At 28.7% G+C, this 288358-nt stretch overlaps 1 protein-coding gene across 2 annotated transcripts; it reads right to left on the reverse strand.

Moving 5' to 3' along the window:
* Window positions 1-72411: 72411 nt before the first annotated feature.
* LOC107456079 (somatostatin receptor type 2-like) lies at window positions 72412-221300 on the reverse strand. Of its 2 annotated transcripts, none has more exons than XM_071178454.2 (3): window positions 221108-221300; window positions 102543-102672; window positions 72412-80338 (listed from the first exon to the last, which is right to left on the reverse strand). In XM_071178454.2, exon 3 carries the CDS (start codon window positions 79971-79973, stop codon window positions 78705-78707), a length of 1269 nt encoding a protein of 422 aa, XP_071034555.1. In that variant the 5' UTR covers window positions 79974-80338; window positions 102543-102672; window positions 221108-221300; the 3' UTR covers window positions 72412-78704. The 2 variants fall into 2 exon arrangements, with proteins under 2 accessions (XP_071034555.1, XP_087022219.1); XM_087166093.1 differs by lacking the exon at window positions 221108-221300 and adding an exon at window positions 124854-125158.
* Between the last annotated feature and the right edge of the window lie 67058 nt (window positions 221301-288358).

Consider the following 288358-nt stretch of genomic DNA (forward strand, 5'->3'; position numbering starts at 1 on the left):
AACAGTAAAATTTAAAAAGAAGCTAAAACAAAATTTAATTATTTCTTTTTTGTTCTATGGAAAGCAAAAATTAGATATAAAGCACTTTTTTTTCTGCATTTTTATTCAAATTAAAGAGGCAAGATTTTTAAATAATTTAATCTGTGTGAATCGTGAAGTAAAGAAAACATTATTATAAATATTTAGCAATGAAATCTTAATGCCTATATTTTACTGTTTTAAATTACAACATCATTTCATTTATTAACCCTTTTCTGATTTCAATTTGCGAAAGTCACGTAATTTTCTTTATTTTACAGCACATCTTCATTGGTCCTTTTCTAATTTTCACGAAATCGTGACTGAAGATACAGAAGAGTTTCCAATCATCACGCAAAACTGCAGAGAATATCTTTCCCCGAACTCTGATTAAATTAACTCCGGTATCCATTATTCCCTTCAACTAGTTTTGTAACATCAGTCGTAGAATTATGATTAGGACACGCAATAATCAAAGTTACTTCCATCAGAAATGTAGCATTCAATTATCGATTTCAAAGAAAGCAAATGGTTTCACTTTTAGTAAAGTTAGAAATTATATTTATTAGTTTGATTGCAAAGAAACGTTATATCACACTAGAATTTCCTTAAAAATTTACAAACTGCATTTTTTTCGTTAAATTTCTAAATACATTTACAAGAAACAAAATATTTCGTAAAAGAATCAATTGTACCCATTTTTGTAGACTAGTTTTATGCCATTTAATTATTGAACAATTGAATTACACTGTTAGAAATTTCTCTGAAAAAATGGCTAAATAGCAATTTATTGAATGGTTATTTTACCATATTGAATCGAAACAGTCAAATAACCATAAATAAAATGGTAATAAAACTGTTAAGCTTGAAAAAAAAACAGTTTAATAACTGTTTTCCCCTAATACTGTTAAAAAACAATCAGAATTTTATCGCACCCACTAGAACCACCTCATGAAGCTACTTAGTTCTTTAACATAGCGTACATATCATAGCCGAGCATGCTTATCTGTCTATCTCATAACTGGCAGAACTAGAGTTTGTGTCCTAGTGTTGACACCACACTATTTCCTCCATTCCCTTCACATGAAGAATTTCCAGTGTCCGGCTCTCTCCAATGTCCATTACTTCACAAAAAGTCGAGTTCCTATGTCTAGTTAAACAATTAAAAAAAATTTAACGCTTTTTCGAAATTGCTAGTTGTAAATGGTTAAGAAACCGTATAGATTTGTATTCATGGTTTTATAACCGTACTTTTTGTAAATGGTTTCAGAACCATAAAGCAAAAAAATTTTCTTCACCGTAAACGTTACGGTTAATCGGATGGACAGACAACTGCCAGTTATTTTACCGTAATTTAAGAATGAAAATTTTAACAGTGTAATACTTCCTGATTATAAGTATGCAGTATATGCCATATAACTGCCTTTTTTTGGAGAATTTTAGCTTACTTTATTTTAGCCATTTGTTTTGGAGTATTTCAGCTTACTTTACTTTAACTTACCTTACTTAACTTTTTTTCAGAGTCAAATTTTTAAAATGATTTTTAGGAAACATTTTAGTTTACTGCTCCGCCACCTGCTGATTCCTCTCACCAACCCCTGCAATTGGTTTTCATTTATTATGATTCCTCTTAAATACTTAAATGGTCATATTTCCTCAGAAACAAAGAACCCTTTGTTAAGAAAACATACTATTATTAAAATTTTACGTAAGAACATTTTGCCAACATGGTAATCAAAATATTAGCAAAATGATTAGTCCGTAGTTAAATTACATTAGTTTATTATTTGAATAATCATCTATAATTGAGAACTAATGAAATTAATACAAATTTTGTGACTCAATAAAAAGAAGGAAAGAAAGAAAGTAGAATTGCGAAATTAAAGGAAAACTGAAACGTGATCACAAAATTCTACTATAATTAAGTATAATTTATTTTCTGGTTACTGAATCTGGGTGATAATTCAAAGAAATTATAAAGTAAACTTTGATACAAAATGTAATATTTTACGAAAACTTGTATTTCAAGCTTAAAGACATATAACTATTGAATTGAAAGACTTGCCTTTCTTTGAAGATTGTACAGCATATAAGAATTAATGTTGAATAATGCAAAAGTAGGAGTATTTCTCGAACAATACGTCTTGAAATATTTTACCGTGATCTAGAAATTCCATCATGTACTCAGAAAATTTATATAATTGTGTAAGTAACTCTATCGTTTTATTACGCGTTTTAAATAATAAACTTGCGTTAACTATCAAGCATCGGAGCTTATTTGTGGGTATTTATATTAGATATTTTATTACATTAAATAATTTATTTATATTTTATTACAACTCACATATTTACGAAAGAAATATGAAAATCGTGTGGTAACAAAATTTAATGCACTGATTCTTATTGTGCGTTTTCATTCTGGTTGATATTAACTAATTTTATTATGCGTCATGTAGCACTATGCTAATATTACAAATATATAAAAAAGGAAGAAATTTAATTTTAAGTGATAATAGGACAAAAAAAATCTAAATAATGTCGTTTATTTTTATTTAAAAATATAATCTATTAATTTTCTTCCAAACAATAGTCTTTATGGTACGAGTAGTTTTATAGTAGGTGTAGCATCTATTTTTCACCATAATGAACTTAAAGCGATGTTTTTATTTTTTTCTGTCACTTTAAAAATGGCATAAAGTTGAAAATATGCTTATATGAACATCTGTAGCTTAAGGGATAGAGCGATTGCCCCCCAATAAGGATGCCCTGGTTTGCATTCCAGTGGCGGCTGGTTGATACCAATTTTGCTCAAAGCTCCCACTGGGCTTAGCACTGGCATAAAATATCATCAATGGTAGACGGATCACGGTATAGAATCGCCTTGCCACCAGGCAAATTGTGAGATGTTTTTGAAGTTTTCTTCTCCCTGTAACGCAAATTCAATTTAGTTCCTCCAAAAAGTCTTCCATGATGGCAAAATTGTCTAATTCCTTGATCCGGAAGTTCACTTTTCTTCTGATTTGTGTTCAAAATTAGACTGGACATCGTTAGTCGTAAATTCAGATTTGGTTCAGCTTTTCAGCGCTTTTCATAAAACAAAATAAAATATGTTTGCATTATGTTTTAAATTTATGTCTTTTATATAATTTTAGTTTAATTTGAGTTCGGAAAATTCATAAAATTTTTTTTTTTTTTTTGTTAAAGTATTTTTCTAAATATTGTTTTTTTGTTCTATATCAGATAACAAATTAAAGTATGAATATTTTATTTAAAATAATTCAAAAAGTACTAATAATAAAAGCTTTATAGTTTTAATTCCATCAGTAATGAGTAATCTTATTTTATCATTTATTTGTTTTCGGAATATTTGTAAAACATTTTCATTTTTGTTTATTTTACAAAAAACTATAAAAATGCAATAGCAAACAAAAGTAAAAAATTTTATTGAAAGTAGACCGACAAATAAAAATAATGACACACAGTATTTTCACCAATATTAGTAATTAGAAGCATCATTTTTAAAATATTTTGATGTTCAGATTCCTTAAATACCATCGACAGTTCAGTAAAGTATTATAAGACCAAAGATTGAATAAAATAAAAATAAATCTAGAAACAGCAAACTTAATTTAAATTAAATTATATCAATAATATGCTTTTAACTAAAGGACACTATATAGTGCATTTTTTCATTCAATTTTGCAGATCAGTTTTAAAATGGACTTATACCCCTTAAGTACTATACAAGCATTTTCTTAAAAATAAATTTACTGTATCATTAAACTCGAAATCTTTTATTTGTTGTTGAAAGGGACTATATGTTACGAAATGTTTTAATTTGAAAATAAACTTTTAAGAGAAATGTATTGTTATATATTTTTTTAAGAAATTTGTTCTGCTGAGATGTTCTAAAAATTGAAAAATATATTTTAGGAAAAAAAAAAGTATTCAAAGACGAATAACATCTCAACCGTGCTGTTCAAGAAAAAAATGCATTGTAAGAGAATGCACTTTAACCGTTTTTTAAAGAAAAAAATGAATTTCTTTTGTCAGCTTTATAAAAGATTTAAACGAAAGAATAGTTCGGAAGATTTGACCAGGAACTCATTTTTTTTATACCTTTTATGCATTCAACTAAATTAATAAACCATTCAAAAGGAAATATTTATGCTTAAATATTTTTGCAGATATCTTTTGCAAATATTAATTTTTAATTGTGTAATTTAAAATTTAAAATTTTTAATTGTAACTATAATCAAAACTATATTCGCAATTTATGCCACTCATTGTATTTTTTTTGCTCAAAATGCAACATTTTAGTTCTGCTATGTAAGGAAGTATTTTCTTTTCACCAAAGGTTGTTTAATTTTAAAATATCTGTGGGCTCTTCAGAAAGAATGACATAATTTAATTTAAGTAAAAAAAAGCTGAATTTGATGCAAATAATACAAAATTGTAGATGAGATACAATATAAGAACGAAAGTGAAGTTAACCCTTAACAGAGTAATTTTTTTCTAACAATGTTGCATTAAAATATTTTTAGAATTGAAATAGATTTATAAAAAAAATTTATTTAGTTTATTTCCTAAACAAGCCAAATAAATTGCCAAAAAATCGATTTGCAAGACAAAAAATCGCCTTAAAAGTAAAACTAACTAAATTTTACTTTTAAGGCTATTTTTTTGGCGTGCAGGAGAGTTTTTAAATAAGTTTATCTTCTTAGCTTAGGAATAACGAAATTCATAAATTCTGTGTTTATGAGAATGAACGTACGCATGATGCACAAGAGGAAATAGTTCCCCAATGTTGCCCTTTTTTAACCCTTCCTTAACCTTAACTGTAACCCTCATTTGCGTAAGCAATGACCATTATTAATATTTTTTTTAAAATTTAAATATTTTTTTTTTTTTGCATTCCTTGGAGTTTTTAGCAAAGGGCAGTACAGGATAAAAATTAACTTAACTAACTGAATTTAAATATTTTAATTCAGCAGTTTCTGAAGCTGTAGAGAAGGTCCCACGGCCTAATAAAAGGCTAAAGTAAAAATACAAGTTCATTGCAAACAAAGTTTAAAGCAATAAGTAGATTTATACTCTGTGTGTAAAAATTGAAGAAATAGTGTAAAAATAGAAAAAAAATGTCATATGTTAATCTCACACGCCATAACAATAGAAAAATCGCAAGTTAATTTTTTTTTTTGATGCGATATTAGATTTTGAGAACATATAAATTAACTTTATAATTAATTCTTAAATTTTCTTAATTTAATGGATTTCTCTATATACTCCTTTGAAAATAATTCTTTTTAAACAATATAAATTTATCCGAACTTTTTACTAAAGGCCTAATTATTTGCAAAATATTATAAAATTATTAAATTATCAAAATTTTATTTTTTGTGCTTATCTCTAAAATATTATAAACATGTAGAAAAAGTAGCAGAAATTTGTAGGTATAAGAAATTTGTAGGAATACGAAATGTGAATTTTATGAAGTAAAAAGTCAATGATTTTAGTAAGATGTAAATGTAATAATTAAGTAATTTTTATATAATAATCTCCCATTTCCAACTGAATTTTATCACAGAGAAAATAAAATTAGTAAAATTATTGTACTGTATGGTAATGATATTTCTGGTGAAAAATAAAAAAAATCTGGTAATGAAAACCAAAAAATACTACATTTAAACCATTCATTTAGTAGTTTTCCATTCATATCGTAACGGTTTACTAGAAATTCCAGTTTTCAAATTTATGGCTCTTGTTACTATAAATACCAAAATGAAAAGTAAATTTAACTTAAGAAATATTTTGTATGCCATACTGTGAGGTATCATGATAAAATTACCAAATTTTACCCCATATTATAAACCATAATTTGCTGTTAATTTTTCCAACATCATTAGCAAAGTACTTAGGTAAAAAATATTGAGCTTTTTGGTGTTCTCATAGAGTCAGAAATGCTGTAAATTTTACCATATTTTGGCAGTTTTGACCACATTTTTCCTCTCAGTAAGTTAGGTGTATTGTTTTTATGAGACATAAAATGCGGAAAGTCGATCCCTTATGATTATTTTAATCACTCCTCTGAATTTATAGCTTGAATTTTGAGAAGCTTACATTTATATGTTCATATGTTGCATAGTATTTACTTTTTGATAAATGTTACGTAAAACTATGCTGACTAATGCAAAATAACTATTTAAAATTTTAAATTAACAATTTTTCCTTTTTTAACATTTCCTTCCTTTTTAATATTCCTTTAAGATTTACTAAAGAGGAAAAAGACAGAGCGGTTTACGTTTATGGAAGCAGATTTTGAGAAGAAAAAAAAACGAATTTCGTGGTAGTCAGAAGTCTTTTCTACATAGAACAGCCCAACTTAACTGCATAATAACTCTAGTGGAGAACCGATTTTCCGTATGATTGATTTGTCATGACTTAATAATCCTGAAAATACATCAGAAGGCACCCCAATTATCATCTTTATGGAAAATGAACTTGAACAACACCTCCCTTTATTCTTCTTATCTGTTTAAATTACATCTGAATATAACCGGAAACCAAATCTGGACTAAAAGAATAGAAAATATCAAAATATTTCTATCGAATAAGTTTTAATTTTGACCCAGCAATATGTTTATAGAATATGAGGAACAGATCTGCCTAATGAACCAAAATCTTTAATTTTAAACCGATTACAACCTGAACTAGGGGCAGGCTGATATGGATTGACTGTCTGACCACAACCTCACTGTTAGAAAGTTATTTAAGAGTATTTCGAAACACTGAGAGTGAACAACTAGAACACCCTAGAAAATCGGAAGAAAGAAAATCGGAAAAATATTCTAAAAGAAGAATAAGCCCTCAAAAGACTGTAGAGTCATTAAAGAAGAAGGAAAAATCTATTTATCATCACTCTGAAAAATGCAAAATTTATGACACAGAATCTGAAAGAAGTATACAAATTTGGTGTTTAGACTACACTCATGTTATGTGATTAAAATATTGGGTTTGCAAGTGATATGCTTTGTTTGAAATTTAATTAAAGCAATTGCTGCTGTTAGATGTAACTTCTTTCTGCTATATAGAGCAATACAAAGTTATATAAAATCTGTTACACGAAGTAATGTATAAAAAAGTAAAGTTTCCGTTGTAAATGGAGTTTTATTTCGTAAAGAATTAGTGTTTAATAAATATTCTTGCATATACTTAGGAAATGAACCAAATCGAGGAAATTCTGCACAATGATATGTAGCTTTAAAAATTATTTATTTAACTTCCTTTCATCATAGCAATGTTAGAATTTCCAATACAATGTTTTCAAAATGTAATTTGCTTATTTTATTGAAGTATATATATTGAGAATCATAAATTCTCGAATCTCCATGAGGGTTGTATATTTTTCACAATAGAAAATGCTTTTGAGAAATGAATGTTATTCAAAGCATGTCAAATATTAATGCTTCTGTGTATGTTTTATATTCGTATTCTATGCATTTTGGAATTTTATCGTTAATAAGTAAGCGATGCAAATGTTGAATTAGAATATGTTATATTTTACTCCTTTATTGGCTATGGGGATATTTTCGAATATTATTGTAAATTAAAAGAGTCTTTACATAATAAAGCTATTAGAGTAATATGGAAAAATCGATATTCTTTTATTGTCCATTAAAATTACCTTCCTTAGTGAAACTAAATTATAAAACAGCTTTTTTAAAGAAAAATCAACAACAAAAAATATGTTGCATGTAAAGAGCTTTGTGGAAGAAGTAGGTAAGTGATATTTTTAGAGGTATTTACTAATTACGGAAAATCAACATAAAGTAGTTCGCCTCAATATGGGTATGTTTAATGTAACAGGATTGGTTTTGCTTTCCCTTTAACTTGTCTTAACTGACCCACATTCATTTTGACTATGCTTCCATGATTTTTTTATTAAAATTGAAGTAAATTATTTTCCCTACAGCTCGTTGTGAACCACACTGTCAGAAATGTCTCGGAACGAAAGGTTAAATAACAATTTATTAAATTGTTATTTTACAATATTCAAACACAGAAGTCAAATAGCTGTAAATAAGATGATATTCTAACTGCTAACTACAAGAAAAATCGTTTAAAAACTGCTTTCCCCTAAGACTGTTAAACAAAAAGAATTTTATCGAAACAATTAGACCCATCTTAATTAAACCACTTAGTTAATTAACTCTAGATGAATATTATATCCTAGAAGGCTAATATGTCTATATCATGATCGACGAACGGGGGTTCGAATCCCAGCGTAGACGCCAATAAATTTTCTCCATTCTCCTTATTACATGAAAAGTTTCCAGTGTTCTGCATTACCCAATTTGTGACCCTAGTCTATTAGAATGCGATTTACTTATTCACGTATAGATGGCAGCACCATAGAACTGCTTAACAGAAAAAGAATCTAGTCTTTCTCATCTCTTATAATAGGTGAAACATCCAGATAAACTAACTAAACTACATTCTCCGGTTCATTTGATAAAACACAACTCAACCACATTATGACTCCAATGCCCATCCCCTAACCGAAAGCTTAACTCTAATGCCCCCTTAAATATCTTTTTTTTTTCGGTTTTTAATCTATGCTAGTTATAAATGGTAAAAAAAACCCGTATTCATGGTAATTAAATCATTCTAGTTGTAAACGGTTTCAAAACTGTAAAATTAAAAACATGTTCTCTACCGTGAATTTTACGATTAGTTGGATGGACAGACTGCTGCCGGCTATATTACCGTAATTTTAGAATGAAAATTCTTACAGTGTAAGAGGGTTATGAAGTTTGAGGCTTCACAATTTCGCTACCAACAGCATGATTGTGCTAACCATTGATCTAAAGCTGGGTGTGCTTCAAGCAGCAATTGGGTAAATAATATAATGCAAAAAGTCATTAGCCCTCCTTCTAATAAAACTATGATAAAATATTCCAATTACAACTTTTTTTTTCTTACGCTTAATACACTGTTGGAAATTTCTCTGAAAAAATGGCTAAATAACTATTTATTAAATGGTTATTTTACCATATTTAAATAAAATTGTCAAATAACCATAGAAAAAATGGTTATCAAACTGTTAAGTTTGAAAAAAACTGCTTATTAACTGCTTTCACCTAATACGGTTAAACAACCCGAATTTTATCGCACCAAGTAGAACCACCAAATGAATCTACTTAGTTCTTCGCAAGTACGGGCATATCATAGCTGAGAGGGCTTATGCGTCAATCTCTTGACAGGCAGAACTGGAGGTCGAGTCCTAGTATTGACACCCCAATATTTCCTCCATTCCTTTCAACACATGAAGAATTTCCAGTGTCCGGCACTCTCCAAAGCCTAATACCTTACGAAAAGCCGAGCTCCTATGTCTAGTTAAACAATTACGTTTTTGAAAAATGCTAGTAGTAAATGGGTAAAAAACCATAATGGACAAAATGTTCCTTACCCTAAACTTTACGGTTAATCGGATGAACAGATAGCTGCCAGTTATTTTACTATAATTTTAGAATGGAAATTTTAACAGTGTGGCCACTCTGAAAATGTCTCTTAGCTTGTTCAACTACTAAGTTATTCATATAAGTACCATGCCAAGTAAAACTTCAATGATAAATCTGTCGCCATGTATTTACAATTCTTTTTTTAATAAATTGATCTTGTAGTTGAAATATGTTGCAATAATACTCGTAATAAGCTATCTTAATATATATTTGTAAATTACTTTAGAAAGCAGAAATGATTGGAACTTATGGAAAGAGTGCATCGGATGGAATATTAAGTAATCAAAAGAAAATTAATAACATCGTTCACTGAAGCAAAGTTATAGTTAAAGTCAGTAAAAACCAGTTTAAATATCCAATGAAAATGAAATGTTATTGTGATGCCATAATTGGCATACACATATTTATTTTCTATCTTTTAAAATATCTTTCATTACTTAAGCTGATTTTTTTATTAATAGAATTATATTTAAAATAAATCAAAAACTTAATCTTTTTAAACGAACATAAAATATTTATTTCTTCTCTTCCAGATCAATGTAACGGATACTTTTTTTTTATTTCATTACTAATGCAGACTTATATATTCACTGTCGCCTTTAATCGAAAACAAAAATCTATTTATAACTTTTTATTCTAATTTTCCAACGGCTAAATGTTTCGGTTGCATGGTTATAATAATTCACATAAATTTGTTGGCGACTCGTGATCGCCAAGGTTTTCGTTTAAACCCATATTGATATGCTGGTTGACTTTGTTTTGGCCATGTTATATTTTGATAATTCGCCAATTTTGGATCTCCTACCCATGCTTGCTTCTGTGTCCGTTGAGAACAAATTACACGTACTTTTTTAATTTGGCTTTTGATAAGGCAGGTCGTGGGGATTGTCTCCCATGGCCTGACCTATTTTAATATTACTATGCAAAACTGATTCAACTGAAATTCTTATGGATAATATATTTTGTAACTCGAGCTCTGCAAATATACTACTAAATAAAAGCTTTTTTTATTAATTCTAATCCGGCTCAACTATTATATTCATCATCTTCTGTTTTCATGTATTCTTCAACTGGCCCACTATACCAATGCAAACTACTCCTCACCACCTGAATATTCCATCATCACTGAAAATACATCACCAATATAAAATGGCACCCTTGGCTTTTCTTCTTCAAAAAAATGGTGCCGTGACCAGGATCTGGAAGAGAAGAAATAAATATTTTATGTTCGTTTAAAAAGATTAAGTTTTTGATTTATTTTAAACATAATTCTATTAATAAAAAAATCAGCTTAAGTAATGAAAGATATTTTAAAAGATAGAAAATAAATATGTGTATGCCAATTATGGCATCACAGTTATTCAAAATACAAAGCTTTTATTAGAAAGATGGTAAAGATTATGATATAACATGTGACTGTTGTTTTTTACATTATTTAATAAGATGAGATTATAAATTATTGAGAGAAAAGAAAGATAAAGTTGAGATGAAAGAAATTGTGGATTATATGTTTGATATTGAAAAATTTTGTTTTTCGAGACAGGTTATTCCTTAACGTGTTACAAACATCTTCATTCAAATGATCTACAAATACATTTACAAATACAGTACAATTTAACACATTTTTTTGAAATTTAATTCTTAAAACAATTGACTACGAAATTATGTTCTAAAAACCACAACACTGTTAGAATTTTCATTTTAAAATCACGGTTAAGTAACAGCCAGAAGTCTGTCCATCCAATTTACAGTCTATTTACGGTAAAGAACCCTTTTTTGTCTTTGCAATTTTGAAACTGTTTACAACTAATATTGTTAAAAAAATTCTAATAAAAAACTATACGGTTTTTTAACCATTTGCAACTAGCATAGATTTAAAACCAAAAAAAAGATATTTAATTGGACACTGGAACTAGGCTCTTGGTTAGGTGATGGTCATTAGAGTTATGTTGTGATTTAAAAACTTGGAATTATGGATATCATTCAGAGAATACGCAGGAAAAAAGAATGTTAAAAAGTTGATTATTAGTTCGGGAATTAATAACTAAGATTACAGTAAAAATGCTCTACGAACCAATATTCAACTTGTTTAGAAATTTTAAGTTATTGCAATTGCAATTGCTTTTATTCGTGAATTTTTTCATCCTCCTCTACACTCTTCCTTTAAAACTAACTATTTATTTATAGTTGAAGTAAATTTCATTTATCCCTATTGTGAATTTCCTTTTATACGCCCACGCTTGAATTTATGAAAAAAATAAAAAAAGAGACAGTTGTTGCCAGACATTAAATCTCCACATTTAAGATATTAAAAAAATTAACTCAATAGCTCTAGAAATGAAAATATTTTATATTTGAATTGCTTTAATAGCATCATGCTATTGTTACATATCATTATTGAGTAAAATTACTTCCCTTTTATATCTTTTTTATTGTGTTGCGCATTCAGTTTTCCAAAAATTATTGTTTTTTTTTTCAATTGCAGTTGAATTATTTTTCAAATCCAGATAATTCTCCATCTCAATGCCATCAACTTGTAAACTAAAATATGCTTGCATAAAATTTGAACAATGACAGACATTTTTGAAAAAAACACCCTTTGTTCCTGTGAAAACTATCAATTTTTAATATCAAAACTATGATGAATGCGAAGCAGTCATGGGATTTGTTCAGTGGAGCGAACAGAAGGTGGAGACTTATAGTTTAATAAAAAGCGCTTAAGTTTACTATAAAAACAATATACGTATACATATATTGATAAAAACAATAACAATACGTATACAATAAAATGTTATAACAATACACGTACATAGAAATATTTCATATGTATGTAAAAACCGTGCATTTCAATAAATGCATCATTCCTGAAATTATTTATTATGCGTAGCAACACTAATACGTTATTCTATTACAAAAAATACAAAATAATTTATTTGCTTACAAAGTATCGTATCTTTTATTATTTGTTTAAACAGTAAAAGACTGATATTTACTTATCTGTAACGGCGAAAAAAATGACAGATAGAGATGACAGATATCTAACTCGGTAAAAAAAAAAGTTATTTTTACTTATATTATTTTCCTCCTTTGAATCTCCTGAAATAGGGAATGAAAGATTATTCTTTGATACGAAAATAGAAGTTCTTTTTTCTATTTACTTTATCATCTACGCTTAAAAACTGACTAAACAGTATAGGGATAAAAATGTCTATTTTTTATTTTAAAAAAAACATTCATTCAGAGTTTAGTTTGTTTTCCAATTTAACAAAACTTTTATGTTCCAAATATTGATGATAGATAACAGAAAATTTTAAATTTTTCATCATGTGTTAAAAATGACAAATAAAGACACGTCAAAAAATACAACGTCTTTTTTCATAAAAAAAAAAATTTAAAAAAACTCTAGAATAATCGAGATTCTGATGCATCTTATATTGCGCAAATTAGTTCCTTATGATCTCCACATCATAGCTGAACAGTAAAAGAAACAATAAAACAGCTTTCTTGTATGGTTTATTTAAAATGGTGGTGTTATGTTAATTAGTGTTCGATAATGTAAGTTTTAATCGCTTTATCTAATTATTTATTCTAATATTTTTTATTATAAGAAGAAATAATATTAAATATATTACTAATTAAATAAATTGCTACTAAACAAATTCCTATTATAATAAATTACTGTTTTCTTACCCCTTCTTTTCTAATTATTTCATTTTCGTAGATATTTTTCACTCAGAAAAGGACATGAATGATCTTATTAAATTTCCAATAAAAAAATAATAAACCCATGACCTCAATTTTCTGTTACGTGGATACAGTTGATTACTTTTTTTAGTACATGAATTAAATCAGTATCTATCAAATGGCACTAAGTGTGACATGAAATTTTCATACAAAAATAAAGTTTTTTAATAATTTTGGAGGAATGAATTGGTATATTTTATTTGTTTTGAGCTTACTTAAATAGTTCTGAGGTTGTTAACCTCAATTCGAATTGTTCTTAAAATATTAATAATGGCTTTTTAATGATGTATTTAGCAGAAATAGATTGTTATATCTCCGCGATGGCTAGGGAATTCAGAGACAATATGACCTTCTCGTTCATAAAGTCACTGGTTCAAACGGCCCCCATAATTGACCTGAAAGATTTATTTTTCTTATTATTCTTCCGTATATTTTTGCTATATCCTTAAGTCAGGTTTTTCTTATATTTTTTTAAATTTAAATATTTTAATTATATTTTTCTCAGGTATTCTTTTTTTCTATTTAGCAGAGAATATTGTTAATAAAGATACTGAAAAAAGCAATTTGTGATAGCTATAAATTTTTTGCTTAAAGATTTGTAATAGTTACCAGTTTGAAATGAATACTTAATTCTGAACTGCATTTTTAGAATTATCGTGGTGTTCTTCATTATTTTTGAATTTCTTAAAAAATATATCAAATAATTATGTTACTGAATATTAAGTAGATAAACTGAAGCAGAAACAAATTTAACAAAAACTTTTTCTTGAATTTCTTTTCATGACGTAAACCATTTCAATATTTTTAAGAGACTAAAACATTTCGTGACTGCTGAATGGAATGCTTTATGGATTTGACATATCCATAAACTTATTTGCAAAAAAAGTCTGAATTTTTAGCCAGTCGTTGCAAAAAATAGGATAGATATGAGAGAAAGAAAGAGACTGTTCAAACTTGACGTAATGGTTCATCGAAGAAACACTCGTCCCTTGCACGAACTCTCGCCTTCTCACCCTTGACGACAAGAGATCTTGGGTTCTAAGCCGGGCTCAGTCAAGGTTTGAATATTTACCAAATTTGTTGTCCAGTAGTTTAATTTTTAAATTTACTAAATTTATTATTGCCGACCGGCCTGTGTAGGGGGCAGGGAACTGTCCTTGCATCAGAGAGGTCCTGGGTTCGAATCTCATGCAAGGCATGGATGTTTCTTTCTCTCTCTCTGTGTTCTATAAACGGGTTGTGGTTGTGTGAATGGCGTGGCAGAAGTCGAATTCCTGGCCATAGATGGCGCCACTGAAAAACAGGAACAGTCGCTCTGCCTGAACAGGCATAGGACGAAAAAAAAACTAAATTTATTGGCTACCAGCGTGATAATAAGACCATATTTTATTAGTAATTTTAAGATAAGTCCCAAGCGCTAACGGTAAAAACTACCATACATATCGGTGTTCCAATATAGTCAAACAATTCGGAAAATTCTGTTATATTGTAGTAGTTTCGACTAGAATTTTCTTTCAGTGAAGATAAGTCTAATGCATTAATAATTCTTTCGCACATTTACACTAAATAATGAAAAAAATAAATAAAACAAGCCACATTATCCATTATTACTCCTGAACACAACACAAGATAAAAATCGCATTGGTTTAAATTTGAATAATACATGCACTCATTTGACAGAAGGATTAAAGTCAGACTATATATGATGAAAATGAGGATTTAAAATGTCTTTTTCCGGTTGTAAATTTAAAGTTACTTTCCAACTGATGTGTCGCTTACAATAATGAGTCAGGAATATTCCCAAAGCAGTCATGCATAATGCGTTCTATTCAGAATTAGAATAGTGTTGCTTCCAGCCAAGCCAAAGTCTAAGCCCAGGCGGAACTTTTGCCAAAGGGACAGGAGTCGAAGCTACTATTTCTGTTCGGTGAGTTAGTTTGTAAGCATGCATTTATATTTTATGCATAACAGCTAATGGGAATGGCAGGAGAAACTTTCCCATGAGAAAGTTCTAGAATATATACGTCAAAGAAATTACTGACAGTATTTTCCACATTCAGAGAGAAAGTTATTTACTACTCTACAAATGTCTTAATTTTAGCAAATGAAACGATTCGTTGTTTTATCCAAGAAATATACTTGAAATGCAATGCTTGGGAATTAGTCAATTAACTACTTCGACACTTTCAGTTAATCTATACTTCGAACTGTGATCAAAGCATCCCTTAATGAGAAATTGCGTAGCTTTCTGCTCATATTTTATGTTAATAAATGCATGTTTTAGATCGTGGGAAGATTTCTAAAATTTTTATAAAATTAAAATTTTAACATAAAAATTATTATGGAAACTATTATGGTGTTCATTATTATTTAATCTAATATAATGGAGACTTGTGTATAGTCTTAGGGATCGGACAAATTTGCAAAACTCAAAAACACCGTAGTGTTTATCTCATAAAATAAAAATATTTAAAAATTTATCAAATTTAAGAGAGAACAGTGCCACCCTGAATAATTTTTGATCTAATGATCGGATATTTACGTTCTAGGACTCAATATTAATAACTTGAGGGGGTGTTCTCAAATATGCTAATTAATAACTGCAGATGATATTTTAAGTTACGAAATCAGGCAAAAAAACATACATTCTTTGAATAAACATATATTTTATTCGATGAATTCTGATTTCCAACCCCCAAAATATGGAGGGAAGCCGCAATCTGGGAAATATGGTCCCAATAGTTTCCACAGGAGAGAGATAAAAAATATGGACCCCTTAATGTTAATTTTGTCTTTCGCGTATGCCGCTTTCTCGAGAACTTTTTAAGCGAATTTTAAAAAAAATTGCATACAATTATAAATTTGTTTATCCAAAGATAATTCCATGGAGAAAAGAACTTTTAGAAAATATTTATTATTTTTTTTTATTATTATATTAAAGAATGGTCAAAGTAATTGTAAGGTATTAAATGTAAGGTATAAAATTCAAAGTAATTGTAAGGTATAAAATTCAATTGTAAGGTATTAAATGTTTTGCATCATTTGTTAGAATATAATTTTACATGGCACAAAATTTGAGCAAAATCAGTTGAATAGTTCTTGAGAAATTCAAAAAAAGTCAAATATTTAAAATTTGATTTGTCAGCAACTATTTAACCAATTTCGCTCACATTTTGTATTATGCCCAGTAAAATTGCATACTTTAATGAAAAAAAATTTTATACCTTACAATTGAAAATTTTTTCGACTATTATTTAATAAAATAACAACAATAATAAATATTTACTAAAATATTTTTTTATTGAATTATCTTTGGATAAACCAATTTTATAACTGCGTGCAACTTTTTTTCAATTCGCTTAGAATATTCTAGAGACATGGAGAAATACGCAACAAGTTAAATTAGCGTTAAGGGGTCCAAAATTTAAATCGTTCTTCTGATCAAACTATGGAGACCACATTTCTCAGACTGCAGTTACCCCCTATATTTTGTTGTCAGAAATTTGAATCCGTTGAAGAAAAAAATGCATGTTTCATTAGAGAAAGTACGCTTTTGTGTCTTATTTCGCAACTCAAAATATCTCATATTTGAGGTTACCCCCTTGATCCATTAAGATTGAATCCTAGAATGATAGCTCATATGACTCCTAGAATGTAATAGCTCTGCTACTCATTCGCTCATTTGATAGCTCAGGGGATAGATTACTCTCCTCCCAATAAAGTAACCCAGGTTCAAATCCCAGCGATGGCTGGATGATGCAAATCCCTCTACCGACTCAAATCGGCCACAGTGTTGACGTAACGAATCCTCAGTGGTAGACTAATCATGGGTTAGAATGCCCTTGATGTCGGACATTCCGGGGGGAGTTTCCATGGTCTTATCACTTTGTAACGCAAATGTGGATTAGTTTCAGCAAAATGTCCTCCTAGGCTAGTTTGTCCCAACGCTTGATTCAGATGTTTCCGTGTTCCCTGTGTTGGGTTCAAAATTACAACCCTTTAAGGGGAAGATTGCTAGGACATGATAATTTGTCTTAATGATTTATATAATACAGTAATGTATATGAAATAATGGTAAAAAGAATTTATTAGTTATCAGAATGTAAAAATTTTGACAATATTCAGAGCCCAAGAAGTTTTCCAAATTCGGGAAATTTCGAAGAATGTTGAACAATAAATTATCGAATTTCTTTCATATTAAATTGCGAGTTAAATGGAACCTTCTTATCGTATTTATTCAATTCTTAATAATGGTTTAATGGTTCAAATTTAACGGATGCATGGTTCAGTTTAGCACTTTAAGGTTGAATCCAATTTTCATCGATTTATTGTTTAACGTAAAACCAATTTTTCTGATGATCACATCAATATGATCAAATGTCTATTTTGAAGACGACTGGATTGTTAAGTGGTCAGGGAGCTTAACTTACCTCAGACAGGTGCTGGGTTTGAATCCCGGACAAGGCATGGATGTTCTTTCATTCTCTGTACTATATGTCCTTACTGTGGGAGCAACGTTAACTCACCTGATATGCTGCCCATGAAGGAGTGGCAACAAATATGCCTTACTGATACCTGAATGATGAGTGTCAATCAATTGGGCATTGGGGAAGATGAATTTTTATTTGGAAAATATAAAGTAATTACACGTGTTTCAATCGTCCTCTGTAACTTGTCTTATAAACCTTTCGATAAAAACTCTCACGAAAATGAAAGAAAAAAAAATATTTCAAAAATTGATTTTAATTATAGTATTATGCGTTGTAATTTTAGTTAAAACATTTTTAAGAATCATTTATCATTGTTTCAGTTATTTTTCTGATCAGTAACGCTGCAATCTATTAACCAGGGTCAAAATTTCGCTAGGTCGTGATAGCCTGGTCGGTAGGGCGCTGGGCCCATATCTGAGAGTTCGTGAGTTCGTACCCCGCCGGCCGAGTCGCAAAGTCCTCCATGTCCCCATAACAAATCAATACCTCTGGGGGTAATGGATTGGAGATCGATCGTTCTCTGATTCAGGTCAAAATTACGAATGTATGAATGAGCCCACCTTATAAACAGGTGTGACGAATGATGAGGCAGAAGTCGAATTCTTGGCCATAGATGGCGCCACTGAAAAACAAGAATCGCACTCTCTGCCTTAAATTTGCTCGGTTTCTCGGTTTACCCGTGTGACAAGTGGCGTTAGAAACAACTAATTCGCTGTGTATGGGATCTAGGCAATATTATTTCGAATAATGCTCTTATAGTAATAGAATATGGAGCTTGCAGAAGTGATTATCCAGCAGCTATGCTCAATTCCAATGTATACTAAAAACGTATTTGTTTTTGGAATTCAAGATACAGTTTTTTTATTTCATTATATATAAAACAAAAAATATCTTTCTCAGCAAAAATTTTCCATCAAAACTTAAGTATTAATTGCTTATACAATGCAAAATATATTTATATTTTTTATACGTTTTGTTATTTATGATCATTTGTTTTATATCTCCTCTGAGCTCAAAATTATACCTCAAAACCTGAAAAAAATAACTGCAAAAAGTTTTTTGCATTTATATTTTTTCTGTTAATTGGTTTCAAGTAGTTTAAAACAATTCAAGAAATTGATAACAATTTTTAGAATTTGATAAATTATATGAACTTAAAAAAATTATCTTTATCTTTTAAACATTACCTTTTTAATTACTAAGTATAAGTGTTGTCTTTTGAACTTCTCATTGAACATGTGTAAATTGTTTCTACTTATAAAATTGTATAGTAGATTGCAACAGGACAAATTAAGTAAAAAAATCTGTCCCGTATGAATACTGATATACAAACTGAAATATTATTAGCAGAATTTGCTTCATTTAAAAACCGTTCATTTTTTTTTGAATAAAGAAAATGCTTAAAAAAAAATCTAAATTTTGTTTCAATATCTCACAATATTTTCTTGAAAAATAGATTCATACACTTCAACCCTTTAAAGAGTATTTATGAAGTTTTTTTTTCTCCCAGTTTAAACACTTTAAATTTGAATTGTAGCTATAATTTCATGAATAGCTTATAATTATCATTTTAACTATCATAATTATTTAATATGTTTATAAATTTTTTAACTATCTTAATTTTAACCTTTTACTTTTCGATATCTTTTCTTAAAGGATTATTTGCTATCGCAAGCTAATATATTTAAAAAGTTATTATGTTTTTGTTTAAAAAGAATTACTAATTAGACGATTTTTTTCCAATTTGATGAAAATTTATAAAATCTATATTCATAAAAGTAAATTTTCAAGTAAAAAATTGAGCATTTTTACTTTATTTTCATTGTTTATGAATCTAAATGCGAAAATATTGTAACTTTAAAGTCAAATATAATTTATTTTTCGGTTCGCTGAACATTATTGGCTTTTCTACACATTGTCATTTTTCGCCATTTTCATAATTTGCACAGTGATCTGGTGCGAAAAAGAACTGAATTTATTCATGCAGTCATAAATAACTGTTCCTAACTCATAACAGTTACAAAAAGATATTATTCGATAAGAATATTTTATTGAAAACAACGACAGAGCTTTCAGTACTCAAATTATAAAAAAATGGTTTTAAATTTTTTAAAGTGGAAGATTATACAAAGTAAGCATTTTTTAAATGTAATAAGGCTGTTTTAAGTCCTCCCTTTATTCAGAGAAATAGATTTCTAAGGATTTTGCCTGAAGCTAAAACCAATCCAGTTTCAAAAATTTGCACTCTATTTTTATCATGTGAAATCTGTGTCGCTAACTTCCAAAGAATCGTGCTTAAGGGTTTTTGTTAAACTATCTTCTTTCACAGATACTATTAACGCCTTTGTTTGGAAAATTTTCAAGAAGTTAATGTCAGCTTAAGGATATATTATCACGCATTTGCTGCAAACGGTAACGTTTAATACTACTGTTTAATCATTAATATCTCTTTCTTTATATATATATATATATATATATATATATATATATATATATATATATATATATATATATATATATATATATATATATATATATATATATATATATATATATATATATATATATATACACACACATATATATACATACATATATATATATATATATATATATATATATATATATATATATATATATATATATATGTATGTATATATATGTATATAGATATATGTATGTATATATATGTATGTATATATATGTGTGTATATATATATATATATATATATATATATATATATATATATATATATATATATATATATAAATATATATATATATATATATATATATATATATATATATATATATATATATATATATATATATATATATATATATATATATATATATATATATATATATATATATATATATATATGTATATATATATATATATATAGATAGTTAGATAGATAGATAGATAGATTGATAGATGATAGATATTGTGTTCCTTTTTGTCCTACTTTACAGTTGCGAAGAATAATGTAACAGTATTTCCAAACGTGTATCAGCCTGCAATTCAGCATTCGCAGTTAACTTTGATTATTTCAATCGTTTTTAAATTTTATGTCATTTGATTACTTACTACTATACATTCAGTACGAATCAGCCCTTACTGGATACTGTCTGAAACAGAAAAAGGAAGCAATGATTTTAGTTCGTTTCATTGATAACCTCCTCAGTGCTAATTAGCTATCCTTAGAAAGAACACGGAAAGATCACGATAGCCTGGATGGTAGGGTGTTGGCCCATGTCCAAGTAGTCGTGACTTCCATCCCCGCCGACCGAAGATTCCCCGTGTTGTAAATTGTGACTGGTGCAATTAAAATCTGTCGAGTCACAAAGTCATCCATGATCCCATAACCAATCATACCTCAGGGGGTACTGAATTAGAGATTGAGCGTTCTCTGGTTCCGGTCAAAATTACGATCTGTGGATGAATGAATGGACATATGAAATGGTACGCCCTATAAACGGGCAGTGACAAGTGTGTGGCTGAAGTCGTATTCTCGGAAATAGATGGCCTCCATGATAAACTAGAAACGCACCCTCCGCCTTAAATTCACTTGGTTTAACCAATCAGGCTTACTGGTATTGGCAAGTGGCATTAGAAACAGTAACAAACAACCTTAACATGAAATCACAGATGCACGTAGATATTTCGCATTTTTATTTGTCTTAAAAGAAGATTTCGATTACTAATGTTTACTTATTATTGAGAACAAGAACTCATTTCCACTGTTTTATATTAAATAACTAATAGTACTCCTTATGTTTAATCACATGCAAGTTATAAAACTCGTATACGGTCTAGAAAATATCATGTTCTGAGAAAAAAAATATGGTTGAAATTGCCGGAATATGATAAAAATTTACCGTGGTTCTGGTTCAATAGAAACAGAAAAATGATCGACAAACTTTACCTAAGCGCTTTGGTAATGATTTGGTAAAATTAAGAATAAAATGGGGTTTTATAATACGAGATAAAGTTTGGTAAATGGGGTGAAAATTTATCATGATTACTTAGGGGGTGGCACACAGCCTTTTTTTCGGTTAAATTAATTCTTCAGATTTATTTTTTTACTAAATATGTGGTAACATAAAATATAATTTTGGAAACCATAAGTTTCCATAGTCCTTTACTTTATGAATGGTAAGAATTACTAAATAAAAAATTTGAATACCGTATATATTTCTTTTATCATCAAAACTAAGATTCTTTTTACCATTTTTCATTCTTTTTAGAATTTTTCTTCTCCGCTTACGAAGGTGCATTATTGAAAACAGATAGTGCTTATTCATACAAATTTCAATCCATTCACACGAAAACGTTTTTAGTACAAGATTTCGATAAATATCTTTAAACAAAAATCCTCTAAACTTATCGTGATTACCGTTTGCGTAATATATTATTTATAGAATTTTCTTCACCAAAGTAATAAACACTTACGATAGGGAAAAGTATAAATACGAAATTGTATTTTCAACAAATCAATAATCAATCATCATTATAAATATTCACGAAAGGACATCATCAATCAACAACCACCACAAGAGGAGTTTTTCTTTCCGATGGCCTGAAATATAGTTGTTTTTTATATTGCTTACTTCAGCCGAGAGGAGCAGTTTTTCAACCAACTTTTTAAGGTTCGTAGTTTATGAATCGAATCGAATAATAGTGATGAGAAACGTATTGATCGAAGAAAATGTAGTTTACGGTCCCCTTTTTCTGCTTCAGTAATGTACAAAATGACAATAAAAGGGGAAGAAAATGATGCTTTAGATAATGTTGAACCTACTTTTAAAAGAATAAAAATCAGTTACTAGAGCGAAAGTTTTGTTCGAAAAATACCCTGATATTATTAAGATGGAAACGATTAAAAAAAACTCTTACGACTATCAGCATTACAATGTCTGTATCGATTATATTTATACTAAAAAGAAATATATATTTTTTCATATTAAATAGTCTTATAATTACTAAATCTCGTTGAAAGTTTTGAAAAATGTTATCAGGAAAGTGTCCAGTACTGCAAGATGTAATTTAGTTGGAAATGTCCATTATTGAATATCCATAATTAACATTTCGAAATTTAGGAAGTTTTTGTTAATAGTTTCGGTTTGTTAATAGGTTTGTTAATAGTTTGTTAATAAAATAGTTCGACTTCAAGTATAACATATAAAGTTATAAAGTAACTTATAACGTATAAGTAACATATAACGTATAAGTAACATATAACGAACTTTATTAACTAAACTGATAAAATTTGTTTGAGTGCGTGCCTTTAACTAGTTAAAAACTTACTATATCTAAAAGTTCAAAATACTGAACTTCAAAATATATTATATTTATACTAAAAAGAAGTATATATTTTCGTATTAAATAGTCTTATAATTACTAAACCTTGTTGAGAAAATTAAAAGTTTTAAAAAATGATACCAGAAAAGTGTTCACCATTGAAAGATGTAATTTAGTTCGAAATATCCATTCTTGAAAATCCATAATTAATATTTCAAAATTTATGAAGTTTTCGTAGAAAATATAACAAAATAGTTCGAATTCAAGTGTAACATATAAAGTTATATGTAACATATGACGTAACGTTAAAACGTATAACGTAATGTAATATATAACTTATATATAACATATAACGACTTCAAGTGTACCATATAATTTCAACATATAACATTATCTAAATTAATTATAAGAAACTAATAAAAAAGCTTTATTAAGTAAACTGCTAAAATTTTTTTGAATGCGCGCCTTTTACTAGTAAAAAATTTACTATATCTAAAAAGTTCAAAATACTGAAAATATCTTCAAAATATAACTGTTGACTAAACTTATTCTTATGGACCATCTTTAAACCATTTAAATTTGTTTCATTTTTAATGCATTTATAATTTTGAAATAAACTTTTAGAGAACAAGTTATGAGAACCGAATCTTTTTAACTGAAGCTCCCATGACATTTTTCATTTTTAGAAGGTATTCTTTATTATGCTAATCATGAAAATAACCTATAGTTTAAAGATATTTTTTGCGAACGCTGCATATTAAAATCTTCAGTTTTTATGTTAATCAGCCATTGGATTCAAGTCAATGATGTTATTTCCTTTATATTATAAGACATTCTCTTAAATAAAAAAAAACAGGTATCTTAAAAGTCGCCATGAAACTTTAATGATGACACGCTGTGCTTTCATATCCATTTTTAAGGAATAAATATGGAAATATGCTTTTTGAATGTTTTGTTCTTCTTGAAAGTTAAAAATCTTTCGTAAAAAATCCAGCAAAGTTCTAAAGAAAATATATATGTCGATCAAATATTTGCCTTTAATAGAATTCTCAAAAAGAAAAGAAATTTTAATACCCTTACTTCTTCGAATAAAAAGTTTTGAAAGCGGTAGTTAAAATTTAAGTCACAGAGATTATGTACTAATAAAAATTAATAACATTCATGACTAAATTAAGGTTAAAAAATTAAAAATGCGGTTGTATTGGATCATTTATATGATAGATTATTTAAGTTTTATTATAAACTTTTAGAAGAATAATTAGATAGTACATGGATATAATAAAATATTTGTCTTTATGTTTATTAAAAGTAGAAGGTAATCTTTCAAGGAAAAAAGTACCATCTTCAAATTTTATGTGAACTCTGCAAATCTTGATATTTGTTTTTATTTTTTGAACAAAAATTAAAGTGCACACCTCATATGAAGACTACGGGGAAAGAACAGTTTATGCGCATTAGAGTATAATGAGCCGTGAACCATGGAAGGTTCTCGTGGTCTTCCTCTCCATGTAACGCAAATGAGGGTTAGTTCCATCAAAAAGTCCTCCACGATGGCAAATTTCTCCCAATACTCGATAGAGGAATTTCCTTGTCTTCTATATTGGATTCAAAATTACAAGGATACGTAGTTGAACATTAGTAAACGTAAACTCATAAAATTGGGTCTGCTGCTCAACGACGGTTATAAAAAAAATTACACTGTTAGAAACTTTTCTTAAAAAGTGGTTAAATAAAAATTTATATAATTCGTATTTCATCAAAATCAAACAAATCGTCTAATAATCATTAATAAGATAGTATTCAAATGTTATCTGTGAGAAAAAACCATTTAGTAACTGCTATCACCTAATACAGTTAAACAATCAGAATTTTATCGTACTAACTAGACCCACTTAATGAAACCACTTAGATCAGTGCAGATGAGTAGGGGAGAGTGGGGTCAATTGTAACATTTTTTACTTAACTCTTTTTAACTAACAAAAATTCCAATATATTATTAGTATTAATTGAAAGACGAGTAAAGTAGACTATCCTCTACTAGAAAAAAAAATACCTTATTTTAAATGTTATTATTTTAGTTAATAACAATTTTTGACAGTCGTGCACTTGTTACAATTGTCCCCACTTACGGGGTCAATTGTAACAGTTCATAAATTCAACTAAAACATAGTTAATTATGCATATTATCGTAGTTGTGATATATTTTTTTATTGATCAAAATAGTAGTTGATATTTTAGGAATAAAAATAATAATGAGCAGAGACCGAAAGGGTTAAACTTTTAACTTTAAGGGGTTAAAAATTTTAATTTATGCTGTGAAAGGTGACAAATAAAATAATGCACGTGCAACATAATATAGATGATATAGGAAACTATTGGTGGTTCTTAAAGAGGTAAGTAATGGTTTGTAAACATAAGAAATGGGACCTAAGGGGTTAAACAATTGCAATTGAAATTATGAATTTTATTTTCAGCTGTTACAATCGTCCCTTTACTTATTGTTACAATCGTCCCCAAGACGCCATTTCAGCTTTATTTGTTAAAAACCATGCTAGTTAATTAACAAAACTAATCTTTTTTCTCTTGAAATGTTAATTAAGGCGCCCATTTACATATTCGGTTAATAATTTTTATTTGTTTAAACAAAATTACTTTGCTACAATATAATATTCTAATACCAGAAAAAGTACTTACGTAGCGTGAAAATATCTTTTGTGATGTAACTCTTTCAAAAGTAAATAAAAATGGTTGCCAGCAGGGGTGTACATGTAGATTTATTAAATACACCTTGTGCGCCACCTAGGAACCAAATCTAGAACCCGACCCTCGAAATTTTTGCTCTGTTACAATCGTACCCTGTTACAATTGACCCCACTCTCCCCTACATGTTACAGTCGAGAAGGCTAATCTGTCAATCACATAATCGACTGAACGGGAGTTGTAATCACATCGTTGATACCTCAATATTTACTTCATTCCTCGGAATACATGAAGAGTTTTCAGTGATAGAACACGATATTCTTATTCAGGCATAGATGCAAGCTGGCAGCACCATAAAGCTACCAAACTGTCCTCTATGCCCAGTTAAATTTCTTTTCTTTTCCGGCTTGGAATGCACGATAGCTATAAATGGTTCTTTATAATAAAATTTACTGTTAATTGGATGGGCATACAGCAATCTAATATTATACTTTGAACTCTTCAGACCTAAATACAGTTCCTCCATTTATAATAATCCAATTTTGCTCGCTAAAGCCAGCATGTCGTTAAGTTTTGCCATAGCATTTTGTGAAAATTGTTACTAAGATTTGTCACAATATTTTGAAAAGTTCAAAAGTGGAGAAAGTCGGATAAATCTTGATGTTTCTTTTTGTTTCAGTATAAGCAATAAAAGAACTGTAATAGAAAAATCCCCCATTCTCTGACATTCTGTTAAAACGATTGTGCAATTGATGTAAAGTATGTTTCTATCATGAAAAACAATTTTCTTTTATTGCAGCTCTATGTATTTAATGGAAGACAGTTATTATAATTTGCTGAACTTAAGTAATAAAAATTACATTAGAAACAGATGATACTTTGTGTTTTATTTTAGTTAGCTTTCTAGAAAACCTCTTTAACGTCAAAAGAATGGGCTCAAACAATGTTTTTTATTGTTTTAAAATAAATTACGAAAAGAACATTTATTGTGTATCACATTGATATAATTAGAGCTGTGCTAGTGTTCGAAATTAGAAAATGCAAATACATTTTATTTAAAGTATTAATTAGTCAATTTCCGTTAATGCCCTCAATTTAAAAAACAAAACGACAAAAATTAGACATTAGAAAATTAATGTTTCATTTATTGACAGTAAGAATAAAAAAAATTGCTAAGCAAAACGTCTACAATTTTTTAACTTTTTCTAGGAAACTAAACAAATGTTTTAAAAACTTTAAATTTTATGGAGATTGTTTACATTAATAGAAATTTCTTCTTTTCGTGAAAGCACTAATTTTGACTTATTTTATTCAATATGGGATTCAATAACCCCACCCTCAGCTCGATTCCTGTCATCCACTTTAATAATTCTTTCGTAATCTTGACGGTATACAGATTTATATATCAAAATTAAATTTGTTTAATTAAAACTTCTTGAAGTAATTTTTTTTTCCATTAAGAAAGATTTGATCCCCGATTCCAGTGAAATAAAACTGATGCCTATTTTAATTTCTCACGTTTAAAATTATAATTTCAATTTCATAAATTAACTGCACGCAGTTTTAAATGAAATCCATAGTAATAAAATGAAATGTTTGTGCATTTGTATGTCTATGCGCCTATCTTATAGCTCTAGAACCGTCTATACTAGAATGTTAAAAGAGATATGTATACATTAGTTATGCTAGAGCCTTAGGTTTAAGGGGCAATTTTAGTTCCCAATCCCAAAATTGTTTAAACATTTCAATTAGAACACTCCCAGGTAACAAGCAGCTTTAAGGCAAACGCTGTATTTTTTGTTCATTTGGTTGGCACAGAAAGTTTGACTAATTAATTCTTTGTTAAAGATAGTAGAAATATTAGTGTTCCAAGCTTCTTTCCTTAAAGACTTAAAGAAAATGTGAAAAAAAAACTCTCATTTTTAGCTTTAACTGTAAGACTTGTTTTTTGCTTTTTTTTCATTCTGGCATTGCCCAGGGTCTCAAATGCAACATTTTGCTTGTGTTTAAAATTTAATAAACAGGCCAAAATCTGAAGTATACATTTGAGAATGTGAATTTATGCTCGGTTTGAGAACGCTTTCTACTCTTGATTTGTTAAGGAGGATTTATTCTCGATTTCAGAAGTTTTTTCTAGTCTTGTTTTGTAATGTATATTAAATCTCGATATAAAAGAGTTGTTTACGCAAGATTATGACGAACCTAATAGCGCGTAAGCTATCATAGTTAAATTTAACATTGTTTTAAGCTTGCATCGGTTTACTAATTTATAAACCTTGATGGGCTTTGTGGTAAATGATGTTACTGACATTAAAATCTAGCACTTATAGGTATGGAACTAGACATTGATAAAAATCCAGACGATTAACGATTCAGATTATTTCTGTTTTTCTAAAAAAACAAAAATAAAATCATTGACGTTAGCGAGCTTATAAAGAAGTTTTTCGCTCGTACATTAATATTTAGTTATTTTTTGGCTATGACAGATAAATTCAATGATCAACGATAACGTAGTGGCATGGGTGCACTACATTACCATATTAGTATTTCTAAAATTATCGGAAACAACGTGTTTATCGCGTTTATAGTTAAGCTTTAAAAAGGCGTTTCTATGAAATTAAATAATTTGAAATCAACAGTGTTTGAAAAAAAATAAAATATGTACTGGAAGGCAAAAATAATGGAGAAATTGTATAAATTTGTTTAGGATAAACGTAACAAATTGCCATATTATTAGTGACACCAATGATGTTTAATTAATTTTGCTAATAGATTCTAATGTTTTGGTAATAGGTTCTAATAAAAAGTTTGTTTATTCGCTTAGGGGAACTGTAAAAGTTCGCTGTGCTATTATTGATGCTTATGATGCGTAATTAATCTTAACAACACTTATTTATTGAAGGAAAAAAAATAAGCTTTGTACGAGTAAAATGAATGGGGACATGGAGCTAATTTGTGTACGAGAACCTAAACTCTTATTGATGCCAATGAGACTTAACTAATTATGGTAATAAGTACTAATTATGGAAAAATTGTACTAATTTTTAAAAACATTTTCAAACAACTGTTTCAGCTGGTGCATGTAATTACTAATTATCAAACATGCTAACCAATTCATTAAATAAACAAAAATATTCCTATAAGGATTACTTTTAATGAATTTCGAAACAAGCAAATAATTAAATAAATTCAGAACATGTATGCTCACAACTCTAACATTCATACAATTCGCGGAAACCAGTTGTTTCCGCTCGGGAGTCATTAGGAATGGTTTCCACCATTCGATAAGATGTCTGGAAATTAATGAGCAAACTTCAACTGTGTGAGAAACCTTTTTTTGTTGATTAAAATGAAATAAGATATATTGACCAGAAGCCATTAATGACCAAGTTTATTGGAAAAACGTGTTCGTCATTATATGTGATTAAAGTACTCCTAATGAAGCCCATGAAGTAAACAATGAATTAGAATTTAGCGAAGCATGTACATTATCAGCAAACAAATTACTGGAAACGATTGCCAATTTAACCCTGTTCAAAAACGGAATTATATTTCGTTAAATAACTTGTAAGATTTTTTTTATGAACGTGAAATTAGTAGTAAATGCATAGTGTTCAATATGGACCGCCATTAACCCTTAGACGCGGAATTTTCATTGAAAATACTTTTCATTCGTTTTAATTTATTTTGATTTAATCAAAATAAGTGAAAAATATTATATTTAACAATTTAACAATTTATGGTAATTGAATACAGCATGAGACACTGGTGCCTTTTCGGCGACCACCATTAACCGTTTGAAGCCGAATTTTTGTTAAATATACTTTTCTTACTTTTTTCATTATTTTGTATCAATTTTGATCAAAATCAGTGAAAAATATTATATTTATTATTTTAATAATTTATGGTAATTGAATGCAGCATGAGACACCGGTGCCTTTTCTGCTACCATCATTAACTGTTTAAAGCCAAATTTTTGTTAAATATACTTTTCATATCTTTTTGAATATTTTGTATTAATTTAGGTCAAAATAAGTGAAAAATATTATATTTAGCATTTTAATAATATATGGTATGGTATAGTTATTCAGTATGATTCACTGGTGCTTTTTCTGAGACCACCACTAACCTTTTGACACGAATCTCCATGAAATATACTTTTCACACTTTTTTCATTATTTTGTGTTAATTTAGATCAGGATAAGCGAAAAGTATTATCTTTAATATTTCAATAATTTATGATAATTGAATACAGCATAAGACACCGGTGTCTTTTCGGCGACCACCTTTAACCGTTTGAAGCCGAATTTTTGTTAAATATACTTTTCTTACTTTTTTCATTATTTTGTATCAATTTTGATCAAAATAAGTGAAAAATATTATATTTATTATTTTAATAATTTATGGTAATTGAATGCAGCATGAGACACCGGTGCCTTTTCTGCTACCATCATTAACTGTTTAAAGCCAAATTTTCGTTAAATATACTTTTCATATCTTTTTGAATATTTTGTATTAATTTAGGTCAAAATAAGTGAAAAATATTATATTTAGCATTTTAATAATATATGGTATGGTATAGTTATTCAGTATGATTCACTGGTGCTTTTTCTGAGACCACCACTAACCTTTTGACACGAATCTCCATGAAATATACTTTTCACACTTTTTTCATTATTTTGTGTTAATTTAGATCAGGATAAGCGAAAAGTATTATCTTTAATATTTCAATAATTTATGATAATTGAATACAGCATAAGACACCGGTGTCTTTTCTGCAACCATCATTAACCGTTTGAAGGCGAATTTTTGTTAAATATACTTTTCATACCTTTTTTATTATTTTGCATTAATTTAGATCAAAATAAGTGAAAAATATTATATTTAGCATTCTAATAATATATGGTATGGTAGTTATTCAGTATGATTCACTGGTGCCTTTTCTGAGACCACCACTAACCTTTTGTCACGAATCTCCATGAAATATACTTTTCACACTTTTTTCATTATTTTGTATTAATTTAGATCAAAATAAGTGAAAAATATTATATTTAATATTTTAATAAATTATGATAATTGAATACAGCATGAGACAAAGGTGTCTTTTCTGCAACCATCATTAACCGTTTGAAGCCGAATTTTTGTTAAATATACTTTTCATATCTTTTTCATTATTTGTATTAATTTAGATCAAAATAAGTAAAAAGTATTATATTTAATATTTTAATAATTTATGGTATGGTAGTAATGCAGTATGAGACACTTGTGTCTTTTTCTGCGAACACCACTAACCATTTGACTCGGAATTTTTGTTAAATATACTTTTCATACTTTTTCCATTATTTTGTATTGTTATAGATCAAAATAATTGAAAAATATTCTATGTAGCATTTAAATAATTTATGGTAATGCCGGATGGTAACACCGGAGCCTTTTGAAAAATATTGAATATTGAAAAATCTTTGAATTTTAATTTCAAATATCGTCTTTACTAATATTAATTCACTTTTCATCATCTTAACTATCAACATAATTAACTGATTAAACTCCGAATAATGAGAGAGAGAGCAGAGAAATTCTTTATTTGAGCGATTCTATAAATATCGTTAATGACAGTCAGTTAAAAAATGGGCAAAGGTGCTTTTTATATGAAAATATATTGCATTTTTATTTGATTTGAGTTTTGACTTCTTTTTATTATAATTTTTTTTTATCAGATAATCATCAATATTATACTGGAAATAATCGGAGTTTTTTTTTGATAAAAATTTTTCTTCATTTTTCGTTTTTGTAAAACCAGCATTTGTTTTTAGCAAAATAAAGAATTACAAGAAAATTTTTAGCTACTATAATGTCCAAATTCAAAGCAAAATAAGAGCGATAGGTGAACGAACTTAGTTTAGGATTTTAATTGAATGCATAGCTAATTGTAAAATGAATGAACGTGGCAGTACTAACTGTGGTGTACAGTGCTAAAAAAAGCAATGAAACGCCCTGAATTATTTAATTCCTACTTTTGAACCGAGTTTCAAATACTGAGGTTCAATCTTAAGATTTGAAGATCAGACCTCAATTATAGATTTAGATTTAGCTGTTGGGCAGCTCCAAAGAGCAGGATGCACCAACCACTGGTCTAATGGACCCAAACCTTAAATCATGATTCACAAAAAATCTTTATACTTGAAGCAAAGTTAAGCAAACACTTGCCAGGAATAACTTGTAATTCCCGGGTCTTAATGTAATGTCGCCTTAAATGCTCAAATTTTTAACAGAACAGAATAGACCTCACATTCTCAAAGTATATGTCATATAGTCTACTCCTCAAGGTGTCAATCTGAACAGAGAGAATCAGATTCAATACCCATAATGTATAGGTGTCTCCTAAGGGTGCAGTGTCTAGTGAGAAGAACAATAATATTCCTCAAACTGTTCCTATTCAGCTTAAGAAGCTCTTTTTGAAGCACACTAGGGTAGTCACGATTTACCTCTTTAGCATGTCTCTGACCATCCGAGTTACGCCCTTGCTCATGGACAATTTTACCATAGAACTTGAACATAGATGCCCTGAATGAGGTCGGAGTGACCTCAATTATGCTAATTAGTTTTGTAGAAACTGGTTAAAATTGTATTAGTAGTTAAAAAATGCACTGTCATATGTTAAAAAGTTAACTAATCTTTAGAAGAGTATTTAAATTAAAACTTATATTGCTTTAGTTAGTAGATTTATTTGCATAACTCGCTCTACGCGATTCCGTATTTTATCAACACTCATCGATGCCATCTACATCTTACCCACAAAAAAGGTTTGTTTAATACTGATCAATGGTATCAGGGTTTGATGCAACGTTATTAATAACTAGTTAATGTATGTCTAGGCCATACCTATTTTACGCGACTTTGTATTCCATTGATAATCACCGACGATACGCAACTTGAACTTTCAAAAATATCAGCTTAAAGAACCTTGATATCTGGTTTTGTTCAATGAACTATGATCAGGTTTAATTTTTTTTCTCATAAGTTGTAAAATTTAACCATATTTCCGTTTAGGTTGAATCACAGTATCGTGTGATATGATTGAGAATTCAAATGAATTGAGTTGTTATCTTGTTTAAGTTACAAAAAAAATGTGAACGATGTTAGAGTTAAATGTTTGCTTTTTTTAATTGTCTCAACATACGATGCGTGGCAAAGATTATATATTTATTTTGAAAATTCTATCCTCATTACAGATTCGAATATGTAACATGTCGTATATTTGAAACTAAGTATGAATATTTCAAACAAAACTCCTTACTCGGATAGAGCTTTCTTCTTCCAATGAGATGAACCGGACTCAAATCCCAGTAGATACGACTTCCACACCCAGCTCGAACGGACCACAGTACTGACGTACATTATTCTCAGTGGTAGACGGATTTCCCAGTGCAGTCCGACTAACCGTAGGAGGTTTACATGGTTTTCCTCTTCATGTAACTCAAACGTGGGGTTAGTTTCATCATAAAGTCTTCCACAAACTCAAATTTCTCTCAATACTTGATCCAGGAGTTTCCTTGTCTTCTGGATTGGATTCAAAATTACAAGAGAGTGGGACATAGGTAGTCGTAAACTCAAAATTGAGTCGGCTGTTCGACGACGGTTATAACATATGAAATAAAAACATAACTCTTTAAAGTATTTCAGATAAAAACTAAATATTTTATTTTCTATTTACTATGATACCGAAAATTCGAGAACTATTGAAATATAAAATAGATAATTAATGGAGCATGGAAAATAAAACTACAGGTTTGAAAAATTACATGATATGCCATTTCGATTTTCAACTTGAAATAGTCTATTTAATTCTAAGAATTCTGTAATGAAAAAAATACTTCGAATAAAAATACGTCGAAAATACTGTTCGAAATAAATATTTTTCGCCAAATTCCCTAAAAAGTTAACGGTAATCATTAGATTTAGGTCATGGAAATAAGCTGGAAAATATAAATTTAAATTTTACTTAGTTTGAACTAGCTAGTATTGCTAGATGGATCTGGATAATATTACTTACAGGTAGAAATAATGTAATTTCCTAAAAAACAAAATGTGCTTGTCCTGTTGAATTATTTGATATCTCTCTATTCATTTTATTTGATGTAAAAGATGAATTAAACTTACATATTATTATTGATAATTCTCTTCCCTAAATATGATCATTCGACCAGAAAATTTTTTGTATGAAAAATATGCCTTCTCTTTCTACTAATCCTTCATATTATGAAACCGCGTCTGGGACGTATTAAAGATTTTTTTTCCGCCACTAAAAATATCATATATTGAACCATGTCGTATTAAGAATGAAGTTTTTAGGGCAACAAAAGTTGATATTTTAATACTTACCAATAATTGGACAATAATCATGTTTTTTTTAAGTTTAATTTTAACTTTATAATAAAGTTTCAGATTTGAAGCACTCTTCATTTTACAAAACACAATTTCAGACTGCCGCATTATTGTCCGAAAAACTGTATTCCTTGAGAAATTAAGGTTGATTTTTTTGGACCTCATCACGAGATACCGAATTATTGCACACTGCTCGAAAACCTTTTTTTTTCTTTCTTCCCGAAGAGAAAGCTTGGAAAGATGTCATACCCAAAATTTCGCGGCTTGATCAAAAATTTTGCACCAACCGAAAGATTTATCATTTTGCAAGTGTACTTATATTCCTCACCCATGCTCCGAAATACAGTTATTTGATCTTTATGATACATTTGACACACTGTTAACTTTCTATAGATCAGGGAGCTAAATTCCAAAGAGCACGATGCAAAACTGAATTTTCAGGTCAAAGTTGACTTGTTCTTGACTTGAATAAGGAAATAAATGTGGGATATGTAGATTACTGTGATCAATGGCATTATTTTTTTCAAGTTTGCTTACTATGGCAATAGTATAAATCAAAATTAAAGCATATTCTGGTGCATATAATTCTGTAATGCACATTCTTAAGAAAATAATATCACAAATGTTGAGGAATTTACGTATGTATTAGATTTATATATTTCAATACGGTACACTGTGGAACAAAAATCATTTTTCGGGGTCAAAAATACAAAAAAATGAAGTTATAGGAAAAAAAAATCTCAATATGGTTTTTTGTAGTAAAATGTCCAAGGAATATGACGGTGTATTTTTTTTTTTAGTTTATTAATGGAAATAGCAATTAAATGAAAATAAAGTCGAAATAAAAAAAATGGAATTTTTCAGTTAAATTTTTATTAATATGATAAATCCTTATAGTAAATAAAAATATTGAAACTATGCATGATTTATACATAAATGTATTTCTAAGATATATATGAATTCGTTATTTTGTATAAATACTATCAAAACCAGAACCATTTTCTTATTTCTGCCCTGTACAATGAAATTTCAACTTTAGGGTGCTCTATAAAAAAGGCATTACGTTGCCGAGGTAAAAAAAATGTGCACATTTGTTTGGTATATGTACTCAAGAACTAAAAAAAATTAGCTGCGAATATTTGCGAATTTGGCTGATATATCTATTTTGCAGTTCGTGTCATTTTTATAATAATGATAAAATTAATGAAAAAATTATAAAAATGAACTTGAGATTATTATTTTTGTTATAACATATTCAAAATTATTTATATCTAGCAAAATAGATTCATTATTTTTTTAAAATTCGATAATAGAATTTGTAATTAACAATCTTAAATATCTTGATTCAATTTATTTAGTTTAAATTTGTTTTGATAAATATTTGCGATTTTACATCCATTACTTTATTTATTAAAATTATTAACCACAAATTTGTAATCAAAGATCTCAAAAACTACTAGTAAATAATTTTTATTTATTTATTTACAATTTTTTCAATAATCATCCACCATTTTGCTTGTTTTTTGAAATTTTGACTTCATATTTGACTTCGACCCAAAAAACCTATAGGTGATCAATTTTTAGAACATTGAAGTTAATTTTCTAATTTTGGCCGCATTTTTCTGATTTTGTCCCACTGTGCGGTATGCAGATTTCTACGTCTCACTTTAGCGTTAGAAATATCAATAAAGAAGATACTCTTGCAAATTCTAAAATGCACCCACTAACTAAGCAGCTTTTCTAACATTTTTCTTTTAAATAATTGATATTGAAAAATGCATGCTATTTAATCCTTAACGTCTGAAATCTATTCAGTACCTGCTTCCTCATTAATTAGAAGCGCCTCAGATTTCAAAACTAATCTTTGCTTGAAGGTATGAGATCTTTGTAAACTTGTTCTCAAAAGATTCTAATTTCTTACGTCGTAAAAAGAATGACAACAAAAGTTATACCCGCCCGAAGATCCTGAAAATAATTCCTTCATCAAAGATAAGCCTTTGATGTATTGAACTTTCACAGGAATGAGAGAATTGTTTAATTTTCGTATTTTCTTTAGAACCATGAGGATAGTTTTAGTTTAAGTGAATTTTGAAGACTCCCCCTACTAATTTAAGATATATATTAAAATAATTTATGAAAATTAACGATCCGATATGTTCTCTTATTATTATATTTTTAGTATTTTGATGTCATATCAGCTTTATAGGAAATTAGTAGGTTATATTTTATCATCTCCCCATTGATGGCCAAGCACCTGGCCATATAGGTTATATTTCATGTATAGAAGAGATGACTTATAAAAAAAATATAAAAAGTAATTTTCACCTTTCAAACATAACTTAATTTTTTTAATGTAGGGTAATGGATACACATATTTTTATTAAAAGATATTTTAGTCGAGTTTTCACTACAAATAATTATAGTATAAAATATATCAGCATTTTTTCTTGCTATGTCATTAAAGCACATGATTTGAAGGGAAAAAAAGTGTAACGCTTTGTCTTAATTATTCTGTTTCCCATTATACATTAAACTTTACATATTGCACAGTTTTTAAATTAAACTTAAGTTTCAATTATGCATTCAATTTTTTAATGATTTTGAAGTTTCCTTTCACTTAATGATTTTAAATTAAACAATGCTTTTTTTTCATAATTAGATTGAAATTTTGACATTTCATAAAAAATGGATCTATCTTTCTGCTAAGTGGCAACTGCGTTGATTAAACTTTTATCTAACATATTGTGAGAGTTCTTTGTCACTTGCTTCCTTCAATGTCTTTTTTGACAAAAACTTATGAAGCAAGAAACTTATTTGTACCAGTCAATAATGCTTAAAAAGAAATAGTTCTGTCTCAACCTTCAGAGGGTTCCTGGAATAGTATTGTATAGAAAACCTATTTTGAAGATTCGTTACAATAAATTGGATCGAAATTTTTATCTTTTATAACTCATCTACAGAAAAAAAATTCTTTTTTCATTTCTATCAAGAATCATCATTATATGCCTTATTTAAAGAACTGACATCGTCTAACACCTACTGGAAGGCCTCACGAATGTTAGTTGTTGATTATAGTGTTTCAAAGTTCTCTAATTTGTCATAAGCAATGTATTCATAACTCGCAAAAAATGGTGCATTACTTACTATACCAAAGATAAGTTATGATAAGGAAGATCTATCAATATTAATAAGCAAAGAATGTGATAGGAATAAAATAAAATGTATTCAAATCTTTGTTAACTCTAAGAGATTAGAAAGAGTATTAAAGCAAAATATTTAAATCATTTAATATTAAGGGCAAAAAAACGCTTGATGGCTTCTTTCCACAATTAGATATATATCACAACTAACAATACATTTGTTGATATTTAAACTAGAATTTTGATGCTAAATTTTCAATAAGTATTTTTAGATATATAATACAGAAACTAGTGCAAAAGTAGTTATGGTTTATAAAGAAATGAGGAGCATTTATACATGTATGTTTTAAAAATTCATGCTCAGATTTTGCACAATTGCTGAATTTATTTTTAAAAAGGATTCGCAATTGTGAAAGATTTCTTCAATTCAAGTTGGAGCTTTCTTCTCACTAATCTCCCCATACCCGTAAAAAGAGATATAGTTAGATTTAAAATTTCAACTTTGAAAATTCGAGTCTGTTTTTATTACCATAACATAATAATTTTCTCTTGTTTATATAAACAAAACAAAAATTAAGCGTTCTAAAGGACGGAAATTATGTAGCTAACAGTCAAATAAATAATCCCAAGAAGCTGAAGTGGTACGATATTACCATATTAAAAACTTAAGCTGCTTCAAAAATATGTATACAAATTGCAATGAACAGTCGCTCAAAATAAGCACCCATTTTCATGACTTGAAGACGTGAAAAGAAACAAAAAGTGATTTGAAATATAAATAATATAATATTTTATAATATAAAATATTTAAAAAAAATATTATATTTTATAAAACATTATATTTATAATATAATATTTATATTATAATATTTTTAATATAATGTACAAAAAAATATCATAATTTTTGAGGCGAATGAAGTTTTTAATCAAGTAATGTATCTAACAGTTTTTTCTTTAAAAAAAAATCACACAGAATTCAATAGACCCAGATAACAGGGCTAAAGAGAATAGAAGGGCTGGTTCACTCCTTTGAAGTATCTCTCGCCGCACCGATCCTCCGACGTCACTCTAGTGACGTCACTTTGGCGCAAAGCTCGCACTTTTACTTCAAGAACGGAGCGTTTGGCCTTACTAGCTCTAACTAATATTGGATCATTTCTTTTTGCGAGTTATTCTAAGACATTTGTTATTTTATAAAGACTTTCCTTAGTATTTGCAGTGAAATTACAAGAATTTAAAACTATTATCGAAATGCCAGTTCGCGCGATTGCAACTTTCAAAAATTCTAATACAAAAACAAAAGGAAAAAGTATAATTTTTCGCGTGTTCCCTAAAGTAAATGAATAACTATGTAAAGAATGGATTCCGAAATGACGCAGTTAATATAAAACAGCAATACGTTTATTCTGTCGTAAAGAACTTTTATAAAAATTCATTATCTAAATAGAAACCGCCTCGTTACTTCATAAAGAAAGGCAGGTGAAAAGAATTAAAAAATTGATAAAGTCAAAGAAAATTAAAATGTAAATAAAAAGTATAAATAAAATATATAGTATATAGTTGAAATTCTCCTAATTTCATAACATATTTTTTAATGTAGTTATTCCAAATATTTAAGATTTTTTTTAAAAATTATATTCTCTTCAATTTAAATATCTATAAATTATATCATCGTAAATTTAAATGCCTATAAACAATTGTAAAATTTCTAATGTCATTATGAACCTAAATTATTATTTTGTTTCAGTAATTAGCGTTTAAGGTCGATGTTTCCTAATGATTAAGTAAGAACAAATTGCCATTAACGACATATTTTAAAATCAGGGATTCTAAATTTAACTTAACTTATCGTTATAAAAGAATATGTAGATAAAAAAAGTGTCGATATATGCCTTCATTTTTCTTAATAGTTAAAGTTAAAACTGAACTTTTTAAAATAAAGTATTTATCGTGTCATTTTCACCAACTAGCAAAACATTTTTATAAGTTTAAAATGGTATTTTTTTTAATATAATAACCAAGAAAGTTTTTTTTAACTACGTTTATGAACGGAAATAATGTGTTAATTACGTAAAGTTTGAAGGCTAATAACCAGAAGAAGTATAACTTATTTTTACAAAGAGAAAGATGCTAAGTTATCATATCTTTGCTTGCGATCTCCGAGATCTGTGGACACAGTGACGTCATGAGGAGGGAAATCGTAGCTTCAGCTCTAAGAGCGGAGTGAACTAGCCCTTCTATTCTCTTTAGCCCTGCCCAGATAAGGCTGTAAAATAGATTTTAATGTAGAGGCAACATTTATCACAAAACCTTAACTAGGATTATAAATGATAATCAAATAAATCATGCAGGCTTGAAGCAATGTTAAATTTAACTATGCTAGTTTACGCGCAATGAGGTTTGCATTAAGATTGCATAAACAGTCATTAAAAATTTTGCTTACCATTAAACATCATCATTAAAAAATTTGCTTTTGAGAATCTTAAAAAACAGAGGAAAATAAATTAAGAAAAAAAGGTTTACAATAAAACCTAAGGAATTATGTATGTTTATAAAGGTTTATGCCTTCATTTAATTTTTAAAACATATTACTGGTTTTGTAATATTTCTTTTTTGTAAGAATAATAATTAACTAGTCAGCCTTATTGTATCAATATAAAAAGCACAAATTCAACGTTTGCTGTAAGGTTGTTTGCAATCTGGGGACTATATTGAGGCAATCTGTGTTTACTATTGTGGAAACTGTGTTTAACTTAGTGTGGAAAAAATGGCATTTTTGGTTGGATATGTGCTGTATAACTAGTGACGCATGCAATCTGAAAGCTTAGGTGAATTTCTATTTAATTTGAGGTGCATAATTTGTCAAAAACAATCATTTCGTAGTATTAAACTAAGGCATCTTTTATGGGCAACCTGTACAATATTCTCCTACACCGTGATAAATTAATACACGGAAACATATCTAAACAAAAGTTATACACTCAAATATTTCGATTTATATTAATATTATTGATACGGATATTACTTTCCCATATTACTCCCTAAAGAGACTTATATATGATCAATAATTCATACAATTCCGGGAAATTATTCTAATCTTATCCCAAAGGAGTTTTAACTTTCTTAGAGAAATTCGAGGAAAATATGCAATACCCCTTTATTGAATTAATATTGGCCAAAACTTTGTAGAAAGTTTAATTCGCAAGTTCAGGTTAGAGTTCCTGGTAATATCAAGGATCTAGTTACGGATCAAACGAAGATAAGTATATCTGACAAAATCAAAATGTTGTAATAAGATGAAGTTTCTCAAACTAAAAATGTTTACCCACATTTTTCTTTATTATAAATTTTTTTAATTAATTTGTAGAAATATATGTAATATTTATTCGGAATAGGTTCATCTGAAAACTATTCCACTCTGGTGAAATAATTCCCTTTTAATGGCTTTCTTATAACAAGATCAAAATGATAAAAAAAATATTTCACCAATATTAAGAAGAAACAAATGTTTTTTATTTATTTCTCCATGTTTTTTCTAATGATTGTACGAATGTAATCGAATGTATATGCGAATGTAGTCGAATGTATATGCGAATGTAGTCGAATGTATATGCGAATGTAGTCGAATGTATATGCGAATGTATTTAGGACTAAGATACACCCCCTGAAATGTCTTAAATATTATGTTCTGATTTTAATATTGTTTATTTTTCCTCTCTTAGCAAACATACCATTTAGAGTCACGATGGCTCAGGGGATAGAGCGTTCGCCTACCAATGCGGTGAACCGGGTTCGAATCCCAGTTGATACGAATTCCGCATCTACTACGAATACGCAAGTGCTACTTTTCAAAACGATTAAGTTTGTTTGACGTGAGGAATTTTTGCCGACATCTATTTCTTAAAGAAAAAAATTACCTGTAGAATCTTAAGAGTTAACAAAAATATGTACAGAATTATGATTGAAACTTGCTTTTCTTAAAAAGTTTAATTTCATTACATACAAATAAATTGATTAAACTTGCATGTCATTATCGAAGCTACAAGAACATCCATTGAAATCAAAGTGAGTTTTCAGAAGAAAAAATATTTATTGCAAGGTGTAAAGGCGAGTGATCTCGGTGTAAATGCATTTTTGGGTACTTCGAGCTTCCACATTGACTTTAAATTGCATATAAGCCCTTGAATTCCTGTTAATTTGAAAAATTGTCCATTCCCACAATTTTTAAAGTTCTTTAACGAATTTGTAGATATATTACACCACAGTGTTTACAGTTTTACAACAGCAAGCTACTTGGGTCATTAAAACATAATATTACTCATTTAATATAGTGTTTTTTATCAGTGGTTTTTGTACTATAAGATAAAAATCCAGTTCTAAGTTTTATTTCCACATTTTTGCCCAAGTTTGCTGCAACTCTTATAAGTTTCTGAGTTAAACCACATTGTGGTGAAAACAAAACCTTCTTAAACTTACTTACACGATGTTATATTTTACTTTAACAGAAATATGGTTAAGTTTACCACCTTATTATGAACTAACCCTCTGGATGATTTCCAGGGGCAACTCAAATGTAGCAAAATTTGCTCATCCCGCGATTTTCGCGGGCATAAGTTTGTCTTTGTTTAATGAGAAGCGCATCCCGCCTTTTCACCATTTAACCAGTGAAATTAATTATCTATAATATTAGACATTTAATTTTGGTTTTCATCCACTAAATTGTGGCATTTGAAGGTTCTTGGTATTTAACGCTTTAATTTCATCATGTTTGCCGCCTTTTCTAATCAGAAATGGCTGCTAGAAAAGATTCAGAGCATTTATTACTGATGATTTATCAGATTCTAAAAGTGATTTTCGTTTTGATAGTGATATAAAGTTTTCGGACTGCTCCTCAGATGGAGATGAATCTGATCATGATTCAATAAACTTACAAAGCGTTAGGCAGTGGTACAAATTGGTATGAAGATAATTTCGAACTGATATTTTTTTTCTTTGCGATAACATCTAAAAATGATTTTTCTGAAAAGTTTCTCGTAATAAAAACCTGTATAAAAAATCTTTTCAAGAAATAAAATGCATATAATATTCCTTAATATATATATATATATGTAAAATATGCAAAAAAAATTAAAGCGATTTTGTTGCAGAAATTTAGCAATTAGAGGGTTAAGCAAATTGATATGATAACTATTACGAAATATCAATATAATAATTAACGTTGACTAAACGTTCTGAGAGTCCACATCTGAAAAATAAAATAAAAATATGTTTAATTAACAAAAGCCTATCGATAAATTCATTTAAAATTTCAACATATAAATTTTTATATAAATTATTACATGAATTATTATATACATATAAATTATTATGCAATTAAAAAATAACTAATAAAATTAATAAATAAATTCTATTTCTTTTGCATTAATTGACCCATTGGGTATCCTTAAAAATTTGAGGTTCTTTAGATATATATTTACCAGTGGTAGCAGACGTTTTTAAAATTAATAAAACTTTCATAAAACATCATCAAAGCTTCTGAACATATAAATTGAACATATAATCTGAACGAGTTGGTCAATCTCACTTCATATATCTCAAACTAATCATGACCTTAGCTACCAAGAAGGAAAAGATTTTTGAAACTACAAAAATTCCGTAGTAGCTGGAATTTATAATTTTGTGCTATGTGTGATACATAACCTTAAATGTTTATTTTAAAAAATATAAACGATTAATCATGTTGAAGATCTGTGAATCTTTTTGCAATAGTTATTGAACATACGATCGATATGTCTCTTTACTCGTTCCTTAACAACAGAAAGAACGTGATAATCGAAACAGTATCAGAAAGATATATCTCTCCTCCACTAAATTATTCTTCAATAAAGCAGAGATTTGGTAGGAAACAGACTGAAAGACATAATGATGGGAGATAATGTTGTTTGCGTGTATTTCCATTCCGCTCCGCTAATGCGCAAAATTGTGATGGCTAGATGAGGAACTGATGATGTCGCCTTTGTTCCATTGTTCAATTCATGGATTGAACATCAGTTTGTAGATAATGCGCTTCACTGAATTTAATGCTGTGTATAATTCTTTTTTAATCAAAAGAACTTATGTTATTTACTGAAGGGATCACAAGTATTGGACATCATACTATTATATTCAAATAAAGACAGAAATTAAAAAAAAAAATTTTTAAGATTTTCAGATAAAGTGAGAAATTGTATAGATAAATAAGGTTAATGCATAGTACAGGAGAAAATCAATCTAGTCAGAAGAAATTTATAATTTTTATTTAGAAATATGATCAAGAATATTATGTTTGGGAATACAGAATAGAGGAAATGTGTATGTTCACGTTAAAAAAAATAACAGAAACAAGAAAATTCAGAAAATATTTAAGGTGAATGCTATTGTAAAATGCAATGGCTACAGTAATATTCAACGTTTAAAAATATTTTTATTGCAAAATTTGCCTGGATTAGAAGCTTAAATAGTTCAGTAAATTACCCTTTTTACCTGTTACCAGAAGCTCTTTCTAAAATCAAAAACATATACATACTTTATTTATTCAGATATTGATTACTACTTAATCTTTTGGAATGGCTGGTGTAACAATTGCCTTCAAAGTCTTTTTTTTTGTTTTGTGTTTATAAAATGTTCGATTTATGAGAGGTAAATATAAATGTTTTTGGAAACGTTTGAAACAAACTTGGAATGTTAGTGAAATGTAGAAGAAAATACAAATGTGAAGTTTGACGCGTTTGTTTTTTCTTCATAAAGGGTAGTACACACAGCTCGGTGGTAGTGGAATCGTTTTTTTATTACAAAATATTATGCATAGAACTCATTTGTACCAATAAATTGGAACCGAGACATTTCGCTTATTTAAATAACTGTTGTTCCAGCAATCCACAAGAGATTGAAAAGTTTTTAAAACTTATCAACAAATACATGGAAAAAACTTATGCATACTAATGCATTAGTATTTTTATAAGTGTTCACAAATAGTTATTTACACAAAATAAAATAAAAATGCTTCAAATTTCTTTTAAAAGAAAAAGTATCCGTATTATAAGTCAGAGTGTTATTAGTCTCTTTTTGTCCAATTGGATACTCGTGGATTTTTTTTTCCTTCACAAATTCGGGGTGAGGGGGGCAGAGAAGAATTGGAAAGGACACAATAGAGGTCGTTTTGAACGTCAAATTTATTTGACTCATTTTTATTTTTGGCTTAGTTGAAGAGCCCGACTGAAAAAGATAAGTCAATACAAATGGAGACACTGCATTGATAGTTCATCCTGCCTTTTTCGATACGAATCGCACATCACAGACTAGACTAAGGTGACCAGATTTCTAAACCATGATTTGAAGACCATTCAGCTGAGCGTTCTCGAAAAATTTTACAAAAGTGGCACCTATTTATCTATGGAAAATAATAATTTATAAGTGCAATAAAGTTTCGCCTTTTTTTAAAAAAAAATTTATAATTAATATTGATGCTAATCTTTCTTCATCAGACTTCTTCTCATTACTGAGCAGTTTTGATTTATCATGTGATATTCAACACTTGTTGAAACTTGTACAATAAAGGAACTCGTGATTTTTTTTGTCAAAATTATTTTCAGACGAGTTTGGAGTTTCCATAAATGAGTTTTAGTAAGTTACTTTTTTTTGCTTGTCCATGATACAAAATTATCTGGTTTAAAAAAATACGCACGTTTCTGATTTATTTATTTTTTTAAATTTCCCTGCATGTAAAAACTATTAGATATTTTCGGAATTCGAAACTATTTTTAAGATTTGAGGACATTTTCTATCCTCGAAGAATTTTAAAGTTTTAAAGGACAGATTTTGTCCTTAAAACTGTCGAGGACTGTCCTCAAGACTTGAGGACGTCAAGTAACCTTGTATTAGACCTAAATATTTTAAATTCAAATATCTCCTTAGCTTGAATGTTCATTATTAGTTGAAATAGCAAGTGCAAAGTGTCAAAAAATATTTAAACAGACAAATTGAATGGATTTCGTAGTAATGGGTTCTTAAAAGTCAGGATCACCAAAAAAATCAGGATCAGAAAAGCATCTTCTAAATTTATTTTTTAAAGATACACTAGGGTCTAATAATGAAAAGGGTCTACAGCATTAAGCAAGTGGAACCAGACTAATCTCACCCCCGAATTCTAGACATTGCGATATTTACTTTTCAGAAAAGATTTCCTTATCGGCTGAAGACCTAGTACAGATAATGCTTAGATCAGTGAACCAGATTGAGCCATGCAATTGATATACATTTACTTTTACTCAAAATAAAATAAATATTTGTTTTGCTATTTGTATATCAAAATCAAAAACTAAGAGCGTTACAATAATCTAGAATTTAAAGCACAATTTCTGTTTAGAAGAAGCAACAATAAATCGTTTACTCATAACGAAAATCAGGCAATTTTATTTGAAATAAAATTTTATGAGGATAAAGGTGTACTTTATGATTTTGTTCGTATGTTTGTATGTTTTATTTTTATGATATATAAAAATAAAAATTATTTTTGAGTTTCCAAATAATAATGAGTTTAAACCCCAGGTTTCTGAATTTTTGAAACATAATCCTAGGATCTGAAACTTTGTTAAGTTACCGAAGAAATTTTATTGTATTAGTTATTATATATATTATTAGGATACATGGGGAGAAAATTGGGTTTCTATAGATCAAAAACCGATGTATATATATATATATATATATATATATATATATATATATATATATATAAAGAGAGAGAGAGAGAGAGATATGTATCCATTCTTTAAATGTAGCTTTTTATTGAAAAAAATACATACGTATTCATATTTCTTCTAGCGAAAATTTTTAACAATTAATCGGAAAGAAATTAAAATAAGTTTTTAATGCAACTAAAATTATTATTTAAATGACGGCAAATACCAAATTTATTGTAACGTCTTTGTGATGAAAAAGTATAACGCAAATATTAATGTTTGTACTATATTGAGTAAAATACGTTCGAAACTAAACTAAAACTTTTGAATTAGTGTTTTAGTACGAAATGTTAGAAGTGTTTTAACTTATAAATATATGAAACGGGAAGTTGGGCACTTCCCGTGTCAAGGAGAAGCTTAGTTGTGAGATAATTAAAGAAAAACTGGAATTTTTTATTACTAGTTTTGATTTAAATTTTATATAGCTATCCGAAGATAGCTTCCTACTTCGAAGGGAGTTTTAAACGTATTCATAATAGTTACTATCTAGACGCGTATGGTATTGTTTCCTTAATATTGTTTTGCTTAATAGAATTTCAGAATTTAATTTTTGACTTAACGCGTATTTGTGCCTAAAATTCTTATTAACTTCGAAATTAGTTGTTCGATTGGCTTGGTTGTCATTTCCTTTGAATAAGCGTAAAAATTAAACAAATTCTAAGAAAACAATTCCTATGCTTTTCTAAATAGCCTTGTCAGATACTCAAATAATATAAACCACGAAAATAAAAAAATTCTAAACATTTTTTATAAGAATCACTTATTAATTAAATCAAAAATGTATACTTTTGTAAGAAAATGTTTTTAAAAATATTAAGTTTGTGTGTACAATCAATGTGAGGAAATATTTTTTGGAAATGAAGCTTAAAAATAATTGATTGAAAGAATAATCCAATGAAATTTATCGTTAAGTCTTTGTGATGAAAAAATGTAACGCGAATATATGGTTATACCGATTCAATTGTGTGATCTAATCCTCTTAATCTTATGGTTGTTTTTAGTAATAATTGGATAATCCAAGCTTGCAAAGCTAAGTCAGAAATGTGCGAGCAATAGAACGGAAGGGTGAAAGTATGTCTTCGCTAATAACACCGAGGACAGATGGCAGCACAACTCATTCGTAAGGCCTCAATTTAAACATAGATATGAAGGGGCAGAAAATTTTCACCGGATACCTCCATGGTACTGGTCAGGGACCGACCACAGGACTTTTAATTCCACAGATTTTACAAGGGGGTATATTGCATGTACTCGGTCTTAAAATTATTTTTTATGTTCATTATATAAACTAACTATATATTGCATAAATATAAACCTTTGTTCGATCAATTTTGGTTTAATAAATTTTTCACCACGAGTTTTTCTTTACCCTAAATTGCATTTGTGATATTTTCGTCCTTCATTTTATTGTTCTTATACATTTTTAATAGCGCATTTAATTATCTAAATTGTACAGCGTAAGTCAGTAGGATTCTATTTAAATAAAAAAAAATACTAATATTATCTGCTTAAAACTAAGAAATATTGAAAACAATCACCGAAATTTGAATTTAATCAAATGCTTTAACCTTTGTTTACAATTACTTTTAATAACTTCCATTCATCTAATTAGCTAATTGAAAAGACATTGAACTGAAAGGACGAGAACTAATTGGAAAACGCGAAAATTCACCAAATTTTACGAAGAACCTCTTTCGTTGCCTTTCCTCAGATAACTTTCACAAAACCCAAGTCAAATGCTTATATGCTGTTATAGAAGGTTTTCTATAACAAATTTCGTTACTAATAACGAAATAAAATTATCAGATCGCTATTCCTAAAATAATTTTTAATTTAAAATGGTATTCAAAGATACATTAACTTATAGTTGGTATATCCCGTAATTAAGTCTTTATTGTATTAATGCTATTCTTTACTTAGTTGCGTGATAGTGCCTGTTAGTATTTAAAGCAAATTAGCCTTCAAACTCATTATCTGCGACTCCATTACTGCCTTCTTTGCATATGTTTCATATAATTGAAAGAGATATGCAGAACTGATTATAAAACTTCGCATGAGCTATAATTATTCTGCATATTTCCGTGATAATAAGCCATTTTAAGAGGGATAATTAAGAACAATTATTTCTCATTGCTTATAAGAATAGCTTAGATTGAAGTTTGAATAATTCAATAATAAAAAGTTTTATTTCAAACTTAATTTAGACTCATTAAATCTATGACAATCTACGCATTTGTAAAATCGATAATATATATATATATATATATATATATATATATATATATATATATATATATATATATATATATATATATATATATATATATATATATATATATATACATATATATAAATATAGATAAAAGTTCAAAATGAAGATAAAACAAAGAAAAATTATAGACATATGAAAAAGGGGGTGAAAATAATAAGTAAAAGAATGACAAACAACAGTTTAAAAAAAAAGGACGAAATTTTATTTAAAAAAAACCGGAAAAAAAAGATATATTAGAAATCACTGATACAGATACAGAAATCACAATAAAATATCAGAAAGTATTTTTTTTTTGCGGATATAAATGTGTGGGCTGATGAAAAGATTATATCCTTTTTTTCCGGTTTTTTTAAATAAAATTTCATTCCTTTTTTTATTTTATTTTTTTAAACTGTTGTTTGTTATATTTTTACTTATTATTCCCCCCCTTTTTTCATATGTCTATAATTTTTCTTTGTTTTATCTTCATTTTGAACTTATCTAATGAGTTCTGTATACTTGCAGCTTATGCGCAATAAATGAAACTTATTGTTTTTCTTAACTTTCTTAGTGTTTTCTTGTATTTATTATATATATATATATATATATATATATATATATGGGTCATTCTCACGAAAACTGTCATTTTTCAGTTCATAAAATCCCAAAAAAGTAAAGTGAATAAAAAGCTCTGAAACTTTTTATATTAATAGAAATATGTAATGGCACTATAAAGAAAGTATATATCCTATAAATTATACTTAATATTTAAATTAATTAATTTTTTAAATAATTAATTAATTTATAATAATTAATTAATTAATTTAATAAATAAATTAATTTAATAAATTAATTTACTAATTTTTAATTTATTTTTCAAATTAATTAATTTCACTATTTAAAAAGTGAGGGAATGACACTAATACTGAGGGAATGATATTTTATTTTAATACATGTTTTTATCTAAGTTACATCTACCTGAAGTTTGAAAATGATAACATACTAAGTACATCTAATATTTATTATAATTTAGTCTTATATATTTAATAGTTTTTACAGGTTTGGGAAATAAAATTGGCTGGCACGATTGAACAAAAAAAAATTTAATAATATACTCATCTTGAATCATTCCCTGACTTCAGCGTCATTCCCTCACTTTATACACTAGTGAGGGAATGACGAATTCAATAAAATTTAAAAATAACAGTTAGGCCTAATTAATTTCTGAAGTCAATCACATACAATTATATTCATACAAGAAAGCAACATATAATTATCCACTTTCTCTATGAAGTTGTATTTTATTTTACTCTAAAAAATGACATGAGGGAATGACAAATGTGAAAAATTTTACCTGGTTTGATTCATTCAAATTTATTCCACAGCGAAGCTTCTTTAAGTTGAAGATGGAAAAATACTGCAATTTTGTTCTATGATGCCAGTTGTTAACTTCTGAAGCTTTTATTAAAATATTTTTATTCTAAGAAGATTGCAGATGATAAGAACATTGTTGCGAGGGAATGACGCGAAACACTGGGGACAAAGTTTAAAATAGTGCTGTGTTAATATTTTTATCAGAAATTAAATTTAAAATTGATTTTCTGAATTCTATATTTCAGTATTCTGAAATAAAAAACACGAATTTGTAAAAGAAAAAAATTTATTTCAGGAACAATTTTTTTCTTTTTTTAAATCAGCAGTGGGGACAAGTGAGGGAATGACATATTGGTATATTTTAATTACCTAAAATAAATAAAAAATAAAAATTGATAATTTTATTTTTATTCTTTTGTTAGCTTGTATTCTGAAGGACACTTTCCCTGAATTTTTTTTTTCGTAATCTGTAAAACAAACATAAAATATACTGGGGACATGAAAATGACTGTTTTTGTGAGAATGACCCATATATATATATAATATGTAATACAAAAAGTAAATACTTTTGTATTAATAAAAGAATTAAATCTCTTTCGTTTTTATTTATTTTTTTGACGTTCTAAACAGGTTTATTTTAAAAATATAGGCTGGTATTGCTAACAGTTTTCGTCCACACTCCCTATGGGAGGGGGAGTGGACAAGACTCCGGACAATCCCGGCACAGCTTATCAGGATCACATAATTATGAAAAGGACACGCAAAACTATGCGTTCTTACGTTTTATACCAACATAGATTTGAAGTAAAAAGGCACATTCGTACATTTCTTGTAACCTTACGCATTAAGGAAAATCATTTCTGATTCCTTATATGGAATTGAAAAAGGGAACGATTCTAAAAATAACTCTTCCTTTGAAATATAAATCTATTTATATTTCAATGGTATGTTTTCAGCCTTGAATTCCCAAAATAGAATCTCTCTACGCTTATTCTTTAACAAAGACATTTTATGAAAACGAAAGAGATTTAATTCTTTTATTAATACAAAAGTATTTACTTTTTGTATTACATCCCCCCCAAAAAAAATTTTTGGTGAGCCAAAATAAAAAAAATTTAGAATACTTTAAATTTAAAATTTTTAGGTTGGTACGACCATTCCTTTTTCCCTACTACAAACAACATTTTTTCAATTATGTAAAGAAGAAAAAATTATTTACAATGACAAAAATATTAAAAACATGATTATGCAATTTATCTATTTAGTAACTACACAGAAAGAAAAATTAAACATTTATAAAACTAATCTACTAAAATTTTCACACAAAAATATACAAAATTTTTATGGAAACGAACTGGACAACAAGTGTCATTTATTCAGAATTTAAGATTCTGTGTGGTTAAATAAACCTGTTTAGAACGTCAAAAAAATAAATAAAAACGAAAGAGATTTAATTCTTTTATTAATACAAAAGTATTTACTTTTTGTATTACATATATATGTATATATATATATATATATATATATATATATATATATATATATATATATATATATATATATATATATATATATATATATATATATATATATATATATATATATATATATATATATATATATATATATATATATATATATATATATATATATATATATATATGTATATATATATATATATATATATATATAAATATATATATATATATATATATATATATTTATATATATATATATATGTATATATAAGTAACTATTAAAGTAACTAACTATAAGTAACTATTTTTTTTCTCTTTGTTTTCATAAGTCGATAAATCAGTGAAAAATGATTTTATTAAAGAAAAAAAATGTGTTACCAAAATAAACTAAAAATAAATCAGTTAATTATGTGAATTAGAAATTACAAAAAAATACCCCTTCAAATTACATAAGATACTAGATTCCAATTGAAAAAAACTATTAAAAATAATATGGTAAACAATAATTTGGAATTATTATTGAAGTAAAAATTTTTATATTGAGTGTTCAAATCATTATAGTTTGTAAACTACTTAGCTTTTATTTTTTTCTTAATGTGAAACTAAAGAAGTCTAGTAAAAATATGTTATCAGACTGTCATTTTTAATGTAGAAAAATGAATTACGACGAATGATTTAGAAAGAAGTGAAACGCTGCCTTCCACGATTTGAATTTTCTTGACTACTCTGCCATCTAGTGTCATAATTAAATACTGATTTTAAAAAGCATCGTTCATGAAATCTATAATATCAATTATTATAATAGATATGAATGAAAGTAATTGTTTTCATATCTTGAAATATATAGTATGGATTACTTAAATATGCCATATAGAATACTGAAGGATTTTATTAATGTTTATTGAACGTATAGATGCATTATTTTCGATTATTATAATAGATATGAATGAAAGTAATTGTTTTCATATCTTGAAATATATAGTATGGATTACTTAAATATGCCATATAGAATACTGAAGGATTTTATTAATGTTTATTGAACGTATAGATGCATTATTTTCGAAAAAAAACATGGTTAATTATTTAATTGTTTCACAAGTTTTTGCTATCTATTAAAAATGGCGAAAAATAATTGTAATTTATTACAAAAATTTCCTTGTCTAACTTTGAAATTCTTTAAAATTTATGTTCATACATTGAAAATGCTGTAATATTAGAAAATATTAGTAAGTTTATTTTTAATAAATTTATTAATTTAAATTTATGTGTAATCATTTAAGGTTTTAGAAATAATCAAACAAATATTTGCACATATAACTTTCGAATAGGGAAATAATTTACAAATACAATTAACATATAAATAAAAACTTAACACTTTTTGAAAAATTCTGAAAATCAGCATTTCGGTTTCAAAATACTCAATTTACAATTCTTTTTGTCAAAATCTTGAAGTATTCCTTTCGGTAGAAACCAAGAAAATCTTAAGTGAAAGTTTCAGGCCTTGAATATTAAATGTAGAGCGAGTTAATTTTATCTATTTCATATTTCCAAACACGCATAACACAATTTTCCAAGTAGAATCATTACATTGATAGGAAAATCGTGAATATAAGGTTCCCAATATATATATATATATATATATATATAAGTTCAAAATGAAGAATAAAACAAAGAAAAATTAAAGACATATGAAAAAAAGGGGAAATAATAAGTCAAAAAAATAACAAACAACAGTTTAAAAAAAAAAAAAAAAAAAAAGGATGAAATTTTATTTAAAAATCGGGAGAAAAAGAAATAATCTTTTCATCAGCCCACACGATTATATCCGTAATATCCTGATTATATCTTTTTTTTCCGGTTTTTTTTTCTCCGATTTTTAAATGAAATTTCATCCCTTTTTCTTTTTTTTTTTTAAACTGTTGTTTGTTACTTTTTTTTACTTATTATTTTCCCCTTTTTTCATATGTCTTCAATTTTTCTTTGTTTTATTCTTCATTTTGAACTTATCTAATGGGTTCTGTTTACTTGCAGCTTAAGCACAATAAATGAAACTTCTTAACTTTCTTCGTGTTTTCTTGTATTTATTTATTTATTATTATTATATATATATATATATATATATATATATATATATATATATATATATATATATATATATATATATATATATATATATATATATATATATATATATATATATATATATATATATATATATATATATGTATATATAATCCACAAACAAAATCGCACGTTATAGTATTCTAAAATGACTTTTAAATATGGCGTGTCAGCTAAATGAATATTTCGAAGGAATAAAATAAATTTTAAATGCTTAATGTTTCTGATACGATTAAGACTCTGAAAACTAGAAAAAGAAACCTTAACTAAACTTTTAATTAACAATTAAATGATCCTTCATTTAGTTATTAAATACTAGATGATTTCCTTATCTCACTATTCTGCTGCTAAGTATATCACCGTCATTTATCATCGAATATATTGAAATTCTTTTTAGGAGAAAAAAAAATAATCAGACGCACGCAGACAATTTGATTTATTATTGGACAATAACGACTGTACTTAGCGCCTTGTCAGAATGTTAGTTCACTGCAATATTAAAAAAAAAACATTTTTTGATCGATATAATGATTCAATTTAGTACCATAATTAGTTTTGCAGCAAATTTGAACAGTGTTATAGTTTAATTCACAACGATATTTTTGTCCAACCAGAAATGTTGAAGAATATTATGGTACAACTTATTTCTACAATCAGGGTCAGAATACTTGGATGTAATTTTATTTTAACTTAGAACTATCAAAATTAGGTTGAAGCAAATCTGAACAATCTGTTCCATCGTAGCATCATCATAATTAGAAGCAGAAAGTCTGCACAATATTATGGTTTAACTTACTACTGTAATCTGATTGGAGGCATTAGGATATTTTGGTTAAAATTTGCTACGCATTCATGTTGCAGAAAATTTGAACGAAATTATAGTTGAACTTAGAACCATTATTAAGCCGAAGAAGATTTGAATTATATGGTTCATCTTAGCATCATAACCACATTGCAGTAAATTTGAGCAATCATATTATTCAACTTGGCACCATAATTCCGTTACAGCAAATTCCAACAATATTCAGGTTCAACTTAGCATAATAATTAGTTTACAGCAAATTAGTTTATGGTTCTATTTCGCACAATTATTAAGATATAATAAATTTTAACTATAATATGGTTCAACTCAAAAATATATAACAATGCCTACTGCAGTACATAATTTAAGGACGAGATCATATTTACTCTTTTGAACGTCACATCGTTTGTAATTTCAATTATTCCCTAAACAAGAAAGTTTGAGAATAAATTGTGAATGCCTGGCTGGCAAATGAAAGTGGCCTCTCATTCTGAAAAGGTTAATTGCACGATGTAGATGGGCCATTGTCCTTTAATTAGCGTGATTATTATTTGTCCAATTAACGACTTGAATGGGAACTGCATGCCTGTTTAACTAGAAAACAAATTAAATACAACGAGGTGTGTTATTATACAGTTCACTCTTTTACTTCAAATATTATTTTCCCCTCACAAATTAACAACCTAAAGGAGGATTTGTAAAGAAATTCTTAATGAAAGTAGCAATTAATACTTTGATCATGTTAGAAATAAAACGCATTTTAAAGGAATGTCATTATTTTTTCCTATTAAAGGGTAATAAAATAATTCTAAACTGTTTTTATATTAAATTGAATAGCTGAGTAAAATTATTTATTTGCCATGTTTTGTCTCTTGACTCAATCTGATTAGACCTTATCTGAATTTTTTTAAATTTATTTTCGAAAATATGAATCATCTTAAAATACAATTAAAATAAATATTAAGATAAATAAACCTGCATCTTTTAAGAGTTCAGAAACTTAAATACACTGTAAAATATTTCAGATCAAATTACAAAATAAATTTGTGTGCATCATCCGCAAAATACATTTTACCGTAAAATCTTTTTTTCACGATAATATATATTACCATAAAATAACTAAATCCCTCTAATTAAATAAATACACTGAAGAGTCAAAAATATGGTACAGGCCTGAGTATGCAAATAAAGGGGTGGGGAGCCAAAGTACAGCGCTGCTATCGGCAACGCGTATATAAGACAACGAGTGTCTAGCACAGTTCTTAGATCGGTTACTGCTGCTACAATGCCAGATTATACAGATTTAAGTGAGTTTGAACGTGGTGTTATAGTCGGCGCACGGGAGATGAGACATAGCATCTCCGAGATAGCAATGAAATTTGGATTTTCACGTACGACCATATCACGAGTATACCGTGAGTATCGAAAATCCGGTAAAACATCATTATTGAACATATTTGAGATGCCTTGCAACGTGATGTTCAGAAGATATCCCCACCCCCTCTTACTTCCACTGGCTTATGGACAGCCCTGCAGGATTCATGGTGTCAATTATCTTCAGCACTACTTCACGCATTGATCGAATCCATGTCACGTCGTGCTGCGGCACTTCTGCGTGCTCGCGTAGTCCCTACACGATATTAGGCAGGTATACCAGTTTTTTTGGCTCTTCAGTGTATTACAGCAAAAATAAAGATATAATATTTAAAGATGGATATTAAGGTTAAGAGATATTACGGATGATGCACCCAAAGGGCTAACATTTTATACTGTAATTTAATCCAGAAAAATTGACAGTGTAGAAGTTTTGACAGTGATATAAAATACATCTTATATTTCTATGTTGCTGGCTGAGAATTTAAAAAAAAGCAGAACAAAAACTAGTTTTTCAATTTTTTCATGTGTTATTTAAAATATGTTATAATGCTTTGTAAGGAAAAACAATAAAACTATGAAAGTTTTTTTTATTTATGGAAAAATAATACAGCTGGAAAAGATATTAAATATAACGAATTATTTTCATAAAATTGAAATATTAAAGCACAAAAAATTTAATGTTGTGTCAATCAAACCATTTTAAGAAAGAAAGATATACTTTTTATTAATAAAATTTTCAAATAATTCTTTTTTCAATATTTTCTTTAAGACTTTTTAATGGAACTAACCCATTTATGTGGTACATGGAAAATAAAACCACGAAAACTACCCATGGACAACCTGGCACCATGATTCAGATAAAAAATCACTGAATAGCAGCAGTGAATGATGCGAAACACTACGGCAAAAATTGTTTGAAATAATAAAAATTAATCAAACATTTTTCTTTTCTACATAAAAAACAACGTTTTTCTTGTTATTAAACTTCGTTTTATAATTTCTGCATTTTTTAAGCATTGAAAAGGTATTAATCGATACATTGCGTTTGAAAAAATTAAAATTCTTTGGGTTAAAAAAAGAGATTAAAGCGCTAGTCTAATCAAAACTTTCTAAAATAATTTCAAAAAAGAAACATATTTTTTTCGGTGTCATAATTTAAAACCTGCAATTAAAAATTTATGAAAATGAATAAGCTAATCATGCTAAAAGTATGAGATAAAAAAGTCATAATTAATTTTTTATGACATTGATCCGCAAAAAAAAAAAAAAAACATTTTTAAGAGTTATAAAAAAAGCTTAGATTGCTTTAGTTGAATAAAAATATTCGTTAAGGATTTAAATTTTCTTAATTTCTTTCAACAATAATTTGTACTATTGTTTTATTATTTTCTTACGAGCACGTCTTATCACAGATTAAAATAAAACCTTTTATACTTATAATTGCTGACTTTTATTTTATGCTTGCAGACTGTGGTTATTACGACTTATGTTCTATTAAGCTTGCTTTTAATTTTTTCAGGATTGAAAAAATAAACGAAGTAAAATAGTTTGCATTTATTTTCATTTTGCTTTATCCCTTTAGCAATCTTTGGTGTTAAACATTCAAAAAAGTGTTCTGTAGCGTAACAAGCTAGACTTTTTTTTAACGAACTTTAAACTTTTCTCATAGTTCAAAGTCCTGTTTGAACTCGTTTACCTCATCGAGTAATATTACTAAAAAAAAAACAAGTAAACTAAGCCTAAAGATAACAATATATATTCCTAAGCTTGGTTTTTAAAACTGCAGTGGGTAACGTACTTTTATCTGATGTAAATGACCTAGGTTCAAATGGAGGATTTAGCTGATTGAAGGTAAACGAATACACTCTAGGTTTTTAGAAGTGTATCAAAAATGTTTAAAATATATTACGTTTAAAACTGCTAAATGACTTATTGCTGTTTGGTTAACCATGGGAGGTTACTATGGTTTTTCCCCGTATCGAAATATTACCCCTCTGAGTTAAATAGCTTGACGAAAAATATAGACACAAAATATAGATAGAAAATATAGATATTGTTCACAATGCTAAACCAAATTACCTTGAATGCATTTTCGAGCGAGGACAAGGAGTTCAACGACAGTGTAAAAAAACACTTCTAAATTGATACGATTTTTTTTCAGATTTTTTACTATATTTTATAACCGGCATTCAACAGCTGACCCAATTTTGAGCTGACGATTGTCAATGTTCAACTCCGTAGCCATATAATTTTACGCTCAAGACAGAAGACAAATGAAATTTACGGTGACTGAGGCACACGTTAAATCTGCTGAGTCACAAAGTCCTCCATGATCCCATAACAAATTATATCTGACCGGGTACTGACTCAGGAGTTTCCTTGTCTTCTGGATTGGTTCAAAACTACAAGGCTAAGGAGTTGAACAAAAGTAGTCGTAAACCCAAATTTGGGTCGGCTGTTCAACAAGGGTTATAAAATCAAATCAAATAAAATGAAATCCTGGATGAAGCATTGGGGAAAACTAACCTTCGTGAAGCGGACATTTTGCTGGAATTAACCAGTTTTTTTGTTACATGGAGAGGAAAACACGGAAACCTTCCACAGTTAGCCCGCCGGCAAAGGAACTCTAACCTGTGATCCGTCCACCACTTTCATGTCAGCACTGTCGTATCAACCTGCCATCACTGTGATTTGAACTTGGGTCACCTCACTGATCTCCTGATTTGATATGATTGTTGAAATCCTTCAAAATTCTCTATCAAAACAAAAACTTGAACCTGAAGACCTTACATATAAGAAGGATAACGGGAGGCATTTGAACTGGAAGCGCGATTGAACATCTAAAATTTATCCTGTTGTTAAATATTTTTCAGATATAGGTCAGAGATCATAATTTTTCGTCTAAATAAATAAGTTCAATTCAATCAATAATATCCTTGAATGGGAGAAAAGAAAGCATTGTTTTTAGCTCTGAAATCTAAACTTATAAAAATAAAATTCCAAGCTTACGTGAAAAACAAATTCTCTTAATATTAGAGAATTGAAGGGAAATGATATTTCGGGCAAGCTAAACTACAAATTTTGTTAATAAAATCAAAATATTTGGTATTTAAGCCAGTTATTTGGTTATGATTTAATTCATACGGTAACCGTTTATCGAAAATTCCAATTTTTGAAATTTTAGTTCTTATTACAGCGCATGTAGTAAAAAATACAACACTGAAAAGTAAATTTGTCCGAATAAGTGACTACTATTTCCATGCCATGCTCTACGGTATCATGACGAAATTACAAAATTTTGCCCCATTTACCAATTTTTAACACACAAAGCTATATTTTGTTGTGAATTTTACATAAATAATTACGAAAGCACTTCGGTACAAAATACCAAGTTTTTTATTATTCCTTTAGAGCCAAAAACACATTTAATTCCACCATTCAGTGGTAGTTTGGACCATAATTTTTTCTCAATGTATAAATAAAATTAATACTGTTTTAATTCTTTGATGAATATTTAACTACAAACAGTGCTTTTAAGTTATTAATCTAACTAAAATGCTTACTTCCTATAGGGTTCTTTTCATGGAAATGTACTCTATTATGATTGAGTATTTTTGAATAAAAGACGGGTATACTTTTGAATATACGAAAACCTACAGTAAATATCTCCAAAAAATTATCTAAATTAATTTAAAATGACTATTTAATATTTTTAAATGAAATTAGAAACTTAAAAATTATTAATGTCAACTTAAAAAAAATATCGAAGTTTTCGAAGATCTTTTACTGAATCTTTTACTGAAGTATAGTCTTACTCGTAGCTTTTTACTGAATCTAAAGCAAAGATTCAATAGGGGAGTGTCGGGTACCCCTAACCCACTGTCAATTTCATATGTATAGAATATTTTTTCAAGTCAATGGGCCATCGGACATTAATTGTTATATCAAAAAAAGATTATTTTCAAAGTTTGAAGCATTTATGCAGCTGGTAACATGGTAAACAATAGTTTTTAAAATATATGGAATACAGTAGTCAAATTTTTTAAATTTCTATTTTTTTAAGTTAAACTATTCTTTTTTTGGTTTATTCTTTTTGCATTGCTTAATTAGATGATAAAACAAAAGAAACATACAAAAATATTGATTATTACTCAATATTATACAGAAATATAAGCAATACTCCTTAAGTGGGCGGGGCTACCCGACTCTCCCCTAGTTTAAACGTTTGTACAAAAAAATCGGCAGACTTCCGAAGAAATAAAGAAAGATTTGATGATTGCACCATAAAATCTGTAATAACGTAAAATAACATTTTGATATGCAGCCAAACAAATAAATAGTTAACTTTCATCTTTATTATATAATGGGATAACGACCCAAAATCATTACATAGCTAATGGATGGTTTTCTACACTTGGGGGTTCTACAAGCTCTTTACTGCTTACACTTCCAGGTTTCTGTTTTCGATGTAATTTGAAACCATTTGGCTCACATTATGTTTTGAGACTCTATCGAGTATTACTTCTTGTATACGTGTATTTATTATCTTATTCATTAGTTGTGTTTAAAAAAAAGTGTCGTTTCGAGAACCGCAATTGGAAGATCTGTCATTTCAAGACGTAGGAATCGTTGTTCGAAAAGCAAAAGGAATGGTTATGAAACATTTCTTACCTTGTCAACAATACACCAACTTAAAAATTTAAACCTAATTTGTAATATGAACTTAATCTCGCTACTCGAGCAATAAGCTAACACTAGCCAACGGCTAGCAACAAGAACAAACAGTAATAAAGAAGTGAAAAGAGGCCTAATCGCGACTGCCAAAAAAGCGAGTTCTTTCTAAATCTAACAGCCATGTCACTTTTTTTAACAATACATCTCTAAATAACTAAAACAAATTTTCACATCTATCAGGATTACTTAATATCTTTAAAATTTTATGAAATACAGCAGGTTTGAGCTCAGAAATTTTATAATTTATTTAATTTATTAAAAACAAAATTATCTGTTTAAAAATACCGCCTTGCTGTAATAGGCAGTTATATACTTTCTAACCGAAAGTAGAGCAGGTCAAGAGAACGAGATAGTTGTTGTTCATATTTATATTGAAAACGCCATCCATAACAGTAAAATTATTCATTCAATGATTTCAAGTTTTTCTCACAGATCAAAGCAGCTTCATTTGAGGCATATATTTATATTTTAAAAGATTATTTATGAAATGAATCATCCACCAATCAGGCGTCAGGCAATCGACATATAACGAGTAATGATTGCTTTGTTCCAAACAAATGGTATGACACCAAAAATAATGGTATTAAAATAAATGGGCGGTTTTGTTTTTAAATAGCGCAATAGCGAGGCGCAATAACAAAGAAAAAGAGAGTCCCTACAGAAGAATGAGAGCTTTATGATCCATTCAAAACATAATTGACGAAGAACAAGAGGAAGAGCAAAAAACAAATTTCTTCTCATGGTCTAATTATTATTCATTGCTTAATTATGTACAAAAACATAATTACTTGTCCAAAAGGTGGAATATGAAAATATTGTAAGATAATTATCTTAATCAAGCACAACTGAAAGAATTAGCTTCATCAATTAAGGCTTTAAATAACTTAAACAATTTTAGAATTGTTTTACATCTATAGTAAACAACTTTAATTATGTATACACACTCAGAAATAAAACTCTCGCTTTTGATGATTTTTCAATCCTTGAGCAGTATTTTGTTATTTTTCTGATTCATATTGTCACGAAATCAGGTGTTTTGCGACGAAATGGGAATTCTCAAATATATGACGAAAATGTTTCCTCAACTCGAAACCTCATCATCGTGCACTGAGGGAGATTTTAACTAAAATGTTGAAACTAGAATTAAGACTATACAATTGAAAGTAAAGTAGGGAATTAAGCCGAACGGATTGTATGATGGTCAGAGTTGACTTCGTATCAGGAAGATCCGGGTTTGATCCGGGCTTCGGGTATGAGTTTGATTTATCTTTCTGATACACCTGTCCTTGTTGTGATGCGCGATTTATATGGTGTACACGTTAAAGTGATTATCAGAAAGGAAAAGATGCATGAGGGACTATAATTCATTTTTTAAATAGAGAATGACGGAATTTTTCTTTAATTTTTTTAAAATTAATTCCCCCGAAGAAGAGACGTTAGTTATTTTGGCGCTTTGACGAAACTTGTACACCTATCATATACCAGGTAACGTTTTTGCCAAAAACATAGAAAGTTTCGTGATATTTGCGTTTCCCTTTTTTACAGCTTTTAGCTTAAATTTCAACTATTAATTGTCTTTTTTCAACATGTCTCGTACTTTTTCGTGAATAGTCTTATGTATAAACTGTCATTAAGGAAGTGTTCAAAAGTGACGTAGTGTTCATGTGCTCAGCCTTGTTAAAAAAAAATACCTCACGGGCTATCTTTCAACAAAAACGTCTAAGTTTAATAAATGCTTTGCAATTTTTAAGCTATGATGAAAATTTTTAGTTGTAGTTTCATAAGTTAAAGAAACGCATAAGTATTTTAATGCGCAATCGAATTTACTCCAAATAAATTTTAAATGTGACAAATAAAAAACTTAAAAGATGTACAAAGGTGCCGCCTATTACCTGGGCATGCATTTAGCATTATTTTGGATATGCATTTAATAATTATTAATCGGATCTGTGTTATCCAATAGATCTGGTACTTTGGGTACATTTTTGTACTGAACAACTAAACTGTATGTAACAAATATTTGTTCCTAATGCCTTACATGTATATAGTACGTTTTGGCACTAAATGCGTCATATCATGCTTTGAAAACTCAACTCCAATAGAAAAATTAATTGTGCTAAAAATTTATTTATTAATCAGTCTAGTTAGATTGAAACTGCAACAGCTATTTAAGTTACCATTTAAAGTTAACAATCAATTGTTTTTTTACCACGTTTATATAAACTTGCCTTCGTGTATGTCTGTCCGGGTGGAATTTTGTAATCGATTTTAAACTAACTTCCTGACTAGCTACAAACTTCAAATTTGGCACATAGTTCAGAATTGGGTGACAATGCATGAAAATGAAGAGAAAAAAGACATACAAAGTAAAATAAAATTAAAATTAAAAAAAAAATACTTTTGAGATTGTCTTTTGTTGTCGATTCCATTATTTCAAATTAGTATTGCATGTCAGGTGAAAAGATTTTTATTGCCGGAGTATTTTTATTGGCTGAAAAATCACGTGGTAGGATCCAGTTTTTCTTCATTCATTTCCAGATTGTTTTGGTTGTCATCAGCATAAAACTAATGAAAGTCGTAAAGGTATTGTTTTTCTATAAAGATTTTTGTATCCCTAATTTAAAATGAAAGTTCTATTATTTTAGTAGTGGCCTTGTAGTAGTCTTGACTACTCTTGACTAAGAAAAATAATCTAAATAAAAATATATATTTTTAAAAACCACGTTTTTTGTAGTGAAGAATAATTGAAAAGTAATAATGTTTAAAAAATATAAAATAAAAAAATTATAATTTAAAATAAAAAAATTCAAAATAAAAAATAATATTTTTAAAAACCACGTTTTTGTAATGGAGAATAATAATTTAAAAAAAATTGAAAAACGAAAAACGTGGGGCGCGTGAAATACATAACAGTACATATACACATACATATACACATTTTCTTATTCATACACATGCACAGCCACATATACATCCACATACATATGCATATACACAAACATATTCCACATCCACATTCAGATACAATTACAATTACAGGTATACATACACATATTCTCGAGAGCAAACATACACACACTAATATAACATTACTGTTATGTATTTCATGCGCCCCACGTTTTTCGTTTTTCAATTTTTTTTAAATTATTATTCTCCATTACAAAAACGTGGTTTTTAAAAATATTATTTTTTATTTTGAATTTTTTTTTATATTTTGAACTTGAAATAAGAGCCGAATTTGCATTATATACATAAACATTGTTGTCGCTTTTTTTTTCAATAAAATTCTTTCAAAAAAGTAGCATTTGTTACATAAAAAAATAATTACATATTTTTATCCAAACTGAACCATAAAAATTGGGGAAAACTTAATCAATTTAAAATAATATGGTCTTTAAATTTAAAGTAAAGACTATTTTATTTTAAGGAAAAAAATATACCTATTTCAAAGATTATACGTTAAAGTAATTAGAATGAGACTATTACCATTTGCCATATGAGTCTTATAATGGAAGCTAATGCATTGATAGAGAAATGCATGTAATTGATTTAATGGATATTTCCATTACCTCTCAAAATCAGTAAATGATGCTTAATTTGAGTTTCGTAAGAGACAGATCATGTTATACAATATGTTTTCGTTTTTAATCTTTTTGTAAAGCTTATTTTCAAATAAAGAGCACTGGAGAAATAAAATTAAAAAAATAAAATGCGCATTTATATAAAAGTAATAAGACTCAATTTCTAACATTATATAAATTAAAAATCAAATTTCTTCTAGTTTAGTAAGAATTAGTACAACTTGAAATAATTAAAAAGAAGCATATTTCATGTTTGCCATTATCTAATATTCAACTGTTTTAGCATTAATAGCTATTATGTTTATGATATAAATTAATCAAATCATCACAATATACACCACTGTACAAGTTTTCAATTTCCTTCTCAATTTCAAATTTTTGTGCAGATTGCACTGGTGCTAAACGTTATAAATTTATATAGCATGTAATGGAACTCAACACCTTTTATGAATACAGTATATTTAAATATTAAACACCTTAGATGGTACAGCAGGTTTTTGCATTAAAACTTTAAATCTAATAGAAGAAATTCAGGGCACAAAAATATGAAAGAATTGCAAAACACCCAAAAGATTTATAAAATAATTAAGATAACTCATTGTAGGATATCCTTAGTATAAAAACTTTAACTCTAGATTACTCTTTTAAATCATAAAAAGTAATTATATCAAAAATATTTTGCATTTTTGGAGCTGTAATTATCAAAAGATAACCCACATTTAGAGATCTGGTGGTAGCGCACTAATGAACCTAAATTGCTGAATTACAGTTCATTCAGCTAAACACTTAGAACATGTACAAAATTAAAACTAATTAAGGGTATTTTCGAAAATTTCAGCCAATAAAAATAAGAATGACACAGTGTAAGTACGTTAAACTCAAAGCAAAACAATATTTTTTAGATATGTATACAAGGGTTATTTTTTAAGTAAGAACCATTTCGTGATTTAATTTATGAACATGAATTGTACCATAAACTAAACGATAAACATTTATTCACTTTTCAACATAGTCACCAATAACATCGAAATATTTGCTTAGTCGTGGCACAAGCTTTTTGGATCCCATAATCAAGAACTCTTCCACCTGCCCGACAAACCAATTAGTAACATTTTCTTTCAACACGTCTTCATTTTCCAGGAAAAGTTTTGGAAACATGTGAAAGTTTTATTGTTAAGTCAGGGCTGTATTACGGATGATTCAGTACTTCCCATTCATGACAGTGGGTCGTTTTCAACACTAATATTTGTTATTTCCACATTAAACAGTCTACTCCATTTATGTACATTTTCACCATTCATTACATTATTACCATAGACTTCAACAAGCTACCGGTGAATTTCAACAGGATGAACTTTTTTTTGCATTTAAAAACTGAGTAACTGAACGCACTTCACGATCTGGGGGGATTGCTGATTGACATGGAGACAAAGAAAACATTATAACAATGTAACCAACCCCGGCAGAGACGTGAAACGTAATAGCGACGTCGTGAGAGACTGGACAAGAGTTACCGACCTTCAACTAACGTCACTTAACAGGATGTGTGGACACGATGTGCAATCGATTCTTACTTTAAAAATAACCTCGTACTATCGTTTTTTTGGGTTTTTTTAATAAGCGTCTATGAACAGTCGAAAAAATTTTGGGTTTACGACAGCTAATGTTCAACTCCCTAGCCTTGTAATTTTGAACCCTATCCAGAAGGCAAGGAAACTCCTGGATCAAGGGTTATTGAGAGAAATTTGCCTTCTTGGAGGACTTTTTGATGGAACTAGCCCGCATTTGCGTTATATGACGAGGAGGACCACGAGAACTTCCCATGGTTTAGCCTGACGGCAGGGGGACTCTAACCCATGATCCGTCTACAACTGAGGATATTTCACATCAGCACTGTGGCCGGTGCAAGCCGGATGCGGAATTCATATCGACCAGTCATCGCCGGGATCGAACCCCGGTTCACCTCATTGGAAGGAGAACGTTCTATCCCTGTACAGTAAAGAATTGCCTGAGCCTTTGAAAAGTAAAATAATCAAAAAACAAAAACTAAAAAATCCGCTCGTTGCACTCACTAACAACAGAATTCCGAATAATTCCTCGAAATCGAGAGGTTATAAAAATTCGGAAAATTGAGCAGTATCGGAAATTTCTAAACAAAATTTCCGCAAAGTTTATAAAAGAAAGGAAAAGTTTAAAAATTCATAAAATAAAATAGAAATCGATTCAGTAAGTGAGGAAAAAGATACGGCTACCTGAAAAACGAGATTGAAGAATACAGATTCATATGCACAACACATTACACAACTTTGTACGACAAAAATTTTAAATTCAGAAAATACTTCTGAACATATTAGATGATTCTACAGCTTTGTCTCGCAAATATTTAACGTATACTTTATCAACAAGATAGTCCAAATACATAAACAGTCCAACGTATATGTGTTCCTAGGTAATACAACATTCTCTATTTATTTGAGTGTAATTATATAATCAATAATAAATTACCGGATTAAAATCAACGAAGAATGGTAGTTAACCTTAAAAATCACCAGTGTATGGTATATCGGACAAATGCGTACTTTGATAGCAGCCATTTACTTTTAAAAACCCATCAGTATAAAGTAAATATATACTGGTCAATGGCATTTAACCTTAAAAAATCATCAGTTGTTTGTAAATAAGCAATGGCACTCAATTTCCTTGATTAATTACGATTAATAAAAATAAAAAGAAACATCATTTATAATCAATAGCTGCATTTCATACACTACTACTTCCACTCAGTTTTCGTGACGGTATTAAAATTTATGACGGTATTAAGATTTCCAAAATAATCATCTATTAATGAATGATATACGAGCAAATAAAACTTTTTAAAGCTATTGCTTTAAATTAAAACAGGGACAAATCAGTATGTTTGTTTTATCTTTGCTATTTTCATCCGATTCCCTTAATTCATCTTTTCATAAAAATAGTTAAGAGATTTGATTAAATTTTGTACTTTCTTTAGGGAAACCTCAACACAAAGTTGTTATTTTAATATAGTCCGTGAATTAATTAGTACCAAAAGGACTTAATGAAATATTTATTTTCGTCACTTACAAGCGACATATACTTGATAATTTCGAAATTTTATTTTATGCGGAACCTACATAATTATACTAAATATTAAGCTTTTTTTGTTTATTAAGTTTTGTTCATCCTTTTTTCTCATATTCGTTTTTTTGTTCATTCGGATCATTTATATTTGTGAAGAAATAAAACTAACACTTTAAACAACGTACTTTCAAATTCTTGTTAAAAATTACGACAGAAGTATCAATAATTTTTCACCTCTGCAATGTTTATATTTATTTAAAATTCGAGATTGGAATCTAGCGACAATTTCACCTTAGCCTTCTTTGGGTTTAAATTTGGCTCGATCAGGATCCCATAGGAGCATGCACCGAGGGGGATGTCGATATTTTTCGAATTTTGGTCCTAATAATATAAGCTTATTATACTAGGAACAATATTAAATAGGCTTTATAGGCTATATTAAATAGGACAATATAAGCTAACGTAGGGCCTATATTAGTTACATAGCTGAATAATGAATATAAAATATCTGGTGAATCTGACAATTCTATATAGGGCCGATATTTTTTGTAAAGTGGCTGTAAATTATCGAGTGAATAAGACAATTCTATATAGGGACAATATCGGAAAAAATAACGGCCTTTTGAAATCTTATTGAGACAAGATTCTTGTAATCTTAGATATGACAATCTTCTATAATAAAGCAGAATAGATTTAATCAGATGATAATATACAAATAAAGCAAAATATGAATAAAGCAGAATAGATATAATCTTGTAGATATAGCAATGTTCTATACAAATAAAGTAGAATGTTTATATGTATGTATTGATGCACCTTATACAAATTCGCAATTCTGAACCGATCAGCAACAAATTTGATACTAAAGAATTATACTGAATATTTTTAATAGGTTTTGTAGTAAAAAGTTGAATTAATTGAGAAAATGTACTTCTTCATCTAGAAAAACTGTAAAAATCGTTTTATTATTATTGCCACCAATAATGCTTAATAAAACTTAGCAATAAATACTGGTATTGTGTTAATTGGTGTTTTTTAATGAGTACAAAATATACTAATATGAGCAACAAAATACCTTTGTGGAATTTTTTTACGGCGTGTGCAGAAGGAAAAGGCTGGATGTGGTAATTTTAAACTATCTGTAGACTTTATCTCAAGCAACAGAGTGAAGTACAGGAAGGGTATTAATGAGCAACGGGAAGGATATTAATAAGGATAGCTAAATGAGAAAATTGTTAATTATAGGTAATTTTGGCCTGTCTGAAGTTGATCTCAGGAAAAAGCATTTTGCGAAATGATGCTGAATAAAATTAACTACTGTTTTGAAACGATGGAATTTTGAAAATTTATATTCCTTAATTTGATAACATAGAGCCACCGAGCAAGGCAGCAAATATTTATCGGAAAAATATTTATTATTCTAACTCTATACATATCTTTCAGTTTTTGCATGATTTCGCAATGGTTTATCGACAACAATATACTGATCTTTTTTTTTTTTTTTTTTTTTTTTTTTGCTTTTTTACCATCCCGTACGAAGAAAAGATATTTGACTAGATGTATTAATCTTTATTTTTTAGACAAAAAAACATGTAATCCAATTTTAAAATTAAAACAGCGTAGCAACTTAACTTTTTTTTCGCTTCGATTACCTCAACTCTAACAGAAGTGCTTATAAATTTAATTTAGCGCCGATTGGCAAATGTTAGATTTAAGCAAAAAGCTAATATATTTAACACCATGGAAAAGTTTTTTTTAGCATCAAATAGGAACAGCTTCCTAGAAATTCATAAAAAAAATCACTTTAAAAGATTCTATGATTTGGTATGAGAAAACGAAACTAAATAGCTTAAGTTTCTTTCTTTTTTGATGACTGAGCTTCGAAAAACATCTTTTGTTATTGGATCTCTAGTACGTGATATTATTTGAAATAGAAAGCCGTAAAAGCCTCCATCCTTCAGAAAAATGCCGTAGATAGAATGCTTTAAAAGTAATTTATCTACGTTTCTCAGAAAGTTGAAGTAAAACTTCACTTTTTTTTCAATATTTATTCTTCCATGAGCTAAACCCCTTTAATTGAAATTTATAAATTTATTTTTATATTTGCACTTGTATGAATAAATTGAAAAATGAGTATAATACGTTGTGAGTTTTTAATTTTCCTAGATAAGTATTTCTGAAAATTTATCTTAATAAATGTAAAACATTTTACTTTAAATAATCTAACGTCGGTAAGATCAGGTAACACATTAATAAATGTATCAATACACACTGCATAATCAAGATGACTTGATATTTAATACTTTTTAGAAATATATTGACCAACAGCTACTCTACTAACAATATTACATGTTTACTGATACTAACATTTATTAACATTTGATATTTTACTGCTTTAGTAATACTATTGTATTTTATTTCTACTTTCTTAGCTTTAATGCATTACTAACATTACTATACTCCATCACTACTTTCTAAACATTGCTGTACTTCATTACTATTTTGCAAAAATTACTAGGCTTTATTACAACTTCCTTAACATTACTATATTTTATTTTTCATCATTAACATCGCTAATTTTACCGAGCTTACAGATACTATTGATGTATTAATATTTTTAAATTTCGTTACCATGCTCTATCAAAATTATCATTTTACTAAAACTAAACTACATTATTGCTTTACTGAAGTTAATTTCTGTTTAGATTCTAAAGTGTAGTATGAAATGATCATATTAAGCCGGTCATTTGTAAATATTTTACTTTTTATTGATAATAAGACTGGAAAAGACTTGCTTAATAAGATAATAAGACTGACTTTCTTTCGTTGCCTTTATACAAAGATTTGTTCTTGCCTATTTTGGGTGTTGGGATTTTAAATTTGAAACTAGTTTTGCTCTTAAATCTACAAATTTTTTTAAATGACATTTTTTGACTGCTTTTAGTTGAAATGTATAGTTAAAAAAAAGTTATATATTACAGGGTTTGCGTAAATGTCGCGGCAAAAGTTTAGAGGAGTTACCATCAGAATTAAAGGAAGCCATGCCCGGAAATGTCATCGTACGCGACTAGGGACGCTTGCCAATGTACCAGCTCAGAAGCACAAGAAGAAATAATTCAAAATAGATAAAGGTCTCTATCGGCGTAGGTCAACATTTCCGGGAATAGTTTCCTATGAACTTTCAATACAGTTAATGTACCCTAAACTCCCCCAGAAGTTTGTTGCAGCATTTATTTGCTATCCCTGTCATATATAACGTCTTAGACTTGTACAATTCGACGAAAATTGTACTAAAAATGTTTTTAAAGAAACTTTAGCTTTGGGAGTGAAATTGATTGTAGACTTGAAATCAGCGTTACGAAAGTATTTACGATCTATTAAAATATCTCACTCAAAAGGAAACAAGAATGGCTCCTTAATATATGATTAAAAAACACAATTTTGACAATAATAATCAAAACTGTTTAGGTACTAAACATACGAATTAAATATTCTGATCCTTATTTCTTCATTTCCATAAAACATTTGTATCCCTTTCCTAAACCTAAAGTTTGTAACCTAAAGTTTGGTCTGATTTATCTAAATGACGATAAATCTCTTTAAAGTAATTAGGAAAATAAAAATAATTTTTTTGGACAATCTTTTCTTCTGAATACTAAACAGGTATTTTTTTCACACATAAAACAATTTTTTTTTTGAATAAATGGCACTGTGTGTGGCAATACCATCCATAATGCCATAATGTTACATAATGCCATCCCGATATGCTACTTGATGCTACGTTAAAATCTGGTACAAATGTATAGTTTCAATAATAATGTGCAGTTTCAATAATAATTATAATAATGACATGATTTTCCAATGAATAAAGCTTAAAAAAATGTTTGTTTTTTTTTCAAATTATTTGTCAGAAATAAAAGATACTGAAGGGTGATATTCATCTTTTAGTGTGTTAGTCAAAGGTAAATATAAATTTTTGCTAATCTCTTTCTCCATCAAAACGAATAAAAATAAAATAAAATTGTTGCAATTTTCATCATTAAGAAAGTATTATTTTGTTAAGTGTATCCATTTTTTGTTAGAATATGCATGTGTATTACTTGATTGAAAACATCATTTGCTTCAAAAAGTAAAAATAGAAAATTGGAAATAACAATCTACATGTTTCAAGCGCTGGAAACAGGCGTTCATTTTGAAGAATTGAATGAAATCCGTGGATGAGACGTGAATGAGAAAAAAAAAGTTATTTGAAATGCAAAACGTGAAGTTTTTAACGAAAAAGGGAAAAATAAAAACGAGAAACAAAACTGGAAAAACAGCAGTAGTTGAGAGAGAAAAACGATGAAAATCGGACCAAAATAAATGGAAAAAAAATTAAAAAATAGAGACCGAAAGGGGCAATTTAGGATAAAATTCATTGCCACGTGCAACGAAGGGGTGTTGAGGAACTAATGTCGGTAACACGGGAATCAGCATTTATACGAAAATATTCATCGCTTTATACTTCAAATCACTTTTTCCCCCATACGCATACCCAAGGAATATGTATGTATTCATTTTTGAAGCAAATAAAGTTCTTAATCAAGTAATATATTTCAGCTTCAGCTTCTAAGTAATATTTATTTATATATTTTTGACGCAAATAAAGTTTTTAATCAAGTAATATCTTACCGCTTCAGTTTCTAAGGAATATTTAATTATACATTTTTGAAGCAAATGAAGTTTTTAATCAAGTGATATCTTACTGCTTCAGTTTCTAAGGAATATTTATTTATACATTTTTGAAGCAAATGAAGTTTTTAATCAAGTAATATCTTTCCGCTTCAGTTTCTAAGGAATATTTATTTATACATTTTTGAAGCAAATGAAGTTTTTAATCAAGTAATATCTTACCGCTTCAGTTTCTAAGGAATATTTATTTATACATTTTTGAAGCAAATGAAGTCTTTAATCAAGTAATATCTTACCGCTTCAATTTCTAAGGAATATTTATTTATACATTTTTGAAGCAAATGAAGTTTTGAATCAAGTAATATCTTACCGCTTCAGTCTCTAAGGAATATTTATTTATACATTTTTGAAGCAAATGGAGTTTTTAATCAAGTAATATCTTGCCACTTCAGTTTCTAAGGAATATTTATTTATACATTTTTGAAGCAAATGAAGTTTTTAATCAAGTAATATCTTGCCACTTCAGTTTCTAAGAAATATTTATTTACATATTTTTGAAGCAAATGAAGTTTTTAATTAAATAATATCTTTCCGCTTTAGTGTCAAAAGAATATTTATTTATACATTTTTGAAGCAAATGAAATTTTCAATCAAATAATGCCTTACTTCTTCAGTTTCTAAAGAATATTTATTTAATGCGATTATATAAATATTTCAAACGTTAATTTATTGAAACAAATGTAGTATAAATACAATTTTAATTTTAATTTTAGAAAATTTATTTTAATCACCATTTAAAAGAAAGTCTACCTGCATTTCAAACACACAAAGAAATAAATTAAAGACACATAAAATACATTTTATTAATATTTTCGTACAAGAGAACATTTCATATGTTATAAGCATCACAATGGAGGTTCAGTATCATTATTAAAGGGACATCTAAAACTAGAGATACTTCAATCACAGAGAGCTAACACTAGAGTATTGTAAACTGGTCAAGTATTTAGGGTAAGCAACTATCATATTTAACCACAGTATCTATTTATTCTTTAATAAGTCACAAAATCATTTGCCCGGATGTAATGCAACTATGCATAGTTTTATAACAGAACTTTAAACATATTTTCAAAAAAGACTATCCAGATAGTTTGATAATACAGATGCTTGTCTTATATTTGGAAAGATATTCATAAAAATATAAAACCTTACGAAGAAAAAAAATTCTGGATAAATTACCGAACTGTGTGGTAATGACATTTCTGGTAATCTAGTTCAATCCTTCAATTCTGGTACTATTCCTAATTTAATTTATTTGGTAATTTTTCCTTTTATATGGTATCAGTTTATCAGAAATTCTAGTTTTCAAAATTAGAGTTCTTATTACCCAGCATTTAGTAAAAAATATAAAACTGAAAAGTAAACATATACGAATAAATGATTTTTATGACCTCTAAAATATCACGATAAAATTACCAAATTTTACCTTTCATTGTTAAATCATATTTTATTGTTAATTTAACCAAATCATTAGGACTCGATGGCCTGGTTGGCAGGGCTCTGGACTCACGCTCGTGAGAACGAGAGTTCGAATCCAGCCTGCCAAAGACCAGTAAATACTGAATTGTGCACGTTAAATCTGTCGGTTCACACAGTCCTCCATATTCCCATAACAAATCAATACTTTTGGCTATACTGAATTGGAGTGTGATCTCTCTCTGGTTCAGGTCAAAACTACGATCTGTGAATAAATTAATGGATGTATGAATGGGTCCGCTCTATAAACGGATGTGGCGTATGGGTGTGGCAGAAGTCAACTTCTTGGCCATAGATGGAGCCACTGGAAAACAAGAGCAATTGCACCCCATCAGAGTTAATGGCTGACGACAACAACAACAACTAAATCATTACCAAAGTGCATTGGTCGAAATTACTGAGTTTCTAGCTGTCCCCATAGAGTCAGAAACATGATAAATTGTATTATATTCTAATGGTTTTGACCATACTTTTATCTCGGTGTAACTAAATAAATTATATCAATACATAATATTCAAGATGAAATTAAGAACATGATGGAATAAATCATTTTACTTCTGGTCGATCAAAACTTGGTAAAACAGGTTAACACATGTTGAAATAAAATGAGAGGCAATATTTTAAATTCTGGTTTTCAAACTTATAATTCTTATTACCCCATGTTTACAAAAAATATTAAGCAGAAAAGCAAATTTAACCGAATAAGTCATTTGTATGCCATGTTCTAAGGTATCATGATAAAAATATATTGCAAAATAATATTTTATTGCTAATTTTACCGAAATTACAACAAAAATGCTTTGGTAAGACTTTCATAGTTTTTTGGTGATCCCTTAACACGGTAAATTTTATGATATTCTGGTAGTTTTGATCATATTTCTTTCCTCAGTACTGTTTAAAAAAATTATTAAAACAATATAACAATCAAGATGAAATTAACAACGTGATTGATTAATTCTTTCCAATTCTGGATCAACTTCTTTGATCAAAGCTTGGTAAAATATTTGGTTTCCTACATTGAAATAAAACAAGAAGCAATATTTCCAAAGTTCAGAAAAAGTAGGTCATTATTTCTATCCAGTTTTCACTTTTTTTAAACTTTATTAATGATTTCACACATTCATGATTGGAATGTGATGATATGATTATTTTTAAATGATTATAATTCAATAAAAATCAGCGTTATCAATAAATTAATATCAATTATAACTAACGTAAAGTTATTTTTTTTAAATTTTGGCATATTAAAATTTTGAATATTTGAGTTTAAAAAAAACGTCTCACATCTATTTAAAACAAATTAAAATTTTCTTTTATTGTTATCTATCGTAATAATAAATAACGAATTCAGCAAAGTTGAAATATTAAACTTTTACCATAGAGTTTTTGCTTTTCACAAAAACGAATAAAATATATTTTATTTTGTTTATTTCATTTCAATCGTGTTTCAAAAATGAAATAAATTGCATTTTTAATCCACGTTGTTTGAGGCTAACTAATAGTTGTTGTTGTTTCTAATGACACTTGCCAATAACAGCGAGCTTGCTTGGTGAAACCAAGCGACCATAAGGCAGAGTGCGCATTTCTTGCTTTCCAGGGGCGTCATATATGACCAAGAATACTATTTCAAAACAAACGGCTAACTAATAGTAACCAAGAGAAGCAATAATATTTTTTTACAAAAGTAGTGTTAAACATATGGATAAGAAATTTTGTTTTCAATTGAATGTAATTTTATTTTAAATATATTCATATACAAAGGCATTTCTAACTATGGCGGAAAATAAGGATTGAGTCATATATTCATTAATTTTCAACATTTATTTTCAAAATTACAATCGGAAATCAATGACTGCTGCAATTTAATATTTAAATGAGGAAATATAAAAAAAATACTTCATTAAAACTTGACGGATCAGTTATTAGTAAGGAAAAAATAAAAACATCAAAATTTGTGTTATAACAATAGTAAGAAGAACTGTTATGTTATGTCTCTAAACCCGTTTTCCTTAAAAGGGATTTGTAAAGTTTTTTTTTATAAAAACTGTGGTATAAAATTAACAATAAAATATGGTTTTTATGAGATGTTATAAAATTTGGTAACTGCAGAAAAATTTGATAACTTAGAGCTTTGTTTAAAAACCTTAAACTTGATTAAATTATTTTTCAGATTAATATTTTTAACCAATTGTGTGATAATAAGAACTATGATTTTAAAAATTAGAATTTCCGGTATAATGAACGAAAAAATTACAAAGTGCCGTATAAAATACCGTATATTTTGATGTTATTAAAAAAAATTATGTTTTTCTTATTATTTAATAAATGTGCCGTAATTATTCTTCGAACTGCAAACAAAATATGATTTCAGTGTAAAAGCTAATTATTTACTCGCAAAACATTCGCGTAATTTTACTTTATTTGTGTCCTTATTAATTTTTGTACGCATTCTGCAGTAAATTTAACATAATTAAAATGTCAGTCAGCTCTTACGTTTGGGAGCAGTTTTAAACAGTTAACTGAAAATTCCATCCCTTGTTCACATTTTATCTCTGAATATCATCAAAAGTTAATGATCTTAAACCTTTTTCTGGTTGTTATTAGTGCATTATGATAGACCAAAACATTAAGCGATTAGATTCTTGATTAACAATGTAGGAAAATTTGTGTAAATTATTTGTCCCCAATCAGATTAAAAATAATAAAAACTATAACCATATACAACAATAAATTATTTATTCTATCCATTATTTAAGAGTATTTGCTAGTAATACGGATTTATTCATAACTTCTTCTTATTCTTTCATATTAATCATATTTTATTTCCCATTTATCTTAAACATTTATGTAATTACTTATATTATTTAAAACTAAAAGTGGAGTTCTTTCATAATATTGTAGAGTAATTTTGTGATAAAACCTCACTATGTAATATGTGATGACGGTAATTAAAATCATTTTACGATTGTTAATTGTCAAATAACATATATCTCGTTTAAAATAAGTTATTTTCACGTTCATTTCGAATTTTATCTAAAACTGTCTTCAAGCAATAGGTCCAATTATAATAAGAACACAAAACAATCTGTGTGCAATTATAATAAGAATTTAATATACTGAAGCTATATTAAGAATATGAATTTCAACACTGCTGAATAAATTTTTGGAAAAAACCATTTAATAACCATTTTTTATAATTACAATTATGATAATTATAAAAGTAAATAAGAATTAACAAAAAAAACAAGTTCGTGAATGGAAAGGATAATAACATAGTAAAATCGTCAGATTTAAATTTAACCCCGATAAAATCAAAATTTTAATCTGTGAAGTCAAATCGAGTGGAAGAAAGTTAAGTTTAGAGCAAAAACAATATTTTTTTTTAAGAATATTGGAAAAAACTATTGCATAAGTTCTAAAACATGTTTGTTTAATTATACATACACGTAATAAGTAATAAAAACCTACGATATTTCCTAGTATCCATTACAAATAAAGTAACATATGTAATCTGTTATGAATGCAACTTAACTTTAAATAAAAATAGATATTAAAAAGTTAGAGAATTCAAGATAAATCACTGTAAACATTTGTTATTTGACGAATGAAAATATGTACGTCATTGTTTTAAAGTAATATCAAAAGAAATTTTTTTTTAATGAACTGAATTATTTTAATGAATCAAGTCTGAAGCAATTTAAGATCACTGCTTTCAAAGAATTGTTTTTATAAAATTCCCCAAATTGTTAATAATTTAAGGAATTGTTGCATAAAATTGACAACTTGTTAAAAGTTCAAATATTTGTTGCATAAAATTGTCAAAATAGTTAATAATTTAAGTAATTTATACATAAAATTGTCAGAGTTATTAATAATGTAAATAGCATGATATGAATTAGAAGTTAAATTTTGTAACGCTTTACTTTAGAACAGACAAAGGGTTTAAATGTAAAGAAATAAAACTTTGGTTACAAATTGATAAAATATATAATACCTGGTAGACATAAGGTATAACTTTAAAATAATTCATACATTTCTGGAATCAAAATCTAATAAGTAAATAACTATGCGTTTTGCGATTTTAAAATTTTGACATAGAATAGAAATAAGAAAAACATTATTAAGAACAAAATTACCGTCGTAAAGTTGAAAAAAAAATAGTTTTATTAATTTTATTGTCATTATCAACAACTTATTTAAGCATATTGTATTTTCTCATTTAATTTGTAGGTAATAATAAATGTTTAAAAATTTATTGATAGTCTTGAATCCCGACCAAAATTATTTGAAAGATGCGCAAACTTCTTTGCATGTTTTATTTCAAAAAATAATAATTGAAGATAATGCGCTATTAAAAGATGATTAATTCTTATGTATTATGAGATATAAAGTTAATAAAAACGCATCAGTTTAATAGCTGATGGTTTTACATTTGAAAGATAATATCTAATTTAGACTCAAAGAAACAAATAATAATGAAATAAAATATCTATAATGAAAAGTGTTTCATAAGTATTTAATTCTTATAATATAAGTACGTAAAAATACTTATATGCATTTCTTACTTTATTTTTCACATTTATTTCTTATAAAATATCATTTTAATCTTACTTTTCATTCCATAACAATTTCTTTATCATTTTAGTAAACTTTTCATTTCATAACAAATTTTTTTTTTAGCAAAACACGACTTTCATAACTAGCATTTTTAAATACACAATACTCGAAATATTTGCAATAAAAAAATATCCTAGTGATATTTGACTTAGAAACATTTCATGACCTGCCGTTAGATTAAAATAATCAGTTTACGAAACTGTTTAAAATAATTAAAAAGAAGTTTTCGAATAGAAATACTATAATCCAAATATATTTTTGGCACATAGCCTTATTTTTTTAACAATAACTATACACCCGGTTATTTAATACAACATCAAGGATTATGTATGCTTTCATAAAACACATATGGCACAAACATAGATATTATAGCTATCGTATTTAAGATATAAATGCATATATATATATATAAACTCTTTTCTTAAAATATTGTAAGAGAAGTGAAAAATTAAATGCAGCATAACTTACTTAGTAATTCGTTAAAATTCTGCAGAACATGAACTAAGATGAAAATAGAGAAAAACAATGAGATGCTGAGGAAAAAAATCAAATATATATGTGCTATAAAAATCAGTTTAAGTGTCAAGTATATCTAAATAGCACCACAAATAGCAGTTTGAAAGAATCTCAAATACAAGTTGAAAATTATAAACTAAAGATAGCATCACTCGAAGAAGATTTTTCAAATGGTGTTTAAATGTTTGGTCCATGTGTAATTAGTTTCTGATTATGAGCAAATTTCTACTTCCTGTGTATATATTTCTGTAAAGTTCATAGCAACCGTATGAAAAGTTACCAGAAAGTTTTTATTCAATCCATATAAACTTTATCACTGAGTTGTATTCACAATTCGTGAAGCTCATAGCATTCAATACGTGAATGAAATAAAACGGTTCGTGATTGACTTTACGAACCACATGCTGAGTTAGTTTTTCGAGATTAGTCACCACAAAGCTCATTTAGTCTCGTGAAAAAATGATGTTTCACACCTGAGTTGGTTCACTTTCTGTTTTTTGCTTATTGAAGCCATTTCTGACCGAGAATTCTTTATCGCCCATAACGATATTGGATCTTGATGTGAGGGTGATAGCTGTGGATGGATCTAGTTCATTCCTTTGTTTCTGTTCTCGATTCAGTTGTGCTTTTGAAGACCCGCTGCGTGTGTTTTTCGGAAACACGCTGTTCTCTACATTCAACTGAGCATTTACTTCCATTCGTGCCGCACATGTGAACGCTTTAGCGAAACTCTTTTTGAAATTGTCGCTCAAGAACGCGTACAGGATAGGATTCATGGCTGAATTGGCGTAGGCCAGCATTCCAGCAAGAAGAATAATTATAAACCCAATCTGACTCTGACCCTGTCTTGGCGGTAAAAGTGTGATGTAAACTTGGGTGATCCAGTATGGCAACCAGCAAATAACGTAGACCGTAATCACAGTTAATACAAGATAAGTTACTTTCCTGTGAGAGCGTTTCTTCTCTTTTGAGCGGTTTTTTGGTCCAACTGTGCGCAATTTGCATATGACTAAGAAATAAAATAACAGTATGAGAATTAAGGGTATGGCAAAACCTAAAGTGAAGGAATAAAGTGTAAATGCCTTCTGCCCGTTCATCAAATCACTCTCTGGCCAATATATATTGCAACTTAGACTTGTTCCGGTGTGATATATGTTCGCGTAAATATAAATGGGTACCATCAATAAAGCAGATACTGTCCAGGCTGTCAGACATATGAACTTAGCGATAAAAGGTGTTCTGTATCTTGGAGACGATATTGGATGACAAACAGCTACATAACGATCTGCGCTCATTACTGTTAGTAATAGACTACTAGTAAATTGATTGATGGATGTTGTTGTCATGTAAATTTTACACATAACGCTACCAAATGGCCAATAACCGAACACCATTGTTGTTATAAGAAAAGGAAGACCAGTCAAAAACATTTCATCGGCTAACGCTAAATTAAATATGTACATATTGGTAACAGTTTGCATCTTCGAAAAGCGCAGTACAACGTACAATACTAAGCTGTTACCACATAAGCCCACCATGAAAACAATTCCATACAATATCTTGGCAAATTCAACAACAAGATACGGAGGCTTGTAATGTGTATGTGACATCATGTCCGTAATATTAAAAGCTGTCATATTACCGCAATCAGTTAAATTAAAGTCACTATAATTTCCGCTAAATTCACAAATAGGAATATTCGTTCCGTATATCGGATAATCTTCGTCAGTAGCCATTGTTAATTACCTGACTACTACCTGTTGCTAGAAAACTGTATAAGTTCTTAAAGAATGAAATTTTTTTGCGAAACGAAGCGAAAAAAGAAGAAAAATGACGACATCTCCGTCATTCTTTAAGTCGTTAAATGATTGGTTACTGTCCAAATGAATGAGGATTGGCCGGTTCGAAAAATATGGTATTTCTAATCTTTAAAAGGATGAGAGATCATTCACTGTCTTTACTGATTCACAGCAGGGCGTTTTCCGTTCTGAGACGAAGAGGCATGGACATAGTGATGAGGGAGGGGGTTGTTCACCGTGTTCGATCGGTTACGAGAGCTTTAGTAGAGATGCTGACACTAGCGCCATCCGACGGATGCTCCCTGAAAGAGTAAGAAGCAGAATGAATGGATATCGGGGGAAGAGAAAAAACTAAAGACAAAAATTAAAAGCGCGTTCGAAAACCTTAGCACGGTATATATACCAGGACTACACAAACAGATGGTAAAAGTTGTTTTTCTTCAAGGTATAGGTGGGCGTGTTGTGTGTACAAAATATATTAAAGTTGAAGAGCTATCGAGTCTATTATAGTGACGTTTCTTCAGAAAATTCTAATAATAATTCCAAGAATCGACAAAAATACTTTTTATCGAGATAAATTTAAGAGAGTATTTCCGAAGCCTCAATTTATGTTTTTCCTAGGAATTAAATTTATTTAATATATTTTCTTTTCTTACTGCGTGGGGTTAATAAAAAAGGGACTAGCTCCATTAGTGTAATTTCATTTTAAATATATAGTTAAATTCTCTTTGTTAATTCTTCAATATACTGAACTTATATTTTTTTTAACAGTAGACAAAAAGTGCTGTACGTTATAGAGCATTTTTCTTTATAAAATAATACAAATTATACTGTAATACGCAATAAATAACCCACGATAAATACACAATAAATGTACAAAGAAATATAGTCGTAAAACAATAGTATTAAATGCTTATATATTTTTTTGAGATAATAGTAATAAATACATCGTTATGACAGTTAGATAGTATACATGCTGATTGATGATCGAAAACAACCCACCTATTTTCAGCATAATAATATAATACGTCTGTGAGCAAATAATTGTTTTTTTTCTATAATTCTACATAAACAGGACGGACTGATTTAAACATTATTTATATGCTCTTAAAACAACTCCTTGATATTATTACACTATTGGTTTTTACAAATATTCAATCACTAGCTGATTATTCGTTTTCCGTCTGGAGTGAAAAAAATTAAAATGTCAATAAAGCAGAACTGAATAACACTACAAAATTATGCACAATTGGACACATAGCAACACAAATAATAAGCGATTGTATGTGACTTTAACTTATTATTTTAAGGAAAAGGCGTTTTTAGTAATTCATAATCAAAATAACTATTAACAGTATTCAGTAACGTTTGCAATGATGTCGTACCTCGTGGCCAAGTCATGACCACAGTCATGACGTGGCCAAGTGAGACCTTACCACAATTAATCGATTTTCTCTAGTACTTGTCCATATATAAAGCTATATCGACTGCACTGTATAAATTCAGTTTTAATTGACACTAAATAAACTAATATTACTTACAGTAGTATATTTGGTAATGATTGAAAGTGCACCAATTACCATAATACCAAAAGTGCGTATTATCATAATTAATTAAGCATCATTTGCGTCGAAATATTATGGTAATTTCCTATTAAATGAACTTTACTTCTAAGCAAATTAGTGCCGTTTCTCCACTGGTTTCGCTATTTAGTACGTAGCTTATTTTTTATTTCAGTTACAGTACCTATTGAAAAGTTAATCAATCAGCATCGGCATCAATAACTGTATGGCGAATGTTGACCTGACTTTTCACCTAAACGAATTAATACCATTTCTCCAAAAAAAAATTTGGTTCCAAAACTAATTTCTCAAAAATAATGTTGACTTTAAATTATGTATTTTTTTAAAAAACAAATGCCGTTTAAAAGCATAATTTTTTAAAAAGATAAACGCTCAGTTTCATAAATTTAAGAAATACTAATTTGTTGACGTAATCCGCCAATGCCAGTATGTTCACGTTGATCGTTGAGTTCAACTGACATAACGAATAAAAAATAATTATGTAACTAAGAATGTGCAATAAAATTCACTTTTAAGTAATGAACGCTTTCCTTAAAAACGTCTGCTCTTTTATTTACATCAATATCTCTAACTTTAAACTTATAAAAATATTCCGTTATTCAAGCATCTCCCCTGAACGATCTAATTTGAATTCTTGAGGACTAAAATTGTTCCTTGAGGGACTGAAATTTTTCCTTTCATCCCCTGACCAATTTTCAGGACGATCAAAGAAATGGTTCTGGAGATATAAGAGTAACATACACACACGGACATACAAACTCTTCATTTTATTATTACAGATTAAACATTAAACAATACGAAATAAATCATTAGTTCCATGACCGAACTTTTCTTTTTCGAATGATAACAGTTTCTGCAAATATGTTCTGCAAAAATGATAAAAATTTCAGCAGTGATAGAAAAAAAGTGAAGGTCAATCATAAGAAAACAGACAGACTAAAATAATGTATTATATAGTTCATTGTGAAATCAAAACAATGAACTCAAATAACAAGTATTTTCTCAGAACTTCTCGATATTTTTATTCTCTTTTAACATCGCCGGAGAACAACCCACCAGATATTCAATATCTGGTTATTAATTTGAAACTTTTTCGACTTAAACTTTGAATCCAACTTAGAAGACTGTTGAGTTAAATATCATTAAAAACTCTCCTTTGTGATAAGGTGTTTCAGTATTTGAGTTAAATAAATGAAAAATTTACTGTTCTCCTGATGGTTATGAGACACTAATAAATGACTTGTCTGCAATGGCACACTTTTGGGTCAACGTAGGCGGAGAAAAGTTCAGCAGCATACGTGTTCTCCTTACACGAGTTATGTTTTGAGTTCAGTTATTTTATTGTTATTTTGTCTGCTGAAGTTAATCTTTATACTTTGTAACTTCTTTGTAAAACGACCTTTGATAATATTGGAATCAGGTATCAGTGTTGTTTGCAACTGAAACAAAATTGGATTCTTTTAATCTATCTCTAAATTGATTAGGTATTGAAACAATACAATACCTAATCTGTATCGTATCGTTTAAGGAATCTTAAGCTTTAGCGCTTATAAATACATATAAGCAGCATGAGGAGCATGTATATATGAAAAATGGTAGTGAATCTTAAAGTAGAATTAGTATCAAAAGAATTACAAGACAATTCAAATATATATATATATATATATATATATATATATATATATATATATATATATATATATATATATATATATATATATATATATATATATATATATATATATATATATATATATATATATATATATATATATATATATATATATATATATATATATATATATATATATATATATATATATATATATATATATATATATATATATATATATATATATATATATATATATATATATATATATATATATATATATATATATATATATATATATATATATATATATATATATATATATATATATATATATATATATATATATATATATATATATATATATATATATATATATATATATATATATATATATATATATATATATATATATATATATATATATATAGATATATATATATATATAAATAAATAAATACAAGAAAACGCGAAGAAAGTTAAGAAAAACAATAAGTTTCATTTATTGCGCTTAAGCTGCAAGTAAACAGAACCCATTAGATAAGTTCAAAATGAAGAATAAAACAAAGAAAAATTGAAGACATATGAAAAAAAGTTGGAAATAATAAGTAAAAAAATAACAAACAACAGTTTAAAAAAAAAAAAAGGAAGGAAATTTTATTTAAAACTTTTTCACATTTTAAAATCATTCTTGAAAAATTGCCGTCCATGTAAGTTGATCTGATTTCGCTACTCGCTTTATAGTCCATTTTCATACTGTTTTTTCTTTTTATTTTATTTTATTTTATGTTTTTACATGTTATTTTTACTTATTTTTACTTCTTGTATTCTATTTTATTTGTTGTAATTTTTATAAAAAAAAATTTCAGTGCTCCTCACACTATTGTATTAATATATTTTGCTTTGGCTTTATTGATACAATATCAGAAAGCACTGTGTTTTACGGATATAATCGTGTGGGCTGATGAAAAGATTATATCTTTTTTTCCGTGGTTTTTTAAATAAAATTTCATCCTTTTTTTTCTTCTTTTTTTTAAATTGTTGTTAGTTATTTTTTTACTTATTTTTCCCCCCTTTTTTCATATGTCTTTAATTTTTCTTTGTTTTATTCTTCATTTTGAACTTATCTAATGGGTTCTGTTTACTTGCAGCTTAAGCGCAATAAATGAAACTTATTGTTTTTCTTAACTTTCTTCGTGTTTTCTTGTATTTATTTATATATATATATATATATATATATATATATATATATATATATATATATATATATATATATATATATATATATATATATATATATATATATATATATATATATATATATATATATATATACAGTACAGAGCCCGTTATCCGGAAAACCAAAAAACCGGAACAAAATTCCTCATAAGATTTTAGGATTTTTCTTCCTTTTTTGAAAGATGTTCACCTTACCATCATTTTGGAAATAATCATTAGTGTATTACTTCATAGTTTTTTCTTCTTTTTAAGATTATTTCCAAAAACAATTTTTTTTTAGTTGGCTTTAACAACATAAAAACGGCTTTCTGTAGCGATTCAGAAAACCGGAAAAATCAGTTATCCGGAATAGCGATGGTCCCGATCGTTCCAGATAATCGGTTCCCTACTATATATATATATATATATATATTAAACTATATTAAACTATTCTAACTCTGTATCTTGGTTCAAATGATTTTATGATGTTCTGGAATTTACCAACATATTCATGTCTGAAAAAATACAAATTAATAAAAGGATTTTTAATTATAAGTTCTAAATTTCTGTTAGCTAACTTATATTAAAAAAACATATAAGCGCTATATTTTTCCCCACATAAATTAGGGCAAATTTTGTAAGTTTCTAATTTAACTAGGGATTTATTATATTTGCCTATGTACTGATTGTATTAAGGTATTTTTTTTTAAGAAAAAGCAATATTTAAAGAAAACCTTCTTATTATACATTAGATTAAAACCATTTTGGCTGTTTAAAAATGATTTTAAAACTTTATTATGAATGTTCATTAGAAAGTGAGTTTAATGCTATTAGGAAAATTCAGTGTATTGAATTACGCGCTTCAAATATTTTGGAGAACCCTGTAAAGCGATTTACATATTGTTTAATTATTCCAATAAACTCAGCTTGTTGTGCGTGGGACTCATTCAATATTATCTATTCATAGTATTATATAATGAGTTTGATATAGATGGTGTTTATCAACGTTACGTGCAACATAAAAATTTAACATGAATGCTGTTTAAAGTTATATCTTTATGTTATGCATCAATTTAGAAAAAAATTCCTTTTTTATACTATACTGACTAAATCAAATACATTTAATTCAATATAATTGATTTTACTTATAATAATAAATTAAAGCAAATAGTTTAAAATCTTTATTATTAAATAAATTATTAAAGTAAACTAATAGGAACAAAATAGTTCTTGGTGGGATTTTTAATGTTTGAAAAAAGTTTAAGGTAGAAATGATAAGCCGTAACTTTTTCAATTTAAGTCTGAAATATATAAAATATTTTTTTAATTTTTGCTATTTTGAAAAGGTACTTTTTTTAAATAAAATTTTATTCCTCTTTAAGCTTTATGCATGTAAGCATGCATTTGTTTAAGTCAAAAAGCTATTGAAATTTTAATTGGCAAGAAAAGAGAGATAAATTTTGTATGCGCTGTCAACAGGAATAGAACTTTTTTTAAAAAAAAATATTGAGCTCTCTAACTAGCAGGAAAGTGATTAAGATTGTAATCGGCGGCAAATTGTATTCGAAGTTAATTTCAATAATATAATTAATTGTATTTAAAGTTAATAAAGTGCCTTACATCGCATGGCTCAAAGTTCAAGTGATCTATCCCAGGGCTAAAGAGAATAGAAGGGCTAGTTCACTCCGCTCTTAGAGCTGAAGCTACGATTTCCCTCCTCATGACGTCACTGTGTCCACAGATCTCGGAGATCGCAAGATATGATAACTTTGCATCTTTCTCTTTGTAAAAATAAGCTAGACTTTTTCTAGTTATTAGCCTTCAAACTTTACGTAATTAACACATTATTTCCGTTCATAAACATAGTTTAAAAAAACTTTCTTGGTTATTATATTAAAAAAAATACCATTTTAAACTTATAAAAATCTTTTGCTAGTTGGTGAAAATGACACGATAAATACTTTATTTTAAAAAGTTCAGTTTTAACTTTAACTATTAAGAAAAATGAAGGCATATATCGACACTTTTTTTATCTTCCTTTTCTTTTATAACGATAAGTTAAGTTAAATTTAGAATCCCTGATTTTAAAATATGTCGTTAATAGCAATTTGTTCATACTTAATCATTAGGAAACATCAACCTTAAACGCTAATTACTGAAACAAAATAATAATTTAATTTCATAATGACATTAGAAATTTTACAATTGTTTATAGACATTTAAATTTACGATGATATAATTTATAGATATTTAAATTGAAGAGAATATAATTTTTAAAGGAAATCATAAATATTTAGAATAACTACATTAAAAAATATGTTATGAAATTTCAACTATATACTATACATTTTATTTATACTTTTTATTTACATTTTAATTTTTTTTGACTTTATCCATTTTTTAATTCTTTTCACCTGCCTTTCTTTATGAAGTAACGAGGCGGTTTCTATTTAGATAATAAATTTTTGGAAAAGTTCTTTACGACAGAATAAACGTATTACTGTTTTATATTAACTGTGTCATTTCGGAGTTCTTCCGTAGTTCTTCTTTACATAGTTGTTCATTTACTTTACTTACATAGTACTTTTACTTACATAGTACATTTACTTTACTTTACTTTACATAGTTGTTCATTTACTTTAGGGAACGCGCGAAAAATTATACTTTTTTCTTTTGTTTTTATATCAGAATTTTTGCAAGTTGCAATCGCGCAAACTGGCATTTCGATAATAGTTTTAAATTCTTGTAAATTCACTGCAAAAACTGAGGAAAGTCATTATAGAAAATAACAAATGTCTTAGAATATCTCGCAAAAAGAAATGATCCAATATTAGTTAGAGTTAGTAAGGCCAAACGCTCCGTTCTTGAAGTAAAAGTGCGAGCTTTGCGCCAAAGTGACGTCACTAGAGTGACGTCGGTGGATCGGCGCGGCGAGAGATACTTCAAAGGAGTGAACCAGCCCTTCTATTCTCTTTAGCCCTGGATCTATCCACTCGGAAAGCTGTTTGGGATTTGTTTGGCGATATTTTCTCTTGGGAGGTAACCTCGTGATAAATTCTATCCTTAACAATCTGGAAAAAAAAATGAAACTTGCATAGTCTTTAGACACAGATCTCTTATATTTGAGGGCTCTCCTTTTTATAAAGTGACCGAAAATTATATTCATAATTTCATCGTTACAAACACGAAAATTAAATAAAATATCTAGACACGGTCCCGCAGTGGATTGATCGCAAAGACACGGTTCCCAGTAGAACGCTAAAGTTAAGCATCACTAGCTCCTGCCAGTTAGTGACCACTTTGATAAGCTTGCGAGGGACCAAGGGTGTGCGGTATGGGTCCTCGTGAAACTTCTCTACAGTAAAGTGCTCGACTTCACGCGCAGGACGTCGGGCTATCAAATAAGGGGAGCCATCCCTGCTGCTGAGGATCAAAATTGCGGCGGCATGTCTTCAGGTCATCTTTAGGGATGTTTTCTACACCGTTGCCAATAGCCCATTGTGCAACTCAAGTGTGATGTAAATAAAGTACTTACCTTTCCAGATACGCTGATTTTCATGACAATGAGTGCATCTCAGTGTGAGACCAGTCGTAAGCAAGACAAAATGGATATTGTAGTATTTGAATGGTGTATTGGTTTGATTTCATTTAAAGTCCATCATATGGACTTTAAATAGTTATCCACAAATAGTTATCCATGAAATATTTTGTCTGATAGGTTGGGATCACGGCCATGGAGTTAAAACTTAGTAACTACAATATTTTGTAAATAATGGTTGGATAAAGAGTAACATTTTGAGGGGAATATGATATCATAATATAAAGGGAAAGAAAGGTAAGAAAATTTTCACGAATAAATATTAGTTAATAGCCATTATTTTCAGTAGTGCATATCCGGATTTTTTTGTTTAACTTCCTGATCTAAGGAATTTTAAGACTACATAAATAAAAAGATGCACATCAACGTAGGGAAGACAAAGAAAAGTGCCACAAAGAAATCTAACCAAATATTTGATATCAAACAAATATATTTAAAGACATTACATATTTTTTCTACTAATAGGCCAGAAAAATGATGAAAACTTAACAGTTGCTGTTAGTATTTATGTATTTTTGACTAATATATTCAAGAATGAATTCATTCAGATTTAATCATCTCTTGTGTTCAATAGGTAATTTTTGTTTGGTAGAAGATTAGCAATAAATCCTCTCATAAGATTTTCCAACCATGAAACTCGCATTAATAATTTATACTGTAATCTTAAACATATTTTTTTAAATTTTCTCTTAACTTAAATGGATTAAACTTAATGGCTAAACAGTATTAAGATGATACAAAATAATACTAAAATAATATTTTTGAAAAAGTTGGACTTACCTAATATACGAACTAAACGTATCATTAGTGACAGTCAACACAAGCAATAAATTTTGAAACATAATATTTTCTTTTTTATGTGATATAAACAATTATTCAAGTTTAGTGTAACTTTCAAGTGTAAACACTTGCTCTTAGACTAGTTCTCCATGCATAGTGCTTGATTGGAGATTTTATTATCAAATTAAAAGGGGCCGGGATAGCTTGTCTGGTAGGGAGCTGGACTCCCGTTCGTGAACACGGGAATTCGAATCCAGACAGCCGAAGTCTCCCCGTATAGTAAATTGAGATTGGTACTGGTTAAATCTGTGGAGTCACAAAGTTCCTTTAACAAATTACACCTCTGGGGGTACTGAATTGTAGATTGATTGTTCTGCATTTCAGGTCAAATTTGCGATTTGCGTATGAATGGATGTATGCATGTATGGGTCAGCCCTATAAAATGGTGTGACATATGAATGTGGCAGAATACGAATTCTTGGCCATGGATGGCTCCACTGGACAAAAAGAACAATCCCCCCATTGCCTTAATGGACCACAACATTATCAAATTAAATTTATAAGTTTAAACTATCTGATTGACTTACTTTTCACAAGCATTTCTTCGATAAAAAAGAATTCAGTGTTTGAACTTGAGAATACTTTGTTTTCAATTTATAATAAATCTATGTTTTTTTCGATAACATTTCAATTCTCATAAAAAAAGTGATGACTAAGTTTTGCTTTGCGCAATGTTATGAAATCATACAAACAGTAAATAAAGCAATGCATTAATGCCACATGCAGATCGATATTTTGAAATTATGCCTTGAAACAACAAATCTAAAAAGAGTGCACTTTACGTTGCTTAGGAAGAAATTTATCTGTTGATTATAAACCATTTGAAGAAATCTCTTAACGACGAAATAACTCAAAGAATTTTATCAAACCTTAGATGATTGCCTAGAATCAAAACAAAATTTGATTTAGGAGTTCCTTGAGCAGTAGATAGCTACAAAAAAAAAATCCCGAAACATCTATCGCTGCTCTCTTTGAAAGTAAAAGTTTTTAGACGTTGGTTGCTATCTGGGAAACGTAAACAAATTGATCCTTGAGTTCACAACAATTCGGCAATTTCATGAATTTGAATATGTTAATTTAATTATAACTTTTCCTCCTAAGTATATTTATATATATTTTTCGATATTATAACCGCTGTTGGACAGCCGACCCAATTTTTCGGGTTTTGGACTGCTAATTTTCAACTCCCTAGCCTTGTAATTTTAATACCAATCGGGAAGACAAGGGAAATCCTAGATCAACTATTGGGAAATATTTGGCTTCGCGAATGAGTTTTTGAGTGAACTAACCCGCATTTGCATTACATGGAGAGGCAAACCACGAAAACCTCCCGTGATTAGTGTAAAGGCTGTTAATTGCGACAGCTTGGAAATCATGAATTCCGGGATAGAAGGATCGAGGTTTAGGTCGAAGGTAGGAAGACCAAACAGAATAGTTCCTGCGAGGTTATTCAGCTGTATACCTGCTGTATATAAGGTATATAAGGATATATAAGGTATATAAGGTATAGCAGGTATATAAGGATACCTGCTGATGAACACAATCGACAACCACGGCTAAGAGTGGCAAGGGGACTCTAACCCATGATCCGTCTATCACTGAAGATATTTTAAGTTAGCAATATGATCGGTGCAAGCCAGGTGCGGAATTCGAATCTAACAGCCATCGCTGGGATTTGAATCCGGTTCACCTCATTGGAAGGTGAGCGCTTTCCTCCCTGAGCCACCATGCCTCCAGCCTAAAAACATATGTTGAAATTGACATTACAATTAGGAAATTGTAAGAGAGAAGGAAAATTAAAAAAGAGTGACTCAATATGTTAAATCGGGAACCTTTGGCAAATGGTGCTTCTGTAATGTCGTTGGTTATTTTATTTTTTGATGCAGTATCACCTTCATACAAGCCAGTAAGATGTTTTAAAATCTTACTAGAAAGTATTATCAAGAGTGAACAGCAAAATTACCCTGTGGGGAGAGTAATTATTGACAATGCCAACCTTCATCTATTAAAAGGTACCTCATGATTGAATCAAGTTAGCATGTCTTATATACCAGTGAATTGATATTTAATAATCGTAGTGGTAGTTACGCCGCAATACCTCCCCCCCCCAGAATTTTATCAGGGATAGAATTCGATGAACGGATACCACTAGTTGCTGTTCTTGTGAAAGACCGGGAGAGCTGCATTAAGGTCACCGGATTTTTGAGTGCTGAATGCGAGAGGTGCATTAATTTCACTGTCGTAGTCGTTCCTGTGTTGCATTTAGCAGTAGAGTGTAGGCTTGGTATATAAGACAGGCTAACATTTGATTCAATCACGAGGTACCTTTTGATAGATGAAGGTTGGCATTGTCGATAATTACTCTCCCCACAACACCATTTTCTTCAACATTTTAATGCTTCAATACGTTTGATATGTGCACATCAATCTAGAAAAAATTAATTAGATTGTCTTCAAATGATGGATTTTATTGCTCTTGATATAATTTATTTGTATCAGAGTTGTTGTGCTATTCGAAAAACGTTTCAGAATGCTTGCTCAGTATAGTTTTCCATGCTGGGTCACCAAACCTTTTAAAGTAAGCTTAGCTGATTTAATATATCCAATGTGGGTCTGCTGCATATAGCATAATCTCTGACTTTAGTTTCAAGAAAATACAGAACTACAGTTTACATAGCTGAATAACACAGATTAAAGCAACTTTAAATATTATGAGCAACAGCTATAAAACACCTAACATCTCCATAATATTTATATATTAATAAAAAAAATAGAAGTATAAAAGTATTTTCTGGTGCAAGTAACTTTTTGATAATTAATATTTCTTAAAAAAAATTTAATTTCAAACATATTTAAAAAAAGAAAAAGAGATTTATAATTAAAAAACCATTTGAGCCTTTTCGTGCAAATTTAGTGTTTTGTCATTTAAAGTTAGTTTCTTCAAAATGATGCAAAAATTTGTGTACCCTACAAGTGTCAGACTATTATTAAATAGCATATTTAAAATAATAAATAAGTACAAATAATAATAATTATTATTATTATTTTGCATGGGATTATATATAAACGAATTTCATAATCAAATGCAAATTTTTTTTGGTTAACTTTAAGTATTCTCGTGAAGTGGCGAAATGCCCAGAGTGTAAAATTAATATTAAAGGATCCAAACTTTCGGCCATCTCTCCTGACCATACTATTTTTTAAGGTCAAGAGACCGAATCCGTTGAAAAAGTGATATGATTATTCAGAGAGGGTATATTTTCGTCTCCTAAATTAATAAGCATTTTAAAGGGAGGCCATCGAACAATTAAGATTGCGTCTCTGAACATGAACATCCAATCATCAAATCAACAGCTACTCGGGGTATTCTCTTTTTTTGGGCACAGTGTGCTAAGCAAATAATAGGAAGTGCCTGCTATAAGTAATTAATAATGTAAGCGTTATAATAAAAACGCCACGTCAATGTTAGAAACCATTCCTTATATCGGTTAATTTTATGATTTTTATTTTGTTTTTAATTTAGTTCCGTCAACACTATTATAATTTTCATTCAAAAATTATAATTACAATAATTTTGAATTTTTATTCAAAAATTATAATAAAATAATAAGCAGCAATCTGTCTATCCAATTACTGGTATAGTTTAGGGTGAAGAACAATTTTACCTTTACGGTTTTGAAACCGTTTACAACTAGTTTGGTTTTAGAACCATGAATGCAAAACTAAACGGTTTTTTAACCATTTACAACAAGCATGGTTTTAAAAGCGTATAGAGGAAAGTTAACTGGAAATTAGATCTAAGCTTTTTGTTAGGTAATGGACATTGGAGAGTGCGAGACACTGGAATTGTCATGCGTTGAAAGGAATAGACTAAATATTGTGGTTCCAACGCTGGGACTCGAACCTTCGTTCCATCGGTCTTCACAGTAACAGATTAGCCTTCTCGCCTATAGTATGTACCCAACTGCAAGGAACAAATTTGGTTCATTAGGTGGGTTTAATTCATGCGATAAAATATGGGTTGATTAAACATATTTGGTGGCCATTAACCCCTTAATGATCGGTTAATTTTCAGGAAAACGGTTATAAAAGTCTCCATTTTTTATCCCTGAAAATTCTATGAAACTATGTGTATGAACAATATATATATTCATTTTTAATTTTTGATTTGTTTTTATTTTGAAATTTTAAAAAATTTAATTTTTAGGAAAAGCCAACATTCAGTGTTAAATGCTGGTTTTCCAGCAAGCAAGGAAAATTTTAAAAATATGTGTTTTAAAAATATCCTGGTACTGCTATCTGTTGTGTAAAATGAGAAATAAAATGTTTTCCGGACAAAAAAAATGAATTAGTTTCCAGCCCGTCAATATCACGGGAGCGAGAAATAACGAACGAGGTCTCAACCTGTCATTTTCACGGGAGAGAGAAGGAAGGAGTTTAAAAATAAATTTTGTCTTGAGCACAAACCAGGTGTACTCACAAAGAGCCTAACTAGGAATCTTTGCTAAGATAACAAATAACATATCACAAATACACGCATTTGATTAGTGCTGATTAGCTGACTTTAGTGCTGGCATCTGGTTTAAAATAAAGTAATCATTTATAATTACCTTAAAAATATCCTGGTACTGCTATCTGGTGTGTAAAATGAGAAATAAAATGTTTTCCGGAAAAAAAAATGAATTAGTTTCCAGCCCGTCAATATCACGGGAGCGAGAAATAACGAACGAAATCTCAACCCGTCATTTTCACGGGAGCGAGAAGGAAAGGGTTAATAAAGGGTTTTTCTCAGAGTTGACAGTTCAAATACTATCTTAAGTCAAAATGCGTGACTGTTTTTTTTTTGTTTTTTTTTTTTGAATATGGCAAAATAACAATTAAATAAATTGTTATTTAACCAATTTTTCCACAAAATTTTTAACAGTGTGAAACGTAAATTATATTTTTTTCGCAACATCTCTTTCAATTTCTGGTGTTAAGTTTATATAATCCTATTACATAAAATGAAGTGAAGTTGCCGAATAATTAATAAGTCATTCTGTTTCATCGCTTTGGGAGCTTTTAATTATAATTAGTCGTAGTTCAAAGGAAATTTCCTTGAGACAAATAATATCGCAAATACAAAAGCTTAGTGTAAAGTTATTCACGCCTATGATGAATTATTTTCAAGAATTAATTTCAAGAAATGGAAGCCATTGTTTACTCTAAAAATATATTATAATCTGCAGGGAGACGTTTCTGTAAATTCAATCAATTCCATGAAGAAAAAAAGTAAATAATAAAGCTAATTTAGAGAAATGAATACACTGCACTGCCGAAGAGAATGTTTCTAAAACCTCTCAATTTAATTAATTTAAGAGATTTTATCGATGAAGACATATTTAAATGATATTCACTTAAATAACTTATGAATGAGATAGCTAATACTTTTTTTTAAATTCAAAATTATTCGAATAATTATTTCATAAGGAAATATCAATTACATACTGCAGTACTAAAAAAATTCTTCTTTAGCGTCGCTAAATAAAGGTTTATGTTTATTGTGTTATAAATAGTTAATTACATAGTTCTCAATCACTTCATTTTAAAAATAAAAATACTTATTAGTTACTAAAAAAAAGAATTACTTGAAATTACTTACTAAGTTACTTATTTTTAAAAATAAATCACATTTTTTTAATAAAAGAACCTTAAAGGCCATAAATCTAACTTGTTTCATATAACTTTAAAAATTCACAATAAAAAGATTTATAATAAAAATAAAATAATTGCTAGTACCTTTCTTAATGTATTAATAATTGAACTTTCCTAATAATTTCTTAGTTATAATATATATTTTTATCCAGAGAATTTTATTTTGAAATAGAATTTGATTCTGATTCAAAGTGCCGTTGGTTTATTTTTGTTATAAATTAATCTCAATAAGCAGATTATAACATATTTTATAATTTTATTCTTAAAATTTGAAACATTTAAGCAAAAATAAATACAATTTCGTGATAATTTTTGTAATTTATAATAAAATTATTAAAGAGTTTTTCTGTGCGTCTCTTTTAAAACTCCAGAACTGTTTTGTATCACCATTCTGAAGTTTTGACGTAGAATGTAGAGGTCAATTTTACCAACTGGTCCTAAAAAGCACCCAAAATTTTAATTAAATCATTAGGGAGAGAAGGTTTAAAATCTGATTTTTCTTAGTGATTTAAGAGTTAACCAATGTTATACATAAATACAACTGTAGAGGAATCTTTTTTCTTAAAATAATTAAAAGATAGCATTAGTGATGTTTGCTAGTTTATTGCTTTATTCGATTAAGAAAAGAGTTTATTTCATGTTTCTTCAGTCTTCCTTGAGTAGTGTGCCAATCTGCCAACACTTAATCCAAAAACATGACAAACCACTAGAAATGTAAAAACATTTGCTTCTAAATGTTCACCAATTTTCAGTTACCATAATAGCAAAGAGATAAAGTATTCCTCTTCAACAAGAGAACACTAACTGAAGTTGCTGCTTGTGTTGTCCGACTGAAATTTGCAACTGAAATTTTTTGTACCGCAAATGGTTATCTTTTAATAAGTTTTTATTCGATACTTCAAATAAGCTTAAGAAGTGCATGAGGCGTGAAGCCTGAAATTATCTAAAAACCAATTGTTTATTCTGTTTACAGTTACTTTAGTGAGAGTCTAACAGCCGATACAAAGAGCAATTTTAGAAACTCTTCCTAATAATGGTTCAAAAACTTCAATTAATCCAATGAATCAAGAACGAATAGCATATACTGTTAGAAAAGGTTTCTCAAAATCGAACAAAAATGTGTCAAAATATCAACAAAGTCAATCAGAAGTCAAGTAATAGTCAAACACAAAAATCGCATGCATTCAAAATTGAGCAACATATACTCCTTTTCAGAAAAATGCATAGTTTCAAATAAAGATGAGGAGGCAGAAATGCATGAAAGCGATGTTTTAGTAGCCAGTAGGATTCAAACTAAGAACCTGTCGACTCCTAGTAGAATGATTTACCCACCATAGTTGTAACAGGGTAAGTTAGGAAGCTTGATACAGTGACACACCATGAAAACATTCCACTCACATAAAATGTTTTAAAATATAGTGAAAGGAGTAAAATGTGAAATTGAAATTATCTATCTCTTGACTAAGCTATTCGGTAAATACACTATCCTACAATAATGGCAGACACTTTCGGTTTTTGATATATTTTTGAATTTCTCAAGAAATACTTAGTGAACTATTTTGCAATTTTAGAGGTGTTTGATTTATGAGACGTATTTCTGAACACCCTGTGACAGAAAATCTAGCAATAAGCTTGTAACTTTTATTGATTACTATGTTTGCTATTTGCAATGTTTGCATAAATTTTCCGTAACTTAGCTTAAATATTTATGGAGATAAGAGCATTTTTATAAACCACGAATTTTTCTTTGTTTCATGTTTTTTTACAATAACTTTAAAAATATTTAGTAAAATTGAACAACATGTTTGGAACAATCTAAAATAAATTACATAATTATTGTTTTAAAATTTGGAGAAAAAAAAATTTAAAATGCAAGAAGATTTGAATATTTAAAGTTATTTTTGTGTACTGCGCATACCCGGAGTAAATTTTAAATCATTTTTTCCTACTTTTTTATCGTATTTGACAAACTAATCAAAAAATTTTATATAAATATCTTAAAAACGTGAAAAGTTTCAAACAATTTTTTAAGTAGTTTTCGCTCCTTCTAAAAGAAAGTTCATAACGATAAGGGATTTTCTACGCATTAATTTGTTCTTGCTGTCCAGTCACAATAAGGTAGTGTAATTTGAAATACTACGAAATAAAATTTGTGAAAAATCCCTGATTATTTTGAACTTTCTTTTAAAAAGTACAAAAACTACTTAGAAAATTACTTGAAACTTTTTAAGGCAAGGAATTATTTTGTTTCATTTGTTGTCAAATACAGTTCACTGCAAAATTTTAAAAAATAGTTTTAAATTTAAAGTTAAAATAAAATTTTTAATAGTTTGAATTAAAATGCACAGTACAAAAAAAACAACTTTAAATACTCATATCTTGCTCATTTTGTAACAATTTTTTTCAAATTTTAAAACAATATTTTTGTAATAATTTCTAAATTGCTCCAAAAATTTTGTTCAGTTTTATTAAATATTTTTAAGGTTATCGCGAAAAACCATAAGACAAAAAAATTAGTTTTTTATAAAAATGTCCATAGCTCTCTATATATTTGCCTTAGGATTACGAAATTTCATTCAGATGTTTCAATGAACTTTTAAAGTTACCTATACAAGTTACATGTTTATGGTTTGATTTTCCTGAATAGGGTATTTTAAAATACTACTAGTGGGTGTTCTAAATACTACTACTAGTTTTCTTCTGTAATTTATTATCAGCCTTTCAAACCTCTGAAGGATTTAAACTTCATTGCAAAATATTAAAAATCACATGAACCAAATACTTTTTACAAAATAGTCCTTTAAACATTTCTTGATAAATTAAAGAAAAATTCAAAAACTTATAGTGTTTCTTAAATTATTGTAGGTCAGTGAATTTTCCAAATTGCAACGACCATTAAAACCTCTTTGTACCATTGAAATTGGAAATTAATATGCCATGTTATGTAAATTTAGCTGGCCTCCATGAAAACATGCTACTAATATGGCTCTTAAGAAGTCCTAATGTCATGATTTCCTAAAACAACTTTTGCGAGATTGTTAAATATATATAAAGTTGTGGAATTTTGTAATTTATTAACATATACAGTCTTGTAAAATAAATTTAAAAGAATATAAATATAGTTACTTTTTTGAAGTTCGGAACTTCGGTATTTAATTTATTTGATGTTCAAATTGATAATATTGTGTAGAGATAATATTAATTCATTGCCTTTTAATAATTTTTAAAGCAATTTTTTTTCATGCTCCTATGAGATATTTATATTCCCTTTCTTATTTAAAATCAAATGCTCATAAAATTGTATTTATATTATATTTAAGACATCAAAATAATCGCCGACCGGCCTGTGTAGGGGGCAGATAACTGTCCTTGACTCAGAAAGGTCCTGGGTTCGAATCCCGGGCAAGGCATGCATGTTTCTTTCTCTCTCTGAGTGTTCTATGTCCATTCTCCTTTGTGTGTGAATGTGAACCGCCCTAAAAACGGGTTGTGTGAATGGCGTGGCAGAAGTCGAATTCCTGGCCATAGATGGCGCCACTGAAAAGCAGGAACAATCGCTCCCCCACTGCCTGAACAGGCATACGACAAAAAATAATCTGAATTTGAAATTTTTTTCAAAATATGGAAAACTTATTCCATAATTAAATTATTTATAGCACGTCTTTTGCTTAAATTAAGATCCTTAACAGCATATTCCATTTCAACAAAAAATATTGATTCAAATCATGCACTTTTAACAGAAAAATACGTCAAATAAAGTTTTGAAACTTTATTGGACAGTATTACAAAGAGAGAAATTCGAAATTTGATTCTAAAATGTTTGTTTTACACTGATTATTACAAAGTAATTTACAATTTGAATTTATCTCAGCTTAGTTTACTTAGAACAGGTTGAGAGTTTACGAATAACTGGAAAATAATAGAAGTTTTTAGAAATAAAAGTAGCGAAAAACTGTCACTATAACAAAAATTTACAAGCAAAGTAGAAAAGTCGCAACTCTTTTGAAAAATATAGACTGTATGCAAAGTCATCGTATTTTCTGATGCGAAAATAACTAGATTTCACTTTTCGATTCATCGATTCGCAAAGTTTCTGATAAAAGAAAAATGCATATCAACGGAAAAACTCCAGTTCAGAGATTATTAACTTCTTTCAGCGTGAAGTTTTAGCAATGCGTACAAGAAAAAAAATTTAAGAACTGTTTTTTACGTTAATGGATATACTTGTATTTTTATGACTAATTTAAAATGCATACTTGTATTTTTTTTTTACTAATTTAAAATTAAGACACCCATTTCGAATAATTTTGGTTACGATGGCAATTTTTTCCAGTATACTTTTTTTTGTAGAGATTTTTGCAATTTATACTTGAATTTGCTTCAAAACTAGTTTTTTAAGCAAATATTTAAATCGAAATTTAAAACTGTTTGATTTAAAGATCATTTACTTAAAAAGGTTGAGGAATGTTATGAGCTATAAAAAAACGTTTATGAACGTTGACGAATGTTTATGATTGCTGGAGAAGGCAGATGGTAGTTATTATTAATGAAGAAAATTTCAAAAAAATAAAGAATATTATGAGCAACGAAAAAGACATGTAAATTCTCTGATGAAGGTTATAAATAATACGGAAAATTATAGACAATGTAGAATGGTTATACAGCGTTGTAATTTATACTTAAAACTGTTTCGTAACCAGTTATTTTAAGCAAATATTTCAGCAGAATATTTAAAACTGTTTGTTTTAAAAACCATTTCTATAAATGAGTTATACGCACAAAAAAGGTTTATGAACGTTGAATATATATGAATGCTGGAGCAGGTTATAAATAATAATGGTGGTTGTATCTAATGAAGAGAATTGTGAACAAGGAAGAAATTTATGAATCCCAAGAGCCCCCACCATTTAAAAAAAAATCTATCGAAAAAAATCGGTAGCAAACTTTAACCTTGCTTATAATAAACGATGATTCGGTATTTTCGGTATAAACGATGAAACAGTATTTTCTTGATCTTAAAAAAACAAGGGTTATAAAGACACAGTCAATATTAAAACGGTTTTTAACTATTAATCATCTTGAAACTAATTTTAAAAGAAAGAGAACTATTTAAAAGATTACCAAACAGTAAAGTAATATTTAATCACTTATTATTTCAAAGTAATATTTCTATTAAATTGAGACATATCATGGTATTATTCGGGGTAAAAATTAAACTTCGTGAATTGTAAGTCATTAAAACTTGAGAATGAAAAATTCGCGTCTCTTAAATAAAAGAAACAAATGAAGAATTTTATGCATTTTCATATTTCAAATCTATATATTTCTATAAAATTCCCTTTTCTGAAATATTCCATTTTCCCTAGCTCGAGGACTTACATAACTTTCTTTTTCCAACAATGAGAAGTTCAGATCTTTCAACGGAATCACATTTTCTTTAAATTTTAACTTAAAATATCAAAGAATATTATTAAAACCAATAACTCAGTTTAAACCGCTTGAAAAATTTCAACTATATTTTACAGAAAAGAAGGTTTTGACAAGTGTGAGAGCTACGCCATTTTTCTTGTTCCCTATCAACCGCTACCGGAAAACATTTTTCCGAAAATACACGTTCCATAGAAATATTTTCATTAAAAGGAAGGACTCCTAAAAATGGCACCAGTTTTGAAAGAAATTTAGACATTACAAGAGTTTCCAATTCTTTTTTTGAAAAAAAATTGACAACCATAAAAGGGAGAAATGCAGACGACATTTCGTGTTTCGTCTGATTTAAGAGAGAGAACTGTGTTACCCAAAAAAGAACGAATAATAAATTTTACCTCTTTAAACGACCACGTGACGTTATGTTTTAATGATGTCACTGCCGGCATTTAGAATAGTTTATTTCACTTTGTAATTCACTACGTGACTAAAGTCGGAATTGAAATTCGGGATGAAAAAAAAAGAGATCTAATCTTTCGAAATGGAAAGTGGATCTTTGGAATTCGAAACTCAGATTGTTTTGTAAAAAGTGAGGTAAAGCGTAATGAGATTCAAAACTTGTGCTAGATTCAGTGTGAGGCTCCCGTTGGGTACAATATTCATCCTGAAATTAAATTCCATGGCGAATTTTTCGGTAAATTTTAAACAAATACAGATGAAAAGCATTTCCCCTAATATTAAAATACAGAAAAACTTTCTTGGTGTTGAATATTGTAAGTATACAAAATACTAAATTTTGTAAATAGAAAATGAAGATACGAAGTAAAGATTATGCTAAAAGGTTTTTAAAAGGAGAATAATTTCTATTTCCTTTCCCTCATTAATCTTTTTGCTTACTAGTTAAAAAATAAGGGAAAATATTTGAGAACAATAAATAAGCATTATGCGACAACTATCGCAAATTTAGCTAATAATAAATAAATTTACGCATTGAAAGCAGCTTAATCCGATGAAGACATTTTTTTTGTTAATCAGCATCATCATCAAAAGCTGAATAATTTATCTTTTTCAATCAAAGTGTATTTTTAACAACTTTCTATAATTGCGTTATAAAGATAATTATGCCTTCATCAGAAAATAAACCTAATTCAGGTATTTTTTAATATTTCCTCTCCGATGTGTGTGAAAGTTAGAATTACAAATTAATTTTAAGTATTAATGTATTTAAGCACCCCGAATCAACTGTTATTCTAAATTATATGGTAAGGAAATTGAAGGGAATGAAAGATTGAGTCCTAAAAATGTGAAGATCCGATCATTAGATCAAAAATGTTTCAGGGTGAACCATTTTTTTGAAGCACTGTACAACTTTTTTGTATAATTTTTCTGTAAATTTATAATAATGTAAATTTACGCGATGCAATATGTAATAATGCAAATTTACAAGAAAAACACAATTTTTTTGAAATTCATTGAAATCAAATTTTTTTGTAAAAAAGTTTTATTTTTACAAACTAGAAAAGGAGGTCGATTAAGGTTTAATATAGGAATTCAATGATAAAGATTGAGAATTGCATCATTAAGCTCTATCATAATTACATCATATGGATAGAGAATTTCATAATAAAGAATTTTCATCATCGCATCATAAGGAGACCATCATTATTATCATACTAATAATTGCATGGCACCTCATGATAGGGAACGTAATTGTATGCCAATATGAGAGCCACCCCAACCCAAATTCACACCCGAACTTCAGATACACCCTCAAAATAGTAATTCCGTACTTTTCTATTTCAACCTTTATTTGTCAAAAACAAAATACGATTTCTTTCAACAGCTCTCATTTTTGAAAAAGCTCATAATTAAACAAAGCTTGTATCAAAATTAGATGAAAAAGTAAGAAAAATTTGGCGTAGTTTATTGCTTTCTTTATATATTTTTACTTTAAAATCCATAACATTATAAATTTAAAAATTTGATTGATAATGTATGCAAAATACAAATGTTATAGTCTATGTGTTTTTTCTGTATTTATCAAATATTTTAGTACATACAATTGTAAGAATACTTTTCTCTTGCTATCTTAGACAAATTAATTTTTATAGAAATTGTGATTATTACTGAGAAGCTGTTTAGACAGCTTAGATATTTGGTCCGAAATTCCTGCTTCAATTTGAGGCTAAAAAAGGAGAATCTGTACAAGAATGTAAGACTTCAACCAGGAAAAAAAAAAAGAAAAATATGTTGTTTTTCTCCGAACAACGATTGTTGATGTTTTTACACCTGCACTAGACTCTCAGAAATAAAACTCTCACTTTTGACGATTTCAGCAATCCTTGAACAGTATTTCGTTAATTTAAAGGATCATTTTGCTACGAATTCAAGAGATTCGTGACAAAACGTGATCCTCAAATCTATGACGAAAATGTTTCTTCAACTCGAAAGCACATCGGAGAGCATTGTGAAAAAAAGTTTACTAGAATCTCGAAATTAAAATAAAGACTGGAAGATCGAAAATAAAGTGAGCTGACCTGTCGAATGATCAAGGAATCGACCTCTAATCAGGAATATCCCAGGTTCGAATCCCGCTTCGGGCATTCATGTAGCTTATCACTCTGTTCTATCTGTCCTTCTTATGTGGTTGGAGCGACATTGATCCACCTAGAAATTGTCCAAAATAAAGTTATTATTAGAAATGTTAGATACATTAGGCACGACGAGTTTGTTTTTTATATATTTTTTGAACTTTTGGAAGTAAAAAAAATTAGGAATTATTTTTTTAATTTTGCTGAAATATATTTAATCGAAAACGTGACGAAAGTTTTTCCATTCCTTTGACGACATCTATTCTATCAACAGAACTTTTGCTCGGAATACCAACCAGGAAACAGTTTCGTCAAAAATAAAGAACAGTTATTTTGTGATATTTGAGTGTCACTTTCTTGCAGTGAGTAAAACATTTTATAATATCTCAACGTAAAAGTGGTGGTAACAAAATACCTAGGAGAGTTCTTCGTGTAGTGAAACACCAGAAATGTTCTTTAGCACTACCTTACACTTTCCCTTTGCACTAAATGTTTCTGAACACTAACTAGGCTTTGATACAAACCCCTACGACATAATTGTGGCACTTAAGACTTAATTGATTTAAAGTGAATCAATTTTGCACACGCACTCACGAACTTCGTTTATCCAAAGAATATTCCGTGCAAAAAATAAATTTTGGTAGGTATTTATTGTTTTTAATTATTATATTGTTATATTTTATTATTATTCAGGTGCCGGGATTGCCTGGTCGGTAGGACGCAGGGCCCATGTCCGAGAGTTCGTGGGTTCGAACCCCGTCGGCCGAAGACTCCCCGTGTAGTTGGTGACTGATGCACGTAAAAATTCTGTCGAGTCGCAAAGTCCTCCTTGTTCCCATAACAAATCAAAACCTCTGGGGGTACTGGATTGAGATCGATCGTTCTCTGATTCAGGTCAAAAATACGATCTGTGGATGAATGAATGGATGTAGGAGTGGGTCCGCCTTATAAACAGGTGTGACGTGCGTTGTGGCTAAATCGAATTCTTGGCCATAGATGGCACCACTGAAAAACAAGAATCCCACACTCTGCCTTAAATTTGCTCAGTTTCACCAAGCAGGCTTACCCGTGTGGCAAGTGGCATTAAAAGCAACCATTATTATTCAGTCGAACAAATTTTTAATTATACGGTATACAATTTATACCTGCATAAAGTTTGCATGAAGTATGTAATTTTAGATGGCAAACTACAGGATTGGAGCGATATCGGTTGAATTGTTATTGAGAATTCAAATTTTAACTATACGACTTTGATAAAATTAAATTTCCCAGAAACTACTTAACTGATTTTAACCAAATTTCGTATTTTTGTATTGCAAATTGCATACTTTAAAATGAGTTAATAAATTGTATAGCTTAATATTCAAAATATTTTCGACTGTTATTTAATAAAAGAATAAAAAAATAATAAACGTTTTCTAAAATTTATTTTTCGTACGGAATTATCTTTGGAAAAACGAATTCATTTAAAAAGTTCTCAAAATATTGCAAAATACGCAAAGTAAGAAACATTGTCTAAAATTTATTTTTTGCACGGAATTATCCTTGGAAAAACGAATTCATTTAAAAAGTTCTCAAAATATGGCAAAATACGCAAATTAATAAACATTGTCTAAAATGTATTTTTTGCACGGACTTATCTTTGGAAAAACGAATTCATTTAAAAAGTTCTCAAAATATGGCAAAATACGCAAATTAATAAACATTGTCTAAAATTTATTTTTACACGGAATTATCCTTGGAAAAACGAATTTATTTAAAAAGTTCTCAAAATATGGCAAAATCCACAAATTAATAAACATTGTCTAAAATGTATTTTTTGCACGGACTTATCTTTGGAAAAACGAATTCATTTAAAAAGTTCTCAAAATATGGCAAAATAAGCAAATTTAATTTGTTATTAAGGGTCCAAACTTTGCATCGATCTCCTGGCCAAAGTATGGGAACCATGTCTCCGAGATTGCAGCCAACCCAATACTTTGGTTTAGAAATCCAAATCAATCGAAAAAATATATTCTTCTTCAAGGAAAGTGAGTTTTTGTGTTTGACTTTATAACTTAAAAACTAACCCTACTTGAGATTAACCCTTCAAACCATTAAGAATAAGTCCTGAAACGGGAAGATTCCATCATAACATCAAAAGTTATTTAGGGTGATTCGTTTCTTTCCCTTGCATTTAAATATCTTTTTAACTGTTATTAAATAAAATAATAAACATTTACTAACAGTTACTTGCGTATATTTGTGCGAAAAAATGTTTCGATTCCCTTATAAAGTTCTTGAGATATGGCGAAATACGCAAAATTTAAGATTAGCATTAAAGTGTACATACTTTGGACTGCTCCCTAGACCAAACTATTGGGACCATACTTCCCAGATTGCGATCCTACAATGTGTGAGTCAGAAAATCTGAATCCGTTGATAAAAGGTATGTTTATTTAAAGAAAGAACGTTTCTGTGTCTGATTTCCAGACTTATAATATCGTTCGCTCAAACTCAATCCTAGCACGATCCGATCATTAAATCAAAAGTTATACTGGTTGGTCCTTTTTTTGCTTACTGTGCATGGACTTCATCATGCTGAAATGATTTTAATTTCTTAAAAATACATCAAGCTTTATAGCATATAGTCCCCTCTTTTTGCCTCTTTTTGCACACCTTAATGCTTGTGCACATTTCTTAATATTGTAAGATGTGTGTGAAAGTCAGAATACCGAATTAATTTTAGGTGTTAGTGTACTTATGAACCCAGAATCAGCTGTTCTTATTTTAAATGTTCCCGAAATGGAATTGAAAAATCAAATGAATTGAAGTGAATTGAAAGATTGAGTCTTAAAACGTGAAGATCCAATCATTAGATCAAAAGTTATTCAGAGTGGTTTGCTCACTGCACTTGGAGTTCATACTGAAATCATTTTAATTTCTTTGTTTAATCTTAAGTTAAATACCTTTACTTTGAACTACCTTCTTAGTAAATACTTCATATTTTTTAGTAGTTAAATATATTTTTAAAAGGTAAAAAAAAAATAATTTTATAGAACTTTCAAGTTCTAAAATCATTAAATGTTATATTATGTTTTATCTAATAACGCATTAAAATTTTCCATAATTAGATTTTTTTGATAAAATAGTGATGCAACGTTTTTGTGTTTAAATTGTTAATTACTCCCAAGGGAAATTAAAACTAAAGCTTTTAAGATTAAACTTATAATAGTAATGAATAACTTATAATCGTAAGAAACTTAAAAACATCCGCAAAAAAAATTTTTCCTTTCAATATTTACGGCCAAACAAGTTTTAAAAACTTAAATATTGAGAACATTAATTAATTTTTAGAGTTCATTTTCAAAAAGGAGCAATATTGCATTTAAGAAATAGAGTATCATTATTCTTTTTATTATTCACAAAGCACATGCAAACATATATCCCATTAAAAAGTTCCATCGAGAAAAACATAAAGGAAAACAAAACAAACCTTTTCCGATAGCTTAAGGATATTAGTTTATAACCTAAGCAAATAAATCTTTTATTATTTGTTCAAAGAGCTACGTATTTTGTTCCTATTTTCCTTAAGAAAAAAAAATTGAAGTATCAAAGATTTATGGTAATTCCCTCCATTCGGTTTAGTATTCCGCTTGTAGACGGTTTCCAACGGAACGTGCATAAAATAGTGATAAATTAATCCAAGTAAAAACTCTTTTTTTGAATTCCATCTCGATAAAGCATTCAAAAATGCATCAAAAACTATTTTAAGGCTCTTTTATGCAAATCATATCGTAGAAAATGCATATGTTTCCTTTTAATAAAGAATGCATCAAAAAATGGGTATATTTCTATAAGGAATCAGCTGAAAGCAAGATTTCAGATTTTTGGAAAGATCATTTTTTGAAGAGAACATCAATAGTTAAATCAATGCAATTTTTTTCTTATTCACTGGAGAGAAAATTTTTAAAAAAAAACAGTGCGAAGTATTGAAAATAGAATACAGTCTTGGGGATTCTCAACAGAAATTTCGGAGCAAAATATTCATTGTCTAGTAAGATACGATATTTTGCAGTCATCATCTTTATTCGGCCATTTTTATTCCTTTTGCAAGTTTCATAATGCTGCTGATTTTTTTATAAACGACTGGGTTGCACTCCCTGCTCGCTAACGCTCGTCAACCCCCGAAAATTACTATGCAATCTTATATGGTTTGCTTCGCAAACCAAGCTCGACCATTTAATTTCTGTGTAAAATGAACTAGTTTTGAAAATAGTTCACAGTTTTAGCATCTACTTCATGTTACGTTTATACCACGTGTTTCATAGAAAAAAAATCGATACGCGAAAGAAGATAATGCTTTCTTTTTTTATTTTTTTATAAAACGATAGCTAATGAACAATCGCTGCGAAAAACTCAAAATATTCAAATAAAGGTATGATTCTACCGGCCAAGCTCGCTACTAACTTAGGTACATTGCAAATGCACAAAATTCTAAGAATTCAAAACAATCATTCAAATCCATATAAAATATTTTTCTTTTTTTTAAAAATACGTCTTTTTAGTAAATAATAAATCATTAAAATAAATTTGAATTGAAATAAATGACATGTAATTCGTTAAACCTATTAGAAATGTGCTATAGTGTAATTCGTATTATAAATCAAAAACCGTCAAATAAATTCGTAATATATAAATTCGTAAAAAAAAAGCGCTTTCGACAAAATACTAAAATAGAGATCTATCGACAAAGACTACTCACCTCTGCCTAGCTTAATAGAATGAGATTGCCGAAGCTGATGCTCTCTGGTTATTTCAGTTTCCGTTTTTAAAAGCGCTATATGTTGAGCCACCTCAGTTAGATTTGGCATGTGACATTTTTAGCGGCAATCATTAGTCGATTCGCCATGTAAGAGAAATAGTAACGTAAACAAAACAAACGTTGCCACCGGCGGAAAAGAAATACAGCCAAAATTTGGGAGCCACGTAAGAGAATTATATATATTAGATAATTTTATTAATAAAAATATTTTGCAATTTAAAATCTATTCTTTGTAAAAAGATTAAACAACTCTGGGGGACGAATTTTTTGTCGCAAATTCGGGTGTGTGGATTTCAAATCTGAAATTAGAACTACTCCTGCGGCAACAGACTTTTTAGAGGACATTTTTAGTCTATTTTTGACAAAATGTACAAGTTTAAAATCAATATATATAACAGGGGGTTCGATGTAAATTTTACATCAAATTTCTAGGTAAGTTAGGACGCATCATAAGGACTGGAACAGCATAGGAATCTATCCCCAAAAATGCCGTCATACACGGATAGGGGCGCTTCTTTATTCTGTCCTGTTCAGAAGCACACGAATAATTAGTTTGTCGTCTATTGAATTTACCCATTTTCAAACCAGGGCTAAGGAAAATACAAGGGCTAGTTCACTCCGCTCTTAGAGCTGAAGCAACGATTTCCCTCCTCATGACGACACTGTGTCCACAGATCTCGGAGATCGCAAGCAAAGATATGATAACTTTGCATCTTTCTCTTTGTAAAAATAAGTTAGACTTTTTCTGGTTATTAGCCTTCAAACTTTACGTAATTAATACATTATTTCCGTTCATAAACATAGTTCAAAAAAAACTTTCTTGGTTATTATATTAAAAAAATTCCATTTTAAACTTATAAAAATGTTTTGCTAGTTGGTGAAAATGACACGATAAATACTTTATTTTAAAAAGTTCAGTTTTAACTTTAACTATTAAGAAAAATGAAGGCATATATCGACAATTTTTTTATCTACATATTCTTTTATAAAGATAAGTTAAGTTAAATTTAGAATCCCTGATTTTAAAATATGTCGTTAATAGCAATTTGTTCATACTTAATCATTAGGAAACATCAACCTTAAAAGCTAATTATTGAAACAAAATAATAATTTAGGTTCATAATGACATTAGAAATTTTACAATTGTTTATAGACATTTAAATTTACGATGATATAATTTATAGATATTTAAATTGAAGAGAATATAATTTTTAAAAAAAATCATAAATATTTCGAATAACTACATAAAAAAATATGTTCTGAAATTAGGAGAATTTCAACTAAATACTATATATTTTATTTATACTTTTTACCTACATTTTAATTTTCTTTGACTTTATCTATTTTTTAATTCTTTTCACCTGCTTTTCTTTATGAAGTAACGAGGCAGTTTCTATTTAGATAATGAATTTTTATAAAAGTTCTTTACGACAGAATAAACGTATTGCTGTTTTATATTAACTGTGTTATTTCGGAATCCATTCTTTACATAGTTGTTCATTTACTTTAGGGAACACGCGAAAAATTATACTTTTCCTTTCGTTTTTATATCAGAATTTTTGCAAGTTGCAAATCGCGCAAACTGGCATTTCGATAATAGTTTTAAATTCTTGTAAATTCACTGCAAAAACTGAGGAAAGTCATTATAGAAAATAACAAATGTCTTAGAATATCTCGCAAAAAGAAATGATCCAATATTAGTTAGAGCTAGTAAGGCCAAACGCTCCGTTCTTGAAGTAAAAGTGCGAGCTTTGCGCCAAAGTGACGTCACTAGAGTGACGTCGGAGGATCGGCGCGGCGAAAGATACTTCAAAGGAGTGAACCAGCCCTTCTATTCTCTTTAGCCCTGCTAGGATATAGACAATTTTTAAGCTAATTTCTGTCCAAAAAGCAAAATTGTATGTATACTAAACGTACCCTTGATACTAAACGTAAGAAGTATTCGTGGTTTTCTTCGTCATGTAACGTTTCATTGAAAAGTACTACTCGAAGACTAGTTTATCCCAATGTTTGTTCAAGGAACAACCCTTGTCTTCTGCATTGGATACAAAATTACAAGGCCATCGTTTTCAAAGTTAATAGCCATAAACTCAGAACTGGAGCTGCTGATCAAAGCCAGTTGTAACATAAGATACACAAAAATTCCCTAAATTAGATCGTAAAAAATTCCCTAAATTAGATTTTCCCTAATTTCAACAACAAAAGGGAATATTATTATCGCTAGCAGATTTCATTTTCAAAGTTTAGTGAAATTTTGAGCGGAACTGGAAGTCAAAATTCTATATTCCTTATATATATATATATGAATATATATATATATATATATATATATATATATATATATATATATATATATATATATATATATATATATATATATATATATATATATATATATATATATATATATATATATATATATCTGTAGAATTTCTCCTACGAGTCATTCTATATTAACTGATAAACTTTAAACATATGTTTCTTATCAAGTATAAGACGTGAAGTCAGTCTCTCACAAAAAGCCATAAAAAGTCAAGATGAACCAGATAAGGCCAGATAAAAGATTATTTTATGAAATTAATGGGCAATAATTCGTAGATAAAGTAAGCATTGAGATAGTCCCAAAAAGTTCCCACCGTCAGAGTGGCGAGATACTTTTAGCGAATCAAAACCTCTAAAATTTATCAATTGAATGACGTTTCATTGAGATAAGAACCTCTCCCCTTCAGAATCTCACTTTAAAAGCTCAAGACAGCCAAAAATCTGTCTCTTTTTTCATATTTGCCATGGCTAGATGAATCTAGGCCAAATTCAAACAATCCCGGAAAAGTGGGAAACCTGATGTAAATATCCCAAGCATAATGTTTGCAATACTCCATCTAACGAAATAAAATGCATTTTTATCAGAAGCCGCCTAAGTCTCTTCAATTATCTAGCTTTTAAAGGCATAACATATATATATATATATATATATATATATATATATATATATATATATATATATATATATATATATATATATATATATATATATATATATATATATATATAATTTAATATAGTTACTGAATATAATATGTAGAGTACGAGATTATATGGTACTAGTTCAACTTAATTATTTAAAATTGTTACTATGATTTTCCATGAAAATTGCACTCAGCTACAATTCTTCAATCTCATGAATAATTCAAGAAATCATTCATGAATAATTCATGAAATGAACTTAATTTTAAAGCTTAGAAACATTAGCAAAGGTACTTTTTGGAAATCTGAAAAGATAACCACTTAAAAGCATCCTTCCGACGATGCAGAAAAATTTCCAAACATTGCATTAATAAGTTATTTCAAACATTTCCCCTTTGCTTATAAAAATACAATTTCGTTTTAAGAAAAATTGTAGGTCATTTAGTCGGAAAATAGATCTTTCGCTAAACACTGAAGTATAATTATACAAATTAGGCAGTTTGAAAATAATTATTTTTTCATCGCGAAATCATCTTAATATTTTCCAATGAAATAACCTTTGTAAAAATGCATTCTTATTCAATTAATATTTCAATTATATATTTTCAGAATACCTTATTGGAGAAAAAAATATTTTGAAGAAGAATGCGTGAAAAAGATACTGTGCAGAAAGGGAAAAACTGGATAGAAAACAAATGAAAAAATTCCCTATATGAAATAATTCCCTATATATATATATATATATATATATATATATATATATATATATATATATATATATATATATATATATATATATATATATATATATATATATATATATATATATATATATATATATATATATATATATATATATATATATATATATATATATATATATATATATATATATATATATATATATATATATATATATATATATATATATATATATATCCCCTTTTGTAAGAATTATCTTTTGCAATACAGAAAGTGAGCTGAAATACCTGAAATTTAAAAACATGATGATATTTGACTTTTATATTCTTTTAAACAGCATTATTTAACGAACTTTTATTGCATTTGAGAAGATATGTGACATAAAATATTTATTTGTAATAAACGACTAATTTTTACCTGAAATTTCTTTTCGCAAGAATTAATAAAATTTTCAATTCCTTATTAAGATCATTTAATGCTTTAATTTTTTCCTCGATAACCAAAAAATATTTTGGTAAAATTACTATACAGTATGGCAATGACGTAAAAATTTTTTTTAAAAATTCTGGTTAAAAAATATATCTTTTAAAAAAATAATTCTGGTAATAACAAAAAAATACATGATATTTATAAACTATTCATTTGGTAAATTTTTCGTTGAGATGGAAACAATTTACCTAATTCTTAACAACAGTTTATCTGAATTATGTGTTTCAAAATTGTAATTCTTATAACCAAGTATTTTACTGTGAAAGAGTCTAGCTGTTTTGAATGGCAGCCACATCCTGTACTGCAGGGCCCTCCGCGGGTCGTCGTCTACCGAGCCATATTGGGGAGCAAGAGCGCTCCTGAGGAAATTACTTTTAACTTTCTTTGTTTTGTTCCTGTGTTTTTGCTTTTTAACATGTCTATTTACCTCTGCCATTTGAAATAAATAAATAAATAACCAAGCATTTTGCGAAAAAATACAAAAAAGGAAAGTAAATTTAACTGAATGAATTATTTTTATTCTCGGCTATTAGAAATACTCATAAAATTACGAAATTTTGCCATACATACTAAAATTTATCACAGAATATAACGTCTATATTTCATGATTAAATTAACCAAAATTATTTCCAAAGCATTTTGGTAGAAATTACCTAGTCTTTTGGTCCTCCCATGGGTGAGATACAAGGTAAATTTAACCATATTCGGGCAGTTTTCACCATAATTTTCTTCTCAGTGTATATCGTTACAAAAAATTATCCTGAAAGAAATATAAATAAGATATCCTTAAGTAACTTCTAAGCTTAATTTTTCTTCGCAAAAAGTTAAAGCAACCTTAAAAATTTTTTGACGTGTTTCAAAATCCTAAGAAATTACCAGAGCCAAAAGACTCACAAAATTCATCGCAAACAAATATTCTTGCAATAGTATTTGTTAAAATAAATGCTAAATGCAACAAGAATCATAATCAAAATAATTATGATATCAGTAGTTAATAAAGTAAAACAAACATAATAGAAAACACACTTTCTTAAGAATTAAAAGAAAAAATTTGAACAAACAAATGTTTAATCAGCTTTGAATTTACCAAAATATTACACTGTCAACTGTAGAAACATATGCATAAATTTAAAGATATCGTTTTTCATGCTTTTTTTAAACCAGTTTCTATATTTTTTTCTTTTTTGGAGGATCTAACATCACTTAATTGAAGCCTAACAAAACTATGCGACTGCTCTTGAATGAAAGAAAACATGGAATCCACATTCATTGCTCAGTTATTCACCCCATTAAGGGGATGGATTTATGGCCCAAATGTATGCACGCAATCAAACCAAATCGATGATCCTTTCCCTACAACAAAGCAGGGTATGAAATCGAATAAAACGCAGAAAGACAAAGAATGCATTCAGCCGGGGAGGCAAAGAATTCCAAATGATTGCTTCGGTTGAGCAACAGATATGTGAAGCAAGACACACGTGAAATCGATGACGAACGCCCAGACAAAATTCTCTGACAAGTTAAGGGCGATTTTGATCAAATACATAGAAGAGGATTAAATTACTACACTGCAACGATATCTGAAGGAAGACTTGCACTTAAACTGAAGGAGAAAGTTGAATAGAGACCCTGTAGCTATTTCGGAAAAGGAGCAATCTTTTTTGATAGCTGGGTCTAGCGGATACAAATTCCATATAGTATAATTTCATAGTGCTATAAATATAGGCAGTGTCGTAAACTGTAGTCGCGTAATATCCTAATGGATATTCAGACAGCCGTGCTTGGTTTATTATTGCTCACTTGGGCACAATAAAATGAAGAAGAGTGTATGTATCAGTATAGAGTATCAGTATACCAATACTGATTCTCGGATGTAACTTTAAAGACTAGTGTACTTAAATAATATAGAGAAAGAACTAGATAAAAGTGTTCGTACTTATCATAGAATTATTAGAATTAGAAATTATGAGTTTTAGAGTAACTTTAAAAAATGGAGTATATAAATAATATGGAAAAAACAAGGCAAAAGGTTTTCGTATTTATCATAGAATTAATAGAATTAGAAACAATGAGTTTAAGAGTAACTTTAAGGACAGGAGTATTTAAATAATATAGAAAGAATTAGATAAAAGTAGTCGTTTTTATCACAGAATTAATAGAATTAGAAACAATGCATTTTAGATTATTTTTAAAGACAGGAGTATTTAAATAATTTAGAAAGAACTAGATAATAGTATTCGTATTTATCACAGAATTAATGGAATTCGAAACAAGGACTTTTAAAGTAACTTTAAAGACTGGAATATTTAAATATAGAAAGAGAACTAGATAAAAGTATTATTATTCATCATAGAGTTATCAAATTAGAAACTATGCGGAGTAACTTTAAAGATTGGAGTATTTAAATAACATGGAAAAAACAAAGTAAAAAGTATTCGTATTAATCATAGAAAAAATAGAATTAGAACAATGAGTCTAGAAGTAATTTCAAAGACAGGTTTATTTAAAATATATAGAAAGAAATAGATAATAGTATTCGTATTTATCACAGAACTAATAGAATTCGAAACAATGAATTTTAAAGTAACTTTAAAGACGGGAATATTTAAATAGTATAGAAAGAGAACTAGATAAAAGTATTCTTATTTATCATAGAGTTATCAAATTAGAAACTATGCGGAGTAATTTTAAAGATTGGAATATTTAAATAATGTAGAAAAAGCAAAGTAAAAAGTATTCGTCTTACTCATAGAATTAATAAAATTAAAACAATGAGTTTAGAAGTAATTTCAAAGACAGGTTTATTTAAATTATGTAAAAAGAACTAGATAAATGTATTCGTATTTATCACAGAATTATTAAATTATGAACTATGAGTTTTAGAGTAACTTTAAAGAAAGGAGTACTTAAATAATATAGAAAAAACTAGGAGTATTCGTATTTATCATGGAATTAGGAACAATGAGTTTAAGAGTAGTTTTAAAGACAGAGGTATTTAAAGAATATAGAGAAAAAACTAGATAAAAGTATTTATGTTTATCATAGAGTAATTAAATTAGAAACTAAAGAGTCTTAGAGTAACTCGAAAGACTGGAGTATTAGAGTAAAAGAAAACTGGGGGAAAAATAGTATTTTTCATAAAATTTAAATTACATTAGAAAAAAATATGTTTCTGACTTTCAGTAAAATTGGAAAAATTCATTGTTTATTAATTATTGTTATAAGTTAAAAATTTATTTTAACTTAAACTATATAATTAGCAATGACTTTCTCTTCGAAAAATAACTTATTTCAATAACTTTATTTTAATTCTCGGGATAAAGATTGTCTAGATTTGTTTTATTTTAATTTTTAAAATTAAATAATTCAATTTTATACTTCATATATGCTGATTGGATTAAATATATTACTGGTAATGTATTCATAAAATATTATTAAAGAAAATATATATATAGTCTTATAATAACATAAATAATAAAACACGAATATATAATTTCATAATCTGATAATGTGTCACAAAACAATACAAATTTATAATTTGAGACTAATTCAGTTTTTTATTCATTTCCTCAAAATAATCATGTAGATTGCATCGTGCGTAAACTCATAAAAACACATTTTAATATAATATCGAATGCATTTCAGTATAATAATCGCTAACAAATATAATCAAAAATAATTTCAGGTTGAAATTGATATATAATTTAGCAAAATTGGAAAAAGTTACAGACTAATAATTAATGATTGTGCAGAATCAAGGCATCGCTTAAAATATACCAAAATGAATATCTGTTATAAATTTTTCATTTCTGTCATCATCTTTAAAAAATAATTAAAGAAAGTATTGCATACTTTTTCTTCAAATAAAAAAAGCATGAGAAATCGAGAAAGGTGTTTTGAATGAAAATTAGTTTATTCCAGCTCAAATACCTCGGCTTTAATATTCAAACATATTAAAATTTAGAACAAAAAAGCTAGATTTTAACAATAGCATTTACAGTTGATTAATCTCGTTTCTCTGCTTTCATATTTTAATTTTATTGAAAAAAGAGAAATAGCAATATTAAATTCTGCTTTGTTCGAAAAAAAAAAACGAATTTATTTCGAAAACTGAATATTATTCTTGCTGGAAAAATAAACCTGAATTCTAAATGTTTAGCGATAAATTAACAATTTGCATGAGTATTTGTAGGAATTATTGGCTTATTAACAACTGCGTGATAATATGGTCTGAAATTTACAATAAGTGAAACTTATTTTTTAAAGTAATCAAATTTGAAGAAAAAAAATATTAATGTTTTTTATTTTATTTTGTTTCCCTTTTTGATATGTTTACATTAAAAAAATACTATTACTATTTGGTGAGCGCATTATCATTACTAATTTATTATTTACTTAAAATAATTTTTTTCTCTTAAACAAAATTTTGCATTGCAAGTTTTCCGTTGTTTCCAAAATCAAACTATGCTTCCTAATGGCAATGTAATATTAATTTGTTATTATATCAATATTCCTTTATATTTTTTTAAATTTTTTTATCACATTCTTTGATTATTTTTTAGATGCTCTCTTATTTTAATTAATTTAACTTTCTTTAAAATAAACGATATAAATATAATTGTAGTTTCAATAGTTGCAAGATTTTAAAATTTTCATACACAGCATCGTTGACACAGCAAGAGGGTGAGATCTCTCGATCTCATCCTGTTGCTGTGTTAGATCATTCAGTTGAGAGAATTTCTCCTGTATAGAAGGTGATAACTTTTTAAATACAGTTTGTCTCGTTGCACAGCATAACGTCTGGAACTAATAAAAGAAACTACTTTAATTTAAATTTTTAAAAAAGGCAGGTACAAAACTGCTACATAATGATCTCAAAAATCAATCGAGACTCTCTATTTTAAGCAATCTTAACATAAAACTCTCTTTTTTAATCTCTAAAACACAAAACTCTCTTTTTTAAGAACACTAAAAAAGTTTTCATCTTCAGCTAATCAGAAAACGAATAGTGACATTCCGGTTAAAATTTTTTATACAGAATCAATTTATTTCTGCTCAGACGCCTCACATTTGGAGTCTAAAAGGGAAAAATAAAAGCGAACCGCAACTACACTTCAGACAGCAATGACGCTCGTCTGCTTACGCTTAATTGATTCCCCAGTACTCATCTCTAAATGTCGTTCTTCATTGTAGAAGATATGTCGATCTCACCCTCCTGCTACGTTTGTTTATCCAATCAGGTGAATTTCTCCTGGATAAGAGGAGATAATTTTTTTTGATTACAGTTTTCATGTTACACAACATAACGTCTAATAACTAATTAGAAAACTACTTTAATTCGAACCTTAAAAGTATACAAATGCAAAACTGATATATAACGATTTCAAAAATAAAACGGAACTCAAAAAACAGTGAAAAAAATTTCTTTTTCAGTCAATCTTAAAATGATTAGACAACCAAAAATTTAAAAAAAAAAATCCTCAAAAAAGATAATTTTTTTTTCTTCTGAAAAGAATAAGTTTGATTTTGAAATGATCCTAAAATAAATATTGAAAGCGAGACTATTTAATTACAGTTTATCTCCAAGCATCTGGAAACTAATAGAACAAACCGCTTTAATTTAGAATTTAAAGAAGCACTCTTACAAAACTTCTACATAACGATCTCGAAAATCAATCAGAACACGAAAAAGTTTTCCTTTTCTGCTAATCAGAAAACGAATAGCGAAAATCAGGGTAAAAATTTTCATCCAGAATCAATTTATTTCTGCTCAGACGCCTCACATTTGGCGTCTAAAAGTGAAAAATAAAAGCGAACCGCAACTACACTTCAGACAGCAATGACACTCGTTTGCTTACGCTTAATTGATTCCCCAGTACTCATCTCTAAATGTCCTTCTTCATCGCAAAAGATCTGTCGATCTCACCCTCTTGCAGTGTTAGATCATTCAGCTGGGAGAATTTCTCCTGAATAGAAGGTGATAATTAAAATAAAATGCGAAGAGTTTTCTTGAATGGGTCTCCCGCCAATTTAATCTTCAGAACCTGAGATTTAATCTTCAATCTTCCAATTTAGAATTGAATTGAGGCAATTAATTCTTCAGACTAATTTCTGACTATTTTTCACTAAGAATGTTGAATTTCCCTGAAGCATTAGTTGATGTCAAAATAAATCCTGAGATTTTTCTCTAATGATCTAAGAGAAACTGTTATGAAAGTTTTCTTGGAAGAGGAATTATTTTTCTATAAGTATTTGTCATAGAATGAATTATAATTAGGTGAGAGTTCAGGTAGAAAATTATTTATAATAAACTAAATGGGGACATTTTGAAATAATAATAGATTTTACGAGATATAAATAAAATTTAAAGTAAATAAAAATACAGTGGTTAAAAAAACGAACTACTATGAATTAATTTCTCTAAAATATTCCAAACCTTTCAATAATTTGAGTAAGTTAAAAGAAAAAAGCTTATGTCAATAGATTTTTATGATAAAATTAAAATAAATATTGCAGATACAGAGCATTTAATAAATTTAGAAATATTATTTTTTAAGAATACAAATAAATGAATTATTATAATTTTTAATAAAGCCATTTTACTGATAATGTCGAATAAATTGCTCAAATCAAACGTCATAATTTTTTATAATTTTTGCAGTCAGTTTTTCACTGATGATTCTCATATTGGTGAACAAAGCAAATACTTCAAATTTTCGTTGTTAGGGGGAAAATAGCACCAAAAAAATCCCGGAAAAAGCATCGAGAAAAAGAACATTCCGAAATAAGCATCGGACAAAGCACCAGAAGAAAAAGACATCAAAAAATCATCTCTTAGGTTATACCTTTACATAAATTAGGTAATTTGGATTAAATTTTGTTTAAGTATAGAATTTGTCTGTTATCTTTTCCTTACTTTTTTAAATAATTTTAATTAATGCTTACTTGAGCACAAAATGATTTATAAGAAACTAATGATTTAACATGTTTTAATAATAATAATTTAATATAATAATTGCCCTTTGAATTATATTTCCTTTGTTGTATTTATAAAATGCGTATTTCCTAAATGCTATTTTTGCTTCTCAGCTCTGCAAAGTATAGTTTATGAAATAAAAATCAAATTCGAACTTAATAATAAATAAAAAAATTCTAAAAAAAATATTTAAAATAAAACAGTTTTTTTTTATTTAGCTGGAATTAAGTTCACTTGTTAACTCTAAATTACTAACTTAATAGACGTTAACATAAATTAAAACAAAAAAAAATAAAGATTATTTATTTTAGACTAAATTTTAATTTTAAAATCAGTTTTGTTTTTAATATACTTGCTCTTCTTAAAAACAACAATAGGTTGAATAATCAATTATGCACTTACACTCTTGTTCACACTTATTTAAAAAATATGGAATTACACACATATTGAATTTAAGATCATGTCGCGACCATTAATCGGTCATTAAATTCATAAGTCATGAAACAGTCGAAGACATTTTACTAAAAGAATCTTTAGTCGTAAATAATTTTTAGAAATGAATCATCAAAACTTAATTTATAATTCTACTTCTTTTTTTCTGTATTAAAAGAACTACTTTTGGTGCTTTTTCCCAGTGCTTTTTTTCGGGGATTATTTTCCAAGTATTTTCTCGGTATTTTTTTCTGGGCTTTTTCTCTGGTGCTTTTTTTCGTAATTTATTTTCACGGTATACTTGAAATTTTAATAAAAGGCATCTAAATATTTGTTATTTTTTGATAAGTTAATAAAAGGTCGATCTTATCATCGCATTAAAAGCAAATTTACTCGCAACTAAGCAATAGTTGTTTTTCAACACACTAGCTACATTTTCAAGCGAATTAGTTAAGTACAAAGAAGTTAGTAAGCGTGCGAGTATGAAATATGTTGTTTTAAGATAACGCGGCAATCAACAGGCGAAATTGGGTTTTTTTTTTATTAGTACGCCCGTGATAATGTAACATGCGCTGTATTTTTTTTATTTATTTATATAAATAACATTTCATACTCCAAAAAATATATTTTCATCAACACTAACATAATTTTTAAAAAAAAAATAATAATAACATATTTAACATGAATATTATAACAACGCATTTGACAAGATAATTTTATATCAGTAGATAAAATTTAAGCAAATCATAAAAATATTGCTATTTGACTTCTTCTTATCTATTTGCCTCCCTCCATTACAATGTTCAAATTTGAAGCTAGTTGATTTCCAGTAACAGATCTTTCTATATTGAGACAAAGAGCCGGAATAGCCTGGTTGGTAGTGCCCATGTCCAAGAGGTCGTGGGTTCAATCCCCACAGGCCGAAGACTCCCCGTGTAGTAAAAGGTGACTGATGCACGTTAAATCTGTAGAGTCACAAAGTTCTCCATGTTCCCATAGCATACCTCTGGGGCTACTGAATCAGGAGTTTCCTGGTCTTCTGGATTGCTACAAAGCTACGGAGTTGAACATCAGTAGTCGTAAACCCAAAAACTGTATCAGCTGTTCAACGACGGTTATAAAATAAAATATATAGGGATAAATAGTATGGTTTAACTACCATAATATGGTAATACAGTGAAACCTCTCAGGAGCTCCATTCCATCGTTAATGGAGGTTGGCCGTAGGGTTTACCTCCATCATTCAAAATTGTTATCGAAGGTACCTGATTTTTCGTTAACGATTTTAATTTTAGGCACAGTGTCACTTTATTGGTGCAGGAATGCCACTTCTGTTGACGTAATGAAAAGTCGGACCTATGAATTAAATTTAGCGTCGAAGGAAATGATCCCAACTGATATAATGATATGTAAAAACGAATTTACTAATTATGAATGATAAAGCTATTTTAAATAAATAAACAATGATGTTTTTCGTTCAAGTTTTCTTTTAAATTAAATCATAAAAAAATGTTAGGTTCAAAGAAAAGAAGAGGCTTGTTTGTTTGAGATGCTTGTTTTGTGAAAAATAACTTTTTTTTATAATTTGACTTTCCACTCTAAAAGTATATCATTGATAGCATCGTCTCCAATGTGCTTTGACAGCATCATGAGGTTGCATCGTAAAAAGAGCTCTCTAAATAAGAGGCTTATGCAAATCTTTTGAATATATTTTAATCTACTTATTTGCTTTATTAAATTTTTTGTTTTGATATTTTTTCATGTCTCCTTTGTTTGATCTTTTCCGCTTTTGGTGCAGATGTTAGGCCAATCATTGGGAGAGGTTTTAATGATCTCTCCTAAAGATTTACTTCAAAACAAAGTCTATTGAAAAGAAATCACAAAAGTTGTGGTAAGTAGAGGTAGTCGCTACATAGAGGTGTTCTTTTCTAGATTTACCGTTTTTCTTGATCTTTGGGAACATAATAAAACTCAGTAATTTTTACCGAAGCGCTTTGATTTTGGTAAAATTAACAGTAGAATAAATTTGTGATAATATTAGGAAAGTGTGTAAAAGTTTGGTATATTTATCGTGATACTTTTTGATCGTGGCATAGAAGCCACTTATTTGGTTAAATTAGTTTTTTTGCTTTGTATTTCTTACTAAATGTGGGGTAATAGGAACTATAGTTTTGAAAACCAGTACGCAGTTACCATAAAAATGGAAAATTTACAAAATGAATGATTTAAATACCGCATATTTTGGGTTTCATTACCATTTTTTTCAGAAGAGTTATTACAAAACAGTAGATAATGTGTATATTTCGTAAAACAGTTCTTTCGCAAAAAGCTCAGAAAAATTTTTCAACAGCTGCATTTAAGCATTAAGGATTATTATTATCTTATGTCAATAAACACTATTATTTTAGTTGTGTTTGCTATGTTTAGTTTCATGGGTAAATATGTTTAATTATAAAAAAATCGAAGCAATTTTTCTTTTATGTTGTGAACTTTAATGATAGTGAATGAAAAAAAAATTTGATGGATCATGTATCTAAATAAAAAAGGAATAAGTCTCCAGAGCTTCTTTAAATCTTCAAAAATCAAATATTTAACAAGAAATATTAGCAGTTAATTATTGATAATATATAAAAAAATAAAGTTTCCGTAGCCGTTTTTAATAAATCAAAAATTCCGCAACAGAAAACCAGAAGAAATATCAAAATTAATTATTTATAGATTATGTCCATCAATTTCTCTTGTTTAAATTAAAGAAACTATAAGAATTAAAAATAAATTTCGAAGAAATGGAAGTATCAATTATTCAATATACGTAAGATTAACTTCATAAAATTTACAGTTAAAACCAACACGAATAAAACCTCTATAAGCTTCAGATTTCATTATATTTTTTTTAGCAGAAATATTTTATTTAAGAACAGTAAAAAATAAGGCATACCATTATAAAAAGTTAACTTCTTCATAATTTTCACAAAAAGGGCATCTGTTCTTACACGGTATAACTGGAGAGAAAAAATATTACACAAATTTCTTCGAATTAATTATTAATTTGGGTTTTTTATTATACCTTCTTTATAAGATTTCTTCCACAAATCCATGTAAAAATAAAAAAAATCGAGTTTCGAAAAAATCTAATTATTTTTCACCACTACTTTAAGAAAAATAAGTACTAGCAGTAATTAAAATTTAGTACAATTATGTTTTAAGCTAAAAAATTAAGTTATAATTATAAAAACTATTCAGTAATATGTTTGAAAAACGCATTTAAAAAAGAACAGTGCACAAACACAAAAAAACCGTATTAATATTTAAAAAATCTTTAATTCAAACTTTTTTAATAACGCGCCATATAAAAAATGCATTTAGAACAATTTTCTTAATTGGTGCAATTTCATAGCTCGTTTGCTATGTTTCAAGTATCTTTTCTTATTAGAGATGCTAATTAGTCCGCTAAAGTAAAACAAACGGCACTTCTATTGTTTTGAAATACTAAATAAGGAAAATAAAAAGCAATAATATTTGATATATTTTACTTCTAAAGCTTAAAGGAAGATTTTTTCCTAGCATTGAATAACTGCTTGAAGAGGATTCCATGATTCTTTTCAAAGCAAGTTATGTTTTTACTGCCTTTTAAAAAATGTGGAACAATTAATTTTAATTGTAGATTTTTACGAGTGAAACATACTGGAAGTTTCTCTAACCTTTAGAAAAAATAAGACTACAAATTTTCATTTATGCCCTTATTGCTTAGTTCTTTTAATCATTTATTTGCCCGTTATTTTCTAATTTAAGTACTTAAGTGGCACCGGTAATTTATTTTTTTTTCTTCATATTTTAATCGGATTGGAAAAAATTATCTCAGCATATTGCTTTTAAATTATCTTATTAGATATTAAGATCACTATGATAGGTTATCATTTGTTTGAAAAAAAACAACCTTAAATTTGAAGTTATTATTTTGGTGATTTATAAAACCACATATCAGAGACAACATATTTAAACAGACAAAACAAATCAGACGAAACACATATAAAAATATTATAAGAAAAAAATTACAAACCGGAATTTCAGATTTGAAAACTTTAAAAACAGGTATTTTATAAATATTCGATCATTTTTTATTTAAAAGACACTGAGAAACAAAAGTATGGTCAAAACTACTTAAATATGGTAAAATTAACCATGTATCTGGCTCTATGAAAACGCCAAAATGTTTGGTAATTTTAAATTAGCAATAAAATATATTTTTATAATGTGTAACAAAATTTGATAAATGTGGTAGTATTTGACTATCATTGTACCTCAAAATATGGCAAAAAAACCACTTATTTGTTTAATTCTACTTATTAGATTTGTATCTGTTTTCAAAAATTGTAATAAGATCAATAGTTTTGAAAACCAAAAATTCCCATAAACCGTAACCATATACATAAACTGAAAATTTACCAAATTATTGGTTGAAATAATGTATAGTTTGGTTTTTATTATTTTATGTCGTTACCACACAGTAATATCATTAAAAGAATTTTTTCTTATGTAGGTTCTGCACTATAAGAAAATAGTAAAATGGGTAAAACGATTGGTCGAAAATTTTTTATTTTACGGTTACAGGTTTAAAAGGAATTAGTAATAAAATATTAGCCATTAAATACATAAGTACCTCACATAACGCTGCAACATATTTTTCTAGCTATACTGAAATGTATTGTGGTATTGTTATGAGATATAGTATTCATGGTTAAGTTCCTCTTAGAAAAAAAATCATGGTTAAAAATTGTGATAATAAAAAGCTATTATTTAGATTTTAGTTAAATGTAGCTACCTTTTACTTAAAGTACTTTTCGAAAGTTGCAAATTTCAAATAGAACTGCTCATATTTTACGTGTACTTTCGTTACTTGTAACGGCAGTAAAATTAGTACCAGGAATCTTAATTGTTGAATGCAAAAAGGATAAACTTAGCTTGTGGTCTTTAAAGAACATTTAAATCGAAAATTGTGGCGAAGCTTCATCTTAATTAAATTGCATTTTTGTTTTGCCTATTGCATATTTTATCAAACATCTTATATAATTTAAAAATTATTTGTTAATTTTTGTTAGTTTTATAAAGTTTTTATTCATTTACAGTTATTCTAAAAATTAGCTACAGTCTATCATAAAAATAGTGTTTTTAAATTCCAAATATATGTTCCACTTGTCTTATTACATTTTGAATTTTTTTAAAATATTTACATCACTACTTTAAAAACTATATAAACTTTTTATAAAATTTATCCCAATTTAAAATGAAACAATTAAATTGCTGTTACATACATTTGTAAATAAATTTTGAACAAAAATATTAGCTAAATTTTAAGAACAAATTTTCTTGCTATGAAATTTAAGTCAATAAAATTTAAATGTAATATTTTTCATACGAAAATTTTGCTGTTTATAAACGATATAAATATTTTAATACAACATTTATGTTTCTCTTAAATCAATAACATTTCAGCGTATAAAGTAAACAATAATATTTTACTTAAAAAGTTACGTGAAATGTTTTTACTTCAAATATTGAGCAAAATATAATGCAGGCTATATTAAGATATTGTTAAGAAAAAAGTTAACATGGCAATATAATATATTTTTGTTCTAAAAACTTTCCTTTTGAATTCAAAAAAAAAGTTGCAATATTTCAAAAGTTATTTTAAATATATATTTGAAAAGTTATCTACGATGTACACGATAGTGAAGGAATAAACACACCTACAAAAAATGTAAATAAAGATTACATATAAATTCTTAAACAAACCCTAAGCTTCAAATATAGAAAGAAAAAAAATATTTTCCCAGTCTTATCAAGTCTTATCTTTTTACAATCACGCAGAAGAGAAAAATTGAATAACTCACTTTAACCAGTTTTCCTCGAATTTTCCATGCAATGCACGATCAAATAAATAAACATTGAGGCGCCTAAACAAAATTCCCTTAACACAATTTATCTATCCCAGAAGAAAAAGAGAAGAAGGTACAATATTTACAAATTCTACGGAAAATAATAAGCATAAAAATATTAATGTGGAATTTGAGGACAACCGCTTTGTTGACTCAGGTGTCAGTAAGAATTTACGTATTTCTATTTTTTTTATATTATTTTGTTGCATAGAACGAAAATGTTATGGCTAATAATATTCAAATGTCGAAGCAAAAAAAAAAAGTCAAAAGACCATGAAAAAATATTTCTAATTAACGACAATTAACTTTTAGTTCTTATCATTAGTGTTTGTAATTACTCTGGCATATTATTTTGTCAGATGATTAATTAATGAACAATTTCATTATTCATAATTACATGAAAAGAATCATTTAATTATTTAGAATATTTTTAAAATAATATAAATAGTATTTATATTACACTGGTGTAAGGAATTAAGAGAATTTGCAGACTTGGTCGATTATCTCTAAAACTACTGAATCGATTTTAACGAAATTTTGTGTGTACAGTCAGCAAAAAAAAAAAAAAAAAAAAAAAAAAGATATCACCCTGAATAACTTTCGTTCTAATGATCGGATTTTCACGAACTAAGCGTCAATCTTAATGATTCCGGGGGGTGACCTCAAATATGCTAATTAATTAGTACTAACTATTAATTAAGTTACGAAATCAGACACAAAAACGCACTTTCTCTGAATAAACATGTATTTTTTTAACAAATTTTGAATCCAGACACTTGAATTAGGGGGGATAGACAAAATTTTGAAAAAATTGGGTCTTAAATTGGGTCACAATAAAGGTTTATAAATTTGGCGATAGTCCAGAAAACCGCCAAAAAAAATCGCCAGCGCAAATTAATATTTTAAGGTAACCCATTGACTAATTCAAAAGAAGAAGACTTAATTTCACTAGATTGCTAAGCAACCAATTTCTGACTGTAAAAAAAAAAAAATTAAATAATGCTCTGTGATTGCTCGGAGAGGTTTAATAGAAATGTCTCAAAATTAATAGAAAATATCTCAAAGTTTCTAGGATATAGACAATTTTTAAGCTAATTTCTGTCCAAAAAGCAAAATTGTATGTATAAGACATACATTGATACAATACAAAACAAATAATAATTCAACAATTGTAATACACAAACATGATCGTGTGTAACGCTAGTTAGAGTCAGCAGGTATGACATTTCCACAAGACAATTCAGGCCAATTGCCACGGGACATTTCCCGTAAACTGCCTCATTCCAAGTAGGAAATTAAACTTCAGGTCTTGTATATCTGTAAGAGGGGACCATACCCCCTATGAACCACTTTTTTTGGGTTTATTCTGCAACCACTGTTTCATACCTTCCGACTCCAACGAGAGTTACTCACGATCATGCGTGTCTATTACAATTGCTGGATGGTTATTTGTTTTGTATTGTAGCAATGTATGTATACATATCAAGTTTTATCAATCAATATCAAATTAAAAATCGGTCCAGTAGTTCTAGCGATAATCGACCAAGTCTGCAAATTCTCTTAATTTCTTACGCAAATGTATTTTGTTACTGGCTCCCATAGAGCAGTGTTTCTGGCTCTATGGGAATACCAAAAAGCTAGGTAGTTTTTTCGAAACACCTTGGTAATTAATTTTTATAAAATTAACAATAAAATATGGTTTCATAATTAGTGATAAAATTTATAATTTTATCATAATACCTTAAACAATGGCATAAAAATCATTTTTTTTGAACGAAGTTTACTTTTAAGTTTTGTATATTTTACTAAATGTGTGGTAATAAGAACAATTGAAATCTTGAATTTCCGTTCATGCGGAAAACTGTTTCCTCATGAACGTAAAAATTACCAAATGAACCGTTTAAATACTGTACATTTTGGCTTTATTAGTAAGAATTATGTTTTTTCTACCTAAAATGTCATTATCATACAGTACAATAATTTTAGCAGAATATTTTCTCCGTGTATATTTCGCCGAGTTTATTTTGGATATATTTCGCCGGGAATTTTGGTAAAATAAGGAGAAAATGAGTAAACAAGTGCTTAGGGATGCATTCTGATTAGCCAAAGCGTCGAAGCTTTTACCATCCAATCAGACAGTTTGAACAGTTTGAAGTCAAAAGAAAGAGGAAGTAGTTGTACCAATATAAAAGAGTCTTTCTTTCATATCGTAATCATAATCATATCGATATGATTATCAAAGCAACAAAATACAGGTCAGGGATCGAAAATGTAAATTTAATCTCTGGGATTACTCAGATCACATTAATATTTATGCTGTTAGAAGGATATAAACTGCTGTTTGTAGAAAATGCAACACCATGAAGGAATCATCAGAATCAAATGAAATTCGCAGCAAATGTCAATTATAGGATATTATGCAAATTAATAAAGTTTCAGAGCCATCGCGCGTGCGTGGCGCGCGCAGCGCCCTCTGAATTGATGCTGAAAGCGTATAAATAAAGTGCTGTAGCGGGACGTTGAAAATAGTCTATGATTATTTGTTAGTGGCAAACGTTTAGTGAGACCTGAGTATGCCTCCACGACGGAAGAATAAGAAATTCAAGCAACTTACGGAGTTTGAACGAGGGAGGATAATCGGCCTTCGAGAAGGAGGATTTTCCTATCGCGCAATAGCAGCTCGTATGCAGCGGAACAGTTCCACAGTGATGCGAGTTTGGAAGCAGTGGACCGACGAGCACCGAACAACTCGAAAAACAGGCACTGGACGACAGAAGGTGACGTCAGAGCGCGATGATCGACACCTGCTCCGCATGGCGGTGAATGATCGCACAGCTTCCTCCAGGCAGCTGGCAGCACATTGGTCTACTGCTACAGGTGTACAATTGTCGGCTTCGTCAATTCGTCGTCGTCTGCTGCGCCGTGGATTGCGTGCAAGGGTGCCATTATACAGGATTCCCCTCACGGCGGATCATCGACGGCTGCGTCGGCAGTGGGCTCTTGAGCACAGAGACTGGCGAGCTGATTGGCACCAAGTTGTCTTTTCAGATGAATCACGCTTCAATTTGTGGACCCATGATGGCCGTGTTCGTGTTAGACGTTATGCCGGTCAACGCTGCCTTCCTGAGTGTATTATTGAACGACATAGTGGTCGAACACCCGGAGTTATGGTCTGGGGTGCGATTTCGTATCATGGACGATCCAATTTGATACGAATTGAAGGTAATCTCAATAGCAACAGATACGTCCGTGAAGTGCTACAGCCCGAAGTCGTTCCTTTCCTTCAAGGCATCCCTGGAGCTATCTTTCAGCAGGATAATGCACGCCCACATGTTGCGCGGACTGTTAGAGACTTCTGTTCAGCACAACGCATGCAACTTCTTCCTTGGCCTGCTTATTCGCCGGATATGTCGCCTATTGAGCACGTGTGGGATATGGTTGGTCGGCGTCTCACTCGTGATCCGCGTCCTGCAGTTTCCAAAGACGAACTTTGGTTGCGCATACAAGCGATATGGAATTCTCTTCCTCAAGCAGATATTCAACATCTGTTTGACTCCATGCCACGTCGTATAGCAGCACTTATTGCAGCGCGTGGTGGCTGCACCAAATACTGATTTCGGACGCTTAATTTGTTTCTTTTGTTTTGAAAATTTCATCATTTATTTGTATCAGTACAAGTCGTTTCTGCATTAAATTTCATTTGATTCTGATGATTCTTTCATGGTGTTGCATTTTCTACAAACAGCAGTTTATAAATGTTAACAAAATCTATCCATTCCTATTGTATTTAATCACATTGACGAAAGTACTGCATTGAATACAGTTTAAACACTTTGTTGCAATAATCAAATATATGTTGTTTTTCTGTAATAGTACTTAAGTTTATGAGCCAATCAGTCTTTCTTATAATTTCTGTTTTCATTGGGAATTTTCTCCATGATGATTTATTTGTGTTTATAAGTCAATAGTCATAATGTGCAATTGTGAATTCGAACCAGTTTGTTTATCAATAATCATGGGGGTACATTATGATGTTCTATATTGTCTAGGAGCAGTCTTATACGGGTATATAGAGTGTACAAAAGAAAATCGAAACACCTGAAATATTTTGTATCTTATGATCGAGTTTTCCTGAAATACAAGGAATCTTAATGATTCTAGGGATTTCCATGAAATATGACGACTACATGACGACGATTCAAACAAAAACAAAGAAATTCCTTTAATTTTTTCCCCTCGTGTTAAGAAGTTGTGTCAGACATTAACGCTTAGTTACAAACATATATAATAAAATTATACTTAAAAATATATATAACATATACAATAAATTACAAACCTATTTTTAATTAGCGTTTCTGAATGACTCCTAATGCATACAACGACCATTTGCTATACGAGTTCATACGAAAACATAAAATGCGCATTAATTTTGTTTTCAACTTTAAATTATTAAGTTAAGTCAGACAAGTACTATTTACTTTATTAATTTCAATAAATTATAACTATATTTTTCGATATATAGCACATCTTTTGTTATGTATTTACCTGGTAAATTTTTTAAAAGAAATATACTTTTATATAGCTCACATATTACTTTAAATGGTATTCTTACGTCATAATCTATAAACTTGAAATGTATAATAACTGGATATTCCTCAAAACTTTCAACAAGACTCTTCGATTTATGTGTCTGTAAAATTCATTAAATGTTTCCATAAATTTTAATTGGTGATGTAGAAATATTATCAACATTTTACTGTTACATATATCGATCGTCTCCTTTCGAGCCTTTCCGCCGAGCTTTAATCTTCTTATGTACCCCATCGTAAAAATATTTCTAGAGGATAGGCAAATAAAACTCCCCTTTTCCTTTGGACTAAACTATTTATATAGTCCATTGAAATATCCCCATGCTATATATCTGAAAATGCTCTCAAACAAACACAGTAACTTTTTTTAGATCATAATCATTGTAGAACTCTTTTGGAGGAAAACGCTTTAGTTGGGAACTATTCGCTGTATAAAAGGAAGAATTGAATTGGTGGAAAAGGAACTATGAAACGCATTTTATATATTTAACGTCTTAAATAAAACGTCAAAATACAACAAAGAATTATCGATAGGTGGCGTTAAACTGGGAATAGGGTCTAAATGTTTATTAATGGTGCTATTTGAGCCGCAATATTAAGTATTATTTATCACATAAAGAATAAAGATAAGAGCGTATTTATTTATTGTGTATTTATTTTGCTCAAATGGTTACTTCATAATGATAAACTATAAGGAAACTCTGATAGTTTAGATGTTTAAATTGGTTTTCATTCTTAAAAGTTGGAAATTTAGGTATTATAACAGGTTTTTATTTACGTGCTTTGAGTAAGTTGCTATATATTATATGCTATTATTTATCTTTAAAATTTTTCTATAATAAACTTTTAAAATTCTCATTCTGAGATTACGGTAAAATAAAAGGCAGCAGTCCATCCATCCAAATAACCGTAAGGAATACGGTAGAGAGCATTTTTCACCTTTACGATTTTAAAATAGTTTGCAACTAGAATGGTTAAAAACCGCGAATGCAAAACTATAAGGTTTTTTGAACGATTTATAACTATCATGATTTCAAAACCGTAAAAAAGAAGTGTAACTGCACACTGGAGCTTGGCTTTTCGTTCGTAATGAGTATTGAAGTTAGGTTGTGGTTGAGCTGTGTTTTATAAAATAAACCGTGAAATATGGTTTAATTAGTTTATTGAATGTTTCTCGTATAGTAAGAGATGGGAAATGTTAGGCAGCTTTATGGTGCTACCATCTATGCGTGAAGTATTGTATTCTAATAGTCCAAGATCACAAATTGGAGAGTGTATGGCACTGGAAACTCTCCATGCGTTGAAGGTAATGGATGAAGTATTGTGGTGTCAACGCTTTGACTTGGTCATGAGGTTGATATATTAGCCCTCTCGGCTATAATATGTACCAAGCTACAAGGAACTAAATGGCTTTATTATGTGAACCTAGTTGGAGCGAAAAATTTCAGGTAGTTCGACCATATTAGATTAAAGCAGTTAATAAACGGTTTTTTATCAAAGTTAAGAGTTTGAATACCATTTTATTAATTGTTATTTGACTGTTTTGTTTGAATGTGTTAAAATAACAATTAAACAAACTGTTATTTTACCATTTTTTCGGACAAATTTCTAACACTGTAAAATTGACGTGATTTTAGTTTGAAAAAATTCATGTAGCCATGCGTATGTAATTAAGGATCTTCTGGAACTGAAATATTTCAAATCATGAACTTGTTTTGCTTAAAAAAAAGATGTTAATAGTTGTGCTTCTTCTATTATTTCATTTAAAAAGCGAAATTAGATCAGGTATCATTTTTCCTCATATTGATCCTTAAGTGATATTGCTTGCCCCTGCTTTTATGTTTCACAACTTTAAACTGATATAATTTCAATTCTATTTAATATATTAACTATAATAAAAATGAAATATAGACAAACAAATAACCATTTAACTTTTACTCATAATAAATTTGTGAGCTTTTTGTTATATTTCTCCACTGTAAAAAATTTTAGTGTATCTCAAAGCCAAAAATGGTAGCTACTACTTGACATAAAAGTGGTGCATTGAAATGTCTTACATAACTCTTAAAACTAGTGTTTCACTACACCAATGTTCTTTTACTCTACTTGGTGAAAAGTTGCCCCCAACATGTTTTTATTTAATAAAATTTAAATTTATCATTGCAGTAAGATAAGATATACATAAGATTCAGTATTTTTTTTACAATACAATGTAAAGCAGGAATCATTAAATTTCAATGTATATTATATGCTAATTCCTAAAATAAAGATAGTCTGTAAATCAGACATCAGCCATGCACACAAACAGAATCTGAAGACGAATTCGAACTAGTCCTAATAAAATGGAAGCGGACAGAATTTGAAATCAGATAGCATAATTCTCGGATATTTAAAAATTATATATAATTATCCTTATAATACTATTAAAAATATACCCACATATTTATGGGCGAACTTTTGTTTCTGTTGATGGATATCAGCGTTGAAAATGACAACAAACTCTTGCTTGCCTATTACAGATTGTAAAGAAACTACTGCCGACCGTCCAGAGTAGGGGGCAGGGAACTGTCCTTGCTTCAGAAAGGTCCTGGTTTCGAATCCCGGGCAAGGCATGGAAGTTTCTTTCTCTTTCTCTCTGTGCCCTATGTCCTTTCTCCTTTGTGTGTGAATGTGACCCGTCCTATAAACGGGTTGTGGTTGTGTGAATGTCGTGGCAGAAGTCGAATTCCGGGCCATAGATGGCGCCACTGAAAAACAGGAACAATCGCACCCCCACTGCCTAAGCAAGATACGACAAAAATAAAATTGAAACTATTCACGATATTCTACTTGGCGTTTCTTAAAATTCAAAGGTCGCCAAAATTCGGAAGTAAAAACAATTCCTGTATTGTGAACGAGCTTGAGAGTTTAATGTAAGATTATTCAATTTTAAGTGTTTGGATGTAAATTTTAATCATATTTAAAAAATCGTTTTGGTGTTAACCCGGAATAAAATGTTCCTTCGCACAATTTTGGAATGTTCTTTTTTTTCAAATATCAGATTACGCGAGATATTGCACCACAGTTTTTACAGCGTATATTCTGATTGCATATTAAAAAAAAAGCTTAAAAATTATGGTTTGATTCCATTAATAAACCTTAATTATATCTAGCAATATTACTGCGTTCATATGGAGGGATAAATTTTTGTACGGAGAAGGGGGGGGGGTCGAATTATTTTTAAAACCAAACGTAGCAAGTTGAGCTAATAAATTAAATGCATTAAATTTAGAATGTTAGCATATATCGTATGCATTTTGTATGGTAGATCGTCGGGCATAATTTTAAACAAGTATATGCGATTTTGAAAATGTTTCAAAATTGTAACATAAATCTTTGTATATATTACTTTCTTATTATAATTTCGATTGAATCTCAATCGTAAATTTTACATTGAAAGCGTCTGAATCGAGTATATAGAAACCAAACGTTATGAAATATTAGGTGAATTTAATGTTTTTAATTAATTTAGACTTACTCCTCAATTATATCTCTCAAGAATGTTAGAAAATGCTCCATTAGTCTCATAAAAATACAAAAATTTAATGATGTGCATTTTAAGATTACTTTAATGGATTAGTAGATTCCATAGTCAACTTTTATTTTTAATCTCCTGTAATATATTTTGATCCTACTCTGGGAGTATTTTCTTATAACTACTACCATAATTACTTAATACCTAATGTATCATATAATACTCTTTCGTAAAAACGTAGTCAATGAGGTCATTTAAGTAATTATTCTTAATAAACATTACATCATGAAAACTGATATAACTATCACAAGACGAAAGCAAAAAATGTCCTCGTTCCTTTTTGTTAAACAGATGCTAGTAAAAATAGATATGGCTCATGTAACTTTCTCTATTATAAGCAACATGGGAATATTGATGCTAACAGTGTGCTACTAAATTAAATATAAATGGTGGTCTCAAATGATTTACCCATTATCCAACTATATAAGCGCATTAAAGTCAGGTTTCATTTGTTTAATTTACATTCATACATATTTGCACAAAATGTAGCATTAAATAAAATAATCTTTATTCTTTCACATTATGATGCCTTTGTCGATAAATAAAAATTACAATTAGTTGCAGTTCATTAGCATAAATTAATATTTATTCTTTTAAAATATCTGTTAAAAATTTTTAAAACAATAAAAATAAGTCTTTTAAACTTTTCGATAAAAAATATTGTTAAAAGAGTTTCATTACCTAAACTGCAACAGAAAGTCATAACACTTATTTAAGAAAAAAACACATTTAAAAATACAAAAAGTCGAATTAACAATTGAAAATAAAACCCTAAGTCTTTTGTTCAATATTTTTATAGCCTTTTTCTGTTCTTTTGATTTCTCCACACTTTCCAGATATTTTTCAATCTGTTGTTTTTATATAATTTTATAATTCACAATTTAGATTGAAACCGGTTTTATTAAAAAAAGCAGCGCAACGTTTATACGATTTCCATTCCAAACCTTTAATTGAAAGCTAAATGGGAAGCTAATTTAAATGCAGCAACCTTTAAGGACTCATGCACCTTTTTGGAGATCTTCCTCTTAGCTGCAGTTGCTCGCTATTGTAATGCAAGCTTTTATTTCTTTTTAAATTTGTTGCCAGAATTAAAAAAAAATCGGGAATTAAGTTTTTATTTCATTTAAGAAAATGTGAATCTGGAGAGTGGATCGTTAAACGCCACTGAATAGGAAAACTGGAACAGTGGAAACTGCATGAAAAGCTGTTTACATCGCAGCCTACTACAGAGTGACAATAAATAACTAGAACGGAACTGAAAACCAAACAGTTTTCTTCGCAATATATCACGAACTAATTTTAAAAAGTGTTCGCAAGATGACTGTATAAGCGAAAATGGACCTTAGTGAAGTTTTTTCTAGTTATTAAAAATGGATCCTTATAGAATTTATTAAATGGAATTTATTCCAGCTAACATAGCTTATTACCGTCAAGATTAGAGATAGACACGTTTTTTCTGACTTTCTTACAGGACAAGATTGAGCACCTTATTCATCAGACTTGAGTTAGTGAGTTTTTTTTTGCTCGTTTGGTTTATTTGAGAGAACAAGAGTTTATCTTTAACTCATCAGACTTCAGTTTCCTAAAAATATTTGCTAGCTTGGTTGTATCAGTAGCTTGGTTGCGACCAACATCAGAAAAAAAAATGTGTGCTACTTATACGTCACTGCGGCGATCCTAAATGTTTTTTCGTAGTTATCTTAAAAATTGCTCGCAATATTTTGAACAATATTATCATTTTGTATTATTTGTGTCAAAGTTATTTGTTGTTTTCGTGTATAGAATTCGATGTTAAGTTACTTTGGAGAAGTATTCGGTTTGCGTTTCAGTGCTGTGCTAAAAAACGAACTGGGTACTACACAAAATTAACTTAGCATCGACATCTAAATTGTTTTTGGATCAGCTATTGAATAAATAAATAAAATTAATTTGTAAGGCAACAAACTGCTTTTATTTTTACAGATTATATACCGAAATAAATCATGAAAAGCAGATAATAAAGCGAAAGGAAAGCTCTGCCATGCACATGTTCATAATTGGCAATTTAAAGCGTTCTCACTTCAGATTTTAACAAAAAAGAAATATTTTTATAAATAGTAAATGTAATATTTACTTGCAAAATATGTTTTTATTTTTTTTCAAACTGGTGGCTTGAAAAATTGTTCTACATTAAATTAAGTTTTCTTTTACGATTTTTTTGCAAATGTATTTAAGATACAATTTTGCAAAAAAAAATGCTTGAAATAAATTCTTGTTACTCATAGTTTGAAATAAACTTGCGGTATATCAGAACATAATAGCTACACTTTAAATTATTAATAATTAAAATAATATTGAAATATAATTTCTAAAGATATAAAATCGAATTTGAAATATACTTACGACGAATTACTTAAAAATATATTTTTACCAGCTAGTCACATAATTGCTTTAGTCATCATAGTTCATTAATGATAATAAGTTAGTCAACTCAAAGATAACATTGAACAACACCTGATATACTTTAATAAGAAGCTTAAGGCAATTAATAACGTTTATCTTTGTTAAGTTATGCTGAATACAAATTTAGTGAATATAAAGCATAATTTGTAATTCAGAAACTAAAACAATTTTATTAAGACCACACATGAACTATTTACTGCATATAAGCATATAAGCTGGAACATTTTGGATGTTTTTAAAGACAAAAAAATCCTCAATCACATTATTCTATTTTTATAACTAAATACTTTACATTCAAAAGAGGTAGTCTTCTATTTACAAATGAGCTCATCAAAAAACTACGTGCCGTTTATGTCATGTATTTTATTCTTTCGAACATTTTTGTTTGATCACTTGGCCAACCTCCCAATCCTAAGGGCGTCCAGAGAATGTATATACGGGGATGTAAAGTGATGAAAGAGGCTGTTGTTTCAGACGATGTTTTTCTGAAGGTCAGGCAAAGAAATAAGTTTATGACAGTCATTTCGAATGGTTATAAATATTCATTTAGTTCCAGCATATGGCTATATTTAAACTTACGCAAGATAATCCCTGCTATGGCATTGCGCAAAATGGGTTCTTCGTGTGATATTTGACCTAAATATAAGTTTTTGATATGAGAGCGCGGATTATTTGCTAATAAGAATTTTCTTCTGAAAAATAGTTGTTTCAAAGTATACTGTTAAAAACTCAGAAGCAAATTATGGCATAAAGTACCGGTACTTTGGATGTGCATCATCTTTCAAATCTTTTTACAGTAAAATTCTGAACCATAATTTTTGCAGCAATATTAATTAAATTAGAGTGATTAAGGGATTTTCCGGTAATTATTACTTAAAAATTACGATGTTATCATGATTTATGGCAGCATTTTTTAAATTCCTACATTTAAAAATACTTTTTCTTTGAACACATTTTTCAAGAGGGAAAATTTCTGTATCATATTCTTTAATTATCTATATTATTATTATTCTAAATGAAATAATTTATTTTGGAAAAACACAAAATTTTTAGTATACTCCTTCAAGTTTGCGTAATTGTGCGTTGACTGAACTTTTAAAATTATTTTGACTTTGAGTTTTCAAATTAAATTTCATGAAATATAGAAATTAGGAATAAAGTTATTTGAGAAAAAGGGATAATTTTTTATTTCATCTTCTTCATTATTTTTTAAATAAATCTAGCTGTTATGTTTCACTTCTAGCTTCTGTATTTATTATTTCAACGTGCATAAATTCCTTAAAACATTTTGAAACAAAGATTTCAAATACTTCTTGCACCTGTTTTTTTCTTAAAACCCGTCTTAATCACTCTGCTGCTAATATATTTTTACTTCTTGCAGACGTTCAACAGCTGACCCAATTTTGGGTTTACGATTAAAAATGTTCAACTCTGTATCCTTATAATTTTAAGTTCAATCCAGAGGACAAGGGAACTCCTGGGTCAAGTATTGGGAAAAATTTGCTTTCGTGGTGGACTTTTTTCATGGAATTAACCCGTATTTGCGTTACAAGGAAAGGAAAACAACGATAATCTCAAATGATTTACCTGACTGCATTCTTATCCATGATCCGTTTACCACTATACAATTTTTTATTCACAATGTTTTTACGATAGTTTATATTAACATTGTGGACGGATGAGGAATTCGTATCGACCAGCCATCGCTGGGATTCAAACCCGGCTCACCTCATTAGAAGGTGATTGCTCTATTTCCTGAGCCACTACTGCTCACTGCACATGCATTAAAAATGTTCTGCCTAAAATAAAACAAAAAATTGTCAAAAGAAATTTGTTAAAAAGAAGTTTTCGTCGTATGACATTAAGGCGAAAGGGGTGCTTTTCTTCTTGTTTTCCATTGGCGCCATCAAAGGTCAAGAATTCAACTTCTTCCACGCAAACATAAATCACAGCCCGTTTATAGGGCGTACCTATTCATACACTCATTCATTCATTCACAGATCGTATTTTTAACCTGAACCAGAGAACGATCAATCTCCAATTCAGTACCCTCAGAGGTACGATTAGTTATAGGAACATGGAGAACTTTGTGATTCGACTGTTTTACCATGCACCATTTACTACACGGGGAATCTTCAACACGTGGGCATCTAACTCACGACCTATTTGACAAGTACCCACCCACCTACCAACTGGGCAATCCCGGCTTTAATTCATCTAATGAGTTATAAATAAAACTATTTTCAGAATTATTTTAATAGTTTTTATTAGATTTAGCTATTTTATTAAACCCAATTTCAATCTTTTAATTTATTACATTTAATCACAATATCATACATAATATCAAACACAATTATTCGGCTGTCATTTCTATTAACAATATAAAATTTATTAAATAATGTTGCTGCTCAACATGTTCTAAGTTATTAAATAAAAAGCACTTCATTTAATTCAGCCTTTCACAATTTCATTTAAATTAAAAAGTTTTGGACTCGGATTATAACGGTATGTGATTTCCATTTTGTCTGTTCCTCATAAACTCCTTAAACATTAAAGAATATTAATAAAAATCTCTTGAAATAGTAAATATTTTTTATTAAGAATAGAATTTTATATCATGTATAATATTTTTAAAATGTAGTTACGTTTAAAAAGATATTATTTAGAATTCAATTATATATTTTAAATCACGAAAATAACCTTTCGAGAAAAAAAATTATGAGCAAAATTGCAAATATGAGAAAACAATAGGCATTTTATTATATTTTATTTAAAAACGATTAAATAATAACTAACTGAATGTTAAATAACAAAAATTAATATTTTAGTTATTCAACAAAGGAAAAGTGCTAAAGTTACTATTCTCACTGGAGAAATTTAAACAGAAAACACTAAAATCAAAAAATATTTACATCTATCAGAAAAGTTAAAGAAAATGTACTTTAAACAGTAAATAAAAAAGAAGAAAGCTTTTACAGATATTTTCTGTCTGAAAGATTATTTGAAAAGTAAGTTTTTAGTTAGTGATGGATCATAGTTGAATCTTCAAAAAGTGTCAGTTTTGACATTTTTAAGCACACCAAAACCAACATTCTTGGCATTAGTCCAGAGATATAAGCTGGGTTAATAAAATTTCAAAAAGAAATGTTGGTTTTTAACTTTTGAAAGGCTCATGCATGTATGGTTATGACAGAATAGTTTGTAAATATTTTTAGTTCATTTTACGATCTAAAAGGCTTGTTATTTGTCGTTTTTTCTAATCTTATATGCATTCTTTCTTTATTTGAGACTTATAGAAAAAAAGAAATTACAGAGAATAAAACTATTTTTTGAGAATAAAAAAAATAGTCTATATTTTTGCATTTCACACTATTCTTTAACTGAAAATTACTATCAAAATGGAAGATGTATACGTTAAGCTATGTCGACTAAAACAAAAAATAATGTGAATAAATCAGAAATGAAAATGCAGAACTGGGCATACTATTATTTCAGTTCTCTAAAAAGAACTCTTCTCAAAGTCTAAACACCAAATGAAGGTAGAGAAGTAAAGAGACAAACGCGCGTAAACTGGTTCAAACAATAGGATCAGAGGAACAAGCTTGAGCTAGATAATGAAAAAGGGGGAAATCCCCTAACATCTGTTTCTCCCATCGCGTGCTTGCTCTTTACTTCTCTACCCTTATGAGATGTTCAGTTAGATGTAAGGTTCCTTTTTAGAATTATAGTATACATAGTACATCCTTTATTCTATTATTATAACAGTATTTATAGTATTTTATTTGTGTGCATAGATAATAAAAAAAATTCTTGTACAATTCCGTACTTTGTTGTAATCACATTTCTGGTAAAAAATAATCATATTTCTTTTTAATAAGGCTAAAATATACGGCGTTTAAGCCATTCATTTAGTTATTTTTTTCCATTCACATAGTAACGGTTTACCGGAAATTTTAGTTTTCAAAATAATAGTTCTTACATATTATATAATACCTTAGACCAACTTATACCAAATTATAGTAGTTTCGACCATACCTATTTTTTTCATTGTAGATAACTACATTGCTAATTTATTACCTTTTATTTACACTTTGAAAATTTAATTACAACGCAACTATAAGGTCTCGTCGTAAGAGAATCTGAACAATGATCAAAATTTTAATTACGATGAGAAGTTACAACATAATATCAATTTATTTAAACTAATTTGAAAACATATTACGTACATTACAAACATACATTGAAAACATACATTAATTTAAACTGTTATGTTTTCATGAGTCATACAACTAATGACTCATTAATTCGTTGCAATGAACAAAACGGTTGCATGAAAGGCGTTACTTAAATGCGCCATAGGCACCAACAGCTACTATTGCCTAAACAAACTGTTATGTGTAGTTAATTAGGGAAATTATTTTTCTTTAAATAAAAGAAGGCAAATTTAAGAGTAACTGATTTGTATTAAGGTTATCAGAAATTAATTTATTTGTGTTAAACTTTACTACTGAAGGATGATGCAATTCTAGAAATAAGCTTTACAAATAGTAAAAAAAAAAAAAAAAATTAAAATTTTAAGATAAAACTTGGTTTTGCTGTTTTTCCTTATTGAAATGCTAATGGTGCTAAACTTTTTTCTTCTTATTTTTTAAAATTTTTAATAACACACATCAAAACTATTAAAGAACACAACATGAAAATGTTCAACACTGCTTATCAAAATTTAGTTCAAGATTTAGTTCAAGATAAAGAATGTTTTAAACTATTTTTTTTTTAGATTTTTTTTATAAATTTTTAAAGATTATTAAAACGGAACAATATTCAGTTATAGTTATAAAAAAAATTTAAGAAAGAAAAAAAACGGTATAAATTACAATAACCAAAAACAATTTCAGAAATAAATTAAAATATTCGTAGTCGTGAATTTGGCTAAACCTTTTTTTGACTTTCTCTTATTTTATTTCCATTAATTCTTCCGAATTTTTTTTTCATTTAAATTTTTTTTTTCAAAAAAAAATAGATATAAAAAGAAAAAATTCTATACAATTTAAACTCTTTGAAATACTAATAGTGTTATTGATGAATATGAATGAAATTTTTGACTATTTTTTATATTAAAGCGCAATATTTTAGTTTTGTTACTAATATTAGGCATCAGCTTTTTAAACTTTATATATTTTTTAAAATTGCTTCAGGGAAGATATGCGTGTCTTTTTTTTTCAGAGGAGAAAAATAGATTAGAAGGGAAAATAAGTTGCATTAAAATCTACTAAGCAACACTTGGAGTATATCTTCCATTTTTTTTAAATAAAACTTCAATGTTTATCTTCCTTATGAATAGTAAATAAGCTTATTTAAATGTATTTAATGCCCGATATTAGAGAGTTCCCTGCACTGCATGAAATGGATACTCAAATTTCACGAAACTCTCTTTACTTTTGCGAAATCGTTTCCTGGTACATGCTCCGAGCAAACATTTCTTCGAAGTGATAAAATAGCTATCGTCACTTTTTCGGGGAAAAGAATTTTGTCAAAATTAAACAAATATTTCATCAATATATTTTCCAAAAAATAGTAACTTATAGCGCTTAATGTCTAATCACCTAATATATAATGACTTCATCGTGGGGACCATATAGGTGGATCAATGTTTCTCAAACAGCGCGAGACTGAAATAACAGAGAGCTAAATTACACCCATGTCCGAAGCGGGATTCGAACTTGGGATCTTCCTGTTTGCGTCTTACAGCTTGATCACTACACAGGATGGTTGATTTTATCATCACTTTATTTTCGATGATCCAGTTTTCATTCTAGTTGACTATCTCCCACAATGCAACTATGATAAGGTTTCGCAATTAAAAAAAAACATTTTTGTCATGTATTAGGTAGTTCGTGTTTCGTCATAAATCATGTGATTTCGTGACGAAATGACTCGCAGAATCAACAAAAATATGAAAGTTTTCAAAGATTGTTTTTTTTTCTTCCCCAATGCCCACCTGTGTTAACATCCGTCAATTCAGTTATTTTTCAAGGATTGTTGAATCGTCAAATATGAGAGTTTTATATTTGAGAGTGTACATGCGACATTTCTACTCAATTTGAAGGCAGAGGTGGACTCAATCATAAAAAATTTAAAATGCAAGTGAAAATTATGGGAAAGGGAAAGTGAGAAAAAAACCTTATATTGGTTTTAGTGGGTGGTTGTTAAAAGATTTCCTTTTTTGAGCTAAGTTCATTAGTGAAATGTATAGTTTTGGCCAAATGAAAGAGAAAATTCTGCTTTTTATTACGTATTCTATTTTTTGTCACAAAATTATCAATATACAAGCGTGTTCGTACTAATTTTAACTCAATTTGTAACTTTGTGTTGTTGCATCTTATACCACATGGTTTGTTTTCTATACGGTATAACACATGTTGCCTGATTTGAGATACTATCTGCACAAATTTCAGTATAAGTGACTAAGTAAAATTAAGAATTCATTTATAGACTAAGCAAGTAATATGATCTCTTTTTATTGCTGCTATAGTGGATAACCCTGCCTCAAATGCTTAGCCTGCTCCAGTTAGAGCCTGCACTTTGCACCAGTTAGCAGCAGTTAGAGCCTGCACCGGCTCTTTGGGGTGCATCAACCGAGAAATTCATTATACCTCAAAATTCATTTTTCCGTTAAATACATTTTAAAAGTAACATTTAATTCATTAGAGTGATTCAGTGATTTTACGATAATTATAAATGTTAAAACTACGGCGTATCATATTTTTTGCTCTGTAACATGTTCTGGTAGAAATGAAGTTAACGGTAAAAAAATATAAGTACCATGAATGCCAAGACTTTTTACTGTAATTTGATTTGTAATTTTTTACTATGTGGGAGAAGCAGTGGCTAAGTAATTCAAATCAATTAGCCAGTCTTATGAAGCATGTGGAGTTGAAGAAAGGTTAGGAAGGCAATTAAGTGCAATCTTGAAGTGCATATGAGAGGAATACAACGTGAAAAAAAATAAATGGGTTCAAATGTTTAATATATTAGATCATGCCGGCCTTGTGGCCGAGCAGTTAGCGTGCCTGACTGCGGGGACAGTGGCTGCGGATTCGAATCCCGCTCTGGGCATGGATGTTTCTTTCTCTCTCTTTGTGTTCTATGTCCTTTCTTCTTTGTGTGTGAATGTGATCCGCCTTAAAAACGGGTTTGTGGTTGTGTGACGTTGGCGACACTGCTCCAACGCCATGGATTCGCCTCAGGTGCCCACTGGGTAACGAAATGTGGGTAGCAGTTCTGGCACTTTCTGAGGCCAATGGACAATAATTCCAAGTGCCCGCCATTAAAAAAAATATTAGATCACATGTATTTAATATGTTTTGGTGATCTTGACTCTATTCTATATTTATAAGCATTTTCCAGATTTTGCGGTCATGACAAAAAAAATAATTTTTCTAAGTATCACTGCAGTGTATCCCCTTTTTTTAATAACATTTTTTTAATATTTTTGTTTAAATTACAAGGGGCAAAAAAGAATCTGTAATAAAATCAGTTATTTAGTCTATTCCTACTTAAGAAAAAGGGAGTAAAAATACAAAGGAACAAATATTTTAAAACTACCCATATTAAATAATAATTGAGAGATGGCAATAAACGAACCATTAAAGAAGTCTTAAAAGGATATTCATTGCTACTGCTATTAAGAAATATTCAACTGCACACGGAATCAGCATTTTAAATAATACAAAAAAAAAACATAAATGGTTGATGCATAATGTTTCTTAATTTTTTTCAGAGTACAAAAAATAACTGAATTTAATAAATTTAAGTCTTAAATGTCGAAAGAAATAAGTTAACAAATTATTTACCTTACACTCTAAAAGTTCTTGAAGAACGGTATAATTCCTAGATGTTTTGCAAACCGTATCAGAAATAGAAATAAGAACTACCACATGCCAGTAGTCCATGCCAGCCAACAATCAGAATCTGTCAAGGTCGATTCAGGTGCTAGACAAGGTTGTATATTTTCTCCAATACTTTTCTTGATTGTTATTGATTGCTCGATTATAAATAAATTATAAGAGACTAAAAGGAATATTGGATGGACCCTTGCTGAATATATTTCTGACCTTCATTTCGCAGAGGACTTATCTTTACAGTCCAACACCTTTCAAGTCATGTAAAAAAAATACAAATATTTTAAACGTAGAGGTAAAAAATGGGCTGATTATCAATCGAAATAAAGCAGCTAATACAACAATGCAGCACAGCGAGTATTCCATGAAGACGAGTTATTTCGTTTGTCGAGATGAAAAAGTTAAAAAAGAGAATAGTTTAATTAAAAAGGATAAGTATGACTCAATTTAAAAATGTCATTCACTTCAAAATTATGTAAATAGGAAACAGTCGGCACGTCAATCGTCAATAGGACAGTAGACACGCTTTAAACACCCAAAAACAGGCATCCATTTTCAAGACTTGCCAAACGTGAATGAATCAAGAATCGCCAGTCGTCATTCATCACTGGCAAGTTTTGAAAAAGGACTTAACACGCTTGTTTTTGAGTGCTTGAAACATGTCGACTGTTACTTCCTATATACATATTTATTAAACGAATGAAGTTTTTAATCAATAGTATCTTACCACTTCAGTTTCTTGGGCTTATTTATTTAAGAATATAGATGTAGTTTTGAAATCCCATGGTCATGAATTATTATATTAATATCAGCTAAAGTATGGATATTAAATGAAATTAAATAGTATTTTCTCAAAACGGAGATTAAATCAAACTTATGTATATGTATTTATTTTCTTATACCATGAATAAATAATTATCTCAATATTTGACTGGATTTAATTTTATAGGATTTAATTTTATGTCTCACTGAAGAGGAATCAGATTGAAACGTTTTTTCACTACTGACACACATGGATTTAATTCCTCTTTAATTCCCATTAGCTTTTCACATAAATAGATTAAACCGAATAAAAAAAAATTAAATTCTTGTTTTGATTAATGCTATAAAAAAAACTACAATTTGCATTGGTTCAATAAGAAAATGACTGAGCTATAGAAAATGTCATCTAGGAATTTAAACTTTTACGTTTGAATTACTTTGAATTTCTTCAAGGAGAAAAAAATATATTGAATCCGTTTCAACTACTTTAAACTATAAAGATGAAAGCGAAGAAACATAAGAAGGCCTTAAAATCTAATTACGTATGGAAACTCATGACTTTTATCTTCAACTTTAATTTCATAAAAATTCCCCCCGGTAAAGTTACAGTTAATTCAATTTACATTTGGAATGACTTTTTAATGCTCAAAGTGCTTGAGGGAGACTGCCATTTCTTATAAACTTCTTGATATAATTCCATTAAAACCATCCGCCATTTTGTTGCGGGTGAATCCTTTCTTTTTGAAACGCCATCTTTAATATCAATTTAATGGTTGAAATTTACGCGCTCAGTTTTAAGACTTCGTCTTTATAGTAAAAAAAGAATAATTCGATTTACTCTTGTTTAAAGAATTAAAAAAACGAATCAAACAAATTCAGACAAGATTTTTTTAAACTTTCAAACTGAAATAATTAATAGTCAATAGAATAAATGCATTATAAGTAAGTTTTTAGATGTGAGATTTCATAGTTTAACTTTTCTGATTTATAATTGAAAAATTCCTTATGTTACTTATGCTAATATATGGCTCACGGGTTAAGGCACCGGGCTTTAATTGTGGAGAACTAGGGTTTGATCCCCAGTGGCGGTTTGAAGCCCACGCAGCTTCAAATTGATGGTTATCAGCTTGTCTGGGAAGAAAAAGCGGTCTCGGCGTAGTGCATACAGCATTGCCGCAATCATCCCGTTGTTCGCGAAATTGTTAATATATTTTACACAGTATGTAATCTAAAATTTTTAAAAAATTTTTGAAACACAAAATAATAATTTTTATTTTATTACTGCACACACTGTAAAAAATTCCGAATCCAATTACTGTAAAAAGAACGGCAGACCTTCGTGCAACATCCGTAAACTCCATTTTACCATAAAATCCTTCTTACCATAAAATTTTATGCCTTAATTTTGTACAATAATATTTAGTTAATTACAGTGCTTGAGTGTGATTTTACTGCAAATATTACAGTAATAATTACGGTTACATTGGAATTTTTGTTTCGTGAAATATAACGGTAAAAACTATTGGCACTCTTAGTACTGGTACTTTACATTTCAATTTAATCTGAAAATTTTTACAGTGTACTTGAAAACTGAAATTCTACATATACACTATTTTTCCGATATACTAACTTTCCCTTTTTTATCTACAAAGTATCTATCTATCATATAAATATTGTAAAACCATTTTGCATTTCATAGTTTATAACTCAACTTCAGTTTTAAAAATTCGAAAAATTTTCTCAGTTGTCTTCTTTTCAACAAGTTTAAACTCAATTTGTTTCCTTGCGAAAGAAGTTCGACAAACTTATTCAACTTCTTCATACATCTTTTCGGCTAAATAGCTCCTGAAAAAAAAGGTTGAAATTGTTATCAATACCTAGGAATAAAATGTATTGTATCATTTCTTTTTTCCCTATCTCGAAATTCACTTGAAATTCTTGGAATGTATGCCCACAATAAATCGCTAAATTGATACCACTTTTGTCTCTTATTCGACGTTTTTACTTTTATTCTTTGAAGAAGTTGTTCTGAAAAAGTTGAAGAATCTATTCCTTGTCCTTGTGTAAAAAAGAATGTTGTTAACTTATATATTTTAAGAAATAAATTTCAGAGTACCAGGCAAAAAAAGAGTTCAAAACATAAAATGGTTTACTGTAAATGACAAATATAGTAAGAAAGTAGTTACTGCTAAGTTTAATATTTTAAAAATGTAAAGAAAAAAAAGAATTTTTAATATAAATGTCACGTTATTATACACTTTATATATTCCTGGTTTTTCTCCTGCATTTATTATTATTTTTTTTGAATTTATCTTTAATGGTTTTTTTAATATCGTTAATTGTTATCTTCTAAAGTTAAACGGAAAAAATAATTCAAAACAATTATGATCATTCTTTAATTGGATATTCATTTGCATGAAGTTTTATAATTGAAAGTCATGGTTTGCCAAACATATCGGGTTTTTATCACCCTACAATTTAAAGTCACTGGCTCTTGTTTCAAAGCTTAAAATAAAAAATCAGAGGGAAGTGCTGTTGTACTATTTTGTCCTCCGACTCAATAATTTTAATAAGATTTTTTTAATAATAATAATACCTAAAAGAAATTATATTCATATTTCAAATTAAGTATTTAAGCAAATCACAGTCAAGTGAAATATTTCATAGTAAATATCATTGAATGTTTTTTTTCTCAAATTTTGTAAATTGGGTATAATTATTTCTAACAGCAAATATATTATTCTACATATTTTATTAATTAAGATATTTTTCTTCAATAACAGAGACAATTTTAATTACTACGAATAATTAGAAAAATTCATTACCTATTTTTTATTAATTGTTATTTAATGATAACACGTAATGTTCGAACTATTTGGATTTAAATTGTAGTTTTCACTTTTAACTTTTATTTTTAAAGTTATGATAGGTGTTTTAAGTACATTAACTGTTCATAAAAAGAAAATTTTCAGTTTTTGATTTCTCAGTCAAGCATCGGCATCTGCTATCTGGAAATAAGACAATTGTTACATTATTTCTGAAAATAAGTCAATTTGTAAGTTTCAGGAAGTTTTGCTATTATTCAATTTAACACTGTACCACATGTACGCTGTAAAAAATTGCGGATTAAATTATTGTAAAACGCACCGGCACTCAAGAAGCTGATATATTTTACCGAAAAATATTTCGGAACTAAATCTGATATATTGTAGTTCTCACAGTAGTATTTACTGTAAAATCACGGTACAGTAGTATTTACTGTGTTTCATGGATTCACGGCTTAAGAACATTACTAAAGTCAAGATCAATTAAAAGATTAAAAAAATATATGCTATATGAAACAATCATTAGACCTTTCTTAACAGTCATTAGATCCGAAACATGGTCTTTAACTAAATCAGAAACAGACCTGTTTAATTTTTTTATGAGAGAGAAAACACCTGAGAAAACTTTTTGATGCCATGTAGATAGCTTATGGAGACATAATTTTTAACTATATAGGCTATTCAAGAAAGCTGATGCCAACAAATACATTCAAATAAGCCGCTTACAGCTTGCGGGTCACTTCTTTCCAATGTACCTTTTTTCCTAGACATTTAAGATTTTCTATTTACAAACCAATGGGAACTAGAGTTAGAAGTAGGCCTAAGATCAAATGTTTTGACTGCGTGGAAGAGGATTTCAAAATCTTAAGAATTACTAACTGGAGAACAATCGCAAAGGAAAGAGCAGAATAGAGGAAGGTTCTAGGGAATGCTCTGGCAAAATCATTTCCTAGAATCTTCCACAAAGGGCTGTCAATAGAAGTAAAAGTAGAAGATTTCACGGATTCAGCACCCAAGGTGCAGATACTTTTTTATCGTTAATTGACCCATAATTTTTTTACTGTATACTGCTTGTTTCTTCCTTGTTTCTTTTCCCTCTATATGTTCGCAGATGTGTGATATATTAGAATCACACATAGAAAAAAAAATATTTATTATTATTAACACATAATTTTTATAATACCACTGCTTTGCTCTACGGTTCTCGTTTTTAATATACGACTGAATAAAAATAAAACGTCCTGTTCCATTCTGTTGTCATAGAAAAATCAATACTAAACAAAATGTTTCTGGTCTACAAGGTCTTCACAGTGACAGAGAAAACTGACAGCTCGTATATGTGTATCAAATGTTCTCAATTGCATACATTTGATACAGACATTTGATATAACTTAAAGACTTTAATGAGACTAAGATGAGTTGCAAACACTAAATCGCCCGATTAAAAGTGCAATGCTGTATAAAATAGTTTAGAATTGGTAAAGCAAATCGAAAAAATTACCAAGTAAATTTTTAGCAAATAAATCGTAAATTAGCAAATCGCAATTTAGCAAATAAATGTACTCAGGATCAAATGAATCAAAGATTTCCGTAAATTCAAAGACCGTCTTGGAAAGACAGTTAAACAAACCGAAAAGGAAGTGAAAAGGGATACGTGCTCAATACCATGTTCTAATTTGTTTATATGCTGTTTGTTGAAACAAACTCTTTGATTATTGTATTATATGTGCTGATAATTGAAGCATGCACGTTAGTTTTTGCAACTTACATGTAGATTATTGCGCTGTATCTGTTGATTATTGCAACATGCATGTTGATCATTGCAACATTTATGCTGATCATTGCAACATACATGTTGATTATTGCAAGACGCATGCTGATTATTGTAATGCACATGTTGATTATCACAACATACATGTTGATTATGGCAACATATCTATGTTGATTATATACTAACTTTTTAAAAAAAAGAAGAACTGCGTACTTAAAGAAACACTCAATACACCATAAATTTTGAAAAATTGCATGAGGGAAAATGGTCATGAAAAAAATTATTCTAAAATAGTAAAAGCAAAATCGGATTTTTATCTATATTTTAGTATAACTATCTGATTTGTTAGTCCTATTCAACATTTCTTCTGTCTACACATCTCCAACGTTTGCTCTCGATAGTCGCAAATCCTCCTTTCTGAAATATGTGACACCCTAATCCACCTAAACGGAAATCCACTTTTAGGATCAGGCCAATAGCGTCGACGGCCCTCGCGTTTATTAGATTTTTCCTTCCTTCTTCCCTATGTTCTACTTAAGACAATTTTTTTCCCTTTTCTTTTTCCCCAACCAGCGAAAGAGATACTGGAAGCAATTGCTCTGACTTCAAAAGCAAAGGATAGGATGGGGAAAAAACATAAGACTTGAAAGATGATATTTATAAATGCATTAAAAAGACTTGCAATTTTACCGACGCAGTCTTATTTTTACTGCGATTACTTTTGTATTTTTATTCTGCTCTTATTTTTGATCTTACCTTAGTAAAGGTTTCTTTTAAAAAACAGTGTGTTTATTCCTTTTTGAAAATACAGAAAACGCGAAAGAAATCAAAACAAAAATGAGCTTTTATTGCAAAATATAGATCAGTTAAATAACTATTTATCGATATTTAAGTCTGTATTTCCACTTTAAGAAAACATATATTTCCGTAAAAACTTTAACAAAGCATCCATTGATGTAAGACTTCCAATTCCTTTAAATAAAATATACTTTTACTGAGAAACTCTTTCATAATTATTAGCACGATTTTGAATTTTTTTTATTTAGAAAAATAGTGGTTTTTTCAAACAGTTATCACTAAAAGTCTAAAATATATTTTAGTTAATTTACACATATATGCCTTAAGTCATATATTTACTAGTTAAAGATCCAATCTATATTATTTTAAATTTAGAATGTATTTCTTAACGAAAAAATATGTTAGTTTAAAACATTTATTGGTTTTGAAATGAAGGAATAAAATAACAGAAAATATAGTTATTTATTTAAAAAGAGAAAAAGGAAATGAATAATAAATGATCATTTCTTTGCCAGAATAATGTTAGGTTTTACTTTATAATTATTCTCGTTTCAGGTGATTTCTGAGGAAATTATTATAAAAATTCTTAAAAATAACTTTACCATGCAAAAAAATATAATTATTTTAGTAACTATTATGCAATGTAAACTTCTGTTTATTATTTTCAACTTGCCCATTATTTCCCAAGAGAAAAACAATGTAAAATGAATGTATAAACATGATTTCTTATTTAAGCAAAACTACATATTCCATTACATATTTAACAAACGCAACAGACTTCTGCTTTAAATCTTATCTTAAATAAAGGAATTTCCTTTAGAAGATTTCATCGTGCTAATCATTAGTTTATTTAAGAAAATAAATAACTAAGGAAATGTTATGGAATTAGCATTAAATCACCTCCTACGTCTGATTTTGGGTAGTAATATTTAAATCTCTGGAGTACTTATCGAAAATGATTTGTCTAACATTGCCTGTATCTTGCACACTATGATGCATTCTAAGAAGATACTTATACTTTTTTTGTTGTCCAAGAAATAAATTAAGGTCATGCTCTTTTAAATAGCTGCCTGAATAGTGCACTCCAGAATAAAAAATTTAAAAAAAAGAGAAATTAACAAATAAAGTTAATGAGCTGATGTGTATATTCGCAGAATTATATAACTTGTAATATGGCCAAATCAGAAATCACTAAAAAAAAAAAAATTATTTGCCATAAGAAACATAATTTATTTTTTATAGAAAATTAAAAAGAAAACATTAGATTCAGATAATTTTTTCCTAAAAATGTAATTCTAAAGTTTATAGAAATTTGGTAACCTAAAACAGAATTATAAAATAATTGTTTCACTCTTCGAGAAATACCCACTAAAGTGAAAACTCATAGGAATCGATTATAATTATTTCTACCTTGATTTAAAATAAATAATCTCAGTTACATGATTTATATAGTAATGAATCATTTCTGCATAGTAAAAAAAGGAAAAGAGATGTAGTTTGAACCAGTGTAAATATTTGAGTCGCCCAGTTAAGAAAAATTGAATTTAGTCTATAAATTTTATGTCTCATACAAAAAAACAATATACTGTGTTAGGGCCATTTCAGTTTGCAAATTAGGTTATAGAAAGTATTTTTTTTCTTACCTTTTACTTGCTGAGTCATCTTTTAATAAATTTGACTGAGATATAAAACTATATAATTCGTAAATTTAAGAAGCAAATTTAATTCGATAAGAAAAAACATTTTATTCTTATAAAGCTAAAACACCACATTTTAATAAAAATATTTTATTTTTGTTAGGTAAATTAAGTCAAAGAAGTGTTATAATCAGGTAAATTTAATCGAAAAAGCTGAATTTAAAGGAAATCATTTACAATTCGATTTCTTAGGAATTACTCAACCAATTTGGTTAATATTTTGTATTTGTCATATAAAATTACATTCCTTAAAATGAGGCACAAAAGTTATATACCTTGCAATTAAAATTTTTTTAACCATTCTTAAAAAAAAAAAAAATATTTACTGAAATATATTTTTTGAATGGGATTAAAAAAATACATAAAAAAATTCTCAAGATAGAGAGAAATACGCAAAAAGTAAAATTAATATTAAGGGGTTCAAACTTTGGAGTTCTCTTTTGACCAAACTATTAGGACCCTCTTTCCCACATTGCGGCTATCTACTCCATATTTTGGGGGTCCGAAATACGAATCCGTCGAATAAATGGCATGTTAATTTAGGGAAAGTATGTTTTTACGTCTGATTTCGTAACTTAAAATATCGTATGCACTTATTAATTTGCATATTTGAAGTTCATTTCTCAAGGCTTTAAATTGAGTCCTAGAATGGGAAAATCCAATCATTAGATCAAAAGTAGTTCAAGCTTGTCAGTTTTCTTTTTGCGCACTGTACATTACTATCTAACTTGGACCAAAATTTCTCACGTAAATAAAAAAAAATGCCGAAGCGTTTGGAAGACTTTTTAAACAAAAAATTATATTAATAGACTAACATATAATATGATTCCCACAAATTTTCTAAATTAATTAACTCACTAGCGGCTTAGAAAAATGGCGAAATTGGAAAAACATTGGGAGAATAGTGCAGGTTAAAATAAGACTATTTACGAGCAGAACAGTCGGTGGTAATTAAAAAAATTTACGAATCACAATTATAATTGTTTAGCGTCATTTCGTGGACATGTTTCATTTAATTTTTTTTTTACTTAATATTAGAAAAAAAATAATATTGATGTATGCCTAGAGAGACTGAAAGTTTGATCCTTTCCAGATTGTTGGTATATAAAACAATCAGGTATCCAAAATCTTAAATTATAATCATAATTAATTAATAAAAACATATTACATACATGGTATTTTATGCGACTTGATTAACTAAAATATTTGATTAAACGGAACACTGGCGTTTCAATATATCTATACATTATTTTCTTAGATGTTGGAGTTTCCTTTTTTTCTATAAACAATAGTTGTAGATATGTGGAATTACCTTTGTTTTCTTACTGAAACTGGAGTGCCTTATTTATACTAAAGGGTACCTTAAACCCAAACCCACCAGGGGTTAGGGGTTACCTTTCGAAATATCTAGGGGGCAACTCTGACTACTGACGTCATTCTATGTAGAATGTCCTATATATACATTTTATACGGTTATGTAAGGCTCATACATAATTGACTATATAAGCACTTAAATTGAAAATAATTTATTTAAATTATGATATGTTAGGAATACTCAACCTTTTCTGCAAGTTATTTTTTGAATAAAAGAACAACAAAAAAGGAGAGGGGCCAAATCAACCCCATCCATTGTTTTAGTATTAATATAGTAAGTAACAGAAGTATAAAAAAAATAACAATAAAAGCAAATTCATAAATCATCCATACCATTAGATAGATTGAAAATAGCTTCTTATTCTTAAACAATATGCTCATTAAAACAGAAACAATATATTTTTTTTTAAAACTAATATCACAACACATAAATAAGCTTAAAATAACGCTTCGGATGTTGTGTATTTTTATCATAAAGACACAATAAAAACTCTCCAATAGGTCGTTGATTCATACTTCACCTTAAATGTCTTTTTCTGCTTGAATTGCTCTGGTAAAGAAAAGGAGTCTAGTTGACAAGACATTTATCATCATTGCTTAACTGTCCTGATGAAAAAGGAAAATTCAATTTTCTTATGGCCATAGATCAACGGCACCTATCGATTGCAGGTTCCTATGTCAACACTTATTTATTTATTTCGTTGTTTTCTTCCCTTTAAATAGTGGAGAAATGAAACGATGGCAAAATGTGGTATTTTTGTTGTGCTTTTTTCTCCAAAATAATTTTCTGAAACCTATGATTGATTAATAATTTGCACCGAAATTTTTATACAGAAATGCGACTTTAGCTTTTATTTTCAGAAAAGTATATTTTACGCATAGATCGATCTCAATTTTTAAGGTAAAGAAATATATTACGCATATCTACTTTGCATAATATGTAAGCTGTCTTATGTATTTGACAAATGCCATTCAAAAAAGATACATCACATATATAATTAATATAATACATAATTAAATAAAATAAAAAATATGAGTTTCAATAAACAAAATAAAAAGATTAAAATAAAAGCAATTTGTTAAAGGGTTTTAGTGATTTATGTTTCGCTTATGCTGTGAAAAGAAATCTTATGATTTTTACAATATTGAAATGACTCTCTTTACGTAAGAGTACTGTCTTGCAATCACGAGATGAGCCTTCGTTGTAACTGGCAGCAATATAACTGAGCCCATCTATTGATTTCCAGAGTGTATGAACTATTTGAATTAGGAGCCAGCTGTCTACTTCAAAATACTTAGAAAAACGACCATTATATAAAATAATCTTCGATGGTAAAGATAGAATTTTGGTTAAATTGTCAACCAATCATCACTGTCTTTGACAAAGGCATTTTGACTGTTTTTGAGATATAGGAATAATGTATTCGAAACTTCATAACTTATATTCTTGTCTCGAGGATACAGTAGATTATGTGTAACTTTGTAATGCATTGCACAATCACATGGGTCTCATCATATCAGCATTTTTTAGAAAGTGATATAATTTGGTAAATAATTTGGGTAAACCAGATATCAATCTGATATTGCTTGACTGAGATGATCTGAATTGAGGAACTCAAACTCAGGGAGCAGTGGCGGATCCAGCCGGGGGGGGGGTCATAGGGATCATGACCCCCCCCCTAAATTGAAAAAAAGAATAAAAATAATAATTTTTTTAATAGTTTACAAAAGAAATAAAATATTTAAAAAATTATTTAAGGAGGTATAAGGGGGAATCTGAGTCTATGACCCCCCCCCCCGACAGGAGAAATTTCTGGATCCACCCCTGTCAGGGAGATGAACTCTCAAAGAGAGGATACTCAGGGAGAGGAGCTCTCTGAATATCTAGTCTGGTAAAAAAAAAAAAAAAAAAATTAGCAGATTCTGGTCTTACCGACCAGAATCTGCTAATTTTTTTTTCCCGTTTTAATAGTGAACTTAGCCGAAGTGCACCATTTGGTAATGTGCCAAAAAAGTAGACCAAAATCAAATCAAAAAGAATTATTTGAAATCATACTAAAGCAAAATTTGTTCTTTTACCAAACCAAACCGTAGTTTTTACAAAACATTTGGGAAAAAACTATGTTTTTCCTGTAAAACCTATAGACTTCGGGTTTTTACTGTTGCATACACATTAGTAAATGAAGTTAATTTTTCACTCTTGACTTTCAGCTTTCCACGACTGTTGATAAAAACTAAACTAGCATAAATAAGATAACTACAATGGAATAAGACATTTTCATCATATTCCACATTATCAAATATTGCAGGTAAAATATCATTTTTTAGAAATTTTGTTACAAGAAAAAGATAAGGAATGGATCAACCGCGTCATTCAAAACATTCTAAAATATCCCAAGTAGAGGAGAGTGGGGTCAATTGTAACAGGGTACTATTGTAACAGAGCAAAAATTTCGAGTGTCGGGTTCTAGATTTGATTCGTAGGTGGCGCACAAGGTGTATGTAATAAATCTACATGTACCCTGCTGGCAACCATTTTTATGTACTTTAGAAAGAGTTACATCACAAAAGATATTTTCACGCTACATAAGTACTTTTTTTGGAATTAGAATATTATATTGTAACAAAGTAATTTCGTTTAAACACATAAAAATTATTAACCGAATATGTAAGTGGACACCTTAATTAACATTTCAAAAAAAAGATTAGTTTTGTTAATTAAATAGCATTGTTTTTAACAAATGAAGCTGAAATGGCATCTTGGGGACGGTTGCAACAATAAGTAAAGGGAGGATTGTAACAGCTGAAAATAAATAATTTGTTCACTAACCACTCTTAACTCTTTAAGAATTACCATTAGCTTCCTATATCATTTATATTATGTTGCATGTGCATTATTTTATTTGTCACCTTTCACAGCATAAATTAAAATTTTTAACCCCTTAAAGTTAAGAGTTTGACCCTTTAGGTCTCTGCTCATTATTATTTTTACTCCTAAAATATCACTACTATTTTGATCAATAAAAAAATACATCACAACTATGTTAATGTGTATAATTAACTATGTTTTAGTTGAATTTATGAACTGTTACAATTGACCCCGTAAGTAGGGACAATTGTAACAAGTGCACGACTGTCAAAAATTGTTAATAACAAATATAATAACATTTAAAATAAGGTATTTACTTTTTTTCTAGTAGAGGATAGACTACTTTACTCGTCTATCAATTAATACTAATAATATATTGGATTTTTTGTTAGTTAAAAATAGTTAAGTAAAAAATGTTACAATTGACCCCACTCTCCCCTATACATAAATTATTTTTAAAAAAATTGAATGATTGATTAATTGATTAAAATTGGAGTTTTATAACGCAGGTTAACATATCTAATTACAAAGATGGTACAGTGACTACAGAGATAGTGAGATTACTAGAAAGATGGTGATTTGTAGCTATAGTGCTCACATATTAGCACCAGCTATTAATAATATCACATGATAAAAACTTCTGAATGAAGAGGAAAAAAACTTAATGATATATCTTGGAATAATTGAACCCGTATTTATTTCAAAAGAAGATAAATTACTTGCAAGGATTTTGAGGAAAGAAAGAATAAAATTAGTTCAAAACTCTCAGTATGCCAAGCAGCATTTTTTTTTTTGATGTCTTAAAGAATTCGAACAAACAATCAAAAAATGGATAAAGAAAATAAAATAAACTTAAATTAACGTAGTTATGCAGTTGCGTTTCTAATGGTTTCATTGATTCTCTTAAAAAATTGATTTCTGTTACTAGAGCTAAACTAAAATAACTAAAAAAACTAAAATAACTAAACAAACTATTCCGATACTTAAGGGGGTTCGGTACCTCCTATGTTGACAATGTTAAAATGGCATATTTCGATGTACCTTTTTAAAAAATGTATCGTAGTTAGAGCTTTGAAATTTTTTTTGTGTATGTAATAGACATTCTAGATTATACTGAAGTCCACTTTTTTTAATTTAGTGAATTAAAAGAAATTTAAAAAAAATAAATTACACAGCATGTCAGAAAATTTTAAAAGCTTCACATTTTCATCCGAAAATTTTGAATTAAAAAAAATATTAAGTTTCTCTTAAAAAACTGCTCACTTCAGCACAAACTACAGTACTAAAGGAACTTTTTAAATCAAATATCAAAGTGTTGTGATCAATAGTTTTCAAGAAAAGGTACATCGAAGTAAAAAAACATAGTTTTGAGTTATTTGCATTTAAAGCGTAAATATTAGACTACCAACAATATTTAAAATTTAAATTCAAAAATCAAATTGTTTCTAAGTTATAAATCTCGTACTGCTTACATTTCAAACAAATTACTCTTAAATGTTTCTTTTATTTGATTGAAAAATAGGTTTTTATACTATACTCTCCTCACTTTTCGAGCGAATAAAAAGCCCTTAAAATGATCAAACTGAATGCGATAATTATAAAACTGTATAATTCATAAATCACCCATAAATTTTATTCATGAAAATTGAATATTCAAGTCTTTACCAAGATGTTTTGCTTAAATTTAAATGAGTTAAAAGCACTTTTGTTAAAAAAAATAACTATATTACAAAAAAAATCTAAGAAAATGCATATTTCAAGATAAACATTCTAAACACAGAAATAATTAACAAGGAACTGTAAATAAGAATTTACTTCAAAATTATAAATATTATGTAAAGAACATTTAAACAAAAAATCAAAATGATGTAACTAGAAATTAGGGAGAGAAAAAAATCCGGTCCAAGGTAAATTCGAATAATGTAAGCGAAATTCCTAATCTATGCCGGTAATGACAGCTTCAAAACAATCCTGGTCCATAAGCAATGTTTTTTTTTGCATTTCAATACTTTATTTTCTTCTCTTTTACGTAAGTAAACAAAAACGTAATGAAGAATAAAAAAAAAACGTAAAAATAATGACCTAATAACAGTATAATAAAAGAACAAAACAAAAATAGACTTAACAAATCAAACTAATGTAAATCTCAGTTTTATATTCAAAATTCTCGAAAATCGCATGGAAATAAAGAACAAATAAATAATCCAGTTAAAGTTACAATCAACTAAAGATATTGTAAAGTTGAAATTATAAAAATTTTTTTAATGACTTGGTAATAGCACATGCAAAAAATAATGGACATTATAATGTTTACGAAATCGTCTGTCAAAAGTGGGCGTGGCATGGGTGTTTTCGGTTTGTTTACATTTTTTAATTTAAGTTTAAGTGCACTTCTACGTGGATTTCAAACAAAAGCAATATATCGTTAGAAAGCTAATAGTTTCTAGTTTAATTATTGATCAAAATCTCAAATTCGATTTTTTGAAGGTTTTTAGGTACTGAACCCCCTTAAGCGCACAAGGGTATAAGACGAGAAGTGCCAACTGTGCATCGCTTATTGAATTTTCATTTATTTAACGAATGCTTCTGAAAAATTCCAGTAAGCTTCTTTCTTTTATTTCTTTGAAGCAATCTGCAACTTAAGTAAAGTTTTGAAAAGGCTATTTACATTCTTAAATTACAGCGAAGAATATATATCTAAAGAGATTTATTTTGTAGAAGTGCGACTTTAAACAAAGTAGTTAATGAAGCTAAAATTGTTATTTTAAGTTTAAATATTCAATTAAATTTATGAGAAAACAGAGTTTAATGCCGTTAAGCGAGAACACGAAATATTTCATAGGTATCAAATTTTGAAACAAAATGGTTGGCATTCATTACATCAATTTGATGCCTTTCAAATTTTTATTTTCATTAATTATGGTTTTTAGGCATGGCATATAATATTTAAGCACGCTTTTCAGTGATGCAGTGTTTCTCACGTCTTTAGTTTTGTTGCAAGAATTACTGAAATCACGATTAATGTTTTGAGATCATTAATTATAGATATTAGTTATTAAATTCACATCGATAACGATCATGCAATTTTTCATCTGCAATACTTTAACGCAATTGGCAAGTTTTTTTAAGGAATACATACATATAATTAGTTTCTTGGGGATATGGTAGATTGTGGTACTTTACCACAAACCGAAGAAACTGCTCCCACACTGACGACATGATAACTTAATGGTGCTACCATACTAGTCCATCCTTCCATTTCCATTTTTGATCTTGTTTCATATTTCTTTGTGGATAGTGTTGAGATGCTGTTAAAGATATAAACGATCCCCTATTATTTTGCTGCTATAATGTTATTTAATGCATCTGCTTCAATGTTATTTATCGAATTCATGTCAGACAGCTAATTTATTTCGATATGTGTTTTCCGATATGAAATTTTTTTTTTTATATATATATATATATATATATATATATATATATATATATATATATATATATATATATATATATATATATATATATATATATATATATATATATATATATATATATATATATATATATATATATATATATATATATATATATATATATATATATATATATATATATATATATATATATATATATATATATATATTAAAAATCAACTCGCATATTATTTAAAATTTTTATAAAACGGAACCAGTCAGTCCAATCTTAATTTAAATCAGACATTCAGATTAAAAAGAAATAAAGAAATACTGTTTGTCTGTAGAAGTAACTTCACTAAGTAATAAGATAACTTTTCAACAACTTTTTTTTTGAGGATTACTCTAGCCAAATGTGACACGAAAAAATCAATAAAAAGGGAAAAAATCCGTTAAAAGACTTCAAGATGCCTAAGTTTTTTAAGATATGCTAATGTGACTTGAGACGTTCTTTCTTACTCTTTAGAAATTGAAAAGTTGAAAGTTACTACTTTTTTTACTTTATTTATTGCATATCTGTCTGAGTGTAGAAAGCAATAAAAGTATTTGTGTCACTTTTTCAAACTGTTATTTTAATTCATGAAACATGAAATCTTTGTTTATTTAAAATAAATACTTGATATGATGAATATTTTACGTTTATTTCGAAATTGTCTAAGATGCTTCTATGGTATGAATAGTATTATTAATATTTATATCAATATATTTTCTTTTCAACCAAACCTATGTGTTTGTATTTAATATTTTTAATGCATAACTTTGAAGTAAATAAACGTTGTTTTATATTTGAACTATAATAAATAACCTAAAAAGTACGTTGCAAATTTAATAGTAGATTTTTAGAAAAAATATGGTCCTTGACTGTCATAAACAAATTCTTGATTTAAATATATATACATATATATATATATATATATATATACAGGGTGGTCCCGAATTCATGGTACAAACTTTAATAGTAGGTACAGGACATTGTAACAATGATTTATTGTATAGGAATGTATAGTCGCAAGTAACGCGGTGAGGCGTAAACAGGAGAAATAACGGCCGAAAGGAAAAACAAAGATTTTATTGAAAGCGTTGTTGACAAGTGTCATGTTTACAGTAAGTGTTCAAAATTGCGTCCACCAGAAGCGATACATGCTTGACAGCGTCGGTGGAGCGATTGGCGTACACGTTCAAAGATGCCTGGTATTTCACGCACACCTGCAGCAGCTACAGATATGCGAGCGACGAGATCCTCATCTGAGTCAACTGGAGTGTCATAAACAAGATGCTTTAGATGTCCCCATAAAAAGTAATCGAGGCTCGATAAATCGGGAGATCGGGGTGGCCAGGGGATTGGTCCACCACGCCCAATCCATCGAGCACCAAACGTGGCATTCAGGTAATTCCGTACATCAATGCTGAAATGTGCTGGCGCCCCATCGTGCTGAAACCACATGCGGTTACGAATGGCGATCGGAACATCATGCAGCAGTTGTGGTAACACTTCTTTTAGAAAAAGAAGATAGCTTCCGCCACTGAGTCGCGTGGGTAGTAAGTATGGGCCAATCAAAAAGTCGTTCACAATACCAGCCCACACATTAATACAGAAATGTTGTTGAAACGCATGTGGACGCGTTGCATGTGGATTATCGGTTGCCCACACATGGGAATTGTGCGCATTAAAGACACCCTCGCGTGAAAATGTCGCTTCATCTGTAAATAGCACATCACCTATGAAATCCGGCTGCAACGCACATTGCTGCATCACCCACAGGCAGAAGTTCACGCGGAGAGGATAATCTGCCGGATTCAATGCTTGTACTTTCTGAAAATGGAAGGGGTGTAAGCGTTTTTCGTTTAACACTCTGCATACAGTCTGATGACTCACACCTACGTCACGCGCAAAAGTTCTTGTGCTTGACTCGGGTCTATCAGCCACAATGTTCTTCCAGCCTTGGAGTGCGTACAGCTCTTAATCGACCAGCGTCGTGTCTGTTGACGTCGAACGCACCTGTTTCACAAAGTTGACGATGTAACCGTTGAAAAATTCTATGATCCGGCATTTGTCGATCAGGATACTCCGCGCGATACATTCGTAACGCAGCTCTGCTGTTACCATTTGCACGGCCGTACATGTAATGCATGTCTGCTTTTTCTGCATACGTAAAGTCACCCATCGTCTACGGCAGCACAATTGTGAATGGCGCTTTTCCCTACTGCGATGCATCATTTTCAACGGCGGCTAGACATCTACTGCCCTCTACCGGCAATGATACCAACCGATCACTCCATTTCTCTTTCCTTTTATTTCCCCTGTTTACGCCTCACCGCGTCACTTGCAACTATACATTCCTATACAATAAATCATTGTTACAATGTCCTGTACCTACCATTAAAGTTTGTACCATGAATTCGGGACCACCCTGTATATATATATATATATATATATATATATATATATATATATATATATATATATATATATATATATATATATATATATATATATATATATATATATATATATAAATTAAATAAATACAAGAAAACACGAAGAAAGTTAAGAAAAACAATAAGTTTAATTTATTGCGCTTAAGCTGCAAATAAACCGAACCCATTAGATAAGTTCAAAATGAACAATTATGAAAAAAATTATACTCTTAGTATTAAATTTGTTTTTAGATATATTGATGACTTAATTATCTTTAATTTCCAAGATTTTACTATTTTATTGAGTGATATATACCCTGAGGAATTAATCTTACTTCGTAATCATGATGATAATATTAATTTCAATTTTTTGGATTTGGGTATTATAAAAGTTGAAAATATCTGCTTTGTTGATTTATACGCTGAAAGAAATGATTTTAATTTTAATATTAATAAAATAATTACTTGGAATTCTAATGTTTTTAGGAGCATCTATTTAAATACCACTTTTAATGAAATGAACAGAATTAAAAGAATATGCAGTAATATTTATTTATGCAAAAAACAAATCGATAAACTCTTTCAAAATTTGATAAAAAACAATGGATACCCAACTAATGTAATAAAATTTTATATAAAATCATTGAATTAATCATATATTATTGTGGATATATTTACTAAAAATTTTTTTGTTAATTTTTATAATTTTCCCATGTGCAAATCCATTTCGGGTAAATCCGTGGTTAAAATTAATTACTAAAAATTCCTTTACTAAATAATTTCCTTTGTTAATCTATACAATTTTTCCATGTGCAAATCCATTTCGGGCAAATCCGTGGGTGAAAGTGCTTGCTAAAAATTTCTTTATTAATTTATACAATTTTTCCATGTGTAAATCCATTTCGGGCAAATCCGTGGCTAAAATTATCAACTAAATGTTTTTCTTTGTTAATTTTTCTATGTGCAAATCCATTCCGGGCAAATCCGTGTTAAAATTATCTATTAAAATTTTTCGTTTGATAATTTATATAATTTTTCCATGTGCTAATCCATTTCGTGCAAATCCGTGGCTAAAATTATTTGCGAAACAGGCAATTTATGTTTATCTTTTCTATTTTATATTTATTCTTAAATAAACATCTATTTTCTAAAACTATTCATGGTCAGTTTTTAACATTATGCAGTATAATATTACCATGCGCACATCCATTTCGGGCCCATCCTTGGTAACTAGCAAATCAATGCACAGAATACTAACAAATCACTTCAGCAGTGCAGTAAGAACGACGCTTTAAAACCCTCTTGTTACACTCAATCTGCGCTTTTGTTTTCATATTTTGTAATCTGGCAATCGTTCTGCGAAAACATTTTTAAATCATTCTTGAAAAATTTCCGTCCATGTAAGTTGATCTGATTTCGCTACTCGCTTTATAGTACATTCTTACTTTTTTCTGTTTTTACAGGTTATTTTCACTTATTTTTACTTTTTGTGTTCTATTTAATTTGTTGTAATTTTTACAAAAAAAAAAATTTCGAGTGCTCCTCACACTATTGTATTAATATATTTTGCTTTGGCTTTATTGATACAATATCAGAAAGCACTCTGTTTTACGGATATAATAGTGTGGGCTGAAGAAAAGATTATATCTTTTTTTTTCCGGTTCTTTAAATAAAATTTCTTCCTTTTTTTTTCAAACTGTTGTTTGTTATTTTCTTACTTATTATTTCCTCCTTTTGTCATATGTCTTTAATTTTTCTTTGTGTTTTTCTTTGTTTTATTCTTCATTTTGAACTTACACTTGATATATATATATATATATATATATATATATATATATATATATATATATATATATATATATATATATATATATATATATATATATATATATATATATATATATATATATATATATATATATATATATATATATATATAACGCGTAGTAGGCTGTATGATTCATAAATCTTGAATTTTGTATAGATTCCTTATCTAAAATTATAATTTTACTAATAATATAATTTTAGAAAACAAAAAAAAAATAGATAAATTCTGTTTTGAAAGAAAGATATTTGTAATTATTGTAATAATTCTTTCATTATTTTTTGTATGTTTGTAATTGACATTACAATTATATACGCATATAATTCATAACTGGAATTTAAAAAGTTCCATTTAACATAAAAACAACATTGATAGGTAAACGGAAAAAGTGCAGTATTACTTGCAGCATATTTTCTCGAAATAATATTTTTTTTTTAGATAAAGTTAACCATACCTATCTTTTTCAGCTTGAATTTTTTCAGGAGCTACACTTAATCATAATTGCAATTTCTATGGAATACAAAGTTCTTTTAATTTTCATCAAGTTTTTTTCATTGAACATAATGAATTTCTCTTTTTTCAATCATTAAGTTCCGATTCTACCCATCAATTTACGAACTCCTTGTTTTTTTCTACTCAACTTAATCATAGAGTACGTTTAGATAATCACAATTATGAATAATGTCGGGAATTCTAATTTAAGATAAGTGCAAGTTTCGAAAGGATGGTTATTAAAAACTCGAAGAAGAAAGTTTCTCCATCTTTTTTTCCTGTTTCTTCCTGCCATATCTCATTATTGGTAATGAGTTCAAAAATATGCATATAAGATGCGGTCAATGAACTTTTCAGAAGAAAAAAAACGGTAATCACCATTTGCATAATTTGCGGAATAAAGAGATAATTTCAGGAAACAAATATATATATATATATATAATACATATATATATATATATATATATATATATATATATATATATATATATATATATATATATATATATATATATATATATATATATATATATATATATATATATATATACATTCTAAAATTACGATAAAATAAACGGTAGCAGTCAGTCTATCCAATTAACCGCAATGTTTACGGTAAAGATCATTTTTTACCTTTACGATTTTAGAACTGATTAAAACTAGTGTGGTGAAAAAAACCTTGAATACAAACTATACTGTTTTCAACCATTTACAACTAGCGTGGTTTCAAAACCGTAAAAAAAGAATTTAACTGTATATTGGAGTTTAGCAGTTTTATGATTCTGCCATCAATGCCTGATTGAGAGTGTTCTATTCTAAGATACCGGGGTCACAAATTGGGGAGTGCGGGACACTGCAAAACCTTTCACGTGTTGAAGACAATGGTGGGAATATTATGGTGTCGGCCCTGCGGCTAATTCTTGCGGTCATGCGATTGACAGCTTAGCCCTTTAATCTATAATATGTGCCAGCAATGCAAGGAACTGAATGGCTTCATTAGGCAGTTCTAGTAGAAGTGATAAAATTCTGGTTGTTTAACCGCATTAGGTAAAATGTTTTAATAAACGGTTTTTCTCACAGAGAACAAATTAAATACCATCTTATTCATGGTTTATTGTCTGTTTTGTTAAAATATGCAAAAACAACATTTCAATAATTGTCCTTTAACCATTTTTCCGGGAAATTTCTAAAATTGTATCTGTCGAATGTTATTTCGTTTTATTCAATGATAACAAATGAACATTATGATAAATTTACTTCCATTTATTTTTATTTAGCCCTAATATTACTGACTAATAACGTTATGGCTAAAGAGGTTTTTAAAATAGCAAAAATCTATAAAAACCTATAAAATTCGTGTTTTTGTTTCGTGTATTTCAGTGGTGTGTTGATTGTTTTATCCCCTGAGAAAAAAAATTAATTTTGATAATTGCTTTGTTTAAGCCACACTCTTTCAGTAGCGAATTGAAATGAAATGAAATTCTAACGCAGAAGTGTTCTCACCAAACAGTAAGTAGGAATTTATCTCCTTCTTTTGCAAGGATTTTCAAAATTAAATTATTGACATAAAAGGTTTTTTGGTAGCATTATCTTAACTGAATCTGTATTATTTTCATTTCATAATTGCATTGTTTGTTTATGTCTTTATTGCGTTTGTTTTGAAGTATTTTTGTTTGATATTTATTAAACTGAAAATAATTCTAATAATTTGAAATCTCAACAAATACAATGAATCTCATGAATGCTTAGAAGTTGTTAATTAATTTAAGTTTACTCTAATTCGTAAAATGTTTGTGAGGAAACTTTAAAATTAATAATGTGTAGGTATTACTATCTCTAGCAACAACTCAATAAAACCAACAAAAAAAAAGAATTACATAAAATTAACTTTTTTCTCTGCACTAAAACTTAAAAATAAGTGATTAATTGACAAATATATGCATATAGCTCAAAAGGGTTAATTAGTTTCAAGTAAAAGAAATATTCAAAATACCACCTGAATAAATAGAAACGTTAACTATGTACAAAAATAAGCTCGGAAAGGTTTTAAAAAAATTACCTTAAATATCCTGAACAAACTCACTAACTATTTTTTAAATATTAGGCTTTATTTTCAGTACTAAATCTAAATCTTTCTTAGGTGCTTTTATAGAATTACATCTTAAGGATTTAAAGCCTGTTTTATGGTCTCAAACTCAAAGAAGATAGAAGTTTAATATTCGCAAGCCAAAAGTCATTCACTACCTGTTTAAGAACATTCTAGATGCTCTGGAAGAATAATGTCAACCTATTCAGGAGAATGCGAAGTAGCGCGAGCTATCCTCAAGATAAGGTTTGAGCACTCAGTGGTGCAGGGATATTTGCATGAATTGACAATTCCCTAACTGAGAATGATTCCCGGTGTGCCGTTGCCTAGCAACGGGATGCCCATCCTATTCTGTGGATCCCTTACAAATGATTTAGAAAGAATTGAAATGATATCTCTTAACATTTCAGAAGTCGGACAGAGATATCTTGCCTCATTATCTGGTTTATATCCATTGTTGAGTACTGTGCAAATGATCATTTAGCACTTCAAGACTTTATTTTACATGATTAGGGATTTATTGCAGTTTTTACGCATTGTAATGATCGTAAAAATAAATAAATGATGGGGAAAAAAGAAAGGAGTCGTAGATAACATTTACATCTTTGAAACATATAGTATGTTTATTGTGTTTTCAGTAAAAATGTTTTTTTAAGAAACGTTTTATAAATCATTTTTTTAAAGCTATATTTCTGAGAAAAAATTTAAATGCTGTTTATCGTAACAGATTAAAGTTTATTATTAGTCCTTACGATATATATATATATATATATATATATATATATATATATATATATATATATATATATATATATATATATATACGCCAACCAGGGTTGGCAAGGTTTAGGACAGAATGGATTAATCCATGGTTTAAACCTTGGTTTAAACCATCCTGTCCAAAACCCTTTTACTCAAATTATGTCACAATTTTATCTGAACAATATTTAAGAGGTAAAAAAAACATAGAACTAATAACATATTGATAATTAAATATACTAGAGAATATTTCTTTTTAAAAGTATAATGTTTTATTAATATTGTTTGACTCTTCAATTTAAACAAAGGAAGATTAATCAGTAATCAAGTTCATTCAATTGATCCTCTCATTCAATAGTACATAACTGCAGTTTGGCCTTGCCATACAGGTTAAAATATTAGGGACTAAGTGCTTGGTTCGTTATAAACACGTTTATTTATCTATAGTACTATTCAAGAAGACTTTTATTTCATTCATGTTCAATTCTTTTAGCATAGTGGTGATACATCACCAGTGTTAGTAACTGAAACTGATGTTATGCCCTTCAAAACTGTTCATACATTTTTCAGTTATTTTGTATTTTCAATTTAAACTAATAATTTTTTTAAAAATAGATGTCTTTTTTATAATCCTGTAATGCAGAAATTATAAAATCCTTTTAAAAAAATATTGTGAAAAATAAAAGGTTAATTTTTGAACAAATTTAGTATTTTTTTAAAGAAAAATTATTATTTTTTATTATTGCCATATTTATCCTTATGCAAAAATATTATTAATCAGTATTAAAAACATATTTGAAGGATTAGGTATTCACTTTTGTTGTTCAATGAATTGTGGAGCTTCAATAATTATAAACTTTTTCCAATTATATTATATTATTTTCTTTTCATAAGTTATAGTAAGTTGTATAAAAATAGCAAATATTTATTAATACATGTAATTATTATGTGTACAATGGTTACACCTCTAGAATTTTTACCTTTTACCAAAGTTCAAGGTTTTGGACACTTTAAGACAGTTTTACCCAGTTTAGGACAGTTTTAACCAGTTTAAGACAGTTTTACCCAGTTTAAGACAGTAAAACCCACGTGTCCTGTCCAAAACCAGTTTAGTACGTCCAAAACTCCAACCCTGACCAAACAGCTTCATTGGAGCTGATGTGCCCGCCAATTTGGTACAGCGTTATTTCAGCATTGTTAATGGCTGGAAGAGCATTGATATTTTCATTGGTATTTTCAACTCGAAATACTGCCATATCACTGCCTTTATTCACATACTTATAAATATATTTGATGCTCTTCTTTTAAGGGCGAGCATAAGTATTCGAGTTTGATATGACTTGTTGCAACGTACGTAAATATTGTTTTTGATTTATTATGTTTCTATGTCTAATTTGGATTGGAATATGATTGAGTAAAGATATATTTAAAATATACGTTAAATCTGTCCAAAAAATGAAAAAAAAAAGTTATAAACCTATTCTCGGACCTACTGAATATACATATAAAATTTCATCAAAATCGGTCAAGCCGTTTCAGAGGAGTTTAACCACTAAAACTGTGACAAGAGATTTTTATTCATATATCACGTGATTTGTCTTTTTTACAGCGGGAATTTTAAATACGTACATCGAACTCGTTTAGTTTTATTAAACTTATTAGCGACGAACGTGCCAACAAAAATCAAACGTGAAAACAGCTACTCTTTAAATGCTATTCGCGATCGCAACGAACTACAGGGGGCGTTCTTGTATGAGACAAATACCTGCGATTTCTATATGAACAGTCATTCAGTTACTCTAGAGACGTCGTTAATGTAGCACGTAGCATTGCAACGTTCCTTCTTTATTGTGGCTAATTAAATTTAAAAAAGAAAAATGCTTGATATTCTTCCTTATGCAAACGAAAACAAAATGGTATCTCTTTTTATTAGAGAAGGAATATCCAAAACACATCGGAAAAATATTTGTACATTAACAGAAAAAAATATGTATATTCTTATAAGAGTTAAAACCTAATGCCCGAGAAATAGTTTTACTAAATTTAATGATATAACATGAAAGGCCCATTTAAACTTTACATTCTATAGTTTTAAAAATCATATTACTTCAAAAATTAAAATGAACAAAAAGTATACATAAGCCTCATAATTTTATGAAATTTAATTTTGTAAACAAAGTTTTTTGACAACAATTTTTATCAAAAATTTCAAGTTTCAATAAAAATCATTATTTAGAAACTAAGAAACGTAAAATAAAGAATGCTGACAAAACAAAAACAAAAAAACAATTCTTTTTTGTCGCCATTTTTAGTGCTACGAAAATTCGTCTTCGGGATTTGCCAAAAACAAAACAAGATGCAATTTTATTTTTTCAGGAGGGAAATATTTTACCGAAAAAACGAAAATGTACCAATTCCCACAACATAAAACTTTATCTTGGTAAACGTACGTTTTGGAAATGTTATTTCATTTGGAATCTTATTTATCAGAGTTCATATGGCGATATGATTGTTTCGAATCTATGCTAAACTCTATATCGGCTCATTTTCCACCGAAATCCGATTGACTATTTTGATTTTAAATAAAGTGTTTTATTTTATGAACTGTCGCAAACATTTTAAGAGTAGATTAGCGGCACTTAAAAACCACCAAATCTGTAGCGGCGGTGGCGTTAATAAGTAAGTACCGAATTTTTATTCCATACTTTTCTGAATCATATTACTTCAAACATTGGAATATACAAGAAGTATACATAAACACATAATGTTATACCATTTAATTTTTCAAAAAAAGTATTTTGAGAACAATTTTTATCAAAAAATTATAAACTAAAAAACGGAAAATAAAGAATTCTTAGGATAAAAAAACGATTTCAAGAATTCTTTACATTGAAATAAAAACTTTCATATTGTTTCTTTTTTTATTATTCTTATAGTTCTTAATCAGACGTAAAAAACCATTCTGTAGAGAACCATCATCAAATGAAAAAAAAATATTTACAGTCAAATTTTTTATTGTAAAAATCATTGCACTTACCTAATTTATAATTCCCGGAGAATTCCAAAATGATAAGTTCCTTGTTTGAAAACTTTATTCTCAAATAATAGATGCATAGTTTATCCCTTCATTACTTTTAGATAACATACTATACAGCAGAATTTTATAATAGATATGAAATTGAATATGTAGCTAAAAACAGAATAGCTGAATTCTAGTTGAACTTATTCTTTCAACACTAAAAAATACTTACCAAGAAAGCGATTAAAATTAATTAAGAATCAGCACAAATGGCACTATTTCAAGTAACTTGGATAATTTTTTATTGTTGTTTTCCGAATTATATGGATACAGAAATATATACTATTCTATAACGAAGAAGAATATGTTATAACTATTACAATTCTGTATGTTCTGAATTCATATTTATTCACTGGAATGACGAAAGCAATGTTGACTTAACTTTAATTCGTAATGAATTGAAGACAGATGAAATGCATTTTACCTTAATACACACATCTGTAACAGTATCCGAAATCGGAAGTCATCAGTTGCAAGTTTGTTGATAATAGAAATAAAAAATTATTGCGGAATTTTTCTTCAAATGTTTGGCGTGTTCTGTTCCTGAAAGATTTGCTAATATTCTGGAGATTTTTTTCAAGTTCTTCGGCCTTTTCCTTAGGGAAATTTTGTTTCTTATTTGCTGCTAAAAAATGGCGTCTGATTCTGTCAATGAATTTGATGGAACTAAATGAAAACGTGATAAATTAATGTCTGATATTTACAGGCTCCCGCTAGACGGCGTACTCGAGCGTTGCGATCGCGAATGTCTTGTTTAATTATGTAGTTTAAAAAATTATATTTAACATAAAAAAGCGAAATTTTAGAATTTATCGCAGTCTTTTAAAAATGATTTTTTACGCATTTATAAATCATCTCAGAACCGTTTAAAACAAATTTTTTTTGTGGAAAAAAATTGTTAGCATTCTACTAAAATTGATCAATTCCAGATAAAGATGATTTGAAACTGTAACTTGAGTGTTCAATTTCTGGAGCCAGAAAAATGACATAAAATGAATAATTTAATCTAACTTGATTAATAATAATTAAAGCCGGTACATCATTGTTGTATTACGGAAAATATTGAGCCGTTTTAAGGTTTACAAACTTTGATGCCGAGTTTTTACAGTAAAAGTTGGTCTTTGATTAACTGCAAAATGTCGAATTTAAGTCGGAAAAATGCTAAAGAAAATATGACTGATATTTGAAATTTGATAAAAACGAAGTATGTTGGCAGAAAATTTTTTGTCAAAGACACTAAAAGCAAGTTTTGTTTTAAATTTATACTCACACTATCATATATAAATTTTTGCAATGCCACATATCATCAGTATCCATTGATTCAACTTGCTTTTTTGACACAATAATCCTAAAGAAATTTAATTTCATATTTTTAAATGGAAAGCTGACAATTATATATAATTCCTTAACTAATTAAATAAACATATTCATTTATTATGTTAACAATAAGATTACTAAGAAAAAAATATTTTTAAATCATTCAATGTAATATTCCTACAAAAAAATAATCTGTGCTAGAATGCTATCCTAATGTTGAGTATTAAGGTCTAGGAAGAAAATTAAAATAACTGAATTAATGAAATATACTGCAAAGCATGTAAACTGTGCTGAAAGTGTGGGTTATTTCCATCATCTAAAAACTAATATAAATAATTTTTTCCAGTTTTGTTTGTGGTAACTGTCTAGACGCCCGGCTAGCGGTGGAGTTATACTAGCTATATTATAAAAGGTTAAAAAAAATTCCTGTTTTCAATTTTTTTTTAAAAATATTATTCCAAAATAATTTCAATAAAGCGCTTTTAAGGTGAGTTTTTAAAAGGATTCTATCAGTCTTCGTCTAATAAATCTATTTTTAAATCTAAAATTGCAATTGACAGTTTTTAAGACTTCGTAAATATATAAGAGCATTAAAAAAATTGCTTATTTTTCATATTTTTATATTCATTTTCACATAAACGTGTTCCGTTAATAATAAAGATTTATGTAAGGTTTATTAAAATATGTTTTGCACAAAGGAATTAGAAGTTTGTTTTTTCAAGCAAGTTAATAATCCTGTAATGTTAAGTCCCTTACATCATTCCACGAATGTGATTTTTTAATTACTAGCTGAGTACCAATTCTTTGTACAGAGGGAAAAAAGAAAATTACCAATGAAGTTATATTGATCAACACTACGAAATCATGCATAAAATTGAAAGATATAAATTGGCACAGTTAATTATACAAAAACTAATTTCAATTTTTTTACTTAATACTATTTTTTGCTTTTCCCGATGTCTTTACATTATTATATTAAGTAAAGCATGATTATAGTGGTTCATCTCATCAAAATAAAGATTAATATTACATTCAGTAACATTTAACAAAATGGTAATGATCAAGCAAAAAACTACCAAAAATAACAATTTTCTCCGTTACTGATCTTTTTAAGTGGGACTTAAGAAACTATTTCCACAGGACTTATAGTAGGTATTTTGGAACTAATTTTAGTACATTGAGTATCTGTTTAAAATACCAATTAACATAATACCAGTAGTATTGCCAAAACTATCTAAGCATCATTGGCGTCAATAGTAATATGGCGATTTCCCATGGTTTTCTAGAGGTTTTCTCCATTAATTTATCTTTCTAGTACAGAAATCATTTTTAAAAATTTTAATTAGATTTTGTTACCAAAATAACATAATTTTGAAAGGAGTCATTGATGTGGATAACAATATGACATTTTTTCACGATTCTCATACACAAATTCACTTTTCATTATTATAATCTTTTCTCTGTTAATTTAGTTTAACAATACAAAACTTTTCTTTTAATTTTAATTTGAACTAACTACAAAAATTAATTAATTGTAATTCTTGAAAGTAAGTAGTACATATATTCACATTTTTTTGCTAATCAAATAATACCTGTACTTACTTCGAACTCCGTAAGAAATTACCAAACTAATATTGATGACAGTGATACTTAACTAAATGTGGTATGAAATACTAATTGTATTTTATTTCATTTTATGGCCGGCATTAAGCAGCCAACCCGATTCTGAGCTTACGACTATCAATGTTCATCTCCATAGACTTTTAATTTTGAGCCCAGCCCAGAAGATAAAGGAACTACTCGAACAAGCATTGAGCAAATCAACCTTTCTTATAGGACTTTTCGATGAAACTAACCCACATTTGTGTAACATTGAGAAGAAAACCACGAAAACCTCCCATAGCAAGACCGACGATAAGGGAATTCTAACCCATGATCTGCCTGCCACTGAGGCACGTAAAGATTGTGGCTGGTCCAAGCCGGGGGCAGAATCAGTACCAACCAGCCAACACTAGGATTCGAACCTGGCTCATCACATGGGGGGGGGGGTGAACACTCTATCCTCTGAGTCACCGCAGCTCATATACTATTAATTTCTTATACCTTTAAAGCAAAAACTCCATGACGTCATCACCATAAGTAGCAAAACTATTATCGTTGCTTTAACTTGTTATAACCCAACATATAAAACCAAAGATAAATAATTCTTGAAAAGGTGAGATAAAATTAATTTTTTATTTATTAAAGTTGTAAACTGGGAATTCACTCATATTATAAAATATTCATAGAGTTCTATGAAAAACTCGTTCTTTGGGATGTAGCTCACGAACCGGTCGTCGGAGGAAGTTTTAAAGCAAACAGTTAGGCCCGTCGTGTCTGCGAACAGTACGAATTTGGGGCGGGTTGATTCAGAATCCCACATATGTATAAAGAACATGCTTACACATACATATAAAAATTCTGCTTTATACTTTACTAATTCATCACATTAAATATTTTTTTTTTGTATTGTTACAATTGTGAAAATTCGGAACAATTACCTCCATCTCATTGTATGTCGTTTAAGTGTTTAACATAAATAAAATGCTAAGTAAATAAAAAAATTTATAAAGTAAGAAAACAAAAGCTGTTTGTTAACTATGAAAACATCGCATTTATTTCTTCATTCTGTACCTTTTTCTAAAAATTATGTTTACCGAAAATAAGAACTATTACGCCAGTGACAAATTTGCCATCTAAATTTAGGAGTAGAACGTGCAGGGGGACAAGAAATAAGTTGAACAATGCTTAGAACAATTGCAACAAATTGCAAACTCATTTATACAAACATTTATGCATTGTTTAAATAGACAAAATTCACGAAGTCGTAAATCTTTTGCAAAACGGGAAACTGTATTTGAAAAATGAAAAAAAATATCACATAGGGCGATAAATCAACTTTGATACTTAAAATACCAGCTTTTTTCTGTAGAAATTAAAAGCAAACCTTCAAATAAACATGAAAGCATCACTATCAGTAACCGATGTACATATTTTCAAAGTGACTATGTTTGATCTTATGTAGAGTTATATGCGTTTCAAAAAAGTTTCTACTACACCCAGCTTAAGATTCCCAATTTTCTTACAGAACATGAACAATCACGTTCTTTGTTAGACCTGAAACCAAGGGATTACTCGCTTGATCCAGCTTGGCAGGAACTTGCTATAAGCCTCAAAAAACTTACACCTCTTTTAAAATCTTTGTGCAAAGTAGTGCAAAATATCAGCTCGTTGTGATTGGCAGAAATTTTTTGTGAAACTCTATGTCTCTGGATAAGACCAAATAAGGTCATTTTGAAAAGGTAGTGAATTTTATTTTGAGTTTAGGTTTACATTTTTGTTTTTAAATGTAAATTTTGTATTTCGTGTGTCCAAGTTAAATTTTGTGTCTATATAAATTCTCTTTCTGTTTTTCAGAGAATTTGTCTTCGTTTTGTAAAAAAATTAAGATTTCATGAATTCGCGTGTATTTCAATTCATAAAAGTAGATGGTGTAGTTGTTTTAAATTACTTGAACTTTGGTTATCTTAATTTCTTCAGATAAGAACAGGCTCCGCGAACTGAAGTTCCTCAATTTCTTATCTTTTTTAATTCTGACACAGACATGGTTTTTAGAGCAAATTAAATCTCTTCGCCTTTACAATGTATTATCGAAAGATTTATGTAATGGGTTTGGCATAATATATCTAAATCTGATTTTTACTCCATTAAACTCTAAATTTCAGTAATAGATTCTCAAATTATTTCGTTGAAAATAATTTCTAAAGCAATTGTAACAACTATAGTTGTTGAGTTAAATTTTTATATATATATATATATATATATATATATATATATATATATATATATATATATATATATATATATATATATATATATATATATATATATATATATATATATATATATATATATATATATATATATATATATATATATATATATATATATATATATATATATATATATTTCTTTTTTTTTTTTTAATACGTGCATCACTTTATTAGTCTTAAAATAGAAACGCATATTTGATTCCTTATTTTAAAATTAATCTCTTATTTATTAATTTTTTTTCAGATTCTAAATAATCAGTATTTAAACCAGTAAGAAATATTATAGTTCTTTTTTTAAAAAAAATATTTATTAAATTATACGTATTCATTTCTTAACATACCTTAAAATAATTTATTTTCCTCTCTAAAAAGAAGACGTTTTTAAATTGGCATGTGGCTTTATTTATGCAAATAAATCTGCAAAAATCTTTCTACGAACTAATTCTATTTATTAATGATTCACCTAATATTTCTATTTCAAATAACTATAGCTAGAGTTGAAAAACAGAAGTTAAAATACCACTGTTAGAAATGATAGTTAATAGGATCAGCAATTTTTATTTCTTGCTGAGTTGGTAAATTTATCAAGAAGTAAGTATTTTTGCTTCGACAAGCTGATTCTGAGATTTTTTTTCCTCTTCCTGTATTTCCCAAAGTAAATTTAAAAATAGGTCAAAATTTTATTTTCTGAAAAGGAAAAAAAGCAATATTATTTATTATATATATATTTGTCTTTAATTTCGAAGTGGTGTTGTGATTTGCATTAATATCAGTACATAATATATATTTTAAAACGAAAAATGTGCTTTTAAAGTTAAAGTTCTTAAAATGATACTTCTTTAAAAGCGTTAATTTCTACACTTAAAATATTTTTAGGTTCTATTCAAATTTTTTAACTTTTTAAAGTTAGTAGATAAAGTAGAGTGCAGAAGAAATAGATTAATTATTTAATAATTTATCACTGTTTACCTTAAGACAATTTCATAAACTTATCTTGGTTTTATGTTTTCAAAAATTCATACTTAAATATATCACTCTAATTTCATGCTTATCTTATGTTTACTGAAATATATTATATATTGAGGAAAATTGGAGTAAGTTACATAGATGCAAATTCACATTTAATACAGAAATTTAAAATCAATTACTTAAATTTCAATATTTTTTCAAGAAAAGTTTTAAAACAGAGAATTCGCTAACCAACCGCCATGATTGTTTCGTATTTATCATTTTCAAGCTGATATTTAAAAATAATGATGATGTGTCCTAATTAAATAAAACCACCTTGATATTTTTCCGTAACTGGATGCAAAGAAAACCAATGATAACTAAACATATATATTAAGAAAGTCTATATCTGATTGCGCATATACAGGTTGTATCTCACTTCCTAAAAGTATTTCCGTGTCTTATGTTACATCACGACAGGAAAAACATCGAATAAGTAAAAAAGAAGGGAAAAAATGTGTGATCAAAATGAAACGACATCTAATAATAGCCTAAATATTTGTCATATTTTTATATGACTTGAAATACGAGATTGCATACAATTTACCCATCACAGGAGGGCGATAGCACTAATATTATGTTGTTCTAATTTTGTATATTGTCAATCTTTTTCTTTTTTTTTTGTATACATAGCCTTACTGAATTTAGCCCTTTGCATTTTCTTGGAGGATTAGGCCCTGTAAAAGGTCAGGTTATTCATGGGATGCACCCTATTATCCAAAAACCTCCATTGTTAAGATTTTGTAACATAAATTAAGGCATTCTCTTGCTGGAAACCCGACTTGGGCTAAACGTTTGCTTTTGAAATGCCAGTAGATGATTTTATAATATTGTCTGGTAATTGGTAGTCATGTTGCCTGGGAGATAAGTCACATTAAATTTACCACCATAGCCGAAGCTTTTCTACAGCATTTATGAGTCTTCACGTTGCTGTTCATTTGAAAAAGATTTTATCTTTTTTTCCTCATATGCTGTTTCATTTCAGGTATCCTACAAGAAATTTGCAGTGTAAAAAAATTTACAATAGCCCATATTAAATGTCACCCACAAACAAAGGAGAATAGAAAACAAAGGAGTTAATATGACCGAGACAGTTTTGTGTGCTATTACAATGTCGTGAGAATAGACGAGATGATTTTTTTCCATTATACAGCAAAGTGCAGGCTTATTAATTCTGTGGGAAGATTTCATATAAACTAGATGACTTTGCCGATCCTATATCTAAGTCTGTAAGAAAGGCTGTAAGTCTGGCAGTAGGGCTGTAATAAAAAATCTAGGAATCCATTTATTGCAAATTGCAAAGCGAATTGTTGATGTGAATCAGATTTTCCAGCAGAAGTAGGCCTCCATTAACGTTGCAAATCCTTCAAAGAGTTAGTCTTTGTATAATAGGGTACATGCCGTGAATGGCCTCATTTATGACCTCAACCACCTCTTAACGTGGAGGCTTATGATCTCCCTTTTCTTTAACAGCCGCTTCATGACCTCAACCTGAAAACTGTTCTTCCTAGAAAGTAGGATGGCACATGCCAAAATTGTAGCAGTTTTAGTTTGTGGCGGAATCGAAGGCTGTCATCATTGACCACTGAGATAATATTAATTTTTACCTCCTGGGTTTAGTAAACAATGCGCTACGTCATGTATTTGAAGCAATATATTAAAATATGGGATATATAAGTAATAATTAGAAGGATACTTATTTCAATCGGACATCTTTTCTTTTTCCTTTAGATAATTAATTTTTTTTCAGGAAGTGAAGAAAGTGAGTTACTCCTTATAAATATGCTTTTAAATATAGACTTTCTTAACATATTTGCTTGATTCTCCTTAGTTTTCTTTGCGCTAAGTTATGAAACCAAATCAAGGTGATTTTATTTCGTTAGAGCATACTGCATAATTTATATAATAAAACATGGACATTTTATCAGTACAAATGATTCCCTGGATTTGAAAAAAAATCAACCCCGTTTGCAAAAAAATAAGCTTACACAATAGAACAACATAAGAAAATAAAATTCAAAGTAAAAAGTAATATTTTTAAAAACCACGTTTTAGTAGTGGAGAATAATAATTAAGAAAAAAATTGAAAAACGAAAAACGCGGGGCGCATGAAATACATAACAGTAATGTTATATTAGTGTGTTTATGTGTGCTCTTGAGAATATGTGTATGTATATCAGTAATTGTAATTGTATCTGAATGTGGATGTGGAATATGCTTTTGTGTATGCATATGTATGTGGATGTATATGTGGCTGTGCATGAGTATGAGTAAGAAGATGTGTATATGTATGTGTATATGTACTGTTATGTATTTCATGCGCCCCACGTTTTTCGTTTTTCAATTTTTTTCTTAATTATTATTCTCCACTACTAAAACGTGGTTTTTAGAAATATTACTTTTTATTTTGAATTTTTTTATTTTGAATTTTTTTATTTTAAACTATGAATTTTTTAATTTGTAATTTTTATTTTATAATTTTAAAAAAATATTATTTTTTAATTATTATTCTTCACTACAAAAAACGTGGTTTTTAAAAATATATATTTTTATTTAGATTATTTTTCTTAGTCAAGAGTAGTCAAGACTACTACAAGACCATTACTAAAGTAATAGAACTTTTATTTTAAATTAGGGATACAAAAATCTTTATAGAAAAACAATACCTTTACGACTTTCATTAGTTTTATGCTGATGACAACCGAAACAATCTGGAAATGAATGAGGAAAAACTGGATCCTACCACGTGATTTTTCAGCCAATAAAAATACTCCGACAACAAAAATCTTTTCACCTGACACGTAATAATTTGAAATAATGGAATCGACAACAAAAGACAATCTCGAAATTTTTTTTTTTTTTAATTTTAATTTTATTTTACCTTGCATGTCTTTTTTCTCTTCATTTTCATGCATTGTCATCCAATTCTGAACTGTGTGCTAAATTTGAAGTTTGTAGCTAGCCGGGAAGTTAGTTTAAAATCGATTACAAAATTCCACCCGGACAGACATACACGAAGGCAAGTTTATATAAACGTGGTAAAATAAAAGGGAACTGATTTTATTCGTTAACGATAGCTAACGCTAACATTATGATATTATATCAATTCAAATAAGAAATGGTTTCATCCCTCTTGAATTAAGGTTTTTTTTATCTTTGTAAAAATTGAACTATAGATGTTAAGATTGTCTTGCAACATCTCTCTTATTATTTTTTTGTTTATTAAAACATCAACTCAAATGAGAGTAAACATTTAAAATAAAAACCTCGAGAGATAGAGACTTCGATGGACACAAATAACCTTTATATAAATCAAAGAAAGTAGGAAGCAATTCACGATAAAAATCACGTAAAATTGAATCGCGTGAAATTGCGAATTGAATCACGTGAAATTTTGAAGAAATTTTTTTTTATAAATTAATTTGTTAATTTTTTAATTAAGCCCTTTTAGCACGTTAAATTCTAACACTTGAGTTTGCTTTCGAGAGTTTTTATCGGCCTCGGCCCATTTAGTTGAAGAGCGACCAACTGGATTGCAGGTTTTGCACTGAATAACTCAATAACTAATTATTTGCGCATTCATCCACGCACCTTTGTAATCTTGTAGTTTTTGCGCAGCAACACAAAATATAACATTAAATTGAACGCCCAAGGCAGCGGTGGTTGTGTCGCTTACAAAACCGCTGCGGGATATTGTTATAAGAGAGATTGATTGTGTTGCTATATCATTCATTATTATTAAACAAATTTCAATTCATATTTTTGATTGTTTCGCTTTATTTTTCACTATTATTGAAGAAACTCCTAATTTACATTTTCAATAGTTTTTTAGTGCTTTGCTATGATATTTATTATTATTAAATAAATACCTAATTCATATTTTTAATAGTTTGAGGTGATATTCTCGAACTTCCAATTTATATTACTGACATGCAACAAGTAAATTTAAATAATTAATTTTGTAAACAAAATTGTAAATGGAAACTCCTTATTACACTGTACGAAACGAAATAAGAAATTAAAAAAACACATAGTTGTTGATCCGTATTTTTAGCACTTTCCGGCGCATTGTTGCCAATCTAGCAACACTTAATCTAAAAATGCTGCAAACCATTAGTAATGTAATGTAAATTAATGTAAATTTGCGTCGTAACGTTTGCCAATATTTAGTTACAATTGTTCTTTAAGCAACAAAGAGTTAAAGTATACTTTTTCAATAAAAATTCACAGACTAAGGTCGTAGTTGATAATGTGTTGTCTGTCTGCTGTCTAAGTTTGCTGTTCCACAAAGAGTTGATGAAATATAATGTTTTTTAGTTGTAAAAGTCTTCGCATACTTGGGAAGTTTGGAAACGCAATGTTAAGATTAGGTGAATAATATGCTTTCTCTATCTAATGTATCGAAAAAAGCAAATTTGCTTCTAAAATTCGTCACAGTTGAAAATTGTCACCATTTTAAACTAAAGCAATCTTCTCAAACATTTTTATCCCGATCAATGATTGATAATTTTCCGGGATCCGCTGAAGAGGGATGTTGATTGTTTATATTTTAGAATGTTTTTATGTAATAATTTTAACTGTACTTAAACATGCCTTCAAAATAAATTTAACTGCATGCGCGGTAATGGTGCAGAGAAAATTATTTTAGTAAAAAAAGTGAAAATAATTTAATGCTCCTAAAGCGACCGGTATCGATTCGCGGTCCTGGTTTTGGAAAGCACTGAGCTAAGGAAAATATTCAGTTTGTTCTAGAACAATATGAAAAGAACACAAACTATTTCAAACAAACTGGCATGTGAACAGGCATTCGATAGTTTCGATTCCGTGGTTCAGAGAAGAGACATACAAAAAATGAATTAATAATGAATTCTATATTTTTTTTAATTATTATTTTTAGTTTAGTTCACATTCTGCATTTTAGCAACAAATTACCTTTAAAAATAGAAAGAAAATCAATATTTATGTGACTTTATTTGTTAACTTCATTAATATCATTACTTTAGCCATAAAGAATACAAAGAAGGGCTCCTAGCTAAGAAACCATATATTTTTAGCAAATTTCCTATACAACAATAGAACAATGACATTGTTTTTACAACATAGATTAGTTCCTAGTTTTATCAGTACACATATTGATTCACATTACAAAATTTCGTAGAATAGCTTTTACTTTCAACAAATTTTCTTTCTTTTTCCAGATTTAATAAATTTGAATTGTTTCGAATGAACTTTTAGAAACCATATACTACAAAGGAAGCTCTTCGTGGAAACCGAAAAGATAAAACACAACTCGTGGTTCCAAAGGAAAAAAAAACTAAATAATACTTCTATGAATATTTCTTTGAGAAATATATTTTTTTCAGAGCAGAAAACTCATTCATGTCAAAAGCTGCCACTGTTCAATGGTTTTCTTTCATCTAAAAACATTCTTTATTCTTTTCACCAGGTCATGATGGTTCATTTCTAATTTATATTTTATTTATAAGTATATTTCTTTTTCAAATTAAAAGAGTTATTGGAATTAAAATTTATTCTATCGTGATAAAGAAATAACTGAATTTTGACGAATTTTCTTTTCGAAACTCAAATAATACAGGAGCCATTTTGTGCAATCAGAATTTCTTTTCAATATTTGTTAAACTATAAAATTTTTCTTTAAAATGTATTTGCTTTTTTTGAAACATAAATGATTAGCTAATTAAGTACAAATGATTTAACATTATCATTAATATTTTCCTTTGAATACATATTTGTTTAATATATTTCTCTCGGTTTTTGAAAAGAATACAGTATTTAATCATCAAATGTTTGAGCGATTATTTAAATTCTTTTTTATCATATTTCATTGCAGAAAAGGTCCATATTTATATCTAAAATTAAACGTAGGAAAAATTTAAATATGTAAATATTTTAAGAAAAATTATTTTTGAATTTCTTTTTTTTCCTTTAATACTATTGTATTATTTATTATACGAAATTTTGAAGCCAATCTTAAATAATAAAAAAAGAACCTAGTTAATTTCCTTAATTTAATAATTCATCACTGATTATTTGAACTGCTTCTGATTTTCAGGTATTTTTAATGCTATACGTTGAAATGATCGAATCTAGTAAAATTAACGTAAAATATGGTAATGACGATTCCAGTAATAAAAACAATAATTCTGGTATATAAAACCGAAATATATAGCGTTTAACATATTCATTTGGTAAGATTCCATTTATTTGAAAAAGGTTTACAGCAATTTCTGGTTTTCAAATTATATGTATGATGATGATAGTATAATTTGTCATCTTAGTTTTTTACGCTAGAATTAAATTAAGAAACCCTAGTCCATTTCTTCAATTTAATAATTCATCTATATGTAAATAACTATTTTTCAATTGAAGGGATTTTCATTTCTACACAAGAAAAAAAAATTATAAAATTACCAGTCTGGGTCTGTATGGTAATGACATTTCTGATAAGAAAACTTATAATTATGGTATATAAAAAAATATGGTATTTAAACCATTATTTGGTTATTTTTCCACTCATCTGATAAAGGTTCACCAAAAATGCTGGTTTTCAAAACAGTTCTTTTTATTACACATTTAGTAAAAAATTCAAAACTGAAAAAAAAAAATTTAACCCAATAAATGGCTTTTATGCCATGCATTAAGGTAACACTATAAAATTACCAAATTTTGTCACATAGCGTAGAACAACTTTTTATTGTTAATTTTACCAGAGTCATAATAAACTTCGATAAAAATCACCGAGCTTTTTTTCGGTTCTTATAGAGTCAGAAGCACGGTACATTTTACCATATTCTGATAGTTTTAAAATACCTCACTGTAATAAAGCTGTTTATCATCAAATCATAATTGCAATGAAATGTTTTAGCAGCCATTTTACTGTTCAAATGTGTTGCAACGATATATTGCAAGTATAAAATACTCCGTATCATTTTCTGCATTGTTTCTTATTATACCGAGACTGTTAATATGTCTTAGGGTACTTACTGTTAATACGACAACAGGGTAAATGTATTTTCAAAACATGCGATGGCGATTTTTTCCATTAATAAATTAACTAAATTATCCACTTTGTAACTAGCAAGTAAACCAATTATTGCTGTAAAGGTTGGAATAACTTTGGCGTAACTTCTCTATCGATTGTATGTTTATTATGCATTGCGCAAAATAGGTTTGTAATGTTTCTTAACTAGTGCTATTTAAATCATTTATAATATGTTCGAATTATTTAATTATAATGCTTTTTATGATACATAAATCTCTCCGTTCAAAGGAAACTAAGTTTCATCAAACTCAAAATTAGCAAATTAACCCACTGACCGTTCTGCACGCAGATGATGTATTTTAACCTGCAGTCTTCTCCGCATAACAAAACCTAATTGTTCCATGTTACTAAATAGGAAAATATATTGGGGAAAAACATTCTCCCAATTTTGAACATTTGCTAAGTCGCGAGTGGGTTAAGATAAATGAAGAAAAAACATCAAGCAACGAAATTTTTTAAATTTATCATGCAAATGGTTCATGCTGTTCAATCATCTATTTAAATTTTTTTTTCATGATTCCCACTACAATATAATTCGTAAATACCAGCAGTTAACGCCAGTGATGTGCTGTTTATGAAAAGCACAGCAAAAAATTTCAAAAGTAGGTCAAAAAACAGAATATGGTAAATCTTACCGAGTTTCGGGTTCAATGGGAACAACAAAAGCTCGGTAATTTTTACCAAAGTGCCTTGGTAAAATTAATCATAAAATATGACATTCACAAAATTTGGTAAATGTATTGAAGTCCGGTAATTTTATCATTGACTCTTAGCATGGCATAAAAACTATTTATTCGGTTAAATTCCCTTTTCAATATTGTATTTTTTACTAAATGTGTGGTAATAAGTACTATAAATTTGAAATTCGGAATTCCCTGCAAACCGTTACCTTATGAACAGAAAAATTACACATTGAATGGTTTAAATACCGTATATTTTGGTATTATTAACCAGAATGTATCCTTTTAACAGAAATGTCATTACTATACTGTACGGTAGTTTTGCCGAAATTTATCAGAGTGAGAATAATTTGTTTCGATTTTATACAAAACCAGGTCTTTTTTCTATCAGTTTCGAAATTTTAATTATAATTTTTTGTTCTACCTTATCCAAAGTTCCGGCAGCATAAGAAAAGAAAGAAAAACAAGAGTAAGCACTATCCAAAGAGTCGAATGAGCAACGATCAATTGAATAAATTGAAGGAAATTTAAAGGTGGTAAAAATGTACACTTTATTAAACTTTGCTTTGCAATCCAAGTAATATCACTACACATTAAAATTAATTAAAAGGTTTGGCAACAGATGGTGCTAACAGAAAATTTAGAAAACAATATTTCCTAAATTACGATCGCTTGCAGAAACAATACGTGCTTCTGTCTGAGGATTTAAAAAAAAAACAGATTATTTTATTTAAATTGGTATGTAGCAAAGATATTGTTTGATAATTTTAAGGTCAATAGATTCAGACTATCAATTATAGCTGTATTTATATTTGTATTACTAATAAAAACTATCAATTATAGCTGTATTTATATTTGTATTACTAATAAAAACTATCAATTATAGCTGTATTTATATTTGTATTGCTAATAAAAACTATCAATTATAGCTGTGTTTATATTTGTATTACTAGCAATGCAATCTATCTTCTATAGTACGAAAATCTATATCACATTTTATCTATTGTACTAAAACAATCTGTAATGCAAACTATCTTCCATACTAACACAATCTTTTATGCAAACAATCTTCAATACTAAAATAATTTATAAAGCAATCTATATACTACATGCTAATTCAATATATAATATAATATACCTACAATGCTTATGCTATCTATAATATTAATACAATATATAGTACAATCTATTTTCTATACACACATGCAATACTTAAGCTATCTATAATTCAGACTAATGCAATAATCTATCTAGTATAAAGCATTATAATACAGCTATAATACATGATAGAATTGTTATAACAAATTTTTCATTATTTTTAGTTTATAAATAAATGATTAAACTAAAAATAATGCTTGAAGAAACTGTCGTCACTATCACCTTCATTACTTCGAATAAAATATACAGTATGAGACAAAAATTTCAAGTATTCTAAATTTTTAAAGTAAAAGGCACAAAAATGATTGAAAAAATCATTTTCCACTTCACGTTTTGCACCGAAATAAAATGAAAAATGTCTAATTTGTAATTAGAAAATAATGAGAAAGCTTTTTATTCTCCGGGGAGGAGAAACAAGGAATTTTTCAACATTCTATAAATGCTTCAAGCAACCTTTCCAACTGAGAAAATTACAGAATCTAATTTTATTCTCATTGGTATGCAAAGAATTCTTTCTGAAGTGATGACGCAATTTCAGAAACATTTTTCCAAAACAAAATTGGATAATTTTCTGTGTTAAGATGAATAGTACATTTACTAAATAAAAATTATGAGTGGTCTAAAATTGAGGGAAAGGTAAAAAAAAAATTAGAAAAGTAATTTCTTTTCTCCGTATGTGATGCGAATAGTATTCTTGAAAACTGAAAAAATACTAAGCATGTAGCAATCTTAAAACAAATTTTTAGTTTTAGTTTATTTTTAAGGCCTTTTATTCCAACATGTCTTAAGTTTTTATTTATTTTTGTAAGAAAATGATGAAACTGCAATAAAATTAGTAATTCTCCATCAGTATTTTGAAAGAAAACCAAATTATAACTATTTTAATTAAAATTTCTTTTTGCAATTGTTTTTATTAAGAGACGAAGTATATGTTAAAATGAAATCATGTGTATGAATAATATCGTTTATTAAAACTTTCACATATTATTTATATTTATTATTAAAATTTTCTAAATGAAATTTTATTAATTAAATGACATAATTTTTAAAAAAAAATTTAATATGCGCTAATAACTTTTTATTTTTGTAAAATAAATATTACGCTAGGAAAAATATGTATTTATCTTTTATCGAAATTTTAGAAAATTGTGGTATTGTTTAATTCTACAGGTATTAATTTGAACAAAGGAAGACAACAGTAACAATCACTGTAAAAAATGGATACTCAAATATTATGAAAATTTCTTCGTTTTCAAAGAAACCGCTTCAGATAGGCTTCAAGCGAAAGTTTCGTCAAATAACCATCGTCACTTCTTCAATGACACGAGTCTCTTCAAAATTAAAAAAATATTTCGTCATTCCATTTCCAAGAAAAAGATAAACTTATAATATCTCATGTATCTTTCTTTACAAATAATCGCTTTAACATGGACTTCACATAAGTCTGCTTAGCCACTGTATTTTGGATTGTCCAGTCCTTAGTTTCATCATTTCAGTAAAAATCTCCCACAATGCAATACGATGAAGTTTCGAGTTGAGGAAATATTTTCGTCATTTACTTGAGAGTTTGCATTTTATCACAAATCGCCTGATTTCATGACGAAATGATTCTCAAAATTAACGAAATACTGCTCAAGGATTACTAAATCGTCAAAAGTGAGAGTTTAATTTCTGAGAGTGTTCTGGCGCTAAATTTATGAATAATATGCAAATAACTGGAAGTAAATAATAATAAACGGACGACATTTTTTTTCCATTCTTTTTCATAAATATCTGTGATCTGTAAAAGATTTTCCTTAAAAAATGCACAGAACAAATTTAAATAAACACTTATTGAATATATTATTTATGATTCATAAAACTAGAATCTTGATTACAAAAGCAATTGGTAGGGTCGACTTTTTCAGCTCCCAAAATTACATAAAAAACGAGGAAGAAAAATCTTTAATCATAAACAAACAAAGATATGTAAACAAATATTACTTTTCGCTCGCATTTAAACCGTTAAAACAGTAATGTTTAAAATGGCGTGCAACGGAATAAATGACAGGAAACGGAAAATGGATGAATTTTAATGCATATCGTGATCAAAGAGATAAAAAAAGATGCAAATTTCATAATATATTTGATAATAAACAACAGCAAAAGTGAAGCAAAGTAGAAAAGTTATCTGTGCATTATTAGATAAAGTTACTGGCATTAAAATAGAAAAATGAATAAAAGGTTCAAACTTCTCATGCCTTATTTTAAATTTAGTTTTTCCAATATTTGGTAATAATTTCATTGCGTAGATCTTTTAACATTTAAATATTATAAAAACATTAATTTTTTAATTTAATTATTTTCTAATTATTAATTAACCGTTAACTATCGAAATCAATTATTTTCATATTAATGTACAGATAACAGCTTATAACTGCAACAATTTAATTCAGATAATAATAAAATATTAAATAGAGCATGGAAATACATGTAAATTGGTATTTCAATAAATAAATATTAATTTTGGAGAAATTCGTTTATTATTATTATTTTGTTTAAATTTTAAATTATTTTATTCAAAATTAAATGTACCCTTAATTTTTGGACAACTCTTCGATGTTTTGATATAAGATCTATATTTTAGTATTAATTTCGTTAGTAATTTGAGTGTTCGTTAGTAATTAATATTCTTTTGTGCTGTTAAAATCTGCTTTTTGTGATAAGCCAAAACTGGAAAAATTAGCGTACTATATTATAATAACCATAATTCTGGTCAAAAAACAAAAAAATACTGAGCTTAAATCATATATTTGATCATTCTTCCGTTCATATGGTAACGGTTTATCTGGAATTCTAGTTTATCGGGAATTGGTTTATCGGAGTCCTGACCGCAAATTTAGTAAAACATGCAAAACCAAATCGGAAAATTGTTTTTCCCATTACATGCTCTAAGGCATCCTGATAAAATTAACAAATTCTACCACATTTACCAAATTTTTTCACTCATAATTAAGCAATATTTCATTATTAATTGTACAAAAATCCTTACCAAATTTTTGCGGTCATAACAACCGAGCTTTTTGATGTTCTCTTAGAGCCAGAAACCCGTTAAAGTTTACCACATTCTGGTAATTTCGATCATATTTTTTTTTCTCGGTGAGAAAATGGGTCTAATTGCTCTGTTAAACTCTTTCTAATGCTGAAAATCTGTTTTCAATCATGTACAATTTGAGACAGAATAAAATTTCTCTGATATTACGATGAGATAATCAAAAGTTTAAAATTTTATGAAAAAACAAAACATTTTAATTTAAAAAAAAGGTTTTAATAATGCACAAACCTTTAGGAACATGAACGAGGTTAATACATTTTCGCTTAATTTGCCTTTAAAATTAATTAATTTTGCCTTTTAAATTTTTTATTAATTTTATCACAGGCATTGAACAGCTAACATAAATTCTGAGTTAACGACGATTAATGTTCAACTTCGTAGCCTCCGTATTTTGAACCTAACCCAGAAAAAAAAAGGGAACTCCTAGAACAAACATTATGCCAAACAAATCTTCGTGGATAACTTTTTAAACGAACTAACCTGCATTTGCGTTATAAGGAGAGTAAAAACCAGAAAAACCTCTCATGATTTAGCTCGGCGGCAGAAATCATGACCCATCTACCACTGAGGATATTTTACGCCAGCACTGTGGTCGGTGCAAGCTGGAATTTGCATCCGTATCAATCAGCTGCAGCTTTGATTCGCAGCTGGGTCACTTTATTGGGAAGCAAACGTTCTATCTCGTGAGTCCTCGAATCCTGAGTCAAAATCAGATACATAAATAACTTGTCAAAATAACTTTAGAAAAATTATCTTCTTTAAATCTACTATATGAACGACTTTAAAGTTCAGTTTGATTTTTTTCAATCTTGGAAATTTTGTATAACTAAGGAAATTGTAGCAATAACATGTAGACGGAGAATCCAATTTCGTCATTAAAGTAAGACTCTTTTTTATTTGATTGTAGAGATGTTGGAATTACAGAATATAGAAAATGAACCACAAAATGACATTGATACTTTTCATTTCAATCTCCTCTATTTTTTAATAACATAAGCATAAAAATCATCTTGATTGGGAAATGCGACTTTTTTTAAAAAAATTTCGTAAGCAACCTTTTTAAAAAAAGGATCAAGTAACATAACATAAGTAACATTACATAAGTAACATTATATTAAGTAACATTATATATAGTTTGATTCGAAGTTAACTGATTTGTAATTTTTTTTCATGGTTACATTTATCCCTCTAAAAGACAAATTATTTTTCTATGTATAGACAAACTTAAGAAATTCCTCCTGAGAATCTACTGAAAATTCTTTGTAAGGGACATTTCCGTTTGCTCTTATCTCAAAAATTTTGGGAACATTCATACCATAAAACCAGAACACATCAAGATGAAAGAATTAGCTTGCAGCTTACATTGAAAGTAAAACTTAAGGGATTATAATGGAAGTTAACAAAGAGTAAAAGTGAAGTGTGCATTGGATGAAAAAAAAAGTAAAGGGAGAGAACGTCTTATGAACAACAACACATCATTATCTTTTTTTTCCTTCAGAAAATTGAAAAAAAAACATTTTGAATAGCGTTAAATATAATTAACAATTTTAAAAAACAATTGCATGCATTTGGATATATTTTCACTGTGTTTTCCCTTAAAATCGCTTAATGGATTTTATTGTATTCTTCTTAACTTATGTATGTTGTTCTTGTTTTCCAGTGGCGTCATCTATGGCCAAGAATTCAACTTCAGCCACACCCGTTTATAGGGTGTGACCCATTCACACATCCATTCATTCATCCACAGATCGCAATTTTGACTTGAATCACAGAACGATCAATCTCCAATTCAGTACCCCCAGAGGTTTTGATTTGTTATGGGAATATGGAGGACTTTGCGACTCGACCGATTTAACGTGCATCAGTCACCATTTTACTACACGGGGAGTCTTCGGACGGCGGGGTTTGAACCCACGAACTCTCGGACATCGGCCCAGCACCCTACCGACAGTCTATCCAGACCCAACTTATGTATGACAGGCTAACTTATGTATGAAAAAAATCAAATAGCTTACAAAATTTAAAGAATTTTGTTACAATATTCAAAATTAGCATAGCTTTCTTTCAATAGTGAAAACAACAGTAAATCTAATACTTTTAAATAATTTATAATTTGCCAATATGGAATGAAATTTAGTACTTTAATTTATAGAGGAAGCTATTCCACTTGCAAGAAACTTTATAATTAATGACACCTTCGTTCCACCATATAATTTATGGCAGCGTGCTCCTATAAATCTATTTAATCCCTAAAGAGAAGAGTGATAGTATTCAAGTTTCGCAACTGAATCGAATTATAGAACAATGTATTAATTGTCCATTGGCAAAATTAATGGTTTTGATAAACTATCTTACTGGTACTTGTAATTAGAAACAAAGGCGTAATAATCCTCCCGCAATAGTTGTAGAATTTAAAATTTCTTAAGAGAATCCATTTTAAATGACTTCGCCTTTGAAGTTTTAATGAATTTGATTTTCAAACGCTCGTTTATAATTGCGAGTATTTTATATCTAATCTAAATACTTTCTTTCAAGTGTATAGGGAAAGTTTCTAGGGCGTATTTTTAAATTAATGGCTTAAAAGTAATCGCTGGGGCTGGATTTACTTTAATAACTACCAACTTACCTTATTTGGTGAATAAACAGCTTTTTTTAAAGATTTACCTCGAATCTAATTAAACCTTCATTTTAATTCAATTGCGTTTTTGTTTACTAATCAACTAATGATGCACTTTGTTGGAAACTTGAGCTTTAATTAAACTTCAAAAACACAGAAACTCTTCGCACCAGTTCATCCTTATGCTCTAATATCTTGTTTTATTCATATGAATGCCGATTGACTAGTTAACAACATGAGTTCCTTTCACCTGCCGTGATTTTTCTTGTTTTTTTTTTTTTCAAATTTATTCTGTTTTCCAATTTTCTGTCAGCATCTTTGCATTTCCTTTCTCAAATCTATTTTGTTTACCACATTTTCGTTTATTGATTCTTGAGAATGGGTGACAAGTTTTCCAGCCTTTTTGCACTTGAACTATTTTTGAAGCTATTGAATTTTTTCCATTACCATGGCAATACATCCATTTTAGTTTTCTTGTATAATTTATTTCAACCTTTTTGTTTACTTACTTTTAAATAATAATTTGAAAACTTATTTAGTAATTTCTAAACATAGATATAAAATAAGTGATTAAAGAAGCCTAAACATATTAAATTATTAGCTGGTTTTCGAGTAATAAAAACTTTAAAAAGAAGTTACTTACTAACAATTAGTATTCTAATAGAAGTGAGTTCTAATGCTGTGTTTCTCAACCTGGTTTTCTTGAAGAACTGGTAAAATTTTTGAGATCTTTATCGTGGTCCGGTAAGAAAATTGACATAATTTTTACATGTACAAAATAGGGACTCTTAAACAATTTGTGACTAATTTGCTTCTAAATTTGTCTTACTTCAATGAAAAATATATCGAGCTTAAACCTATTTCAATATAAATAAAATCTATATTAATTCTAATGTAAATATTAATTCATGGACCTGTGGTTGAAAAAAGCGCTCTAATATGTATTGGGTTTGAATGATAATGGGAAAATAATTTTGAAAAGTTTTCAAAAAATTAATTTATGAAAATATCAATTTTCATATTTCATCATAGGAAATATTTCTATGATGGAAAACAAGAAAACGGATGAATTAAAATATCATTCTAAAAACTGCACAATAAATGAAATGTTACAATTCAATAATGATAAATATTGTGAATTTCCAGAACATTCAGTTACATTACAGGAATTTTCGGTTACATCTTTATGAAATCACATATTTTGATTACAAATGGATTTAATAAAAGTAAACTAATATTACTGATCTAACATAACCTTTATAATTGTATACCCCAACTTAAATATATTAATTTTTAAAAAATAGCTTACATATTTTCATAAATTTAAATAAAGTTGAAAAAAACTTCAAAGGTCTTACAAAAACAGGATGCCATTTAAAATGTTCTTTGCTTACAAGAACATTAAATTGTCCTTAGCCACACTAGAGTGGACAAAAACATAGTACAGTTACTGCATGGCTAGAGCACAATAGCTTACTATTACCAGTTTCTCTGTTACAAGAACATTAAATTATCAGCGTCTTAAATTCTCTAGCAACTCTAGAGCGGACAAAAACATAGTACAGTTACTGCATGCTAGAGCACAATAGCATACCATTAATATTTTCTAAATTACAAGAACATTAAATTGTCAGCGTCTTAAATTCCTTAGCAACACTAGAGCTGGCAAAAAAACATAGTACAGTTACTGCACGCTAGAACAGAATAGGATACCATTAATATGTTTTTTGTTACAAGAACATTAAATTGTCAGCTTCTTAAATTATTTAGCAACACTAGAGAAACAAACACATAGTAAAGTTATTGCATGCTAGAGCACAATTGCATACCATTAATATTTTCCCAGTTACAAGAACGTTAAACTGTCAGTGTCTTAAATTCTTTAGCTACAGCAAAGCGGTCAAAAATCGTAGCATAATTACTTCATACCAGAGGACAACAGCATACCATTAATATGTTCCCTGTTACAAGGCCATTCAATTGGCAGTCTCTTAAATTCTTTAGCAACAGCAGAAACGGTAAGAAATAGTAAAATTATTTTATAAAAAGAAACATCAGCATAAAAATAATATATTAGGTAATTCGTTATCAAACAAACAAACAAAAAATCACTTATCTGGGCTGTATTTTTATCATAATAGACACAATATGTAAAAAGTAAATACAATTACCCCATTCCACTATTAACAAATGGAAATGGCGAGAAAAACGAAATCTAAAATTCCATTTACACAGGAAAAAAATCATATAACGGCTTTGCAATCAAAAAGAAACATTGAAATCCCAAACCTTTTCAGTTTCCTGAGATAGCGAATTCCCATTTCTTATTAACGCCTTTAAATTTTTCTTTTTTACGTTTTTATTTCATCTTGCATGCAATAACATGCAAAGAGTGGTTTCTGCATAATTGCAAACCATAAATCAGTTTTATGAACCAACTGGAATTCATAAAACTCACTATGGGATATCATAAAATTTTTTTTCGTCTCATAAAACATTCCCCATGGTATTGTTAGAATATCTTTGATATGGCAGAAGGAAAAATAAAATGAGTATTTATAATTTTTGCTGTATATCGTGATGAGCATCTATCTACTTAGCTCCGAATCGATATTAAAATAGGATTTAATAAGGGAGAGCATAAAATGCACTGAAAGACGTTGTTTGGTGATATTTTCTTTTTGTGACTACAACAAAAATGCTTCCATTATAGACTTTCAAAATTTATCGCTTTAAAAGCCGTTTTAGTAGAAATTTTATCAATAAGTTATCCTTAATGAAGAATATTTTTATTGATGATGACACTCCAAAACTGTTATTTATTTTCTTCTGATACTGAGTTGTAAGCGTTAAAATGTTTCTTCGGTATATCATAACGTACGGTTTTATGATTATTAAGCGAAAATAAATATCTGTATAATGCAATAACGTGCTTAGTTCTAAAGAAAGTGTATTGTAAATATTTATATGCATAAATAAAAGAGCACGAAATGCGTAGTTAAGTTTGAAATTTGAGATTTTAAATGTTGTTTCATTAAAAATAATACTAATATAAACTTTAACCATTAACCATTTCATTAATATGCGTTTTTATTAATGACGATTCTTAAGTTTTGCGTTTTATTTATTTCTTTATGTTTTTTTTTTCGATATTAAGTTATAAGAGTAAAAATTATTACATGTTACATCAAAAATTTTGCACACGGTTTTATTGATGATGAAAAAGTAAATATATGGATTATGTAATTAATTGCGTAGAAGATAATATGTATAATTATGAAATATATATAAATGACAAAATTTATTTTAAGGAATATTTTCATAATGGAAATATTATTTATCTGTTTTCCTTAACCACTTTCGAAGGATTAAATATTAGAACTAAGAATGTTTACAGTACAAACCTTTTAACCATTTACTGAACTAAGTTTAAATTATGAGTGGGTAATGTTATCAACATGCTTTATAGAAATAATTACACAAATAGATGAGTCGTTATAGTTCAGGAGGCACTGAGCTGTTATTTTGAAGGTCTGGGGTTCGATCCTCACTAGCGGCTTGAGCCCCTCCCCCCCCCTGCTTTGATTCATGGATACCAGCTTGTCTAAGACGCAATGAAAGGCTGTTTTACATATAATGATCATCACGTTCTCACAATCACGTCATTGGACACGAAATTTATGAGACTTAACCCCCATGCTATATTTTTTAACAAAAATAAATTAAAGTTATAAACATTATGTTTTCCTCCTCAGTTATTTATACCTACCTTTAAATGTTATTGAATATATTTTTGGCATGGTGCATACTTTCAAAAATACTAAAGAAAAATTTTTAGAAGTAATAAACACTTAAGATAATAGATGTTTAACAGTATCATGCAAACGCATAAAAGACAAACAAGAGTCGTGATGGCTCAGGGGATAGAGCGTTCGCCTTCCAATGAGGTGGACCTGGTTCAAATCCCTGAGACGGCTGGTTAATACTAATCCGCAACCAGCTTTCACCGACCACAGTGCTAACGTGAAATATCTCCAGTGGTAGATGTATCATAGGTAAGAGTCCCCTTGCCCTCAGGTTAGCCGTGGGAGGTTCTCGTGGTCTTCCTCTCCATGTAACGCAAATGTGGGTTAGTTCCATCAAAAAGTCCTCCACGAAAGCAAATTTCTCCCTATACATGATCCAGGAGTTCTCTCGTCTTCTGGATTGGGTTCAAAATTACAAGGCTATGGAGTTGAACATTAGTAGTCGTAAACCCAAAAATTGGATCGGCTGTTCAACGACGGTTGTAAAAAAAAGGGAAAAAAAAGGAGAGAGACTAGCTAAAGTGCTTATTCGAGATTTAAATTTATTAGCATGTAATTTGAGGAATGCTATTAATTATTGGAAATATTATCTATTTGTTATTGATTTTTCAATCGATAATATTTTTGCAATGCATTGATAATGGAAATGTTCGCAATACATTATCATGTTCTGAAGGGCTAATCATTTATAAAGTATATTACTGTTGATGAAGAAACGTCCAAAAAAAAGTTTGAATTCATTAACGGTTTGTTACTTTCTTAAGTTTTGATACTCAAATGAAATTTATATTAATATATATTCTGTTGTTTGGTTCTTCATTTTATAAAAAAAAAATATTTTTAAATTAGTGACTAAAATCTGTGACCACTTTACCCTATATTAAAATTAATGATATTTCCATTTATTTTATTAATGTTTTTTCCATTTAAATTCTAACTGAATTAGAGTAAATAAAGCAATTTTAATTCATGCTATAGCCAATATGTAAATTTTAAGTAATTATTGAGGATAAATTATTGCAAAAAACTGAGAAAATTTGATTGAAGTAGACGCGTATATAATTAGTGACATTGAAGATACACCCTAGAGAATTATTTTGGTTTCAGTAGTAGTTTAGCAAGCTGAGTTTTTATTTTGAGTAATAAATCAATGCGCAATAATAAAAATACTAAAATAAAAAAATGCTAATGCAGTATAACATTCAGTATTATATTTATTCTACTTTACAATTGGTACTATGACTATTAATACTATGATTTTTTACTGATACTATGATTTTACTACTGGTAAGAATAGCTCTTGATGTAACAGCCTAGAAAAAGTACTGAGCCTTGAATACCGGTTTTCTTAGTGAAAAACAACTTATTGTAAAAATTGGTAGATTGTCTGAAGAAAAGCTAGAAATACGTTGTTAAAAAAATAGTTTAGGAAATTATGTTTTCACAAAATTGCAGAATTGATAGCAATTTTTTTTTCATTAGATAGTGCTTCAGATTAAAAATATAATAAAAAATAAAAAAAAATAATTTTGTTTCATTTTGATAACTACAACTGAAATATTGATGCAAGCAGCTGTTAATTTCGACTTCGCACTGCACAGTTGTGGCATAAAACAATGTCAATATTATAGCAATTGTAATATTACACTATTTCAGTTACTAGCATCATTTGTTGATTACTTTTGTAGCTAATTTAGAAATTTCGTTATATATTTTGAGCGGTAACCTCTTGAAAATCCTAAATTTCCCCCGCTCTAAAAAATTTTATGTTTGGATATAGTTACAGGTCATTAATTTATTGTAAGATGTACATAAATTAAGTTTTTAATGGAAAATATAGTTTTATGAACTGTTACCCAATGTATCTTTTCGTTCTAAGAAACTCTCTAAGATATCCCCAAACATAATTATCTTACTAGATCTTCCTTTTATGTCTGTTTATAATAAACTGCAAATGCATGTTTTGAATAAGTTCAAATGCAATTCATCTTGAAATAGTAAAAGTTTTTTTTTTGTAATCAAGTTTTGCAACATTTTTTTCAGAAATAAAGTATATTCATGATCCTATTTCATACTTTTTAAGTACTTTTTGTTTTATGAACTTAACTGTAAAACTGCTTTAACATTTCCTCATTTTCTTAAAATTAAAAATAAATATATTTTTTTATAAATTTTAGTTTGCAATTTTTTCTATATGTGCTTGACTTGAAGAAACGGATCGATGACAGTTTTCATTATTATCTGTTATGCTTATCCTAAGTATTGTGGGAACCAAGTATACCTCGCATATGTGACTCATTTAATTTGTATTTGTTCCCCAAAGACATAAGTGCCATTCAGTTGGATTAGGAGATAGCAATAAAGCTCTAATCAGAAAGGGCAATAAACCTTCAATACACCACAAGGACAAAGAATGAATAAAATATAGCATTTATAACATTTAAAAACTGTTGATGAAGAAAGTAGTTATTTAAAGTCATTAAATATAGTTCTTCTTTAGTTTAAATAAAAACTGTTTTATATTATCTTCACAGTGTCGATTAATCGAATTCTAATTTAGATTCCATAAATTATACAGTTTGTCCCCTCACAAGAATTGGTTTCATATTTTCTAAAATCCTTAATTTGAAATGAAGAGATTAAAAAAAGGTTTAAAACGCTTTTCATATTCTCGAAAACACGATAATGACACCCTGAATTTCGTTTAGGCATCTGGAATGCATGAAATACTTTTCAAATAATTTCAATTTTAGTGACGTAACAACTTATTAGAAAGAAAAATAACCTATTAGAACGAAATAATCGATAAGAATTTAAAGTAAAAAGCAGTTGATTTTGATATAACTTAATAAATTTCTCTTTCTAATACATTAAACTGAAATTAAACTCAGTGGCGCGACAGCCCATAGAGGGCCAAGGCCTACCGTGCCCATTTCGGTTTTTCTTGACCTTGGGCTCTGGGGTGCAGGAGCAGATGTTCCGGTAAGGTGGTCAGCCGAACACAAAACCCCCAGTGTTTAGTTCCCAAGCCTGCTTGGTACTCATTTATCGACCCACTGAAGGGATGAAAGACTGAGTCAAACTTGCCCTGCCCGAGGATCGAACCCCAGAACCTGTGGCACGGGAGTGCAAAGAGCTACCGCTCAGCCACCGGGCGTCTTTCTAATTCATTAACAAATAGTTATTTTTTAGTACTTTATTAAATTATAAAATAAAATCCATTTTCCCACCATCTTAAAACGTAACATTTAAAACTAAAAAGAAGGTAAAAACACAAATAAGATAATATTGTTCCAAAATTATTTTAAAATTTAGCAAAATTTTACGTTTTCCAAACTGAGACATAATTATACAGCATTTATTCAAAAATACTACATTCAAAATAAAATCACGCTAAAAAAATCTACATTCACAGCATTTCGCAAAAACGCAATAAGCATTCAAGATAACCACAGTTTTCATTACTAAAGTACTTCTATCGATTTTCCAGAACTTAATCAATATTGATGAATTATGACTGACCTAATTTATTATTAGCTATAAAATATTAGAAGCTTGATATAATTTCCGGAAGAAATTGCTTTATGGAACTTTTAGCATTAAAATACTCTACTTAGATAACACGTCCGTATACCATTATGTATAATATGCATGTTATATCCGTGACAACATTAGAGCTATTTAGGAAGAATAATATCATCACGATCTCGCCAAAACTGTTTATTCATTAAGCTGTTAATAGTTCTCTTCATTATGTTGTTGTTCGTAGAGAATTGTAAACAGTATTTATGGACAACAGAATAATAGATCAGGTTTATGGAAAGAATTTTATAAAATAAGTTACTGAAGTACTTTGGTAAAAGTTAAATCATAAATCTTTATGATATATTATTCAGGCAATGGAATAGTATAGATTGCATTTATAAAAAATTATATAGCACGTAATAATAGTTAAAATAATGATAGAAGCATAATAAAATGTTAAATAATGTTTAATTTTTAATTAACGTTACTTAGATGCCTTTTTACTTAATCTGTTAAATGAAATTGTCATAAAATTTATAGCAAAAGTAACGTTTCATATATGAAAGAAAAGTAAGCGTTTTTTGTATCGTATTACTCAATTCGATGAAATTTTTTTACAATGCTAATTTTAAAAAAAAAATCATAAAAGTCTAAAATTTAAATGAAATAAAATATTAAACTGAACTTAATAGGGCTTTGAATTATTTTCAAATCAATATTTTTTTTTAATTGTTAAAAATACAACATATATTCAAGAGACAAATTCCATATTCCATGATCAAATAGCTTCTTAGTATGTTAAATAATACAGGATAAGACAGTTAAATAATCTAAATACAGAGTGACAAAAAATGATAAAAATGGTTAATTATCTCGACGAATACACATCAGATACAATCTCAAAATACACGTGTACAATAATTTCAGAGGATGAATTCAACTATTCACATTCCACGTTTCAATTTTATCTTCTGAAATTTACAAGCTTATTTGAAAGCTTCATTTTATAATTCCAATGTCACTAATGAACCAAATTGCAATAATCTGCATTTATAATCTAGGTACTCATTTCCAGGAAATCCAAATCTGCAGTAAAGAATATGAGTTTCTATCTGAGATTTGCAAGTTGTCCACGGAAATAAGATTGCAAGGTATTGAGCTTTTTTTATCATTGAATGTATCTTTTAAAAATTTCATCCGATGTGTACTTCCGAGATACATTACCTACATTAAGGATCTAAACATTTCCCCTAAATGCATATATCCATACATCCATACATTTTGGACAACCTGTATAGGTTTTAAGGTGCATAGAGAGAACCATTTCTATGGGCAAGTACAAGCAAATGTACTTGCAAGCTCATACTATAGTTCTTGGCGTTTTTGCTAGTGTTACATATCATTCCCTTGGTGATATGGTGATGAAAGACGCAAATTAAAAAACTGAAATCAAAGGTCATAATCAAGCTTTAGTTAATATAAGAATACACAATTGAAAATTCCGGATCAAATTATGGTATAAAGTATGGCACTTTGGGTGCATCATTCGTAAAATCCATTTCACCGTAAAATATTATACCCTAATTCTTACAGTAATATTTAATTAATTAGATTCAACGATGTTACGGCATTTATTACGGTAAAAAAATTCGGGTATATCAGATTTTTAGCTCCGTAACATGTTCCGATAAAGATATTTTACGGTCCCCTCATCCCGAATACGGGTACTTTTTACCGTAATTTAATCCGGAAATTGTTACAGTGTGCGCAATATACTCAGACAAGTAGCCTTATTTTAAACATAATTAAAGTCTTATTTTAGACGAAGCATGAATGTTGTCAAAGTGATTGAGTGATGGAGAATTTCAATGAATTGGTGACCTAGTGATCAGCGTGAAACACTGTATACTAGTAAAACACTGAAAATAAAAACAAAGAAATGAGAAAATCAACTAATCCACAAACTCACTTTAATAATTGAAGTCGAAGTAAACCATGAATCAACAGTTAATTAAGAGTCAACTTGCCAATAAATGATTAAATTAGTGAATGAGTAACTCAATAAAATTGAGACAATGAATCTGTGATTTTTCTATTTCATAAACGGCGGATAAGTTATTGCTGACAATGTCGATTCAAGTGTATGGATTCTGAGTGACAGCCGTAGCTCCATACAGCACCTGTCTGAGTGGTGGAGGTATGGTGACAGAACGACACTAAACATTGTGCAGCTTCTAAATTGCTTGAGTCACGACATTAGGATTTTGTTTCAGTGGAAACCGTCGCGCGTGAATGTCTACAGGAATAAAATTGCTAACGGTCTCGCCCGTGAGGGCAGCCATAGGGATACTGCTGGCGATGACCTTCTTACTTTCTCAGAAATTGCAACTCGAACTAGACAAGATATTGGTTCCTGTTGGAAAAAATCTCCTGAGCATGATTGGTATGGGGGAGGTCGGCCTGGTCTTGCTCTGATCAGGGCAAACAATAGGCGTGTCCAAACCGCGCTTGCCAGACTTAGAAGATCTCGATCCCAACATCACGTCATCTGCCCTAAGTGCTATGTGGACCAGTCTGCTCCTGCCCCACATCCTATCGTGTATTGGCTGCCAGAAGTGCCACCTGTTCTCCAACCCTGCTGCAATAGTACATAGCTTTGGGAGCTTTTTGGATGAGTTCATGGACTATGATTTAATGCTTCTGTTGGTCAAATGGGCATAAGCAACAACAACAACAGTTATTCACAGCATTCCACGCGCATCATAATCAACAGCATTATTTTTACTTACGTAATATTGTTCTTGTACCCTTTACAAAAACATCAAATTTCAATGAAGCAAATTTTAAGCTTCCCTTAAAATATAATTTTTTTTAAATTGTTAAAATATACACTTTAAATAGTTAAAATTTATTCATGACGTCATGATTACGTCATAATCTCAAGACGTAATTAATACGTAAACAATACTCGAATACCTTTAACATTCTTGATGTGTTTTGCCGATTCACCTTCTTGTAACGTCATCAATACAAACAGTTTTATTTACATAATTTAATTCATATAACTATCCATTACAAAGCAGTTAATCAGAATGAAGCTATTTGTAAAACAAAATAAAATATGCTTCCCGAATAGTTCAATGAACTTCAACAGCCTCATAACAGGATAAATAAATAAACAATACACGAATACCTACAATATTTTTGATGCGTTCATTTTAAACGTATTCACGAAAGTACATAATAGAACAAAGCTTCTTCCATTTAAGACTAAATTTGGTGAGATCTACTCCTCGAATACCTTATGCAGCTTCCACACGATGCGTCTAATACAATTAAGCACTTAGTAAATGCGGGCCTGAACTTCCACGCCCGGTTTAAACTCCCTCGTGAAAAGAATTTGTCCACATAGCACATCACCCCACTTTCCACGACACTTCTGCCTTATTTGGCGATAATTTATGGATGACTCTAAAGCGGAATGGCCCTTCGTTGCCTCAGATAACACGCCGAAGAGAAATTCGCGACTAGAAATTGATGAGTCTTATTAGGGATAGTTAAAATTGGCGAATGCGTATGATATTTTCGAAGAGCTATACAATTTCCATCGAATTAATGCTGAGAAGAGTTCAAAGTTTTGAAGATATGAAATATTAATGCAGGAAGTTTTATTTAACGAGAGTTGAAAGTGTTTTGTTTCTTAGTTGTGTATTGGTATTGATTGCGAAAAATATTTCACTTTTAAATTTAAGTTTGAAAAATAAGTTTGTTTACTCGAGTTTTGATTTATCTTCGAAAATCGTAAATGAGAGTAATGGCATTCGAGGTGAGGTTTTAGGTTTCTGTAATTAGCCTAAAACAGTAAAATATGAGTATTTGAAAATAAGTATGGGAATTTATTAAGATCGAATGTGCATAATTCATTATAAGGATTTTGACCAGTATTTTGAACTATCCAAAACACTTTTATGGTTAATTCACTCAATATGAAAACAATTTAACAGTTTTTATTGAAAGGCATGCATTTATAGTTGCAAATACATTTTATGATATTAAAATTGGTATAGCGTGTTTCATAATGCCACAAATAAAAAAAACAAAATTGGTATACAAAAGGGATAATAAAAGTAAACTCTAACACGGGGTTGTAATAATATTTACTGCCACTTGATAGAGTTACAATAATCCCAAAACTATAAAGAATTTCGGTGTAGTGAAGAGATAATCAACTTATCATTTTATGACGTAACTGATTTAGTTTTTTTCGAGCATTAAAGATAAAACGTATATATTTTCCTCTTATTTTCTATGAGCATAAACAAAAACTGGTTTTGAAGTGTTCGAAGTTTTCTATCTTCCACAAACAAACCCAAAGCAGAACTCGTAACGTATTACAATGAAACGTTCAAGAAAACCCACCCCTATGTAACAACCTCCTCTGTTTACGACCAGTTTTGGTAGGTACGGTATTTTTTCCATAGACTTTGTGTTGCAGAAAACCTTTAGAAGAGACCATAAAAACCTCTCCTAGACACCGAGCGAGCCTCACCATCAAATGCGGAAAAAGTCAATTAAGAAAGCACTACAAGATATCAAAACAAAAAACATTAACAAAACATATTAGTCGATTGAAACATGTTCAAAATATGTGTGAGGATCTCATTTAGAGAGATCTACAACATCATGTTTCCGTCAGAGTGTACTTAAGACAATGCTATCTATGATTTGTTTTTAGTCTTGAAAGCTAAATTAGAAAAAAAAAGTTATAATAGAAAAAAAAACTAAACATCTCAAACAAATAAAACTCTTTTTTTTTTAAGGTTAACTAATTTTCATGACATAAAATTATATGCAAACTTAAACAAAAAATATAATTATATACTTATTTAAAACAGTTCTATAATTTATAATGGGTAAAATTGTTGTTACACATAATTATATCAGTAGAGATCATTTTTATTGAGATTATTAAATTTAATTAACAGATCCGTTTTTATGATGCCAACACAAGTGGCATTTCTGCACCAAAAAAATGGCTCTGACTTTTTGCGAAAAATTATGTTTGAAAATTCATGTACCTACGATAACATTTCGAAGTCAATAGAGGTAACCCCTAAAGGCCTGTTTACACTGTCCAAGTTCTTGAATCCTAGAAATTGGAGGGATTTCTCTGTCCAAGAAATTGGATGATTCGTCGACACTATCCAAGTTCTTGAATGTCACTGATTCGTCGAAGGAAAAACTTGCGCATGCGCATTGTTCATATTCAACATTATAAAATAATCATTATATAAGTTCAAAATTACTAAATAAATTCAAATAAAATCATAATAACACAAATAAACCGCAACAGATCAATTTATTTGGACTAAAGTATATGAAAACAGACTACAAAATTACATAATTTGTTGCTTGCTTGTTGAAGTCATAAAACCTAAGACGCTGATTGGTTAAAGGAGAAAAAACTTGGATGGAAAGTAGAACATGCTCTAGTATCGTCCAAGAAGTTAGACCAAGTACTTGGATGATTGTTTACACGATTCAAGCTCAAAGCAAAACAAGTTTCCATCAATATCAATTAATCTCTGTCCAAGAAATTGGCTCGTCTAAACAGGCCTTAACAACCAACATACATTAAAGACCATTTAACCGTGGAACAGAGAGAAAGAATTTCAGTTCATCAAGATGATAATGTGTGCCTGCTCAAACTGTGACTTTCCCTATGCTATTGTATGTTTGCGAAAGTTTTTCATTTAATTTCAGCTCATGCAGTTTCCCTTTGATACGTGTCTCTAGTCCAATGAGCCTTATTATAAGCCTGTGTTCCTCTAAAGTCTAATCATAATTGCATAATATTTTTCAAACCATTTTTGATGTATGCGCATCACTCTAGAAAGATTAAATTATTATCTAATTTAGAATAAGTCAGTCCTGATATATTTTTACTGAATCATATACATCGGCGTTTTTTGTACAACTTTCCAAAATCTTAACTAAGATAAAGATTCTATGGTTGAGTCACTGGCACATTTACAGCAACTGAGGCTGGATCATTGGTGACTAACAGCAATCGATGGGTAATACGTTCGTAAATTCTTCTAAAACGAAGTAAATAATCTTTGTTATTATGACTAAGTAATATTATTTATATCTCGTTGATATCTATAATTTGTTTACATTGAAAAATTGGAATAAAAGTACATACGTCGTATTTACTTTTACAGAAATTTAGTTTGAGCATAAATTAATAAATAATGGTCAAAATAGCTATTTTTAAAATTCATGATGTGTAATAAAAAGTCAACAGGGAACTCCAATGAAATCAACTGTAAAATGATGGAGCTTACTCAACGAAGGAGCCGGGCCAATGATAGCCTCTCTTCCTAATAAATATTATCTTAAAATAATTTTAGAACGTTTATTTTTAAAATTATCTTTAAATAAAATAATAAAATTGAATAAAAAAATCGCATTTAAAATGCCAAATAGTTAAATAAGGAAATATTTCACTAAACTATAAAAATGCTTTAAATTGCAATAAATATTTTAATACAATACTGCTGTTTAGTTTCAGGTAAAATCAACGGTTGAAATGCAATATTGAAATATTTAAGTAGGAAGTAGTTTCCATTTTAAAGAAGGAAAAATCCATTTCCTATTGATATTTCATGACATATATACCACTTCTATGGCAACCTAATGTTTGATTAAAAACAATGCTAATAAATGTGTTTAAGTATTTATTGACTTGTGATTTTTCTGAATTTTAAATGTGGAAAAAAAACTGTATAATATCAATGTAATATGTGCAAAGCATACTGAGTTACTATGACGTAAGGCAAAAAATGACTTTAGAATACGACCTAGTAATAAACAAATATTAAAATTATTTTTAAAAAAATGCTAAATAATAAAGGTAGAAGAAAAATTAAAGTAAGGAAAACGAGTAAAATAAATATTGATTGCACTATAAAATTTAAAAAACAGTATGAAAATTAATCCTTTTTTTTACATAAAACTAAACATGCTTTTTTATATAAGAGATACCATCCCCTGTTTATCTCAATCACCGAAATACATGATTGCTTGTTATTTATCTTTCTCCTTTTTGAAAGAAGATATTTCTTTAAAAAAACACAAATATAATTATGATCTAAAATTATTACTATTTTATGCAAGAACGTTTTATTAATATATTGTCCATAGCAAGATAAACAATTAACTTTATTTAAAATCTAATCAACTATACTTGAAAAAAATTTAATTCAGGAATGCAAAATTTGTACAACAGTATAAAGAAATAAATTAGATGAAATATTACTCCCTTACGATAGTCCCTTGAGATGTAATATTACTCCCTTCAGATTTTTATATTATTAAAATTTAATTATAAATGTCAAGATTCATATCTGACAAAATTATTCTCTCACGTTTTTTCTTCTTTCTTATTTGTTACTTGCGACATCAACTCTATCAAGAGCTCTGATATTAAAATCTCAAGAGAGATAAGCAAATTTTTCTACAACAATTGACAAATAGTCATTTTAATAAGGAAAAGTTAAAAACAATTTGCAATAAAGAGTTTAGTTTACAATAGCTTTAAGAAAAATTATATTTTGGAAGAAAAAAAATACCTGTAAAGTTTGAAAATAAAAGTGGATTCTTCAGGACGTCAAATTTAGTCCTGATCTGTAGTTGCATTTTTGTGGGCTGCAGAATAATTCGCAAAGTATTTAATTATAGGATTAACTGTTAGTAATTCTCAAACTAAAAAAACTGACGGATGTTAATTTTTTTAATACATCTTAATTTCTGATCGTACAATAAACAACAAGAACATTATATATGGAGGAAGAACGAATACGATATATACATATCAATGTATAGAGGTGACCCAAGAAAGCCATAATATTTCACAAAGAATTCATCATGATTTTCACGTCCCAAAACAATTTGAAAATTTTACCTCTAAGGCAATTTATGCTAGGTGTAAAAGTGAGTATTTTTTTTTTAAATGTTTCCTACTTTTGTAAAAAAAATTTATTTATTAATAGAGTACTTAAAAAACTAAAACAACATAAGGTATATTTCGTATTATTAAGTTAAATTAAAGTTATTCTTGAAATTAAGCTAAAATTAAAGTTATGATTAAAATTAAAATTAAGTTAAAATTAAGTAATTATGATTAAATTTGAGAATGAGGTTGGACAAATACGAATTGATAATTGAAGTCTTTAATTCATTTCACTAAGTGGCGAGTAAAATGAAAATTTCTAGAAACTAATAATAAGTAATTAAAACACGTGCGTGATTTTCACTAATGGTATTTCATAAATATTCCAGAAATATAGATTAGATTACGAAAAATTATTCAAGCAGTCATTTTGCTAAATCATAATTTCATTCAATTCATTTACCTTTTAATTTTATTTATTTCAATTACCTTTCATCTGCCATATTTAAATTTTTAATCTCTCACATTTTAACCATCAATTGAATAATTTATTTCGATAAAAATAAATATCCACAATTTAAATTTTACATAATTCTAAGAGGAAAGAAAAATCAATTTCGAATAAATAAGCGCTTAAAGAAAGCTTTTCTAACTATTAAAAAGAATAATTGAGGAACGTGACATAATTCTATCTTCATTTGAATATTTTATATCGCTTCAAAAGAAAGAAAGATAATAAATACATCTTCCTCGTTCTCAACATTGATTTCTTTGAAATAATCATAATAAGGAAATTGTTCAACGAATTGACAAGTTATTATTTTTGTTTTACTAGTTTCCTCATGGAACGAAACTTATGAAATATTAGAGAAAATTTGTTTTTTCTTAAAATAAGTCTCATGACAACTGAATTATAAGGATTTGTTCTGATGTTTTTATTCAGCATAATTTATAAGAAATATATTTTTATGATTTGGTTCCTTATAGACTATTATAATTCATGAAATTCTGCATTGTTAAAAATTTCTAGGAAAAATTATTAAATAGGAATTTATTTAATTTATATTTTACCATACTCAGATAAAATTGACAAATAACCATAAATAAAATGGTATTCAAACTGTTAACTGTAAGAAAAACCGTTTATTAACTGCTTTCATCTTAGACGGTAAAACAACCAAAATTTTAGCACACCAACCAGACCCACCTATGCCCACTTAGTTTCTTACAGTACATATTGTAACCAAAAGAGCTGATTTCTCATTATCATGATCAGACCAATGTTGACCCCACAATATTTCCTCTTTAACACATAAAGAATTTCCAATGTCCTGCACTCCCAATTTTTTCCCCGGGTAATTGGAATAGGATTCTCTCATTCACACATAGATGGCAGCACCTTAAGACTGCTAAACTATCTCCAATAAACCAGGCTAATTGTAAATGGTTAAAAAACCGTATAGATTTATGTTCATGTTTTTTTAACCATACTAGTTGTAAACGGTTACAAAACTGTAAAGGTAGAAAATGTACTTGACCTTAAAATTTACGGTTAATTTACCATAATTTTACAATAAAAATTCTAACAGTGTTCGGAGAGGAATTTTGCGCTATGATTCAATTTATTTTTAGCTTTTATATACGGTTATTAATAATTAATATATTTATTAGAGATATATGTAATAGATTTCTTAGCAAGAAGAAGCTGTTTTGTGACAGTTTGAGTGAAAAATTTTTAATATTAAATATAAAATTAAAAAAAAAACTGTGTAGATGGACGTGATTAAAAGCAGTTTCTAAATTTAGAGACATAATTTAACTTTTCTTTCACATTTATTTTTAAATTTCCTTGATAGCTGAAAAAAAACAGAAAACCTGGAAAATACTTTTTTCTACATTACTAAGAAGGTAATGGAAGATCCTTAAGCACATGTTGGGTCGATTACATATGTACAGCTAACTCAAAGTTAATAATAATATATTATAATATATTGTCCAATAATACTTATTTAACATTTGTAATGAACATATTCTGAATATAAAGAAAGAAAAGAACATGGATAAAGAACAAATGAATGGACAGAACAGAAATGGACATACTATAGTTTCGGTTCTATAAACAAGAGCTCTATGAACTTCTTCAGTGTCTAAATACTAAATGATAGTAGGGAGGTAAAGAGAAAAACACTTGTGAAGTAGTTTAACCAATAGGTACAGAGGAACAATTTTGAACAATACAATAAAGGAGATAAGCAGATGTGAGGGGGCTTGGGAGTTTAGGGGTTTTGCTTCAATTTGCATAGCACAAAGTATACCCTTCCCTTTTTATATAAATTGGGGTTTAATTGAATAAATTGAGGTTTAGTTAGTCTAGTTTAAATTGGGGTTTTAGTTGAAAAACTAATAACAATCAAACTTCAGTTAAATCGCATGCTTCAAGTTGAGTAAATGTGTTAATAAACAGTACAAACTATATTTATAGTATGTAAATATTCATAACAAGAGCTTATGAGCTCCAGCAATAAATTCAATGGAACAATCATATTTTTTTCAATGAATTTCCATAAGTGTAATGTTCATTATATTCTAAATCTCTGAAGTTATTTTAGCTGATACTAAATTATAGTACTTTAAATTATCTTTATCTAATGTAACCATCTTTAGCTAAATGGGTACTTTTCGGTTAATCAGGAACAAGCAAGTTCAGCAATTTTTTTAATTTTTTTTAATTAACTGTTTTATTTCATTTTTATGAGTTTAAAAAATAAAGTTATAATAAAAAAATTATTGGCCATTTACATTTTATTGGCGATTTTTCAGCCCTACTAACAGAAAAGTACCGATAACTGTTACATTAGTCACAGTCTAAGTAAGCCACAATCTAGTAGTTTATCTAATGTAACTATCTTTAGCTAAATGGGTACTTTTCGGTTAGCCAGAAACAAGCAAGTTCAGCTATTTTTTAATTAACTGTTTTATTTCATTCTTATTAGTTTAAAAAATAAAGTTATAATAACAAAATTATTGGAGGTTTACATTTTATTGGTGATTTTTCTGTCCTATTAACTGAAAAGTACCGATAACTTTTACATTAGTCACAATAATATTTTTGAGTAATTACTTAACAAAAAATTTAAACAATTGCCCCTTTTTGTTGCAATTAGATACACAATCGTTATTTGTATTGAAAAAAATCAATATAAAAATATAACATTCTTATTTTATTTTTTTCTTAATTTTTACAAATAAGATCGTCAAAAAAATCTGATAATCTTTGCTCTTATCACGTTGGAAAAATACAGAACTGAGAGCGTTCTTCCAAATAAACAAAACTCTTACCGAATTTTACCTTCAATCTTTAAAAAATATAGAAAATTCTAAAAGGAATAAGATAAGTTCATAAAAAATTATAAGGTAATGCAATACTAGCACTCGATTGAAAAAAAAAATTCTTTTTGAAAGAAGTAACAAAATGAATTACTTATAAGGGGAAAAAATGGGAAGACGACATAAAAGATGGTAACTTCCTGGAAGAAATTACGAGCCAAGACGGCGTTAGGTGATATTGATCTTAAAGTTGAGTTGAAAAATTACTCTTTTCGTGTCTCAAAAAGAGTTTTAAAGAAAAAAAAATTAAAAATTTATCTCCCAGCTCTGGAAGTTTGGCTTTGATAAGCAATATCAAATATTTAATTACTTTCATGAAAAGAATTTTTTTAATTTATTTTAAGATCAATTTATATAAGAAATAAACATTAAAATATTTTTGACTGGAAAAACTTATTTTCTAATTCATAAACGTGCTGTAGAGATACTCCGATATTGATTTATTATGTTTACTAATTTGTAAAAAGAATGAAAAATAAAAAGTAAATATAACAATTTTAAAATAATTAATTCATTTTTATTCATAGCAATCAAAAATTTAATTGATTTATTGATTCTTATAAATTTTTATAGTTTTTTAATTCTAAATATAACTTTTAAAACATTATTTTAATTGATTAAAATAAAGATATTTTCTTGAAAAATCAAAGCTTAAGTCAAAGATCTAAAACGTAATATTTATGTCAATTAAGTCTTTATTTTACTTATTTGAATCAATCTTACAAAGAGAAAGGAAGGAAACTGTCTTTCACTTGCGTCAGACGCAAAATTAATGGTTTCTTTTTCACCTTGATGAGTATATTTATATATATTATCTTGCTACTGACAATTCTACGTGAAAATTTACATAAATTTCATTTCTGAAATATAAACAGTATTAAAGAGTTGCACGCTTTACTGGTATTACACATAAACTAATTGATGGTATTAACATAAAGTTTGTTGAAATTTAGAATAAATGTTCGTTTGTTTTTTATTGAAACATTACCTCTGATACTATATGAAAACCTTTTCTACATAATTGAATAATATTGTAGAATAGTATAAGCCTTATTTAGTTTTTTTTTTTCGATTCTGATCTTAAAAAAAATATACACCCAACATATATTTGTTTTCAAACAGACGGTAACACAAATCAAGCAAGATAGAAAAAATAATACCCTCATTATATATAAAATCTGAGCACATCAATAAAGACTAAGATAGAGTTTCATCAATGTTGAAGTTAGACATTTAGTGATCACTAAATAAATCAGAAAAAAAACCAACATTCGTATTTATAAAAACTTCAAATGTGCAAATCTGGCACTATTCATTGTTTTTTTTCCCATCACATTTCCTATGCAGAGTATTCTGTAAAGACCATCCTGCATAGGGAATTTAATGCAGTTAATATTGCTAAAACGAATTTTTAATATTTTTATCAAAACTTAAAAGAAAAGCATATAAACATTTTGAATCACTGATAGTACCTAGTAGTAGTGGCGTAATAGTAGTGGCATAATAGTAGTAGTGGTTGGATGTAATGAACGACAAAACAGGTTTGATAATGGGAGAACACAAAGAAAAGTAAAAAGGAGAATATAAGAAACACCTTTTTAAGTTTCAATTTCTAATTAAACCTGTTTTGATATTTATTATCGTCCTCGGCTGTATTTTCTCAAAATTTAATTTCGTTTTTGATTTTTTTCTTCTCCTAGATATTAATTTTTAACCCCCAATTTTTTTTCATTTTTTATATTTTTATTATTAGTAAAGATTCATAATATATATATTAAGGGTGGTCCTTATCAAACCCCTGCATAGCTCAACCATCAAAAGTGTCTTTTCAAAACGTAATTAAAATTAGCATCTAAAATATTCAAATGTTTTTTTCGGTTCTTTTTCTTATTAAAGGGAAGAATGATATCTTTTAAAACCGTTTATTACTATTTCCGAAATGTTAAAAATATTCTTCACAATTTCAAACAAATGTTATAATGTTATGCATCAAAAATAGTTACGAATTTTAAGTTAATCAACACAATTATCAATTTAAAAGTCTTTATTGCGTCGTAATAATTAGCACATAATTATAATTTTGTAACACTGAGAATGGCAAAAAAGTATGATTAGTAGAAAATGTGATAGTTCAACGAATAATTAATGAATATTTTAATCAGAATTATTTTTCATAAATTTTTATCATTGTATCATACAATAAACATGATCTTTTTTCAAAAGGAGATTAGAAACAGCAATGTCGTTAATTATGAATTAATTCGTTTTAGTATCACAAAGTAAAATAATACAATTGACTATATCTTGTTTTATTTTTATCTACTGTACGAGTAAAATTTCACTTATTACAATTAAGAATTTTAAAAAGTTAATCAGCACTGTTATCAATTTAAAATTCTTTATTACGTCACGATAATTAGCACGCAATTATAATTTTATAACACTGAGAACGGCAAAATATAGAAAATACGACTAGTAGAAAATTGGTAGCTCAACGAATTTTATTGGTAGTTCAACGAATAATCAGTAAAAATTCTAATCAGAATTATTTTTCATGCATTTTCATCAGTGTATCATACTACAAACATGATCTTCTTCACAAAATAAGATTAAAAGCATCAATATTGTTACATATGTATCGATTCTTTATTGCACCGGAAAGTAAAATAATACACTTGACTATGTCTTATTTTATTTTTATCTGCTCCACGAGTATGCAAATTTTACTTATTAGAGTTAGAAAATTTTAAAAGTTAATCAACACTACTATCAATTTAAAATTCTTTATTAAGTCATAATAATTAGCACGTAATTATAATTTCGTGACACCGAAAACGGCAAAAAATAGAAAATATGGTAGTTCAACGAATAAATAATAACATTCTAAGCGGAATTATTTTTCAAACATTTTCATCATTGTATCATACAATAAACATGAGCTTTTTCAGAAAAATAAGATTAAAAACAACAATATTGTTACTTATGTATCAATTCTTTATTGTATCAGAAAGTAAAATAATACACTTGACTATGTCCTGTTTTATTTTTATCTGCCCGACGAGTATCAGCAATTCTGAACGAAATAGCATAATGGCATATTTTATATATTTTTATACCCGACGTATCGTAAGAATGGAGAACTCATCGAGATAATTTACCCTTCAGTTTTGTTTTTATCGTGTATTATTTATTAAGCATTTATTATGTAATGTCTTTCTGTTTATGTAGAAAATGACTATATGTAACTGAATACCAAGTAATTTTCTTTCAGTTTTATGAGTTTATTATTATTGAGTATGTTTTTCTATTTAAGGAAACGTCTATATAAATGGACGTCATTTCAAACTTATAAACATATAATATACAGATGTTTCTGTTTTGTAAACATCAATTAATAAAATACAATATACAATAATGTTTTTGATTCAGTACAATAATGTCTTCAATTAATAAAATACACCTATAAATTCTGAGATGTTCTGTAAAGATGTATTTTAGGATTTTTAAAAAGAATAATATATTATTATCAAGTGCATATTGATGCAAAAAACTAGGGCTAAACAAAAATAAAAAGCTAAGAAGGATGCTAAAAAAATAGGTTAAAACTCAATTAAAATTTTTTTTTCATTTTATTAAAATTTTAAAAGGCCATATAATTATGTTTTCGAACACAAATCTTTTTTTTTTTTTCAAATAAATTATGCGAGTTACTCAGGGAGGTTTTAATTTTAGATCTGAAGTGATTTAAAAAGAAAAATAATGCAAAATACTAAATTTTAACGAATGAAGTATGTAAATATAGTAAGTGTATGTGTGTCTAGTAAGTGTATTAATAGACTTATCAAATAAATTCAATTCTGGAAAAAGGCACACATTATTTCTGTGCATGCAATATTCCTTAATTGGGTGTTAGACTAAAATTTTTCATATCATAAGTTAAAATTAATGCGAGCAATTTTTAATATCCACGTAAGAAAATCTATTGAAAAAAATATAACATTAACCAAATTTAGTGCTTAATTTGGGTAAATTCGTAAGCTTTTCCCGAATACACGCGTTTTTTGGAATAATAAAATTCAAAACTGCTTCTCTGGACAAAAAAGATGTATTTAATCTAAATTGGGTACTTTCACTTCCAGAAGAAGATCACAGATATCCACATATGTGATCTATGACGTCAACTCCAGTGAATCGTTGGTGAGCAAAAAGGCGTGCTTAAGTTGAACTAAGTTTCTCTACGTTAATTATAATGTTAATTAACGTAAAGTTAATTAAATACAACGACGTATAGCACATTGACTTTATTGAAATATAATTCTTTCTCGTCTGCGTATTCTATTTAATTTAGTTTTATTATTTTTTTATGCAATTTATTGTAATTATAATATATTTTTGTTTTGAGATGATATATTTTTATATTATATCATCTCAAAACAAAAATATATTATAGACAAATTATGATCATTTTTTTTTGTTTTGTCTTTGAAGCATAATTAGTTTGTTTGTGTTATACGCGGCTTCATGCCTGTCTCTGTGTTAAGTAATTAATATATAGTAAAATAATTGTAATCTTTGTGAAAGAATATAGAATGTGTCACTTAAGAGAATCGATACTTGAAGGGGTTGGTTTACACAAAATAGAAGGAAAAGAACCGTTGGTAACGTGAACAAATGACACGTTTCAACAGCCAATCAGAATCGAGATATCTACTCTACGTCATTTGAAGGCATCCCATTTTTTAAGGGCAATAGAATTATCTTTATAATATTTCTCAGAACGCATGTAGCAATTTTTAAAAAAATAAGCAACATTTTATTTTCTTATGAAAAATTTTTGAAATTCTTTTACACGCTAATTTATCATCGCTATTTGTCATCATATCATTTACCTAATCATCTTTGATCCATTATTATTTTAACACTATATCTTGGCGTCGTAAGGTAGGAAATATCAGTTTTGCTGTTACTACAATATTGTTTACTCATATTTTTTATTTTTTTTATTTTATAACCGTTGTTGAACAGCTGACCCAATGCTTGGGTTTACGACTACTAATTTTGATTGGGAGAAAGTGATTCTTTGATGGGAGTAACCCGCATTTGTGTTACATGGAGAGAAAGACCACGAGAACATTCTGCTGTTAGCTTGATGGCAAAGGGACCCTAACCAATGATCCGTCTACCACTAAGAATATTTCACGTCCTATGATTGGTGAAAGCCGAATGCGGAATTCGTATCAATCAGCCATCGCTGGGATTCGAACCCGGTTCGCCTTACTGGAAGGCAAGTGGTCTATCTAGGAAGGAGGATCTAATTAAGATGCCTTTCTTGTCTAACTGAAGTAAAACACATAATCAGAAAAGCCTCTTCTAACTTCTACAAGGTATATTTTACAGCAAGGGTATGAGTACTTCCACATTCTAAGATAAGTACTTCCACATTGTAAGATGAGTATTTCCACATTGTAAAATGAGTACTTCCGCAATGTAAGCATCACAAATCCTTAGTTCATGGTCATCGTACTCAGTTTCTCCCATAGAAGACAAGAGCAGGCATGAACCCCATATATCAATTATAGAGATTTATAGAATGGACAAGCTAACAAGACTAATATTGAATTAAAAGTATCACTTAGTAGAAATTTAAAAAAATATATCAAGAAACTTAGCAAACTTTTTCCACCAACAAAGCATTAACAATGATTAATTCAGTCAAAACAAATGAATTTTTGGAACGTAAGAGTTCTATACGAAATTAATACGTGGTTCTAATACTGAAACTAATTTAATAATTATTAATTAATTCAGTAATTATTAACTTATTTAATAATTATTAAAATTAATTAATTATTTTAATTAAATATTTACCGGGTTTTTACTTATAGAAAAAAAATTATGAGAAATCAAAAAGAATATTTAAAATATTTTCTACATATTATTGTCTGTGAATTCATTACTCAAACCTGATGTGTTAAACTATAATAATTTTTCTTGCCCATATTAAAAATATTTTCTGACTAACTTAGAAATTATTCTTTTTAACACTAAATTCTTAAAATTTAGATACTTTTTAAGATTTTTAATCTAAATCAGGTGAATTTTTTTTGCACTTTGCTATTACATTTTTCCTTTTAAATACCATGCAATGATGCTATATTTATTCAAATGTATAAAATTAATCAAGCAATGTTGCCTTTCAATAATTACAGAAAAGAAAACGTGTACAGTGTTAAGAAAACTTAATCATATACTACTTCGAAAGGTAAAACAAATGAAGAACTTTTCTGATTAAATGAGGAAAAAAATTTAATACAGTAAAATATAATTACAGCAATTCGAAACACCTACAAGAAGATAACAAAACCGTTCAAAGGCAGTTAAATATAAAGTTGCGTCTCCAATTATTTAAGTAATTGAATTATTTATTACAATGAAAGATTTTTATTTCCAATATGTTTATACTTCAAACTTGTCGTCTCTAATATGTTTACACGGAAAACAGAACTGAATTAATGATGCTATAATATATTTTATTGGCATAAAAATTAAGCATATATCCAACAAAACCAAAGAATTGATAGAAATCAAGAAATCGAACTTCCGGTGCGAGGCGATAACTTTACGGTTAATTTCCGGTCTTTTAAAGTTAATTTCCGTCCAATCTTGAAATCTTGATATAGCTCGTAAAATCAATAGATTATGCGTGATTACATTATTTTTATTCGACTGCGTTAATGATAAGCCTTTTTTTTTTGTTAAAAAGAGAAAGATTGTGGAAGAAATAAGGAAATGAAATGGCGTTTTAAAAGAGATAATTATAATTCTGAAACACTAACAACTCTAAATTTTTGACTGCTAAAAACCTAGGTTTGTATTCCTGATTTGTTTTTATTTACTTTTCTAGCACTTGATTGATTTTATTAAAATTCATCAATTGTGCCCTTTTTTCAATGATTGTTTTTATTATTGCACTGTTCACTTGTTCTATTACTTATTTTTTTCAAATCTGAAGCACTGTTACAAATCTAAAATTTTGAATGCTAAAAACCTAGGTTTGTATTCCTGATTTGTTTTTACCACATTTATATCAACTTGCCTTCGTGTACGTCTGTCTGTTCGGGTGGAATTTTGTAATCGATTTTAAACTAACTTCCCGACTAGCCACTACAGACTTAAAATTTGGCACATAGTTCAGAATTGGATGACAATGCATGAAAATGAAGAGAAAAAAGACATACAAAACAAAATAAAATTAAAATTAAGGAAAAATTAATATTTTCGCGATTGTATTTTGTTGTCGATTCAATTATTTCAAATTAGTGCCACATTTCAGTTGAAAAGTTTTGTGTACAGTGAGTGAATAAATTGTTGTTGTTGTTGTCAATTTACGTCGCACTAGAGCTGCACAATGGGCTATTGGCGACGGTCTGGGAAACACCCCGGAGGATGATCCGAAGACATGCCATCACAAATTTGATCCTCTGCGGAGGGGATGTGAATAAATAGAGAATTTGGAAGTGAGTAAAAAAGAAAATCAAAGTAAAAATAATATTTTTAAAAACCTCGTTTTTGTAGTGTAAGAATAATAATTAAAAAACAAAAATTTGAAAAGCGAAGAACGTGGGATGCATGAAATACATAACAGTACCTATACACATTTTCTTACTCATACACATGCACAACCACATACACATCCACATTCAGATGCAATTACAAATATACATACACACATTCTCATGAGCACACATACTGTTACTGTTATGTATTTCATGCGCCCCGCGGTTTTCGTTTTTCAAAATTTTTTTTTTAAATTATTATTCTCCACTACAAAAACGTGGTTTATAAAAAAATTATCTTTGCTTTTATTATTTTTTTTTTACTTTTCCCGCACTTGATTGATTTTTTTTAAAATTCATCAATTGCTTCATTTTTTTTAATTGAGTGTTTTTATGATTGCACTGTAAACTTTTTTTTATTTTTTTGCAATTCTGAAACACTGTTACAATTCTGAATTTTTTAATGCTGAAAACCTAGGTTTGTATTCTTGATTTTGTTAATTTACTTTTTTGTTCTTGATTGACTTTTTAAAATGAATAAATTGTTTCATTTTTTTTCCATTGAGTATTTTTATGATTGCACTGTAAATTGTTTTATTTTTTTAATTTATTTAATTTATAAAGATTAAATATATGCTTAGAAAAACTCTAAGAATGTTGAATTTAATGAAACTTTAAAAAAATCTTTGGCTTTGATTACGGCGTCTGAGTTATTGTTATTTAGATTATTGTTACAAATTTCGATTGAAACGAAAAACTGAAAAGCTCTCTTTATTCAACCTAATGAGTTTTAACATTTTCACACAATTTATAATTAAAATTATCAAAAATAAGCTAGAATTAAACACTTTAGTTCATGATTTCTTAAAAAGTTTAAACTGTTCGATAAAATACCAGAATTGCAGCTCTCTTATACCTAAAAAATTGGAAAAATCTGTTCAATGTTGTATCAAATAATAAAATTGAAATTTATTGTAACCTTAGTAATGTGTAAAATTGAATTGATTTGCGATCAAACCTGAAGCATTCTATTGTATAATCAAGTTAGAAAACTCATCCAACATCAACATGAGACCATATTAAAGTTGCAGCAAAATTGATCGATATGATAGTTTAAGACACTTGCTTTGAGAAAGTATGCCTGCAGAGGGGAGAGTGGGATAAAACCAAGTATCTTGATTTTGATAAAATTAGTTCTGTTTTCTAGCAGACAAACTCAGAATAACACTTTAAATGTCAATAAAGAAGAATTTGTGTAGGCGTGTTGTTGATTAATTCGACGCCTTTGTTGATAAGTTTGTTTTATTATGTCCAATCTTTATTGTTCTCTTGTTTGAAGCAATTCCTATTTTATTTTTATTTGTCATTATAGTTATGAAAATTATCTTAAATCCAACATGCATTATACATTTACAAAAGCATACCCTAAAAAACTAAACTCAGGGGCGCGACAGCCCATAGAGGGCCAAGGCCTACTGTGCCCATCTCAGTTTTCTTGACCTTTGGGCTCTGGGGTGCAGGATCAGATGTTCCGGTAAGGTGGTCAGCCGAACGCGAAACCCCCAGTGTTTAGTTCCCAAGCATGCTTGGTACTCATTTATCGACCCACTGAAGGGATGAAAGGCTGAGTCTACCTTGCCCGGCCCGATGATCGAACTAGGGACCTGTGGCACGACAGCGCGAAGCGCTACCGCTCAGCCACCTGGCGTCAAAGCATACCCTAACAAACAATAAAGATTTAACCTGCTGTTTTTTTCGGAAGCCTGAGCTTGGAGTCTGACTGATGTGTGTCTAACCTGGGCAAACGAAAGCTGCAGTGCAGCGGAGGAAGAAGGTAACTACTTTCAAGGATGAACAAAGACTTAATAGTCCCAAGGACAAAATTTATTGCGGTCTCCATCCTGAAAGCACAGAAAGTCTTACTTTCATATTTTGTGGAATTTTTCATCTTTTGCAGTTGGACCTTTTATACAAAGTTGTGATTTTAATATAAATGTAAAGAAATTACCTGCAATTTTGAGGAAAAAAAACTTTAATAAGCACAATACTTTTTGTAAAGAATTTTGGTTGAAACCTTCAAAAAATCCCGAGTCCCAGGACAATAACCTTTCACTTCTCCTTGTGTACGTTCTTGACTATATCACATGTAAATTACATGCATCGTTTTCTTAAATTGTCATAAGAAAATAGAATTTACAGCTACTTTTTCACAAAAATTCTAATATTTTTAACTCTCCCATAGAGTTGCCATGTCTATCCGGTTTTACCCACTAGTGGAGTAAAATCGAATGGTTTGACTTTTTTCAGGAAAAAAAATCATTTACAAAAAGTGGTATATCTATAGTCTATGGCCAAACTATTCGACACATTATTCGATTCTATGTAAAATCATAATTATCAGGTGATACTATACAGCACTATTGTTCTTAAGCTGCTGAAACCGGTATACACTTTTTAACACTCGTGTATCATTTGGTTAGCATTGTAATGCAATACGTTAAAAATAAATACAAATAGGAAGTACATAAAAAAATCTTCTTAATAAAATCCCATTACATGTATGTTTTTATATAAAAGTATTGCATATAAACTTGTGCAAAACATGCAATCATTAAAACACTACAGTGCGTCTAATAATTTGGTCTAATTATTATAATATACTAATATAATAACTGATGAAATAAATATTCTATATTTATATAATATTTCGTCTAATTTATACAATTGTCAAATTTATATTATATATCGCCTTATTTAACCAATTGATAGGCGAACGTAAACAAGTGAAAACCGGTTTCTGTCGCGCAAAAACAATAAAACTGTATAGTTCCCTGATAATTAAGATTTTACATAGAATCTTACAGTACGCCTAATAATTTGGCCAGGGACTGCATTACTTTTCCAGAATAATATATTGTATACAACTAAACAGTTAATTTCTTATTTAAATCTGGCAGTTTATAGGGGAACAGTTTAGCTTCAACAGACCTTCTAATCTTACAAGGGAAACTAGGGAAGTGTGACTCGCCAATTTTGAAATAAACTAGTGGGATGTATGCCTTATGAGGAATAATTTTAGGGGGCAACATTCGTTTCGGCCCATAGAAGGTTCTATGAGAGATAAAAAATAATTCAATATATGGAAAAATCAGCATTTTATTACTTCAATGCAGACTATTAGTTATTGTAATTGTCTCATACTCCAATTAATTTGTAATTAATTGGATAATTAATTACTTTCACGTACTATATAATGCATATTTATTGTTAAAATTGATTTTGAAAATTTTATGTATCTGCAGTTTTTCAGAAAAACCTGTTAGGTTAATTTAAAAAAAAAAAACTTACATCAAATTTTTTTAATTTTTTTTTCAAAAAACTATCCAAATTAATTGGAGTATGTAATTGCAAATCAATTAATTAATTAATAATTTCTGATTAATTTATTAATTAAAAAATAATTAATTATTCAATTAATTACAAATTATTTGGATTATGAGACAATTACAATAACTAATAGTCTGCATTGAAGTAATAAAATACCGATTTTTCCATATATTGAATTATCTTTTATCTCTCACAGGACCTTCTATGGGCCGAAACGAATGCTGCCCCCTAAAATTGTTCCTCATAAGGCATACATCCCACTAGTTTATTTCAAAATTGGCGAGTCACACTTCCCTAGTTTCCCTTGTTAGCTACTCGATGCTACCCCACATTCACTTTCTTAAAACTTTTAAAAAGTTATTGTTTTCTATTGAATTGTGGCACTAACGTACAAAAACAAAAAAATTTTCTCAATTATTACACAATAATTATTCTTAAAAATAAAGCCACTTATTAACATATACTGTTTCTCAAATTAGAAAAACAAAAAAAATAAATTAGCATGAGTTATGGATTCTAATGCAAAAACTCTACCTTTCAGTTAAAATAGAAACATGCAATTTTGTATAAAAATTGTTTGCTCAATTTTTAATGATAAAAAATACGTTTTAAACTTTTCACAATCATATTTCATGATACGTGGACGTTTTCGGGGATATGATACGTGGACAATCATATTTCATATTACGTCTTCATTATTTATGCATGCTTTTTTCTTCATGGAATTAAAAAAATGTATTTTCATCATTTTTAATAAATTTGAATTTCAAAATGTTAATTTTTTTTTATTTTTCATTGCAAAATATTTTGCGAAACTGATGTATTTTAAATTAATTACAAAAATAAGATTCATATTTGAAAATAAACTTAGAAACATCACTTATAAGCAACTATTTCTTCTTTTTTTTGTGTTTCATATTTACTTTCTTTGATTAAATTATAGATAAAAATGTGGCTAAGCAAGAAAATCTCAAAGTTAGCAGTTGCTAGTTAAGTAAACAAACAATCAAAAAAAGCATGCTTTGACAAAATAGAATGAAAAGTAGCTTACCTGGGAAATTTAAATAATTAGACTTGATCTCTTTATCTTTCATTAGTTTATAAAGTGTATGAAGAAGACCAAGAGTTTAGTTGCAAAATGAAAAGATTATATTCAGTTTCTATCTAAAGTGATGCTCTAACAATCCGGTTCAAAATCCTTTACTCCGTTTCCAAATCTTTTTGAAGGAAAAAGCAAAATGGATCGGTCAGCGGGAATCAACTGCGCCCCCTACTGGGAATATCCGGAAAGAAGTCGTTACAAATTGTGTCAGTTAACTTCCGATTGTTTTATGCGCTGCTTTTTTTTTCTTTGGGAAAACAGAAACGTGGTTGCTAGGTGTGAATGAAAAATTAGTTTCCAATTTTTAGTGAAACCTGTAATTTAGGAATGAGAGGCTATAAAAATAAAAGTTGCAATTTAAAAGTTATAATTTGTAAGATTACCTCATAAGAATTTTGTACCTGTACAGTGAAAGGAAACATGCACTTGTTATATCTAAGGAATCACATCAATTTTTGAATTAATTTTGCAACTTTAAAAATATATGTATTTAAGACTAAAACAGATCTTTCGGACAAGTTAATAAACTTTATTGAAAAGTAACTAGTTTTAAATCTAACTTTTGTTTCTTCGGACTAACAGCTAAGGTTTTTGATTGTTTTGTGAAACAAATATGCAAAATCTTTTAATAAGTAGTTTCCAATTAATCTTAATAAATAAAATAAACAATTATTTTTAATACATTTAGCCTCGTTTTACTTGAAAAATAATAAAACACTATTAAAATAAAATTATATATCAAAAGTGTTCCTATGTGTCAGTTTTATTTTCTTCATTTTTAACGGAAAATGTTACGTCAAAATCTTACATATTTTGTAAAAACAGAAATGGATGCATATTTATAAGAAAAATAATACTTAACTGTTAGTTAACGCATTTTATTCATAACTTTTAATTTTTCAGAATATTTTAATTATGTTAAACGGTAAAATAAATTGACATTTTCAATGTAGATAAAATGTTTTTTTTTTCGAATCACTTTATTTTTGTAACTGCTTGGTTAAGTGACGAATGCGTCATGAATTGTGTGACACGAATGTTATCTTTTTTTTGCATTATTAGAGACGCAAAAACTTCTATTTGTATTTTAAACTCTTGAAAAAAATAATTTCTTGACATTTAAGAGTTTGAAAAAGAATTTAAACAATAGATGGAAATTTAGGTCAACTAATCATGCTCATTATTAATTTTTTTAATTAGTAAATTATATATTGAGAAGGAAATTATTTAAATTTTTTATACAAATTGAATACTTCTAAGATCATTAATTGCGTATGCTTATTGAAAGTTTATGATTCTAGTAACAATATTTACATGTGTAATACATCCTAATACTCGAGGGATGTGAAATATTGTTCAAGAAAACGCTAGCTACTATTTCTTGAAAATTGAGTTATTAAGTATTTGAAAATAGTTAGTACGTAACAGCAATAAGCATAACAAATATAATCATGATTTTCAAAAAAAAAGTTATAATGTTATGAGACTAGCTTCACAAGAAGTTTACTTATAAGATGTTATATTTTGTAAGTTATAAAACTTAAATTTGAATTTGAAAAAAACTTTTTTGATTTTATTTGTCGATTAAAAAACTTAAATAGTAATTATTAATGGTGATGTTTCTGACCTTGAAGTATTTTCAAACTTCATCAATATTTTAAATTTAGTTACATAATATTTTTAGTTAAGTCCTGCAGTTCATTTTTCTCCAAATTCTCCAAAGTATATATGATAAGTAATTCAAATATATATCTGATTTTTCGGAATATAATTCAAATAAATACCAAAGGGTTTTATTTGCGACGCTGTAGTACTCTATAAGAAGTATTTGGAAGGCAATGGTTAAATCATGTTTTATTTGATATTTCACTACATTAAACCAAAATAGTCAAACAACCGTAAAAAGATGATATTTAATCTGTTAACTATGAGGAGAATCATTTATTGACTGTTTTTACATGGTGCAGTTAAACAAATATCACTTTATTCGAGCCAATTAGCCACATTAGCCTCTTAATTCCTTGTAGCTTGGTACATGCTATAGTCAAAAGGGCAAATCTGTCAATCTCATTCATTAAACTAGTCATTTGACTCCCAGCTTTGGTACCACATTATTTTCTCCATCCCATCATCAGATAAAGAGTTTTTTCTGTCCTCAACTTCCCAGTTGGTGATCTTGGACAATTATAATATGAAACTCTTAATCACGCTTAGCAGAGCCACAAAGCTCTTTTGCACAAAATGATCAGAATTCTTTATTTTACATGATAGATAACACTACCATGCATACTAATTAAGTCACATGACAGGGTTCGCTTTACAAAGCACTACTCAACCACATCCTAAGCCCAAAGTCCATTACCTACCGTAAACCTAACTAAGTTCAGTAAAATTTCAGTTTTATGATTTTGAAATCCTGCTAGTATTAAATGGTTACAAACTGGTCTAGTTTTGCTTTTACGGTTTTTCATTTATACATAATTTAAATAATTTCAAAGCCGTAAATGCAAAGAAACGTTCAAAACCGTAAACTTTATTAATTGAATGAACATATACTTGCTATTTACTTCACCGAAATTATTTCTGACAGTGCGAGGAATATCTTGAATAAAGCATTTCTTTTTATTATAGCTTGATAATTGAGAATAAGTCTTAATTCACATTAAGTTGATATTCACAGTATGTTCACAATTGCTATTCACAATAAGTGTACATTATTATTTTCATTTCATGAAATTATATTCTGATGCTATACAGAAAGTTTAAATCATAAAGGTTATTATTTGAGACATGCAAGTCAGCTACGTGTGCTTTGAATATTTCATAAATCAACTGAGTTTTGTATGCCCTCTCTGAAATACGTGTGCACACATAGTTTCTAACAGATTTAAGAAATATTCCTACTGGAAAATATTATGACGCATGCCTTTATGCACAGATAAAAAAAAATTAAGAAATTCATAAGAATGTTTTCCGAAACTGTAAGTATATTCTTTTCATTTATACATTACGTTTTTAAAACAAATTTACCGTATAATACAGTGATAATTTTAATATACTGTTAAAAACTTAATATATAATGTTAAAATTTTAATATACTGTACTGTTTTACATTGGTGAACTAATGTTAATCGATATAAAAAATCTTTCTCTCTTATTAAAAAGATAATTACCGTAAATATGAGACGTACATAAAATAATTGAATATTGAAATTTTTGGAGTTAAAACTTTCTTTCAATGCCCTTTTTAACTGGTAGAATGCTTTATTCTATTGAAACTAAAAATATGAATTCAATTAAAACTTTCAGTTGCTAAAGAAAAGGTCTTTTTATTTCTAAATTATTAAATTAGATTCTCACCTTGCGTGGTTAACATAAATTTATCTTATTGATATATGATGTCGTTACCTTACGTTATAGCTGTTTTCTCACAATTTGCTTTAATAGGTATGGTGTCATTGTAGTACTAACTGTTGAAAGCTTCAGAAGTATAAAATAAATATTAATTTAGCAGAAATGCAATCAATTTATATTCCTTCTACTACAAAACAAATTGATTTTTGATAAAAAAGACAAACTGAAACTATTTCATAAAAAATATTAAAATTTAATTTAATATTGTATTAAATATAAAACTTCGATCATTTTTAATACATGTACTCATTGTGAAACTCTAATAAAACTAATGTTTACTTGAATATTGGAAACCAAATCTTGAAATGTTCAAAGGTAAGCTTTGTTTCATCGTACCTCAACACCATTACCAAACAAATATTGCGACTAATATAAGAAAGATGAGTAAAACTTCAATATCTGCAGTTTTATATGAAACACTGGGAGAATATACATTTATATTAAAAACGGTGGTTGAAAAAGAGAACGATGTATGGTCGATGCATGAAGAATGTCGTATGAAAGAGCAATGAGGGAGACTGAAAACATCAAAATATGGAAGAGTAGGAAATTATAATAAGATTTGGTGGAGTCTAAAAGATTGTATAATCAGATATGTTTAAAGGGATTAAAATTAAAAAGGATAATCAGGTGTGTTGAAAAGGATTAAAAATAAAAGAATAACCAGATGTGTTAAAAGGAATTAGAAATTAAAAGGATAATAAATGTGTTTAAGGGGCGTAAAAATAAAAGGGATAATCAGGTGTGTGGAAAAGGATTAAAAATAAAAATCATAGCCAGATGTGTTAAAAGGTATTAAAATTAAAAAGGATTATCAGTTGTGCCGAAATTGTGTAAAAATAAAAAGGATAATCAGATGTGCTAAAAGGGATGGATTAAAAATAAACGAATAACCACATGTGTTTAGAGGGATTGAAAATAAAAATGAGAACCAGATGTGTTAAAAGGGATTAAAAATAAAAAGGATAATCAGATGTATGGAAAAAGATTAAAAGTAAAAAGGATAACCAGATGTGTTAAGAGGGATTAAAATTAAAAAGGATTATCAGGTGTGCCGAAATGGTGTAAAAATGAAAAGGATAACCAGATGTGTTGAAAGGGATAAAAATAAAAGGTATAATCAGGTGTGTTAAAAGGGATTAAAAATAAAAATGATAATCAGATGTGCTAAAAGCGCTTAAAACAAAAAAGGATAATCAGGTGTGTTTAAAAGGAATAAGAGCAAAAAGGATAACCAGATATGTTAAAAGGATAAAAAATAAAAAAGGATAACCAGATGTATTGAGAAGGATTAAAAATAAAAAGGATAACCAGATGTGTTAAAAGGATTAAAAATAAAAAGGATAGCCAGATGTGTTCAAAGGAATTAAAAATAAAAAGGATAACAAGATGTGTTAAAGGGGCTTAAAAATAAACGGGATAATCAAAAGTGCCTTAAGGGATGTGCTAAAGCGGTGCTCAAAATCTTATTTTGCATACTTTTGAACAAACAAGAGTTTGTAAATTACTATGAATGCTAAAATTCGCTGGTGAAAAAATGAGCCATGCCAGTATCAGCCAGTGAAAATTTTTTATTACTGCGACACACATTGCAAGGTCATATTAGCATGAAAGAAAAATAAATCAAAACCTTGTAACATGAGCTATTAATAATTTCAAGAAAAATCTTGATAGATGGATTTGAGCACACAAAACGTTACTCATTTAAATAAAAGCAACTAGGCCCACCTGAGATAGTTCCTTGCAGTTGTATACAGATTATAGCCGAGAGGGCTAAACTGTCAATCTCATGACCGGTAGAACAAGGGTTCGAGTCCGATCGTTGACACAACAATTCTCCTCCATTCCCTTCAACGCATGAAGAGCTTCCAGTTTACCCCACTCTCTAATTTGCGAGCTTGTGCTATGTCTCATTCATGCGGTAGATGGCAGCAATATAAGTCTGCTAAACTATCTCCAATGTCCAGTTAAATTTTTTTTATGATTTTGAAACCATGCTAATTGTAAATGGTTAAAAACTGCATAGTTTTGTATTCATAGTTTAACCATACAATTTGTCAACGACTTAAAAACAGTAAAGGTAAAAAATGTTCTTTACTGTAAACTTTAACGGTTAATTGAATAGACAAACTGCTGTCGGTTATTTTAATGTAATTTTGGAATGAAATTTCCAGCAATGTAGAAGTTCAGAATGTAGTATGTATAGTAAACAGATAGTACCGTAGCATGTTCCGATAAAAAAGGATATCTCGGTAAAAAGTACCGACACCATGAGTGTCAATACTTTTTACCATAATTTGATCCTGATTTTTTTAGAGTGTCGTCCAATTAATTTATTTAAAATAAATGGTAACCAATACACTTTCTTCTAGAAAAATTAATTTAACAAACAACGATATACTCGAATTTTCCAATTTGCAAGTACCACACCCTAACAAACCTTCTTTACAAGTGTAAATTACATGATCCAACTCACTGCATGTTATTAAGGACCCGAATAAAACCCAGCATTCTATACTTGCGCACGAAACCTTGAAATCAAATTTTCTCAACAGCGCCAAATCAACTGCCAAATAATGTCTATTACTCGAATTTATTAATCTTATTACGACTCCATTTCTGAATAGGCAGATAGAACTGGGGATTTGCTCGCAATACTCATAACTCGAGTTGAATTCAATGAATTGAAGGAAAATGCTAAAATGGCTTATCAATAAAGGATAGGCGAGTTTTAGTTGGTATGAAATCACCAACTACTTTGATCTTAGGCAATATCCACCGTAAAGTGTATTGTCCAAACTATATGTATCTTAAATCCAAATGGATATTTGAATATCGCGAAATACAATAATATCTCGGAATGAACAGAATTCTAAGACATTGAATTAGAATAAATTAGGAAACTCTAGAATGAACACGCGACACGTTTATCAAAGCTTATGTGGCAACGGGAAATACTGCATAGTACGGGTATTCATTTCTTCAAAATCTGTGCATTTAGCTGTGTTAGAAGATTACGCATCAAACAAATCTATCAAAAAATAAAAGCAAAGATTAAAAGATTGTTTAACAAGTAACATAATAATAATCAAGTAACATTTTAATAGTATATTTATTTCTGGTTATACATTAAAATATATTTAGGATTGATTCAAATAAAAGGAATTAATTTGGCTTGTAGGAAAAAAATTTATTTGAGTTTCAGCAACTTTTTATAACAATAATGAGTTTTGAATAACCCGCTGGTTGCTTTTAAAAAGTAGGGACAACTTCATGGTCAATTCCATGGGTAATGGATTGTCATTTGCGAAGCAAAATATTAAATATTTTATAACATACTACACAAAATATGCATATTTTCCAAGTAAGCTAACTTAGATTTAATTAACCTCTGAATGCGAGCCTCGATGGCTCAGAGGATAAAGCATCGGGCTTTTGATAAGTTAGGCTGGGTTCGAATCCTAGCAAAGGCTGTTATATACGAATTCCGCATCTGGCTTGCACCGACCACAGTGCTGACGTGAAATATCCTCAGTGGTAGACGGATCATGGGTTAGAGTTCCCTTGCCGTCAGCCAAATCGTGGGAGGTTCTCCTGGTCTTTCTCTCCATGTAGCGCAAATGCGGGTTAGTCTCATCACAAAGTCTTCCACGGAGGCAAATTTCCCCCAATACTGGATCCAGAAGTTCCCTTGTCTTCTGGATTGAGTTCAAAATTACAAGGCTACGGAGTTGAAAATTAGTAGTCGTAAACCAAAAATTTGGTCGACTGACGTTTATAAAATAATATAAAATAAAAACCTTTGAAAGCTCCATTTACATAAAATATACTTCTAGTAGTACAAGAAAATATTTGAGATTGAGTTAAGAGCAGAAATTCTTTTGGCTTGTTAGATACAACTAATTTAAATTTCAACAAAGTTATTTGGTGGTAAGAATGTTTTCCACAACGCACTAGTAGGGGGAAAATGAGCACTTCATCCCACTTTTAGGGTTGCTGACCTGTCTTACTTTAGGGTATGGGATGAGCACTTCATCCCATTTCGGATCGATGATCTTTGGTCTATAAGATGAAAGCTACACTCCTCTTCCTCGGTAAAGAAGAAATAGATTTTCAGATTTTTTAAAAAGCATTTGTTTAGTAAAGGCCATGCCACCTTAAGAGCATATATATATTTAATATAATGAAAGACAATTTGCGAATTTGTTTTTAAATTTCTGAAAAAATGAAATAATTTTAAACTTGGTTTCAGATTATAAAAATAGGGTCAATTTTCTTTCTTCAAAAATACCTATAAGTGTCAAGAAATAAGTACTCAAAGTTTATAAGACTCAATTTTAAGTCCAAACAATGCTACACTGTGCGCAAATATATAAAAATAGAGGAGGAAATTTTGCGAATTGTTTGTTATTTTTTTGCAACGAGAAAATAAACTTAAACTTGTTTCAGGTTTCAGCTTAAAAAGTAAGCGTCACTTTTGTCAAAAATACCCATAGATGTGAAAAAGTAAGTACCCAAAATTTTTAAGAAAAATATGTCCAAACCATGCTACGTTAAGAGCATTAATATAGTTAACATAATGTAGGATATATTGCGAGTTTTTTGCTTTGGGGAAATTATTTGGAACTTGCTCCAGATTTCAAGGAAAACGTCTATTTTTTTCTTAAAATATCCTGTTGTGCAAGAAATGAGTAATCAAAAGTTTTGAAAAGGATTTGTTTACTCCAAACAAATGATGTGTTAAGAGCATATATTGACGAAGTGTGCTCTTAACACATCATTGTTTTGAGAAATAAATGATGGTATAATTTCATTGTAATAATAAATGACGTCTCTCAAGTAAGTAATAAATGACGTCAGTCATGTAAGTAATAAATGACGGGCATAATTGACGTAAAGGAGGAAAATTTACGATTTTTTTTAAATAATTTTTTGCAATGAAGAACTCATTTAAAATTTGATTAAGATTAAAATATTAACGTCAATTCTTTCAAAAAATACTCGCATCTGTCAAAAGATATGAATTCAAAATTTTCAAGAAGAAATTTTTAGTCCAAACAATTAAGTTACGACCATCCATATAAAATATAGGACACCATCAGAGCATCCATATAAAATTGAGGGATTTTTTGCAACTTTTTCTAATGAGAAATTGTTTTGAAACTTGTTTTAGATTACAAAGTTAGCGTCAAATTTTTAAAAAATACCGATAGATGCGATGAAATAAGTACCAAAAAATTTTTAAGAAACATTTGCGTAGTCTAAGCGATGCGACGTTAAGAGTTGGATAACGAATGCGAGAACATTTTGTGATATTTTTTTATGATTATTTGCAATGAAAAATTCTTTTGAAACTTATTTCAGATTAAAAAGTTAGCGTTAATTTTTTTCATCAGCCATAGTTGTAAAGAAATAAATACCCAATATTTTTAAGAAGCAACAGTCCAAATAGTACTACATAACAGTACTACGTAAGTCCGAACAGTATGCTATGTCATCCCTACTGAGAGCTTATAACTGGGGTTGAACTCTCATCTATACTGAGGAAGTGAATACAACGCTCATCCTATTGACGAGGGGTCATCGATCCGAAGTTGAATGAAGCACTCATTCCATAGCACTATATTAAGAGAAGTCATCAGTGAAGTATGGCGCTCATTTTTCTCTTACTCCCACTAAAGTATAAAAAAATCCGGATCAAATTATGATATAAAGTACCAACACTTTGGTAGTAAAATTCCTTTTACCGTAAAATTCATTTTCACCGTAAAATAATAATCAGTAATTTTTACAGTAATTTGAATCTAAGTAGAGTGATTCAGTGACTTGAGAAAAAAATTTACAGTAAAAATTTGAGGTATTTCAGATGTATAAGATGCCGGTAAAAACTAAGTATACGTTAAAAAATACCAGAACCCTAAGTGCCGGTACTTTTTTTCATAATTTGCTCTGGATATTTTTGCAGTGTAGCGACTTTCATTCAGACAAATTCATGGTTAATTCGATGGGTAACTGACTGCCAAACGGAGAAGAGAATTATTTTGTAATATACTAGCAAAATAAAATATTAAATATTTCATAATATTCTAAACAAAATAAAAATCTTTTAAAAATTTTTTGCAACGGGCTATAAGTCGTTTTTTACCTAAATTAACTGGTATAATTGAATTTCGCAAATGTTTCGTCAAAGCTTAAAAATAGTTTTAACTACGAGGAATAGGTCAAACTAGGTAAAATAATTGCTCAATTACATTAAAGTTACTTATATTAAAACTTATATTATCTCAAAAAAAATATTCTTCTGAAAATATAATGTTTTTTAAATAAAATCTCACAGAAGACTGAATAGGTTACTAGCATTCAGCTTTTGACATCCAAATTATTGCTCGAATAATGAATGACAGTTATTCGAACAAATTGGCAAATGACTGACGTTTCCTAAAATTCATTAACATCTTAGTACAAATAATTGCATCAAAATGTCATTCTATTTATTCAGTGATTCAGTATTCTATGACAGTAGAAAAAGAAAGCATGAATTATGAAAAGTTTCCATTAATAAGTTTCGTGCTGAGTGCAAAAAGGTAATATTTTAAAGTAAATAACGGTCGTTCATTAACTGAATTTTGATTTACTTTTAAACACAATTTAGATATTTGTTTGAAATTTTGCAATAGTTAACTGTATAGTATGTTTAACAAAATACACTAAGTAATAATTAAAAAGAATGGTTGATTACTGTGCATCAAATTATCAAACAAAATTTATGAAAGAAACAAAACATCTATGATGATTTCTGTAACTAAAAAAATCAATAATTAAGAATTTAGCTTTGTATAGTATTAAATTAATTAGCCCCTTTAAAATCTTTACAATAAATATTTCAAAATGACAGGCAATATTCCACACTGTAAAACATTTCGGATCAAATTACAATATAAAATACCGGCACGTCATCCGTTAAATTCATTCTAGCGTAAAATCCATTTTTACTGTTCAATGTTATCACGTAATTTTTACAGTAATATTTATTGAAATAACGTGATATAATATCTGTTTTATTAGAGTAATTCAGTGATTTTACGATAATTATTACTGTAAAAATTACTGTTTTTCTGATTTTTTGTTCCGTAACATGTTCAGGTAAAAATGGATTTTACAGTAATTTGACTCCGAATTTTTTACAGTGAGCTGCGTAGTATAACAATACTTCAGTCACTTTAGTTAACATTGAAATTTAAAGTACGTATTGCGAATTTTATATTAGTATCTCAATGATTTCTTCATTTCTTTTTATTCAATGAATTTTGAATTTCTTTTTTGAAATATGTTGTATAGTGTAATTTTTACTCATAAATGACCGAAATTTCAAAATTCTTTTCGGTGATATTTGGAAAAAAAATAAAGAAGTAGTGCACTCACTCACCCTCTGTATACTCATATACCTTGTTGCGTGCTCATACACTTTTTTACAAATCCAGATCCAACAAGCTGTCTCTAAACAAACGTGAAGTCACTATTGATGGTCTGCAAGATCAACTTATTTTCTTGAAAAAGAAAATCAGAATAAGGGATAGTGATGGCAAGTGATTAAGTCGTCATGGAAAAATCTTCCGAGGAAGGCAATGGCCCACATTGGTCTGTCTGGCCAATTATGATGAGGATGAGGATTCGATAGTGATTTTTATTATTGTGTACGACTGTTTCCTTCTATTAAAGGTGTTGAACCTTGATGGATCAGGAGATAGAGCGTTCGTCTTCCAATGAGGCGAACCGAGTTCGAATCCCAGTCGATACGAATTCCACATCCGGCTAGCACCGACCACAGTGCTGACGTGAAATATCCTCAATGGTAGACGGATCATCGGTTAGAGTCCCCTTGCCGTAAAGCTAACCGTGGGAGGTTCTAGTGGTCTTCTTCTCCATGTAACGTAAATGCAGGTCAGTTCCATCAAAAAGTCTTCCACAAAAGCAAATTTCTCCCAATACTCGGTCCAGGAGTTCCCTTGTCTTCTGGATTGGGTTCAAATTTACAAGGATAAGGAGTTGAGCATTAGTAGTTGTAAACCCATAAAATTGGGTCGGCTGTTCAATGATGGTTATACTTATAATTATAATATTAAAAGTGTTTAATTTTTTGTAATATAATTTTCAAGTAATTGTATTGGAGTTCTGTGAAATGTTTTGATACTAATTTTAACAGAAAATAATAAAATATTTACATCGTTAATTTGACTCGATTCTAAATCCCAATTGAAACCATGCCTTCGCTTTGAATTAAACAGTAATGAAATGTCTATTATTTTTGATTGAAAAAACTATTATTTAATTTTTTGTATAAAAACAGAAAAGGTGGATAATTTTGTTTAGAATCGCCTTTCTCAGCGTTATTTATTAGCATTTTAAAAATATTATATTATTAACATAAATCGAAGTTTAAATGCTGTAAAAACGTTATACGTAAATATATTTTTCAATGTCCTTGATTAAAGTGCTGATATGAGTGCTTTTCACAGCAAGAAAGTTTCGTAAATTTCTGTTTTTGATAACTTTTCGGTTTTTAATGACTAATGTTTTGTTTTAGAACAGATTCTGTAATTTCTCTAGACATTATTTAAAGTCAAAAGTTTCGTTAAATTATTTTTCACTTTTCTATAGAATGTTTAAAAATTTAATAAGAATATATTTTAGGTTTTGCTGAATAATTTTACTAAATATTATTTTTTTTATTCTTTTATTCAAGTATATTCATACGCTTTGTAATTAAATATACAATAAAGCAGTATTGAAAATATGATTAATGGACACAAAATTCTAAAGTTAAATTAATTATTTTTAGAATACTCAAATTTGCATTTTTTTATAAGTTACTATTTTTTTTTTTGCTAAATATATTGCTCATGGCATCTTTTTATCATGTAATAAAACATTTCTATGTTTCTTAATACTTCTAAGCTGAGAAAAATATTTTATAAAATCATTTTCTAATCCAACTATATGTATTTTTTTAAACAAATAATAAAAGCTATGATTTTTTTTAATCTTCGCTTAAATTTCACTTAGATTAGAACAATTCGTAACGCAACCCACAAATATGCTTCGTAAATTGCTAGTGTTGCAAAATCTATATTTAATCGAAATGAAAACTTTGAGTTAAAAGTTTTTCAAATATTTCTTCAAATTTGACGGTAATTTTTTACTTATTGTCACAAAAGTATCTTTTTTATTTCAAATTTTATCGTTTCATAATGATATGCTATTAACATGTTTAAAACAAATTCAGTTTTCAAATATAAGTAAATTATAGGAAAAATTTAACATTACTAAAATGAAACTTTATTTCTGAATATAATTTTTTTTTTAATAAAATACAACATTTTGTGAACAATATCAAAATTGCGCTAAGGATTATTTATATATTCGCAAATCTTTTGCCCGTTTTTGTAAAAAAAGAATAAATGAAATTAAAATACATTTTATATCATATTCCTTTCATCGAGAGGCGCGATTCCATTGAAAAACGTCATAGCATTGAAAACATCAAACACCTTCAAAACAGAAGCCCCAAATCATGATGTCACATTCTTTGCAATATTGTTTTGAGCAAAGATGTTATTCACACAGATCATGTTTTGATGTGACTCTTATATTTATTTATTTATTTTCTGGAGTTGTTAATTGAAGGCATAACAAACAAAGAGATATAAAATAGTTTACCTTTAATAAAAAACAAATCACAAAGCACAATTGTGGCGTTTTTTATAATTATAATTATGCGCAGAAAAACAACAAAAAATGCTGGAGACACTTATTCTATTTTCGTAAATGCATGCTTAAAAATCTATATTTAAATCTACATAATAATATTGAATTTAATTTTAAACTGGAGTAATTTCGCAATTTTTTGCACCATCATTCTTTTAATTTAAGACATGCACTTTTTTATTTACAATCAAAATGCATTTGATTAACAGAAATAGGTGTAACTAACCTACGAAATAACTCATACGATAGCAACATTAGCATAAATCATTTTGCCTTAATATGGACCATATATCATCTCCTGTGTTATATCCGGTGCTTACATGCGAATAGGGAAAGATATTTAAAAAGAATGATTACCCTGGATCACACATAAGCTATATTTTTATAAAGGAACTAGTAGTTCAACATGCTATAATAGGATGAGTATTGATGGAAAGAATCTCTTCGAGACTTATTATCCAAAATGGCTACATTCATCTTTCAAAATAACAGAATTATTAATTAAAATGTTAAAAGAAAAATTTTAATATAAAAATTATTTTCAAATTATTTTTTAGAAATAAACCAATACTTGTTATGACAAATAATTAGATACGATGCCTAAAACAGACTAATTAGTGCATTATACACAATGGATGAATTTAAAAAAAGCACTTGCATGATGCTCTTAGAAGACAACTGGGTTTTGTCGACGTACTTTATTTTCCTAAATATAACATTAAATATAGCATTAACACTCAATATAGCATTAAATATAGCATATAAAATATACTCAATGGTCGCATTAAAAATTTAATAAATTAAACAATGTTAAAAAAAAACACATTTAACAATAGATGTATTTAAAATTATACAGAAGGGATAATTTATCATCATACAAATTGGATATCTTTAAAAATATTTAGAATTCAAAATTGTAGAGTACTAACTTACATGACTCCCTTGGCACAAAACTGGCTTTTTTTGGGAGTACTTTATTTTTAATGCAAGTATCTGAAAAAAATGAATGTGCTTAACTTAATAATGAATGTATTTAAAATTATACGCAATAGAAAGTTTTAAAAATTTAATAAATTGCTCAACGTTAAAAAACGAATTTAATAATATATATATTTAAAATTATGCTCAGTTGATGTATTTCGAATTATATACAACAAATGTACTAAAAAGTGATTTGTTTTGAGTAAGTGGATCTTTAACTTCCATGATGTCCTTGACCGTTTTAATTTATTACAAATCTTTAGTTGTTTTCTATAATTTTCCATTTCCGCATAAGGCAGATTTTACTTTATACAAATTAAAATAATATTATTTCTTCTGGAGTTTCTGGGACTTTCAAAATGCTTTATTTAACCTTTTGCTTACTGCTGGTGCAGCATGAGGACCATATGTGATGGTACTACATGGTATACCGTAAGCAAAGGGTTAAACTAATATTCCATTAAGTATCTCTAAGACGGAATAACTGCATTTAAATAACGTAAGATACACAATAAAAAAAATTAAGCGCATGATATTCTACACAAATGACTTTCAAAAGTCAAAGATTTATTTTATGGTTTACCAATCATATTGAACAATCTTTTCAACGAGTCTGTTCAATTTCACCCTATAAATGTATTTCAGTAGCACTCAAAATTGAACATTCTCTAAACCTTAAAGTTCTTATTTACTTGCTTATGGAAGTGAAGAAGTTCGATTTTCAGATGCGCTCGTGCGATCATCAAATTTCTTATAATTGAGAGAAAGTTTCGTACTTAAGAACGCGTGTCATCATCATCGTCAAAATTTAGTTGACCATTTATAAGACCGTTTACCATCCATTTTAACTTTAAGGTGATAGTTTCTAGTAACTGGAATGCAAATTGTAGTGAAAAAAGAAACTAAATAATTTTTTTAATTCCAAGTGCAGAAGAATCGCAACAAAAATTTAGAATGCGTCTACTTCAGGCCAGGTTTAATGTATACGCCATCTAGTGGATAAATGTAGAATTCAGTACATAGGGTTTAGTTCCTGTAAATAGTTCCTGTTCTTGTAGATATACATATATATATATATATATTCTTGTATATATACATATATATATATATATATATATATATATATATATATATATATATATATATATATATATATATATATATATATATATATATATATATATATATATATATATATATATATATAATATATATATATATATATATATATATATATATATATATATATATATATATATATATATATATATATATATATATATATATATATATATATATATATATATATATATATATATATATATATATATATATATATATATATATATATATATTTAAAAACTAACTTTAATTTCCTTTTTACATAATATTCAATTTTTAAGTGCTTTACTGAATAATTTTTTCACTAAAATGTAATGGATAGACATAAGCATAACATATTACTCAAAAAATTTTAAGTTATTTGAATTATTATACTTTAAGTAAAAAAGTTTAAATTAACAAAAGTCTCTCCTCCTGAGCAATTCTTTTTAATATTTCTAGAAAATTCTAAGTTAGTTAAATTACTATAATTTGCATAAAAAAAAAGTTAAAATAAAAACAACACTATAGAATTCTCTTCCGTATTTCTTACAAAAACTTTAAGTTTTTTCAATTATTATATTTCGCCTAGTATAAAATTAGTATTCATACCTCATTCTCACAAGCTCAAATGATTTTTGTGTTATTTTAATAAAAATATTTTAAGTTATTTTAAAGAAATGAAAATGTTTAATTTAATGGAAAACCCTCACTGACTTAATTATATTTTGTACTTTTTACAAAATTCTAAGTCATTTGAATTTGCGGAAAAAATTACAATTAATAGAGCACTCATCCCTGCGTATTTCTCTTCTTGTTCGTATTTTTCCATCGATGTTTTTTAACCCAACATTCTTTTAAATGTATTTCTGAAAAAAATAATTTAAGTACATTAATAATTGAAACTGAAATACTAAAGTCGTATTCTATTACTAAAATCAATAAATTGATAAAAAATTTTAAATAATTTTTAATATAAAATATCGTTTAAATTTGCAGCAACCCTCAAATGTTTTAAGTTGAATTATATTTTCTTACTTCATGTACTTCCTTGCGCAATACAACGGCTCTACTAAAACGAATTCATGATTCAATTTAACATTTTATTTGAATGACAATAAATTTTCATCGTATTATGGTTCAAAATACCTGTATTACGATTCAATATTGCATCGATTGTTCTAGAAGCACAATGTGGCTATTTGTTGCCTTTTAAGTACTTCGTTAAAGTTTAACTTGATAAAAAGATTTTCAACTTTTCTTTTATATCAGCAAAAGCTAGCCGAAGGTGGTAATTGTAAAAAAAAAATTGGAAGCTTTTTTTTTAAAAATAAAGAAAGAAAAATAGAAGAGCAAATAATTTGGTGAAAAAAGGAATGTACGTGAGAGAGGGAGAGGATAGCGATCTGAAATTTTTTGTACCCAAGCAAAGAACAAATTTTCTTTCGACTACTTTTCAAAAAAAGAAACGAAAAAGAAATATCGCTGTTTGTACTACTTTTTTTAAATGAAAACTTAAAAGAAGAAATAAACTTTTGTTACATGCTACATGGAAAATTTAATTTAATTCTCTTTCTGTTCTATTTTTTTATCGTAAAAAAAAATGTGGGATTGAGAAAGTTTAATTGCAAACGAAACGCTTTGAACAATTATTTCTACTGCTAAAATAGTTCTTACTTTTTAAAAATTAATTTATAATAAATGCAAGCCTTTTTTTATTTTAAAAAAAAATACTTTTCTCTAATCAAAACAATTTAGTAGGATTAGAGGCGGACACTTATTAAAGGTAAATTTCTAGTTAGAGCGTTTTTTCGTTGTTTTTTTTTCTTTCCTGAAACTTATTTACGGGATTAAAACGGCTTTAAAAAGGCAAATGTTTTTAAACCAGTAATTGTTTTTTAGCTGGATAGAGATGCGCCATATCATGGTATAATGAATATAAATTGTCTCATTTCTTATACCAAGCAGGGTTTTTTTTTTCTTCTCTCTTTTCTAATTCATGTTGTGTTTAAGATTATAAGAGATATGTGAGCTTATCTAAAATTTTCGATTATTTGCTTATAGGATTCTGAGATTGAAATTTCAATGCTTGAAAGCAAGAGTTTTAATAAGTTAAAAATTGGAGAGATTACGTACGTGGTGATTCGGGGGAGAAGAATACAGTATATTTGTTGCTATTCCAGTTAATTGTGCAACATCAGTACTGTATTGTCTATTTCAGTGAGAAAGTTTATTATTGTAAACCCCAAGTTTTATTCGTTTTCCCTTGGCAAATACTTCAATTTCCATAGTTCCTTCTCAAAACATTTTAGAATGGCAGTCGTAGAAATATTTCAAATAATTTTTTATAATGTACGAACCTTAGCCAATGGTGCGTGTATCAACGGCTGCATTTACACTGGTGTGCAAAACTTAAGCAACAAGTGGTTTTTCGGCCACAGCTCCCCAATAAGGTATAAGATAGTCATGAAATTGTAGTATAATATGCACGTAATTCAGTAGAAAGATTATTTGTATGCAAATTTTAGAAATAAAACGTCGTGGGTGATGTAAGTGTACGTAAACCTTGTGGGCCGGCGCGCGCAGGACAAAGCTGTGATAAAAGGATGAAGAGCACTGTAGTTAAAGACATTCGCTGCAAGTGCAAGTGATTTGTTTTGTGAAACATGTCTTCAAGAAATCATTTAGACGACTTTACTCGAGGAAGAATGATTGGGAAGCTTGAGGAGGGGCGCAGTGTGACCAGTGTCGCCGAAGAGTTCGGGATCAACAAAAGTGTTGTTTCTCGCGCTTGGAAGGCCTTTAAAACTACTGGTACAGCTGTTCGGAAGGTTGGTGGTGGCCGTCCAAGGAAGACAACACCAAGAGATGACCGTTACATTGTCCTCCAGGCGAAAAGAAACGGTTTTCAGTCAGCGAACGCCATATCTCAGCAACTGTGCACAGCCACAGGACGACAAGTATCAAGATTTACAGTGGCCAGACGCCTCCACAAAGGTGGCTTATTTGCTAGACGTTCTGAACGCTGCATACCTTTAAAAGTTAACCATCGGCGGCACCGTTTAGAGTGGTGCAGAGAACACGAAACCTGGACACCTCATCAATGGAGTCGCGTCCTCTTCACAGATGAGAGTCGTTTTAGTGCTACAAGCGATTCTCAACGTCAATTGATCTGGAGAGAGGTTGGAACTCGATTTCATCCCAATAACATCGCGGAAAGAGGTCGTTACGGTGGTCCTGGAGTTGTCGTCTGGGGTGGCATTATGTTGAACGGGCGGACTGAGCTTCAGATCTTCGACCGAGGTTCTGTAACTGGAGACCGCTACTGCAATGAGGTAATCCTACTCATTGTGCGTCTGTTCCGAGGGGCCATTGGACCAGACTTCATTTTCATGGATGACAATGCCCGGCCACACCGTACTGCTAATGTTCAAGATCTACTGGAAAGTGAAAATATCAAACGAATGGATTGGTCAGCTGAAAGATGCGTTAAAGGAGGAATGGAGGCGTTTACCCCAAGAACTCCTAGATGATCTGGTGCTTAGCATGGAGAGACGATGCCAAGCAACAATTACAGTTGGGGGAGGGCATATCCCATTCTAGGGAACATCTGTCAGTTGTACTTACGCTTCTTCAGGCAATCATGTGTAACGCCACTGTATGTCAAATACAGCCTTTTTCTGTTCCATACCCTACTTTAAGCTTTATATTCATTTCTACGCCACTATTCTTTTACCATCCTTTAAGCACAAAATAATGTACATCTTATTCAAATTTCATGTCAATCGGATGATTTCTTGTAGAGTTATGACAAAAAAAGCACTTGTTGCTTAAGTTTTGCACACCAGTGTAGAAGTGGTCCTGTTTAAGAAATAGCCCTGAAAATTATTCGAACCAAAAGAGATTGGAAATCGGCTAGGGGAGATGGGGCATGTTTCCTATACTAATAGATCTTATACAGTGTTCAGAGTCACTTAAAGAAGCTGGTAAATGTACGGAAACCAATGAAGGATTATAAATCCATTTCATCAAAATTTATTTTGATTATTTCTTTACTTCTTTCGATAATTGAAGCTCTTTCACTTTTCCATGTTTGGAATGTTCGCTTTTTAATGCTATATATTTTATAAAATCTCTGCAACATTGTCATTTAAAAACAATTATAACTGTTAAATATTTAATGATAGTTATTATTAAAAACGATCTCAACCTATCCGCGTGCGCAATCTCTTCTTCTCTATAAGAATATATTTCGTTGCAGAAATTTCTTGGTTTCATTCCAGATGTTTTATTAAATTAAAACAACGAAATATCAATAAAAATGAATCTAGAATTAAGTTATAACATTATTCACAGATAGTTTACTTTTCTTTATATTATTGAAAAGCTATTTTAAAGTAAAGCTGAGAGGTAGCGGGTTCCTCACCAATGAGTGCATTCGAAGCTTTTAAAGAATGAACGATGAATACGAAGCTTTAAAAGAAATGGGGCTAATAGCAGGAGAGTGGTCCAACAAAAAAATATATTAAAATAATTTGCAGTGCTTCCAAAAGTATCATGTTTCCTACTATCGGTGCCTTTTAAATACACCATTCAATTGTTATTAATAAAAATAAGGTAACTTGAAGACATTTATGAAGTAGATATCATCTACTATAGTAGATATCTTCATTTGAATGTCTTTATGTGGGTGCAGAAAGAGGAGTATTAATAAGACTATAACATATTTTTGAAAACAACGGTTAATTTCGAAAGTTAAGGCATTTTTTCTCCAATTACATTAAATATGCCCTGCTTTTTACTTCAGAACCAATTTCATTTGTTTTGGTGTTGATATGGGATTTTTATAGTTTCGATCATTTCTTTCATTCCTACGTGAATCCATACGTTTAAGGTCCCGCAGTGGACTGATCGTTAAGACACGGTTCCCAGCAGATCACCGAAGTCAAGCATCACTGGCTACGGTCAGTGTGCGGGTGGGTGACCACTTGGATCAGTCTGCGTAGGGACCGAGGGTTAGCGGTATTGGTCCTCGTTAAACTGTGCTAACGTAAAGTGCTCGACTTCGCGCGCAGGTCATCGGGCTACCGAAGCGGGGGTGCCACCCCCTCCGCAGAGGATCAAAATTGTGATGGCATGTCTTCTGATCACCCTCCGGGATGTTTCCCAGACCGTCGCCAATAGCCCATTGTGCAGCTCTAGTGCGACGTAAATTAACAACAACCACCACCACCATACGTTTAAGAATCTATTTTAGAAGTCTTTCTTCGAAAATTGTATTTTATTTAATTTTATTATTGGCATTGAACAGCCGTCCTAATTCTGAGTTTGTAACTATCAATGTTTAACTCCACACTCATGTAATTTTTAACCCTACCAAGAAGACAAGGGAACTCCTGGATTGGAGAAACATTGGTACAAACTAGCCATAGTGGAAGACTTTTGATGGAACTAACCTATACTGGCGTTACATGGAGATAAAAACCTCACATGTTTAGCCTAGTGGCAAGAAGATTCTAGCCCATGATTCCTCTACCACTGCAAATACTTTACCTTAACATTGTGCTCAGCACGAGTTGGAATCCGTACCAGCCAGCCACGCCTGGGAATCGAATCTGGATCATCTCATTGGGAGGCGAATGCTCTATCCCGCGAGCCACCGTGGCTTTCCTGATTACATTGACATTTGGAGAGTTCCTTGGCCACTGTAAGACATCCACTTCAGACACCACTAAACATTCCTATTGGTAGAAAGCCAAATAACGTCGTAAAATTTCTTGTTTGGATGGAAACAACTGTTTAATTCTGGTCTTGTTCTTTTATTATAGTTTTTTAGAATAGTCGTTTTTAATTATTTCATTCTCAGGAACATTTTGCCCCTTCGTCTGAAAAACACTTTAAGTTGCCAAATCCAAAACCGTAATTATTGTTGTTTTTAATGCAACTTGATAGTCCAGTAAGCCTGATTGGTGAAACCAAGTGTATTTAGGGCAGATGGTTCGTTTCTTGTTTTTCAGTGGCGCCATCTATCTTCAAGAATGCGACTTCACCCACACGCACGTTACATACCGTTAATAGGGCGGACCCTTTCATGCTTCCATTCATTCCTCCACAGATCGTAATTTTGACCTGAACGAGAACGATCAATCTCTAATTCAGTACTCTAAGAAGTATGATTTGTTACGAGTCCTTCCATGTCATTTTTATTTATTCCATTCACAGGAGCATTTTGCCCCATCATCTGAAAAACACTTTAAGTTGCCAAATCCAAAACTGTTATTATTGTTGTTTTTAATGCAACTTGTCAGTCCAGCAAGCCTGCTTGGTGGACCCAAGTGTTTTTATGGCAAATGGTTCTTTTCTTGTTCATCAGTGGCTCCATCTATGGTCAAGAATGCGAATTCACCCACACACTCGTCACATACCGTTTATAGGGCGGATCCTATCATACATCCATTCACTCCTCCACAGATCATTATTTTGACCTGAACGAGAACGACCAATGTCTAATTCAGTACTCTAAGAGGTATGATTTGTTACGAGTCCTTCCATGTCATTTTTAATTATTTCATTCTCAGGAGCATTTTGCCACATCATCTGAAAAACACTTTAAGTTGCCAAATCCAAAACTGTTATTATTGTTGTTTTTAATGCAACTTGTCAGTCCAGCAAGCCTGCTTGGTGGACCCAAGTGTTTTTATGGCAAATGGTTCTTTTCTTGTTCATCAGTGGCTCCATCTATGGTCAAGAATGCGAATTCACCCACACACTCGTCACAAACCGTTTATAGGGCGGATCCTATCATACATCCATTCACTCCTCCACAGATCATAATTTTGACCTGAACGAGAATGATCAATCTCTAATTCAGTACCCCAAGAGGTATTGATTTTTTATGAGTACATAGGAAGACTTTGTAAGCCGACAGATTTAATGCGCACCAGTCACCATTTACTACACGGGGAGTTTTGAACCGGCTATCAAACTCACGACTTCTTAGACATGGGACCAACGCCCTACGCGGTCACAAAAATAAAAAAAACATGTTCACTAATATATATTTTTTTAATTAAAAATTAATTATTTTCTTTAAAGATTACTGAAATAAATTTTAAAAAGAACTTATTTAAACATTTAAGAACTATCACACATTTAAACTACAATAAAATGAGAATGTTTACGGTTAGGAATGTGTTAGCAATATAAGATGCATTAAATATCTGTCTTTCTTGTAGAATACAGATTTAAAAATGTAGGTGGTATGTACCTTGAGGAAAAAAGAAATTGGATTTTCTGAAAGACAAGTTTCTCAAGTCGAAATCAAATATTTTATCCCCTTTGCAGTTTTTCTGCTTAGAAATTTAAAAATATATATATATATATATTAGAACTCGAGACCTTTTTTCATAATAATTTTCAGTTTCTTTTGGTATTATTTCATTAAATTTCTTAAGGGTATTTTTTCATCTAACTAAAATGCTTTTGCATCAAGAAAAATATTTCAAATTCTTTGGTAGAAATATTTTTGTCAAGAATGTTGAAAACTCTTCCACGTCTGTGTAAAACGAATTTGCCTAAATGTATGAAAAAAGTAAAATAAATAAATAAATTTGGAAAAGTCAGCCAAATCTAATTTAATCTATATGTTTAGCATTTATAATTTAATATACTTAATATTAAATATTATTTTTTTATACTTTTGATCTTATGTTGCATTAACGTGGTGCTTTAACAATATTTAAAATACATAAAATTTAAGAAAATATATTCCTATTTAAAGTTTCTGGGAAATATTGAATAAATAAATTTCTTACAATTTTTGCTCGGGCTATTTATTCTTAAAATATTTCAGTGAGATGGTTTTCGAAAATGTTCTATAACTAAATAAGTTTTATAGGTTAACAATATTCTAAATAAACTTCCTCATTCTGTTATATTAAAATAATTCATTCAAATAAAAAAAGCAAAAAACATCAAAAAAAGATAAAAGCTATTAAATGTGTATTTTGAGCCTTACTTAAAACTTTTGCAATGTGACAACGTTTTTTCCGGTCTTTCTCTCTAAATATATTCCTAAAATTTATTAATATTGCATTATATATCTACACCGAAGAGCCATTACATTATGACCTCCCTGCTAAAAACATGTGGGAACACCATTAGCCCCCACCTTTAACCTCTGCTAGCACCCGCCGTGGCATTGATTCCACAAGATGCTGATAGGTAGTCTGAGGTATTTGGTACCAAGCGCTCAATAACTGGTCCTGCAATTCCCTCACATTGCGAGGGGGTAGCATGGCAGCACGAATTTGGTTTTCCAAGTAGGACCAGAAATGCTCTATTGGATTAAGGTCAGGTGAATTTGGGGGCCAAGACATGACTTGAAAGTCACTTAAATGTTCCTCGACGATTCGACCCTTATGACATGGTGCATTATCCTGTTGGTAAACACCATCCCCCGCAGGAAAAACGTATGCCATGAATGGGTGAACCTGGTCTGCAACTATGTTCAAGTAGCTTACAGACGTCAGGGATTGTTCTATGAGGATTATGGGTCCTAATGTGCTCCTTGAAAACATTGTTCCTGGGCAAGAAACCATGAAAACCTGGGCGAGCCCATTCTTATAGATGGAGGGTGGTCATAATGTAATGGCTCTTCGGTGTATATGTTAAGACGATATTAAGATTAAAGTTTCTTAAGTGTCAAAAAGACATTTTGGATGTCTTTTTGAGATAAGATAGCCGTAATTAAAATAAATGTATTTAATTACTTAAAGGAATACCACAAAAATGACTTTGCAGTACTATATTTCTGTCTTTTAAGAAATTAAAATCCCATATTAAAAAATATATAATTTACTTTAATTTAGTGTGACTCTGTTGTTTCTTAGCCATATGTCTTTACAACACCTCTACTTTAATTATGGAAAATAAATAATATATCTTAACCGTTAAGGTTACCCTTTTTCTTATATATATATATATATATATATATATATATATATATATATATATATATATATATATATATATATATATATATATATATATATATATATATATATATATATATATATATATATATATATATATATATATATATATATATATATATATATATATATATATATATATATATATATATATATAGATATATATATATATATATATATATATATATATATATATATATATATATATATATATATATATATATATATATATATATATATATATATAAAAATTTAACTCAACAGCTATAGTTGTTACAATTGCTTTAGAAATAATTTTCAACGACATAATTTGAGAACCTATTACTGAAATTTAGAGTTTAATGGAGTAAAAATCAGATTTAGATATATTATGCCAAACCCATGGCATAAATCTTTCGATAATACATTGTAAGGGCGAAGAGATTTAATTTGCTCTAAGAACCATGTCTGCGTCAGAATTAAAAAAGATAAGAAATTGAGGAACTTCAGTTCGCGGAGCCTGTTCTTATCTGAAGAAATTAAGATAACCAAAGTTCAAGTAATTTAAAACAACTACACCATCTACTTTTATGAATTGAAATGCACACGAATTCATGAAATCTTAATTTTTTTACAAAACGAAGACAAATTCTCTGAAAAACAGAAAGAGAATTTATATAGACACAAAAATTTAACTTGGACACACGAAATACAAAATTACATTTAAAAACAAAAATGTAAACCTAACCTCAAAATAAAATTCACTACCTTTTCAAAATGACCTTATTTGGTCTTATCCAGAGACATAGAGTTTCACAAAAAATTTCTGCCAATCACAACGAGCTGATATTTTGCACTACTTTGCACAAAGATTTTAAAAGAGGTGTAAGTTTTTTGAGGTTTATAGCAAGTTCCTGCCAAGCTGGATCAAGCGAGTAATCCCTTGGTTTCAGGTCTAACAAAGAACGTGATTGTTCGTGTTCTGTAAGAAAATTGGGAATCTTAAGCTGGGTGTAGTAGAAACTTTTTTGAAACGCATATAACTCTACATAAGATCAAACATAGTCACTTTGAAAATTTGTACATCGGTTACTGATAGTGATGCTTTTATGTTTATTTGAAGGTTTGCTTTTAATTTCTTCAGAAAAAAGTTGGTATTTTAAGTATCAAAGTTGATTTATCGCCCTATGTGATATTTGTTTTCGTTTTTCAAATACAGTTTTCCCGTTTTGCAAAAGATTTACCACTTCGTGAATTTTGTCTATTTAAACAATGCATAAATGTTTGTATCAATGAGTTTGCAATTTGTTGCAATTGTTCTAAGCATTGTTCAACTTATTTCTTGTCCCCCTGCACGTTCTACTCCTAAATTTAGATGGCAAATTTGTCACTGGCGTAATAGTTCTTATTTTCGGTAAACATAATTTTTAGAAAAAGGTGCAGAATGAAGAAATAAATGCGATGTTTTCATAGTTAACAAACAGCTTTTGTTTTCTTACTTTCTAATTTTTTTTATTTACTTAGCATTTTATTTATGTTAAACACTTAACCGACATACAATGAGATGGAGGTAATTGTTCCGAATTTTCACAATTGTAACAATAAAAAAAAAACAAATATTTAATGTGATGAATTAGTAAAGTATAAAGCAGAATTTTTATATGTATGTGTAAGCATGTTCTTTATACATAAGTGGGATTCCGAATCAACCCGTCCCAAATTCGTACTGCTCTCAGACACGACGGACCTAACTGTTTGCTTTAAAACTCACTCCGACCACAGGCTGGTGACCTACATGCAAAAGAAAGAGTTTTTCATAGGACTCGATGAATATTTTATAATATGTATGAATTCCCTGCTTACAACTTTAACAAATAAAAAATTAATTTTATCTCACCTTTTTATGAATTATTTATCTTTGGTTTCCTATGTTAGGTTTCCTATGTTAGACGACCTTTGAAAATGAGAGACACTGTACTTTAACAAAACATATATTAAACGCTAAATTTACATAAAGATGGACGATAAACAAACACATAAATAAAACCAAAATAAATGAGTTCGTCTTCGTGAAGTTAAAAGATAATTATCATTGCTACTCCTCTCTGGAATCCATAAGCGTCTCCTTTTTGGTTAGTTCCACTACGCGCTCCCGTGTCTTAGGGAAATTCGCACGGGGTCTAACATGCAGCTTACATAATCTGGTTGGATTTCTAGCTAGATCAGCTTACAGCACAGGAACTGGCACTACATATATATATATATATATATATTTATATATATATATATATATATATATATATATATATATATATATATATATATATATATATATATATATATATATATATATATATATATATATATATATATATATATATATATATATATATATATATATATATATATATATATATATTATATATATATATATATATATATTTATATATATATATATATATATATATATATATATATATATATTATATATATATATATATATATATATATATATATATATATATATATATATATATATATATATATATATATATATATATATATATATATATATATATATATATATATATATATATATATATATATATATATATGGGTCATTCTCACAAAGACAGTCATTTTCATGTCCCCAGTATATTTTATGTTTGTTTTACAGCTTACGAAGAAAAAAAATTCTGGGAAAGTGTCCTTCAGAATGCAAGCTAACAAAAGAATAAAAATAAAATTATCAATTTTTATTTATTATTTATTTTAGGTTATTAAAATATACCAATATGTCATTCCCTCACTTGTCCCCACTGCTGATTTAAAAAAAGAAAAAAATTGTTTCTGAAATACAAAAATTTTTTTTACAAATTCGTGTTTTTTATTTCAGCATACTAAAATATAGAATTCAGAAAATAAATTTTAAATTGAATTTCTGATAAAAATATTAACACAGCACTATTTTAAACTTTGTCCCCAGTGTTTCGCGTCATTCCCTCACAACAATGTTCTTATCACCTGCAATCTTCTTAGAATAAAAATATTTTAATAAAAACTTCTGAAGTTAACAACTGGCATCATAGAACAAAATTGCAGTATGTTTCCATCTTCAACTTAAAGAAGCTTTGCTGTGGAATACATTTGAATGAATCAAACCAGGTAAAATTTTTTACATTTGTCATTCCCTCATGTCATTTTTTAGAGTAAAATAAAATACAACTTCATCGAGAAAGTGGATAATTATATGTTGCTTTCTTGCATGAATATAATTGTATGTGATTGACTTCAGAAATTCATTAGGCCTAACTGTTATTTTTAAATTTTATTGAATTCGTCATTCCTCACTTGTGTATAAAGTGAGGGAATGACGCTGAAGTGAGGGAATGATTCAAGATGAGTATATTATTAAATTTTTTTTTGTTCAATCGTGCCAGCCAATTTTATTTCCCAAACCTGTAAAAACTATTAAATATATAAGACTAAATTATAATAAATATTAGATATACTTAGTATGTTATCATTTTCAAACTTTAGGTAGATGTAACTTAGATAAAAACATGTATTAAAATAAAATATCATTCCCTCAGTATTAGTGTCATTCCCTCACTTTTTAAATAGTGAAAATAATTAATTTACTTATTAATTAATTTGAAAAATAAATTAAAAAAATTTATAAATTAATTTATTAAATTAATTAATTTATTTATTAAATTAAATTAATTAATTATTAATTATTATAAATTAATTAATTATAAATTAATTATTATAAATTAATTAATTATTAATTATTATAAATTAATTAATTATAAATTAATTATTATAAATTAATTAATTATAAATTAATTATTTAAAAAATTAATTAATTTAAATATTAAGTATAATTTATAGGATATATACTTTCCTTATAATGTCATTACATATTTCTATTAATATAAAAAGTTTCAGAGCTTTTTATTCACTTTACTTTTTTGGGATTTTATGAACTGAAAAATGACAGTTTTCGTGAGAATGACCCATATATATATATATATATATATATATATATATATATATATATATATATATATATATATATATATATATATATATATATATATATATATATATATATATATATATATATATATATATATATATATATATATATATATATGTATATATATATATATATACTACCCTACAATACTGGAAGAGACACTTAGAGTTTTATACATTTTTTTCAATTCTCAAGGAATACTTGAAAGATTATTTTATAACTTTAAAGATGTTTATTTCACGCGATTTTTCAAACTTAGCAATAAGATTTAAAACTTTCAGAGGTTTGGTTGGGAGACCGACTATAAATTGTGAAAGAAAACGGGTATTTCTAAACACCCTATGCCAGAAAATCAAGAAATAAGCTTGTAACTTGTATTTATTATTTTAATTGTTTTTTAATAACTGCATAAAATTTCGCGAAGCTAAAGTACGTATTTATGGAGACATGAGCACATTTATATAAAAAAAAAATTTACTTAGGGCATTAATACTATAACTTTATAAATATTAAATGAATTCGAACAATATTTTTGGAGCAATGTAAAATTATTTATTTAAATTTATAAAAAAAAACTCGTTATAAACTTCTTTTAAATAGTACAAAAAACTACTTAAAATTCGCTTGAAGATATTCAGTTTTTAAGATATTCAAATCCAACTTTTTTCATTAGTTGCCAAATACGATTCACTACAAAATTAAGATTTTTTTAAATTTCTTCTGCTCATGCGCAGCAAAAAAGCTTTTAAAACATATATATATATATTGCATAGTTTTTAAGCAATTTTTGTTTTGTTTCTTATTCAAAAAATATTTAATTTTGTAATTAATTTTATATTGCACCAAAAATATTGCTTGATTCTAGTGAGTATTTATAAAGTTACAGCAGAGAAATGTTAGGCAAAAAAATAAGTTTTTTTTTTATAAAAATATCCATATCTCCATAAATATTTACTTTAGGTTTACGAAGTCTTATGAAGTTATTTCAGTAAACAACTCAGGTACTTCATGCAAGTTACAAGCTTATTACTTGATTTTCTGGCATAGGGTGTTCAAAAATGCTTGTTTCCTGCGTAATTTATTCTCAGTCTCCCATACCTCGCAAAGCTTCAAATCCTATTGCTAAGCATAAAAATCGCATGAACTAAACATCTTTCTTTAAGTATTTCTTTAAGTATTTCTTGAGAAATTAAAAAAATTGTCTATGCAAACTTAATTTATTTAATCTGGTACGTTTCTTAGCGTATTTTCTTTCAATGTGAAGAAGAAAAACTTTTTATTCAACTTGATATATATACTATTATTCAAATAAAATCGATTACATGTTTTGTTATTTGAAACTTAGAACTATGGGAAAAAATTTAAATGCATTTTAAAATATTCAATAAATTTCTAATGGCCGAAAAACTGCTCTTTTATTAGGCTTTTGAAAAATTCTATAGATTTATTTGAAACAACTATATTTAAAAACAATCTCTAGTTGAAACCTAAATATTAGTTTTGAAAAATCCTAAGCTTCTTAGATGAAATGATTTATTTATTTTATTAAAAGTCTACGATTCTGGCAATAAATAAAACGTCCAATTTTGAAAATCTAATTCCATCAAAAGAAAATGGGATCTCCTTGCAAAAAGAAGAAAAAAAACTAATTCTATATTTTTGCTCATATTTCAATTCCATAAAATTGAAGCTTCTTTTGAAATAATCCCAGAAGAACAAACATGTTTTCGTAAATATTGTTTTTTTTTTCTTTAATCAGGCTTCTTTAAAAAATTAAATTGTTCTTAAAGTGAAACATTTCATTATTTTATTTCTTAAATCGATGATATGACTAATTGAGTTGTCAATATTGCTTTGCAGGGTGTTCCGTAATGATCACTCTAAATATATTTATTTTAAAAATTATTCTTAAAATATAAACATTTAGTTAAAATGCATTCAAATTACTATTGGGGCCAATTTTATAAATTGCAATACTTTAGTAAATTAATATTTAAATGATTAAAAAATTAAAAACACTTTGAAAATCAAATGAATCATTTCTAAATAAAGCAGTATTGGAAATCATTGAAACTTGTTTGATTACCGGAAGAAACCAAAAGATGTTGAAAATCAATTATTTAAACTGAGTTTAATGTTTAAGCCCGTTTTTCTCAGCAGTAATTCGACAAATTTTGACTGAGTTTTTGTTCTCCACTTAAAAATTAATTAGTATACTAATATGTGTACATTTTTACTTAATATTTGGAATAGAGTTTGAAAAAATATATTAAGAGCTGTAATTAGGGAGAACTCGATATTGGTTTTTCATTCTCTTGAAATCCTGTTAGCTCTAGATTTGTTACTACTTTAACTTTACAGTTAAAATAATTTCAAGATTAGATTAGATTTAAAAAAAAATTATGATATCTATTAGATTTATTTTACGATGATATCTACTATATTATTATGATGATATCTATTAGATTTATTAGATTATCATTTTACGATAAAATTACAGTTATAAATTTTAAAAAGGTAGTCTTCAGAACTTTCACAATTCATTGCATAATTGCGTAGTAGTGAGAATAATTTTTTTCAACTCTGACCATACATTTTCAATGAGATTTAAGTCCGGAGAATTACTTATATTACTTAAAATATCTGTCAGAATTTGATCTTTAATAAAAAAAATATATCTAATTTATACTTTTAAAAGCATATGGGAGGGTAGTCTAAAGTGGGTTGGTCGCCTAAAGCGGGTGGGCATTCGTATCTCGCCGCATGGCGCGCAAGCGCCGTTATCGAAGTATGCCGTGATTACCTGAATACTCACGAGTTTCAATCAGTTCCAGCAGAGCAGAAGTAAAGCGACATGGCGCGACCAATCACAAAATAAAAAAATTAATAAGTTTATTGGAAAAACTCAAGGTATGTAACTTGTGGCTAGTCGAAAGCGGGCTTATTTTTTTAATTATATTATTAAAAATTATATTATTCTAACACTATTCACCTATAAACTACGATGTTCAATTTTTTAAATTTTTTTTTATTTAAGGTTATAATTTTTTTAGTAAAAATATGCTTTTGGGCAAAGCGGGTAGGGCAAAACGGGTAGATACCCGCCTAATAATTACTCAGTACGACGCAGCTTCACTTGTTGGAAAAGCATATTTAAAAGCAGCTAGTGCACAAATGCTGTTCAAGGATTTAAATCCTCAGGAATATGGCCCACGAACCGACACATATTTAGTGATGCTGACTTTTTGCCAGCTAGTCTGACAGACAGGGCTGAAGTTATTGAAAGCACCAACGATAGCCCATCGCAGATCCAATCTACTGATGCTGGTCGTCTTTCTAATAATTCTGATTGCTCTACTTCTACATCTGTATTTGAAAACGTGGATCACAATTACTCTTAAGCTTCAAGGATTTCTCTACGATGCACAAACGGAGAAGCTTCGTATGATCCAGCTGTTGAAGATGATACTTCATGTTCTACGACAATTAGTGACAATTCATTTCAACCAGTAGAAGAGCCATTGACACCTCATGTGAGGCCTTTGGATATTGGACAGCTACCAAAACCTACTCCGAACAAAACTAGTCGTAAACGTAAAACTTAGAGAGCTGAAGTCTTAGCAAGTTCACCCTTTAAAAATATGCAAATAGAAAAGGAAGAAAAGAAGAAACGTCTTAATAACAATGCTGCTGTTAAAAAAAATTTAAAAAATCTGCTTTCGACATGTAAACCAGGTAAAACTAAAACACAAAGAGCTTCAAAGGAAAAAATTGCAAAAGAGTATTTTTGTCTTGTTTGTGGGGGGCCTTATGAGGACCCACAGCTAGAAAATTGGATTGAATGTGGAGATTGTAAAGACTGGGCTCATGAAACTTGCACAACTTATTCAGAAAGAGAGTCTTATTTTTGCGAACTATGTCAAGAATAACAAATCATAATTTGAGACTGATAAAATAAGTCTAAAATTGCTATTTAAATACTATTTTTAGCGTTTATTATACGTGTGATTAAGGTCTCATTATTAATGCTTAAGAAAATTAATATGCGCTTGTATTTGTAAAATTTATGGTGCTTACCCGCTTTGCCGGAACGGCTTACCCGCTTTAGGCCCCCTTGTAGGGCAAAGCGGGGTTTTCCAGTGTTTTTATTTTTGATAATAAATAATCATAAAATTTAAAATAACGCAATAATCATTTTTCATTTTAAAGTTCAAGATCTCTCTTAAGAAATAAAATCAAAAACGCTGCGATAAAAGCCCAGAAACTACAATTTCTGAGAGTTTATTGTTAACCTACCCACTTTAGGCCACCCTCCCCTACGTATCAACAGAAGTTAACGTTTTTTGATATATACTTTCGAAATAACTATTAAATCATGTCCATAAGACCCGAAATGAGCTTTGATTCTTTCATTTGTGCTAACATAGAAATTAATAGTATGTCTCGAATTATATTATAGTTAATATATTGAATATTATTGCTGACATAAACACGCAATAAACTTCGAAAGAAATTCATTTTTAAGCACATATAATCCAGCAAACTAAGATCTTGGAGCAAGCAAACTTCGTAGTTAAAATTTCAACAATGCGTAATGTTAATCGGATGAACACACTTCTTCACGCTACAGCGCTCGAATCGGAAATTAGAAGGAATTTTAAAGCAAACAGTTATGCCCCAATTGTCACATAATTTATGTGCACCGAATTCAGTGTAACTAGGTTTAGAAATGCAGATTTGTATTCGGAAGATACAAACATTATGTGAATTTAAACAAATATCCTGCTTTAAACATATTCAAAAGGGAATTACCCTCCGTTAGCTTAGCTCACCAAATCCACGATCGCTGATTAGTATCTTAAAAAAGAACAATATGCTAGATTTATAAACTGTAAAAAGAGTTCAAATTGTATAACTTTCCACTGTTAATAAAAATTTCATTATTTATAATTTTATCACAGTTATTTTCAATCCTGACCAACCATTTTTTTTCGTTTAAAGGTATAGCCGATATTTTCAATGGTATTTTTATTTTATTCTAAAAAGTTTAGTTCTCCATTTTGAAAATAAAGTCAGCTTTGACTTTAACATGGGAAGTTGGGTGAGAGCAGTAGTCCGAAGTAGCCTATTACAAGTTGTGAAACTACTGTAGTCGCTACTTTAAGTTATTGTTACGAAATAAGCTGTACTACTTTTTTTGAAAAAAGTAGCGCAGTGAATAGAACGATACAAGAAAAAAGTAGTTTGTAGCGATTCCTGGCAATTACTTTTAACGTTAATTTTGTGAATAAAAAAGGTTTTAACGCAACTAATTTTTCGAACTTGGTGAGTACAAATCTTTGTGTGTCCGTTAATCGGTACAATAAATATGATCCTGCATTAACAGGAATTACGTATTTAGAATCACATGTTAATATTTAAACTAGCCATTGCAAAAAATAGATAATTAATCACTTTCAGGTGCGAATGTACACTCAGGAAATATTGATATTATTTCAAAAGAAGGGAACGCATTTTCAATGAATTTAATTTCTTAGACGAAATAAAGAGCATTAAACAATTAAAATTTGCAAATATTTGATAATTTCGCTTTTCTGAAATTGAATATTCGCTGTCGAGTAAGGCTTAAAAAGTTGAAGGTTAAATGAATTATTTCGAAAAGAAAAATGCTTTGGAATAATAAATTGGCTCATGTAAACATGAATAAATATTTCTTAATTATTCCCGTACACTGAACATAAGTTAGTCTCATTAAAGTATTGAAGTAGTTACTACAATTCCAAAGGATTTTGTAGCCACTACATTAGTTAACTACATTTATACCAAAGTTGCTAGCTGTAGTTGTTGTAAACTACAAAAACAGTGTAGTTTTTCCGACAACTGGGTAAGAGTATATATACTAACTGGAGTTTCTGCTGTTTGATGTTGTGGCTACACTATCGACTCATCTAATTGAATGAGTAATGAATTAATAACGTCGTAAACGAGTAATGTTAAAACTACAACTATAGTAAAACACATTTCTGTCATAACGGTCAGATAAAATAAAGAAAGATTTTATGACATAACACATCTAACATAAAGGTTGCCTTTACTAAAAAATATTTCTCATTATATGTTATCGTCAAACAAAAAATAAATTAAAATAATAAATTCGATTAGCGCAGTTTTGAAAATAAATTTTAAGAAATGCTTAATTATAGTGCAAAATAATTCGAACTACAAATGCTTACAATAAATGTATAACTGTTGAGATATCTTTACAATTTTAAATTATCTGTATAACAATACGCAAACACTAAAATTTATTGCTTATTCTATAAACTACAATGTTAAAAAGTATGAACTTGCTACAGTGGATCTTTAATCTCTCAAATTGGTAAGATTTTGAAAACCTGGTACATAAATTAAATACATCAATATCCATCTGAAATTTACTTTTATTATGTCAGCAAAAAATAATATAATCTTATTAAAAGCCACAAATCTTAACAAATCTAATCAGTTAGTCTGTTTCTCTATAAAAAAAAAACTTCATACGGCAAAACACATTATCATTATTAACAAATATTTTATCAATTCATCAAAAACTATATTTTTCAATAAAACTTATCAAATATATTTACTTGCAAACCCCTTTTATCCAACCAAGTTATTCAAATAAGGGAGTTTTCAAGCAAATCTTTTGTAACATTATTTGTGACATGAATTCAAAAACGGTTTTATCATTGTAAGCCTGCAACCACACGCGAAAGATTTCTTTTGCGCAATCATTTCAAAATGTGTCATTTCCGACACAAAAAATAACGCGTCGTTACATGTCTTTTGTAGAGTAAAATACCCACCTCTGCATTGTGACACATAAAAACTGCTCTTTGTCACGATAGCCTGCAAAGCAAAATCGCATACACGCTACGGTCTTATTAGGAAAAGAAATGTTAAGAATCATTTTTAGAGGAAGACATTTTCCCGAATATATATATTCTGTAAGGCATGCCTGAAATAGTGATGTTTATAATGATCTGTTTTGAAATGAAAGGATATATATGAAAGATATGTTGTATTCCGAATCACGAAATTCAACAATACCATTAAGTTCCGCTCCTTTTTTCTTCATCATAAAAAATTCATCGATCGTTATTATTTTTACGTATAAGATAAATTTCTCTGTTACAATTTAAAAAATTATTGAAATATTCTACTTTCCCCTTAAGGGTAATGCCTTCAACTTGATTGTTTTTTTTTTCTATGAGAAAGAAATGCATCCTTTTTGTCACAATCATCTTTGTACTAAATTTGATGCATTCATTTTGTTATTTATGCTAACACTGCAAAACACTCCTGGACATATTACAGAAAAGAAATACCGGCAATCAGAGTGCTGATATCTTTTAAAGTTCAATCACTTTTACGGGAACAAGTCACGGAACGAAAAAAAAGCTGATGTACCGTAATTTTTAAAGCAATAATTACTGTAAAAGAGTACAGTAACAAAATTACGTCGATGCTGCGATTACGAATCCCGCTCAGAGTATAGTTGTTTCTTTTTTATTGTTATCAGCTGCAAACCGGCCTGTGTAGGGGTCAAGGAACTGACCTTGAATCGGAAAGGTTGTGGGTTCAAATACCGAGCAAGGCATGGATGTTCTTTCTTTCTCTATACTATCTGTCCTTACTGTGGGAGCAACGTTGGCCCACCTAATACGGTGCTCCTGAAAGAGTGGCCAACAAATCTGCCCCTCATATGCATGCATGAAGAAAGGCCATTTTTCCGGTGGTCATTGGGAACTTTTTTTAATCCTCCGTTGTGTACTGTGTGAATGTTGGCCTACCTTCTGAACGTGTCTGTGGCAGTGTGATGTGGGTAATATTGCTCGCCTCCGTGACTAAGGCTCACTGGTGTATACCTGGTAATGTTAAATGGGCAACATTTCCGGTATCTACCGAGGCGAAAAACGAAAAGGTCAATGCTTGCCGTAAAAATAAAAAAAATGATAATTACCGTAAAATTACTGAATTAATACAATTAAATAAATATTGCAATAGAAATTACAATATAATATTTTTCGGTAAAAAAGGATTTTACTGCATAATAGATTTAACGAATGATGCTCCCTAAGTGCTTGAGTTTTAAATCAGTGGAGCTTATATAGTGAAAATAATATTTTATATGGTAATAACAGGACGCTATTCGATAAGAATATTTGAAAATGTGGAAAAATAAATATATATAATGCGTTGACTGGAATCATTTTGATTTGAACGGCACTGAAAACAGACTAACAAGGGAAACTAGGGAAGTGTGACTCGCCAATTTTAAAATAAACTAGTGGGATGTATACCTTATGAGGAATAATTTTAGGGGGAAACATTCGTTTCGGCCCATAGAAGGTTCTGTGAGAGATAAAAAATAATTCAATATATCGAAAAATCGGTATTTTATTACTTTAATGCAGACTATTAGTTATTGTAATTGTCTCATACTCCAATTAATTTTGTGGTACATTCACGTACTATATAATGCATATTTATTGTCAAAATAATTTATGATTGTAATACCCCCTTTTTTTTTTCTTTCTTTTTTTTTTTTTTTTTTTAAAATTTCTATTTTAAATTTATTGTATTACTTTTCTTTGTCGCCTGGACAGGATTTTCCTCTTGACGACGAATATATATTCTTTGTATTTATGTGTTTTTGTTCTCAATAAAGTTATATTTGTTTGTTAAAAAAAAAAAGAAAGAAAAAAAGAAAAGAAAAAAAAAATTTATTTCGAAAATTTTATATATCTGTAGTTTTTCAGAAAAACCTGTTAGGTTAATTTTAAAAAAAAAATCTACATCAAATTTTTTAAATTTTTTTTCCAAAAAACTTTCCTAATTAATTGGAGTATGTAATTGCAAATCAATTAATTAACATTTAATTAATAATTAATTAACAATTTATTAATAATTACTTAATTTTCTGATTAGTTTATCAATTAGCAAATTAATTAATTATCCAATTAATTACAAATTAATTGGATTATGAGACAATTACAATAAATAATAGTCTGCATTGAAGTGATAAAATACCGATTTTTCTATATATTCAATTATTTTTTATCTGTCACAGGACCTTCTATGGGCCGAAACGAATGTTAATTAATTTATTAATTAGCTAATTAATTAATTATCCAATTAATTACAAATTAATTGGAATATGAGACAATTGCAATAACTAATAGTCTGCATTGAAGTAATAAAATACCGATTTTTCTATATATTGAATTATTTTTTATCTCTCACAGGAGCTTCTATGGGCCGAAACGAATGTTGCCCCCTAAAATTATTCCTCATAAGGCATACATCCCACTAATTTATTTAAAAATTGGTGAGTCACACTTCCCTAGTTTCCCTTGTAAGCTTTCTTGATAGATAAATAAGCTTTATGTATGATATGATGTGATGTGATGCTTAAGTGTTGTGATATGTAATTGAAACGAGCTTGTAGTACTGACTTTCTACAGGATGTATAATTTTTGATTATTTTTTACTATTTATATATCTATGCATTATTTATTCTTATTTCTATCTTTATTGATGTATTAGTTGTTATATTTATGTACTTTCAAAGTTCATCTCAAATGATTATAAACAATTGAGTAATGTGCCCATTATTAATTCCTACTTTTATTTTCAGGCAACAAGGACCAGAAGGTTTCCACCTCTCAATCAACTCCGACCTCATGCACTCTGACCAACCGATACGACTGCGACTGCTCCCTAAGTGCCAGTACTTCATACGGTAATTTGGTCCGGAATTGTTTTCGAATGTAGGTGTAGTGCATCTACCACTACAAAAATATTATTCCAATTCACGTGTATGTAAGACATCTTAACTCGATTCTATGGTGGGATACCTTTTCATAGATAAAAGTTGGCATTGTCTATAACTACTGTCCCAATAGTAAATTTTTCCAGCATTAGTAATTTTTAAACAAAAACATATTTTTCGTAAGAGTTTTTTTGGTTTTCAGACTTTTGTTTTGTAACAATTTAATTACAAAAATAGAATTTCTGCTACAACTTTGAAAAAACAACAATTGAATGTGTGGGGAGAGGAGTATTCGACCATGTCAACCTTCATCTATGAAAAGGTACCCCAACATAGAGTCGAGTTAACATGTCTTATATAGTAGTGAATTGTAGTTGTAATTCTGTAGTGGTAGATACGCTACAGTACTCCCCCACCAGAATTATATCTGTGATAGAATTCGATGAACGAATACCACTAGTTGATTCAGTGCTGTTTTGTGAGAAGCCGGGAGAGCTGTATTAAGATCACCGTATTTTTTGAGTGCTGAATGTGAGAGGTGTATTAACTTCACGGTCGTAGTCGCTCCTCTGTTGCCGTTAGCAGTCGAGTAATCATAAGTATGCAAGCCGACGTTGTGCGTGATAGAGACGAGACTGAGTATCAACAGTGCGAGGAGGTGGATAATGTAGCAGTCACAAGTAGCAAGTCAACTGTTCAATGTGGATCATCCATCGAAGTAGGCGTTATTGTCTAGGTAGGCGTGTTCATATCGAAGTGGGCGTTACTGCCGAGGTAGGTGTGTTCACATCACGTCCGGGTCACCAATGTGGGGAGAGGAGTATTCGACCATGTCAACCTTCATCTATGAAAAGGTACCCCAACATAGAGTCGAGTTAACATGTCTTATATAGTAGTGAATTGTAGTTATAATTTTGTAGTGGTAGATACGCTACAAATGTTTTAACATAGGACCTGGTTTACAATGATGATGATGCGTCTTATGAGAACGAAATTCTAGTGAATTTGATTGCTGTTCTTAAGGTCTTTAGATTACAAATTAATTCTTAAGCCTATCATATTAATTGCTATCCTAAACTTTAATATTAGAGATACTTTAATGTACTTTTTATGTAGAACAACGTTTCATGATCAACTCGATTTTGACGGATAAACATTTTGCTCCTTTTTTATTTGGTGCATATTTTATTAATTTAGCAGTATTAGAAATGAATCTTAAATTTAATAATTTAAAATATCAAAAGTTTAATATTATTCCTACAAATTGTTTAAAGCTAACTTTTACAAGAGACAGAGAGATTATATGGCACTTTTTGAGATTAAAACCGTTAATGTTACTATAATAATGACATTGTAATAACTACAGTGCACAGTGTTAATGGCCTTATGTTAAAAAAAATTGAATATTTCTAGATTAACTAAAAGCAAGCAAAAAGTCACATAAAACCTACCCCAATTTTTAATTTTATTTGTTTTATTTATTTTTCTAAACAAACAAAAAGTACATTTTAAGAAATTAAAATAAAATTTTTAAAAAAGTCTAGTCTAATCGCATAAAATACCTAAAATTGAATAAAATTTTAAATTTTTTATACACAAATATTAGATTTTTAATCAGATTGCATTTTTTCTTGACAAAAAAAAAACTTAATTTAAAATATTAAAAAAATATTCCCCAGTTTAAAATCTTTTCAAGCTCTATTTGTCATAAATATTTTGCACTCACTTAATTTTGCTTAGATTACCATCTTCAGAAATAATTTTAATTTTAATTCTTCGTATAAAATCTTGCATATTATTTAAAAAATTAATCTAACTATCTTGAGACATAGTGAGATTATTTAATACTTTTTTTTAAGTTTTAAAAGCACTAAAGAGCACAAAAATGTGATGTTTAACTCCCTGATCTCGATATGATTGATTATCTCGAAGTATAAAAACTTTTATTACAACGCAGAAGGTAAAAAAGAATTTTATGCTTCAGTTGATCTTTTGTTATGGGATGATAATATCTATCTCTTTACGTCATCAATCATTTCAAATTATTTTTCCTAAGTCTCTTTAAAAGTATATATTATGGAAATTAATGAGGGGATGCTATAATATTAGTTGCCTAGTATATTTTTTTAAATTCAGTTTTTAGAGCAAAATGTGTGTAAAATTTTGAAAAAGTTGAAAAAAGTTAAAGAAATTTGTATTATAATTGAATTCTTATAAGTAATTTAAAATATCATTAAGCTATGTTTATTGAAGCTCTTTTTTATTGATGAGCCAAAGATTATTTTCTTTACTAAAAAATGTAGCATTGATCTGACTTTAAATAAAATATTCAAGCTAGTATACTTTTAACTAATCTTATTTTTGTATGTACTTATTTATATTTTATAGGTGTCGATCCATGCATACTACGGAAAGTAAATTAGCTACTCTTCAGAAAAGAGTTTTATTTTTATTGTTATTATTATTCTATTATTTTTCATCATTATTTTTTTTTATTATTTTTTATTTTTATTTTTTACTGTTATTTTTATCATTATTTTTTTTATTAATATTTAATTATATGAACTACGTGATTTTGTTTTAACTATACATTTAAACCAAACTAAAAGAACAAGTTTATTCTCAAAATACTGTAGAAAGTAACTACGCTGAATGATAATTTTGCTTGAATCATAAATTTAAACCACACTAGAAAAGCAAGTCCATTTACAAAATGCTACTTCAGAAACTAAATCATCAATGTTAAATAAAAATTTATAAATTTAAACCAAACTAGAAAAACAAGCTCATTCACAAAATACTACTGCTGAATCTATATTAGGTAAGGTGAATTATAATTTTGTTCGAATTATATATTTAAACTAAACTAGAAAAAAATTTTCATTTGCAGAATACTACTGCAGAAACTAAATTAGCTACGAAGGATGATATATTTGCTTGAACTATAAATTTAAACCAAACTGGAAAAACAAATTCATTCACAAAACACTACTGCTGAAACTAAATTAGCCATGATTAATTTTGCTTGAATTATAAATTTAAACCAAACTAGAAAGGCAAGTTCATTCACAAAATACATACCTTTTTGAAAAAACAAACCTTAGAAAAATTCTTGAGTAAAAATCGACATTTACGATAGAAAAATACTAACACTAAAATTGAAATGAAGAATTTTCTTTTTCTTCAGATTTTTCGCAAGTGTTTGTGCTAGAACCAGACCACGCATAAAAAATGCAAGTTCACTCATGGAAAATCAAAAAAATTTTATTTATAGAAGTTACTCTCTCTTTTCAACCACTTCCGATGGCATCTTGGGTTTCAGTTTAAATTTTTGAATTTAACTTTATCCGCTATTTTTTTTCCTATTAACTTCTGATGATAGAATATCGTTTGCTAAAACGATACCTTTGAAAAATAAAAAGAATAATGGCGTCGTATTAGAAGAAAAATCCTCCTAGAATAGCAACTTGAACTGCATTTTCTTAAAGCAATAAAATTACGCTGCTAATACTTATGGAACAATAAATTGTATATTTGCCAGCTTTTTTAATTTACAGAAAATACTTTTATCAATCTTTAAATTAATTAAAACTGTTTTGGTTAAAGCTTAAAATTTCTGGTAGCGCAAAACTTAAAAAAAAATTTACAGATTTTTCAAAAATTTAGAATCGGACAAATTTATATAATATGGAACTATCTATCTTTGCATCTAATTTACCTCTGATAGCAAATCTTCACTGGCATTAATTGCTTTGAAAATTTTAATGAAATTACATAAACAAGACTCGTTACATAATTTCCCGTCTAATTAGGCAACGTATTGTATTACTCCTTCTCCGAAATGTATTGAAATGTACAGTTTGATTCAATATCCATTTCGAAAATTTTATATCAAGATGATTGAAAGCATATTAAGTATACCCCTCTCGTATATTCTCTTTAGACGATTGTATTTGCTCGGCAGGATATAGTCCTCTTCAAAGTAAAAATGTGTACTTTTTCAAAATTGTACATATCGTGACAGTTGTTATTGTCCTCCTTTAATTTGATACATTTTAATATTATTTCCCTTCGTATTTGCTCACGGCAATGATATTGGTTTGTTCGAAAAGTAATTTCATTTTCTTTTCAAAACAAAGGGCTTAATTATCTTTTTCATAGCCAACTTCACACTTGAGCTGAATAATTTTTATATATTTTGACATCTGATATAGCAAGGCTAGCTTTTGAAAGAGTTCGATTTATTCTACGCAGTTGGCGCCCTTTCAAATATAGAAACTGAGATTTGCGTCATATTTTGCTTTTTGACTATTGAAAAGGTAAAATTTCTGTTTTGGTCGGAAAGAAATTATCCTATAAAACGTATTGGCAGTACGTCAGTGCCAAAACTTGTTTGCTAAACTTTGATCTAGCAAAATTTCGATTAAAATGCACCGTACTCATGAGGACACAATAAATGTATTAATTGATGCAAACCGGCGATAACAGCGTGAGATTCATGACACATTAGACTTATTGTATTCGACCGTTCATGATTATTTGAAAAGACTAAAGTTTAATCTCAAATTTCAACATATGGGTTCCTCGTGTTCTTAAGGAAAGAAATTTGTGTAGTTGCGTTGACGTCTGTAATTCGTCTCTCAAACATCAATAAAATTATATATTTTTGAAGCGTATTATCACTGGGGATGAGAACTGCGCTGTCTACGACACTGCTTTGTTCTTACAAACATTTTAGACGGTAAAACTTTTTCAACAATGAATAAGGTATACTTTGTGCCATGTCTTTGTACTTTGAGCTAAATCAAAAAGCAAAGTGAATGAAGCACAAATGAAAGTACACAAATTGACATACTATAGTTTCAGTTCTATAAACAAGAGGAAAAGGTACTGAGGAAATTTCTTGGTTATAGAACTGAAACTAAAGCATGCCAATTTATATATTTTCATTTGTGCTTTATTCACACTGTTTTGTTTCTTTAGTATAACCTTTACTTCAAACAAGGAGGTAAAAATTCACCATATGCAATGAAGAAAAAAAAAACAACGAAAGCGACAAAAATTCAAAATTGGGAATTTTTTATATTTTGTATCTTTGTATGGTAAGGCTACGTATTGTAAAATAATTTTTTTATCTGTTTTTTGAAATTCTATTTTAGCATTCAGCATTATCAATAGTAAGAAAATAGTTGCCAAGCCACTTTTCTCGGAATCAATCGTGAAGCACTTGCGCAGGTTTTTCAATTGCACGGCAGTCTTCACACTTCCATGCCTCCGTGGAATCATGCCATTTCCAAAAAGATAGGAAAATGTATTGAACCAGAATGGACACTATGATTCGATAAAATATTTATTCAATATAAGAAAATCGTATATTCATAAAAAAAAGCAATCCAGTAAAAAAGGCTATCTGAATGCTTAAAACCTAAGCAAAAACAATTACAATATAACTACTATTTTTAATAGATTACTAGAAACAATCTAAGATAAATATTTGCCTTTTCATAAAACATCATTTCTACCAGAAGTATAGTAAGAAATCTATATATGAAATTCAAAATACAACTTGCAAAAGTTGCTTGAAATTTGCTGTCTGATAATGTATCTCTCGAAACATGTAAACTAAGAGAGCCTATGTGTGTTTGAAATGACCACCGACCGACATTAAAAGCATTTCCCAAGTGTCACATAATAGAAGAAACCGTTCTCCTATGAAAGTCACACCCTGAAAATATCTCTTCTCTTTAGCTACCTCGAGGGTATTTTTTTAACCATTTAGAGAGTTTTTATGCGTTAACACACACAACAAATACCAAAAAAGTAGTAAGTTTCGTATGAAATTGTAATTAAGAAATTTCTTCCGGGTGCATTGTATCGCTGAAAGGAGTGACCAAACACTGTGCGAATCGTTACATAAAGATACTGTATAAAATAGTTAACAAATACAGTTGGTATTTTTGCATTAATACATTATGAAATTATAGAATATAGTACTTGAAGAAATCATTTATCTTATTTGAGATATTTAAAGAAATATTTGAAATAACTTGTTCCAGCGAGAAACAAAAGCAATACAAATGAAACGCAGATATTTTTGTCAACGCAATATATATATATATATATATATATATATATATATATATATATATATATATATATATATATATATATATATATATATATATATATATATATAATAAGAGGTTGACGACTACTACTGCTCAGCTCCACAGCCTTGTAATTTTGAACCCGATCCAAAAAACAAGCAAGCTCCCGTATCAAGTATTGGTAGAAATTCTAGTTCATGGTGAACTTTTTGATGCAACTAACAATCATTTGAAAGCCACGGAAACCTCTGACGATTAGTCTGACGGCAAAAGGACTCTAACCCATGATCCGTCCACCACTGAGCATATTTTTACGTCAGCACTGGGGTCGGTACAAGCCGGATGAGGAATTCGCATAGACCAGTGGTCGGCAAAGTGCGGCTCCAGAGCCGCATGTGGCTCTTTGGCTCCGTAAGTGCGGCTCTGGCACAAATATCCACGGAAGGGGCAATAATATTTTCATTTTTTAAAAAAACTTGGTAAGAAAAAAATTATCTTATTTTGATAAATTAAAATTCTTCTATAAATCGAGAACATGTATAATTTTCTGTTTAAGTTGAAAGATCGATAGGTAATTAAAATTTTATATTGTTGTAAAATAAGTAACGGACATCGAGTTTAATTTTATTAGTTTTCGTAAACGTAAACGCAAATCATGTTCAAGCTCCCGGCTGAAATTTTTCGTATTTTTTCGGTGTACTCCGGTGTGATACAAAGGTACACAAGCATGCGAGCACATACTTTTTCTGAAGTTAAAGTAGTGGGGGGTTCAAATTGGCATCACAGACAAGCAGTTGCAGTGTGAATAGTTTTGTCTTATCTAATGTGTCTGCCGTTGTCCTGTCTTATTAAAAAGTTTTTGATTTTGAAAGGGAAACATTGTTTCACTTTCCGAGCCTGCTGAAGCATCGCCAAGAAAATAATTCCTTTATTGATAAACACCATTTTAAAGCAATAATTTTAAATATGAGGGAAGCATTTCTCAGCAGGTTTTAGGAATTTAAAAACAGCACAGTAACCTTAGCATTTGTCAAAAATCATCTTAATGCTGCGATTACCGAGTTGAAATTTTCTCCTTTTGAAATTGACGTTGGTAGCTCTGAAAGATAATTGCTGGATTTAAAAAACAAGGAGATATGGCGCTCTAAATTCGAACGTCATTGTGTTGAATTGGAAATATTGGAGAAGAAAAAATTTGATCTTAGTTCACAACATAAGTGGTTTGCTTTGAATGACCTGGAGAAGGAAGACATGATCATTTTCAACGCTTGGAATAGTATTCCTGGCTATTACGATCAGGTGAAAAAGCTCGGGTTTGCTGTTCTTTCCCTTTTTGATTCTAAATAGGTATATATGCGAACTATCTTTTTCAAGCATGAACATTATATTAAGCGTAAACTAAGAAATCGTCTTATTGATGAGAACTTGGAATCATGTCTAATATTAAAAACAACATGCAAACCTGACTTACTCAGACTTTCCAAGGAGATGCAAGCACATTGTTCTGATTAATAAATGTTTACTAAGTATGAAATTTAGTTTTATTTAGTGTACTACTTATTTAGTGCAATGAAAGTTTACTAAACAAGCAAATTTGGCTCCCAATTTTTTATAAAATTGTTGTAATGTTCATATTTGGCTCTTTGTCTAATAAGTTTGCCGACCACTGGCATAGACCAACGTTCACTGGGATTCGAACCCGGTTCGCCTCATTGGAAGGCGAACGCTGTATAGTAAAATAAAAATTATTGTGTAGTAAAAATATAAAAGCAGTAAAATATATAATACAAATTGTAACTCCTCATCCGACAACAGCAATAATACATACCTTTAAACGAAAAATGTGTCGCGATTCGTTATAGCAGAGTGGCAAACAGTAAAAGCTGTAGAACATGTTACTAGGCTAGACACATGTTATGTAGGCTAGACACTACCCTCTCAAAAATAGCAAAGATTTTTTTAAAATAAAAAATCAAAATGTTTTAATTTAGTCAATGCAAAACCAAATTCTATCCTAGTCCACGTTTACAAATACCACCATATAAACAGCATTCCTTCCAAATTATTGGATTTAAAGATGGTGCGTCATAAATTAATATAAGGGACGGTTAAGGTGTTTGTGCCCTTTGAAAATCTCAAAAAGTAAATTATTTAAACCTAAAATTTAAATTGGGTCAAAAGGTGATTAAAAAAATTAATTGAAAAGTTATTGAAAAAATTTAGTTTCGAAATTTTCCTCTTCCAAAGCTAGGTTGGTTTTGCTGTTGCAGATTTTTTTTTTAATCTGATAATTTAAGAAATATTATCAGAAATATTTATAATTCTAAAATAATCAGATTGATTAAATTTCAATTGATACCCATGATACAAAATTATTGAACACTCCACTATTTGCCTACGTTCTATATTGGTAATCAGCTAAAAAAAAATATTCCGTATTAAATACGATAATATCATATATATTAAAACGAAAATTATAGACAGAATTAAATTAAACATTTAATGGCATTTATTTAAATGTTTATAAATTCATATTTACAATATTTATTTTCCAGTAATTCCAAACCACAATTTTGACATACAACTTATTTTCTTAGTATTAAATACTCAAAGCAAGTAATATAAAATTAATATCCGTTCCATTTTGAATTGATACACATGACATAATACAAGCCAACTAAACTATTTATCAATTGCCAACATTCCATATTGATGTGCAGCTCAAAGTTATAAAAGTTCGGGATGCAAAACAAGAATTATCAATCAGAATTTATCAATATTTTATGGAATTTATCAATCCAGAATTTAAATTAATATAGTGGCAGTAATATAATGGCACATCCATATATTATGGCACATTCAATATCTATATTTCAAAGTACCACTTCAACATATAAATTACGTTCTAAACAATGCATTCTCCAAGCGGATATTATAAACTCAACGCATCCTCCTAACTTGAATTGATACACACGATACGAACCAATTAAACACAGTATATTTGTCCGCCTTCTATATCGATATGCAAATGATATCAAATAGATATGTGTAAAATGGCGTACATGCCATTTCCACGTGACCAGGTTGGAATGAGGGAGCAATCATGAGACAAAGGGAAGGCGCGAATTCGGACGGAGTCTGATTGATGTATATGCCACAGTGAGGTTCAGGCGTTTACATAAACCACATACGAAGTGATGAATAGCAGTCTTTCAGCGTTTTAATCCCCTTGGCGGGAAGAATGATAGTGGGAATTCTCTGGCTCAAAAGCTTTCACGCCAACATATTAAGATAACATCCATTTTTACTTATTCTTTTTAATTCTTAAAATTATTCCGTTTTGAATTGGATTTAAATATGAATGGTAATTAAATTGAGTGAATAAATTTATTTTTCGGTGGTCTAAGAGGTATTTTTCTTTTCTTTTTTTTGAATGATTAAAATATTTCAAACTGTACTGTTTTTTGCTTATGTTTAGATGATAGAAAATAATAATTTAAAATTAAAAAAAACCTTTTTTTATAAGATACATGCAGTTTTCTTTATTTTTTTATCTGAAATTTTTCGTGAATAAATAATATTTAGTTTTATATCTGGTCAGATAAAAAATATTTCTTAATTCCTGCTGAGAGAAAAAATTCTCTTTAGGTTACAACACTGTTTAGCAAAGACATTAATGGTAAAAAAATAATTCTAGTAATAAAAGCAAAAGTATACTGTATATGAACCGTTCATTTGGTGATTTTTTCCATTCATATTATAGCGATTTACCGGAAATTACGGTTTTCAAAACAACAGTTCTTATTACAACACATTTAGTAAAAGTACTAAACTAAAAGGTAAATTTAACCGAATACATAATTTTTATGGTATCATAGTAAATTTACCTAGTATAAAGCAGTATTTTTTTTTTTTTTTGAAGTTTGCCAAAATCAATACCGAAGCGTTTCGGTTAAAATTACCGTGCTTTTTTATGTTCTCATAAAACCAGAAATACTATAAATTTTACCATATTCTGATAGTTTTTTCCGAGTTTTTTTCTCAGTGTATACATTCATCCTATAAAAAAAAACATCAGTAAGCAAAACGTATTACCATAATTTTGTCTCTTTTTTTCTGAAAGAGAATGATCAAAATTTGAATTCGAAAAATGAATAATGATTTTGTTATGTAAGCTGTAATCAAAATTTAAATCACTCAAAACATATACTAAAAATTACCGGATCAAGTACCGGTAAAAAAGTACCGGCAAGCAGGGTGCCGGTACTTCTTATCGTAAAATTCATTTTTACAGGATAAAAAATATAATATATCACAATTTTTATAACAATAATTACCGTAACATTACTGAATCATTCTAATTACATAAATAATGCTACATATTTTACGGTATAATATTTAATGGTAAAAATGTATTTCACGGTGAAATGGATTTTACAAATGATGCACTCAAAGTATAGTAATTTATACCGTAATTTGATCTAAATTTTTGTACAGTGTGTGAAATCCGTGGTGCCATTGTTCAATAAAACATATCATGGAAAGAAAAACCGAAAAATAATCAGTCATATATTTTATTTAAATGCTTTAAGAGACATTTTAGGGAAATGGAAAAAATTATTCTGAAATATTTATGTATATAATATAAATTTAAACTGTCCGAGCCATAGCACTTACACACTTGGCGCTTTCATCGGTTTCAGAAAACCCTTTGATTAAACCCTTTACCCTTCGTTCATAAGTTGTCAAATGCACTTGGATCCCCGAAAGCCCCCAAAGATTACCTTGCCATATATTACCATCAACTTTATAAATCAGCGAAATTTAAAGACTGGACCAAATAAATTAATGTTGTTTAGTTAAATTAAAATAAAATAAAACTTCATTCCACAAAAAATGCAACTGCTGGATAAAATGTAAAAATAAAAAAAACGAAACACAATTTTTTTTTTTTAAAAAAATAAGGTTATACTATTTTTTTTGTGCATTCAGAATGCATTTTTAGAGTTCAGATAATAGATACTATGAGTTACAAAGCTTAATATAGGATCAACTACCTAATACGTACTACAGAATAAAATCATAAATTACGACATATTATAATAAACGGACATAAATTTTTCTACCCAAATTTCACTTAATATCGAGAAGCAGATTATTAATATCTCTTACAAAATCTCAAATAAAATATTGGTTATTTGAAACAAATGCAACATATTTTAAACCGGTAGTAACTCTTTTAAAACTAAACTGACTTAGTCCCAAATTGGTCAAATATTTTATTTCACATTATAGAATATAAAATTTTAAGTTCTTAAATTTGAAATTTATTAATTCATTGATTGTTTTATTTAAAATATTGTATTTTCTTAATTATTTATTTTAATTTTGTTTTATTATAAATTAACAAACAATATTTTGTTTTTAAAAAAAATATACACAGCTAAGTATTTTTTTTATAATTTACGATAATATTAAAAACTACTTTGGATGTTTTTAAAATATTCTAAGTAATGTACTTAATCAAAAATGATTCGAAATGATATAAAAATTAATAGCAGAATTTACTTTCATTAAAATCAGAATGAGTGGAAAATTTATACTTCTTTAGACTGTAAATGTTTCAGCAACAAAAACTCTTATATATCATGAATATTTCATTACGATAAAATTGAGAATTCTTAGAAGGCGTGGTGCTATCTTTTATATCCAAAGTATATGGTATTTAGCAAATTTTATCACTGTACCCTAAAGCCATTAAATTTACCTTCTTGAAGCCTTTGTAAAGAATGTTGTTTCACTTGTGATATTAAAGTTAGAGAGCGATTCAACCAACCACATTCTCTAGTTAGTGTTCGTAAAAAGAGTTGTTAAACTTACTTAAATTAAACTTTCGCAATAACTCTTAATGCTTTAATGTAGCGGCACGGCAATTAAAATTTGTGAAACAAGCGAAAATAAATATTTTAACGCAAACAACTATTGCGTCGAGCATATTTAGCCGAGATGTTTTCCGTTTATGGCTTCTTTTCATTTTATTAAAACCGCAAAAGCATATTGCAAGGAGTATTACATACATAATTTAATGAGATAAAATTTGCGACCTAACATATATGTTTTTAAAGGATTTTTTTAATGCTTAAATAACATTTAAATTCCCTTCTTTGATGCTAAACATGAAAAGGCTTGGAAGATTTAATTAAAATTAATTTTAGATTTAAACGTTTTCAAAAAATTCTGCAAGTATGTACAAGCCAGATAGGAAATTCTGTGGTGATGAAAGTTCATTTAGAAAGCTATGAGCTAGCTCTATTTACCATTTTAGATGTGGTCGTGGTATAGAAGATTTTTTTTTCTCAAGTCTCCAATAGGAACTTACTTCTTATTCATTTTTTTATTCTTTTTCTTTTAGTTATTTTACTATTTAGTACCTGTTTTTGTATCAGAAAGTGGACAAAATTTCATTTGACAAGAATAGGGAAATAAAATTTGCTTACTCTGCTTCGAAAATAATTGTAATTATATTGCAATCAGGTAGAGATTCGAACACTCTAGTCACTGAAATTTTGATTTCTGAAAATTTCTGTTTTGAGATAAACTCCGCACCTGTAGCGGTTAGAAACTTATATTGTCAAGAGGTGCAGAGCTTCAGTAACAATTTGATTACTCCAGCTATTCAAAAAGCTGTCGGAATTTTAAGTGAAAGTGAATTTTACTTGGTGATAAAATGACTATAAAGTCTTCTTGTAGAGATCAGGAAATGATTAAAACTCTTGATTTTTACCCACAAGATTCAATTAAATTCGGAATACAATAGGTAATCGGAAAGTGGATGGAATTTTGACCACTGATAATTTCGAAACAGATTCTGATGATAATGGTCTGAAATCCGTTGAATTCACATTGTCGAGAGATGCAGAGGAGGATTTAATTAATTCATGCGGTTGAAATTTTAGTTTCAAAAATCAGTTGGAATTTTAAGTGAAAGTAAGTCCTACTTGGTGATAAAATGACGATAAAATTAGCTAGTAATGATGAGAAAATGACTAAAACTCTTGATTTTATCAGCATAACGATCCAGTTAAATTTGCAATACCACAGCCAGCCGGAAAGCGATTGGAATTTTGAAGCAAAAAGCTTCTGACATATTTTGAATGCTCCAAATAGACGAAAATCATTTTCATGTGTCGGTAAATATCAACTAGCGAAATATCGCTATAAATGCTGCTTGTTATGGCCAAGAAAATATTAAAACTAATACAGTTACCGTAGGCACACAGCTCAAGTTAAGATTTTCATGTTCCAGTTAGACGAAAAAAATGATCGAAATTTCGATTGTAAGATTCTATACTCACGCATGAAAACGAGTAAGTAAAAATGTAGCAAAATTCCTTAACCATAGTTTTTATTTGCCGTGTTTTTTAATCACACAATTTAATGGAAAGGAGAAATTGTAGAACAAAAAAAGTCCCAATTCCATCTGTATTTTTTCCAACATAGCAAACAGTTTTCTCCGTGCAATTAGATGAAGAAACTTTGAATCAACAAACCAGATTTTTCTTTTTTCTTAAAACTTTTTTATTTAAATAAACGAATGTTATCCGCAAACTTTAAAAGGGAATTTTTTCAAAACAATGCGTTTTTATGCATACAAACACGACAACTTTTAAGCTCTAATATATTTAATTATACCTTTATATTCGTTTGTATGTCTGTTAGTGATAGAAAAATATGTAAAAATTACATTCAATATTTGAAAAGCTATCTGGAAGAATGTACTAAAAGAAGTTCCTAAACAATGCAAAATTTTAAGTACACAAATATTTTATGTTTATTAATTTTCTGTCAGTTCGTTACATAAGACAGTTCTCAAAGCAAAAATGGGATTCGTAAACAATCTTCTTCTCTTCCTTCGTTTTCTAAACTTAATTTTCCTAAATTTGCTAAAATATCTTTTAGAACATTCTGCTATAAAATTTCCCGTAATTCTTCATTTATCTACATATTGTTTTACAGCATTTTTTTGCAATTGTAGTTTATAGATAATCTCTGAATCTTGATTTCATTAATTTTAACTTTTATTAAGTTTTGAAACAGAATTATAAAAAAAAATTTCGATGGATAATTATTTTTTAATATCATGATTAATTGAGCACAGGAAGTTACCTGAAGAGGTTACCTTTTCTAAATATTTAAAGGAATAAACTGGAATAAATCAACTATATTTCACCTATACATTTTATCCACTCACTATTAAAACGTGGTAATTTTTTTTTCAAAAAAAAAGATTTTTTTTAAAAATAAGGATTGTTTATATATTTTGAATAAACATATTGCAAGAAGGAAAAACAAAAAAAATGCATAATGCAATTAATAATAATATTTAATATAAAAATGTAAATTATCTAATATTTTATTTTTTATAGGTTTACAATTAATGTTAGTTTAAAATAATGTTTTACAATACTTCCATTTATTTATTACAGTATTAATCCATTAAAAAAATCAGATCATTTTGTTGACAAAACATATTTGCTTCAAAATTTTAAATACATATAATGTGAAAAAAATATTTTAAAAAAAAGTTCAAAATGCATAATTTAAGCTACATATAATGAAATGCATTCCATTAAAAAAGTTTAAAACACTTAACACTACAGTAAAAATTTTTTGAAGAACTTGAAATATAGCGTAAGAAGCTAAAACGGCAAATTAAAATTAACGATCATCTGACTAAGCTTTTAGGATCATATTTTCAAATTGCAACCCTTTGCACCATTGAAATTTGGAATTAGTATGAGATGATGTGTCATCGTTGGGCCACTATGTGGAGTTTCCTACCTCACCTATATTTTATTTGCATTTTTCCCCTTCACATCTCTAGCTTAGACTAAGCATTTAAATGAAAAATAACTATATGCTGTTCCACCTTCGAACACAACGGGTTTACATATTCGTCTATTATTTGTTTCAGAGCTATTTTAACACATTTACCCTCAATTTTGAGAAACTCTTTTTCGCAACGAGAAATTTAATACTTAGGAGTTATTTTTCTAACAGCAGAATTCAGTATAATACAAAGTATATAATCAGAAATGAACAGTTTTCTTGTAGAATCGAACACGAGAGAGCAATAATAATAAAACAAGATAAAAATTTAAATATACACAAAAACTATCAAATTATGATTGGTATTAAAAATATTTATCGATCATTAAAATTTATATTTCACATAAATTCCATGCATTTGCCATGAAAAATAAAATGAATTCATAGCATTTAATAATTTGAATTTATTTCTTAACCATTATATTAGTTTTTTTCAAAATTTTAAATTGAAGAAAAGTTTAATGACAATGTAATGTATAAACTGAAATAAATAATGTATCGAATGATGCATTAACTAAAAGAATGCTTAATGATATTTCAAATTGATATTTTTTATAAATTCTTTGCATTTGCGACCAAAAATGAAATTCATAGATTCATGGAACTGAATGATTTGAAACTATTCCTTTTAAACCAACACAATTGTTTTTGAAATTTTAAATACATTAATTGAAGAAAATTATAATAAAATTTAAATAATAAAATAATAAAAAAGCTAAAATATATATAAAAATTATCTAGGGATGTCTTACTTATAAATATGCTTAGCGATCTTTTAATATTGCATTTATTACGAAAAATAAAATGCTTAACTTCATAAAATTCAATAACTTTATATTATTTCACTTAACCGGCACATTTTTTAAGAAAATTTTGAATAAATCTATTAGAAAAAAAGTGTAAAGATAAAATCATATAATAAAACAAAATCTTAACTGACATAAATTTTTTCAAATATCTCAGGCCAAATAAAAGTGTTTAATGATCCTTTAAGCAAACGTTTGACCTATGAAGTTTAAAAGGAAAATTACTTCAATAAATATATAAATTATTATTTCCAAGTTTTATGGTTATTAAAAAACCAAATAAAAATCTTACCACAATATTAACTTTTATCGCATAAAAATCTTTTTATATGAAAGAAGGGAAAAAAAGTGAAAAGTAAACAGTGTAAGCAATGTAATAAATTAATATTTAATCATGCATTTCACGCTGCTCCTCAGAATCATCTTCAAAGTGACAATGTTCTTAAATATTTTAGTTTAATTAACTAATGCTGAAGAAGCAGCAGAACAGAAACATACCACATTTAAGTATACTTCGATGTTATTCATAATTCAATAGAAGAAGATTGCTACTCTTCCTTGTCGGTATTTTGATGAATTAGGCCTTGTTTACGAAACTTAGGTGAAGGATGCATAAAATATTTTAAAAAAAACTAAAAAAAAAAGAATGCTACAGTCTGAGAGTTAATTAGCTTCTAGAAATAATTAGATTCTCAACTTGAGAAAATATAGGGAATTTCGTAAAGTGGATTGTTTAGAATAATTAATCGAAATTAGTCTGAAGAAAATGTTTCGCATCGTGTTTGTTTGTTTTTTCAGATTTGACAGCTTAAAAAATATTGTTTATTGAGCAATTTTTTACCTAACAAAAAAGAGTCGGTAAATCTGTAAAAAAAAATATTAAGATTTATTAAAATAAGAAAAAAGGCTCATTGTGACCAAAAATACATATTCCATAACATATTTAGAAATTGGAATAAGACATTCCAAAAGATTTCACCAACATATCCCAATACATATCTCTTCATCACGTAAAAACATAACAGTACAACACGGCTCTCCATTGTTGCTGGTTCATTTTTATTGATAGTATTGATAGTAGTTTTATTGATAGTATATATATATATTTATATATATATATATATATATATATATATATATATATATATATATATATATATATATAATAGTATTCATCAGTTATATAAATATACACCAAAGAGCCATTACATTATGACCACCCTCCATCTATAACAATGGGCTTGCCCAGGAACAATGTTTTCATGGGGCACATTAGGACCCATAAGACTCATAGAGCAATCCGTGATGTCTGTAAACTACTTAAACATAGTTGCAGACCAGGTTCACCCATTCATGGCAACAATTTTCCCTGCAGGGGATGTGTTTATGTGTTAACCAACAGGATAATGCACCATGTCATAAGGGTCGAATTGTCATGGATTGGTTCGAGGAACATTCCAGTGACTTTCAAGTCATGTCTTGGCCCCCCAAATTCACCTGAACTTAATCCAATAAAGCATTTGTGGTCCTACTTGGAAAATCAAATTCGTGCTGCCACGCTACCCCCCTCGCAATGTGAGGGAATTGCAGGACCAGTTGGTGAGCGCTTGGTACCAGATACCTTAGACTACCTATCAGCACCTTGTGGAATCAATGCCACGGCGGGTGCTAGCAGTTTTGAGCGCCAAAGGTGATCCTACATGTTATTAGCAGGGTGGTCAAAATGTAATGACTCTTCGGTGTATATTTTTCTGTGTCTGCAATGTTATTATTACGATTTCGATTTTGATTATTTCTTTAATTAAGAGATGGAAGCTAAAAGATAATGTGTCCTTCTTACCTCATATTTTACAATAATGTTATTTAAGGTTATTTAAATTTAAATCAATTATTAAAATTTTTAAAATTAATTGCTTTTCAAAAAACCAACATTTTCAGCCACAAATAAATTATTGAAATAAAATTTTTCAATTTGAAATAAATTTCATGCGATAGAAAAACTTGCAGAAACTAAACAAACATTATGTTTTTAAGAAACAGCATGTAACGCATCAAGTCTCGTGCGCATTTTTTCAGTGTCACGTTTTTCTTAACTGTCACTTACGCCTCAAGAGTTCTCTGTCGAAGAATGCCCCCCCCCCCTGTTCGAAGACGTCTTCTCACCTTACCTATCCCAATAGAAACGTATTTACTTTGCTTGATAAAAAACAGATTGATCATTGATTGTTAGTGGATAGGCAAGCCAGCATAAACATCCCTTTAGCATTCCATTATTTTGGTAGCAAAATTCGTGTATAAGGAGCTAAAAAAATTTAAAAAAGCTGGAACAATCTTCTTTCTTTTTCTTTCAAATCCCTCTTTCTAGCCTAGCTAGACAAGGTCCATGAGTTTGTTCACCTTCAAAAAGACTAAAACATGTAAGGGTCTTTCTATAGGGTCTTGTTTTAAAAGATCGAGGCAGTCCAACAGATGATTTAAGTTTGTGATTATGGCTTCCAGTTCTTGATGCTGGAACAATAATTTGATCAACTGAAATTGTGTGAATCAGGAATACAATTTTTCATATCTTTAAATTTTTTAAGAACATTGTTGATTTTAACTTTTTAGCTCATTTTTATAAAAATTGTCTATATTTAAATTTGTTATCAAGTTTTTTTTTTAATTTTAATATAAGTGTTAAAAAAATTTTAAGCGAAATCTTATTTTACATTTTCATTCGTTCATGGAAAAATACGAAACAACTGATCAACTTTTATCAACTGAAATTGAGCGAATCACGGATACAATTTTTCATATTCTTAAAAACTTTTAAAACATTGATGATTTAAATTGCTATGTAACTAACTTTATGTTTACTTTTAAGTTTATTTTTATGAAAAATGTCTATATTTTAATTTGTTATCAAACATTTTTTAATATAAGTGTTAAAAAAATAAAAGAAGTCCTATTTCTATTTTTATTCTTTCGTGACAAAATATGAATAATAAACTAAATAATAAACCATGATAAACTAAATAACTGGTAATAAACTAAATGATAAACTATGAATACTACGAATAACAAAAATTAAAAGACGAGAAAAATGAGCTAAGCACATCAAACCAATAGAAACTCATTCTACTTTGATAAATTCAAAAAGCCAATCGTTACGATTTTGAAATTAAAATAGAATACCACAATTTTACATAATATTTAATATTTTTGTACATAACAACAACGCATAACATTTACAACATAATATTTCCATTATTTTGCAGTATTTAAAGATTAATATTTGAAACAAAAGAAGTTTACTTATATTTCTAACCAGACAAATTCTTTTAACTTAGTTTCATTTGCACATACTTCTTTTAAAAATAATTATTCTTATACAAATTACACTTTAGCTTAATAAGTCGTTAGAGAAGTAACGTTCTAAGTGGTCTTTTCTTTTATTCTTTCTTTTATTCTTCTAATGACATCACGAATACGGGTTAGCGCAAACATAAAATTGACCACACCCATGTAATATATTAAAATTCAGTGAGTAGTAAATTAGCCCTCAGGGAATAACATCTCAGTTTTAATTATACGAAGAGAAATCTATAAAACTGATTCCTATAAAATAATATAATCGTCTTTAGTTTCAAAGAGCAATCAAGTATTTACAATAAAATATTTAAAGTAACACAAAAAAAGTCACGATTATTTTACAATTAACTCCGTTGACTGTCAATAGAAGTAGCATTCAATTCCGTGAATTATCGAAATAAATTCGTACCCTGCAGTAAAAAATTTAAGCTGTATCTTGCCACATGCTGATACTAAAATAGTTTTACGTGGGGAAAAAAACATAAATATATGAAACAATGAAAAAGTAACAAATAAATAGAACTGCAACACATTAAAAATATTACTTTATTACGATATTTCAACAGAAGATTTTAAAGACTAAAACAGGGAATGTTCCTTTCTTACTTAATAAAAGTACCGCTAATGTGTGTATATATATATATATATATATATATATATATATATATATATATATATATATATATATATATATATATATATATATATATATATATATATATATATATATATATATATATATATATATATATATATATATATATATATATACATACAGGGTTATTCATAATAATTCCCTCCGCCTTTAAACGCCATTTTTCTTTACTACAACTGGCTTCAGTGGTACATGTTACTGCCATCTACCGGTAACTGCCTAAATTAAAACTTGAATACTTTCGGAATAATTCATACGTTCTTTTTTACCATATTCGGCTTCGTTTTTTCACTATAAAGCTTCGAAACCCCGGAGGGAATTATGAATAACCCTGTATATATATATATATATATATATATATATATATATATATATATATATATATATATATATATATATATATATATAATAAGTAAATAAATACAGGAAAACACGAAGAAAGTTAAGAAAAACAATGAGTTTCATTTATTGTGCTTAAGCTGCAAGTAAACAGAACTCATCAGAAAGGTTCAAAATGAAGATGAAACAAAGAAAAATGATAGACAGATGAAAAAAGGGGCGGAAATAATAAGTAAATAAATAACAAACAACAGTTACAAAAAAAAAAAAAGGGATGAAATTTTATTTAAAAAAACCGGAGAAAAAAAATATATAATTTTTTCGTCAGCCCACACGATTATATCCATGATTTCATCAGCCCACACGATTTTGCGGATATAATCGTGTGGACTGATGAAAAGATTATATCTTTTTTTTTCGGTTTTTTTAAATAAAATTTCTCCTTCTTTTTCTTTTAAACTGTTGTTTGTTATTTTTTTACTTATTATTCCCCCCCCCCCTTTTTTTCATTTGTCTATTATTTTTCTTAGTTTTATCTTCATTTTGAATATATATATACATATATATATATATATATATATATATATATATATATATATATATATATATATATATATATATATATATATATATATATATATATATATATATATATATATATATATATATATATATATATATATATATATATATATATATATATATCATGACAGTTTAAATAAACTTAACTTTAATACTTCTGCTACCTACTATGCTAAAATGTCCCGAACTCACACTTGCGCTGATTTGCGTGATTTGATAGATATAACGGACAGATGTCAAATTATTAATAAAATTAATTATGGAAAGAACTTTGATAATATCTTGGACAACTCTTGAAAATTGTTAAAATTGAAATCAAAGTACTTCCTCGTATGTTCCGCAGGTAAAGGCTAGGCGGAAAAAATTTGTTTGAGATGTTATTTTAAACAAATTAAGATCACAGGATTGGAGAAGGGGTTGAAGAATTATAATATTTAAATAAAGTTCCATGCAGTGCATTCGGTTTGCCTACCATTAAAGTTTACATGCTGTACAAGATAATTTAGAAAGGTCGTCAAAGGTTTGAAGCTGGTCGACATAGATGGGTAATATTTAAATAAAATTCAACTTTTGGCAATTGAATTGTACCTCTTGTTTATTTGGTTATTATAAAGTTTTATAAACACTGTTTTTAGTAAGATTTATTTATTTATTTTTATTAATTTCTGAAATTATGTAAATGAACACGCATTTATAACCATTTCGCATAAAGGATGCATGCATTTATTACAATTTTCATAAAGCGAAATTTGCTAATCGCTATTACAATATAAATATAAAAAAAGATATTACGTGTTAAAGATTACAGATTTTAAACTTTGACCTAAGTAAAATGCTGCCAATAAATTTTAATTAAGTTAAATTAATTTTATTATTTAATATATTACAATTTTCATACATTTTGTTAAAATGATTATCTCAATCGCTTAAGCTCATAATATTATTAACAATAATTAATTTCGTATCAAGCTAGAGATTAATTACATGTCGCTGCATCTTTTACATAAAACAACAAGCAGATTATTTTTAATTAAGAGTTTTCACATTGCCTTAAGCTGTAGAATTCACAAAAAGATAAAGCTTTGGCAGAAGTTAAAACAAAATTCGGAAAAAAAGAGTACTGTGAAGCATTAAAACCTCAGAATTGTCAAGCTGAAATGTCAACCACAGAACAATGCGAAGTATTTTGTAAAAGATGAAGAAAAAAGAAGTCTTCGTTCCAAAAATTGAAAAGGGATCAATTAACTGGTGGTTAGAGTGGCAAGTAAATCCGGAGTATTGCATCAATACACCAAATTTAAACAGCATTGGTTTGAAAAGTCTAAGGACAACATTTACAGAGCTGTTTAAGAACGCAAATGCACCAATTTGAAGAAAATACACCATAAGCTATGTTCTAAGCCACATCATAAACTAAGCCAAAAATACTCATTTTATGCCGATAGATGGATGCCAGTGATATTGTTTAATTATTATTCTGGTTGCCTGTGACTGTTCAATGATGTAAAAAAATTTATGCGCTCTTGACGAATAAAAGACGCACTGTCGTTGCTTTCCGGAAACTTAAGAGCTTTCTTTACCAGGCAGCAAGAAATTGCAGTCATTTTACTTTAATGAGCAAATTTTTTTTATTGGGAAAAAAAGTACAAGCCAAAGATGTATCAAGATAAAATACTAAGCAACTTATATTTCCTCTTCAAAATCTTCTGAGGGGGGGGGAGGGACTGATTGTATAGAATTATGCCTCAATGCCCAACTCACATTCAAAAAAGTTTGGCTTTCTCAACAAATTGGTTTGTTTTGAGCCCGAAACAAAATCAGATTGAAGTCGTTTGGAGCATTTTAACCTGCCCGAAATATCAAAATGGTAAACAGTATAATACAGTTCAAGAGCTGCAAAAGTTTATTGATAAAGAATAAAAAAATTTTTAAAAACTAATACAAAGCTCCTTCAGGAACATCAGACGCAAATAATTCTACAAAAAGAAACGTATATTCGATGTTATTAAAAATAATAGGGGGAATAAATCCAAATAAAACTATTTTGAGATTGGTAAATAGCATCTTAAATATTTGAGAGATAAATCTACTACTTATTTTTCATTTTGTTTATTAAAATGATGATAAAATAAATAGTTTCCAGCACTTATTTGTTTCACATTTTTACAACATCACTTAAAAATGTTCTTCGTTAGCATTTATCGCTGCCTTAAGAAATTGAATTTAATTGCTGGAACTTAAGCTTTTGAGACGGGGTGTATATGTTGTAAGCTAATTAATAAAAAAAAACTGGCTGAATAAAAAATATGACTTTTTTCCGAATTGAATGCATCCTTTTACAATGATCGTACAAGGCTCATTGCAATAAGCCTAACAAAGACGTGGTAGCTCAGGGGATAGATTGCTCGCCTCCCAATGGATATGACCTGGGTTCAAATTCCAGAGAAGGCTGGTCGATACGAATTCCGCATCCGGCGTACACCGATTACAGTGCTGACGTAAAATATCCCCAACCGTGAGTTAGAGTCCTCTTGCCGTTAGACTTACCGTGAGATGTTTTCGTGGTTTTCCTCTCCACATAACTCCAATACGGGTTAGTTCCATCCGAAAGTCCTCCACGAAGGCAAATTTCTCTTAACTCTTGATCCCGGAATTCCTTCGTATTCTGGATTGGGTTCAAAATTACAATGTTATGGAGTTGGTAGTCGAAATATTGGTAGTCGCAAACTCAAGATTGCGTCGGCTGATCATTGATGGTTATAAAATATGCCTAACAAGACCAGTAGTGGTCAGAAGATAAAGCATTCGCCTCCTAAATAAGTAACCCAGATTCGAATCTCAGTTATGGTAGTTTGGTACGAATTCTGCTCCTGGCTCGCACCGACCACAGTGCCGAGGTTAAATGTCTTCAGTGATAGACGTATCATGTGTTAGAATTCTCTTTGCCATCGTGGCAGGTTCTTGTGATTTTTCTCTCCATGCAACGCAAAAGCGGGTTACTTCCACGAAAAAAGTTCTCCGCGGAAGTTTGTTTGTACTATTGATTGATCCAAGAGTTCCCTTGTCTTCTGGGTTTGGATCAAAAATACAAAGCTACAGAGTTGAACATTGATAACGGTAAACGCAGAATATTCGGAGTGGACCGAAAACAGTGTTCAAATCATATTATTTTATTCTAACGCGAATTGTTATCGCCCGTGACAGAAGCACGTGTTCTATTCCCTAAACCACAACTGAGCTCCAAAATATAAGCTGTTAAATTCAACCAAACTTTTTTAAAATTAAGAGAAGTAAAGTGAATCATCGAAAGTTTATATATGTGACAACTGCAAAGAATTTTATAACGAAGTATTTGCAAAGTTGTAAAAGAGACAATAATTAACTAATTAAACTATTTAATCAGATTTCATAAATACAGCATATTTAACTTTGATACCTTTTAATACAATTAAAATATATTTTAAAACAATTTATTAAATTTCTACACAACTTCTTGCTTGAAATAATTGAATTGATTCAGAAGTCTTGATTTGGAATTTTTTAATTATAGCAGCCATTAGGCGTATTATTTTTTCCTTTTTTTCAGGCTGCAGTCTAATGTGACACATAATTTTTTGTTAAGTCAACTCCTTAATTGGTCACGCACGAAGTAAGAGAATTTAATGAACGAAAACATATACTGTCATCAATAATTGAATTCTGAAACTTTAAAAAAAAAACATATTTTAGGGCTGATATTAATTAGATTTTCCAGAGTTTCTTTTGTCATTAAAGCAATTTAAAAAATTACTTGCTTAACAGATTCTGTTTTTTTCTGACCGTTCAAAAGATTGAATGTGCTAATTTAGAAATGAATCTTCGTAATGATCATAATTGCTAAGTAAGTTTTCATTGATAATTTGCCAAAGAGCTTATTTTAAAATCAAGAATATTATCCAAAAACCACAAATCATAAAATTTTAATTTTAAAAAAATTGATTGCAAATTTTTCATGAAAAAAGCTCATTACTTTTTTTTAAATTGATTTCTAAGATTTCTTAATTGAATAAAAATGGAAAAAACTTTTTTTTTTATATTTTATTACAGTAATAAATTGCTATTTATTTTCTTAATCAATTTTTTTGTAATCTGTTATTTACTGTGTTGTGGCTGGGAGAAACTTGTTATGAAGCTCTAATTACGTACTGTAAGAAGAATAGACATTCTGAGCAGGAAAAAAAATATTGTTTAAAAATAAAAAAAAATGAAATGAATACATTGATCGAATTTATGGAATTGATAGAATTATATTTGTGAAACGAAATGATTGGTGATAGATCCTACATAAATAAGCCTTTTTTTGTAGAAAAAGAAAAAAAACTTTGCCTGATTTTTGTATATGCACTGAGTAAAAATTCAATGTTTTATTCTATTGCGACCATAATATTTTATTTATTCCATTTAATGTGTAACATAATTTTTACACAATTCATTTTATAAGAACAAATATTCTGAATAACAAATAATGCAAAAAAAAATCCTCATGGCTGCGAAGAAAATAAATTTGATACATAAAAAATCCTAATACTAATACACTGGAAAAAAAACTTTCCAAAATTGAGCAAAATGTGACAAAATAGTTCCAAAGCAAGTAACAGTCGAATTTGTTAACCCCAAGTTAAAAATTGAATGTCATATACTAATTTTTTTATCAAAATGCCTAGTTTTAAAATTGGAGACAGAAATATACGATATTGAAGTTCGTTGTCAGCGGCAGGACTCGAACCAAGAACTTCATAGTTTACAGTTCGATGCTCCTACTATCCTAGTTGTGTATCACAGTCCATGGAGAGTTAGTAAACTTTATACACCGAAGAGCCATTACATTATGACCACCCTCCATCTATAACAATGGGCTCACCCAGGTTTTCACGGTTTCTCGCCCTGGAACAATGGTTTCATGGGGCACATTAGGTCCCATAATCCTCATAGACGTATGTAAGCTGACGTATGTAAGCTACTTAAACAGAGTTGCAGACCAGGTTCACCCATTCATGGCAACAGTTTTTCCTGAGGGGGATGGTGTTTACCGACAGGATAATGCACCATGCCATAAGGGTCAAATCGTCGATAAACATTTAAGTGACTTTCAAGTCATGTCTTGGCCCCCAAATTCACCTGACCTTAATCCAATAGAGCATTTGTGGTCCTACTTGGAAAACCAAATTCGGACTGCCACGCTACCCCCTCGCAATCTGAGGGAATTGCAGGACCAGTAGGTGAGCGCTTGGTGCCAGATACCTCAGACTACCTATCAACACCTTGTGGAATCAATGCCACGGCGGGTGCTAGCAGTTTTGAGGGCTAAAGGTGGTCCTAAATGTTATTAGCAAGGTGGTCATAATGTAATGGCTCTTCGGTGTATAGTGGTCCCCTGAAGACACATCATGACATGCATTCCACTAACTTAAAAGTTTTAGGATATTGTGAAATAAGCAGAAATTGTTACAAATTACGGAATTGTTAAATTGTAAATAAACAGAAAGTGAAAATTACCGATCTTTCCTCTGAGCTATTGGGAACATAATTTTTGAGTTTCAATTCCTTGTATCATTAAAATTAGAAACTAAATTATAATATTGTATTATGGAAACTGCCATTATATGGAACTTACATACTCCTCCTAGAGTGGTGTGTACAATAATGTTCGTTATTGCAGCCGCCTTCTAATCGGAGGATTCTGGGTTCGAATCCTTCCGGTGGTTGGAAATCATCTCTCTCGTTCTTATTTCCAGTTCTATATATGTTTTGAAACTGCTTTTTGGTAACAAATGAGCATATGTTGTTTCTATTTCGAATACGTGGAGTTTTAAATTAGACAATTATTTGCTTCGGAGCTTTTTTGACATGTTTTTGAACAAATCTTAGACATCCTTTATTCACAGTGTAAGAATTTTCATGAGAAAAGTCAAAAATGTTTAAATTGAAAACATTTTGTATAGGCACTGGGTAAAAATGGAATATCCTTTTATTCCGCTAGGGAAGAATTTTTTTACTTAATTTAAACATTTTCTTACGTAACCTATTTTACGAAACAAAAATTTGCTTAATTAAAAAGTTTCTTAAAATTTTTCTGAAGTTGATTAAAGTTTTCATCGCCTTAAAGAAAAACTTTTTTTAAGTTTTTTGACATAAATATGCGTTTACATGTTGTAAGTAAAAAATTAATTTTTCACATGATTTTTGAATTGAATTAATAATTTTTCTAGTGTCCTTTTCTTTAATCTATCTTCCTTTTCTTCCTTTTTTTTAATTGCACCGAAAATTGTTATTTTTTAATTTAAAAAAGAGAACTATACAATTTACAGATTTAAGTTTAAATAATTTATAACCCTCACTCAAAATTTCCTTTGCAATCATGCTTTACATATAGCGCAATTGCAGAAGGGTACAGAATTTTAGCCTCATTAATCGTTGTAAATCACTACAGCAATCATTGTGCTCTTAGTGCACTACATCACTACATATAGGTTAATCAGGATTTGGTTAGTTAAATATGCTCAAAAAATTAGATATTTTAAAAATTTATAAGCCATGCTTTGCGTTCATTTATAAATCTTTCTTTAAATTTTAGATAACATCTTTTGTAAACATGTTCTTAAACCTCCACCCTGATGTTCTGACCCGAGTAGCACACATTGTGGCCCACACCCAAATCATAAATGAATTCTTTAAGAAATTGGGTGGCGTAAAGTGGTAATTTCGAAAAAAAACATTCAAAACGATTGAGGGAATTTTTATTATGCTATGAAATATTTAACCGTTGTAAGAACGAACAAAGCTGCTTTGTGTCAGAAACTTATTGTCTTACTGATATTCGTATGATTTCCAGCGACAAAATTTATCAGAAGTTTAATATGCTACTTAATCAAATGTCATATTGATTTTATACTTCATAATCTAAATGCGTTAAGACCGTATAACATGACTTTTATTCGAATGATCATATATGTTTATCAATAGAACGTCGGACGGACAGTTTGACCCCTCTATTTTTTTTTTTTTTTTTTTTTTGTTATTTAAAATATTGCTGAAAGTGTTGAGAATTCCTGACTATTCATAATTTGATCCAATTTAAGTGCTTATTTAATCATTCATTTGTTGGTTTTATAAAAATGTATAAATAGAACCTTATGCCAAAATGACGGGATGGGTCAAAGTGCCAAAGTGCCAAAAAGACGCTATATAGGACCTAACACTGATTCAGCTATATCAAGACAAATGTCCGAATAAAGATTTTTTTGTGGACAGTCACTTATCTGTTGTAAGTTTTCCAAAATAGAACGGCAGGAGAAAGAATGTTTAGGTGACAGTTCTGAGCCAAAACCACAGTTTCTGCAATTTAGGTACTTTGTAGCTCCAAGCCGGATTGGTCGAAGGTGAGCACCAGACCAAGTAGATCCCAGAGAAGTCTAACCTTTCTGAGAGTCTGGCAACCCTTTTTAATGGATATGGACATTACTATTATAGACATTACTATTATACTAACTATTACTTATTGAGAAGAGAAAACTCAATAATCAAAGAAACTAATGTAAAATAATTGAAAAGTCAGTGTTCCATTTATAAATCATGTATTTCCGTTAACGAAATCGAATAAAATACATTGGGATTTTGATGAACAAGTCTAAAATAAGTTTTCATCGAATTAATTATGATTATATTTTAAGATTTTGGATGTTTAATTGATGTACTCACGAACAGGCTGGAACAGGACAAATTGGCATTTTTAGTCTTTTTATGTATACGCCAATGTTTAGTATTTTTATTAACTACGAAACTGTTGAATTAGAACCTTGGATCTAAATTTAAATTCGGTAACGTAAATATCTTCTTTCTACTCCAGATGCATGAGATAATCTTGATACTATTAATTCTCTTTCAACATTATAAATATAGATTTTTTATTGAATTATCTCAGTTCTGCTTAATAAAAATGCTTTCTGCCGTGATTTAGTTAATTCATCGTTCTCTTAGTTAGCCACTCTTCCTCTTGCTTCTCCTTTATTATTTTTGATCTATTCTTTTTTTGTTTGGAACTGTTCCTTTTCTAGCTTTTAACATGTGTCTTTTTTTCATCACTGACAGGAGGTAGTCTAATGAAAAGTATTGGGTTCGAACCCTAAAAAATACCTCACCTTTCTGTTTTTTCATCTATGAATCTAAAGAGGTTTTTATCACCAATCTTGCTAAAATTAGGTCATTTCTTAAAATGGAAAAAAAAAGTTTGCATCTGTTCCAATATTTACAGAAAAATTGCAGATTTTATTTCAATGTATCACCATTGATTAAATTCCAGAGTCAATGAATTGCAGTTACAAACTGTTCCTAGTATAAATGTCA

This window comes from Parasteatoda tepidariorum, chromosome 6 (genome assembly GCF_982258835.1).
Source record: "Parasteatoda tepidariorum strain Cologne lab strain chromosome 6, Ptep-v5.0, whole genome shotgun sequence".
NCBI lineage: Eukaryota > Metazoa > Arthropoda > Arachnida > Araneae > Theridiidae > Parasteatoda > Parasteatoda tepidariorum.

Bases quoted from the DNA above. Each gene is read 5' to 3' on its own strand.
- LOC107456079 (XM_071178454.2), bottom strand. From the start codon at position 79,973: ATGGCTACTGACGAAGATTATCCGATATACGGAACGAATATTCCTATT.